Raw genomic sequence first — 272,454 nt, 5'->3', positions numbered from 1 at the left:
CATATGTGTTAAAAATTTTACCAACTGTCTACATTATGATTTCCTATTCATTCTATAATTATAAAAACATTTTAACAATTTTAAATAATTAATTTTTTTTTTTTTTTTAAGCCGATATAAATTATTGATAGCAAATATGATTTAAAATTTAATACAATGTTCCTTATCAGTCACTAAATTACTGCAATAAAAAATGTATACGATATTATATTTTTATAAACGTTTAAAATCAAAATTTTAACAAATTTTTTCTAAATCTATATAATTTTCAAATTATTTTTTCATCAGATATTTATATATATAATATTGTCTTTTTATATACAAATTTGATATAGTAATAATTCTCATTAGTTCTTTTAAATATAACAAATATAAAAGGTTTACTGGAAAGTCATATTATTTTTTACGACTGAAGTTTAATATTTTATGACTTATTGAGTATTAATTTTTCATCCCCAAAAAAAACTATTTCTTGTAAAACGATTTTTATATTGTGTTATAGACTATAATACTATACATAGTTTAAAAACAAATAATCTTATACACCGATAACTTAAAGTCTTAACTAATTTTTTATGAGAGTATTTCTTATTTATGTTATTATTTTAAAAATATTTTCAAACTATATATATATAAACAATGTTTTTTATTTTTTTATTATTACAAATTTTTAAAATTTTTAAAATGTTCAAATTTATTTTTTTCATTAGTATTCATATAAATATTTTCTTTTTATATCTACAATTTTAAAATGTTTTATAGGAATTCTCATTAGTTTTTTTAATGCAAAAACAAAAATAAAATGGTCACTGGAAACTTATATTATAACTGTTTGAAGTTCAATATTATATAATTTATGTATAAATTAATAAAATATGCGTCTACATCGATTACATCATATCCGGGTAACGGATTTTTCATAAAAATGAATATATTTTATTTTAAGTTTAAAAAGTAAATTGATTAACTAAAGCATTGACTAGTGACTAGGTACTATTTGTTACAAGAAACCACAATAAACGAAATGTATGAATTTTTTCTATTATGATAGGTGTCTTCAGACACAATATCTACAGACAGAGGTAATTGCATCTAATGTAATAGATAAGTAAGATTAAGTTAAAACACTGCGCGTGATTAGAATCAAAATAATGCAGAAATAATAACTTAGAAACATAACGATATTGATCATAATTCTTTTTTTTAAATACTTAAATATATAATTATTTTTATTTAGTTCACTATTTTCATAGATTAAATTAAATAATTTGTTGTCATCTTCATTAGAATAAAATATTAATACTTTGCAATATCTATAAAGATTTGGTCTAGTTTATATGTTTCAATTTTACGTATGTCAAAGAGCTAAAATATAATAATAAATCCTATAAAATCACAAAGAGTTCTATAAAAAAAAAAAAATTATAATATTTATCATCCGACATCCATGGCAAACGACAATCGTTGTCATTTGTAGAAGACGATTAACAATTCTAATAATTTTATTAAACAGTCGTCAAACAACAGCCTTCAGTACATGACAAGTGCTCTCATTTTCATAAAAAATTTCAATTATTTCATTCCGAAGCGTAAAGAAGACAAATGAAGAAATAAATTAGATATTTCTTAGGTGGCTGTGCACTTTGAACTTAATATGACACAGCTTGATTTCGCCGAAAAGCGTCGAAGGATACTTACGTATGTTAATTTTCCTATAATTTTAGGGTAGTAATAAATTTAATTTTTATACTTTAAATAAATATTTATTGACTTATACAAGCTGCCACCCCGATTACTTAGAACTATATTTTATTTCCGATAGCCGGCAACCGGCGGGTTATTGTATACGACCCGTTTTAAATTCTTAAACGATGAAATCTTTTTTTTAATATTTTATTATTTTAAAGTTCTAGATAATATTTTTTTCATAGTAAATAATTTAAGAATATAAAAATTTTAACAATTTCGAAACAATTTTTTTTTAGTTTTAAAATAAAATATAAAAATTGGTTTTACTTTTTGTCAGTGTAACCCGTATCCTTGTATGGTTTTCAATGTAAAAAAAAAAACAAAAAAATATCCCTCGACTTGCTATGCAACACAACCTCAAGTAGGTCACAGGGTAAGTTATGTCGTATAGTATGTGCAGTGATTACACGTTTTGCTCCTCTGTGCAGTCGCTCTGCTCCGCAAATCGAAAATATCCCGTCACGCGCCTGAGTAAAAAACCGAAAATCGTGAACTTCGTAAGTCTATAACTTCAAAACTAATGGTTTCCGCAAATTTATTTTTACACCATCGTTTAAGACTCGTTAAAATGCATAGGTTTCCGAAAAAAAAAATCGAAAAATTCGAGTGGCCGCTAAACTAGACTTATACCAAAAATTTTATTTTTGTCTGGTCCGCAAACTGTTTTTAATTTGTAAATATGGCATGAGAGTTCTAAAAGGTTAAAGTTAAAAAATAGCCAAGAATAAAATTAATTCGTCAATTATACCTTGGATCTTGGACGTAGCACAATTAATGTATATTGATTTTAAAATTTTCTATCTGTTATAAATTCTTGTAGCAAATTTGATATATTTAGTGCTTTGGGTGGTTTATAGTAAAATAAAATAAACAATTTTAGATCTTGTCATAATATCGGAAAAACTTGAATCATTACGCTATAATATACTTGTAAAATTTCGACAAAATTAATTAATTTAATAAGTTTTAGTTCAAAAATTCTAATCATAGAATGTTGAAAATTTTACCAACTGTCTACATTACGATTTCCTATACATTCTATAATTATAAAAACATTTTAACAATTTTAAATAATTAATTTTTTTTTTTTTTTAAGCCAATATAAATTATTGATAGCAAATATGATTTAAAATTTAATATAATGTTCCTCATCAGTCACTAAATTACTGCAATAAAAAATGTATAGTCACGATATTATATTTTTATAAACGTTTAAAATCAAAATTTTGTCTAAATCTATACAATTTTCAAATTATTTTTTCATCAGATATTTATATAATATAAATGTATGAATTTGTTTTTATTATAAAAAGGTGAAAAGGTGTCTTCAGATATATATATGTAAGTTTACATGTAAAAATATGTAAAATTAAGTTAAAGCACTGCATGATTAAATCTAAAGTATGCAGAAATAATAACTCAGAAACATAACGATATTAATCATAAATCATAATTCTTTTTTTTTTAAGTATATATAATAATATAATTATTTTTGTTTAGTTCACTCTTTTTATAGATTAAATTAAATAATTTGTAATCATTTTCATTAGAATAAAATATTAATACTTTGCAATATCTATAAAGATTTGGTTTATAGTTTAAATGTTTCAATTTTACGTTCATATGTCAAACAGCTAAAATAGAAAAATAGAAAAAAAGATTGTATAATATCACAAAGAGTTCTATAAAAAAAAATCATAGATTTATCATATTATAATATTCGTCATCTGTGGCATACGACAATCGACGACATTCGTCGAAGACGATTAACAATTCTATAATAGTCTTAATGAACAGTACTGAAGTACATGACAAGCATTCTCATTTTCATTTCGTGCTGTTTATTTTCATAAAAATGAATTTTTATTCTCATTTAGAAACACGATGAAGATCGATATGAAGAAAATTTGCAGTTTCTTTGGCGGCGGTGCACTACTAGGTATAGTCTGAAGATTGACACAACTCGGTTTCACGGGAACAGTCGACGCTTAAGTAAGTTTTTTTTTATTATTCTTTTTTGGGATTAAAATTATTTTTTAAACTTAAAATAAAATATATAAATTTATATGAACAATCCGCGCTAGTCGGACGATGTAGTTGATGTAGACGCATATTTTATTCTCCAGGGTCCAATGAAAAAATAGTACACAATGCCTACTTATTTTACTCATTAGTTATAGTAGACAAAAATTGTGAGAAATAACAACACAACCATGTATTATTTGTATTATTCGTGATTATATTGTATTAGAATAGTAGTAAAATAGTACACCTTTGATGCTGGACGTGGACGTAGCGAAAAATGTAGAATGATCTTACAATTATATGTAGTTTATTTTTTGTTTGTCATGAATTCTTGTAGCAAATATGGATCAATTTGGTAGTTTGGGTCTTGGGTGTTAAATAGTAAAATGAAACAAAATATTTCAGATCTTGCCATAATATCGGAACAACAAAAAAACTGAAATAATTACGCTATATCCTTGAATAATGTCAACCCGGAGGACGATTGGCAGTATCATTAAGAAGCTCATCTGAATAACAAAAATAAATGTCACAAGGCTGTGTTTGTTTAATACTATAATTTTTGAACAGTAGTACAGTATATTATGAATATATACTTAAATTATATTTAATTTTTATGGTTTTTTTTTCAGATAATATACTGTACTACGGTTTTAGGTGTTCTTTTTATTTTAATAATACGTTGATAAATTACCAATTATTTCAATTTTTTTTCTTATCACATAGCTAGTTCGTCTTTGTGTATGTTTAAATTTATATTTTTTATAGTTATTGTACTGTTTAACTTTCTTTTAAAAAAGTTAAGAGAGTGAGGAGTTTAAAAGGTGGCCACCGAACAGAAAGTTAAACTGCAATATACTATAATCTTTTTAGTTCTTGTTTACATTTTTTACTGATAAATTATGAATATAATATTTAAAATTAATTTAAATTCAAAAATAAAAGAACACCAACATAGATTTCTTAAACATTAAAATTTTACTATAAATTTAAATTACATTTAATCAGCACATTAGTTGAAGTTTTCTAGGAGCCGAACATTTGGCTGGATCATGGACTACTCACCGACGGAGAATTTGTCATTGAGCTGAAGAAAATGTGTCGGCACTCGGCTTCGTTTCAACCCGGAGGAAGATTAGCAGCATCAATAAGAAGCTCATCTTAATGTCAACTGTCCAAAGTATTTGTTTGTATTATATTATAATTTTTAGAATCGTAGTGGGTACAGTATACTATATATAAATATATAATATTTATTAGTGAAGAAGAATTTGTCACAAAGCTGATGGAAAATGTGTCAGCACTCGGCTGTATTTCAACACGGAGGACGTTTAGCAGCAGCAAAAAGAAATTCAACTGATGATAATCAACTGTCCAAAGTATTTGTTTGTATTATATTATAATTTTTAGAATCGTAGTGGGTACAGTATACTATATATAAATATATAATATTTATTAGTGAAGAAGAATTTGTCACAAAGCTGATGGGAAATGTGTCGGCACTCGGCTTCGTTTCAACCCGGAGGAAGATTGGCAGCATCAAAAAGAAGCTCATCTTAATTTAGTTGTCCCCCCTTTACGCATTAGCGCTCATCTCTCATCCACTCATCCAACACATTGACTACGCCGGCCGGCAACACACATATATTATACACATTACCCGTTTTATATTATATAGTATTATTAATATCCACATAGTTTAAGTTATTGTATATTTTTTTTTTATTATTTGAATGCATTCATATGATCAGTGGTGTATTTAGGAATTTTAGGATAAGGGCAACACATATTTTGCCGCCTCCCCCCCACTAAAAAAATTAAAAAACTTCTACGCCGCGCAATGGTCAAACTGTTAATACCATAGAATACCATGTTATATAAATAGTATAGTATTTTATACCTCTATGGCACACATTTGTTGTGAAAAATATTAATGATTGACGTCACTGCGCCAGTACTCATAAAGTACGAAATAAAAATTTGCCGCCCCTCTAAATCTTTAAAAATTTGCCGTTCTGGAAAACTGGACCCAAAACCCCTACCTAAATACGCCCCTGCATATAATGTATTCTCGCTTACGATGTGGATTAGGCCTACTGGGGACACCACAATAAAAAAAACGCGCCTCGTGTAATACCTCATAAAGTTATTAAACAATCCGGACAATGTTATTGTACGTCGTTTAATAATATAAAGGTGGTGTGGAAAATTACCTAACACTGTTATTCTTATCTTATAGTTATACCTTGCATACATTTTTTTATTAAATACCAATTAAATAATTATTTATATCAAGAAATGAGAAATATTATAAACTTATAAATAAGTCCAATATAAATATAACATTAAAGGAATAAGTGGCCATACAATGCTTGTAAATAAGTATAGTCACCCTGTTAGGTTAATGGTTAGTTTTTAATGTACTTACCTATTATAATAAATAGGTATTTGAGCAAGTTCTTTTAAAAATTATATATAAGTTCTACATTAACATAATCGATAATTCATATATCGTGTATATTAGAATATAATGAAACGTTACTACTTATTTAAAACATCGAATCTAATATCATAATTAATGGAATTAGAGATTTTATTAACGCCATGTAATGATGTAACTTATTTATACTTCATAATATTTTTAAAATTTAAATTGTTATTTAAGTATTTTTTTTAGACAAGTTTTTTTAAATTACCGCCGATTTCTGGGTACCTAAATGGGCTAAATGACGTGGGTGATTATAGTTAATATGGAATCTAAATTTTCTTTGAGGTTCTAAATGTCCAATGGGATCCAGTTGACGTACGTGGATCTTCTTGTCGCGGGATCTAGGTGATACGTAACCGATGGGAATAATAATAAAAATTTAAAATATAATTTGTTATCAATATCTTTGTCATATCCACGAATTAAAATATACTATATATAGTATATTTTAATTCGTGGTCATATCTATTTTCATAAATGATTATCTTAGTTCATGATTGATATTGATAAATTATAGATAACAGATAAGACCACGCTGTTGATGGGCGCCTATAAATTACAAGTTTACAAGTAATAACATTAACTGTTACTGTATAGTGTTTACTAAATAAACTACATTTAATGTCTACATACTCTACACTAAATAAGTTATACATACTTATAATTTCACTCACTACTGACATGAAAACGGCCACTACGAATTTATAAAGGTAAAGAAATCATCTAATATAATGAAGGTTTACTGTCTGCAAAACGGGAAGTATTTAGGAGTATCGTATTTTACAAACGTCGAAAATATAAAATGGCTTAAAGACAACATGGCTTCAATTTTCAAAGATAAATCACCAGTGTTAATTAGTCGCAGATTGATTGTCGATCCATTTCAGATTGTAGTTGCTGTGAACAATGCTTACTTGTCCAGCGAAAACTCTTGTATGAAGACTAAGTCTCTTGCTAACGAAATTTTGTTCAATTTATCAGGAACAAAAAACATCACACAATCGTTGAAAGATACAAGCGCCAATGATCAGGATGATGACATGATAGTTGCGCTTATTTCAAAGTTCTCCAATGTTCCAGAAATGAAAATATTTCAAGAAAAATGTATTAAAGGCAGTGAAACAGATATTTCAGAACTTGCAGAAAATATTGATGAAAATTATATTAAATCTTATTACAAAATAAGTCAAATAGAAAATGCAAACTCTAGTTTACTTGATTCTATTGTTACTAGAATTGCTTGTAAAATTCTAACAATATAAAACTAGATTTGAATAATTATAATTTTATTGAGTTACTTTAATTTTTTAAACCATTGTAATATTTCTTAGAATTTATGATCCTGTAAATATTTTTTTACAAATGTTGGCCCTATAGACAAATCACGAAATCAAAGAAGGAAATTGTTATATTTTTTACTTATACATCTCAATTGCTATTTTTATTGTAATTTCTAACCTATACATTGCATTTGATGTTATATTAAAATAAAATAAAAATATAATATCAATATAATAATGTATATATATTACATTTTTTTGTTATAATTTAATTTCTTTGAGAAGTTAAAGAAGAGTTAACATTACTTAGCTGAGTGATACTTTGCATATCATTTTGGGGAATATCTATGTGTATCATCACAATGTGTACCTGTAGGCAATCAGTTAACAAATGTAATTGTGGCTTTGTGATGCATATTTTTTTGTTTATTATTTTTAAATTTTATTTCTACTTTTCTACCTTTTTATACTATATAACAATACCTATGTATCACAAAAATCAAACCAACTATCTTACCTAAGGTTAATGACCTTTAGTACTGTAAACATCTATTGAATAACTAATAAAGTTTAGTCATAAAATATTCAAAACTATACTAACCAGTTATATATTTGAATTATACATTATTAAAGCAAATTGAATACATGAAATTAAATAAAACACTTCATTACAGCAAAAATTTTTTACATAGTAATGTAGGTACTCTATTAAAAATAAGAACCAACGCACGTAGCAATCAGCTTTTATCGCATGAGTTTACCACCGTCACTAAGTGAATCATTTGTATGTCTGGCGTCTGCCATCTAGTAAAGCCACTGACACACATCAGTTGTCAGGTCCAGAGGTTAGGTTAGTTGGTTAGTAGGTATATCTCATACTAAATAGAGTATACATAATATTTTTTAGAGAGGAATATCAGCAATATTTACATGATAAAATGTTATATTTTGAGTAATTTGTATAAAAAATACTGTACTAATACTTATGTAATTTAAATCTCTTTTTATTTTAAAATTGTGCTTTTAAAACAGAATATCAAAGTACAAGATACACACAAAACTAATAATATGCTATATTATGAAAAATGTTTATTACAAAAAAAAATAATAATATGTAATGCAATATTACTCCATTTGTATTACCAGCTTACACTTAATAAAAAGGTAAAATAAATTAAAATAGAAGGTAATTTTTTTTTGTCACAACATTTCTTTTATTTAAAGCATAATTAAAAGTATTCAATGTGAAATTAGTGACTTTTGAGTTAATACTCCCCCAAGCCCGTCACTTCTTGGTGCTAGGGGGCAGAAGTGCTTGGCCACGATCTTTTCCTCTTAATTTTATACCTGAAACAATACATTTAACTATAAAAAAATCTATTCTAGAAAAATACAATATAAAACTCGATTAAAATATTTTGTTATATACATACAAGATTTCATAATAACATATTTTATAAGTATTCATCTTTGCTTTTAAAATGTATTTTATATTAATAATGCAATAAATAAAAATCCAAATTTTGTTTGTAGTCCGACGATTATAATTTAATAATCTGCTTTACTTTATACAAATATTTTTCTGATTCATTATTATATGTGTATATATATAATTTTAGAGTTTAATAACTAATATAAGTATTGTATCAAATTTAAACTACTCATTAGTCTATCAATGTCTACTCACTCCAAGGAATTCAAGATTATGAATAATAACTATTATGAACATACTCTATATATTATATTATTAGGATAATAAAGTATATACCCATACAAATAGAAAAAGTTTTCGAAGAACTTAATTATAATTATTAATATGCTTATATTCCTTGCCACTAGTTATATCATTGTAATCAGTTAATTTTTCTTTAGTAAATTTTGTTTTATCAAATTAAAAAATTAGCTTTCAACAGATGGAGATAATCATTTTCTAAATAGTTAAAATTATATTTTCTTGCATGCATGTCTTCTGGGTTTTATTAAAATTTCTTAAAATACACAATAGAGTGAATAATAGTTATTAATTAACTAATACAATTTGTATTATCAATACAAGTGTTGCATTTAACATGAACCATGTTTAATTGTTATTAATTATTGCTATATTATTACTACTATATAATTAAAATACTTACAAAGCACTTTTTCAATTTTTCCAATAACTAATTGATTAGGTATTCCACGTCCAGCTTCATAATCTTGAATTACTTGTGGTTTCTCATTAACTTTCTAAAATTAATACAATTATTTGAGTAACAAATAATAAATTTAATCATAAATTTAACTTACCGTAGCCAGCTCTTTTTGATTATAACCTTTAGCTTGACGCCCTTGTTGTATAAGACGGCCTAAATCAATTGGCACTTTTTCATGTTTTAATTCCTCAGTTTCGCGATCCAATTTTGCAGTATTTTTTGTTGTAACTTGATGTTTATTAGTAGCTGCACCCCCTAAATATTAATAATAATAAAAATATCAATTCTGTAAATTGATAATAGTTAATAACATTTGAAAATGAAGAAACATTTATTCATATCAATAATATGAAATTTTTATTAAAATAACAATTATTTCTAATTTAATTTACTTATCATGATATATAGCAGTGTAATGTATGAGTGGTATATAGTAATCATAATTTCTTTAAAAATCCTTAGTTTCCTATAATAACTAATAATTGTATAAGTGTAGGTATTTTTTTTTTTTTGTTATTTAGAAAATATTTCAATTATAATGACCTTATTGTTAATTTTTGTATTAAATAATATTTATGTCAACTGCAACATCAAATATCCTAATAAATAGATTTTCTTCAACAAAGACCCAAAAAATTATCTGAGGGTCTTTATTGATAAGACACATTTTAATTGTTTGTTTGGTTGGATTCAATTACTTAGATCAAGGCATAATTAATATCAAAATCAATCAATACTGAAATAATACCAAATTGACTAGTATGATTAAAATTATGGGATGGATATTATACAGATGATCAGATTTATTATGCAGATAAGACAAGTTTTTTTTCATGTATTAAAATATTTATAAAAGATATAACATAGAATATAGATTATTATAATATATATATTTTAATTTTAGTTATTATGATATTTTTATTGGTCCTTTAAAGTTTCATCAACATCATTATAATTTATAATGGTTTCTACTATATTTGGTTATCGACTTAAATTAAAACTGTGCTACTAAAATAGATATTGAATATTTAACAATCTTCTATTTGATTCAATAATATTATCATTTTATTTTAAATAATAATACAAGGTAATATTGGGGCCTTAAAATGTATAAAACGTGATAAGTATAGAACAGAAAATCTTTCAAAACAAATCTTATTAAACTATAATAATAATATCAAAAAGGTACAATATGTTGAGTGTTGTATAATCAATAATTTCTAACCACTTTCTGAATTATAATTATACCATGAAAAAACTAAAAATAAAAAAATAATTAAGTACTTGAATCATTATTTACTTAATCATTGAAATATATTTTAGATATACATTATTCTTTCTATTTCGAGGAATAATAATTAACTTATATATTATGAGCAACTTCATAAAATAAGACTTGATAGACACATACTCAAAATTTAAATTTTTACTTACATTTTACTTGAGTATCGATCACTGCACCCTCACGTCTAGCTTTGTTTATGGCCTATAACAGTTTCCAAAACAAATTAGGCAATTACAACATAAAACATTAACAACAATTAAATAATGAACCTGTTCTGATTTCATGGTTGAAGGCTTTGGTGGCCTTTTTCTCAATATAGTCACTGTATTCCAGTCGCCCATGATATTATTTTATTAAGACTGTTTGAAATTAAGATTTAATACCACAATGCGGTTCACACTACAATGAGAATTGATACGAAATATCAATCAATCGTTTATAATACTTTAAAATTTATTTGGTGAGAAATGGTGAAGCAAGTTGTAAATTTTTAATAATAAAGCAAGTGGGCAATGATTTGTTTTTGTAGAATTTATTATTTAACCAAGTTGAATAACCACAATAGGTAATAGGTTATCGGTGTCGCGGTGACGGGATGTCTCAGAAAACATATGACTGAATAAATCAAAGAGATTACAAACTGATAAATTATGTGGGAAAAATAATTAAATTTAAAATATAACATTCTCTTAAAGCATATACTACTACATTTTATTAGGTTGAAAGTACTTTTAGTTCTAAAAAAGGGGGAAAAGTAGGTGACCTATCGGACTTGTCGGAACTCTGCTAATTATGTTGTAGGTGCCGATTGTATCTCGCCGTTGATTAAGTCAATGCATTGTAACGTAGGTAAGCGATTATGTTCAATACTGCAATTTGAATTCAATAATGACAAATCGTTGCATAGCAAAACGCTTCTTAGCAAAGATAGTCTGCCAACTCATGTATTTCTAAGAATATTCTGTGCATTTTATGATATATTTAAACTGCTACAATAGAAATGTATTTTACTATTAGTAATACGGGCAATATATGGCCGAAGGTTGAATTGATTTTTGCCAAAAACATTAACTATATTATAATTATTTAACTATTGCAAATTGCAATAGTATATTATACTAAGCCAATGCACTGACTTACCGTAAAACGATGGGAATAGATTCGTGCCCGGCAATATAAATAGCCAATAAGCAATTTATTTGATATATCATTTAATTTATCCAAATGTTTTGAAAGCCATTGTGATTTGTGATTGTAAAATTTTATACTAAACATACATAAAAGTTCAGATCTCCACAAAAAATATTTTGGTTCCAATATAAACATATATTTTCATTTTATTGGTGTTAAAAAAAAAATTCAAAAATATCAAATGTTTATAAATAGCTCAAAAAATATTTTGAAAAACGTACCATGTATAGAAAATTCTAATAAAAACATTTGATGAAAATTTTAAGTATCTACAGATACTTGTTTTTGAATTTTACAAAATATAGAAATAATTTTATGATCATCAATCATAATAATTTGATGATACGTGAATCGCTTTTTTACACACGATATCCAATATCATCGACAAAATTCTAACGCTCATAAAAATATTTTGGATTTACGGTCGATTATTGTTTTTTAATTCTAGTTAGTAATAACTTTTTATGAAAAATCTTGTATTAAAGGTTTAAACTTTATGATCAGGGGCGTCATTTCACATTTTTTCATGGGATGCAAAACCAATATTGAAAATCTAAAGTAATACCCGTCACTCGCATGGTCGAGTCATCCCATGTATTATTTTAAACACAATTTTTTTTGTAAATGTAGATCATTTTATAGAAATTATAGTATAAAACAAATAACAATAATTTTGTTCATGGATGCATTTGTACACCCTTGCATCCCACAAATGACGCCACTGTTTTTGATCAAGCTAAGTTGTTTAATTGAAAATTATTGAAAGAAAAATAAAAAAAAATAATGTAAAATGTATATAAATAACTCAAAAAAAATATTATGAAAATTATACCATATGAATAGAAAATACTAATATACATAAATTACATATTGATTCAAATTTTTAAGAAGGTATTTACTATCTACGGTTATTTGTTTTTAAATTACAATCGAATAAGAAAATCGATTTTGTCAAAAATTGGATTTTCTTAAAGAATACAGATTTTTTCTAATTTATTTTTCGAAATTATTAAAATAAGCATTACAATTTTTTTACTTTTGACAAGCTCTTCTCCATTATAACAAATAAATTTATTTTCCTTTCAGAAAATATTGAAGTAAAAATTTAATCATTTTTACAACTCTTTGACAAAATACAAAAATAAATAAATACATTCATTATTCTTCTCAGACTACTCAGAGTTTAAAATATTATAGAATTGGAACTAAAATATAAAGAATTGAAAAAAATTAGTCAACTACATTATTTAGTTATACTGATTTATGTATTGAGAATTGATATTTTTAGATTTTAACTGTCACAAGACAGACAAAAAAAGGTTTTTTCAATGAAAGACAATTTCAATATATTTTGACCTGATTAAGTGATAATATCTAGTTTTGACTTATGTATCTTCTCATCGTACTTAATTTATATGTTATATCTTAAATCCGCCTTCATAAGATATTAACATTGGTTATTGACTACAGTATTTCAGATACTATTGTTTCTATTCCTACAAGAATTATTAATTAAGGGTAGGTACATTATACTGGATGATACAGTATTGAATTAAAATAAATTTTAATATTGTAGGTAACGTGCTATGAATGCTGAAACTTATTGTGACAATAGGGATAATGGTAGATTTAGATTTGAAATGACGATCATTAAAATGCAACAGGACTATGTTAACTTGTTTAGAAGCGTGGCATACTAAATTTTTAAAAACACATTTGTCCTGTAATTAAGATGTATCTCAAAATAAAATAGAGGACATAGGTATATATATATATATATATATACATACTTATCTAGACGATGAGATAATTATTAAACAAGCTAATGCATTGAGTTTTCTGCAACTGTGTAGTGTATACTGTCCATGTCGAGAAACGTAACTGGCAAGTAGTGGTCCACCAAGTTTTAGAACCTTTACTAACCTATAACTCGTTAATTTTTTTAGAAAAATTAAATGAATTACTTTTTCTATCAAAACATAGTTCACCAACTTATAGTTGGTTCTATCCCAGCCTGCATATAGTATACATACCAATACTATACAAAAAAAAAGAATGTCACAATTCAGTGTGAGGTCACATTAAGTATTAGTGTCAGTGGCGGATCCAAGGGAGGGGTAAAAGGATAAATACCCCCCCCTCCTTAAGCTTATTATATTTAAATTTTATAAATTTATAAAAGTATAAAAATGTTGTCATTGATACCAGTTTGTAAAAATAAATTCTAAATGGTGAAATAATTACCCCCCCCCCTTGATGAATTTCTGGATCCGCCCCTGATTAGTGTGGTATTAGTCCATTACATTATTTTTGTGTAATCAAGATAAAATTATATTTTGTAATAACAAAGAAAAAACAAATTATAAATTATAGAACTTATTTATTTTACCTTTAGATTTCATGCTATACTATTAATATACTATTTTTTTTAAATATTTTAAAACATACTTTTTTTTATATATTATGTAAAATGTATTATCATTGTATACATTTTTTATTATTAAAAAATTGTAATATTTTATTAAATGTTTACTAGAATATTATGATTTGCTTATAGACAAATTGCATATTGTGTATACTATAAATATAATAATAAACAATTTTTCTTAATTTATTTAGTTTGTATTCTAACTCCAGGACAACCAATTGTACAAATATTAGATTCAAAACCATAAATTTTTAATTCTTGCATACATGTTTCTATTTTAGATTTATGAATATTAGGAGGAACAAGACATATAGCATATCCTCCCATTCCAGCACCAGTTAACTTCGCATGGAGGTCAAACTTTTTTAATATCGCCACAATAGCGTCTAATGTTTCATGTGATACACCTAATGACATCAGCAAACCTTGATTCATATCCATAAGAGTCTAAAAAAAGTGATAATGTTATACATAAGAATAAAAAATTAAATAGTAATTACTTACTTGCAAAACACTGATTTGTTGAAGTTCTTGTAGAGGATTTTGAGCCATTTGATCAATTGCATTGACTGCTGCATTTACGATTTGTCCAATAGAATTAAAAATGGCATCAAGAATTGGTTGATACGTATCATCATTATATTTTGTGCGTACACTCTGCACCACATTTCCAGTAGATCTTTCAACACCTTAAAATAAATCATGGATCTTATTTTAACTAAAATTTTTAAAATGTATTGTTTTTAAGTAAAATTAAATCTTAATAAATACACAAATTACTGTTTAGGACGAGTATCATGAGTAAATATGTTATATTAATTTAAAAACAATTTAATAGATTAATAAATTCTAAAGATATTCAGATAAATTATATTAGTAATTTTAGTGGTCTTTGTGTAGTTGACTTTTGACTACCTGAAAGTAATTCAAGAGAAGTGAAAAGAATTATTGAGTTAGGCTTAAAAAAATTTTTTTTATATTAAAATTTTGAATTATTAAATTTACCTAAAATGTTAATATATAGAAAAATATTAAAAACAAATAGCTAAGTCTATTTATTCTTAAACTTTTATTTAGTTTATTAGTAATAATTTATTATTTAATAAATTATCTTTAAAACAAACCTGAATATATCAAAAGAATTTTTAATTCAGGAGCTTCCAATAATTTATGGCTATTAAGTTTTGTATACTGAACCATTGTTCCATAAGTGCAAATAGTATTATCTAATCCTGAAGCTTTAGTATGAATAAAATTCTCTGCTAATAAAGCCCATCTATTTATCAAACATTTTTCCTAAAAAAATAAACATGGTCATAATTCATATTATATAAAAAAAATACTTTAAAATATAATTAATTACTTTTATTAGGTATATTATAAAAATTAATATTTATAAAAATATATTACCCCGTCACTGAATGTAATGTTGTCAGTAAACGCCTCGATAATTAACAGATTGTCACCACTTTGTGAATGAAAATCATCCAACAATGGATCAAATTGTATTTCTACATTAGAATTTATTTTAAACTTTACGTAAGCCAAACAAGCTGCTACAAGAGAAACACAGTAAGATGCAGAACTACCAGTTCCTGCTCCCAACTTCAATACAGATGTGATTCCAATAGTGAATGAAACGTTTTTTAATTGTTTCATATAGCATGACAGAATTCCTCCAAAAATAAAATGTAAAACAGTAAGTGTTTTTTTTTCATTACCAGATAATGTATCTAATTCATTGAGAAATGGTTCATTTTTGTTTAATTTGTTTAAGGTTTCTTGAAAATATGCAGTAGGTGAAAATGTTGGTTTTGCATCCAAATGAATAGTCAACATTCCTGAATAATTTATGAGTGGCAAAATAATGCGACATGGTATAGTATTCAAATCTTGGTTGTTACAATAACTTTCAGTAAACGTTAATGTAGTATGTTGATCAATAGCACACGCGATTGCTGGTTTCCCATATACAACACTATGTTCACCAAAAAGGATTATTTTTCCAGGAGCAGTTACTTCAAACTGTATATTAGAACTCATTTTGTAAAATTAAAATAATGTTAAAATGTTAAGTCTTGATAAAATATAATGCTAGGTCTTGTTCTATAAATTATAAATCAATTAAACTTTATTTAAATTATTCCATTGTTCTGTTGTCAATGTTTTCTGTGAGAACGCGTGTATTACTTTTAATTCTTCAGCTAATACTTCATTTACCATTCTGAAAAAAAAAAACATAAATAGGAGAAATAAATTAATAAATTACACATTAATATATACTGGATGCCTAGAGTGTTTAAAAACGTTTTATGCAATTTGTATATACTATATAGGAGTATGTCTCTAGTTTCTAAACACATTGTATTAGCGTTTCAACCAAGTTGTACTTAATCAATGTCTGTAATAATAATAAATTTATAACTATGTAATAATATAACTCATTAGTGGTTTATAAATAATTTATAACTAGAACTCTTAACCAACGTACAACTTTCTTCTTATTATATACAACTAAATTAAAACTCACTAAAAAAGACATACAAAATACAATTTAAAGAAAAACTTGATAGATAGTTCTTAAATTAAATGACTCAATTAATTATTTAAATATTGATAACAATTTATATTTCAACTAGACCTTACTCATTAAAAAAAAAATGACCTTTGATAACTTAGAATAATTAAAAATATGTCAGATTTCATTGTTCAGATCAACAATATATGCTGTCCCTTTAAGTTTGTTAAATATTAATAAAACTACTCTTCTCGTTACTTGTTTTTTAAAACAAACAAATAAATGATAATCTAAGATAATAGACCCTCAAGAAATAATTATTTTTGTTATTAATATTTAGAAAGTGACAATCAATTAATAAAAATTGTTCATTATTATAAATGTAAATTCCTTAAAAATGTTGATAAAATAAAAAGCATACTTGCTAATGGAAATCTTAAGAGCAGTTTTTTTGAATCATATTTAATAGAAAAGATAATATAAAAAAATCCATGTAAAAAATAAAGAATATGATAAATGAAATTATTATTTTTGTGTACTTATAAGTTATAACCTTAAGATCAATATTGATGTTTAATATTTACAGTCCATAATAATAACTATTACAGTTATTATTGTGAAGTACTTTAAACAGATTATAAAAATATATATACTTAGTTAAAACACTTCAGAAAATAAACTGGGTTGTACAACTCAGCAATATGTTTATTATTATTTTTTAAATTAATTTGCATTAATACACTGTAAAGCCAAGATATAGATTATAAAAATGATTTATTTATTACTAAGTAAAATAGGTAACTGATTTTTTTAAATAAAAATCAAAAAAATTTAATTATTTTTGTACTAAAAATTAAGTTTAAGAACTAATAACATCTTTAATATATTTATGGGATATAATGTTATTCAATTATAATACTAATAAGTATACCAAAGTATACAAACACATTATAAATTATAAATAAGTTCCTATGAAATAATTATTTGTACTAATGATTTAAAAATAAGTGTGACAGACAATAGCTACTTAAAAATTACTCACCGATGACGTTGTAATAATGTTTTACCATTAAATTTATCAGACACCACAACTACACTAAATTTAGCACCACATCCATCGGAATCATCATTGACAGACTATAATGAAAAATGTATAAAATAAATTAATATTTATATACCGTTGGGAAATTATTATTCAATCAATTCTATACTACTCTAAATAAAATTTTTAGTTTATTTAATAAACACTAAGTCTTAATAATTACATAAAAACTCATAAAATAAAAATAATTTATGTAGTTTTGTTTTAATAAAAATAGATAAATATATTATAATGGATATTGATAAGCAGATAATATAGTATATTTTATAAATTATTAGTCATTACACATTTTACTTTTTATATTTGTTTAACTATTTAAATTTTTTTTAATCAATTATAATATATATTATTTGGATAATCACATTTTATTTATTATACCTACTACTATTTATGTAATAAACATTCAGAGTTCAAGCATATACCACGACATTGACAATATTGTATATTATACTATGCTATTATATTTTACTATTTTTTATGTTAACTTTATAGGAAAAATATAAAGTAAAGTAATTGATAGATCATTCTGTATATAATTACACAAATATGTTTTTCTTAACATTACAATTTTGAGAATTTTAATAAGAAATTCAAATTGATTTTTTTTTTAAGAAAAATCGTAAAAATTATGACAGTATGCTTATAACAGTAATAAGTCATATTCATTATCAAAATGTATACTTTTATTAATTTTATTTTGTCAAATATTATTACAATCAATATACTCAATAAATATTAGACTTAAATAACGATAATATTATAAACATTTCTAATGCTTTAATATTACTTACGAAAAAAAGTATGTTCTGCATATTTTTCATTAATATAATATAAGTTAAAGGTAATCGAAAAGAATAAAACTAATATTTTCTCATTGATATAATTCATTACTTTATATTTAATAATTGTACAATAACTAGTTTAATCATTGATATCAACTAAAATATTAATAATGATGCCATATTTATAAGTTTACCAATGTATTTAAAACATTGGGTTATCTTAAAAACTACTTGAAAAAAAAAAATTATAAAATAAGTATTTTCAGTATACAAAATGAATTATATAATTATGAATAGGTGACAAATTTACAATTATATAGACAATATTATAGATTAATTTCCAAAACATACAATATACATCTTTAACATTTAAACAAATTTTCAAGTTTAAGTTTTTAGAATAAATTATGATATTCATTATGAAAACATATTAGGTATTTTATAATATTCATTAAAATTAAATTAATAAAACCCAATAATGAAACATAAATCTATTTTAAGTAAACTAATATAATTTTTTTTTTGGAACATGTAACATTAATTGACTAAAATTAAAATAAATTAAAAACAAAATAAAATGCATACAACTATAAACAGATATAAACAATGGCCATAAATGTGGATATTTCTGGGGCGGTTTTAATGCTATGGCACAAAAAGTTAAAATGACACAGCCAAATAATGAAAAGTTACGTAATAAATGTAATTTTGATGTATTTTTTTGATGTGTAATTAATTGTTCAATATTATTGTAAACTATAAAATATATTAATGATAAAGAAATGAATGGGACCAATAAATTGTCCCTTATCAATAATGGAAGCATGCTAAATGTTGTTAATGACAAAAACCAAGTACACATAAATGCATTTTGAGGAGCATACATTAAAACTGGTATGGCAACCAAAAGTATACTTTTTTCATGGACTTGAAAAGAAAATAAGAAAAAAGACAATGAACAATTAATCAACGAAAGTAAAAATTTTATTTTAGAAGGATATTTTATAAGATCCAGGCTCGTGGGCAATACTGAAATTAATGTCGTTAATAGGCATATGGTAGCCATGGTTTGATTATTAATATCCCTCAACTTATATAGAACATTAATTAGACACCATATGTTGGAAACTTTGTCTTCGAAAACACCTCGTTCTAACGGGAAAATTCTATGTATGACTTGAAACATTTGTTTAGAATCACTAATAAAAGGAAGCCATAACAATAGAAATGCCATTGTAACACTCAATACAAGAATAGATAATGTCTTTAAAGCTGTAATAAATGAATGTTTCTTATAAATTTCATAAACAAATCCAATATAATAAAAAAAAAATGGCAAAGCGTGGTATAACTCCATTTGCTTATAGTTTAGAGCCATACTGAACAAAAAGCAAGTTAGGATGGTTTTGTTGGTAAACATACTAGCAACACTAGCCACGAATAAACCTAGAGAAACACAGTTATACTGGAAATGTCCATGGTCTATTAATATTAACCCGGGATACAACAACGTCATCGCAATGATCATTGTTTGACTCAATTGGTTATTATTTTTAATTTTGAAAAACTGTCTGTAAAACCAATAAACAGCTGGTATAAATATCAATAAGTCAACTATAAGCACAGAATACCTCATGAGAAGCTTATGGAACTTTGACTCAAAACCTCTAGATGTATTAAGCTGAACAGATTCTGGAAGAATTTTTTTAAATACTAAGCCATTTAAATAACTATGGTAAGCTGTCAAAGGTGGATAGTCAAGACCCCAATACAATAAATCATTGTCAGATGAATTAAAATACCATTGAGTGGTTGGTAGAGAAACTGTAACTTCCATCCAATGCCGTTGGGCTTCATAATCACCATACATCGGAGTTTTTGATTTTCCAGAATAATCATGCAAGCCGACAAACCAACGAAATAATACAGCAATCATTAAAATAAGTTTTTCATCGAGTACTTTTTTCAAGTATATAGGTATTAAGTTTTTGTAAATCATTGTATCACAATATAAACTCATAAATCAAAATGAGACACCTGCTTTCACGAGAAATGATTGTTCTGGAAAAAGAAAAACGGAAATTGTAAATAATATAGCCTTTTTAAATCTTAATTACGATGTTAAAAAAAAATAATTAATATATTTCCCATATATATATTTATATTCTTTGATTTTTGTTTAAATTTTTTTCTCCAACATTGAACGTAATATTATACTATATTTTAAGACATTGTATGTATCCTGGTAAATATATTATTACTACTAAAAAATACAAGGCATACAATAACTAAAAATATATTAAATAAGAGCAGTCTTTTTTAGAATATTTATAAAAATGTTCTTTTTATAACATACATTCTTAAGTTTAATTATTGTAATTAACAAAATTTATAAAATACAAGTACAAATAAATCATACATTTTGCAACTTCATACATTTTTAAATTTTACTATTAGTATTACATATATATCTAAAAATTATCATTAAATAAAAGAGTAATGGTAATGACATTGAAAACAAACTTAATTATTTACATTTGTTGTTTTTATTTTCTTCTTTTTAGGTTTGACTGCAATGGCTGATCGTACTTTGAAAACTGCTTCACAAGTTGTACAAATAGGACTTATTTTACAATAAATAGTTAAACATAACGAACACACAAAACCAATTGCTGTCAGGGTTCCATGACAAAAACAAAAAGGTCGGAAGTCTAATTGAGGAGCTAGTGGTATAACCAATTTTTTTCTAGAAGAAGGTTCAGTTAAAAATATCCATTGTAAATACAGTAATAATCCTTCTAATTTAGGCATACGAAAATATGAACCTTCTGTGATATAACATGCTTGTTTTAATAGAGTGACATCATGGGTAAGACTACATACATCGATAGCTACATTTTGTTTTTGAGCTGTGAAAAATGTATTCATACAACGTATGTACTTGTCTCCTTCATTATCACAACCAGATATAATTAATATTCTCGAATTCATTGTTTCACCTGGAAATAGATTACTTTGTAATCTGTTTATATAACATAAAGCCTTTGCACAAGATGCTCCAAAGACGGTATCTCTAGACATATGTGGTTCTTCAGCCGCATCCTTGAGGAATTTCACTATATTAAATTTGATAGAACGATCTATGTGACTGAACAATTCATATTGGCTTCCTGCCATTTTACAACTACTGACTGTTTTCTTTTTAAAATCAAGTTCATCTTGATCGGAATATATAAAATCACAACTATTTGGGTCAGATGCAAGCACTGCAACTTTATTATGGGTCCGAAGCATTAAGTGAGAATTAGCAAAAGCAACAACGGAACTAAGTATGGACGATAGCTTTATTTCTCCGCTAAGTAATGTGTCTTGAGCTGGGTTAACATCAAGGATTATTACCAGAAGACTGGAAAAAATTTTCTTTGGTGTTTCTGATTGCATTTTGCTTGCATTCACTATCAATCCAAATTCAATTTTCAACAATTCACTAGATAAATTACGTACAGTATTTTCTCTTTTAGATAATTAAAACAATACTTATTAGTTACATTCAAACTAAACTCGGTAATAAATAATTCGAACGGAAAATCGCAATTTTAAACAGTAAAATAATTAATATTATAATAATAATTTAAGCTTCTAGTGTTAACTAACATTATACATTACAATAACATAAATTAAATAGTAAATACCAAACCCCGATACCCGATGCCGCACAAGGCACAACTGCCACAGCCAATTAGAGTACTCAAGACCTAAGACTCTATAAAAATATGATAAAATGATAAAAGTTACAATCTCTTAGAACAGTTTGACGCAAACTATATTATCTAAAATAAACCACGGTATAGTGAACCTAATATGACGTTCTATTAGTTCTTTCTTTTTATCGACATTCAAGATTCAACAATCAACAGACATCTGACATACAGCATTACAGCCATTGTATCATTTGAATTTTGAATCGTAGACCATTATGCATTGAACATATTTTTTGCACCACAGATAAATGATACTGATGATAGTAATTCGACTAATTCGAGTTTTTTTCATGGATATTTATTATACATTATACGTATATAAATGTATTTGTTTAGAGTTTAGATATTAAACATAAAATCACGGCTGCAGCAACAGCTGCTACCTAGAGCCTAATAGTAAATACTGAATAGGTACCTATCTATTTTGTAGTAATCATCGTTGTTTACTTTACTGTTTAGGACTACATATATTGACGATATAATATCTTGGTAATGGCAGCTAAATATAAGTACATGATATACTAGTAGTGCATGAGTGTACTATATAGTACAAAATACAAATTAAGATATAATTATTCAAGTATAAACACATTAAACGGATGACAGCAGACAGGCTAATCAGAATAAGCACTGCATTACAAAAATTATGGAAACTAAAAATATTCCTTGAATCCTTTATATTATACAATATTATATTTTATTATTACAATTTAATTATATTCTAAAAATATTACATTATTGAAAATATATATTAAAGAACGTTTTATGCAAAAAAAATATTTTGTATTTCACTTTTTTAAATCTGGGACTAATGTTGTCCAAGTATAAAATTATGACGGGGACCAAATTGTCCTAGATCCTTAGATTAGATAGTAGCACATATGAGTATATTGTACATGATGGTAAACTAAATAGCATTGCTAGAGTCTAAAATAAAATTACAACTACTAAAGTTTTATAAAATTATTTATATTGTTACTATAAACTTTGTTGATAAATATAATAATTTAATTGCAAATTGTAGTAGTTGCTTGGATATCTACTATACTATGAATATTACAGCTCAGTTTGAAATAGATATATAAATAAATTAAGTTTTATGAAAAATCTGGTTATATTATGAAATAATTCATTTTAAAAATAATTGAAAAATCACTACTTTATCAAAAAATGAATATCAGAATTATGATTATGGGTTTTATCATATTATAAAATAATTAAGATTATAAGGTTTTCAATAAACTTTTTCTATTTAATTCTACAGATCACTATACTAGAATTTTGGAAAAGATTAAATATTAATTTTGAAAATTACTTGTGGACTGCATGCCGTGAATCAATTTAAATAAGTACAATATTGACCAAAAAAGAAGGGATTTGTTGGGCATGTTTATTTTCGAGTGAAACAATTTTAATAATAATAATAATTTGATAATAATTAAGTTACAAAAAAATTGTATTTTATTTACTCCTTAAAGTGTATAATACGCAATTAAGTATTAATATGAGCAGCACAAAATTTGTTAAAGGGCTATATACTGGGAGTTTCTGCTATAGATAGTAATTATTCACTTAAATTAATCTTTTATACGTAAAAAAAAATGTGTTTTATATTGTTAACAGGAAGCTATCAATTTATAGAATATTTGGTTAGTAAATAAAATTGTAAACATAAATGTGACAATTATTATCTTAAGTTCATGAGTATTATACCGGTAATATATTTAATTTAAGTTCAATTATATAATCATAAAAATGACAAAAATAAGAAAAATATAATATCTTATATACCTATAGTTGGTTATATTAAATCAAATACTTAGTTCTTTGAATATTATACATAATAGATATGTATTATTTATGTATATCTATAATTATTTCAGTAATATCTTACTGTTTATTATACACAAGAAACAACAATTTAAAATTTTAAGAATTTGACAAGACTTAATTAAAAATTTTGGTTAATAATACTTAAAATAACATTACAAAATCTGATAACTATCAATAAATATGAAATATGAATCCATGTAAATATATACACAACCACATCACATAAATATAATATATTATAAAAACAGTACTTATTTTTGTTAAAATGTTATTACTTAAGCCAAGAATTTTTAGTCAATAACACTAAACAATTCTATAATAAAATAATTAAGGAAATATTATTATAGTAAAGTGTAAGAATTACAAGACTTAAATGGATTAAAAATATTGTTTCAACATGATTTACTGTTTAGTAAAATGTATAAAAAAATAAATAAGTAAACTATTTTATTAATTATTAATAGAGTATTACATTCAACTTACCACGTACGATGCGTCAAGTGTAACTGTTAATTTAGATTTTAATAATTCTTCACTAATGGTCATCACAGCAAGTTATACAAAATATAATTGAATTAAAAATAGTGTAGCGTAAAATATCGAGCGATCTAGTTTATTACAACATTCGAACTCAATTATCTCAATTTACTTTACTCAACTGTGTAATTTTAATAACATAAATATTTAATATTAAATGCCATAAAGTACTAAAGTCTAAAATACAAATTACAATTTTTTTTTTATTTAAATAAAATATATCATTAAATTCTGATAATTTAATTTACTGATTAGTGATTACAACTTACAAGCAGTAGATCGGTAGTATAATGGCCAATCAGAGTACAAGGAATACGACACGGCAAACGACGTAGCTTGCTGCTGTGAATGCATGTTTATTATCTAGAATGAAGTTAGCAATGTTAACATGTTACCAATATTTTATTACCAATGTATTAAATATGCGAAATGTCATTTTATATTTGCCATATATATGTATTTAATATATACCATAGACCTATGATAGAGTACTCTATGGTATTTACCAATATATTATGGTGTTGATATGATTACCGTATACCACGGATATAAATCTATATCCGTGCCGTATACTGACGGTGAACGGTCACATAGATCCCTCGACAGCTAGACCCCGGCGGCTAACTGACACAAGAGGATCCAATTGACGCGAGATTAAAATGATGCATGAGGATCTAATTGACGGGGGATTAAAATAACCATAAGGATTTTACAAATTAATTAATTTTTAATTATTAATGTATTTAAATACGTTTACGTTATTATATATTAGTAACACTAGTATAATACAGTTGTTATCTAACATAATCCGTATAATTTTTGTTTAATAGACAATTAAAAAATATTTTCTATTATAACCTAATGTTTTAATAATAAACGCATAAATTATTTCATAAATAAAGCTTTCATAATGTTATGTTTCGTTTATACATCTAATAAAAAATTAAAATGTAGTAACTGAAGTTACTGGACATTTCACTTTTCAGTTAAAATAGCCATAACTCATGTCTGGTCACCATCTTATGTTTTTTTTATATTAATCAGAATAGTATATAACTTAGTATAATTATATAACTATAGCTAATATTATATTATTATTATTGCTTAAATTTAAATTTTGTTTATGTTAGGTTGGACTAAGTAGAGAGTTTTACAAGCCATTATATCATTTAAAGGAGTTATGATAGAACGGGTTATTGTTAAAGGATTCAATGAATCTATTAACCCTAATAGTTTACAACAAGAGCTTTGGCAAGAATCAAGATACCATGTTTTCCGTAAAATTACTGATCATGCTAATGCAGCTATGTTACATTTCTCTTCACCAACATTGCCAGATCTTTCAGTCCGATCATTCATGGTGATCTTCCTTTAAAACTTTTTTGTTTTAAATAAAAATATCGAAAAAATCAATTTTATCTTTGTTTTGTTTACAGACTTGGCTCATAATAATATTATCAAACTGGTCAAGTTGTCGTCGAATAAGTGGCAATAAACAAAAAATAATACTTATAAATTGTTTTACTCTACATACCTTACCTGTATCGAAAAAAACTATCGTAAAAAGTTTCTTTGTTTATGTTTTTGATTAAAGGTTGGATTTTTACCACTGATTTCCCTTATCGAAACATTACTAAAGTTGTGTATACGCCACCGAACAACTTAACTAGACAACTACAAAACCATGTGGATTTTACACGCTCATCCATGAGTTAGGTAATTAAGTATGTGTGTGCGTAAGTTACCAAGACAAGTTTCCAATACCTGTTACAAAGAGCTATATGTCTGATTTTGTTAGACTTGATCGTTATTATTACTATTATAATTATAATATACCTAAAAATTAAAATGGTTGCACGGGGTGTTGTATAACCAATTATCAGGAAAAGATATACTATAATGTATTATGATTCAATTCACTAATGATTATTAAACAAATAATATATTTCGATGCGAGAAGTGGCATGATTAACTGTTGATTAAAATAATTGTATTATGAAATGTAATGAATAATAATATTTTAATATACATAAACGTCATAAACAAATGACAGTTTATGATTAAAAACTTACAGCGATGCAAGTAGTGGAATGATAATTTTAAAGTTGTAATATTTTACATTGTTATTACTCACTCTAAAATGATAATATCAATAAAAGCATATGACATTTTCTAGATAATATTCTTACCTTTAAATTTAATAATAGGTAAATTTACTCTTATTTTAAAGCTAACATCACAAAATGTGGTCTGCTAAACGAAAATTTGCTATGATCAACATACCTAAGTAAGACAGTTAGTAAGAGACAACACATGCGGGTATAACGAAGAAAAATCGAATTTAAATTTTATACAAAAATATTATTTATATATTTTTGTATTTCTTATTTCAAAATGAATTACGTATGATAAACCTTATATTTAATTTTCAACCCTTAGCTATACAGTTTAAATATTAAATACATTTTTTACTATAAAATTATTTGCAAATTTTCGTGATTTTGACAAATTTTGTAAATATTTAAACTTCATACGCTTTTTAAATAGCTCCACTGACATCTTATAAAGAAATTTTTATCTGAAAAAAAATCCAAATATTTTAAAAATAACACTATTGGAAATGTGAATGTCAACATATGTTGATAATTTGAAATATATCTATGGTTATTCGTTTTTGAATTGCAACAAAATACGAAAATCGATTTTACGTAAAAAATCCCGTTTTCCTTTAAATTAAATTTTGAGTGGAGGAATTAATTTATTATTGAATTAGCAATACAATGATGGGTTTTTCTGTGCTCGTATAAAATACATTACCTATATCTATATGTTAAGCATTTGAAAAATTGTTGGATTCTCAACTTTGAAGGTGGTCTAAAGTTTTGTATAGCTAATTGGATTTATTTGTACTTTAAAGTTTAAAGTGTTTGTATAATATATAATATTATGTTTTTCGACATAATTGTTATAAATGATAGTTTTTTGTAGTTAAAAAGTCGTAACGTATGTCTTGTACTCGTACATATATAATATTATAAAGAACTTGTATTATCATTTATTTAATTACGTCACACGTAGTTGGTCACAACTATATACTTCTCACTGATGACGGTTTTCTCTTCAATGCCTCATATTTCAACTATGTCCGAAGTCTAGTTTAAGGCACCGTCTGTTTGTATGGGCCCAATCAAGCCAAACAAAAAGATAACAAAAAATGTCCACCTTTTGGTAGATATGTAAAAACAAATAAATGTTATGAATAATTCTATTTAAAAAAATACTTTAATAGGTACCAGTATTATACATACAAATTGTGTACCTACTTATAACTTATTTATTGTTTACAGTTTACTACATTTACAACATTTTTTTTTATGTTCAAAAAATTTCATGTTATGCCTTATATTACACTTAATCCATTTTAAATTTAAAAATTACCTCATCTAATCTAATTATTTACTTTACCTATTCTATGATTGTAACCTGTAAAACAGTAGAATAAAGATTTGTAATATACACACGAATACATGGCAATATTAATAAAATAAAATATTGATTTATTGATTTACATTTATTAACAATCAATGTAATGTGTTTGGGGGGTGTAGGATGCAGAGCCCCCACTTAATTAATTTATTATAAAAATGCTAGGGTTGAAGTCCCCCTAACTTAAAGCCTAAAGGTCTAGTTACGCCTATATGATGGCGCCAGTGGAAGAGGTCCGGACCCCCGGCGGCCACCGTTAATACGGCACTGGTAGACATTATAACCTCTCTGGTGTGTGCTGATTATGTGATGAATCCTCCACGGATAGAGATACTACAACTGATAATAGTATTGTAATTTGTAATGTTTTTATCATTAATGCTGTTTAAAATTTTAAAATTTAAGCAATAGGTAAATGATAAATAATAAATTTAAATTTTCATCGTTAATGCAATTCAAAATTTTAATTTCTAATTTCTAAGTACTAACTTAATTTAAATATTGCATTTGCATTTTCATACTATTCAAATAACATTGTCTATGTTTATCTACTTATAAAAATTATAATTATGAAAATATACCATTCAATTAGAAATTATTCAAAAATCTTTTTCCAAAGAAAACTATTCAAACAAAAATTATATTTTAGCATACAAAATCAAACATCTAAAATGAGCTCAGTAGGTGATAGACGGACATCAGGAGATTTTTTCGTTTCAAAATTATTAGACAGTTTAAAAATACCTTACAAAAATCAATTTACTTGCTTATTGATAAGATGCAATTTTTGTAATAACACATCTTTATACATAAATAAAATTACTGGTAAATAGATTTATAATAAATGCTAAACAACTAATTATTGGTGTATATGTACATATTGAATAATATAGTATTTAAATGTTTTAGGTTGGTTTATTTGTACACATTGTTTGAGGTATGGTGATTGGTCAATATTTAAGTCACACGCAAATAAAAATAATGAAAGGATTTGTGTACCCACTCCAAAGAATTTTGAAGCTGTTAAAGATTTTAATAACAAGGCTGATAATTTAATGAAGTTTAAATCATTAAAAACTAACAGTAAAAAGAGTATTTTAAAATCTCTTAATTTGGAGGTAATAGTTCTACACTATTTTAAGTCCTTATAAAATATAAATTCAATCTCAAATAAATAATATAAATAAATATTTCAATTTTAAATAAAATTATGTATTGTAGGAAATTTATTAATTATTAAGATATTCAGTCTATAACATGATATATGTATCTAATATCTATAAAATATGCTATTTTACTATTTTAGTATGTCTATTTGTTGTTTTTTTTCAACATCAAAATTACTTGTACATTGACAGTTTATTTATAAGTTATTAATTCTTCTATAAATTAGCCTTTGATCTAATTTGACAGAAGTGTGTTACAGATCAAGTATAATTCAAGACTAATCAATCAATAATGATTAATAAATAAAATATTCATTTAAATGTATACTTGCTATATTATACTTATCATAATTATGAATTTATGAATATGATTAATATTTATTGGCACCATTAAAATTGTTGGTAAAAATAAATAAAACAACCCAGATCATTATTTACTTCATTTATTAAATAATATGTAAATATGCTCACTCTTTTTGTCCTTTTAATTTATTATTTCTATTTTTTTTTCTATGATAAAAGTTAAAATATATAAATTTATTGTAATTTTAGTATTTAGTGGATTATATAATTTAAAATAAACAATATTCAAAATATTGTTTCAAATAACAACTTAAATTTAAGTTAGGGTTAATTATTTAATTTATTAATTTCCATTAATATTTAGATAGTTATATAAGTTTAAAGCTTATTAATAACTTATATTATTAATAATAATAAACAATAGTATGTTAAATTAGTTCTTTTGTAATTTGTAATACAACCATTATAATAACTATGGTGTTTATTTTGCAGGATTTAAAATTACAATACCTTGATCGTATTCCAGGCTTATATGTTAATTCAGATAATAGTTCCTTGTACTTGACTATGATGCTTGATAATAAAACAGTTGTTGGTTATAAAGAAATTAAATTAGAAAATAATCTTGATCAAAATACTGTCCCGGACGATTGTTGCTGGGGAATTGCTCAAGTTCCTCCATTAACTTCAAATCATAGTCAAAGTGCAATTATTGTTGATGACTTTAAGCATTTATTAGTATTAGCAGGTCATCAATCGTCTCATCATATTATTTGCTTACCTCATGGTATTTACAATTTTTGTATATTATATCTATTAATTAATTAGTGTTGTACCTATAATATACTTATAAACAATATAAACTATCACTGTTAGATTATAATTATTTATTTTAATAATTAATTATTATAATTTATAATTATTCCAAACCATTTTATAAAAAAACTTATTAAAATTGTTTAGTTTAAACTGCTTAAAGTGTCAAAATATATTTTATTGAATCTATTTATAATCACTTAACTTATATTTTCATCAATTTTATTTAAGCATCTAATAATTTAATATTATTCAAGTACATTTCAATTCTATTTGTATAGTGTATAATAATTATAAATAATAATATTTTTAAAACTTATTTTAATAGCTTTATATTTTTAAGGTGTGCGGAAATTACCACAAGAATTACTGCCATCTTTAGAGTATTTCAATAAATTAATCTTATGGTTTGGAAATGATCAAATTGCATGGAACTCAGCAAGGACTTTTGCTAAAAAGTTAATAGAAAATAGATGTTATTTTATAAGGCCAACTGATGATCAACCATCTCCTTATTTAGCATACAATCTTGGTTTGAATATTGATAAAATACTTAAAACTGCTGATAAAATGGTTCATCCCAGTATTATTCAATTTTCAACAATACGTAATGAAGTTTATGCAGAATTACAAAATCATGATAAGGTTAAACATAAAAAAAATATGATTTTTATAAATACTAATAATTAACTGTTTAAAAATTAAAGAACTTTGTTTAGACTCTTGGAATGAAATGGACAAAATTTCCAGCATTGAATAAAATAATTGGAGGCCATCGTCGTGGAGAACTTACTTTATTAACTGGTCCAACAGGATCAGGAAAAACAACTTTTATTAGTGAATATTCATTAGATTTAGCTGAACAAGGTGTAAGTAATTAAATTAGTCTGAATTGGATATTAAAAAACTCTTAATTTGCACTCTACACTACCATATTAAAAAGTAATTAAAAAGTAAACACTTGTCCAACTTTAGTTTAATTTTTTTCAAAGTATATTTTAAAATTTGAAATTAATACAAATTATTTATGGTCTGGTATAGAGTTTTATTTTAAACTTAATTTTAATGTTTTAAAATTGATTTGTTTTTTTGCAACACTATGGAATAAATTTAATTAACAATAATTTTCAACTTAATTTATTATATCTTGAAGGTAGTGGCTTACTGAACAATTTTCAGTCCTGAGGTAAAGTACCATTTGATCATCCATGCACGATGCACCCACAGATTTTGTTCTAAATTTTTCTTTTTTCTTTATTAGTATAAATATTATTATTATCAAAAACTTTTTATCATACTATATCCATTGCTCAGTAACATACTAACCCACCCACCTACTTTGGAGATGAGGCAATTGCCTTAATAAGGCCTACTTCAGCTTACTTTCTGCTTAAAGATAAACTATATTAAACTTGGTTAGATGACTTGGATATTTAATTTATTTCAAATTTCTTGACTATAATACTTTTCTAAAATTGACAAATTTTAACTCTTGTGACCTTTCCAAAGTGCGTACTAACATTACTTTATTAATAGTTTTTATATTTTTTGTATCTCTTATCTTACATTTAATTACTTCTAAATAAATACTATTTTTATTAAATTACAAATATTTTATAACATTTTGTCATTTCTTATTGTAGTTGCCAACATTATGGGGAAGTTTTGAAATACGTAACCAACGTTTAGCAAAAATCATGCTTCAACAATTTGCTAAGGAACCTGTGCATCTTAATTTAGACTTGTTCGATAACTTAGCTGATCAATTTGAAAAGCTTCCACTATACTTTTTGACTTTTCATGGCCCCCAACCACTAAATATGGTGATGGACGTAAGTTCAATTTGATAATAGTTAATTTATAAAAATTATTAAAGCATGTTAATTTATATTTTAAGCTTTGAATATTAAGCAAACTAAATATCCACTATTTTGATAAAATATACAAGAATATTATAGATTAATAGATTAGAAGACTAAATTGATGGATTAAAAAAGAAATTCAAAATTCTCTCTAATTTAGTTAAAATTCATAAGTTTTATCATAAAATAACTAATATTTTCAAATATTATTTTCTGTACAATAGGTAGATATAGGTAATTATTATGATTTTTAATTTAATTTAATATTTATTTTATTTAAGTATTTTTCAAGACTTTATAATATTATAAATTTGTTTGTTTATCTGTTTAAATTATCTTGGTTTACTATAGTTTATATTAAACTTACACATTTTCATTATTAGGCTGTAATGAATGCTGTTTATGTACATGATATTGGCCATGTGATCATTGATAATGTACAGTTTATGATGGGTATTGGTGCCAAGTATGATATGGGTTCAGAACGATTTTGGCAACAAGATTCAATTATTGCAGAGTTTAGGAGGTTTGCCACATATTCAAATTGTCATGTGACATTAGTAATGCATCCTAGAAAAGAAAAAGATGTCGAACAATTGTCTATCAATTCTATTTTTGGTACTGCTAAAGCCACTCAAGAAGCTGATAATATTCTTATAATACAAAATAAGGTTATGGAATCTTTACAAATTAAAAAATATTTACAGGTATAAATATAATACTATTTTAGTTACAGATTGTATATATAAATAATAATATTTTTTTCAGGTTTCTAAAAATCGATATAATGGTAACCTTGGAGTTATGTCTTTAGAATTCAATAAACAAAGTTTAAGTTTTTCACAACAAAAGAACTTATAAATTATAATATAATATTTATAATATTTATAAATTGCTTGTTTTGCTTAATACTAATAAAAAAAATATATTATATATGTATATGTATATAATTTTAAACATTTTTGCATACAATTTTTATCAATTGAACTGTTATACATAAATATTTAACAATAATTATAATAATCTTATTGTTAAAATTCATATCTGTGGTATGACCAGAAATACTGCAATGTGAATCATAATTAATAGTATAACAGATAACTTTATTATTAAATACTGTTTTTAATTGTTTACTTTTCAAAGATTATAAGATCTAAAATTTAAATTTATAAATACTTTTATTCTAATAAAAAATGTATTCTTATTTTGAAGGAATACATTATTTATTTATATTAAATAAAAGTAGAAAAAACATTTAGGAATACAAATGAAAATAATAAACACCTATTTAATGATAAATTTATATGATATATAATTTTTCATTTAAATCTTTATTTTAAAAAAAAGAAAAAAAATTAGTAACCTATTACAATTTACAGTTAATAAAATGCATGGTGTATAGGTATATAAAGTTTTTAATGTATACTATTGTCTGTTAACTACTTATCCAGGCATTGCTTATTATTAATCATCCGATCAATGTAGCCTTATGATATAAATAAAATAATAAATAGATCATATATCATAAAGGTAAGGGGGTGATGAGGAGGATAAATTCTCCAGAGCATTATTACTTTAATTAAATTTAAGAAAATAATTATGTGCTTAGTAAAGCTTAAGGTTTTTTTTCAATATAAAATTTACAGTTGTCTACTAAAAAAATTTAACCCCTCCCCCCAGAAATTTCCTAATTATGTCTTGCATATAGGTAAATACAGTAAATTACTTATGAAATCTAGGTAAATCTAGGAAGGTATTTAATAGTTTGTCTCCTGTAAATATTAATATTGTTATAAATTCGATTTCTTGTTATAGTTAGGTAATTCGCGTTTGCCAGAGTTAATTTTATTCTGGCAGCTTTAATATTAATTAATTTACCAATTATTAAACTTAAAGGTAATAATATTATCATTTATCTGGCTATCTGGGGCATCATTTTATTGATATTTTTATTTTAAAGTGAGTTACGAGAATTTTAAATTTTTAATATTTTATATAATTAAAACTAACTTGTTTAAGGCAAACTTTGTAAGCCTAAAGTCTCAATACTCTAAATGCCTATTCACGACGTTGTGTGAATGTGTTATCACAATAATTTTACGTTTAAACTTTAAAATGATTCTATAATTAAAAATTAAAATAATATAACTGTCGAATGTTAATTGGTTAGTAGATTATAAATGTTTAGTAATTATAACTATATATAATAGATACTGTAATAAGTGTAATATTATTTATAATTTATTAAGTTTTATTTTAACTTTAATGAGTACTTATTATTTTGTTATAGAACAGAAATAACTATATAGTAATATAGTATATACTATAAAGCTGAATAACTGAATATTAAGATATGAGAGTGAGATTGTATTTGACAAAATTACAGTAAACAAAAAATGCAATTGTATTTGCCATTATAAATTATTTTTAAATTCTTAATTTGAAAAATATGCACACTTGTGTCCGTTATTAAATTATTTTATTAAAAAAATTCCAAAGAGATACTATAAATGATAAACATCTTTGGAATTAAAGATTGGCTAATCTGATTAGGGCAGGATAACTTTTGTTTTAATTTTTTGAATTTTTTATTTTAGTGCTTTTTTAATATAATGTTATTGTAAAGTCTTTATTTATTGGTGCTTTTTAATGAAATGTATTCATTAAATACTATTTGGTTAATTGTAAAAACATATGGTTTGTCTCGATCGTCTCAGTCTATTCCAATTGGAACTACAAACACTGTCTATGTCAAAATTTAGGTATAATAGTTTTATACATTAAAATACTTTAATTGGAGCATAGATTAGGATTTTACTGAATTAAAATTGCCATTTGCTATCATTAACTATCCAATAAATTAGAGTAATTAAAATTTTTTAAATATTTTAACATAGCTAACGAATGAGAAGAATAATAAACAAGTAATAAATTATCATATAGATTCGAGGAAAAAAGAACCTAACTACTAATTTGGTACACTGATAATAGCTATTGAATTTATATTGGTTTGATTACTAGATTAAATATCTACCAAATATTTAGTTTATAGTGGAATATAAATAGTTATTGAAGATATTAATACTTTTATAGGAATGTGTCATAAAATTAACACTAATATGTTAGACCGTTGTATACCTTTTTAATTTTGGTTTTTCATAAGAATAATCAAGTGACTAATAACTATACTTTATTTTATTATAAATTTTTTTAGATAGATATATTTTACATTCTATTAATTTTCATATATTTTTAATCAATGTCTTAATATATATATTACCTCCTCTATCATCTTACATGTAATATTCAAGCCATTTTTAAAATTGAATTACATTTAAAAACTAATAAATGTTCAAAAATATTTACTATCTTATAGCTAATTGTATTTTATAGAAAGTGAACCAAGTTTTTAATAATTTGTCTATATATTTTAAGATTAAATTAACAAGTATCTATAAATGTGTTAGTGTATAAAAACAATATATTAATCTTATTATTAATTTATTTCTCTGAATATGAATAAACAGAGTGAATACCCTATTTACCAACTAGCCTCTATATTAGCATATACCTTAGTTGTGTATAAAAATAAACTTGCAATTATATTAATTGATTATGATAACATATTTTATTTTAAAAAATGTATAATTTTAGTTGTATACATAACACAAATGATTACAAAATTAATTTTTTATTAACCCATAAGTACTTGTTTATGTTTTGATCATGGTTTAATAGTTATCAGTAGTGTTCTGGCAAAAGTAGAACAAATGGCAACCCTATTTCTAAGTTAACTGACTTATGTTTTTTTAGCAAACATTGGATCTGAATTTTTTTTAAATTATCAACATTTCGCTAAGTATTTATCTATATCTAATTTTGTTGTATTTTATTTTTATAATATTTTCCTCTTATACATTGATTTATATTTTTCTTAAGGAATAAATGGATGCATTCATTTTACCACTTATACAAAATAAAAAATCATTTCTTCACAATGTTTTTTATAAACCAATACAGAATCAATCATTATACATACTCTAGTAATTATCAAGATAAATGACTTAAAATGGGAACATTGCAGTATTCTTCTTATTCAAAAGTAAGAATGTCATAATAATTGATAGTAATAATAATAAATTATTTATTTTGAATATTTTATATATACCTTAGTTGTGTGTTTTTTATTAGGACTGATATTATTATATTTAAAAAAAAAACAAAATAGTTGATGTATAATTGATTGTGATATTAACAAAAATAATAAAAATCACAAGACAATTGTTTGCTTAAAAATATTTATGTATTGGTTATTACTTTAAGTTAATCTGTAGAACGAGTAGTTAAACATACCACTGTTTTTTTTTTATAAAATACTACAAATACATTTATATTAAGATTACAATCATTGTTTTCAAAATTTAAAGAATGGTTTTTGAGCATTGTCTGAAATATTTGTAGTTAATAAAGTATAAAAATAAAACATAATAATCAGAAAGAATACTCCATGAACTTATATTTTCTTAAGTGATATTTTATTCTTAAGGTGTCATAATAATCAGATAATTTTGCACATATTGGCAGCTTAACCAATTTCACACTATGCAATGTTGTCCTATTTACTAAACCTATATATTATAATAATAACATTATAATCATTTAGTCATATAATGTACCAATGCGTTGGTTTGACTCAAGGAATAAGTTATACACAACATTAAATTATTTTGTATATATTTTTGATTCTTTGTTGATAGATAACTACACCGATGACAAAAAACTATTAAGTTATTAATAACTAAAAAGTTTTAATTGTTTCTTTTTCATAAATTTTTTCCAAATTTTTGGTTTTTTTTATTTATTGTGCATGTGCTTAAGTACAATACACAATAATCCTATAGCTTATCCTTCATTTTTAGTCTTATGACTAACCCTTATTAATATATATTATCTGTATTATAATAATAATTACATCCCTAATAAATTTTTATTTTTATATTCAATAATCCCTTATATTAATTATTTCAGTAGAAAACAAGTATAATATTTTATTTTTCTTATATTTTGATGTTACAGAAACTTATATAATTAGTCAATTTTCAGACATCTCTCAAAATGCCTGATCATACTCTGTTGAGCCGAAATTCTGAAGGAAGATCTTCTGGTAGCAGTGTTATCAGTAATGGAAGTATGCGCATGGCCACATTACCTGTGACATCAATTGATGATGGAAAATCTAGATTTCCAAAATTAGAAGAGTGCGCTCATTTTCATTATGAACATGTTGAACTTGGGCCACTAAAAGTTAGTAAACATGAAATTAAATTATTAATTACAATTTACTAAATTAATATTCTTATTTTAGATATGATATTCAAATATCTAATGTTTTAATTTGGTTGATTATATAAAAAAAAATGTTATTTCTTAACTATATAAATAACTGTATAAATTACATGATGCATAAAATTGTTAATATAGCTCCAACACAAAATTTTATCATTTAGAATAACATTGGAAAATAAGAGGCCAGTTTTTGATATTCAATTTGAATAAATTTAAAATAAAATAAAATAATTATTTTGTTGTATTTAAGACTATTAAAATTTAGATTTTAAATGTTGATCACTAAATAAATGATGAGATCTGATTTTTATCTATATACAAGATGATTTTTTCAGCATGCTCACCCCATTATTATACTTAAATTATGCATGTATTCAAATTCTGATTTTTATATTATTTCAAGTTGTTAAAAAACAACATTTTGATTAAAAATATAATTTTTTAATAAAAACATTGTTTTTTAACAACTTGAAACTGTGTAAAAATCAGAATTTGAATATATGCATAATTTAGCTTAAAAATGGGATAAGCATGCTTAAAAAATCACCTTGTATAATATTAATTTTAATTTTGCTCAGGACTTTTAAAATTTGCTTTTTTGTATGAAATGGTCTAAAAAATACTAAATAAAAATTTAAGATCTGTTAAAATTGAAACAAATTTAAAGAAAAATTACATTATATATTTTGTACATATTAACATATTATATTGAAGTTTTTATGAAAACATTTATTTTTTTACAAAAAACATTTGCGATGAACAAAATAGGTATTATGTAAAAATGAGATTTATATTATAAATATAGTAACTTTAATAATTTGTATTCAATTATGGTATACATTAAAAATGAATGTATTCTTTAGTTTGATTTAATTGAAGAAGATGAACAAAAATTTGGAAATGTGGATAATGATAATGATTATTGGTTAACTATTAAAGTAGAATCACAAAATACTGTTTGGGTTTTAAGACGATCATATGAAAATGCAAGAACTCTTGATCATCAATTGCATAAATGTGTTTATGATAGGAAGTTCAGTTTACTTCCAGAACTTCAACCTGTACCAACTGATTGTGAAAATCCTAATGTAAGATATATGATTATATAAAGATTTTTTTATATAATAATAATATTATCATTATTTGTTTTCACATTATAGGAATATCTAAAAGACTTGATTAGTAAATATTGCAAAAGATTATCTGAAATAGCTGTTGGAAGTTTAATTAACTGTGGACCTATTCTTAGCTGGTTAGAATTAGATAATCGAGGTCATCACCTTTTAGTTGCTGATGGAGATCATTGTGCGATAAACACCCCTGCTGTTGCTGCAGCTTATTCAGTCAGAAAATATACTGCACATGCTTCTGATGAAATTTCATTTGATGTAATTTGTATAAATTTATGGTTCTACTATAAATACTATTAATTAATCCGATTTTAATAGATCGGTGATATAATTTCTGTTATTGACATGCCATCGCCTGAAGAAAGTGTTTGGTGGAGAGGCAAACATGGTTTTCTAGTTGGATTTTTTCCATCTAGCTGTGTAGCTGTTATAACAGACAAAGTTCCAAGAAATCTTTACATAAACCCTCAAATGCTTTTTCTTTCTGAACCAACAAAACCCGTATTGAGGTAAGTCTATGCCCTGTTTATATTTTTTTTGTGTCATAATATGTTTCATTATTTACATTAGATAATTAATAATATTAGAATAAGCTTCATAAATATTAAACAAATATATTTTTTGCACAATTAACAAGATTTAAATTGTGATTATTAAAATTGTTGTCAACATTTTCAGAAAACACGGTAAACTGATATCATTTTTTCGGTCTTTTATATTATCAAGACCAACACGGAGAACATTAAAACAATCTGGAATATTAAAAGAAAGAGTATTTGGTTGTGATCTGGGTGAACATCTTCTAAATTCTGGAAGAGATTGTAAGTATAATTTTCAATTATACACTAAACATTGTGTAGTATTAGTTTTTTTCTCTTAATTTATTATTTCATTACAAATACTCAGTGGTGATGCTTAAGTTTTTAGTTGGGGAGACATTGAATAAAATGACACTAATACGCTTGGATTCCTCCATTTTTATTTTACCTATTCGATAATACATTTTTTTTTTGTATGAGAAATTAATAATTCCATTGTTCAAAATGACATAAATTAAATTATCTGCCACGAGGACAAAATATAATATAAAAACAACAATATTAAGAAACACCTATCGGCTATCAGTAATATCGATTTACAGGGGACGATGGCATCACAACGCGATAGCGATGTCGATAATTGAGGAAATCCGAATAGCGAGACGTGTCTCATAGCGAAAATAGTAAACCCCACTTACATTAAAATCCTCCCTGAACCCGCGCGCCCATAATTGGGAGACGTTGCAATGCAATGTCTCTTTAATATAATAAAATAAAATATTAGTAAAAAAAAATTAAGGATAAAACATCTGCATAAAAAAAAGTATAGATTTTAGTGATGGCCTTAGTGTTTTTATAAAATATAACTTGAATGATCTACATAAATATTATATTTCTTAGTAAAATGGTTTTACTAATCATGGTAAATTTGTATTTTTAGTGCCTGATGTGTTAACTAGCTGTGCTGAGTTTATTGAAAAATTTGGAATAGTTGATGGAATATATAGACTTTCTGGTGTTACATCTAATATTCAAAGATTGAGGTTTGTATCAGTATTGGAATGTTTGGTTAAAATACGTCTAAATTTATAAAAGTAGATATATAACTGAGAATATATGTATATTAATTTTTTTTAGTGCTCTAATATGATTTCTTTAGAACAACACTTGTTACATCTCATGCAACATTTTTTTTAGTTTTAGTGTTATAAATTAAAACTTAAAATACTAAAATCAAAACAAAATAATTTTGAGTTTTAATTTTAAGTATTCTCTTTAAATTCATAAATAACAAAAATAATTTTTGACTATACTTAAAATTTTTAAGTTTAATACTCCATTATCAAATTGTTGATTTGTAAAATATTGTATTTTCTGTTAAATTTCTAAATTATATATATATATATGTAGAGTATGATCTATACTTTTCCACTATGCATAAAGTTAATACAGTAAACACACTTGAATATTAACCCATTATATAATATATAATTTGTTCAATTAGGTCGACATTTGATGAGGATAGAGTACCAGCATTATGGGAAGATGAATCAATAAGACAGGATATACATAGTGTGGCCTCATTATTAAAATTATATTTTAGAGAACTCCCCAATCCATTATGCACTTATCAACTTTATGATTCATTTGTAAATGCTGTACAATCAGTACCTGAGAAAACTACTGAAGTCAGGTTACAGCTTATGCGAGAAACAGTTCAAAAGTTACCTCCTCCTCATTTTAGGTAAGAAAAGTGAAACTTGTTTTAAATACATATTTTCATGGACCAACAAACTTTTCTTAGAAAAAAAACTGGTTTATTGAATAAATAAATAAATTCCTTTATTATCTTATTAATAATAAAAAATAATATCTTTATTAGAACGTTAGAATATTTGATGAAACATTTATCTCGTGTTGCTGCTCTTGGTGAACAAACAGGCATGACAGCAAGAAATGTTGCAATCGTTTGGGCACCTAACTTGTTAAGAAGTAAACAACTAGAAAATGGCAGTGGTGTTGCTGCATTACACGGTGTTGGTATTCAAGCTGTAGTAACTGAATTTTTAATTCGGTATACAGACTATATTTTTAGCCCTATTCCCAATGTTGGAGCAAAATTACCACCTACCAAAGGTAGTTATATATTAATAATTGGAAACAAATTTTATCCCAATTTATTTTTTTTAGGTACCCCCAAAAAGTCTCGACCTAAATCTTTAGCAATATCTACTCAAACAAAACTTTTAACTCTTGAAGAAGCTCAAAACCGTGTTCTAACTTTTGCAAAAAGAAATGATCCTAATTATATTGAAGTTGGTAAGTAACAAATAATTAGTTCAAATAATATAATTTATAAATGATATTCATCATTTAAATTCCAGGCGGGGGTCCTTCTTGTTTACCTGAAAAATATCATACTGTTATTGATTTACCATCAAGAAGATGTAATACTAATAAAAGGCGTTCACCATTAAGATGGAAATCATTATTTACTCGTGGTGGAAGTAGTATTTCGCTTGGAGTTTTACCACTTCGTAAAAAGTCTGAACCAAATTTAACACCTAAATATATGGTAAATTTTTTTTAAATGTAACAAGATTTTTTAAAGTATTTTAATATTTTATTAAAGTTAATACATTTAGGTATTTTTTTAAGTACTTATGTTAAGTACTGTGTTAGTTGAAATTAATAACAAGTTTTCTATTTAAGAGGATGCTATACCGCATGTGAAATTGTCTCCTATAAACTGTATAACATAGACGATTTGTGTTCAGTATAACAATTATTGTGTTGTTTATTTTAATATTAGAGTGAGTTTATCTATTATAAAACTAATAGTAATAATATTAGCTATTTGTACTATAGACATATAAAGATTATCTACCTAATTATTATTATTTTTATGTATCTGTTTGAAAAAATGCTGTTTTTAGGATATTTCCATTTGTCTTCAATATTGGGGAATGAGCATTTTTTAAGTTGTAATATTTTACATACTTGCATAAGTGCTTAACATAGTAAATTCATGCTTAGCAGTTCACTTTTAAGTTTTAACTTCATCAGCTTTAATATTTGATTGAATTGACCTATTATAAAACTTAATGGGAAGAACTTTATCTGTGTTCATACATTGGTTAATTCCATTTTAAATGAGTTATGAGCATTTTAATATTGTACTATTTTATTTATACAAAATTTTATGAAAAATTGAATTATCGTAAAAAAAAAAACAATATATGAACATAGATAAAGTTTGTATCATTAAGTTTTATAATAAGTCAATTCACTCTAATATTAAAGCTAATATAGCTAAACGTGAACTGCTGAGAGTAGATTTATTATGTTATGCACTTGTAAGACGGAGACAATAAATTTGGCTGTAGCGTCCTCTTAGTTATTTAAAAACATAAAAATTTCTATAATTAATTATTAAATTTATCAGGATTCAAAAGAATGTGTACGCCAAAGTATAACTGAAGGTATGAATATTCAAGATACACCTAAATCTTCAAAGTCAGTAAGTGAAACAATGTCTTTAAGAGAAATTAAAGGGACGCCTCCATGTTCTCCTCCTGGATTCTGTGGTTCCAACTCAATTGGTCATAATCGTTCTGTGTCCCATGATTCTTATTTTGATCAACTTGCTGACCAAGAAGATCTGGAAGCATCACCTATTCTTCACCCAAGTCAAGAAGGTACAGCTAAATAATAACACATATTATTATGTACTTATTTAAAAATATTCAAATAAGGACAGATTAATAAATATTTCATCACATCTTTTTTTTACAGATCTAAGTGATTTGCAAGTTAACTTTGATTTAGATGAGTCTGATATGAGAGTATTTTCTGATGAAGATACTAATCATATTTTTAGTAATCGTTCAAGTATGGAACACTTACAAAATGTGACTACTAATAACGTAAGTTTAAAATTATTTATTTATAACTAAAATGTATTTTATTAGAAATACACTTTTAAAGCTAACCAATTACAATAAGTTATAAATATCAGTTAAATAGCTTAAGGAGGAGCCTCCACACCAACATTTTTTTTCTCTGTCTATCTCCCTCATTATATAGGAATAAAGTTATTTTGTATTTCCTCGATTACAATATAAATATAAGTATGTTTGTTTTAATTTAAAATTATTTTGATTATTTTTAACCATTTATAACTTATTTAGAAATGTAAATATTAAAAATCTATCTGGTAAATGCACAAGAAATATTCTTCTTTATAAAATATTTAATAGGTGCCTTTGCCCTAAACTGAACCAGAGAGTTGTAATTGTGAGAATACGGAATATTTTTGTTCTAATATTATGTGGGAGATAGAGAAAACAAATGTTGGTGTAGCGGCCCCTTGAAAATATATTATAATACAGTATTTATTATATGTTAAACTTACTACGTTTATATGCAGCAGTTAATGCGAATTAACTCAATGCGCATTAAATTAATTCACATTAGAGAACGGATTTATATGCACCTAAAATATCAAGATTAAATGTTGAATAAAATTATAAGTTAATGCGAATGTTTTTAGTCCATGTTTTATACTTTGGATTCCATGACCAAAATAATTATAATTTGACATTTTAAAATTCCCGCTAAAATATTAATTTGCATTAAAGCGTTTACATGCATTTTTTATAAAGTATGTTACATAATATATTTATAAAAAATATATTTAAAAAATGGTTATATAAAAAAATATTATTTTTATTAAAAGAAGGTATTAATGTATTATGTCATTTAAAAACTCATCAAACATTAAATAATTTTGTGAATTTAAAGATATTTATCATTCCTCTTCCACTATTGTCTTGAATTAAACAGTTTTGTTTTGTAATACACTATGAGCACTATAAGCACTTTATATTCTACTCGCGTATAAACAGTCAACATAGAATTTGTAAAATAAGAGTTTAATTTTGTGGTATATCCAATATACAGATGTAACAGATAGACTTAACCAAAAAAAAAAATTATGCTACTTAGTATGACTAAAATTGTTAATATTATATGATGAGTAAATAATTTAAGAAATATACTCGTGTCAGCAAATTCTCAAAAATCATATTTTTAAAAATGTTATTACGTTCCAAGTTAATTTAATCAAAAAATATTGATATTTAAAAAAAATTCAAAATCAAAATTATTTATATAATCAGATTCACAAATTGACTATTTTAAATTTATCCAAAAAAATTTAAATTAAATTAAATTATTTTATTTTCAGTACTAAAAAAAAATTAAATTATACATGTATCGCTAGGGTCTCTTAATGATAAATAAAAAAAAAAAACTGAAAAAATTAATTAGAATAAATTATTCTAAAAGTCAGTTCTATCTGTTACACCCTATTGCATTGTATTTCATGTTTATTACCTTGTGGGTTTACCTAGGTAAATCACAAAAAGTATGGTAGATAATTAACTACATCAGTATGTTTTATAGGTTTATCATAAAAATTATGGTAGATCACTTAGGATTCTATTACTCAATCCAGTTTACTGAAAATATTTAAAAATCAAGTTTTATACTTTTTTATTTATCTTCCGTTTGCTGAAAAATATTGAATTATTTTTATTTTTTTGTGTTTTAGTTGAATAGTAGTTCTAAACGTTTACCAATATTAGCACACGCAGAAGATTCATTAAGTGCAGATCCATCACCAAAGAAAAAAAAAACTACCGATTCAAATAAAGAAAGCGACCATACAAAAAATAATAGGCTATCATATTTAGAAGAACGATTTGCTTCACCCGATATACGATTCATTGATAGTCAATCTCCAGAACATGTAATTATTTTAATATTGTTTTATTTACTCAGATTAAAAAATATACATATTTTTATGTTAGATGACTGTTGCTGCAGACATACCTACAGAATGTGATCAAATTATGACAGATGTTGAAAGTAATGAAACTGGTACAGGTTCATTATCTACTACTACCACACCTACTCTTTCATATTGTCCATTATCAGAAGATAGTTATAGTGACAAAAACACTACACCTGGTTACCAGGCTATTTTAATTGATTTTTGTGTATCAGATGTTTTAACTAAAAACCTTTTAACTACCCCTCGAAATCGGTTAAGTTATCAAGGTGACTTAAGAAATAAAAGTTTATCAAATGACCGACGTAGTTTTCAAGAAATAAAATTAAGAAATATCCGAGATGATGCTCCATGTGAATCTCTTAATAACAATAAAATTGAAGAAAAAGTGAAATCAGATATTTCTATTTTAACTGAATCCCTTAGCTCTCCCAAAAAAGCTGGATCTATGTATGAAATTGTTATGGGTAACAATTATGAACGTTTGGGTCACAAAAATTCAATTTTTCATCAAGATGATTCTAGTTATGAAGAAGTAATGCCATCTTGTAAAGATTCTACTGATTCAATAGATAACTTAAATTTTGAAACAGAGAAATCTGTTGAAAATATACATTATGAAATATTGGTTGTTACTAGTCCTGATTCTTGCAACTCCAGTCAACATGAAATATCAATTTCTTCACAGGTACTTAAAATTAAATAATAATACAGTAAATTGTATATTTTATATTTAATAAGTATACATTTTTATGTTTAGGATAAAGTAGAGAATGAAAATTTAAAAATTAAAGAAATTGTGAATAATCAAAACATATTAGATGATTATTTAGTTTCACCTTCAAATGAAGATACTGAAATGTTAATACAAGATAGACTTGAAACAACAATTTTACCAATTGAAAATGTTGAAAATATTGATAATATAACAAATGGTGCAAACATTTCAGTGACATCTAATGAAGAAATTTCTGAGAATAAAGTGGATTTATTATTAGACTCAAATAGACGCAAATTTGAATCAGAAATTGGAAGAGATATAGTACATGAAAGACGTATGAGAAAAGAATTGATGGAGAATTCAAGTTCTACTGGTAAGTTATGTTATAGTATTTTTAATTAATCACTTTTACTTATTACTATTCAATATTTTATTATGATTGCAAAACTATAAAGTTATTATTCATATCTTGCAGTTTTTAATTCAAATTTTAAACAAGTAATCAAGCAACATGTATATATATATATATATTTAGAGAGGAGTATTTAAAATGTTTATGCATTGCAGAATTAACTTTTTATATTTATTATTGAAAATAAACTAATTGTATCTAAACAAAAATTATGAAATCAACTATGAATTTATTTTTAACAATATTACTAACATAAAAAATAATGGTAATGATATAATATCAAATTTGAACAATATTTTTAACTTGAATAGGTTATATTTTTTATTTGCAGTAATTTTTATGTATCAATTAATTATTAAACATTATATTACATAAATTATCCACTAATAAATTCTATTATTTAGTTATATTAATACATTGTTGATTGATATCATAATTTAATTATTTCATGTATATAATGTATTTTATTATAATTTACTGTTTATTTATTTTAGGAAATAAGGAAAATAAAAATAAGTTTCATGAATCATTAAATAAATTTGATTCTAATAAGTCTCCCAAAAACAGTTCAACATGGATAAAAAATAGAAGACTACGTAACAATTGTCAGCATGTTACTAGTACAGTTTCATTAGATGCTTTTAATTTTCCAATTGATACACAAAATTTGGAACGTGTAAATACATCACCAAATCTTATAAGCTCAGAAATTAGTTGTCAAAAATCTGATTCGTCTAATGATATGGATGCTACAAGACGTGAACGTATTGACCGTTATAAAGAAGAACGTAGGCAAGCTCTCCGTGAACGTTTTAAAATATCTGAAAGTATTCAATATGATGACGATATAATTAAACGTTTAAGAGCTAAGACATTGAAATCTCCAGATGAATGCACTGAAACTAATATTAACACATCCATTAAACAACCAAAACATTTAGTAAAGATAATCACTTATGACGAACGTGATACTTTATCTATAGATCCTGAGAAAAAGGAATGGTATACACAAAGTTTAGAACGTAAAAAATGTTCTAAAAAAGAAACTAAAGGTTTAGTAGCATCAAGAGTAAATCAGTTGACTGGATGTAAAACTTCTGATGAAATTAATAACAAAAATACTTTAAAAACTAAAACAGATAAACAGACTGCAAAGTATATATTTTTACATCTACTTAAATAAATTTGTATTTAAGTAGTTAAGTAATTAATGTGTATAAAATATTTTTTTTACAGTTCGATTCGACAAAGAGCACATAGTACTAGTGATAGACCGCCCCAATTTTGTATAAAAGATATGGCTGCATTCTTCGAACAAAAACAGTAAAAGAAAAATGTTATTATATTTTATTAGGTAATTTATAAATTGATTATTTATTATCAGTATAAAATAAAAATGTATTTATTAGAAATAATGACTTAATTAAATAGTTTCAAATAAGAAGTTATTCAATTAATTAATTAAGTACTAAATTATAGTTCTATAATTTCATGACAAATAATAAATAATAATCAATTAATCTCTAACAATTTCATAATTTTTAGTTGTAAGCTGTTATAAAATATATAGATGATATATTTGTGTCCTAATTAAGTTTAAAAATGTCGTTTTGTTATTAAAACTAATTCTGTGATAGTGATTTTTATTAAGTCTGTATTTTAGACCTTGTGAAATATTTTGTAGAGTATAATAAAATATTTGCTTTTTTACTCATATCTTATTCATAGTATTATATGGATATACAAATTATGACACTTTTAGTGAAAACCTATATGTTCTTCTATAAATTCTATTGTTATTTAATGGTTTTCTTTGAATAAAAGCAGTTAGTTACTAACAGCATTATTTAGTATGTTTTATGACAAACATTATTTTTTTATTTAAATCTTGTATTATTTTTTAATAAAACTCAATAATTAAATGAAGTATGAATTACATAACTTTGGCCAAAGATAAAATTATAGTCAATATTCGATACATCATGAATGTATGCCAAATGTATAAATTGACTTTTTAGTCTGAGACAATATATATGTCTAATAATATAATTTTGTTTGTATTGTATATTTTTAATTATTTTTATTTTATAATTGTTTTGATAAAATCTTTCTGAGATGTTGTATGACAATAGTTTTTGACTTTAAAATGACTTTTCATACCAGATCTACTTCAATAAAAGTATTATAATGTATAACAGTACAAGTAACTTAAATCATTGATTTTTATATAGTTGATTGTTTTTTATTTAACATAATATAATATCATTGTATTCATTTTTTTAATAAAATTATCTTGTGTTTTAATTATATTTAAGTGTTCTGAAATATTTTAAATTTCAACACTGCTAACTTAGTTTTATAAACTAACTACTAAATTTCAATACCTTTGTTTTACTATTATTTAAAAAAAAAATTTTTTATCATTTATATTATTTTGTATAATTTATTACTTAAAACCTATCAATTATCTAATTTAACTCACATTATTAATATATTGTAAAAGTGTGGTTATTATTATAGTACTTGTTTATTTTTTTGTTTTTTTTTTTTTGTTGTTTTTGCGGTTCTCCGTAATTTGTTATTTTTATTTGAGAATATCATTTAGTATGTAAAACTTCATTTAATTTAAAATTTATTTATTAATGAATATAAGACGTATTATGTATTAACAATATATCTTACTTATTTTCAATAAGTATTACACTATTACTCTATCTTTATGTATATTTTTCACTATTTTAATTTTATTATTATATTTTTTTATGACCGTCAATAACTTATAATATTAATTTTTAATTTTGCTAGTTAAAAATAGTGTCTAGCCTAATAATAATTTACAACATGTTAAGCTACTCAGATATTGTTGTGCACAAATTGTAAAAACATGTATATCTAAGTGTTTTCTTTTAAGTTTATATTATTATTTTATATTATTTTTTTTTACTTTACCTGTAACACCAAAATTAACAAAAAAAAAAAATTACCATGTTCTGTTTGGCTTTTAAACAAAATACATAACAATCATTGAAAACAAATTTTCAATTCTTTATATTATTATTAAATAGAATAAACCCAAAATGTTTTTGTTTTTCCTGATCTTGAAAAGTATTTTAAACATGGTAGACCGCCCAAAGCACCAACTGCATTCTATTTTCTACCAAAAACCAAGGTCAAAATTAAAGATAGAAGTATTTTTCTATTATAATTTGTGTATACAACCAAAAAAAAAAAACAATTATTGTAAAATCAATTCATACATATTGAAATATAGCTACTCTGTCCCAAACCTTAAAATGCACAAATCTTCAAATTTAAAGTTGGCTTCCAATGCTTTATTGTGTATTTGTATCTAATTATTATTTTGGGGTTAAAATTCCAAAGAAAGAACTAAAACTTTTATTAAATATTACTTTTTAATAATCAGAAAAAAAAATTATAACAAATTACATGTAAATGGGAATTATATTTACACAACTAAAATCAATTTTGAAATATATATATTAACAGCAAATGTTTTTTATCTTTAGGTGCTAAAATTAGCACTGCTGATTATAGAAATTTGGAATTTTCAAACTTTTTATTTTTTATTTATCAACATATTTATTATTAATAGATTTAAAAATGTAATACCTTCAAGGTTTTTAATAAGTTATTCTTACCATAATTTGAAAAAAAAATTGAATGTAAATCCATATTGATTTTTATCTGGGTTTCAACTTATAATTTTAACGAGTTCGTTAAATCGTAAATTATTTTGTAAAAGAAATTTCATATTTACAAATTAATATAACATTTTATAATATATAATATATAATATATATTATTATGATTTAGTAGATATTAAACAAAATATTCTAGTATAATTATTATTTTAGCTTTAAAAAACATTGTTAGTATAGATTTTTAATATTTTTTAATTGAGAAATGAAAAACTCGGTGCAATTAAATTGACTTCCAATACAGGTACTCAATATTTAATGCTTAATGGCTTAATAAGTAACTTTGAATTGGCTCCTAAGAATTGAGCACTCTATTTATTAAATAGCCAATTCAAAGTTTTTTTTTTCAAAAATACATTAATACATTGGTTACCAAATTGTTGTTACTAGGTAATTTAAACTTTAAAGTAAGACGTATATTTTACATCATTACATTGACACAAAATTATTTAGTAAATATATCCTATGTAAAGTAAAAAAAATCTCATCATAAAAAATAAAAGCTAAACAATAATTCAAAAATTAATAGCTTTATTATATTATACAAAAAATTATAGCTGAACGCTGTATAAAATATATGTATTATGTGTATTTAAATAAAAATAATAGGTATAGTAAACTATTTGTCGTGGCTTATCCTTATTGGCTAATATTTTTATGTATTGAAACCTTGAACTCACGCCAGTGTCATATTTTCAAATTTCATCTTCTAAAAATTGTATTTTATCTCTAATTACTTTACGATGTGGGTTAATTATATTGGAACTTCTTATAATAATTGTTGTATCAGCTTAAATAATTACCTAAATACTTACTTTATAATATATTTAAAAAGTGGAATATAAAACTATAATATAATACTATTGCTTTATCCTGCCCAAATTGCTGATGGAAATGTTGAATCATTGTCAATATAATTTTCTACTAAACAATCATTAAAATTTAATGCTGTAAGTTTTTCATTCATGGCTGTATTTCAGCTAATTCATCCGAAAAGCAATCCTTAACTGATTGCGGATTTAGAAATGGCAATCTAAATATATACCTAGTACCTACGTTAAATATTGGCCTATTTCTGTATTTTGCAGGTATTCTTACAATTGTATGTGTATATTATGAAAGCCCCTTGTTAAATAATAATATTTTACAGATAAGGGAGCCAATTTAATAATAGCCGAAAAACTTATGCTGTATTCAATTTTCAAACATTTCAATCCGATAAATAATTTTTAATCAACATTTATAGAAAATAAATTTTTTTTTTATTTGTCATATAATCTATACAAATTAGCACCATAAATTTATATGATAAGAGCAATATAATATAACATGAGTGACATGATTAAAATAATTAGTAGCCACCCATTATTGTCTCTATTGGCTAGTTGATTAATTTTAATTATTTATCTATATACAAATTGACCTCCACTAATATTGCTAATATTAAATTAATTAACATAATGTGGATAAACATTAGTACATTACTTTTATCTCAATATCTTGGTCTTCAAAAAGTGGTTTTGGTTAACTTAATACGTCTATATTCTATAACATTGTATATTAGTATAAGCATATATGTAATTTATTTCTTAAATCTCATATTTCATTTATTCTACCGAGTGATCCCACACAACACACTTCATCAATATTTGTAACAATATTATACATAAATTAAATTATATTTATTTATTTTAATTAATAATATGCAACAATAATACTTACGTATCAATGTTTTTTCTTATGAAAATACCAATAAAAGGTTGATTTAAAGCTTTTTTCTTTTGATCAATGCAATCAATTCAGTATCACTTATATCTGTGAAACAAAATATTTTTCATACTCTAAAATATTTTCCACAGATATTAATGCCTAACGGTAAGAAAGGTAATTCATCTGGTACTTGAATAGTTGCAATTGAAGTATCTGTATTAGACTTGACGTCATAAACAGCTCTTACCAGTGCCGTACCCAGGATTTGTTTTTTTTTTTTGGGGGGGGGGGGGGGCTTAAATATTCATACTTAACTCTATAGGAAAATAGGAAATAATTTAAAAACATATATATACACATACTATTTAAAATAAAAGATTTCGGGGTGGGCTTAAGCCCAAAATACCTCGCCCCCTGAATACGGCACTGGCTCATACTGTTAGAGATTCTTCCACTTCTTCTGGATTATCATCAAAATATTTTTAGAGGCGTTAGATATTAAAATTTTGTAAAAAGTCACGACACCATTGCACTTCCTTTTTAACCTGCGGGGAGTGTAAGGATGGAATGATTTTTATGAGGAGATTAGGGTGACTAGAGTAGTCCTTTATGGAAGCGTGTCGTGTGTGTAGAAGAAATGTGCTTCTTTTTCGATTGTTCGGATATTGGAATATGGATTATTATGGATTATGGAAGTCATCATGAAGAGCTAGATTAGAGATATTGGCCGGGCGGCGCATTAAATAGTCTTCGAAGTGATATGTTTTGAAACGTTTGAATTCTATTAGTGTTAGATTTTTTTGCCGCACCCCATAGTTGTAGTCTGTACGTCCAGATCAGTTAGAGTAGAGCTTTATAGATTGATAGTTTGGTGTTTAGGGTGGAGCATTTATATGTTATTAAAAGAGGCCTGAGCGCTGAGCATATGCATATGATTATTTAAAGTTAGTCTTTTGGTTCGAAGGTGTTTATTCCATGTCAATTTTTTTTCAAGGATTAAACCCAACCCCAAGTATCTAACTGAGTCGAATGAGGGAACGTTATTTAGGGTATAATATTTGGGCATATTCCTTGTTTGAGTGTAAAGAAAATAAAACTAAAAAATTGATTAAAATGCTTATAATACCTCAGAAATAGTCGAAATATTGTATTGTACCTAAATAGAAAATGATAATATAAACATTTTATGAAAATTTCAAGTACCTATTTAGTATCTACGGTTGAGTTAAACCAAAAAAACATTATCAATTTTGTTGAAAATTAGTCTTGCCTAAAATTTCCCGTTTTTATTTGTTTTTTCCCCTGTAATAAAAAAAAATAATGTTTTTTTTTTGACCTCTCCAATGTATAAAGTAAATTATATAAACACAAAAATAACACACATTGTTAAATCAATACCACTCAGAATCTAAAATGTGGGAAAATTCATAGTCATACTAACTCATAAACTTAAACTATTTATAGTGTTGGGAATAATATTTTCATTTAAATAGCTTGTGGTGAATTTAAACAATTTATTAATATTGTTAAAATGTAATTAAAATGTATATAAATATTCTATATTTAAAAAGGTGGGGCAAGTGGATATCGCTCTGCTGTATAGTGGAGATAGAGAGTAGGTCACTATAATGGATGTGTTAAATTTGAATGCAATGACAGGTATCATTGTATATAGATATATCCAGTAGGATATATTATATTATTACCAATATTTAAATTGTAATATATCGTTATTTTACTCGATTTCGTAAAAAAATAGATATCATACGCTAATAAATTTTTTTTTACAGTTACTTGAAGGAATACTTATGGATAACTTTGTATTGGGTTTTTTAACCTTAGGTATAAATCACAAAAATTTTACGAATTTTCAACTTCAAAATTCCCTGCAAATTTTCGCGATTTTGATATATTTCGTAAACATTTGAACTTTAAATGCTTATAAACAAAAATTTTGACTAACGATATTTGATTTTTACTACGATAAGTAAATTTATTTTAATTTCAAGTATTTACAATGATTTGTTTTTGAGTTATAACTTATAGAAAAATAAAAAAATCTATTTTGTCGAAAACTGATTATGCGTAAAAATTTCCGATTTTTCGTTTCTTTTTTAGTTTTTATGACGCATTTGAAAACTACTGGAAATTTTTTACTTTGATCCCCAAAGTACCAACTAGATTCATTTTCCTTTTCAAAAAAGGGCTGAAGTTAAAAATCAAAGCATTATTTCTACTCCAAAACGTGATGACACACAAAAAAAAAACATACATCATTGTAAAATCAATACATTCCTCACTTCGTTCAGAATCTAAAAGATATATTATTGATCGATACATCATACATATTGAATATTGAAATATGATTAGTTAATTTTTTTTTTATATCGTATAACTGTATAAGTATAATAGAAGATGCATTGTAATTATCATGAATCATAATATTAACCTTAGATATGATCATTATGATCTAAGATATTAACGGTTATAAAGATGGCTTAATATTATTAATGTTAGATATCTTTCTCAATTAAAATAAATTTCAATATTTCACCCATTTTATACTATCAAAAATTTTGATTGTAATTTAATTAATTTATAGTATATCTATATACTTAAATATCAAATTGAAAATTTTTATAATTATAATTTAAAGCAGCGGTTCTCAAACTGTGGTACGCGAAAGACTACATGCCCGCAGTACATGGTGGTACGCAGAGGTCTATTTTTGGATAATAAACCCATTCAATTATTTAATTCCTGTCTTATTTTAAAAAAACTAATAAATAAAAAATAATTATACTGTAGTTGTAGTATTTTACTGCCTTATTATTTAAAAAAAAATGTATTTAACTGTACAATTTGGATTTTGGATCGTTCTATTTTTATTTTTTAGTCATTAGTAGTGGTACGCGACTGATTGATAATATACCCAAGTGGTACGTAAAAAAAAAAGTTTGAGAACCGCTGATTTAAAGTACATATATTAATATGTGCTCTCATAATTACTTAAATAATTCAATTGTTATTGTATATTGTATAAATATAATAATTTATAATTATAGCAATATGAAGCCGTGACGTATGAAATATGAATATTCTAAATTTTAATTTGTTAAATGGTAATACTGTTGTGTGGTTCGTACCATAAAGTGCCAAAGGTCGTACAATAAATGTTTGTAGTGTAGTCGAAGAATTACCAATAACCATGGTTGCAAACTGCAAAGGAATTTTTGCTTGGGTTTCGTTCTTCCATGACAATTGACTATTGTTTGATTACATTTATCCATAATTCCTATTTAATTGATGCGTCTGCCGCTTACATTGGACGTTTGCACAATATTTTACCAAGCGGCAAGCACCTACAAATTACAATCTACATTCTACATTTACTTCTTAGCATCTACACATTGCACATTGCAATAGGTATCATCGCATTTTTATTTATCTAGTATCTACGTTATCCTATTAATTTTCGTAAAGTTCCACTTAAGTGCATTTTTTATCTTATGAATTCGTTCAAAACGTTGGCCATCGATACAATTTAAGTTCATGTGTGGTAGGAGACACATTACTGAATTTTGTGAGACGTAAGTGTTCATTGACGTTTTAGCGTTTGATTTAGGTAATGTTATGATAAATACTGGCTATATCAATAAATTGGACCAAATAATTCTCCCATACATGATTAATTTGTTTTCATACCATAGTGCACCATGTCAAGAAGTAAGAGCCGTAGTCGCTCTAAGAGCAGAAGTCGCAGCCGTTCGCGCAGCCGTAGGACGTCACGCAGCTATTCTAGAAGCCGTTCGGGGTCAAGTCGCAGCCGCAGTCGCAGCAGGAGCAAGACCCCGGTCGATAAACACAGGCTCCACGTCAGGGACATTGGTTAGTACTTGGATTATTATTAATTTAAATACATTAAATTAATAATTAACCTATACATTTTGTTGAATTAGTATCTATGTACATGTTGGATAATTAAAATTGTACAAATATCCATTTAGTTAAATGATTTTTAACATTTTTAATGAAAAATGAATTTACAGAGGTCAAAAATTGAATAGCCAGATTTATCTATTGAATTCTCTTAAAATAACCATAACACCAATAAAAAGTACAGTAATTTGATGGCTAATCTGTATGAAAACATATGTTGTGAAAAAAAAATGTTCTCTACTTGCTAAGCTTAGTATATAAGAATTAATTTTAAAACAAATTAAGAATAATAAATTTAAGTTAATCAGGACTAAGTTCAATCCAACCATAATTTTATTTATTTACTATAGAATGCTGTAATATAAATCTATTGTACAATATTATACTTTACATAACATAGTTTCATTTTCAACAGTTAATATTCCATATCAGAAAAAACTGAAGTATATTCAGTATTTTTACAAATGTAAAATATAATTATAATGTATTCAATGCTTTATCAAGCATTCAAATTTTTTTCCCATACCAATCTTTAACTTAAGCATTATTTATGATGTATAAATATAAGCAACTAATGCAATTAATAATTATTATAACTCTTCAATTGTTAAATAATTTTTTTTTAGTTTATTGGTGTTTTATTAATAAGAATAAACCAAAGTAGGCGTATTGAAAAAATGCATAATATTTAAAATATGTACCTACACAAACATATGCATGCTGGAAATAATTAAAAAAAACTATAATCCTTTTGAATTAAAGTTTTATTAAATCAATTTTTGTATGCAAATATTAAATATTTTTTAGTAAATATATTAACGAAAGGTTCTAAGTAATATTTTATTAAAACTAATAATTTTTTTTAGATAATGAAATATGTTATTGTAAATTTCAGTTAATTACTGATGATGTATTTATTCACTGAATTAGGAAGCAGCATAACAAGACGTGATATTGAAAAAGAATTTGAACGATATGGAACATTACTTGAAGTATGGATGTCAAGAACCAGACCAAGTTTTGCTTTTGTTGTGTACAAAAGAGATAAAGATGCTGCTGAAGCACAAAAACGTACTAATGGAATGTAAGTTGTAGTAAATAATATTAAATAATTAATATGTTTTTTTATTCTATTACATTTAAAGATTCTTAAGTACGATTAATTATATTAATAATTATGTAAAATAAACTTGATATGATATTTTTCAGTACTTATACCTAAACATGTGATATAAAATAGTCTAAATAGATATGATAAGGTAGTTGGTACCTTTCAATCTTATAAATAATATGCAGGCATCTGCCCTACCATTAACCTCAAAAATAAAAGCATACCTATCTCGAATGAGACAAAGTATCTAGGAATAATTTTAGACAAACGCTTAACTTGGAAACCCGATCTCCAAAACAAAAGGAAACTTGCACACAGTAAACTTCATCTCTTCTGACCCCTCTTCAAATCTAAACTTAATCTAAAAACCAAAATTATATATAATTCAATGATCAGACCTGTCTGGTCATATGATATTCAAATATGGGGGACGGCCAAACCTTCAAACATTTGCCCCATCCAATCTTTCTAAAATATTGCCCTACTCACTATAACTGGTGCTCCATGGTACATGACAAACCTTTCACTTCACAATGACCTCAAAGTAATTAATGTCACAGACTATGTTGATTTAAGATTTTAAAATTAATTTGTTTTCTTTTCATTTTTTTGCCGTCAAATGTTTTATTATTTTTTTAATAATTAGAGTCAGGTGCGTGGACTCATCATTGTTTTTACAATTACATTGTATTGAGGTATTTTCCTGTTTTATGAGATTACTTTATTTTTTAACACATAATCTTGTTATCCATGACACCTAAATTTGCCATTTTCTTATTATCTCAGATAACCTTCTTTTATTTTATATATCATTTGGTTTGTTTCTTAGTGTTATATTTGCATAAAATGTTATGTGTTAATTCAAATGTTTGAAAGTTAAATTTTGTTAAATCAATAATGGAATTTATACAAATATTAAATGTTTTCTTGTAAACATGATTCATTGATAACATTTAACATAATATATATTTATTGGATGAAATTGGATTTTGATGCTTTTTAAAATTCCCCTAAATTTATATTATTTTATGTTAGTATGATTTTACTGAGGAAAATGACAATATACTTTCACTCAAATTAATAAAACAATTATAACAGAAAACATATACTCTTAATATATATATATATATATATATATATATATATATATATATGTAGGTAAGAGTAGCTCTGTTGTATTCAATTTGAATTGATTTTCATTATTAATAATAAGCCTACAATTAGTGTATGGTTTTTGCTCTGTTAAATTTTAACATATGTATTTAGTATGTGTAGTATACTATGAATATTTTTCCATTTTTTTCTTATACGACCAGGTAATATTATACTCTATATGTTCATAAATAGGGAATTATATGGAAGCTTCTTAACTGTTAGTTTTGCCAAAACACGTGGACTCAGTCGTAGATCATCAAGAAACAACAGCTACCGTGATTCACTTAGATGCTACTCTTGCAACCGAGTAGGACACTTTTCACGTTCCTGTAAAGAAGTCAACTATGGTTACAGACGTTAAGGTAATTATGTTTAATAATTAATAAATACATTTTTGTTTTGAAAATATATTAATTCTATTTATGATGTGTATTTATCATATTGTAATTATATTTTGATATACAATTGAATATTGATCAACCACTGTAACAATTTATACAATAATATTTATAATATATAATTTTAGTATCACTAAAAGTTAAAATAAGACATGCTTACAACTTGGTTAATTGGTAAAACAGTATTGATATAATTTATTCTATATTTATATATTGTCTAGGTGTTGTAATATTTGATAAAGTATATTTTTTCAATTATTATTAATGATCTTGAGGTTTATTTTTGTACATAACATTATTTTATTGGTGTCAGCTCTCTATTTATTAAAGCATAGAGATATTAAACTTTTATTGCTTGCAGTTTATTTAACTATAACAATTTTTAATTTGAACATATGGTTGAAAGAAATGTAGTTATATATTTTTAAATAAGTTTAAAATGTGTATAATATTTAAAATTTTTAGAAAATTGTTTTCTTTTATATTCTATTCTTTAAACTTTAAAACTATATTAGTTTTTATACTTAATATTCTTTTACAAAAATAATTTAAATTTAGTTATATTAAAACATCAGGTGTGCAATCTTAATAAATATAATATATGCATTTGATCATTTTAATTATTTAACATTTTCCTCTTGAATAGGAGAAATACATTTTTAAGTTTATTAAAGTTTTTATATATATTTCATTCTTTGCTTTTTAACACTTGCTATGCTGTTTAGTTATCACTATATATATTTTTATTTATCTTTAAAATCATAAAAAATCTTTAAATTACTCATTTTAAATATCATCATATGGAAAATAAATAGTAAAATATGAATAACAATATTATATGATTAAGCTATAGATTCACTGCTAAAAGTGTTTTACTCAGTTTAAGCCTAATATATGATTTATTTTTAGTGTAATAAATACACACTTTTGTTTTTATTATTTAAGCTTTTGCCTTCAATGCATACAATCATAAAGTATATACAGATATATAGTTAATAAACTAGATTGATTCTTTAATCCTTGAAATAGACGTGTAAAGCAATAATTTACATAATTTTAAATATGTTAATTTAAGTAAAATTTTGATAAAAACGACTGTGTAATTAAATAATAACAATTTATTTTTATTATTATAATTTTTAAATTTACACTGTTTTAATTGAAAACATATTAATTTCTCTTTCCAAATCAGAAAATTTTTTGAGTACTTAGTGATTTTAAAATCTAATTTTAGAAGAATATTTTATGAGGTATAACTTATATGTATTTAAAGTTTAGTTGAGTTAATAGGAGTGGTGAGGGTATCTGTAAAATATTGACCTACTACTCTATCTAATCTTTAAATATTTATAGCTAATAAGAATCAAAATATGTATAAATTATATATCAAATTACTGCTTTGGAATATGAAATAAAAGTACTGTTCTCCTAAACACAACAGTAAAAAACTCAAAAAATTATCACAATAAATAAAGTAAAAATATATTATTTTTTTCAAAAATATGGTTTGTAATTACTTATAAATAATTTTAAAAACCTAAATAGTTTTTTTTAAATAATCACCCAATATATTTAAAATTATGATTTATATTTTTATTATTAATTAGTAAATAGTATATTATCTATATCTGTGATGTAATATGAATTCTATTAAATTGCATTATTTGCTTTGAAGAATATCTTATGCAGCTTCTCTAACACAACAGTCTTACTAAAATAATGTTTCTTATGATCCAAGAAAATTTCTCTTTTTTTGTTTTTTGTTACATATGAAAAAAAAAATATTTCCTCTTTTAAACAATTGTATAATAATTAATTATAAGCTATTTTATGCATTTAAGTTGAACAATTATTTATGTTTCAGACAATTCAAATTGTGTATAAAAGTAATACAATTATTTATTTCTACATTTCTATAATAAACATTTTTAACCTAATACATCTAGCTTTGAGCAGATTTTAAACAAAATCTATAGTTCTACCATTATAAAATATATATTTTTTAATTTAAAAATTAATATTTTAGTGCAGATATAATGGCATGTTTTATATTCTAAAATAGTAGCTATTACAGTAGTTTTTTATTGGTAATATTTAAGTAATAAAGACTTAAAAAAAAGATTTTATCTCATTTTATTTAATTTAAAAAATTTTATATAGTTAACTGATAATTGTATGATTACCTATTGCATTTTACACATGTTTATTGTTATTACTAAATATGATAAAAGCTGTATTTTTAATTCAAGTTCATAAATATTAAAAAAATTTAAATTGTAACAAACAATGATTTTTATAAAAATATTATACATATTTACTAATTTATAAAGTTAATATTTAAATAAAATTGTGTAAAACATCTACCACCCACAAATAAAGTATAAAATTCTTCTATATTTTTCCAATTTATATATTTATATAAAATAAACGGTAAATTAATTATTATTGGACTTATTTTTAGTAAATAACTCAATTTAATGTAAAATTAAAAGAAAAAAAAAATTATAAAAACAATATTAATTTATTTTTGTAATCATTCTTATCCTTTTGATATCTAATTTAATCATAAACATATAAAATAGTTTGAATTTTATATTCATATAGGAGGAATGTGAGTTGTTATGGTTAAATGAACTTAATTGGGGCGTCATTTGCCAATGATGATGATGGTGTTGTTGATATTGATGGTGTTGATTTGATGGTGGTCATGACACCAGTATGTTCCTCATTGTTGGCACAACATGATGGTTTGGTAGATTTTTATACAGGGCGAGCTCATCGAACGCCGTCCAATTTGTCAAAACTGTAATATGGTAGGTATAAGGTGTGTATTTAATCAGTGAAATGGAAAGTCTAGGATGTATAATTTTTTTATTTGACCTGTTCTATAATTTATGTTGTAATAATTTGTACTGATAATAGCCTATGTCTCAAATAATTAATGCATGCTAAGAAAACAATAAATATTTGATTTTTCTTTTAAATGTTTAACTATTTGCTGTATCCAGATTACAAATTTATCATTTATATTCATAAAATATGATCAATAACGAACATTTTAAGTATTCTTACATATTATGTATAAATATATATATATCTATATATATGTATTGTATATGTACACTGTAAAGGATATTCTTTGAAGACAAATGAATTTGAAGTGGTGTGGTAATGAAAACTATATTATCATAGCAATACAAAATTACTACGTTTTCATAGGATATACTGTATAATGTACTGTATTGTCTGTATTTATGTTGAATATTAAAAACATATAAAAGAAAAAGTTATTTAAGGTATTTTCTTCGGTTTAAAAAAAAACTACAGTATATGATTTTACTATAGGCTTTAATATTTTTATTATTTACATATTATATATTAATTAAGTTTTAATTAAAAAATGTATTTATGTTTATACAGGTGCTGCTGACTCAACATCACCAACGAAAAGGATAACTTGTTTTTAATATTGAATAATATTCTCACATCAGTTTTGAACGATAGTAGTTAATATTTTTATTTTCATGAGCCAGAACATATATTGGTTATTATGTATCACTTAATTGATTTTGTTTGCTTATTTCAACCTGGTTTTTTTTAAATATTATTACACCTACTTAAATGGATTCAATTTGTAGGTATGTTATGAAAATAAATCTTTTTTTATAGTTGGAAATACTTTTATTTTTTATTCACATAAATAAATCATTATAAATAATTATCATTACTTATAATTTATAAATGTTAACCTAAATTCCATCCTTATAATAAATGTAAATAATTTACAACTAATTAAATTTTATTTTCTGATTATTTTTATTAATGTATTGGTTTTACAATGATATATTGATATACGTGTGTTTATGTTTTTGTGTCAGTTAGCCTTTTTGAGTAGAAAAAAACCTAAAGGTACAATTTCCCAGCAGCGTCATGACGCCGTGCTGTTCCACTTTTTGACACCAAGGTTCCTCATAAGTTGTTCTTATAGTAACTTAAAATTGTTAAAAATATACATGTCCAATTAATTATTTTATAGATATTTCTAGATCATATTTTTACTTGCTATCTAATTAAAAAATAACAATTTTAGTTAAATTATTGTAATTCAAAAAATATGATTTGTAGGAATTTTCAAAGTATTAAGATTCATTTTAAGATATTTATTTCATTGTTTTATAATTTGATGAAGATGAAATATGTTAACCCTAAGTTAATATTAATAATAACTTTATTGTACGCAATTTAAAATATCTTTGGTGATCATGAACAAAGAATACAGTAATTTAAAATAAAAAAAATATTTACAAGTAATTAAATTACTATAATTTTGTGAATCCTAAATTAAATAAACAGGTACCGCATCAATATTAATACCAATTGTGTATATATATTTGGAGCTTAAAATTCTTTATTTTTAGAGCCAATTTAAATTACAAAACGGGAACATTTTAAATTTGATTAATTTAACTTGTCAAAAAAATAATTGTAGGAGTATATACAAATATATGATATAATATAGTTTTATACTTTATGACATAGTATGTCAGTAAATACTATATTTTATTATACCTACCTATCATGTTAATATATTATTAGTTTATTGGTGGAAACAAAATTTTGCTTTCTTCTCCATAAGAATTAAACTTTTTTTCAATTAAGAAATATAAATCAATGTATATTATGTAAACAATTTATTATTAAAGATACAACTTTGAAAAATATAATGTTACTTTAGGATTACATTTTATACATTAAAGATATTTTCCTACTTATGCATAATGTCTTCTAACAATTATTTTTATAGTCTACTAACATAATTATAATATTTTTTTCATGATAAAATCTAAAATGAAGACATGATTTTATAATCAATAGATTTTAAAATGTTCTCTCGTAAGTCACATTTGGCTTTAGTAACAATGTCTAGGAATATTCATCTATTACCATGATCTAGTCAATGATGAGCTACAATTATTGGTATCTAGATATTATACAGTAGTGATTTCTCAAGTTTTTTTTATATATAAATAAACATGTTTATTATTTATTAATTGAATTTAATACTTTGTAGAATAAACAATCTACAAAGTCGTACACAAATTAGACATTAGGTATAATAAAATACATAAAGTTACTTATAGCCTTGTAGCCTGTAGGTAGGTATTTATTTATGGAAACAATGGTATAATTTACAATAGTAAGTAATCAAAACAAATATTCTTGTCCGATGTTTAATTGAGGCAATGTAACATGGACTTCCATTCAAGCATGAAGTTATTATTTAATATTTACTAATTACTATCTAATATCATTGATTATAGAATATATCTATTCTATAATCAATGCTAATACAGTAATACCATTGATTATAAACACTAGTATTTACCTACGACCTACCTTAACTAGGTACTCGATTCATGTCAAGTATTTGAGTTGTTATTCAATGTAGGTACCTACTACCTACCTACGTGGCTATAGCTACGTTAAAACCTTTTCATTGGTATATGGAAAGAATACCAAAATAATAATTTAATTATTTTTCAACATAATATTATTTACGAAATATGAATAAGTAATATAGTTATAGTATAATTAAAGAATTTTTCAAAATATTTTAAAGCTGTAATCCATACATTTTATTATATCTCCAATTGTTCACGAGTTTTACCGTGTAAAAATTATTTTCTCTACAAACGTTCTAGTACAGCGGTTCTCAACCTTTTTATATTCGCGTACCATCTGACCATTTTTTTTACTTAATAATGTATACGTTTATGTTACATGAATAGGATTTTATTTTATTAGGAATTAAATAGGTATTTAATGTACAAAAAGAAATTAAATTAAATATGTACAATTATTATTATTAACCAAATAAACCAAATAATATTTAATGTTAATAATGATTCATTCCAATTTTTTTTATAAAGAGAGATTTTCTTTGTGTACCACTAGTGGTACGCGTACCATAGGTTGAGAAGTGCTATTCTAGTAGATTTATTTTTTTTTAGCTACGCCCTACGCGTATAGTACCTACCTATTATTGCATTAATGAATAAATTTATTTGTAATAGGTAATTTAAAAAAAAAAATTTGGGCAAATAGGTAGTACTCGGCTGTACATTAGGTGCCAAGTGGGTCACATCTGTAATGAACTAGCGAATGAGTTAAATTTGAATTCAACGATTATCGTTGAACGATATATATATTATTGTGTACCTACAAAAATAAATTCTAAGCGGAGATGGTCAATTAGCCTAGCTATATTAGGTATCGGCTGTTATTGAGTATGTTTCATGATATGTTTTGTGATATTGCTATTAAAGTAATTTATTTTATTATTAGTAATAGGTATAGAATAAGGCTGAATTATTTTTTGCTAAAACATTGTATTTGAAATGTATATAAAATATAATAATATCTAGGTTCACACAAATCTCAAAGACCAGCCCATTGAGAAAATACTAAATTTCCCGATTGGCCAATTCGCCCCTGGATCTATAACACATTTTTATATTTAATTCAAATATAAATCAATACGTAAATTAAAAAAAACAATAATATATTTAATAATGATAAAAAAAGAGATTGTATTATATAGTTATAAAGTACCCTCTTCTCAAAAATTGACAAATTTACCAAATTACAAATTATTACAAATTATCTATGTCAGTCTAACATTTAGTAAATTACCCTGTCACGCATTACACATTATTACAGGTAACTACTTACGTATATTAGTATCTTAATATATTATTAATAATTAACAGTAGGTATAGGTATTAAGTGGCGTTATTAGGACTATGAAAAATGGGGGTCGGGGTAATCTGTAAGAATGCGTGAATGAGATATAGTTATTGTTTACTTCTTAACAAGAGTCGTGACAATTTATAATTTTATTGTATCCATCTATCAATATAAGCAGGCAAGGTAACCTTCTTAATATTACTATTTTCTTTTTAGTTGGAACATTAAATTAGGTATAGGTACATATAATAAGTTTGTATTATAAATAATAGATTTTATAAAAATAAATTTAAATATTTCCTAAATTTAATTGTTCGGTGGACCAATAATTACTCTATTCGGTACAGTACCTAATGGCTAATGTATATGTATTATGATTCGCAATACATATAATTAAATTATATATTTTCATTTCCTCATTAGGTTTATGAGTTAATTACGTTTTATATAAATATAATATATAATATATTTTGAACGACATCACTACGTCAGTTATATTATATGTGTGCATAAAAGATGGATACCTACACTGGTCCATGAATATAGCTGCAGTTGAGATTGGAGCAAAACATTTTGACTACGGTGCGTAATTTGAAAAAGTTACACAATCCGATACGCCTCAATATATCCTTAGCAGTTATAGCAGTCAGCAGACAGCAGTGTTAATGTATTAGCATCTATTACAATCTTATCAGTTATCTTATTAATTATAAATTATAATTATGTGGCACTGACATGTATAATGTATATTATGCACAGACGTCAGATGGTCTGTTCATCCATTTGCATCATAGACAGATTTAAGAATGAAAAAGTAAATCAACGGACACAAAATATGAACCTATAATAAAATAGCTTAAATTAGGTACCCACCTTTATTATTGTTACTAATATACTTAGAGCTATTCGAAAAAAAAAATGATTGACATATCGTAGTTTGTACTTTGTAGTTTTTTTTTAATTTATTGTTAGGTATACATATAATATGAGACTATTAAAACATACAAGTATTATACCTTGTTATATAAGTACAGCAATGTATGAAAAAACGTTTCTTTGGAATACCTATATACTGGCTGTGCTAATATACTATAATATCTAAATGAGTGCTGCCTTCATCCAGTCATTTATGACCATAACCTCTCTTGTTGTATCTACACGCCAAGCACGGCACTAGAATTTTTTCGGGGAGCGAGGGCAGAGTGGGGCAAATATTTTTTTTACATGGGTTAAGGATTTTTCAAAAATCATTGAGGTTATTAAAATAAAATATAAACATTTTCGTGCCATATAACATAATATTATAGCTATTAACTATATATAGTATACAAGTTTTTATATTTTATGCTCTAAACAGATAATATGTACAAACTTAACTTTTGAATAGTTAAAAATGTTTTAAGAATAATGACAAATATTTTTTATGTATCTTATGTAAGAAAATGTTTAATTACAGAATACAGACCTTCAACAACTGTATATTAATAATGAAGTAAAAAAATGATAATTTCTTTATTATATTTTAATATTACATACCTTTGTGAATGAATGATTACGCTTTTTTTTATTTACATTTCATAAATATAAATTAAAGTAATTGTGTTTAGTAATGAACAGATGAATTTGTTTGACTCAAATTTAGTGCAATGATTTAGGATACCATTGTTTATTTATTTTCATCGAGTAATTAGTACTCAATGAAGAGCTACATAATAATAAATAAATAAAAGATTTTTTTCTTATTTTACAAATTTCAAAACAAATTTTATCCTTATTAGACAATACTAGTAGGTTGATCCATAGTAAAAAGACTATAAAGATGTTATTTCATTATTTGTTCGAATTTCAATTATTTCAATAATTTCAATTATAATAATTTATAATTAATTCAATTTATTCCTCAATTGATAACGTTTTATGATTTTATTATATCGTACATATTTTTCAGTGGGGGGGGGGGCTGGCGAGGGGACTGAACTGTTTTCTGGTGGGGCTCTACCCCACTTTGCCCCCTTGGCGCCGTTCCTGCTACACGCCCAGGTTCACAGAATTATATTGGTATAGTTACTATAGCTATGCAGGTACATTGTAATAAAACATCACGTATCGACGTAACCAGAGGGGTAACTGGGTGAAAAACTAGGAAGAGGGGAAAAAATAATTTATTCATTAAAATCGAAACCATAACCTAATTGCTTATTTTTCACAGGTCTTATTAAAACACATTTTATGACTTAGAAATAAAGGGTAGGTACCTATAACCATATCGTCAAATATACTATTAAATAGGTACCTACATGAGAGTTCATAAAAAAAGATGCTATATAACTTGTTTGAAAAAAATAATGTGATGATTATTATCCCGTAATCATAATATTTACAAAACTAAAAATAATCGAGTTACTGGTATTTTCGTAACCCAGATAATGCGACGAGTGATATGACGTTGACAATAGGTCAACGTGTATATTATACAACAGGGAAAACGTGAAGTAAATGTAAGTACTTATATATATGCGCAATAATTCGAGGAAAAAATATTCGTCTTATAAATGTATGTCTTGCACTTTTCATACTTATTTTAGGAGATTTAAAGATTTTTAGCGTTGGCTTATCTTGTGGGGTGAGAGGGGGGCGACAAATGATACCTTTGTCCTCTCCGCTAAAACGTATGAAGACGAGTGCCACCCCCATAAAAAAAAATATATAAATTACTCCACTGGATACAACTATATGTACGAATATTATACCTGCTGTGGACCACGGTTAACGCGGTGGTGTTACGGCCGGATATCCGTATAATAACCGGTTATACGCGAACGTTGGACGTGACGCCAAAAGCGTTTCGAAAGAGCTTGGGTGCTACTAAAGGTACATAATATATATACGTATAATATATATCGCACAACACAGTGTACCTATACACTATTTATGTATAATAGGTACTTATATATATATAATATATATATGTGTGTGTGTGTGTGTGTGTGTGTATACTCACACATACACATCGGTATAATGGTATTTGAGCGCACGCGCTCTCGAGAGTCGGGTTATACGCGTGTATATACGTGTGTGTGTGTGTGTGTGTGTGTGTGCGTGTTTGCGCGTAAATGCGCGCGCACGACCGTTTATTGTGTGCTGTGCTGGTGGCGTTGAAACGCCGAGAGCGGCCCGCGTCCGCCGGAGTCAGATGAGCGCAGCTACGACACCGCGGACACACTGGAGCCGCGAATGCTGCGGCGCGTCCTTAGGTTGACGTCACGCGGCGGCGTCAGCTAGTACAAACTTTCGAAGGGTATAGTTCGCCCATCGGCGGCGGGGCGGTGAATGGTCGAGGGCGGCGGGCGGGCGCTGTATATATATATACATGCGTATACGCGGCGGGGTTGCGCACGCGCGCGCGAGCGAGCTTGTGTGTGGTTGTGTGCGCGTACGAGGCAAGGCCGAGAAATTTGTCGGCGAGGGTGGTCAGGGCGAGAGGTTGGCGATGCGACGAGGGGAGGGCACGGCGACGGTACGCTGTACGAGCGTATATATGTGTGTGTGTGCGTGTGTATGTGTGCGCGTGAGCGGGTCTCGGGGTCGCGGGCAGCGGACGGCTGCGGTCCGGGGCGGCGGGGGGGGGGGGTGCGTGCTAGGTGCGCGCGTGTCAGAAGGGGAGGCGCGCGATTCGGCCGCCGCAGTGTATAATAGTAGTGTAGCTCTTGCAACATTCCGTGTACAATATCTTTCTTTTTTCTTTTTTTTTTTTCTAAAACAATTTTTTCGCTTTCCACGTCTACCCATTTACAATAATTATAATATACACATCATGTTTCGTACAATATCCATCGCGTTGTAAATATATATATGTACAATATATAAACAATATAATATATAATCATCACGACAATTACAATTATTATTCATCTCATCCGCTGCGGCACTTCGACCCCGTCAGCGCGACCGCCATGTTACCGGAATCTGGTGAGCACACACACACATACACACACACATACACATACATAATATACGCGCGCGCACACATACACACCTATATATAATATATTGTATATGTAATATGTATATTATATCACGATATATATAATGTTATATATCGTATATACGCGAATACGGGTATTTTTTTCCGTTCGTGCACTCGTCAACGTCGTCGCGTAATAACCGTCGTCTTCGGATAATTTTTGTCTGCTACGACGTTTTTTTTTTTTTTTTTTTTATAGTTTTTTGAAAATGTATAATATTGTTATCGCGGTGTAATCGTCGTCTATCGATATTGGCAAATATACGCGAGCGACAGCCACACAATATCGTCTCGGGGGGGTAGGTAAACGCGCGCCGGTCTGGGTCAATTTTTTTTTTTCTTTATTCGGCTCACCGTCGTGTCTAGTATACGTATTGCATTCCGACTCGACCGCGACACGTACCCTAACGCGCGCCGTTGATGCCGTCGCAGTCGTCTCCGGATCCACACGATTCGTTATCGCGTTTAATAATAAATATTGTTGTTCGACGATTTGCACTTCAACAACACGGACGGTACGGCGGACGTCGGTGATAAACGCGATGCACGACGAAACAAAAATATTACATTACACGGCAGCGACGGGCGACCGACGAGAATACCTATTGTGATGATAAGTGGCGTCGACATAACATCGTATTATTATTACTATGACGATTTTCTAACACGTCTCCCAAGTCTTCGTTAACTACCTACGTCACATATAATTTTTTCACCACAAAACTGTGCCGCCGCCACTGCAGTCATGTCGTCGCCAATTGTGCACTCGACGAATACGGATACGCGTCGTCGTACACCTGCACCGTCTACCGCAAGATGCACCGCAACGATCGTCTACTATAAATAATGGATTCGTATCGGTTCCGGCGACTTTCTTGAGTGTAACGTATATTATATGACGTATATAAGTGTACACACTCTCGCCGTTTAGATTTCCGCAATGACCCTTCGTCTCCTCACCGCCCCCGCAACGTGTATGGTCAATTTTAGTCGTCCGTTGCTGCTATAATGTCTCTCTTATTCGTTCATTTTTTTCGATAGACTTTTCTCAAAACACTCTTCCCCTCTCCCCTTATCATCGGTCCTGTGCGAGATTTCGTTCACGACTGCAGATACGGTGGTACGCCTTATTCTATATAACAAGATAGCTGGTTCGAACTTCTCTTCATAAATCGGGTAATCGTTTCGCCAGGTCGATCGTATTTTTTGTACGTTCTTATCGTATTTGGCGTTCTATAAACGCTAAACGGGTGGTACGCGCGCGTAGTAAAAGTCGAACATCCGCCGTCCTCCGATCGATATGTGTCTATGATATAATATATAATATATTTTATCTATGTCGTAATGTATATATCACGAGGTATAATATTGTTATAGTTTATTATAGTAGCGTAGTAACTAGTAACTAGTATTAATATGGTATAGTAGATATTTGTGCTGGTAGTAGTATCGAATAGTACAATACAACGGTATTAATTCAGCGTCGACTGTAATAGTGATGTAATATAGCTTGTACTTTGCTCCCGCAAATCTTGACGAATTGTTTTATTATTAACGTCTATATATATTTTCTTTTTTATTCGAAATGTATACTTATAATAATCTTATTTACATTGATGTTACAAACAACGAAACACAACGTTATTATTATTATTTATAGATATTTTATGATTTTGAAATACATACATTATATCAATAACAATGAAATCAAAATGTCGATTCTGTATAGCTACAGAATATAAAATTTATAATTATGTGTATACAGTACGCGCTTTACGGCTAAACATGAATTTTAAACAAATAGATTTTCACAAATTTGCAAATAAATATAAATTTCGGTAAATTGTCATTATTGATTTTCGCTTTTATGAAATAAACATAACAATAGTTGTTACAGTTTGTATTATTTGCAGACTTTTAAATAGCACGATACACTAGCTATATAAATTTATAACTATATAAGTCTATTAATATTATCGATTGGACACATTATTAGCGTTGATTTTGTGTTGGAACTTTGGAAGCCATTGAATATATTATATATATATATATATTATGGTTATACACAATACACATATTACATAATACAATAATAAAATGTTTTTAATGAAATAAACTGTGCACTTTACATACGGACAATATAATTTAATTCGAAGAATAAACTACCTAATAATAGTTTGGAAAATATAGTACCTATAGTATTGATTATTATTTGTTTTAAAATATTTTCTATAGTTTCTTTTTTTTATAAGGAAATTATTATTATTTATTTTATATTTAGTTAAATCATATGAATGCATCGTTTCCGTTGTATCGTTAGTATTAATGCATTGTACATTATTGAGTGAATTTCATCATATAAATTCATTTTTATTTATAATTTGACAACAAGGTAATTTAAATAATAATCATCTAATGATACATTTATATATTTGTGTATAGGCTGTGATGTGTGACAGATAGCAACAATGGCGGTGGGCACGTACTACTGAAGCCCACCCCCACCACAACCTGGAGCCCTTAACCCAGGCATCGCTGGTGCTCACCATGGCGGTCGCCATCATCCTCCTTAATATCCTCATAATCGCTACGTTCACCAACATAAGAGGTATTATAATCGTCAACCGATTTATATAAATAAAATATCTGGTATAATAAAAATTTAATATTTCAAAACTGAGCGAGTTATTTTAACGTGATTAATGCCATTTAGAATCTACAATACTAGTATAAGATTTTTTAGTAATGGATTCAATTTTTTAATAACCTATCACATATATATATTATAATAGGTGGAGGAGAGGTGATGAATGTATACTTGGTGTCACTGGCTCTGGCCGACCTGCTCTACGGTGTGCTCGTAGTGCCATTTTCCGTGTATCCAGCACTAGTGCAACAATGGGTTTATGGAAAAATTGCTTGTAGAATAATCGGATACATCGAAGTCGCACTGTGGACCGTGTCTGCATATACACTCATGTGGATTAGTGTGGACAGGTAACATTATTAATGCATTTTGATTCTATACAGGTGATAATAATTATTTCGATTCTTCATAATAATGCACGATGGTCACTGAGAGATTATAATAATTATTTTATTGGTATACTAAAACTAAAATATATTTTGTATTAATTATATAATATTATAAAATCAGTGTATAATACCTACTATTTTGGCCACATAACATTTTTGATGGTGTTAAATTGCCTATATATGACGCCGTCATAAGAAATATCGATTAACTGCTTACTTATACAGCATTTTAGCCTTTAGGCTACTCTTTGTACTTTAAATTATTAATTAGTTATTGGCAACTATAATTTAAATTTAAATACTATATATTTCCCAAACACAATGGCTTTAGTTCTTTAAGTTACAGTTTTCAAATGGTAATCGTTATAGCCTAAAATTATATTTTTAAAGGTGAAAACGTCGAATAATACTAAAAGTTTGTTATTTATTTATAAATAATGTTGTTATTATAAAATTTAAATTTTAGGTAAAAATAAGAATGCAAAGGCAGGGTAAACCGTAGATGAATTTTTAACGTATTTTTTAATTCCCTGTTTTGCTTAATTTTGTAAATGCTTATAAAAATAATAAAAATCATTGGTTCAAACTATATTTCAAATCGTATTTATATATTACGTCTTAAAATACAAGCTATCCTGCTTCAAAAGTTCAAATTAAAATAAAGTTAATAAGGAATATATATCAGGCATAAAATCCAAAACAATTTACTTTTTATTTTGCCTATAGGAACAGTGTCGCGCTTTAAATGGATCACCTTTGGTTGTTATATCAAATGATTTTGTGGTAATAGCGTAGGTACCTAATATACTGGTATATATACCTAATATAATAATAATATTATCTTTGTTCTAACGGTTATATATGATTTCGAGCGTGTGTCTCATCGACACGTGGTTTATATTTTGTATTCAGAAGTAAAACACTCAATTATGCCAATTCCGTGTGTATATGGTATTATACGTCCCGCGAACTCGCGCACCTTTTCCCATCATCGTCGATGTTGTGACTAGTAGTTCGTCATATGTAAATTGGCAAAATTTTCACAAAAATTTATTTTAAGAACTGCTTTTATAGTTATTTTATATTCAATATTATAATGTGATAATTAAACTATAGTCAATTTAATATATTTATGGTTTATCGCTGTACTTTATATAGTCATGTATTATATCAAGCACACTATTTTTTAATTCCTAGATCAACCCAGATTTATTATAAACAAAACTGTTTTGTATAATATTGTACTACATACTAGGCATATATATCTATGTATACATGATATGTCTCACACATAGTATTATTATACTGCAGTTCGATCGCATGTCTTAGTTGCGTGTTCTGCACTTTTACGCGATGTGTATACATTCTTCTCATCGACGACTGCTGCACGAGGAGGAACAAATTATACTCACTAAAATATAACACATCAAACATTTATTTTGCGTGTACACAACACCACATTCTGCAATCACGTACATCATGATATCATTATCATATAGTGGCATCGTTGTAGTTAATGTCCATCGTATTGTACTGCCTGTTTTAAAATTAGACTTTAATGGGAGAAAAAAAATGCTAAAGCTGTTATATTTTTTGTTAAACATCACGTTAAAACAATATATTATTGTATGTGTATATTCGTATATACAAATAACGAAAATTTTTGTGCTAAAACAATAATCTACTTCACCTTTTACACTCGGATGGACGCTCTCGGTTGATCATCAATATATATACCATTAGTATACACACTATAACTTAACCTATCTAATACTAAAACAATTGATTTTGTTAGGTCTAATACAGTAGGATATTATGCAGGTATCGAACACAAGTCAGTCTATATTGTCAATATAATAAATGGAGTGCTGAAATATTATTTAATATATAATATTATACAATACATTATATTACAAATTTTACAAATTGCGTAATATATTATTCATTATTCAGTGACATTTTAATAGTAGAGCACTCAAAATTATTCCTCATAACTTGACCTAATCTACGACGGATCAAAGAGTGATATGTGTGAATCTCATTGGTCTATAACTGCGACATGCACATAATAATATATAACATATACGATACCTATATACTACGGCCAAATATACATCCAATGAAATAATACGCTTGTGTATGATGTGCTTTCTTCGCAGGTATATAGCGGTACGCAAACCAGTTCGATACTTTACGGTGCAGACGCGCACCAGGTGTCAGTGCTGGATGGCGTTTACGTGGATATCGTCGGCGATGCTGTGCAGCCCACCGCTGCTCGAGTTCGGTGATCCGGTATTCGACCAGGACACGGCGGTGTGCATGCTCGACTGGCAGGGCATGGCGGCATATTCGGTGACGCTGTCCATACTGGTGTTGGGGCCTAGTCTGATCACTATTCTGTACACGTATGTGTATATTTACGGTGCGATCAGACGGCTGCGGCGTGGCTTTCTAGCACACGACAAGGTATAAAATAATATAACACCGACATTAAAGACATATTATAATTTTTATATATATTATATATACACATATATATGTGTGTACATATTATACACATATGCCGATATACATGGTTGAGTGAATAATAAATAGTGGACAATCGTTTGGGAACGACTACAGCGGCCATATTTTAGAGTGGTTATAGTCCTCTATATATTGAATGGCCCAGAAGGCAATACTTGATTGTGATCGATAAAAACAAATAATACAGCCATAGCTATTATTACCTATAATATTTACAACTAGACAGTAGATTATATGCAGTAAAAAACTGTATATATAATATACAAATATGCAATAAAGAAAAATGAAAAAAAAAACAAATTATTTTCAATAGTCTGTTTATGATTTATGTTTGTATGTTCATTCAAAAATGTATATAAAATTAGTAAGTACCAACTTTTTGGCTGTAACAATTATCAATTAAATTAAAAAAATTAGTTTTGTAGTAAATAGTAAGTATTCGACAGTTTTGAACTATCAAATGCGTTTCGTGTATAGAAAAAGCCAATTATATACTATTAAAACCACGAAATCATGAAATAAACATTTTTATAGGGAAAAGTGATTACATGGTTTTGAATATTTGCACATGGCCACGATATAGATATAAAATGGGCGTAACTTAGTTATACAATATACATACCTAGCTTTATAGTTTATAATTATACATACTGATATAATAAACAAAATTATACTATCATTATATTATATAATATATTACTAAAATAAAATTATTCATTATTTATCTATTATTATATAGCAGTATAGACGCTACATATTTGAAATAAATTGTAACAAACTAAATATAACACAATAGAATAATTTTATTAATTTTTCTTCAGGTGTAGACTGTTGATATTTAAAACAATTTTTGTAATGTAACAAATACAGTATGCAAATAATTATAAATGATTTTCGTACACAAAAATGTATCAGATTCGGGATTTGGATCACGTTAACCGTTTTTAATTTGAGGTTGGCTATATTTTTATCTCTTTTAAATACATTTTAACATATAGTTTATGAGGTGTTTATATGGTCTATTTCTTATAGATTCGTTTGACGTAGATATATTAATTGTAGTTAGTGTCATCAATTTTTTACCTCAAAAATAAATAATATAATACAAAAACCTGGGTTATAATTTGTTTTATGTGTTATGTATATTCCACAATAGTTGAATAAGCATAAAATATTAATGTAAATTGCTAGAGTTGAATTTTTTTATAATTGTTTTTTCTATCGATTGTCACGAATTCACGATACATAAATTACTAAAGATAATTCATAACTATTATTTATGACAGTTAGTTGGTAGATTGAGGATATAAATAATTGTATACAAGTGTTATTTATGTAAGGTTAAAATTTAAAATAAAATATATGGTTACTTTTTCTATAATTATATGTAAAAATATCTATATTTATCAACAAATTATTACCCACATTTATAATGCTATAATATTTTAAATTAATCAGATCAAAATTTTTTGTAAAGTAAATATAAACAGCATAATCAAACACTAAGAATTAATTTAATATATATTTAATACGTAATACAAAAACAATTCATAATTTACATAATTAAAGCGTAGGCTAAGAACTCTTTGATTTTAGATTCAAAATTTATATGTAGAGCATTGGTTGGACATTTGCATGTTCTAAGAGTTTTAGTTCACCTCGGCATCACTAAGTTTTTAAATAATACCCAAACTTGATACTTTTATTTTTTGAAAAATATTTCTCGACTTTACTCTTGGTTCTCATTTGAAACTTAACTTTTTAAAGTTCTCGTGGATTATTTGTCTTTAAGCTGATAAGGTGGTGAAACCTTGAAAATATTAATGGTGGCATAATATTTCTTCAAAACTTTAAATAACATATTTTTTTTAAAGTTGTTGGCTTAAAATAATTTTATACCATTATAGGTAAAACATTGAATTTATTAAAAACTTATTATAATTTAAAAAAAAAAAAAACTATTGTTGATTTAATATTTGCGTTTTGTGTATATTTAATTATTTGATCAAGAAATGCTTTTTTTAGTTATTTTACATCGAAATTAAAATATTCACAAATAAAGCTAGTTAATTATACTAATACTATCGTAATCGTAGTATGACATAAAATTTCAATAATTTAGTGAGGTATATGTATATAATAATTTATTCGGGTTCTAGTCGAATTAATCAAGTTAAACTGTTAAATTACTTAAACGAAATTACGGTAGATTTCTTATTAAATTTTGACTATAATTAAAAAATTAAAGGAACCAGCTACGTTTGTCCTTAATTTGATTTTATTGGAATAGTGAATCGAAAATTCCCCTGGTACTTTTGACATTATGCATACGCATGAATAATGTATTGTTTACACTAGCCGATATGTCAAAAGTTTAGAACTATTAAAACATTTTACAGCTGCAATGCAAAAAATATTGAATATATTAATTTTATTCAGCATACTCTAATATATAAATACGAGATTCCTAGTCTTATATGTATATAAATATAATTTATAAACAGCATAACTCACTGTTTTCCATTTTATTAAAATGTATTGTTTTAATAAAATAGTATGATTGAGTACATAACCTATGCGAACTTAGTCGGTATCCGGTGAATTGGTCGCGAACAATTGATCGCCGGTGAATTGATCGCGGGCGAATTGATCGCGAATACAATTGGTCGCCAAGATAATTGATCGCCAAACGAACTTTTTTAGTTTTTTAAGTATTTTATTATCCTAGGTATATTACCGAATTTTATGTTTATTATTTTAGAATATTTAAGTATTCTTATTGTTTTATTTTTAAATAACGTACAGTTAAATGCTAATTTTAATTAAAAAAAATAATAAATAGATTATGTATATAGAGGATAATAATAATAACAATTTGATCACGGCCACGTTGATATCACCTTAACACTAAAAGGGTTAATAATAATACAAGTTAATTTGACAATTATATAATAATAAAATTACGTGACTTCACGGTATTGATAATTTAACAATGAGAAGACGTTGGCTTTTGACGAACAATTTGAGATTATGCCGCCGTGATTAGAAACGACAGAAATAAACTGATAATGCCCGTGTGGGTATATAATATCAATAATAAATACTTTATAACAATATAATGATACGAACTCGATAATGAAAATTTAAAATTAAATCAAATAAAAATTATACATTATATTGTTAATAGTTAATAATTACACATAAATAAAATAAAATAATAAATAATAATGTCAATTAATTAAATTTCAAAATATATTTAAAAATTACATATTATATTGTCAATAGTTAATAATTACACATTAAGCACATTCTGTAAATAATAATGTCAATTAATTAAATTTTAAAAATACTTAAATATTCTAAAATAATAAACATAAAATTCGGTAATATACCTAGGATAATAAAATACTTAAAAAACTAAAAAAGTTCGTTTGGCGATCAATTATTTTGGCGACCAATTGTATTCGCGATCAATTCGCCCGCGATCAATTCACCGGCGACCAATTCACCGGCGATCAATTGTTCGCGACCAATTCACCGCGAACCGATATAGTTTAATGTTAATATTTTCGTCAATATTCAATATTGTTTGTGTAATGTTAATTAGTTCATAAACAATATTATGACTTAAGAATTATTTAAGCATTACCTACATATTTACCGGAAGATTTTTCAAATAATCAGCAGTTGTTAACACAACCATACATGATATTATAATAATTTATTTGAATATCAATGTATTTATTATGTAGCCATCATATTATTATAACGGTCGTCTATTATCGTTGTACACAGGAGTACGTAACAGCGTTGTCTGAAAACTTGTCCAATCCTACACACGTCACGTCATTCGTGTTGATCGTAACGTTTTGGATTTGTTGGACCCCATTGATGTCCATCAAAGCATACCAGCAACTGGGCGGTGTACCGGCGGTGCCTGGCCATGTCCGTTTCGCCGCTTTGTGGCTGGGCATTTCCAACTCGGTGTGGAAGGCGTTTGTGCTCATATTTCTTAGCCCGCAGTTCCGCGTCATGCTCAGATTGTTGTGTTTGACGGTATTTTGCAAACGGAAAAGTCGCGCTGAACTTGAGCTACTACAACTCGACATGGAAGATCACTTCCTCTAAGTTAAGTATTATGTTGATGTTTTTTTTTTTTTAATAATCATTATTGTTGAACTTTGTTTTTGTTATTAATCGAATGTTCTTCCCGAGAACAATCATTCGTCCATTTGTTTACGTTTTATTCAGATAAAAAAAAAAAATTGTTTCAAACGAAATCTAATTTATTAAAATTGTCGTTGGTTGTATACCCCCGAACTCATGGATTCATCCATGGACTAGGAGAATTTTTAATAATTTTAGTGTGCCGATAGAGCCAGTATAATCATACATGTCATACTAAATGGTGTTTTTCGGAACATTGTAGAAAAAATTATTTTTTATAGACTGTTTTTAAATTATTAACAATTGTTTTGGAACAACTTGTAAATTAGTAGATCAGTAAATCACGTATGAATATATATTTTACGGGCAAATAAAATTGGTATGTATTATATACGTCAACAGAAAGAGTTGGGCAACAATTTAAAGAAAAATAACGTTTCCTTCTTAAAACTTCAACAAAATACAAATCATATTAAATTACAGGGCTTCCAGTCAATAATCTAATACATATATAAGTTATCAAATTTAATCAGTTAAATGGAGATTAATCATTTTCGATAATGAATTATTTGTTTTTATCACAAAATAATATTAAATAGGTACTTTTATTTTTACGCCCAACTCTGAAATCATGGTACGACTTTTTATCGTGGTTTTAATTACCACTCCATAAAAATATGCCTACAATTTTTAAATCGCACTGATTCGTTTTGTTGAGGTTTAAGATGTATGAATATATAGGTGTAGTCTAAATAATATGTAAACAAACGAAATGCGTATTTTAACAATAATCACTTTTGGAATTATATTTTAATACGAGTTGTTTGTTCCTATTGTAGTGTTATTATTATTATTATTATTATTATTATTATTATTATTATTATCATTATAATAATTATTATTTTTACTATAATGACTTGAGCCTGCCACATTTTTAATAAATCGTTCAATTTAATATATTAATCGCACCGAATGAAAAATAAGCAATCGAAATAGTTAGAATCATTCTCTAAGTTTTAGTAATATGATAAGTATCAATATTCGATTGGGAAAATATAATTTTTGAAAAACACCAATTAATAATCATTTTATGTCCATCTATCGTAAATACATGATAAACCCATACTTCTATGTACTTATATTTATGATAGAATTAAATATCAATACAATTTGTTTAGAACAAAGAGGTTCAGCAATCAGAATAATAATTTGTTTAGATACCCATTTTAAGAATATAATATAAATATGAAAATTTTTGCTTAACTTGTTTTAAAATAAAATTTGTCCCATGAATAAATTATGATTAACGATGTTTAACGTACTGTTTTGTTTAAATAAAATATAAAATAATAAAAAAATTTTGTACCTAATTTAAATAATTTCAATGCACTTGTTATGAAAATAAAAATAAAAAATATTAACAAATTGTTATAAAATTTGTATTCTACTGTTCTATTTGATTGGTGTTTTCAATTATCAAAAATCATTATTTGTGTTTTATACTAACCAGTCGGACCAGTGCATAAATTAAATAGTATTTATAACAATAATAAAATCACAGTATACGACAGGGTTAGTTTACTTTATCAATATTTTGGTCTATCGTCTATTTTTCATCATAATATCATGTTATTAATTACTAATTATCTAGTAATCAATAAAATATTTTAATAATGTGTAGGAAAAATTCAAGCTTCATTATAATAAAAATAATATGTACTTTGGATAATCAACAAGGCTCAATGAATATGTTTGATTGTAGTTAATTTTAGTAAAAAAATATTAGTATTATAAAAGTTACCAGAGAACCCCTTAGGTTTTAGGCGCGCAGTTATTGTGATAATAGCGTTATGGTAAAATTAATATTGTTGACTTTTTTATTTATTCGCTCTAATCACCACTTCAGTCATTTAGGCGCTTACAAAAAATGAGATTCGGTCGACATGTTTTAATTATAAACATTAGTTATATATTGTGTATATTGCTGAAAATATACACTTCACGTGGCCGGATCGACTGGCATCAAATATTTTGCGACAGCCCTTTTTTATCTGATGTACGATATAAAATGCACTTAAATAGAGAAATTATTGTATCGATATTATTGTATAAACATTATGAGGAAAACGCGTAGATTTTACATCATATAGAAATGTTTTATTGTTATTAAATTGACCTGCTCGTACATAATATGTTGAATTTGAAGGAGTCAGTATCGAAAAACAATATTTTAAGCCTGTAATTAGATTTTTTTCTAAAAATGTGCTTACATTATTACAATCATTAATGGAGCATTTCTAAGTCAATATTTTTTGTTTTGTTTTTATTGTTATTATCATTATTAATATTATGAATAATATGTGTACATATAATTTCATTACATTTTTAAAATAAAATGCTTTCGATAATTTTTTAGATCGAAATCGTTCAAATAGAATTTTTCAATAAAAACGGCTTTACTTTGATACTGACTCTTTCAACTATACTATTCGTTGTTGGTTATTCATTTTATTTTTGAATTGATCATTGGTCAGTCGTAAAGATTGTTATTATATCACTGCTGTACTAATATACCGATATGCAATCAATTTGTACGATTAAAACCACATAAATTGTTATTTATTTATATAAAAGTTATCCTTATAAACAATTAATTAAAAGTAATCGTAGATCAAAAATACATTTTTATCACTCCTGTATTTTTAAGCACCAATTTTGGTGAATACCAAAGTTAAGCGAAGAAACTTTCTTATAGTGAAAGTTGACTGATAAACATTAGGAATACTACTAACTTTTTTAAATCTATTTTAAACAAATACTTCATTAACATGAATGTTGGACAATTTTTCAAAATACTACTGTTTTTTGACAATATTTTCTTCTAACTCCTAAATGACATCATGTAGTAAAATGTGTAATTTTTGGTTATAGTTTGCCAATTATTTAATTTGAACTAAACCAAATTACTGACATGCTTTTATTTATTATTATTTAATTTTTTATTATACATATATAATTGATCATATTGTTATTATTATAAGTGTATGTTTAAGACTGAATCATTTAGTAGATTTTTGATTAGATTCGTTTGTTTACATTGTTATTATACAGCTAATTATTATTATTATTTTATATTATTAACATTTGATTATTTTTAATTGGCTTGAAATATTTTAAAGAAAATGTTGATATATGAGTTCTTTGGAAATGAAAATGTCCACGAGTTTAAAAGATCGAGTTATTTGTGACCTAAAACGCTTTGTTGTATATTATAATAATAATTATTGTCTTTTAGGGTGTGTCGATTGTTAATCAGTTTTTACAGAACTATGTGTGCATATATTATGTCGGGATGAAAATACCTATTACACATTTTTCTTTTTATTTATTTTATAAATAGTTACTCACTATACACATCAAAAAAGTTCACGAGCAGTTATTGTTTATTGTCATTATAAATAATATATTGTAATGTGCTTTAAGAAAAAAATGTAATGTTTTGTTAGTACCTACATCATGTATTATTATGTATGTTATTTCTATTCTTTATTCATTATTAGTATGATAATAATATTTAATGTGCCATAATTTTATATGTTATTCAGTTGTTGGTAGTGATTTTGAGATAAAATTATAGTACAAACAAGGTTTTTTCAACTATATTATATAGAAATCCGGTGTTTTTAATCATGTGTTATTTTAATACAATATTTATTACCTTTTAATGATAATTTGTTTTCTTTGACGAATCAATTCTAACATAATATATTGTTAACAATAATAGAACAATTCATATTTCTTTTAAGTTATTTTTTATTTATCGATAGTCAATAAGTACCAAAGTACCTCTACACGAACATGATATTTTTTAAATTAAAAACAATCTGTTTTAATACCGGAAGATATATGTTCAAAACTTCAACAATAGAGATGTAAAACAATATCACACTAATGCATTTGTTACTGTATACTAAGTATATGGTAAATAGACTGATTACATTTTACCAGCCCTCAAAACTTAAAATCTTTTGATACGTAATTTTAAATATCAATATTTCTCACATAGATATTACATAATCTTAACATTAATGCTCCTGTTTTAAATAATGAACAATATTATCTTAATATATTAAAATTAAAACTCAAACGATCGAGTTGTTTTCAAGTTATTCAACGTTATGTACTAAGGATAATAATATAGGTAATATGTAATCATTGTAATCCATGACAATATTGATAATGGATTTGTAAGATATCAGAGCTTTGGTAACTTGAAAGTCTTCGTAATTAATATTAACTTATAAACATTTACAAAAAAAATTTCAAATTTTAATAATATGGCTTTAATAAGTATACTTAAAAGTTTCAAAAATGAAAAAATTGAGATAAAATGCTTATTGGTGAATCACCTTGAGCTTTTAATTTTTAAATCGTTTAGCTTTCATGTTATAATTTGTAACTATGGTGATCGAAATATAAATAATAAAACAACGAGGGAAAATATTTTTGCATTTACCGATTAATAATATTATAGTTACTCAAATTATCGATGAAAAATATTTTTTGAATATTATTTATTAATATTTCTATAATTTATATCGAAGATGCTACGGATTCAATTCGAAATCTCGAACTCAAACATAAAAAAATATGTGTTCATAAATTTAGCCATGTGTTTAGTAAGTATATATATATGTATATAAATTCTATAGTTTTGTATACTAATATTAATTTTAATATTATTTAAAGATACTCAGAGCAGTAGCCTTTGGCCATTGGGAGTTATTCGATTTCGTATATTATATTAACGCTACCACAGTGTCATTTACGTTTTTTTTCTGTTACCTGTTAAAAGACAGCATAGCGCAGTATAACGCAGCTTCTAAAATGTTTCAAAATTAGTTCTGCAACCCACAATAACCAAAATTAAACACTGTTAAGTGTGAATTATAATTAAGACATTAATTATATCCTTTTAAATTTTTCTAACACATTTTAATATTTAACTCATTAAAGCCTGTAACATTAATCCGTGTGGATACAAATCGGTTTAGTTTAACATAATAATATGCTGTTAACTAAATAATCAGCTTCGCTAGTGGTAGAAAAAAAAACATACAATGATCGTTAAATTAAATAAATGCTTAATAAAACGTTTAACATAAAAAACGCCAATATTGTTTTTTTTACATGTATAATAATTAAAACAATAAAACATATACGTGCAATGTTATTAAACGCATTGTCAATAATTTTACACCAGGTATTGACGTATTTCGAGTTAATAAATTCAATTAACTACATTACAACCTTCATTATTGTTGGAGCTCTATTAAAGGTAAGATTGAATCTTTCGCATAATAAATCATGCATAAAGAAGGATTAATAGACATGAAGAACAATTTAGTTATTTTGAAAAAGATATTTGTTATAAGTTATAACCCTAGAGATAAAGAGTAAATAATTATATTGTTTAACATTTTTAGAAAGAATTTACCGATAGATTAAAACATAATATTATAATATATTTTTTTTAGGGAAACACCATTCGTGCTATGCCTTACGCACTGATCCTAACGGCAAGTGGATACATGTTTGATATTTTTTATGTTTTTTTCGGCACTACTAAGTATATAACTATATTTATTATCAATTTATCATTATTCATTTTTTTTTTTAGTTTGATATAAAAGTCAATTTGTTTACTATTATTATAATGCCAATTAATATTAGTGTAGCAATTTTAAAATAATACTTTTAAAAACATTTTATGTTGAAGTTATGTTAGTTCGAGTTGTGTCAAATTCTTCCATTGTATTATACATATTTTCTGTAAGTATACATTTATAAATACATTATAAAATATAACGGTTGTTTTTTATTTTAAATAAAAATAAATAAATTAAATAATATTTTTAAATGGCTTAACCCTGAAATCATATGTGCAATTATACAAAATTTAGCAATTTAACAAATAACATTTAAAAAAAAAAATCGTTCATTCATTTCTACTATTTTTTGTTGAGCCTATTTTATAACTATAGTGATTATTTTGCATAGCTATCCTGTACATGCTCCTCTACATACTGATGTTATATTGTTATTGGCTGCATTCTATGACTGTGGCTCAAAAAAAACAAATAAGACTTCAATTGGGCTTATATGACGTGGATACGAGATAGAATCGTCTTGTTCAGAAAGAATAATATCTACTATGAAATAAATTAAATTTTAATACACTGTGTGATACGTTTGGGTTTATCGCTTAATGTAATCTCTGTTTAAAATCATCTATTAAATTGTTTTAAATAATAAGATTAATTATTAATTAAGATATAAAGATTAAGATAGTAAATATATGTATATTAATACTATAGTTAATTAACCTTGCACCATTTTGAACAAACATGTAATACTTACCTACAATCTATTAAACAGAATTTATGATATTGACAAATGATTATAAATACAAACTGTACTGATTAATTATTATATTTAGTACAAACATTAGCAGTATTTATGAATTTTTATTTTAATATTAGATGAACTTATTTACTTATGCATAATGTAGATTTGAATAATACCTACTGGTCATTTATACATTTTTGTAATAATTTTACAATGGATAGAACTCTAATCGAGTTCATGAATTCAAAGTTTTAATTTATGATGCATAAACATATAAATAATCAGGTCTTCCCAGTTCCCAATATATAATTTATAAAAACGTATAATTATCCATTGTGACGGTGCTCTAATGTTTGACTTTGGGCTGTAGTGTTATTGAAAAACAAACTTTTATTGGAGACTGTAATCTTTTTTTAATTGAATTAGAAAATCATTCTAATGGTGTTTTTGTTAAAAATATTTATTCCCATAGCGTTTCCTGTTAAAATTGCAAAGAATAGAACACTCAAATTCTCGAGGAGTTTTTATTTGAGATAATTTTAAGAAAAAAAAATAGTAAAAAAATGTTCGTTTAATCTAGCTTATATAAAACCATGATTAATTAACTATAATTAACTAGGTATGTCAGCATCTTTACCAATTCTAGTATTAATACGCGCAGCCAGATTATTCTAATAGAATGTGACGTCAGCCGCCAAGGATTTTATTTTTGGTGGGATTGCGGGAGTGTGGAATATACTGAATACTGATAACAAATCCTTGGCGGATGACGTAGAACGATGCGTATCATTTGATTGCTGACATACCTAGTTAGTTAATCACGTATAAAACAATCATGATTTAAGATAAAAATTCTAATATTAAAATTTGGTAAAAATTTAATTTTTATTTCTCTGTGGTTTTTCATTTTTAATTAGGTACAACAAAAATACAAAATTGATTTTATAGAAAACTAACTTGTTTTTTTCCCCGGTTTAATTAATGAATAATTTTAAATAATGTAAATTTATTTAAGTAGAAACTAGAAAGTAGGTACTAAAACAATTTTATTTTAAAAATATTTATAGTTTATTATATTTAGTAATAGTATTTATTTTACTACTCGTATGTAAATAAATTACTAAGTGTCTAAGTACCTACCATAAAATATGGTTGATTTTTTCATAGAATTTAAACTTTTGTTCGAGATCATATTACTTTAGAACATTAGTTTTTAGTTTCTTCTTAAATATAATTTTTTACTGTCTTTTTTACTGATTTTATGTTTTCATAAATTTCCAATCGTCTAACTAGTTTTTCGTAGAAATTAAAAATGTATGCCAAATGTTCTTCTACCGTGGGATAGATACATAGGTACTTACTAATATCCTAGCAACATATTCTTATGAAAGATTAAAACATTAATATGGTTTAATTGATATACATTATTATAAATAATTATGAGTAAAGTAATATTACGATTGTCAATAAGTGTGTTTTTACAAAAGTAATGAAAGCAAACGCAAACGGTTTGCTGACGATTTGTAATGACACGAAATAATATGAATTGTGTACATCACCACCAAAACGATTCGAAAACGATATTATATTGTATTAATATTAAAAACGTTCTATCAGGTGTACCAGAAATACTAAACCATTAAAATAGTAAATTAGTGTTCGTAGTAACGATTTTTAGTAAACCATTTGCTCTCAGAATCTGTGAAAATGCGCTTATTATTCAAGGTATACCAGCAAAGTTATCGTTACTAAGAAGACTCCCTTAATTATGCGAATCGTCGCTGATTATTTTAGTCCGCGTAATAAACATTTTGATATAATATAATACTATTATAGTTATAGTAGGTACCTAGGTACATAGTTATTATATTTATTATAAGTTATATTATACCTAGGTACATACATTAAACTTATAGGTATTTTGTATTTATATGTTATATCGTTACCATTGTTCAACCATAGCGGTAAGCTGTTATCAAACCATTAACCTGGAGCCTGGTAACAAAATTTGATAAAAAAAACATGTTTTCGTACTTTCCATTTTCTTTAGCTCTCGTTACTTCGTTAGTCGTTTAAGGCAGTGCTTCTCAAACTGGGGACCGTGAAATATGTAATATATACCTAAACTAATCCTGGTAAGCTATAAAATAATTAATGATTTTTATTAAGGGGGCCTTAACAGTTTCACATTAAATTTAGGAAGGGCCCATGACAAAAAAGTTTGAGAAGCGTTGGTTTAAAGTGTATGCATACCTAACCATGGTGAATGGTGATAGTACGCAAATTGCACGATAGAAATTTATTCCCGTCATAGATAATAGTTAAACTTGTTATGATTTAAGATAAACATTGAGAACCATTAAAGTATCTTAGATCGTGGTTTTGGTCACTGTCGGTGTGTAGAAAACGATAATAATATAATTTATATAAGTAATTAATACCTATATTTCAAATTTTTACGGTTAATATTTTTAGAATTACAACAAAATAATTGTAAAATACTTTGAACTTCAAATGCTTTTCCAAAAACAAAAAAAAAATCTTAAAATATAATATATATTTTTTAACTTTTTTACAACTACTCACTTATTAGGAACTTATAATAATTTTTTAGATTTTTTAGATTTAGATTATTTTATCAACGTAATACAAAAAACAATTAAAAATAGACAACAATTTTAAATGTCTCTAAAGTAGTTAAATATTTTGAATATTACATCATATTTAGACAATTATGGAACGAATCTAAATTATAACTTCAGACGGTTATGACTTCGAAACCAATCCCTATTAATTGCATTATCGGTCTTACACTCTATCCCGTCCACTATTTAAAATTTTCCGACTCTACACAATCTACCAATAACAGTTTAGGTTTCATCCAAGATTTTTTGTCGCTAAATAGTGTTTCCGTTTCCGTTTTTTATACAATTTTTAACACGGTTTATAATATAATAATATATTATAGTCTATAATTTATAGTATATCATATTATTTAAATTGTAAAATGTGTTCATACGTACACCTAATTAATTTAGTATGATTAGTTTTAAACATGTCAATTGCCGTTACATCTACTTTTGTTTCATCAAATTCAAGTAAGTATTTATTAATTGTTATTAAGTTCATGATGGAAATGAAAAAAGAATAATAATTTATTAAAAACAACAAAAAACGTGTTAATTGATAATGGGTACAAGTATCACTTAATTAGTAAAATAAACTTTAAATAAATTTACTAAATAATATCTTTTATTCGAAAATATAAAATTACACCTATTTTATAATGCGAAGAATGATAAGAAAAATGCATAGACATTAGGCATCTATAACTTATAATAGAACATAACATAATAATATTTATAACATATATTATAAATTAATATAATATAACATGATCCATGATTCTATAGTTACTATATTGTGGGTACTTTGTTTATTTTATAAACATTTTCTTCGTGTCGGATACACACATTTCTAATTTGTTTTTTAATATTAAAACAATATGGATAACCTCGACTACCTAGGTGAAATTGAATTACCTACAAAACAAATCAAAAGCCAAATTATGGTAAATGTAATCGAAGGAAGAGATTATTATAAAAGCCACATTGACACATATGTTGTTGTCGAAGTTCCATTATATTTTCGTGATAAAACAGCGACCAGAAAAGCATCAACTTCTCCGTCATATTTCAAAGTAACTATATTAACTATCAAATTAGGATTTTTTTTTTTTTTTACTAATAACATACATGTGTAATTTATTGAATCATCAATACAATATTGTAGACATTTATAATTGATCTTCCATCATTGCTATTAAATAATATATTGGATATACATATTACTATCACAGTAAGTAATTATAGAATGTTTATTTAAAACATGAAAGTGTTTATAAAAATAAATGTGCTACCTATATAAGTTTTAATATTTTTGAAGGTGTATGAATTGCATAACATATTATCACTTCCAAAAACAGTTATTCTTGGGAGTGTTGTTATACAAATGTCCACAATTTGGTCAGAACCAGGTAATCGGCAATTTATTTCTATTTTACTTTATTTGTTTACAATTTATGTAGTCAATTGATAGAATTACGGCTGTTATTACCACAATTAAATTATGAATTGTTACAATTTAAGTATTTACGATTTTTCATTTTTGAATTATAACAAAAAAAAGGAAACCAATTTTGTCATAAATTGGTTTCACGTATATTTGCTCGTAATTTTTTTAAATTTTTATCATGATTATCTTGTAAAAGGTATAATGAGAAATTTAGATCTAATTAGTTATAGCTAGTAGAGTTAGGATGTTAATGACTTGCATTTTTTTCCTTTGATTCTATACAATGCTATCTTAGCTAAAAATTTGTTACATGCTTCATTGATTCAGATTATTCTAATTTTATTTTGAATTTTTTTGTTTTTTAACGTCATTTTTTCATATTTTGGGTCATTTTTTGTAGTTTTTGTACAATGTGGGGGCATTTTTCTCAAATTTTATATTTTAAAGAAAATTTGTATAATATTCAAAAAAATAATTTTAATATTACTATTGTGGGGTTTTTGTTGTGATTAAATTTATCACGTACCGATAAGATTTACTATTTGAGTGTTATATTATATTGATAAAACAAGTGCTCTTTCAGGCATACACCGATCATATACACTTATCGAGTGTTATATATATAAATTGTACGGAATAAATGTATATTATTGTTTATTAATATTATAATTCATATTTTAAATAACCTAATCTTATTATCACACCCATATCTCTAATAAAAATTATTATTCATAAATAAATTTTTTTCATTTATTTAATTAGATTTTTTAGATAATTTTTTAAGTTTATTTATTTTTAACTTTTTAGGACATTTTTGCATTTTCGTGTATTTTAGGTCATCAACATTCTAACTCTATTTATCAGAAACCTCTCTTAAACTTGAAGTTTGTAAGCATTTTTTATACTATATAAAGTATCTTCAGACACATAAAAACACATAGAATATTGTACAATGTATTACTAAGTTACACTTATAACTTAAAATTTTCTAACAAAAAAATGCTTACTTACTGACTTATTTATTTTCAACAGACAAACTGTTTCGTAATAAATGGTTGGCTTTAGTTAATTACGGAACAAATGACTTTGGAGTTAGAGGATATTTAAAATGTGATATAATTATGTTTTATGAAAACCATCATATGATTAATAATTTAATCCTATCAAAACCATTGGGTTCCACAACAGAAAACATTCAATTTAATAAAAAGTTTGTACAACATACCTACTTATATAAGCTGAAATGTTTATTTTATTATATTCGCCTATTTGTATACAATTTAAAATACTTATTTTTAATGATGCAGAAAGATAATTTTTAATACCGATTTCGTTTAATGTATAATAAATTAATAAATAATAATATTTACTTAATATAATATATCGAAAATAAATATATTGATGATATTTTTTCCACTCAAAACAATACATTTTTATAAATTTGGTATTCTATATCAGACATATTAGTGGTTTTCAAAGATGTGGAGCATAGACGCAACTGAATTAAATCAAAATAAAATAATAGTTAGTTTATAATGTTTTATATCAATGAACTCGCATATTGAGTTTTATAATCAAAAACAATATTAGATTTAGTCCATAACTAATATGTTTTTTTTTTTAATAATTTAATAAAATATTTTGTTTTATACGCATTACAAAGAAATACAATTGAAAAGAAAATAGTTCATACATCATTTTTTAATTACTTAAGATTTTCACAAATAAAAAAGTTTGCGAACCGCTGTTCTATCTATATTATACCTACACAATAAATAAAACATTTTAATAGAAAAAATAAACATAGAAATGAAAAAATAAATCAATATCAATGATATTTTATAAATAATAATTGGTTAGTTATATTGACGTCTGATGAAATCGTTAAATTTATTTTCTGTCAAAACAAAAATTCTATTTAGCTAGTTATATTATTATCAATAACAATATTGATGTATTTATAGTTACATTTATATTGGGCAATCTGTTTGATATTGATATTATTTTACATTATTTGTATTTAACTTATTTGTGCATACTGTATACTAACAATTATAATATACATAAACATAATAACTATAAGCAACAATTTTAGTGATCTATTTATTCCGAATGGATTTCAAATAGCTAAAACTCATTTAGCCAAGTATTCTATTAAATTACACAAAGGTGAAGTGATCCGTTACTTATTTGATGAAGGTCCTAAATGGTTGTCAATTGATTTTGGAGAATCGCCTGAAGTATCTATTCATCTACAAAATAAATAAAACAATAATGTATTACATTTATTATACCTACTTGAAATAGACAAGTATATTTTTGAATTTGAATGGAACAGAATTAAATTGGAACAAAAATTATTGGATAATAAACGTATATCCTCCATTATGCCCAATTATTAAATTTAAATTTATTATATCTGGAAAAATAATGGCTAGCAGAATGATATCCATGCATGATTTTATAGGAAATGGTTGTTTTTTAATTTAAATAAAATATTTAAATATACTAATTTAAAAAAAATTACAGATGGACTCCCATTTTTTGGTCCAGCTTTCTTGCATTTTACGTCATTGGAATCTCGACAATATTTTGGGAGGATACTATTATCCGTGGAAACTGAATTAGTACCAGCTGAAATTGAAAATGTTGAAAGATTGCAAGTTGATGATATAGATTCAATTCTAGAAGAGGTAATAAAAATATATGCATTTAGTTATTGAAATGTATTAGAAATCAAGTAGGTACAAAAGATAATAATTGAGTAAGCACATATTTGTCACAGCAATTTGACTTTTTGGATCAACTTTATCCAAAGATAGTTTTTGATTTATCTGATTAACCAAGCTTTATTAAAATTATTTTTAAAATACAAGAATTCATCCCGTACTTCACTATAAAAAATAACTATATACCTATTATTATTATGTAGTAGTTCATAATTCATAGCTAGGTATTGAGTATAAAATAATATAGTAATTAAAAATTAATTATATTGTTTATAAATTACTAACAATATACATATAAAAATGTAAAATTGCTATTTTAAGCTCATATTTTCTTTAAAATGTTTTTAGGATTTAATGTATATTCCAATAGTAATAATTTGTGTTATATTGTGTGTTAACCAAGTACATAAAAATCTTATCAGTTCAAAAAATATGACAATAACAATGGATTATAGTGAATATAATTTAGCTATGGAAAGTGAAAACAAACGAGGTAAATACTTACTTTGTTTTTATTATTATTATTATTAAAAATAAATAAATAATTATGAATATTTATTATCTGTTAAATTAAAAATAATAAGTAACTCTGATTAAAATTAGATTAAAGATAATAATAGATTTGAGTAAGAGCGTGTATTGTATTGTGAATGTAAGCAAGTATAGTTTATAGTGGTAATGAGAGTTTTAATGTTATTGTAAAGAGTACGGTTTAAGATATACTACTGATCGTTAGTTAACATATGTAGATTAATTGATTTGATTGGTTGAGACAAATTTAGGCTTGAGGCGCTTGAGCTTAAAACTAGTTGTTTCTCAAATTTGGATGCCGTGAGTCATCGCAAGATGAATCAGTTATTTACATATTTATAAAGCAGAATTTTATTGTTATAGAAATTTTTAAATGAAGAAGTTATATAAATTCAGAGTTTTAATATGACTGATTTTTTTTTAGTTATAATGTAAGTAGTCCAAGTTAGTCCTTTATGCGTTTATCGAAATTAATGTCTAAATATCTAACTGGGTTGAAAGATTGTCATCTGTCTTTGAGGCGTAATAAAATATAAATGTGATGTATAATGATTTACTTTTAATTCTCCATTGGTTGAACTGGATTTTTAGTGCATTTAAGTGAATTTGAAAGTTATTTATAACAATTTTGATGAATTTTATGTCCAAAAAACGGAGGAAGAAAAAGTCACATCTTATCGATAAGTTCTTTTTTGCCAAACATCGTCAAACGTTGAGCTAATTTATGAGTACTACTTTGGGATTGGCAAATAATAAATTAAGTTTTAGAATGTCAAATATTTATAATTTTGTGTTATAGTTATAACTTATAAGTTATAACACTACTAATTTTCACATTATCGCTTTTTTACTTGGTCACAGTGAAAAATGATTACAAATGTAGAACACTATATAGTATTATTTAATGTTCAATATTTAAATCTAGATTATTGGCTATGGAGTATAGTGGAAAGGATAAAGTTAAGCAATATCTAAAAAAATAATCAAAATATTACTCAAACTGAAATTCAAATGTTTTTAGTATCAATTTGTATAACCTGTTATGCTAAAAAATTAGGAACTAATAAAGACTAGGTATTGTGAAACCAATAAAAATAAATTGTTATTATTATTAAATAAAACTATTACGGTTAAACGATTAACCATACCCGAACAATTATCTAAAATAGTGAAAAATTATGTAAACTCCTTCATTTGATCAAATAATTTATAATTTTCTAAAACTAGATCGAGAATCTGGTATGGTAATTGGAATATAAATGGGTTTAGAAATTGAAAAAAATATACGGAACAGTAATATTTACCAAGTTGGCACAGAAGCTGGTTAAAATAGATTTGGCATTCAAGATAATTAAATACTTAAACTCATTTCAAATATTAGCTTAATCGATATGAATAATGATATCGTTTTTTGATACATTTCAATCGTACCTACATCAATAGTATAAGTTATATAATAAGTCTTGAGTTAGGTCCAAGTTTTTAAATCTAACCATGATCTATGGATACTGTAAATATGTAATGGAATTTAAGCAATTTTAATTTAATTTTTAATTTTTAGAGCTTATTAACACTAAGACACCAGAATACAAAGTAGTGAGGTTAGAAAACGATTTTTATAAATTATTGATTGAAGAAGATAGAAAACCCTGCTTATTTTTAATTACAAATTTACCAAGTATTGAATATTACGCAATGTGTTCTATGAATTTATTATCTAAGACTATTAGTAGTATGGTAATATTAATTTAATTGTTTAATATTTAATTTATTATATTATGTAACAAAAATTATTTTCATTTGAATAGGAGATTTGCATTTTTAAAACTTATCATCAACTAAATTATCAACAGTCTAGTAACAGTAAAATAGAAATTATTCGTCAAATGATTAAGAAACTAATTGTATATCATGAAAAATTTGAACAATCATACAATAAAAATATAAGATTACATAAACATATTCATACATCTTGTGTTAATAATATGGTATTTTGTTGAACAAATTTATAATGAGACTAATTGAATAATGTATTTAATGAATATTGAATATGAATCGTAGTATTATCCTAAAAACCTATAATACAATTTCAATCAACTAAGTCTAAACCAGGGGCGGCCAAACTTTTTTGGCCGTGAACTACTAAAAATATACTTCACCTTTGAGGATTGACTTCCATAAAAAGTTTTTTTTTATTATTAAGTATATATAATTATTAATTATTAAGACACAAACTTTGTGCGTAGCCTAAAAATAAATTCTAACACGATCGACTTTGAAATCGTTTGCGATCGACCGTTTGGCCGCCCCTGGTCTAAGTCAAAATTGATTTTTTAATTTTTTATTTGAATTATACAACCTATAAAAAGTGTGTACAATAAGCATAATAGATATAGGTATATAATAACATGAAAACTTGAATTGGTCCAAGCCATCCATTAACAACACTCTTTATAAACCAAAATTAAATTTAAACATTATTTATTTATGTTGGCTGAGCCCAATTAATTTCCTCTCAAGTTTTGTATGACGATTCCGTAGGTTTATACGTTTTTAGACTTTTGTAATAGCCTCCATTTAAATATTAATTTTAATACTTAGTTTTATTTAACGTAAAATTTAAGAGAACAATAATAAAAATTTTAAAATTCTCCTTAAATTTTGTAAGGCTGCGGTAGCCTTCAATCTACTTAGGTACATCACTGCGGTGAATACTACAAAATATATAGTTTTTAATTTAAAGTCAAAAAACTTTCGATAACTAATAGTTATATTCTCATAAATATGTCTCTAAAATATGATTATCATCTGGTAATTATACTGATTATATTTACAGAAGTTATTTAAACAATATTGTTCAAGAGAAATTAAAACAATTTTCAACCTTACCTATAGTGAAACAGATGTATTAATTTTAGTGAACAGAATTAAAGATACGTTTGATCAATTATTAATATGCCAAAAGAACAAAGTAAATATTTTCAGTCTATTGTTTTATCTTTAGAATAACATATAATTTATCGATGAACATTTAATAATATCAGTAAATATGACAATCGTTGTAAGCACATTTTGAAAATTATTTTCAAATTGATTTAAATTATTAAACTAAAAAATGTCGATTAAATATTTCTAATATATAATATTTAGCTAAAAAGAAAAAAAAACTTTTATTAAAATGAGCTGCCCAACGGTCGGGTAGTATATAATATTATTTTTAAAATAGAGCAGTCTAAAACGAAGTACCATATATACAAAATAATATTTATATTACCATCTTTTATTTACGATAACATTTCCAAAATATTTCGACTAGTTTTGATCAATTTTTTTTCTATAAATGTCGATTAAAATTATTTTCTGGGTAGAAATGCTTGAAAACTTAGTACAAAATGTTTTTTAAATTTTTTATTTTCAATTGAAAATATGATGTGATATAGTCACAATATTTTTTTATAAACATTTTAAGTAAAAATTTGGGCGAAAAAATAATTATAAAACGACAAATAAACGATATTAATAATTTTGTTATAATTTAAAAACATTATTTTTGAGAACTTTTAACTATTATGTATATTATATAACTATGAATTTATTTTTAGATATTACGTGTCTATAATATGAACGTATTTTACTATTTCATGGTATCTACAGAAATATGTTATCAAATGTATGTTATTCGTTTAGGTTGATAATATATGTTATAAATGCATATATATTATTAAAATAAATAATTAAATACTAATAATATAATAAATGCAATATGTTCGTTAAAAATTATATCAATCAACTGTAATTCTAAAAGTAAAATAAATAACTAATAGATACATAAAAAAAAACATATGAAATAAACTTTGTAAGGCTGACAGACCGTTTCTGCCCAGAATCGTTTTTTATATACAATGATATATTATTAAATTTGAATTTAACACGCCCGTATAGTGACCCGCTTGATACGTAATATACGGAAAAATAATACCAATTTTTTTTATAATTTATTTTATTTTCAGTCGTATAATGGCCCACCCAATATTTTCTTAAATTTACATAATGGTAAAGAAATCGTATCAAGATGTCAAATTCAAACAAGAAACTTTTTATATTCAAAAATTTCAGAATGTAAAGGAAAATTTTGTAAACGAATTCGACCTTGGTTTTTGGTTAGTAATTTATTCTAATAAACGAAGTTAATATAAAATGTTGATTGTTAAACATATATTATTAGATTATATTTCAACCAGGCGCAAAATAATGATTATAAATACAATTTTATTTTTTTTTAAACATAATTTTTCATACTTTACAGTCAACTGAAATAAAAGAAAATGTATTTGATGGAATTATGGAAACTATATTTTGGATAGGACCATACGAGGATTTTAATGTGGGATTGAGACAAATTCCTGGACTTCTGTATAATAATAGTAATGAACAACCATGCTCACAATATAGTTACAAATTATTTGACAAAACAGTAATTTTTAATTATTTATTAATGAGTAATATATGCATGAATCGTGTACACTATACTCATGTTTCACAAAAATAAATTTAGTTCTTACAACTTAAAGCACATATAAGTCAAGTTGCTCTTACTGAAAAATGTTACAAAAAGTACAGTCAGTTAAATTTGATGGCACGAATAATTTTTAACGGACATTCAATGACAACTAAAGTAAGGATATTCTTAAAAATGTGTGATAATCAGTATAGTTGCTAACTATTAACAATGTTAAAAATAACTGTAATAACTATAATAACACTAAATTTGTGTTTTATCATTTTTTTTTCATTATTTATTATGTGTTTCTACAAACTGAAAATGATTTAAAATGTTATAATTATAATATATGTAAAAGGCAATTGACTCAAATGTATCGACATCTTGGAATGTATCGGTTCTATTTAAGCCAATTTTGTTCACAATGTATGGAGATACTAATAAAAGTACACCTATTTATATAATTATTCAATTATGCCACCAAGGCATAGAAAAGAATAAACTAACAGAAGTAAATGCTTCAAGATAAAGATGATAAATTTGATTTAATGCAGACAATTATTTATTTTTAGAATGTTATCGCATTTACTGTTATCAATATAAAAGAAATTAACAATTCTACACTTAAAACATTAAACTGGTATAATATTATGGATGGTTCAGAAAAAATTGGTAAAATTTATATGGCAGCCGAAATCACACAAATCATGTTTAATGAATTAACAGTAACTGATAACGATTTGAACGTTCCCTTATTGAAACACGTACAACCCAAACTTTGTGTTTATCAGTTAGTTTTCTCTGCAAAATTAGATATATACAAAATAAAATTGACTTATCAACATATTTTATTACAGACTAGTTGTACTATTTTGGGGTTTGCGCCAATTTAACATACATTTGCATGAACCATTTGTCCGATTGTTATGTTCGAGTTTATCAATTGATTCTGATATAATTAAAAATTTTAACTCCTTTCCAAATTTTCCAGACATAGTTAATAAAAAATTTGTTTTCAGTTTAGTAAGTATAAAATAAATAAATATTATTTTAACAATTTAAATAATAAAATATCTTATTTTAAAGGAATTACCCGAGGATCTAAATCTTATACCTCCTATAAGTTTTCAACTTTTTACTAAGTATACTATAAAAAATTCTTACAGTCCACTTGGAATATGTGTTTCTCAGCCCTTAAATGAATTTATAGTTCCTACTATATCAAAAACTCAGTGGAATGAACAATTAGGCCATTCAAGTAAATGAATTAATAATTTTTATTCAATTTTGTTGTTGTTTTTAATCACATTAAATAGTCTTAGAAATAGAAGATGAAGAGGACGAAAAAGAAGAAAAAAAATTAAAAATTAAAAAAAAAACTAAAAATAAAAGAACATCAAAAGTAACCAACGAATTTAAATTTTAAAAACTAATATTTAAAAAAAAAAACATTTTAGGTTAATTTCAAATATAATTTCAATTTTATAAAACAAAAATTTGACATTATTTTTCCAACTTACTTAAAAAATATTTTTTGGTGGATAATTGAACACGTAACATTTATTTTAACATTATTGTACAACACCGTATGTTATATACTTCCGTGTTTAAATGAATTAATTTATTGGACTTCAAACAATTTAAAGAATTATATTAGTTATTTTGGAAATAAATATAGTCTTTTGATTAATGACGAACTCAAAGAAGACGAAAAAGAATTTAACTGGTGGACAAAATACTACGGATTTAAATATCAAAAGGTTGTAAAATGCTTTAATACTATAGAATATAAATCTATACAGTATACAAAGTATAGGCCATCATGTTTTATTGTTTTGCTATGTTAGTTATATGATGAAATAAAAAAACACTGGCCAATAATATAGTTGATTTATATTTCTTGATTATATCATCTAAATATTATATATTTAAAAATTTTTTTTATTTTTATAAATTGATTGATTACAGAATACATTTCAAAGAAATAATGATGTAAGTGTGTTATTAAACATTCCAAGCAAATTTCTCCCAAATAAAGTTTATTCAAAAACTAAATCAACAACCATACATGTATAGTTTTAAAGTATCTATAATGACTAATAATTATGACTTCAATATGAATTTTTTTTCGATCAGATATATAATCATGAACTAGAAAACATTACAGAATTTAATGGTTTTGAAGACAATTTAAAACAATTCAAAATCTACGAATTTGATAAAGAAAAAGAAAAGGCAGCAGTTATTGGTATATTAAAAGTAATTATTATTAATCTTTAATATTTATTGAGTTATGTCTTATAACTTTTCCATCTAAACACCAGTCAGACTGCAGTACGATTTATAAGTAAAATACAAGTGTATAATGTTAATACTTATATAATTTATTCTATTTGTGATAAATTCATTTTTGTTCATACTAGAATACAGCAATATTATATTATTATTTTTACTTATACATGTGCATTTACTGTAACAAGACTTACCTTTTTTATTTTCATTCATATTTTGTACACGTGCGTATTCATAGGGTAACGTGCATTTGTATCCTATGCCAGTTAGTAATGACAAACAAAGAACGGTTCAAGAATTATTATTTTCTAATTCAGCATCTCAAATATGGCCAGGATTAAAACCGAATAAGAAATGCAAAGTAGTCGTTCGTGTTTATATATTGAGAGCATATAACTTACATCCCTGTGATATAAGTGGATTATCAGATCCATATGTAGAAATTGTTTTAGGGAAATCTCTTCGAATTACAGATAACAAAAATTACGTTCCTAAAACATTAAATCCTGTGTTTGGCAGGTAAATAAGTTAAACATAAAAAAATATGCTCAAAACATAATGTAGTTATACGTAGATATATATATATTTATATATAATAATAATATTGTATTAAGAAGTTGTGGTTCTGATGTAGTACTTGATTAATGGATAATTATACTTATTATCTATAACTTTTAAAATATTAATTAAATTTGATTAAGTTATAAATTATTTGTATCTAAAGGATACAAAGGATACATTCTTATGATGTGTTTTTCACAAAAGTGGGGTATAATAATTTTATACTAATAAAAAAATTCGTTTGAAGATAAAAAAAAAATAAATAAAAAAAATAATAATAATAATATAATAATATTATTATTAATAAGATATTTCTTTTTATAAATTTGAAGTTATCATTATCATTTTACAATTTTTTATTTTTATGATTATGTTATGTATTTTTAATTTCACATATCAAAGCAAAATATTTTTTATGAATTTCATTATATAAAAATCAAATTTTGAATGAGTAGTTAATAAGAAATGTATTTAAAGTTATAAGAGTGGAGTTTTAGGTTAACCCAGTGGCAATCCACTCCGTGTCTCATCAACATTTTAAATACTTATAAATAATAACTGACTGAGATTCAATTTTGAAATTCACAAAAAACATTTATAATATATACGACTATACGATTATAAAAGTATTACACAGATCGATATGTAGATAATTCATATTTTATCGGGTTATTCTAATTTAGCAATTAAATAATTAAAATTTATTTATTTTAATAACTTGTAAAAATATAAAACAAATAATTCATCTTCATCAACAAGAAAAATGTATTTTTAATTTTGATAAGGTGTTATGAAAGAGAAATATCATTTCCAAAATGTTCTATATTAAAAGTTAGAATTATGGATTATGATAGAATTGGAAAAGATGAATTAATCGGTGAAACGACAATTGATATTGAATCGAGATATTTTAGCAAACACCGAGCTCACTGTGGACTACCAAAACAATATAACAAGTAACCAATTTCTAAATATATTTGTGCAACACTCATCTTAAAACTAAATATTTCCTATGATAAATTAAATAAATACACAATACAGAACTCGGATTTTTATCATTTATTGGTGTTGCGATAATGTATTTGAAAGCAATCTCCTTATTCTAAAAAATATTCTGATAAGAACTGTTAAAATAGTTCATGTAATTTATAATTTTAACTTATTTCGAGTATATGCGAGATATGACACAAAAAACACTAGCCTGTTCAATAAAAATAGTTTTTTAAAATTTTACGATTTTTTTTTTCTACACTACATAAAGTAATAAAGTAATTGCCCTCAACATTAACAAACTGTTTAATATATCTACCATTATTGGATATAGACGATATTATAGTACTTTTAAAAGCCTTCATAAAAGTTCTACCATTTTCAATTTTATTTTTTCGACTGATTGAAAATGGATTATTTTCAATAAACTTTTAATATTCACGAACATTTAAAAAAAATCACAAAAAATATAATCTGGTTCCTTGTGATTTTTTTGAAAATATTTGTAAGTTAAATAGTTAATTGAAAGGATCCCATAAGGTGTTGCATGTATAAAAAGTAATAGATATAATAATTAATAAGTACGACGTATAACATAATACATAGTACGTATAGATACAATGTGTTCCGTGAGAAGTGACCGACCGACGTCATATGAAAGTATACTTAAAATTATGAAGAAATACCCTTTAAAGAGAGGGTCTAACTTTTTTATTTTTTAAGTTATGGACAATTCAACTTTTTTTAAATAAAACCAAACCTACCACGCAATTTTTTATGTTTCTCCAAAACTTTTCAAACATTTTAATATATTTTTTTTTTATTTAAAGCTATTTAATTATCTCATCAACCAACAAACGCAATTAAACCAGAATTATGCAAATTATTATTATTAAATTGAAAAAATAAACTTTTTTTTATCAAAATTTAGAATTTTTAAAAATATATCTCATTTTACTCCAAATACTTCAATATTTAGTATGGGTTTTTGTTCATATATTATTTTACTGAATAATACCTAGAATACTTTATAAGTTTAGTTTTTATATCTTCCATAATTGCAGAGATTTTTAATATTAATTTTTTAAAAACTTGGTTAATTTTGCAGGGATGGATACAATCGTTGGAGAGATAGTGAAAAACCTTCAAGAATTTTACATAAACTATGTTCGTTATATTCATTGAAATATCCAATATATACGACAGATGGTGTTACAATTGGTCCTAAAACATTTCATGTTCGCAGTGAAAATACTGAAACCGATAGACAATCGTTGGCTTTGTATGTACTAAACCATTGGCAAGAGATGCCAGTTATTGGTTATCATTTAGTACCCGAATATGTAGAAACTAGAATATTATATAATCCAAATATGCCTAATTTACACCAAGTACAATAAAAATGTATTATACATATGATATCATTACAAAAACATCAAATTTTAAGGGCAAATTAGAAATGTGGATTGACATGTTTTCTAAGGATAGTAATATTCCTGAAATGGTAGATATTAAACCACCAATTGTCGAACTTTATGAACTTCGTGTAGTTATTTGGTCCGTCACTGAAGTAAAACTCGTTGATAACAATTTTTTTACAAAAGAAAAACATAGTGATATTTATATCAAAGGGTTGTTATAGCTAAATTTTTCTATACTTTGATGACATTATTTTGTATCTTATAGGTGGTTACCTGGTGTCGAAAAACAGTCAACAGACGTTCATTACCGATCATTGAATGGCGAAGGATTGTTCAATTGGCGATTAAAATTCTCCTTCCCTTACAATAAAACAGAAAATATTATTGTCTACAGAAAAAAAAATGTTTTCGGTTTGCACTACGAAGAACAACAATTTAGTCCAAAATTAAATCTTGAAATTTGGGACAACGATCAGTTATCACCAGATTCCTACATAGGTGAATTAAACATTTTTAAATAAAAATGTTGTATAGTTAATATCGTTTTAGTTCTCATACCCCAGGCTGTATTATTATCAACTCGTACTTTTTAGGTTCTTTGACTTTAAACTTGAGGAATATGACTCGTGGTGCAAAATCATCGTGGATGCATAATTCATCTAGAATGTCCCGAATAAACTTGTTCAAAGTAAAAAAAACAAGTGGTTGGTGGCCATTCATTTCCACGGAAAACAATAAAAATACTATTGTAGTAAGTATTCAAATAATTTAAAAAAAATATTCGTTTAAAAATGTACAACATAACAAATTTACGCCCAGTAGAACAAATTTTACGTTATTAGCTTTAATACCAGAGTTAATGACTTACGATATACTTGAAGGTAGGAACGTTATCTGTAATCACTAATCACTTATTGGTTTTTTATGAAATTTTAATTTTTAAGAAAAATTATAATCATTTTTATATTTTAATATATTACGTACAAGTCGGTAACTTCCTTAAAAAATAAAATATCATAAAAAACCAACGAGAAATCACAGATAATGTTCTTACCTTCAAGTTTTATAATAGGTCAATTTATTCTAATATTAAAACTAACCAGACGATTGGTTTTACTGTGAATGCGAATTTTTGATATCGTATGATGTTTATAAAATGGAGAAAACCCATACGAGCGTCACGTCATCTTAAGATTTTCATAGTAATAAAATTATAAAAAATCTTTTTAATTATATAAAACAAGGGTAAAGTAAATGCCGATATTCAAATAATGACCAAAGAAGAAGCTGATAAATTACCAGCTGGATTTGGTAGAGATGGGCCCCAACCTTTATCCGTACCAAAGTAATTATATTTTGCTTCATGATAAATAATTGCTGAATAATAATTTATAATTTAACATAAATAGGAGGCCATCAACTCATTACCTAAAGACAGTTATGGATCCATTTAAGTATATATTCCGAAGTTTATTCGTAGCTAACAAAACAAAGTTTTTAATTTTTTTATTAGTTTTTTTTGTGGTATTGTTTTTTCTTATGTTGATTTATGCGATTCCAGGAAACATAATAAGAATAATATTTGACAAGTTCTTTAAAAAATAATCATATTATTTTTCTTTTATATATATACATATATATTTATATAAAATACATGTGGTAAATAAATCTTAAATAGAATGAAACTTAAATCTTTAAGCATAATTAGCATTACAAGGTTGTTGAATATAGTTTAAACAAAAACCACGATTACCCATGTCATTTGGCATTTCTACAGCATTTGTGTGAAATGATAACCGGAAAGGTCGGACACTACCTGTGAATAAAACGTTATTAAATAATTAGAATATTTATTGAATGAATAATTTTTAATAACAGATCATATTAAAAATGTATACATAAATTATATGTATATATTACATTTTCCCATCAATTATAATGATTCTTTTATTTATATATAATTTAAATTATTGTAAAAATCTAATAGTTACAGTTATATTATTGATAATACATTCAAAATACTTTTTAAAAATTATTGAGTCTCAATAAAGCATAAATAATAAAAATGTAATATCTATTTTAACAAATTAAGTGATTTAAATAGTAATCATTTTGAAAATATATTCAAATACTTAGTCAGTTATCAGTGCTAACATAAAATATGCTGGAACATATTAAACAGCACGTCTTTTCGCAGTAGATAACAGGTAAGAAATGAACATTTAAGTATAAATATAAGTAATGACATAAAATATTTTTAGAAGAGGGGCATTTTTTTTTAATAATGCAGTTATACAAAATCTTATTTTTGAAACTTTTTAGTATACTTAGAAACCATATATTAAAATTCTTGAAATTGTCTATTACTGGAGGAGTGACCAAACATTGTTCAACATTTTATTATTCTAATAATTCGTAAAAATTATCCAAGTATAATAAATACTAAATCCAATATGGTACCTAATTTATATTTTTATAAAACCAATTCTAAGGATATTATATTACATTATATTACACTTGAATAACTGAGAAACTACTCGTTAGAATTTTAAATTATAAGCATATAACATTTTTTTTAAGTTATCCATTAAACACTTAAAAGTACTCCTCCTTAAGTTCTAAGAAAAAATCTAAATAATTTTATAACGCAGTCTTGAGTTTGAAAAGTTCCAAAAATCAAAATTTGAATAAATTGATTATTAAAGAAAGAAATAGACTGAACGTGCTTGTTGAATCACTCTGTGACTAATATATTTATAACTTTATAAAGAAGAAAGAATTATAGAAGTACCTACTACATATAAAGGTATAGCAGTAAATTATATTATCATCGCGAATAAAAATAATATAAATAATTATGTATTAATATTCTAAACTTTCTTACTCATAACGGTCGTTGGAATTGTAGAATAATCTGTGTTTAATGTTCCTCCGCATAGTCTGTCCACGCAAGTATTCATGCCTGACGCCACGGGCCCTTGTTTACTCGAAACACATGGTATAATTAGGTAATCAGAATTACACGGACTTGATCCAACGCTACCCACATTTGCTTGTACTGGATTTTGACCCAGTGTATTTCCAGTCAGTGTGAACGCGTGACTTCTATTATTCACTACATTATATTTATGAAATGCGTTTTATTTATAGTTTCATATTTAGTTATTTCTCAGTATTCTTTCTCAACTGCTAAACACACATGACAACCGAAATTTAATCACTCACTTTGATCATCGCAAGCAGAATATTGCACAGAACAGAAATTTCGCTCCGTTCTCAAGCATATTGTGTAATCCTGATTCGACAAATGAAGGCCAGAATAGGATTCGTAATTAAACGACTTCAGTGTACCCGATACTCCGGTGTAATATTGCAAACAACCAGTGTCAGCTAGTTGAACACATAAAACATGAATTATTGTAAATACTTTAACAAAACGAAATATAAAAAATATGATATAGTTAATGACTACGATTTAGATCCATGTTTAAAAATGTCAAGAAAAATAAAGCTTCAAATAACAATAACATAAGAAATATTTCTTTAACACTTAAACAGCTATCACACAATTATCAAAAGACTAGTTTTAAATCATAAATAATTGAAACATCAATACCTACATTCTACAATAATATTCAATAGAGCGAAAAATTAATGAATAATGTAACCCAAAATACAAAATTATCAAATATTTGTAAATTAATTTATAAGTTAGTAACCTTAAATATTAGAAAAACAATTAATTATTTTTATTTTTACATTTAAAAAATCCATGCAATTTATTGTTGATGTTTAAAATTTATAAATTTATTAGTTATTGTATGTATATGTTTGTGATTAACCTTTTGTAATAGAGTCGCAAGGTATCTGACTAACTTTTATCTTCCAGTTTCTTTTTAAAAATATGCCACTTGTAACCATTGTTAATATAATTGGACTTGTGCCCGTGCCAGCATCCACATACACTATATTTAATCATGATATTAATTTTCGATTATTCATCCGTAAATCTTATAATTATAGATAAAAAAAAATCAAAATATACAAAAATTGGTAAAATTGTTTGTGTGATTGCATACGTACTGTGACTACCAGTGTTCAATCCACAAATAACAGGTACGGGATTCGAACCAGAGACAATAAACTGGTCATTGTCACATTGATGGTTGACTGGCTCAGGCCCCATTATAGAAAATCGCTCAAAATCCAATCTAAAAAATATAAGGTAATCAATATAATTATCAATTCAATGCCTTTCAATATATAAGGTACACACTGATAACGTAAAATTTGTATGCTTTTTTTCATAAACTACACACCTGAACTGACAAATAAACGGAGATAATTTGTGTATAGTCACTTGACACGTCCCGGTGTTATTTAAACCATCTGGGTATCCTGCATTCACGAAATACGTGCCGTTTTCTCGGATGGTCTGTCCACATGTAGACAACGCTAAATAAGTATAGTACGAGGATTAATTTAATCACATTAGTATAATATAACAATAAACGTAAACGTTAAATAATATTTGATAGGTATTATACGGTTTTAGTATTGATCTGACTATCTAAGGCACCGTAATAAATTTTTCATTTTTCAATTTTCACGGGTTGTATATATTATGATAGGTTAGGATAGGATCAATATCATTGGAATATTAAGATTTATCTGTGTAGGTGGAGGAATTACAACACTTGATACGTAGCCACGTAGGGATATTTTTCAATGTCTAATATTAATCGGCTACTTATTATTTTTTTTAATTTTTATCTATATTCGTTTTTATTTTATTTAACACTACAATCTTGTTATTATAAATACATAGAAAAAACCTCGGCCAACCTTCCAAGAAGATGATTTACTAATGCACCTCTATGGACCTATGGTGATGAAAGATATTGATATAGGTATTAGTCTATAATATTTTATCTTACATAGACAGCAAACGCCATATGAATTAGCACACGATCCAATAGGTACTCCTCGATGTTGATAGCATTCGGATGATGTCATGCAGATACCACTGTCTCCTGACGATGAGTAACATGGTTCGTTGTCGAATTTGACGATTGTGAACAGTGAGAGCACTAAAGTTAAACAAAAATTTAAAGACAACTATATTACAATTTAAGTTGGTCTCAAACAAAATGCGTAAAATAACTAAAATACAAATTTAGTATAGTGATGACTTACGGCGATTTTGTTTTTTTAAACTGGATTGTCGTTTTGTTCCTCTTAAAGGACGGTTACCCTTAAAGCTTTCAACCACCCTATCATTATTTGTCTAAAATAGAAAACAGAATATTTAATTTTTCCACAAAACAAGAAAAATAAATGTTAAAGAAAAATTAGAATGAGCCGAGTATAGGACCAGTATTTTGTAAAGTATACCATTTCGCGCTCCGCTTATAAATATTTTAAATGTTTAATTACTTATTAAGTTGTAACTCATAAACTACTCGTACAAAATTAGCTTTGATAGATCGAAATATATTAAACAATATTCTGCTGCCTGAATATGAAATTAAAAATAAATGTTGTCATTCAAAAAAAGTATAAAAATTAAATAAAATTTCATAAAAAAACTTTGTTTTATAACGACTTAAAATTTGAATATATTGATAAAACTCCAAAATATATTCTCCTTTTTTTATAATTATAAAGAATTAAAAATTAATGTTTTCATGATAAAATTTAAAAAATGATAACAATAAAACAGCAAAAATATTTATTTTTAGAAAAATTATATTTTTTAATAACTTAAACATGAAAATTTTTTTACTAAAAATTTAATAGTTTTTTAATTAATGAATGTCTTACTTTAAATGGATCATAAGCTTTGTATTGGTTTGGCACCCAATAGAGTGAATGAAATTTAATATATTAAAACTTACTACTAACGGAAATATCTAGGTACAATAAATTATTATTAGGAGTACCCTATAGGTAGGTATTATTTCTATATCTACTTACAGTGTTTGAATTTTGAGTATCAAACGAAAGACTCGAAGATGATATGACAATTGGTATTGCTAAGCTTGTTAAAATAAATAATTTTAGTTTTGAACTCATCGCGCATTTAAAAAACGATATTGACATTTCCAAAAAAAATTGCAAGTTTTCTATAACTACCAGCAACGACAAATTTTACTGACTAAAATATACATATGCAATGTTTGCATCTGAGTTCGTTATTTATATACAAAAAACAAATCCTATAAGGCTATTGTTTCGCTAAACACAATAATAATTTCCATTTTCACTATAAGTAGATACTTCAACAACAATGAATCCGGACAAACTCGTTATGCACACATAAACATTTTAAATCATTTAAATTACGTTCCAATGACTTCTTCTTTTATTTTTGAAACAATTTTCCGGTAAAGATTTAACAAATATTATTTTCGTTATACAACTATTAGATGTACATTGCACTACATAATGTGTTGATAGAATAAACTAGACTTTTTCGTTGGTACAAAACGAATTTGAAATATCCCATTCACATCTCAAAAGTGATTAAACATTTTAAATATACAGTTTCTCATTTGGCTATGGGCCCAAAAAAAAATGAAAAATATCCAAGAGCATAGTTAAATAAAATAATAAATATGCATAAATAAATAATTTAAGAAATATGTAAAACTTAAAAATAACTCAATAGCATTATTTACCGATATTATAGCTTACCAAACAGTATATATTAAGTCGTATTATATAATATACAAATTTAACTAAAATCTGCATTCTGCTTTGATGACTATGCCTATAATTTTTTTCCCCAGGTAGGAAATGAGTTTCCGGAGGTTTTTTTCCGTATACCGCAATTCATAGTTACAGCATATATATATATTAAATGTTATTTACTGAAAATGTATTATTTAATTTAGTATAAAATTGGAAATTTTTAATATAAATTTTACTTAAGAATTGTCATTTTTTTAATTCAATAAATTATTAGAAAGTTACATGATAATAATGAAAAATCAAGAAAATCAGAAAATGTATTCACGTACTTGTTGAATACCTGGCTATCAAGGTGCTTTTGAAAATCAGTTATTGAAAAGTAAAACTTTTTTTAATAAATAAACAATTGAAAATTAGGTATACTTACAATATTTTTTTAAAATACAAACATTGATATAACAAAATTAACATCAAAATTGAATAAGTAATTAACCATACAAAAACCCAAATATTTCGGGGGGTGTTTGAACACCTGATAAAATAAAATAACTGATAAAGAAAAGCTAAAATAGCAATTGTTTTCATTTTTGAAAGCAACTATAATATAATACTAACTTATAATATTATTAAGTATTGCTTTCAAAAAATATATTCAAAGCGGAAATTCTACTCAAATCTCTTATACAAATTCTATTAAAAACCGGTAGGTATACTTACTTTTGTTTCTTCGACTGATTTATTTTTAATAAAAAAAAAAACTACTGAATAATATAATTAAAACTATATGACACCATTGACACCTATAATAATTGTATATATTTAAGTAATTCAACCATTTTTTTAAATTTTTTACTGCTACAAAAATGTCTAATAATTTTGAATGTTAAACATAATTTTTTTAAATATTGAATAAAGTATTAATAATTATAATAAACTGAATGTTTTTTTTATCAAACAACACTTATTATTTCAAAATCTATTAATGTTTATAAAAATATTTATTTACATAATTTCCAGTCAAAACAAAACAATATTTTTTTTTTTTTAATTATATTTTAAATATTTGTTATCGTCATATTTTTTTCAAATTTTTTACATTTTTAATTTCATATTTTGAAGCAGAATATTTTTCGAAGTACTCATATTCAGCCATTTAGGTATACATGAAAATCGAAATTAGGACGAGTTCTTTTTGTGTTGTAAGTATTTAGAGTTTAGGTTAGAAGAATGGAGTAGTATAGGGATACCCAAAAAATGACGTTGATCTACTATACTCCACTCACGAAAACTTTAAAAACATATAACTCAAAAGCTATTCGTCCGAATTTCGATTTTCATGTATCAAATAAGTGAATTACTCCAAAAATTTTTCTGATTCAGAATATGAAATAAAAATATGCGTGTCATTTAAAAAAGTAAAAACTTAAAAAAATAACGGCAAAATATTATTGATATATTTAAAAAAATATATATTGTTTGATTTTGACTGGAAATTATGTAAAAAATATTTCAAAAACGACTAGATCTTTTAATAATGAGTATTTTTAAATAAAATAATTACTCTGTACATAGTTAATAAACTTATGTGAACTTGGTAGAATTGTGAAAGGAATAGGTTACAATCGATAACGATCAACACACGTGTTTGTTTTTAAAACGTTTTAATAAAATTACATACAAGTTATACAATAATTTTAATAGTAAAATATATGTGATTATGTCAAATATAAATCAATTTAATTTAATTTGATGTTGTAAAAATTCTATGTCTCATCATCGTGTTATATGTTGAGCACAATGCTCCGACGGTGAACAAGGCGCCGATTATTAAACAACCTCCGCTGTACACGTAAAACTAAAAAATTAAAAAGTATTTTTTATAGCCATACACAATATAAAAGATACAAAAATTATATTTTTTTTCTCTTAAAAGGAAAATGGAGGAATCATTTAGATATATTTTAGATTATAAACCATAAACCGTATGATTTCTTGGTCATGGGCAGATTTTAAATCTATGTTTAGACTTACTATTTAGCCCATACTTAGACCACATATTTAGTGGGTAAAATAATAAATTGTTTAATACGCAACTGACTTGGAAGCGAACTTTTTTTACAGGAGTTTAGAAATTTTTTGAAGCTTTTTATTTTAAGTCTGAGAGAAGGATATGCTTAAACGCAAATATAGTTACAGTAGCAATAGACAATTTGTGATGATATGGAGAGTATAATTGATTTATGTTAGAATACAGTTGGTACTGGATTTTTTGCTGCGCCACATAATTAGATGTACAGATGGGCACTAATAAGAGAGCTGCATAAAAGTTTTATTTAATGTAACAGTATGATACAAAATCACGTAGAGAGTCATGAATATTTTCATAATTAATACTTAATTTTGTTCTTCGTGTTTTTCCACTTTAGCAATAAAATAATTATAAGTATTTAGTTTTAAAAAGTATTGGGTGGTAGTTGGTAATAAAAATAGTAACACACAATTGTATTAATCCTACTCATTTCAACCTTGATGTACGTACAGTATATTATATATATATATACTTTAAATTAAACACTCGTACGAAAAATAAAAAAAATAAAACAGTATTTATAAATTGTAGAAAGTTATTAGAGAGAATTTATTATTGGGTAAACCTAATGTTCTATAATAGACTGTTTATAATGACAATTAAAATGTATAAATTATAATAATAATTAATAAGTTTACCTGTGTTCTAATGTCTAACATGAGTCCAACAGGACTATTTACAACTACTGTTAAACATGTTTGCAATAAGAGTGACATGAATGTGTTAACTCCAAAAACCAATGCATAGCTGTCAGCAGGTATATTTTTGGCTACTTCACAACTAAAATAAATAAATATGTTCTACATGAGTTGTTTAAATATCAACAAAATCGCATAGTTAAAATCAAAAAATAATGAAAAATTAAATTTTAAAAATAAAAATAAAAAAAATTAGACTATTATTAATACTATTTTATTAGATATTCCTTATTTTAAATAAAAAGAAAGTTTATTCATTTTTTATATAATAAATAGATATAATTTTAATATTTATTTTTTAAAACAAAGGAAAATAAAATGTATTCATTATTAAAATAATATTTAATATGTTGGATTACTTACTTCGCTGCAGTGGCCATAATATGATAAAATGTTCCAAACATAATGTAGCCAATATATGCGTGTGATAATAATTTTTCTTGAGCCATTATAAACAATAATAAACCTTGGCTAAAAGTTAAAATACCAACCAGCCACCAACTTGGAATTGTTATGATACCAACCAAATAAACTCCAAGTGTACCTTCAAAAAAATAAATGAATACAATATTATTAAAGTAGGCAGTAGCCATAGCAGTCATATTCATATAAGCTTTTAAAAATAAATGTAACGATAGGTAGTAGAGCTAATAACTATTGTATTAAACGAGATCAGTAGCACAATTGAGAGGATCCAAGGAGGGCTAAGCTCATATTTTAAGATTTCAGCCCCCCCTCGCCTTCCAAGATTTAAAAAAAATGAAAAAAAAAATGTAATAACACATTTTATTGTAATCATGATAATCCTCGTAGTTGTGCTGTTCTACATAAATATATTGTTATGCTTGGCAAATTTTTGGAATTAGCATAAGCATATTGAAAAAAAATCAAATCCATAAAAATAAATCTTTAAATAATGAAAATAATTATATACGTACTTATAATTGTATATATAGCTTCAACTAATCCATTATCGGTCACTTGTAAATCCGTGCCATTTCGGTAAATTTCTTGCCATAATGATTGGGAATACGCCATACACTATATAAATTAACATTGTTCAAAAATTAAAATTTAATACTTCAAATATTTTAGATAATAAATATGAGAAATAAAGTTAATTCAATTAATACATATTATTAACTTATATAAGCAATACATTTATATTTTCATGGATTATATAATTTAATGAAAAAAAACAATATATAATATGGCCTGTATTTTAGGAAATTTTACATTTTAGGTTTAAATTTTACCTTCAAAAAATTTAATCCATAAAGACTATAAACAATAATATCATTATTAACTTGCTATCTAATTATAAATTAATACCATTTAATAAAATTAAAATATGTCTACTGTATAAGTATTAAAAAATATAAATTTTTATCTTATTTATTAATTTAATTATATGTTTGATTTTTAATAAGACTATAGTTTAAATTATGTTACAACACTAATAACTAAACAATGCTTAAAAAACATTTTTTTAAGTATGTTGTATTAAGTTGCATTAACTTACATCACATTATTGATTTATTTAAATCTTTTATTTTCGAAGTTTTTAATTTCTTAACAATTTCAAAGCTATAAAAAGGTTAACTTTCACTATACTAAATCAACTATTACATTTTTGAACAACGGCTTGAATTTTTATTTAAAAATATAATAATTTTCAATTAATCACCATAACCAGCTATATATAATACTTTAAAACTTTGTGACTCGCGTCTCTGAAAAAGATCCTCTATATTAAATGGGTGAATTACATTTGTTTAGCTATTGGTATACTATAAGTATTATAACTTGATCAGGATGACCGCCGTACATTCCGTAGAAAATAATTTTAAATTTATACTTAATATTATGTATTACATACTATATCGTGCATTTGGTGTGTATTACTGGTTTCCTATAAAAAATATTAAATATTGTGCGACAGTATAATAAGTTATTATTAATAACTAATAATGCAGTTAAGCTTTTTGCCGAGTATTTAATGAAATCTGCATTATAAAACCGTCGATTTTGATAAACATATTATAATAAGTAATATATAGATATAACGATGCGAACAAAATATAACCATATAATGATTATTTTAATGAACATTTTTAAAATTATTTTTTTGATTTTTCACAAGTAATAAATTATCATAAATTATTCTAAATATCGAAAAATATAAAATTTAATTTAATTAGTCTATGTTGTCAGATTCAAACTAAATACAATACTTAGCTAATTCATGATTACATATGACTATAATATATTTTATAAACTTAATACATAGGTACCTAAAGATAAAAAAAAATCACTGTCGTACGTACATGTGTACCTACGACAATTGTGTAGAGGTACGGTTTCCCTGCAGTGTCAAAGAGTGGAACAGCATGGCGTCATGATGCCGCGCCGCGTCTAGACACTGCAGGGAAACCGTACCTTTATAGAATATAATAATAATACATAGTTTTTATTATTAAAAGAAAAACCTTTTATATGGTGGTCATTGAGAGTTTCAACATAAAATAGTAATATTATAGACTATAATTTATAGTATTCCATGATAAGTATCTACCTATACATTAGAACTGTAGTAAACTCTTTCAAGGATAAGTATGAAAACATAAGGAAATACGTAAAATCTATACAGACCGAAAAACTAACACCTTTAATAATAATATTTTAAAAATAATTACTGTGTTTGAAACCGTTATTATTATTTAAAATCAAATTTGATACGAACAGAAAAATAAGTATTATGAACTTTTACGTAGTTCATTGGTGACTTATAATCTGAAACAAAATCTATTTTTTACCGTCTAAATAAAAATGTTTTATTAATATGTTGTAAAAATATACGGAAGAACAATGATGTGGTAATTGATTTAACATCATAGAATGAACTTTTTAAGTTTTAAATAAACATGCGATCAAAACTAGTTTTTTATTAAAAATAACATCATCTATTTTTTATCAATTTAAATAAATATGTAATGAAATATTTAATACACCAAATTGTATTTTATAAATGTATCTTAATTAGGTATTACGATTTAAAATTTTGAAAGTTAACAGTTAATAGGGGCAGACTAAAGTAGCACACAAGTCGGACATTTTTAACACCAGCTACAATTTATACACTAAAAATAATCTTTTAAGCTTTCATTTATTATCAAATTATTTTTTAATTGTATTTATATAAATACTAAGATATTTCAATGAAAGTGTTAATTAATTAATGTCATCGTATATTTTATAGGGGATAATTAAATTTAAATAAGATAAGCAATCCCCATTTTGAAAAAAATAAATTTAATTCTGATTATGAAACTGTCCGGCCTGGCATCTTTTTAAAGATCTACCCCAGGAAAAAATAGAAATAAGAAGAACATTAAATGAGCGTTTGAATCATAGACGCTGTAATTACCATGTATATCTGCTTTGTTGTAGATTTTACGAGACAATGTTTTACATGTGTATGAGAAAGTCATGATGAAACAGAGCATAAACCTATATAGATCATAATCATAATATTACAATATAATTATTTTTATAACTATTATACTATAAAAAAAAAAGTATTCCTATTCAAAATATATGTCTTATTTCTTATAAATTATTCAACTTGATTATTACAAAATTAATCCGAACCTGATAATAAAAGCATGTGCCTAAAGCCCACCAGATGGACCACTGAAGAACATAACGGTTTGTGAAAGCCGTAATGAAGTCGGACCACAGTCTTTGACACACAGTTTTAGGTTTGGATACATTAACATCTATGAATTATATATATTTATATATTTATATATACACATAAGTATTATATATGCAAAAGATGTATTTTAAGTACATATAGCTGTTTGTAAACTACTCTGAAAAAAATGTCAAATCACCATGTTAGTCAAACTCCACAACCCTTATAATTGATTTTATTAATATTAGTATTTATAAAAATAATAATCTGTACCTATATAGGTACAATTTACATAAATACTTATTTACGCATACCTAATACAATATTGTAATTAGAACTTTTTCTATTTCATCTCTTCAACGTTTAAATATAAAAATTAAATATTTTTATTTTTATTTAACATTGAAAAGCTATTTGATAGTAAAAGTCGAAGGTTTAAATTTAGTTTATTAAATTAGTTAGTAAGCAAGTCAACCAGTCAGAAAATACATTTTATGTTATATTCATCAGGACAATATCAAATTACAAATGTATACACTTATAATTACATAATTATATACCAAGTATTATTTTACTATATTAATATTGTACGAAAAAAAAACAAGAAAATTTCTGTGAATTTAATAGATAAAAAAAATCTGTATAAAAACACCAAATAAATTGTTTTATTTTTTAATCTAATATTAAAAAAACACAAGAAGTTGACTCTTAGATAGTAGCTATTAACTTGTATTTAAATTAAATGTATCTATAGGCATTTGGCATAGTTAGTAATTATATTAATATTCTATGCAAAGTCGCACATTTAAAAGATCGTGAAATGCATAAAATATTAAGTATACAGGTCTCAGATTCTGAGCAAAGTGATTCTAATAATAATACTTCTAAGTTTCTAATAGAACAAAAAAAATTGAATTATTCTTTAACATTGATAATCGTTTTTGGTATAAAACTTGGTATTGTAAGTATTTTGGAAAGAGGGAAAGTAATAGAAAATTTCAAATAGTTTTTTTTTTAGTACACAATAGAAAAAACTAGAAAAAAAGAGAATATTTACGTAACAATACGATCAAAATCAATTTTTTTTTTTGTTGTAATTCAATAATGAAAAATTTAAGTTTAAAGGCAATAATTTAATTTACATTCTTAACTTATTATATAATTTTCTATATAAATTGGCTTTAGAACTATTTATAGGAATATGAATTTATTTATCAATTAATGTGAAAGAAATGTTGTTCTTTGATAAAAAAAATAAATACAAATTCGTACCTGATAAATTATTATTACAAATAATGACATAATAGGCATTTGAAGAAATTTAAACTAGAATAAAATTATGTATTTTAACAATAAATAAAGATGTTAATTATTTTGTAATAAATCAATAACATTATAAATGGGGACTTAACCATTTACATATATTATATTATTAATTATTTTATAATGAATTTTATGATACACAATAATATTTTAAATAAATTACTAATAATCATATCCAAAAATATATGAAATATACTTAGCGCTATAGCTGTCAAACCGTTACCGCTCGGAATTGTTTTTTATATACAATTACATGTCATATAATTCAAATTTAACAGTCATATTAGTGACCAACTCGACATGTAATATACAACAAAGTGGACTCACTTGCCTATCTTTTTTTATGAACATTTGAAGCTTACATTTTTACTATTATATTATATTCAGACGTAAAATAACAATTTTAAAATAATTTTGTTTTAATTTAATAAATATAATTAATAATGCAATGTTTCGAGTTCTTGATAAGAAATAGGATAAAAATTAACTTAAAAGTTAATAACAATAATAAATTATGCAATGTTTTAATAAACTATAATATACATGACATGTTTTTAGTAAAAATTATTTCCACCTACGGTATTATGTATTACAAATACGCAATAACAATATAAGTATATTAGGAGATATCCTAAAAAATATAGGCAAGGTTGGGTTAGCTTACTCTAAACTTTCTCGGCTCAGAATCGTATTTCGCGTACAATAATTATCATTGAATTCAAATTTAACAAAATGGATATTGATAGTAAAAAGTAACATGTTTTTATATGTCATCATAAACATTTTTTATAACACAATCTTTAAATAAAATCGTGAAATAATAAATTAATATTTTAACTAAGTATAAATTATGAATCGCAGATGAAAGGTCCGTTTTAAAAAAAGTTGGACAAAAAGTCCGGATTCAGTTTTTATAGTCGGACAAAAGTTCGAGCACATTTTTAGTGTCAGACAAAAAGTCTAAAAACACAAAATATTTACGTACCTATAACTAAAAAAAATATAATAGAAATCCACAGTTAGGTATCTATATTCTATAGTAATGACAAATTTATATTTTTTGTTATAGTTTTAGTTTAGTTGACGTGTTTATAAATAATATAAAATTCATTATTTGTTGAAATGTATTTAGTTAGAAATAAATGTTGATATTGTTGTTCCTAAGGTATCGTGCAGTGATTCTATGTTAATATTTTTAAATACATGTATCTACGTATCATTGGCGCAACTAGTGGGGGAACTTAGTGGAGCTTAGCCCCTCAAAATATATTTTAGGGCTCCCAAATTGTTTTGATTATTTAAGATTAAATAATAACTTAAGCATAAAATAGTGAGAATTTGAGATATATCCTATGCAATATGACGTAGAGAATTATTATAACAAAATTATTCAAAAGTAAATTGTATAAATATAAAATATTAAAGTTTATTTTGCAATATACATATTATAATTTAATAAAAATATTTTTATCTAATAAATATGTGAGCAGCGGCATCGATCAGCGGCATTGTGGCGGTCGCTGTTCAATATTTTAGTTTTATTTTGGTGAGTAAAAATGAACAAAAAAACTTATTTAGTACTTTTAATATACCAAAAAAATTATCGGTATTTGTACAATTGTTATTATTAATATAAAAATAATCCAGACGATCCTCCTAGTTTTTTGGAATGCATGAAAGTAAATAAATTAAATTAGGTACTTATTTGTGGACCAGCAGCCCCCCTAATATTTTAGACCTAGTTGCGCCAATACTATGCTACGTACCTATTAAAATTAATAATAAATTACATAATTATAAATAAAAATAAGAAAATAGAGAAAAAAATATAATAATATAATGTGTATAATATATAATGTCTATAAACATTTTTAAAATGTTTAAAAACCTATTCATTTTATAAAATATTTTGTATTTTCGGACTTTTTGTTAGACTATAAAAACTGAATCCGGACATTTTGTTCAACTATTTTTAAAACGGACTTTTTTACCGATTACCATAAGTCCATAAATTATATATTCAGTCACTAGTTATACCTAATATACCTTAGCATATTCTATAATTTTAGCTAACATCGAATGTGTACTTATCGTATATATATAATACAATAAAAAATTATTGGAATTAAATTTTTGTGATTAGATATTGATTTAGTCAATGCACATGCATAGTTAAGTAATGCAAAATATTAGTCAGAAACTACACGTGCTAATTTATACTAGGTTCAAGCCTACTGATATCACTTATAGGCTACAAGTTATAGCTATACAATTATCTACCAATAATTAACCTAAAATAAGTATCGAACATTCCTCAACCAATTAAACCGTAGGTACATTTTGCACACAGAGTGGGAAAAAACCTAAACTGGCTTACTGATGACGCTACTCATTCGTGTGGCGGGGTGATTGCGGTCCAGCCTACCGAACCACACTTTGGTGATTAGTGATGACTCAATATTATGAGCTGATCATAGATAAAGTTGGCGCCCAGTATTGATCACTATACAATGCATGTTTCTGATACCTTTCAGTAAATGTTGCATAGGACTAGCATTTCAAACAGTGGGGTATTTTTTTTGGGGGGGGGATAAAAACGGAAAATATCTAGATTCTAGACTCATTCTAAGAACAAGGCTGTTACTATTATTAATATTTAATTGCTTATACAAAATATACCAGAATTATCCAGCTCGATGATCGTGAATATTCAATAACAACACACTCCTTATTTGTTATAAATAAAGTGGGTACTAATTTACTATTTATCTTAATTTAAAAAATTAATATTAGGCATTAGTGCTAAATGCATAACCATAAATTATATTTTAATGATAAAGTAGTGCATATTAAAAAATCAACCCCCCCTCCCCCTCATGACAGAATCATTTGACCGCCACTGTACACTGATGAACTTGAATTAGTGCGGATAAAAGCGAATTGGATAATTCTATCAGATTACTAGTCTCGACCGGGAGATCAATCCGTAACGTGGGTCGGCTTCACCACTCGATTATGATTCAATGATTGTATACCTCCATATCACATAAATAGCTTTAAGGCAAATATAAGGTGCATGGTTGTATATACATCATGCATTAAAACTAAAAGATACTCGTGGCACACCCTACCACAAAGATTGCAATATTCCAATGCACTTATCGGGTTATCTTTTTTATTTAGTTCTAGATGTAAATGGCTAAAGCAGCTCAAGGCACGACTAAAGTTTTTCAAAGTATTGTGCTGTAATCATTTAACGATTTTAGGAGTTAATTAAATCTAGTTGACTTTCCACTATAAAGCATCAACATTGCAAATTAACTATATCAAAAATAGATAACAAAGTAATATTTTAATACATGATAATAAATATACAATATATCCCTTATATAATATATTACATTGTTTTGGATTTTAAACAAAGGAAGCTAGAAAGCTATTAATTGTAAAAATATTATATGCGTGTGGATTGTTTTTAAATAATTAAAAGGCCACAATGATTCAAATACCATCAATTTTTAAGAATCTATGTTTTTACAGATTAGAAAATATGTATACCTATAACATATTTTACTTGAAACAATTTAACTTCTCAAAACATTCGAGTGAATCTCAAAAAATAACATAATAAAAAGCAAGCGTAAATATTTAAGAAGCCGCTACACCAACATTTGTTTTCTCTGTTTATCTCTCACATAATATAGGAACAAAGATATTCCATATTTCTACAATTATAACTATCTGATTAAGAAGAATATTTCCTGTGCATTGACCTGATAGATTTTTAATATTTACATTTTTTATTAATATAAGCATGTTTTAATTTAAAATAATTTTGATTATTTTTTACCATTAATAGCTTATTCAAAAATGTAAATATTAAAAATCTATCAAGTCAATGCACAGTAAATGTTCTTCTTTAATTCTTTATAAAATATATAAAAGTGCCTTTTTGCCCTAAACTGAACCAAAGTTGTATTTTTTTTTTATATAATCATGGAAATACAAAATATTTTTGTTCCTATATTATGTAGAAGATAGACAGAGAAAACAAATGTTGGTGTAGCAGCCCCTTAATAACATCAACAATATTAAATACAATTTGATATCAATTTTTAAATTGACAATAATTTTCACATTTATGTGCAATAAACATCAACACTATTTAAAACAAAACAATAAAATATTATTTTGTACCGAGGTAAGCAAAGCAATATATATTCCATTAATAGGAATATAACTTACTTAAAAATATTTTAAATTTATTCTGTAATCTATGGTATGGTATATTAGTATGATATAATACCCTGTATTTTAATATAATATTATATAATGACATATTATGTATTTATGTATTACTATTGTAAACAGTGAGTCAACAATAACTAAACAAATTCAGCATAGAGTTATTCAATTTTAATAGTGTTTTATTTTAATGTTTATGAATTTAAATACTGTAATACTCAATATTCATATTTAAGAAATATTCAAATATATATAAATAAATAAATTGGTAAAAATAATTAACAATATGGATTGGATTTACAATTATTGTAAAATGGACAACAGACACAAATAGAGAAATATAGAAAAACTGCAAACCAATCTGATAATTGGCAACAAAGACAAAAAGAAAATTGAATAAGATTGATACACAAATAGGAATCACTTAAAATTACTAAAAACAAATATACAAATTTACAACATGTGACACTGCCAACAACAGAACAATGCATTCATTCATTATGCATCTTGAAATAAAATCAGATTAATAACTATCAAGCAATATGAAATACTCAAATATTAAAATAACAAAAATCCTTCATACATTTTTATTTTTCATATTAATTGTATGTGAATTACAAAAATGACTGCAACAAAATGTAATAACATTTAATCTATCATTTAATAGCCATCAATTTTACATAATAAAGTATCTCTTATATTAAACTAATAAACAGATCCTCAGGTTACCATACTCAAGATTTTTTGTTCACACATACACAATTTGAATTTGATGACAGTAATAATTATTAATCACTGTTATCGATCAAAGACTTAAGACTATTTGTCCTAACCACTAGTATATAAAACTAAAATTGTCACCAAAATAATTGATCAGCTACAAATCTTATGATACACAACTTTATCTAAAAACTATCATAATAAAATTTGAAAAAAAACATCATAATTGTAACATATTTGTAAGTTGTAACAAAATAATATACATTAATAATATATAATCTAACATAAAAAATAGTTTTGGAGGGAACTCCTGGGTGTGCCACAGTCATCATGTATAGTATATTATATAATAATTCATCTTGGATTTAATAATGTTATTGAATAATTATTTCAAAATTATTAATTGTTAGCACTAATATTTGCTTCAATTGGAAAATTAAAAAATAATGCATTTTATTTTTAATCTATACATTATCTATAACTGTAAATTTTAAGCTTATAAAACAATAAAATAAGCCAAACAAATTGAAAATTGTATTTTATTGAAAATTAATGTCTCTTTTACCTGCATTATCTCGTATGTATGTATGTTCAGAGCTTTGATGAAAATATAAGCTACTTTTAATTGAAGGTAATCCAAAAGCCCAAAATATTGATGCAGTTGCACCTGTAATGAAATAAGCATATTAATTTAATTCATTAAAAACCTCAAAAAAATAAGATAATAATAAAATCTCTTACCAGCTAATGTTAAATAATTTAAATGAGACACAGTTAATATATGGTTATCAATTAATGTTTGAGCAAGCAAAGCCGATACAAGTCGGCCTATAAGACATGCCATTTTCATGTGGCTGGAAACGGTTTTGTAATATTTTTTATCTACTTTTGAGTAAACGTATGTATAGTATGCAACTTCGCAGGCTGTCATGGTGCCGTAAAATACTTCCATTATCTATATCAAACAACAATTTTATTAGAAATATTAAATTGATCAATTTAAAGATTCAATAAAATTAAATGAACCAACCATGAGCTACTAAATCATGTTTAAGGTACCTTTAACTCACTAATGATTTATTAAATGTTTAGTGATTGTTTGTGCAACCCAGCACTATTATATTAATTATTAATAAAATAAAATAAGAAGCTAGGGATTTAAAATTTAAAATAATATCCTAATAAAAAGTTGACTTGGATTAAAATAATATAATATATATATATATTTAATTTTACATTCAGAAGAATCCATTTTACTCTGTTATTTCAAATATTTAAGTGAATTAACTTATGGCTAAATTGAAAGGTATGAATATTATCTAGTGCCCTAAATTATATTTTGATTTTGAAACAAGTTATTGATCATTTTAAAATTTAAAACTGTACATTATTGTACATAATGGTGTACTGAATAATATTCTCATTATGTAAATTTCACTTAAGAAAAAAAAAATATTTTTATGATTTAATATGGATTAATAATTTTATTTTGTGGAACTTTTGATTTAAAATATTTCTCTTTTAATGTCCGCAAGACAGCTAAGTAAATATAAAGCAAGAGAAAAAATTAAAATTAAAAGTATAGGTAATTATTAGGTTATATTATATTTGCTACAAATTATTTAAAAATGTTAATCAAAAATAATTATTAGGTATGAGTGTAGTTAATAATACAAATGAGTAAATTATTCTGATAACAACATCAAGATTATTATTTTTTTCCTAAATTATGAGATTAACATATATATACCTAATTTAAATATTTAAATAGCTTGAAAACTAATTATTACATTTTTAAATAATTATTTAATGACTTACCCACCTTCATGTCAGTCTTTGTTCGAGTAAAAATCAATAATATCTGAACCGTAAAACTTGATAAAGCATTTAGGACAACAATTGGTTTGTAACGTAAATAGTCAGTAACCAAAAACATAATAATTGTGAGGCCAAGACAAGTATAAGTTGATACTGGAAATATTTCTTGATTCACCTAAAGTAAAAATTTATTTAAAAACCTTCAACGCTGTGTTGGATAAAACACTTACTTCTTGATTTGTAAAATTCATTGGTGGATTTGTCAAGTATTGAATAATGTAAGGATCTTCGGGTCGAAATTCCTTCAGAAATCCAAACACAGCAATCCATATAGACTGAATCAGCCATTTCTCCATTTTTCAAAATATTTTCAAAATTATCTTTTAAACTCTAGTACATATTTTTCTTGTTGTACAGCAGACTTCGGTTAAGAATCACATGAATCATTCTGCACATGTATCTACAATACGTATATGTAAAATGTCTGACATGTTACACCATTATATATTTTTTAAATCCATAATATTAACTCGAGTAGGTACCTATTTAAGATAAGATAAATAAATAAATATAATATAAATAGAAGTATAATATTAATGATATACCTATTGGCTATTTGTAAATTATTGAAATAAATTGCGCGTAAATAAAATCCAGACACTTTTTTTTTATTTTTTGTTACCACTTACTTTTCTTATAGCTTTATCTAAACATGACCTCGAATACCGGTAATCAATAAAAATATATAAATTAAAAACGGATAAAGCGATTTAAGCTTATTATCTACTAAATTACTGGGTATACATCACCAAGTACTCAGTAAGAACGAAGAATTAATCTGTGGAAGAAATAGGCACTTTGGTCTTTCGTTACAATCAAATAAACGTGATCATATTATTATTATGACAACGGTCGTAATTTTTTTGATAACTGATAACCAATTACCACAATGATAATGATGATGTAATAAATAATAAATCTGCGATAATAGATAACCTAAATAGCACATCGTGAAAAAATCACTCGTATCACTCGTCTCGTATCCACAGGGCACAGAATCCGATAGATTAATTATTAATTAATGTAACAAATTTTATAAATTTATAATCTATTTAAAATTATAGAGCCACTGGTTAGGTGTTTCAATCCACCTAATTTACTATATTCATAATCCTTTGACCCATAAAATAGTCAATAATGTATATAACTATGGACCATAGACGAATACCTATTACCTAGACAATTTCACGGTATAATTACATTTTTTTTTTTTTAAACACCCCGGTCTGTGTGCAGCTGCGTCCTGCGTGCACGTAAAGTCTACCTCTGCCACGCTCGGTATCACGGTATCTATTATCTTAGTGATTACACCACGTCTCAACAAGACTAAATTTAATTATATTGGCGGTAAACACTTTAAGGTATATCTCACGGCTTAAGCATATTTTAAGCCATGGTACATCATCTTTAATCGTGATGGTAGAGTCGGTGGTTGTTTTCATGTCTCGTGGTATACACAATGTGTATTACGTATATTATAATATTGTCTATGAGTAAGAGTATATCGTTATATCTATATAGTGGTCAAATCACACTCGTCAAAATATTCCGTGCTCGTATCATAGAACTATCGTATTTTCCACGGCAACACGGTATAGTTACGTTTTACGTTCATATCTATAATAATTAATTGTGGTGGTATTTACTATTTACTAAGTACCAATAGCAAACCCATGACACCGACACCTAAACATGTTTCACGTAGGCGCAATTCGGGAGAGGGGGATTGTGCTTAGCACCCCCAAATTGTTACATTTTAGTTGTAATAAGTAATAACCAATAAGTAGATATCTATAACCATAAGATAAAATAGAAGGGCTTCGTCAGCGCCCCCAGTTATCTAGATTAAAAATTTACAGTCACGGATTCTCTATAGAAGATTTTCTCTGCATAGTGCTACATAGTCACATAGATAATTATATATATTCTTATATATAAAAACGGTGGGAAAGTGGCTACCGTTCTGCTGTATGATAGGTGTCGAGTACAGTGGCGTAGTTATATGATTATGTTCTGGGAGGATATATAATTTATTGGATAAACGTAACGCGGGGGCTTTGCCCCCCACACCCCCTAACAGGTCTTTTATATTTTTTAAATATAATTCTAAACACAATACACAGTTAAATTTTACATAAAATTCGGACAAAAGTGGACCGTAAAAGTCTGGAATTTCAAAATTTTAAGCCCGCAAAAATCTGAACTTGACAAAACTGGACTGTACAATTTTAGACCATCACACACATACATATATATAATGTATCAATTTTAAGACGGTATGAATAGGCTATAAATATTAATTATTAATGTTTTTTTGGTATACATTCAAAAAGGATGTAACCCATTAGCAAAAAATATAACTCAAACAAAAAGTGCAAAAAAAATACAATAAAAACTCTTTATAATTTATAATTAATAATCTTTTTAAATAATAATAAAATAATGAATATTGTTATCCATAGTTTAAATAATATGTAATTTAGTCTAAATTTAAACTTAAAACGTCTATAAAAAAATTATATTTATCTATTTTTTAGATTTTTTGGTTTCAGTATTGATTATTTTTAAGGAATTTTTTATAAAATTTTTTAAAATTAATGATTTTATAAATGTACAGATGAAAAATAGTTTGTAAATATTCATAATTTTAACAAAATGTAATTTCAATTATAAATATAAATAAATTGTGTACATTTGTATTTTAAATATATCCAAAATAAGCATGACTTAAATTGAATCTTGACGAACTAATCTATAACATTTTTTGGATATTTAAACAAACGAAATTTTTTTATCGACATTTATAGAAATAAAAAAAAATACAAATTTTAAATGTTAATAATAATAACTCGAAAAGCGTCAAAATATTTTGAAAATATTATTATGTATGAAAAATGATCATACAAGCATTTTTTGAACATTTCAAACATTTCTAGTCATTTGTTTTTGAATTACCATAATAAATATCAAAATTAATTTGAGGAAAAATTGTTATATTACAAGTGAATATTATATATTGTAAACACTTCACTCATAAAAAATGTATTTGGCTTTCTGCTAGAATTTTTTTTTTTTATTATACGTTAAAAAACTTATAAAGTTATAAAGAATCTTGTATTAAATTTTCAAATTTTAGAAATAAAAAGAGTTGTATGCATTTTTAACTACAAAATATAGTACACGTTTGTGCTTCTTTTGTATAAATAGGATATTTCTTGTTAGCTCTTGTGACAGATGTGTGTTATTTAATTATTTCACTGTATATATTAATTATTTATTGTCGTTATCGACCCAATTAATTTGTTCGTGACAATAGCCCGTCAAAGCCAAATCAGTCCGTCGCTAAGGAAGTGAAATAGTACCTATAGAAAGTTGGTTAATTTTTTGGTTTTGTCACTTATTCATCAGGAGTTTATAGTTCTCATAAGTGAAATAACTCTCATTGGCCGAGGACGTAGTACCCGCCACAGTTAACGAGTTGTGTCCCAATGATAAAAGTGGGGTACACGAGTTGTGTCCCAGTGATGAAAGAGGGATACACGAATTGAGTTTCAACTGTTTTATAAGGTTTTACACAAATTAAGTCACAAGAATAAAATATGTTGTTACGTTAATTAAAATAAAAAAGATTTTATACATTTAAATCAAGAAATTTGTCCATTTCAATGTTGTATAAATACCCACATATATTAAATTAATAATAGTTGTGAAGCATTTCACTCGAAATTTAATTCTATGTTTTATTCAAGCCATCCCGATATATTATATTAGATATAAAAAATTTGCAATGCGGTGTTTAAATTAAATTTAGAAGTTCTGGACAATTATCAAAGACAACACGTGAAAAACATTTATTTCTTAGCCCAAAATTAATTGCATATAAGAATGGACAAATTTCATGGTTTGAAATTATTAAAATGGTATCATTTAAATTTTTGCCAAATATGTAATTTTATTAATATTATTAATGTAGTTATTTTTATTTTGTATTTATATTTATATTTATTAGACGAAACAACGTTGATTTTTTTTAGATTAGTTACAATTTTTACTACCTATGATAATATGACTTTTATACGAACTGTTTCATTTCTCATGTAAGCTATTATAATATATAACATACTTTTAATTTTTAATAGACAAATTCACGATTTGAATTTATAAAAATTGTTGGACACAATTCGTGTAACCCGAAAAAAACTGAGGGACACAATTCGTATAACCCAAAAAAAAGTGCAGGACACAATTCAGTATTTGGGAAACAACTTGTTTGTAGCCGTACCCGCATGTGTTGTCTCCGTCTTACACACGTACCTATAATGCTATAACATTTAAAGGTAAGTAAGATTATCCAGGGCCCCACGGAAGCCTTTTATTGATATTATTATTTTTAAGTAAATTATAATCATTATTTTAAAACGTGCAGTTTCAAAAAGAACATAACTTATTTAAGAATAATATTCGTTGAAATCGATTGACGGAAAATTACATATGCTGTTTTCACCTGTCTTTTTCTTTGTTCAACAGTGGACTCACCACAGTTAATCAGTGACTGTCGTACAAAAAGTATAAACCATTAATCATTAGTATTAATGAAAAAAAACACGATCATTGCAAACAATAAAAATTAACTTCGACAATAATAGGACATATTTGAAATATTTTTTTTTGAATATAAATTAATAAAAAAAATACATCACAACCTTGGCGAAGACGGGGACCACTAGTAAGTAGTAGTTAATTAATTTATATATGAATATTATTAATACTTGGATAAATTAAGTTTTATGGATAATACCTACCTAGGTAATTATTTACTTTATATGCCAACTGATTTTAATCAATGTGAATAGAACATATCATCATATACGGTTATTTTAAATATTACTTATGCAAATTTAGGAATTGAACAAGATTCCTAGGCAAGTTCCAAATATATAATATTGCCAGAGTACTCAGATGAGTAAATTTACTAGATTCTAATCTTATTTAATGGAAAAGGAAAGCCTAACATGTATTATCAACTTGTATTTTATATTAATCAATTTAATAAAAATAAAATACAAAATGACACGGGTAACAAATATTAATGTAATAATATAATGGATAATATATTAATAATTGTTTTTATTTTAAACTATTCAATGTCTCAATATAATATGAATTACATAAATGTGATTTTTAAAATTATAATAGAATAAACTTATGAAATTATTAAGTCATTTGAGTAATTAAACGGTTTTCCTTAAACACAGCTTAATAAGAATTACAATTCATTACAATAATAAATTAAAGAAATAAAATATATAATTTTAAGGGTTTTTATTTATTTTAAATAATTATGTGGTTTATTAAAATTATTAAAGATTTGCTTTTGAACACTTAGCCAACTTCAAATGTTCTCTTAGTTGTTTACCTAAATCATTGTCAATTTGAGTGAAATGATAAATTGCCTTTTCCTAAAAAAACATCAACATAAAATTAACAATACTAAAATAATAAAAATTGATGTGTAAAATTAAAGTAATAATATGGTACTTGTAGAAAATCAGCAGCGTGTTTTAAGTTGTCAACTATATTTTCTACCAATCTATTTTGTTCATCTTTAGGTAAAACGTTTCTATAAAGTAAGCCTGCCTGGGTATAGTTATCATCATTACTTAAGTCATATCTATAAAATAAAGTGTTGAATAAATGTTTAACTTAAATACATAAGAACTATATAAATATTTATAGAGTATATCATTTTATTTTCATACTTGGCAACAGCACCAGAAACATTGAATGAAGACATACTATATGCAGGTTGTTGTTCTGGTCCAGAAAAACTATTAGGATAGTAGTTTGGTGCCGATCCTTGATTATCATAAGCTTGAGGTCCATCGCGTTGATAATTGGCGACTTTTGAACGATATGGACAATTTACAGGCAACTGCAAATAGTTAGCTCCTAAACGATGACGATGTGTATCACTATAAGAAAACAATCGTCCCTAAAATCCAAATCCAAAATTAAAATAGTAATACAATATAACTTTAAAAAAAAATAACAATTATAAAAATATAATATAATAACCTGGAGAAGTTTATCAGGGCTAGGTTCAATACCAGGCACCATATGGGCTGGGCTAAAAGCAATTTGTTCAATATCAGCAAAATAGTTAGTGGGGTTACGATTCAACACTAGTTTGCCAACTGGTATTAATGGATAATCAGCATGTGACCAAACTTTTGTAATATCAAAAGGATTGAATTTATTAGCAGCAGCTTCTTCAAATGTCATCACTTGTATATAGAGAGTCCAGGTTGGGTGGTCACCCTTAGCAATAGCATTGAATAAATCACGGTTTGAATAATCTGGGTCATCAGCAGCAAGATCACGAGCTCTTTTAACATCCAAATTTTTTATACCTTGATCAGTCTAAAAATAATTGTACACAAAATTTTGTTAAATTTATTTTTATATTTTTATAATACTTAATATTTATTAATGAGCTATTATTTTTAATACCTTGAAATGAAATTTAACATAAACTGCGTTATTACAAGAATTGACCATTTTAAATGTATGGGATCCATAACCATTCATATGACGATATCCGTCTGGAATTCCACGATCTGAGAACAGTATCATAACTTGGTGTAATGATTCAGGACGAAGAGTCAAAAAGTCCCAAAACATATTTGCGTCCTAAAAATAATTTTAATATAGCTCTGGTACTAATAACATTGTATATTAAATTGTGTAACCTTTAAATGGGTAACTGGATTTCTCTTTTGGGTATGAATAAAACTTGGAAATAAAATTGGGTCTCTTATAAAAAATATTGGTGTATTGTTTCCAACTAAATCCCAAATTCCATTTTCAGTATAAAACTTTATAGCAAAACCTCTTGGGTCTCTAAAAATAATAAAAATATATATTTTTATTATATATTTATACATAAGTAGGTTAGTAGGACTAGTAGGTATATTATTAATTATTATAGATCTAGTAGATTATTATTTATCTATTTTTTTTAATAATTAAACTTGTATAAAAATATAAAACTAACCTATTGACAAATTTTAATGAATATAACTGCTTAACTTTAACAAAAAAGTCATAGTGAATAGTTATGTATTAAATAATATCAAAAGCATATTACACATTATTAGGTATGCAAGTACTAGGAATAACTGTAACGTCTGTAACCTTTAGGTACATACCTAATGTATATTATTTAGCACATATAGTTTTCTTAACAATTTAAGAAGTCTTATGTATAGTGTATAATAAATAGTATATGTATACCTAACAGTATCAGCTGATCCACTCTCTCCACCAACAGTAGAAAATCTTACAGCAACAGGAGTTTGTTTTCCAATGCTCGAAAATATATCAGCCTTACAGTATTTTGTAATATCATGTGTTACTTCAAAGTAACCAAATGCACCTAAAATACATTTCATTTTTTTTTTAATGTAAATAAATTATTATTAAAAGTTAAAATAACCTCCTCCTTTTGCATGTACGACTCGTTCTGGAATACGTTCACGATCAAAATGCGATATTTCATCTAAAAAAGTATGATCTTGTAACACCAGTGGTCCATTTACTCCAGCTTGAATTGTATTAGTATGATCATCAACTGGCACACCATTTCCCGTCCTAATAACACGAGTATTCTGAAATTTTATAAAACCAATAATTATATTAGTTAAATATTACTATATTAATTATTATAGTTAAATCTTAATTTTTGAAGTCAGTTTTAAAACATAAAATAGTTAATAAATAATTCAGAAATCAAATTCTCTTTTGTAATCTCCAAAACTTAAACTATACATTTGAAATATTTGAATACACATTTACAATCGTTGAACTCAGTTAAATTGTTACATGATTGATTTAAAAAAAAACACAATACTCAAAAAAAGGTACCTAAGCAAGAAGTGGTTACCGCTCTGCTATACCTACATTAGTTGTCGAGTGAGTCATTATAATAGTGCAATGGGTGCAATGTGGTTTAATTTAAATTCCATCATTGTATGCCAAAAACTATTCTGAAAGGAAACGATCTGTCAGCCTATATTATTAAGTATATTTCTCGGTATATTTCAATTTCATGATATATTTTATAAATTTTGAGCCGAGCAATGTGTTTTTTTTTCGGTCCGTTACCAGGTTTTGGGACAGTAAAAATGCTTAGATTTTCAATAATGTAGATGGCTTTTGGCAGTAAATTAGAACTAGTCAGTACTTTATAAAAAGGTCAAAATATATTTTTTTAAATAATCAGGAAAAGTAATTAAGAGGACTTTACGTTATACCCACAAATATTATATCTATCCTAATAATATACATTATAACAAATTCGAGTTCAGTAAAACACATTGTGTGATGTTAGCTTTAATATTAGAGTAAATTTACCAATTATAAAATTTAAAGGTAAGAATATTATCTAGGAAAACTCATGAAACAGCTAAGGAAACAACTAAGAACACTAGGACATGCATCAAAAAAGAGTACTGTCCTACGAAAAATAATAGACACGTCTGGTCACCATAATTATACTAAAACGAGTAATATATAATCATTATTTTTATAAATTACATAATTATGAAATTTTACTAACTTAAATACTTCATAAAAACGTTTGAATGGACTTACGATGTTATCAGTGCATCGGGACTTTATGTTGAACCCCGATGACGTACTGGATATATTTGCGAAAAAAAATAAAAAAGAATTGTCTTAATATTATAATTTATGAAAAATATATCTAATTTCATTTAATTGTTTACTTTATTGTCTTTGAAAACCATTATTTTACCATTTACCTTATTTAATTTATAATAATATATTAATATAATATTGTGATCTATGAGATTTAATGGTCAAGAGGGATGTGGGGGGCATAGCCCCACTAGAACGATACTATAAACTTATATCCTAATTCCGCCCCAGAACCAATTCCAAAATACGCCACTGAAATGCACAGACTGTAATCAATTGTGTCACCACAAGTGCCACAAGAACTTCTTACAAACAGAACAAAAGCATAAATCAGAAGTATTATTAAAACAAATGGAGACAACTATACGGTATAAAAAAATTAAATTTTTCAATTTAACACTTCTTAATTAATTCTTAATGGTCTGATACTTTGTGACTTTCAATAAAAATTCTTCGACATTTCGTAAAAGTATGGACTTAGTCACTCAGTACTTCACTTATTGTGCGACACTACAGTTTATATTTATATGTGTGGAAGTGATATAAATTTGTACGTACGTAAGGAGAAGGGTAAAGAAAGGAGAGTTTTACATATGCATTTTTGTCTTTTGAAAGATATGGTGGAAGTTTTTTTATGGCATAATGTATACTTTGAGCAATTGCTACAAAAATCAACAAAATATAAAGCATTATTACACTTTTGATTTTTGTTGCTGTTTATTTGATGAATAACGTCGACTGTCATTGATCACAGAATCAATAATAATGGCTTGCGTTAATTCCATTTATACACAAATTTATTGTGTTACACAATAATATTATTGCAGTATATATTGGTTATAACTTATAACTTATAAGTGAACGTACTACTATATAAACCATAGTACAGCAGAGCAGTACACATCACTTGCCTATCTTTTTGATATAGCTGCTAAGTGCTAATTTATTTTGATATTACGTATTACGTTAGCCGTTAGGTTAATTTATTTCTTTCAAAAAAAAAAAACATTTATTAAATTATTAGTATTTTATTATTGTTGATTTTCACTTTTAAGTTAATAATATCTTTGATTATAAATAACATAGTATTTATAATCAAAGATAATACCTTACTACAAAATTTAAATACCGTAAAACTAAAAACAGTAAGGATACCCTAGGATAATATAGTATCAATAATGTCTTAAAATAAATCTACATATTTTAAAAATGTTGTTGGGAACTTCCGACTTCGGACTTGGGTATTTTAAAATGCATTATTCACATAAGAGTTTTTGTCTCAACAAGACAACGAATAATGTTTTTGAGTAATTATAAAATAATTAACATCGTTATTTATCAATAAAATAGAAAATTTCAGAATGTATGTCCGAATAATAGGTTTCGATATATTATGTAATCTTTATTCTATGGTAAATATTTACCTCGTCGTTGAATAGGTGACCGTAATGAATGTAATAAGCTAATAAATCTTAATTAAATGATAAATCATTTGGAGAAGGTATATCGAATAAAAAATGTCCATATTCTAAGGTTATTTTATAAACATTTATTTATATACTACCAGACACCAGTTACCTATTCGTTTTACCAAATACAGCAGGTTGAACTATTTATTATAAAAAAACATCGAACAATAAATATACATTTATCATTTACGTTTAGAACCTATTATAGAATATTGCATAATAAAGCGATGATGAAATTGTAAGAATAAAATATATTTAAAAATATTTTACGGTTGGTTCTCATATGAAAAAAATATACACTTCTTTAGAGGACGCTACCCTCACATGTGTTGTCTCCGTGCTCCGTCTTACGCTAGCATACAACAGAAAATCTGCATTTAGTAGAACCAACTGTGCAGGGACGTACACATGGGGGTGTTTTGGGTGTTCAAACACCCCCCCCCCCCGAAATACTTGGGTTTTTGCATGGTTATTCACTTATTCAATTTTAATGTTAATTTTGTTATATCAATGTTTGCATTTTAAAAAAGTATTTTAAGTATACCTAATTTTCATACATTTTTTTTGTATATTTATTAAAAAAAGTTCTACTTTTCAATAACTGATTTTACGTACGGCCCTGCAATTGTGTGTTAATTTTAATATTAGTGTAAATTTATACCTATTATTAAAGTTAAAGGTAACAATATTATCTATATTCTATGCTCAAAAGTTTAAACATAGCCTTTTTTCATTATTTTAATTTTTAAACTAAAATTTAGCATTTTTAACATGTAATATTTACAAAATTCATCTTGCTTTAAAATTAAAATGTTAAAAAAAAAGTCAACGCCTAAGCACAGATAATGTTCTTACCTTTAACTATGATAATATAGATCAATGCTTCTCAAATTTATTTTGTCACGGGGCCTCCGCCCTCCTCCCAGTTTGAGAAGCACTGTAATAGATCAATTTACTCTAATATTAAAGCTAAAAATACATAATTTGTTTTATTTTTTACTAAACACAAATATTTTGTTATATGCTAAGTAAGACGGTGACAACACATATGAGGGTAGCGTGCTCATAAGTCTATACTATTTATTATTTAATATTTAGTAGTTCAAAAATAAGAATGCATAGTGAATCGCCTTGTATATTATAAAATCATAAACAAAATTAAAATGGTAAAGCATGTATGATGTATGAATGACTAATGACTTAATTATTATGACTATAAATTAAAGGTAATGACATTGTTGACGGTTCTTTATGATTATGTTTTGTTAATATTAAATAATAATTATTACTAATTATTCACATTAATTATAACTGTTTGTAGTATAATTTAAACACCTATTACAAGAAAAAGTATTACTAGCTTAAGCACTTACTTTAGAGCACTATAATTAGACGTATAATAAAAATACTAAATAGGTATCTATTTAACTAACCTCTATACTAAAAAACAATTATAAACGAAATCAATTATTAATATTCTATTATAATATACAATTGGCACTAGGCCACTGTAATAACTACCTAATAATTGTGTGAAATTTGAATTTAATGATAATTGTTGAATCACTGCATACGACAAAAAAACAACTCTAAGTTAGATAGGTTACTAGGTTAGCCATTAGGACAACATAATATATCCTATACTTTTAACTTTTAAGATTTCTTTATAATAATGTACATATTAGGTACTATAAATAATTATCTTTTTTGTTGGTAATTTGAAAAGAATTAATTTTTACCAAAAAAATCGCGTTTATTTGTCACCTCTCTTGTCGGGTTTTTACGATATTTTAATTTTTAGACAGTTATAAGAATTTTTATGTTTTACTGTTTTTAATATTTTTGCACAATCATAATCGACAAGAGATATAATATTTTTATTTTTAGGTTGATTTATCAATTCACTTTAAGCTAATAACACAAACTGGTTCTACATAATTTGGAAATGTTATACATTTATAAGACAATAACAATGTTAACATAGCGATTTAAAATATACGTCATACTCATACTCATTAATATACTAATATAGTCTTTGCTCAGGTTTTTTTCATATGCAATGATTTCACATTAAATTCAATTTTAAATTTAAGTTAAAGTGACTTACATAATGTTGCATTATTAATGCAGGAAAAAAGGTATGTACTAATTCCATTCCTAATAAAAAATAAGGTTATATTAGTACATTTTCATAATTTAATCATTTCATAATATATTTTTAAATTTGATTTATTAGTACGATAACTGAAATCAATACTATTTTTATTTTTAAGTAATATAACATTGTTAAGTTGTATTGCCGTAATTAAGTCGTAAATGTTAACTATTTTACTAATTCTGCCAATAATAACGAAAGTAGGATAATTAGAAGTAAACAAAAAAATAATATACAACTTATAAATAAAAAAATTGAATTATATAATAACAACCAAATTAATAGATTTAATTTTGTAAAAAGTTTGACTTCGTTTAATAATATTTTATTTTAATTTATTTTAACTTACATTGTAATTGTATTACATTTAATTTCTATTTATTTTATTTTATAACCTATACATTTTATACTGATAACGACGATTTTTGTTGTATGCATTAATTATTATTGTTTTTATTAGATAATTAGTTATCTGTATTATTAATATTATTTTTCTTTAACTTTAATAACATATATTGTATTTTGTATTTAAACAATAAAAAAAATTATGGAGTTACAGTGTTAAAAACGAAACCTTGTATGCGCCATGCGGAGTTAAGGTGATATATTACAAAATGGCCACAATGCATGCACAATTACGGTGCACCGAAACCGAATATATTTTTGAATAACAACAAAATAACAAAAATAGTTCGAGGAAAAATTGTAGGTATAAGTATCAAATTTCGTAAACTTCAATCACTCTTAATACTTTTTTTTAAAGGCAAAAAATTCGGGAAAACATCAATTAAATGAAGAATTTTACATAGTGATATTTATAGTAATTGTTGTACATCGAGTAAAACAATTTAAAATGTATTTTTTATAGTTACTCTAACTTAAAAGTGTTTACTTCGCATTAATTATCATTCATAAAACATAATATGCCTTAACACACATTTAACTAAATAGATAATCTATAAATAATTTAGAAAAACATCAATAATTTTTTTCATTCCATTGATTATACTCGAATTTACATACCTAACTTATATTACTATATTAGAATAAATAGATATTAATATATTATAGTTGATAATTATTTTTATAATGGCCGGGTAGGAAATACTTAAATTATCAATGAGTTGAATAATTATTATGGTATTATAACTTATAAATATAAATACTTAATAACCAATAGTCGAATCAATTATTCCAGAAAAATCAATATTAGATTTAAATTAATAAGTTATGTTGGGTATACAGTATACACGATATTTAGGGTTAGGTACTATTCAACAATATACATTTAACTAAAATCAACTATAATCAACTATTATAATATGTAGGCTATAATTTTCAGAAATCTATTTTTAATTTTTTTAATATTACGTGTTCGAGTCATTTAATATTATACAATTTACAAACATTTATTCTAATTTAATTATAAATACAAATATACCTATAGGTAACAGGTAACTAAAAAAATAGTAATAATAATAAAAATATAAAGTATAAAATCATTAAGAAAAACGATATTAATATTTCGATTGTATTTAAAATTTAAATACATTATTTTTACACAATACCAACTGGCAATTTGTAGTTTAAAATATTTTGAAAAAACTAAATCACATCGGCCATCGGGCGTGGGACATGTGTGTCCTGACTCCCTAAATCCTAAGGCTATAGGTCAAGTATCTACCTAAACTTGATTTACTGAAAATACTTTTACTCCAACCATAATTTAAAAAAATCAAGGTTGATTTCTGACGTATTATATTTATTAGTCACAAGTAATCAATATTATTCAGAATAAATTAAATCACTATTTAAACAATTAAAAATAACTTGAACAAATAATGAAATACAAAAATGAAGTCTATTCATTTTAACTAGAAATTTTATCAGTTGACATTATTTTTATTAATACTAATGTCTAATATTTAAAGCAAGACAAGCAAGTTTTTAATTTTTAGTTACATTACTTGTTTGAAAGAAATATAATATAGGCGTTTCCAAGGTTAATATATATTAGTTCAATTCATCATCCATTAACATTTAATGTGGGAACTAATACATACAAATACAAACAGTAAAAAACTAAATGAACATTGAAAAGGTCATTAAGTCATTGATTTAGTCTGGTTTTAAAATAGGACAGTGTGAGTAGAAATATTTTAATATTCATGTTCTTTAATTATTAATAATGATAAATAAGAAAAGCATAATTATTTAACTTGAAACAATTTTAAATAATAATATATTTAAACAATGCAAATTGTTATTGCTATTTTCCTTTGTCCATTTGTGTAATTAAAACAATAATATAACCTAACTTAGGTAACTTAAAACCAAAGACTAGAATAAAATATATCTAGTCAGTGTTTTAAACAATTTATTTTTGTATGTTTAAGATATAAATAGGAAAATATGTATTATATATAAGTATTAATAATAGCATACATAGATTCAAAAATTATTTTATGACAAGTCTACCTGCTGAATCATAAAATATGAAAAATAAAATTTGTTTTGTGTCAAAAAATATTATAAAAACAATTCAAATAAAAGAAGTAAATGAACAGAAAAATTTAATTTACTTACTGTCATGCCACACAAATTTAATTTTTATATGTCTTACCTATTTTTAATAGATATTTAAATTATATTTTAAGTATATAACCAAATAGAATAAACTTAGGAACTAATAATATGAGTATTTATGGCCTAAGTGCATTGTGTATCAACTATCAATAGCATCATACTTTCTATGGTTGTCAATATTTTATTACATACTTACATAAGTAGTATGTAGATAGTTTGTTTAGTGTCAAAAGTACCTGGGTACTTATTGTATGCAAATTAAATAATATTGTAACAAATAAATAACAATTTGAAAAATGATTATTGACGGTGTTACGTATAAGGTAGTCATTAAGTATATTATAATAGTAATTAATAGTGATGTAATTGTACTTAGTCATAACTCATAAACAAAATTGAAAATAGTGAGAATATTCCTTGTCTATCTTAAAACTTTTTTTTTATATATACTCTGCAAAACTGTTTCTTAAAGTAGATAATTGAATCCTTACATGTCACATTTTTCCTGATTATTTATATTAATATAGCCATTTTTACATAAATATTTCAAAATAATTTTACCATTTCTGAGCTGAAAATAATTTATTGAAAAATTAAATTTGCTAGTTCTGCTGACATAATAATTTAATTTTTTTTTACTGAATTTTAGGTTTGAATAAGGCCAAATTTAAATGTCATAAGTTTTTTTACTTAAAAATGCTGAAAATCAAAATTTAAATACATTATTAAAGGATAAAAGGGGAATAAGAGCTAACTTGATAAATCACTTTTTATAATAAATAAAATGTTTTAAAGTTTTAGAAATTAATACGTATATATTTAAAGACAATTAAGTATATATTCAATATTTTTGTGTAAACATAAATTCTCTGAAGTTAAAACTAACAAATGAAAAATAAAATTTTAATATTTATGGCCATAAATTACAACTTTACAGTCAACATATTTATTTATTAATTTTTGATATTGAATGTCAAATATAAGAAAAAAAAGTCAGATTTTATTATAAATTATAATACCTATGGTAATTTTTGTATTATTTAAAAATCTAAAATAAGTTATATATTATGACAATTGTTTCTCAAAGTATTAATACAAATAAACTTAAATAATTTAATCATATCTAGGAACTATCTAGGCAGTAGGCACCTATTTCTAAACATAAAAATAATTTCATTTTATAATAATAACTATAAAAAAAAACAGATTTCAAAAAATAATTTGAAATACATTATTGATAATAATAAAATAATAACTGGTTATCTTATTATTAATAAGATTCAACAAGATCATTGAAAAGTGTATATTATACCTTAAAATATTTTAGATCTAGTGGTTTTAAATTATACGTAAATATTTGATTAAGCTAAATAATCCGCTCAAGTATAATTACAAATTACTAATATATCTAGTATAAACATTTAGGCTATGCACCAATATATAATTATATTATATATAATATAATTATATTATATATATATAATATATATTAATATAGCCAATATATTAATTCCATGATAATTATTTAAAATTTAAAAATATTATCAACAAATTGAATGTGAATGACGCTAAAGCGTGTCCATTATTCTACTTTGTTATTAAATGCACTATAATTTGGTCAGCGTTATGATTAAACAATAAACAATAGTAAATTAATGGTATTTTGTTAGTATTTTCTACTAGTATAATTTCATATGTATGTGTACATTAATATTTTAATTTTTCAAATTTTCAAATTCTTTTTAAAAACCCCTTCTTACATAATATGGTAAAATATATGATAATTAAAGGTAAAATACATTTATAATATATTATTTGTTTCATATTTACTGGTATCTATAACGGTGAAAAAATGAAGTACATAATTAATTAGTACTAATAGTTTACCAATAATAAACAATTAAATAAGTATCAGATAAAACCAAATAATAATTTATTACTTCAACAGATTTTTTAAAATCTCCGAATTGGTTATCAGTCGGTTTTTGATTGTAAGACATTATTATTATTATTATTACTTTTTTACTATTAAATTTGTTTCTGTTTATGTAAAAAATGAAATAATTAATTGGTACTTATAGTTCACTAATAATAAATAATTAAATAATTATCAGATAATATCATATAATAATTTATTACCTCAACAGATTTTTTAAAATCTTCGAGTTGGTTATCAGCCGGCTCTTTATTGTTAGACATTATTATTGTTGTTACTTTTTTTTCCTATTAAATTTATAACTATTTTTATAAATGTGATGTTTAACTTCTATTGAAATAATATCGTTACAAAGGCACACGTAACACTCCTTCAACCATAGACCGCACACTGGCAACTACTAAGTACAACTGCCCAAGTCTACAGTTTACAGTCAACACTGGCGTGTTGCAACCTATCCATCTCTATATTATATTACACGCAATCAACACAATAATACGTGTATATAGTTTGTATATTAAAATGCAGTAAATACTTAATATGTCTAATCGATGTTACAATGTCACTCCGACTCCGTGTGAATGTTGTTTTGCGTGCGTTAGGACGCACTCAATCGTACACACTCAACAATAACAGCCCCACGCCAGCACATTCCATTAACATAAACTATTAACTAAGACGGTGCAATGCGCATTCCAGTTTCCACATCCCAGTATTTCACAATCGACTACCGAAGTAGTGAAGTACCTATCGAGTATCGACTACGGACCAAAGTCTGAATCTGAATAGTCTCTGATAAGTGATAACAATACAACTACAAACAATGTTAACTAACCATAAAAAATGTCATAATACAATATACTATTTTTTTTTTTTTTTTTATAATCACTATAATATTATTATGTTTCTGTGATAGAACCGCCGGGCGTAAACGCGTTGTAGACTGTAGTCAATAGTCATCAACATAAGTCATAAACTCATAACTCATAGATAATAAAATCTACTCTGTAGTCAATCTATAGTACAATGCACCATTAGATTTAGATATACCTAGTTTAATCTTTAATCGCTTCAATTTTCAACAGTTGAATGTTAAAACCTAAAATCGGCTCGAGACCTTCGGCCAAAAATCTTTTGATAAAACGATTATAAATTTTAAATCATAGCCGTTCTTCTGAGATTTCAAGGTTTTTCTGTTAAAAGCTAAACGGTAAAATGATGACGATATGTATCTATATGTACATATTATATAATTATTGGTAAATTCTGATGATCTGATCACTATTTAATGTAAATGTAGTTGTGTACTGAATTTGTAATTTTTATAGGCTATATAAGGTAGTTGGAAAAAATTGCAAATCTTTTAATAAGGAAGTAATGCAAGTATGCAACGGACACATCTAATTAAATTAAATATAAAGCATGTCTAACTGTCCAAGTTCAGTATTTTTGCTTTTATTTTATTGATAGACGATAGTTTAGTTAAGAATTAAGACAACAAATGTTAAAAATACCAAAAGTTAAACCATAATTTTCTTCTTACTATTAATTATTTTTTGATAACATTAAAAGCCTAATATTATCTTTAAGCAAATGTATAAATAAATTACTTGAGTTATACTAACGATTTTTTTCCAGCAATTAAGACTAATAGTTATAGTATAGATAGATAGAAGTATATAAAACATAACGAATAGTTGAGTACAACCGAAATTCGCCATAATCATTATTGTATTATACATATTGATATCGTTGATACTTGATTGCAATGCATATGGTTATACAAATAAACAAATTAATATCGTTTCATGTTTTTAAACTCTAAAATTTACTTTTGATCAGTTATAATATATAGAATATAGATACACGTATAACTATATATATATATATTATAAGTTAAGTTACAAAGTCATGTACCTCCGTGCCTATAGTCTATATGAGATTTAAAATATATATTCTTTAATTCAAGTTTTATCATTTATTTATTTGTTTTTTTTGTGCGTCCTTATATATTTTTAAGTAGACGATTTGGCTTAATCGTCAACATTAAATATGATTTCTAGTAACAAAAACAATTTTGATCATTTTAAGAGTTCAAAAATAGGAAATAAATATTATAATATAGAATACTAAAAAAACAACAAAAAACGGGAATACTCGCCTATTTGCAGTATAAAACATCAGTTCTTAATATTATCTTACGCACTTATAATATGGAGACAAATGCGAGTGTGCTGATTTTAGTATCTAAACAGATAAATATGTATGAATGCTACATAACTAAGGTTTCTCATAAGATGTTCTTACAAATTATTAATAAATATCAAAAATACGTATAGATAGTCACAATTTTTTAATGATACGTGTTTAAGTTCAAATTTTGATTTTTACTTCAAATATTACGTTGTCTGAGTTAATTAAGAATAACCGAATAAGGTTAAGGTATTGCTTCTTGCTAAAGATATGCAATAGGTAATTCAAAAAATAATAACCATAAAGAAACTTCAGTTATAGATAGAAGTATCATTTTCTTTTAATATATATATATTATATTTATTTATTTATTTAAACGGGCGAACTCAGTTACAATTATTATACATACGTCTAAGATTTACATAATATTTTGTTATTACATTACAGATTAATTTTAAGTATAATAGATATATTTACAAGTTTAAGTATAGAAATACAATGTTGTAACGATTATGATTGAAATGAAATTATTCACAAAAACGTTAAAAATAAAAATACAAAAATAAAAAATATATAGCAATGAAAAATTAACATAATAATATTAAATAATAATAAATAATATAATAGTAACAATATAATACATAATATTTATACAGCCAAAAGATTATTTAGGTAATAACTAAAATTATTTAGTGAAACATAGAAAAACAGATCAACATTTAAATCATTTATAAGTTGCATTAATCTATATTTATGAGGGCATTTTGATCATATTTTGAACGTTGGAGTGACACATAAAAAGTATACAATTGCCTAGTTTTACGATTTGGGTTATTAAAGTTCAATAAAGAAAGCAACTCTGGACAATTAATTTTCCCATTTGTTAATTTAAAAATAAAATAGATCGAGCCTTTTCCTTCTATTTTCAAGAGTTCCTAATTTTAAGTAAGACAATATAATAGTGGTTGATACGATGAGTGAAGAGCATGTTTGATATCGCATCTAAATTGTATGATCCGTAGAAAACGGTTTTGGATTGAATCAATATACCTTTTATAGCACCGATTGACTGTGGAAACCATACTGTGGATCCATAATCGAGTAATGATCTAACAAAAGAACAGTAAAGTGATTTTAACGCTAAAGGATTGATGAAGTCTTTACACTTTTACAGCTGTGATTTATGAAGCCTAACATTGAAGAGGCTTAATTTTGGATGTGAATAAAGTGACCATTGAATGAAAGAGATGGGTTAAAATAAATTAATTCCTAAGTCCTTGTATAGAAAAACACGATCTAATTTGACGTTGTTTAGATAATAATTATATGACATTGGTATTCTAATTTTAGAAAAGGTCATAATTGTACATTTATTTATGTTTAAGAATAAATATGAGTACACCAAGTGCTAAGTCGATTTAGATCTTCTTGAAGAGGCAAATTATCAATTGGCGATGTAATAACACGTACATTTTCATATCTGCATAGAGTAACATATTAGTTTAAAAATTCGATATAATTAATGAATAAATTAAATAGTAATGGAGCTAAGTATGTGATCCCTGAGGAACACCAGAGTTCATTTTGAATAACGACAAAGTAAAACTCTTACATTTTACGTATTGCTGCCTTCCAGTTATAAAAGAAACTATAACCAAGAGTGCCGAGTGGAAAGGAATAAGGATTACGTATACCTAGATTAAATAATTCATATCAAGGTATGACCTTTAAAATTTGTCTGTATACCCTTCGGAAAATACTGCTATATAGTTTATAGGTTATAGGTACCAATGTACCATAGACAATATACATAACTAACATAATAGATATATAATATAATAATATAGTGGATGCTGCTGCTTATAAGGCTTACATTGGAACCAGCACAAAACGAGTCTTATAACCGAATTGGAATGAATCTTATAAGCAAAATGGGAAAAAAAACAAACAAGTTATTATTAATATTAACATTATTAGATTCTGAACGGAGTGATGAATGTATTGATTCCACAATGAAATGTTTTTTTTTATTTTTGTGTCTGTCATCACGTTTTGGAGTAGAAATAATGCTTCGATTTTTGACTTCAGCCCCTTTTTGAAAAGGAAAATTCATCTAATTGGTACTTTGGGGGGAGGGTCAAAAGTAAAAATTTTCCAGTAATTTTCAAAACCCTGAAAAAATAACGGAAAAACTGGAATTTTTACGCATAACGACTTTTCGACAAAATCGATTTTTTGATTTTGCTGTAACTCAAAAACGAATCATTGTAAATACATGACATTTTCACTAAATGTTTATATTAGCGTTATTTATTTACGATTCAATTTTCAAAATATTTAGAATTTTTTTAAACTATTTATAGACAATAATTGAAATTTTTGATTTTTTTAAGTTTTTTTTTTAGAAACGACTATAAAAAAAAATTGGCTATCCAAAAAATCTTTAAAATTTTTGAATTAAAAAGGTTGATAATAAGTTTTATTTAGTTAAGTTACGTTTTTAATAACATTTTTGTTATTTATATCTAAGGTTAAAAAACTCAATACAAGGTTATCCATAACTTTTCTTTCAAGTAACCAAAAAAAAAAAATTCTAAGGTCAATATAGAAAAAATTTAATGAGCGTATAAAATTTATTTTTTTACGAAATCGAGTAAAATAATGATATATTACAATTTAAATATAGTTAATAATATAATATATCCTACTAATTATCCTAGACTGACAAATAATCTCCATTTAGAATCTTTTTTCGTATACAAGTACCTATATACAATGATACCTGTCATTGCATTCAAATTTAACACATTCATTATAGTGACCTACTCTCCATCTCATCTACTATACAGCAGAGCGATATCCACTTGCCCACTTTTTTTTTCTTGAAATGCCGATAAAAAAAATTTGACTTTCCAAAAAATCTTTAAAATTTAATACAAGGTTTATTATAAGTTATACTTATTGCAGTAAAAAAAAAAATCAAAAATCATTAGTCACAATTTTTGTTTATAAGCATTTAAAGTTCAAATGTTTACGAAATATATCAAAATCGCGAAAATTTGTAAAGAACTTTGAAGTTGAAAATTCATAAAATTTTTGTGATTTATACATAAGGTTAAAAAACCCAATACAACAGTGGCGGATTTAAGGAGGGGGCCAGAGGGGCCTGGGCCCCCCCCCATGGCCCCTAAGATGTTTAAAAATATAACTATGACATGAAACTTATAATCACAATTCACGAAAAATTCCGGTTATATTTATAAGTCATCCTTAAAAGTTGAAACTAAATAGGCTGTAGCTATACTATAAGATAAGACGTTACATGCTATAGCTGCTATAATGTAACGTCTTATCTGATCGCCTATTAGATTGACGTAAAACGACATAACTTGCAGAAAGTGTCAAATCTCTTATCTGAAATGAACAATTATTAGTAATAGCTAGGTTAATATATTGTATGATTTGGTTTAGTACTACAATGGAAGAAAATCGTTTGAATGGGTTATCATTATTAAATATTCATTATCAAATTGATATAAAACCAGAAGAAGTAATAGATTTGTTTGCCAAACAACATTCGAGACGTTTATAATTTTGTCTATAAAACACTACTTTTAATTATATTTTTTTTTATATACAAATATTTTTAATTTTAATACTTTTTTATGTGCATACATTTATATAATACATTATACATAATTATACATTTTAAAATACTATTATACTAATACAAGTGTTTTTATAAAAATATGTACTAATGTAAAAAAAAATAATGGGCCCCTCCCAAAAAAAAATCCTAGATCCGCCACTGCAATACAAGGTTATCCATAAGTTTTCATTCAAGTAACTGTAAAAAAAAATTCCAACGTCAATAAAGAAAAAAAATTATGAGCGTATGAAATGAAAATTTTTTTCGAAATCAAGTAAAATAACGATATATCATATATTACAATTTAAATATAGGTAATAATATAAATATATCCTACTAATTATCACTGATAAATCATCTCCGTTCAGAATTATTTTTCGTATACAATATGTGATACCTATCATTGAATTCAAATTTAACACATCCGTTATAATAGTGACCAGTGACCTACTCTTCATCTCTACTATACAGCAGAGTGATACCCACTTGCCCACCTTTTTTTCTATTTTTCTTATTAAATAAGTATAATACATATATTATTAATTAAATTTATATTTATATATATATGTCGTATCGATATCGTGGTATTGTACGTTTCACAAAATGGACAACGTTTGCATCCATTTCACGAAATGGAATCGCGGTTTTACCACTTCACGTAATTACACGATATGGATTATATTTCGTGAAATGGATACTTAAACCGTCATCAACGAAACTTGTTCCGTCATTTCGATGTCCATATAGCAAAAATTAAAAACAGCATTTTGATTTATTATTCCTGAAAAATCATTTATAAATTTATAATTAATTTTACAAATTTAATTTAATTATTATTTTTAAGAAAATATTTTATAAATAGGTATTTTAATTGTTTAATACAAACTATTATTTATTTAAACAAGCTTGTGAATTATAGCAACAAGAATTACATTTTAAATTACCTTTTTAAAAAACACATTTTTTAGTTTGACATTTGCCTTTACAATAACAGCTAAAAAAACCTTAACCTCCAGTTAAAGAATAAGAGACAATTTCTCTTAATGACATTTTTTTTATCTTATTTACTTGCTTGATGTCAATTAAACTTGATGTGGCTGGTTATATATTTCCAGAAATATAATTTCCCCTAACCTCTTCTCTATGCTTAACATTAAATCTGCTGTTGTCATCGTCAAAAAAATAATTAATTTTGTATTGGAAACGGGTTTTGTTATTTAATATTGTATTTATGTTTTAGTTTTCTTCCTCTATACATTATCATAATTTCGTGTTACTAAACTAATTATCGAGCTGACGAGCTATCTAGTCGCTGACTAAAAGCTAATAATAAAAATAATAAAAAAACCTAATTTTTTAATGTATTAACTATCAATTTATTGTATCATATAATTAAAATTAAAATTTATTACCTTTATTATGGCTTTACCTATGTATCAGATTTTAAGAGTTATTTCAACTTTCAAAAACTATAAAAATGATTGAACTTATTTTGCTGCAATTTGAGCCGAAACCGTGAAAATATTATCCGTTATCAATGATTTTAATTTTGATCCCGTTATTAAAAACTTGCTAACTAAAATAATCACCACCAAATTTTTGCCGATTTTTGTATCTGAAACCCAAAACCCGCAAAAAATTGTACACGGTGTTGAACTCAAAACCCGTAACCCGAAATATCTTAACCTGTGTTTTGACCCTGATAAGTGATAATAAAAAGCGACTGAAACCTACATACATGAATCTACTACGCGTCTACTGTTAATGATAAATACCGGTCCTGGGATATGACAACTGGCTAGATTTTTTATCTGAGCCATAATGGGTGACTATTTTAGACCAAATTTAAAATAGGTCGATTCCCTTTTATTAGACTAAAATCGTACCCTTCCCTTTTCGGCCAAAACAAAAATTGATGTAATATAATATGTAAAAATTATAATTTATAAATCAATTTAAAGTATATATGAGTAGGTTTGTGATATATTAACATAAAAATAATGTTAATAGTGAATGTATAGGTTTTACATTTTAAATAATTTTCTATATTTTATTTTACATTTTATGCAACATACTTTTAAGAATTTTCCATAAGTATAAAACATAAGTCATTAAGTATATAATATTAATTATTATTAATAATTATTGACCAAAATTGTATATTATTATTTTATTTTTTATATAATTTTATACAATATACATATTGTGACATATTATTATATTATAACATAAAAATAATGTTAATTTAATCAGGCTCGTATACAGGTGGGTTTAGAGATTCACCCCCTCCCCCAATTTTTTTTTAAAGTATAGGTATATATTTATAATATAGGTAACAAAAACTAATTTCACACTTTTTAGTTCATGTATTATAAATATTTTAACACCCCCCCCCCCCCGAAATTAATCCTAGATACATGCTTGAATATGATGTAATCTGGTAGTCATGTATAGATATTCTTATATTTTAAATAATTTTCTACATTTTATGCAACATATTTTTAATCATTTTCAAAATTATATAACTTGTTTTGGCCGAAAAAGGAAGTGGACATTTTTGGTCGAAAACGGCCATGCCCGCTGTAATTAGTGCATTTTTTCTTTCGATTCGCGTGTATCATTATAGCGTGTATTATTAGGTACTTAATTTTAAATATTTTTATACCATTTATGCGTACAGCGTATTTGCATCAAAATATACGACTTTGAAAATCCTCTGAACATCAAGTGAAAAGTAATTTTTATTTTTAGGTACTTAATATAATTTTATCTAAAAACAGACAAAAATATAGTTATTGAGACTATTTAGAGAATTTATCTAGATATTATAATTTGTATATCTTTTAGTTTCATCATTTTCACATTACCATTCATTACACTGGGAAATTATAAAAAATACCTGTATACATTTCGAATCAATATATTGATAGGACTACACGCAAATTGTTTAAAATACTTGCTATTCAATCAAATGTATTAAAAAAACAAAACAAAATTATCATGAAAAAAGTATTCTTATTTTATTATTTTTATATTTTATTTATTTATTACCACGGTCTTAACAAAACACGTCACTATCATAAAGCTGTTTCTATTAATTTATTTCACAAGTCGGGTTCATGTTCACAGCTTGAGCATACACGTAAATATTAATATTTGTCGACAGAGTAATAAGTTCATTGGCATATTTTATGCCACGTAGGTACTAACGTACATTCAAAGTTACCGACCTAACTACAAATTTCACGGTAGATCACGATTAAAGAATAATGCCATGATGGCATGATAACACATTTATAACGATTTATCAGAATTCAATGCAAGGAACACAAAACGATAAACAATGTATCTGGGTTCGCGCAGTTTTAAACATAATAATTCATAGTTCATATTATGTTATATTTGTTGTTTTAGTAAATGTTTACGAATAAATGTGTAGGAGATATATAGGTATATAAGGTATAATGTCCCATTGCCATTTGTTAGATAATATTTCATAGTTCATTAATTATTTATAATTCATTGCCAAGTATTAAAATTACTTTCACCGCCATTATATACTTAATACTTCAATGTCACTTATTACTTTACAGTATATACAAGTTAAGATGATAATCTAGGGATTTTTGAATAATATATTCTATCAATATACTTGTTTAATTGTAAGAACAATTCGTGAAGAACCTTGTAATAATGTAATACATGCTCATGTTTTAGTTATTAAATTTGGACATTTTATAAATTTTTAAATTACGAAATAATTTAAATGTTTGTGGTTTTGAATATTTTTTTTTAATTTGAACTTAAAATAAGTATTAAAAATTTAAAAATGTGAAAAGATTGTGTGTATATGTATTTATTATTTACTGAAACAGATATTTACAATTTTTTTTTATTAGAAATCTCATTTTTAATTTTCAATCATTTTGTCTAAACATTAAAATATTTATCAAAATAAAACTCAAATACCTATATATTGTTTGAAATTTTCATTGTGCACAAGTTATAGTGGAATCTGTAGAATGTTTTAACATTTTACGATTAATAACAAGTAACAAAAATGATTTAAGTATAAATCGTTATTATACGTTTAAAAATCCAACGTAATCGTTGATCAAGTATCAAATATTAATTAAAATTGATTAATTGTTTTATTTTGTTTAAGGATTTAGGAACAAATGGCTACATCCCTAGTTTCATAAACATATTTATACAATGAATCTGTTTACATCATTCTATAGACTTGTCTAATATTTTTACAAAAACTAGTACTTATTACTTTAATTAGTAGTCTTATCTTACCATCTAAGTCAGTTTGTTGTATACAATTTTATTATTATTGGTGCCGAAAGGCGAATTAGCAGTTAGCACCCAATTATTTATAATCAAATTTAAATTTACCATATATCCATTATTAGTGACAAGTAATTTGTGATCTACTCAATAACGGAATTACACTCGAAACCTACAAGCTACAACTAATAACTATACACAATACACAGTAGAAAGTAGAACGAGTAGAGTTCCTAGTTTTTTTTATTTTGAGCAAATTTAATTAAAAAGTAAAAACGCGTTACAGAAACTTTAAACTTAGATACTTAGTATAATACTATTTTTGAACAGAAATGTGGAGTAAGCAATAAGCCAGTTACAGGTACGAGGTACGTATATAAAAAAAAATTTCCGGGGAGTGGTGGGGGGGGGTTTACAAAATTTAGCAATACAAATTGTGCCGCAATATAATAAAACAATTTTTTCCTCGTTACTCGAAATTATTTTTTTTTGGGAGGGGGACCCCCCACCCACCGTATACGTGCCTGGCCAGTTATATAAACTATTTTCATTTTTGAATACAATATAGTTATTAGTTATATCTCATATGTATTTAATAGTTTTCAGAGACGTATTTAGGTAGGGGGTGAGGGAGGCTTGGACCTCGGGCGGCAAATTTTGTTTTGAAGAGCATATTGATATAATACGGTACCTAGGTTTTTCTTACCTGAGGCGCTAGATACGTCTCTGATAATATTATTATTTATTATAATTATGCCGTGGAACTAAGATTATCCGTCAGACATCATCGGACTAACTGGATGGAAGATCTAAGGCTCTGATGAATAATTAAATAATGGTTCGGATGTACCTTTTTTTTTTAATATAAGTATATTTACAATCTGTAATAAAATTAAAACAATAAGTAAATTTGATATTTTTTTTTTTTATTTAGCGAAGTAAATCACGAGGCCAATTTCGTTTTAGTCGACGGGGAGGGATGTCCGGGATAGTCTTAGAGGAGAGGTTTGAGATTAGCGGGTTTGGATGATTATTTGTTTTAGAATGAAATTTTTTATAGTGTGTTGAAGCGAGGGAGTGAAGAGTTGGAATGTTCAGGTCTTTATGGATTGTATGATTACTAACATACCAAGGTGCATTTGTCAGAAGACGGAGGCTATCGACTGAAAGGATTGGCGGAGATTTAGGTTTGAGTTTTTGGTTGAGCCCCAGATTTGAATACCATATGTCAATGCAGGACGAATTAATTGTTTGTATACAAGAATTTTGTCACTAAGTAACATTTATCGGATGTACCTATAAAAAAATTTAATAATTTTTTTTTATAAACAAAACGAAAAAAACTGATTTTTAATTTTGGCACATTGTTGTACATGTGTTTATATATATTTTATCATGACTTATGAGTAGGGTTTTAAAATTTCATGAAATTTATTTTCTTGAAATATTTCATTAAAATGAAAAATAAAATAAAAATTATTTTATCTTTAAGTTTATAATCACGTCAACTTGCAAGTGAAAATTTTCAAAAATTGGTTTATTGTGTGAAATAAAGAAAATGTGTATAATAAATAATAATAATAATAATAACCAATAAGGACCCTGCAATTAATAATACAAATGGTAAATATCAAAAATCTATAGTGCATATTTTTGCATATTTACTATTAATATTTTCTGTATATAATCAATATATTATTTCTAATCAACTATAACCGAATACATTTAAAAAAAGAAAAAATATTTTTCAATATTTCATTTAAATATTTCAAAAAGAGTGACATTTTCAATTTTGTAATATTTCAAATTATAAACCCTACTTATGAGTTACTAGTCTTACTGTAATGTATAATTTAAAAAAAATTGATGGATGTTTACAATCGAATCAAGATTTTTTCCTAAATAATATTTATTATTATTCTTGTTTGCGTTTTCGAAATGACAACATTTTTATTTATCTGATTTATACCATTGCATCAACATTTTTTATATCGAATTGTTGTCCTTAATTCTTATACTTTGACTTACCTATACGAGTTTACTTGATTCGGCTATCAAAATCCAAACTAATATGCAACCGGATGAATTTGTCACACATTATCGAATTCTAATTTTAGCATCACAGAAAGTTTTAATAACGATAAATATTTTTTATTTATTTAATAATATTGATTTTTGAGTATGACGGTTAATTGAAGTAATTTAACCGAGTAATTTAAGTAACGATTAACCGAGTTACGATTGTATTAAACAAAGTTCCACGTTATTTAATATCAGTCATCAGATTACTTACTGTCAGTTACAATAATTTATTCCATTCAAAAAATAATTTTGATGTATGTTTCACCAATGAACATTAGATAATTATTCAATTATTCTCCAATGTTTATGTAAAATACTATTAAAAACACTTTTGTCTATTACATACAACATACTATTTATAATATAATATAATAATACCTATATAATATTATAATTTTAATCGTGTAAAGATTGTAGTACTTGTATACCATAAGCGCAATTTGAGGAGGGCTTGGGGGCTAAGCCCCCTCAAAATCAATCATAGCCCACCCAAAATGGTTTGTATATATCCCCTTCAACCTTTATATATCTCAGGGAGCATACATGTAATTAAATATGACTATATGAGACACCAATAGCCGTATTTTGTTTAAGCTTTCTTGTCACATCTTTTTATTCCATAGTTTTTTATGTTGTTTCGAACTTCATACTTATCATTAAATATTTATTTTGATTTGATAAATTGATTATAATTCAAAATAATCTAGACTATATAGACTATTAGAGTACTAGAACTAGCCCATTTACCGCTCGTCACTCAACACTCACTATAGTCACCACCAATCGGCCATCACCGTTCATCACCACCATTGATTCACTACCTAACTACTCATCACACAATAGATAACACTCGCCACTTTAGTACTTTAGTGGATACTTATTACTTAGTAGTTAGTACTTACTCCTTGCTAATCGCCAGTGTAAAATAATTTAAGTATGATGTCCAATGCTATAAATGCTATATGTGAACATTACAATATTTTATTTATAAATTCTTTTTTACCTGTAACTTGTTTATTAAGTACATCTTAAATTCAAAATTATAGTTTCTGAATTCAACTGTGTATTACTTTGATGAGTTTGAATAATTGTTATGTTTCATGTCTAATAATAATGTTAACATTACAATAAGTATAAAGTGTTACATTTCAAATAATCCTAATCTATGTTCGCTTTTGGAATGGAGTTAATATTTAATAATCCTCTTTGAAATGTCAAAGAAAAAGATAATTACATATATTTATACAACTCGCCAATTTTCACTAGAAGATCAAAACAAGAATCAAATATCAAGGAAAAACATAATTCCAACAGTTAATGTTAATGTGAGTTTATTAATATTATTATATATTTTAGTAGTTATAACTAAAAATATTTTGATAGAAGTTAATAAACTAAAGTTAAATAATGGTTTTCTTAATATATTTACTTAGTACAATTTTTTTTTAGAAAACTACTACATATATTTAAAGGACACAAATCATAATATAATGTTTACAACCTATCTGACTACATTGGTTGTTTTTGCTGGAGAAAATTTACTTCATAAAGAATAAAAGAAACATTAAGAACTAATTTCTATTGAACAAGGTATACAGTTATTAAATTATTCACTTAATATATGATCGTTTACAATTACAAACACCTTACTATTATAACTCATTTCCAGTCAATAGTAATATAACTAAATTCTTATCATAGATTAATAATAATAAAAAAAAAAATTTAATTTCAAATTAAAGACAACAATATTTGAAAGTACAAACAAATTGAGTTTCACGTATTTTAATTGTAATTAAATTAATTTGCCCTAGATTGTAAATAACATAACTTACCATTTTTTATGACGATACATGATATATACTAATAGAAATAAATTTAAGTAATAATGTGATAACTGATAATGCATGAATAGTGTAGGTATATTTTTAGTGCTTATAATAATAACAATTCTTATAGTTTGTTCTTTTTAGATTAAACAATTATGATATTGTAATAACTTATTTAAAAAAGTTAGATTTTACAAATATGATAAAACATATAAAATTAATATCTCATTAATTATATACCTCTCAATTATTTTTAACAAATGTATCCGTTTTATTGGTAATTTTTTTTATTTTCTTCTCAGACATTATTAATATTTTTCTTACATATAATTTGATCATAGATGGTTAATATGTAATAAATAATTTTAGTACTTAAAAATATTTTAATCTAATAAGATGTTTTTTTTTCTAAAAAGAAGAAGAAGAAGAAAAAGAAGAAGAAACTAATATTCAAAGTGATTTGTACAAGTGTCGTCATTGTTCAGTGAAAAGTTTACCTACCACAGTATAAAGAAAGTTGTAGAGTATAATATTTCTTAAAAATTGGTTGTGCCATTTGATGATAGGAAAATTTACCAGGTTTGTTGTTTTATTTATTTATAATTGGTTTACTAAATTAAATACTAATTATTTGATATAGAATTGATTTAAATTATTAAAATAAGGTATTTAATAACAATACATTTTGTACAAAACAGTAAATTAAATATCCAGATTTCATAAGAGAAAAAAAATATTTTAAGTTTTATCTTTTACAATTTGTTTATTAAAGATGTAATTTATTAATCTTATAAAGTGGTTTAAATTAAATATGTTTTTTATTAAATTTAACGGTGTTAAATTTGATTACTGTATTTGTATCAATTGCTTCTCAACTTGTTTATTGAATAAAACCACAGTAATATTATTTTATTTTGTACATAATTTATTCAAAAATGAATTGAATGATGCATAACAATTTTTTTAAATTATTTAAATAAATGTAATATTTATATGTTATGTACTAGAAAATAGTGTAAAAGGGATATTTTACTTTTTATAACAAGGTTGTGGTAATTGATTAATTTAAACTAATGCTACGCACATACTGCAATTTTCAAACATGAAAATGTTGCACTAGAGTATTTAATAATAATAATATTAAAATAATAGGCCATTTTGTACATAAACAATAAATTATCAAGTTAAATAAATCTTAATATGCATGACTGATATTATTAAAAAAAAGATATTTTATAATATTCTCTTGCTTATGTACATTAATTGTCGAGCCGTAATAGTTTTGTACTAATGGCTAATTAAAAAAAAAAATATATTCCATTTTATGTATTAAACAATAGGTCTTCCAATTTTAATGATTAAAATGGTGGAATTTTATTGACTGCACAATTTTTGTCAAGAACAATTTTAAAAATAAATTTAATGTTAATCATTTGTCACTAAGGTTCTCAGGGTATAGTTTTTTAAATACAGAAAGTATATAAATTATTGAATATTTTAGTTCTTTATGATATTCATGTATATAAGTCATTATTCAATAAAGACAAATAAAATTACCAATCCCAAACATTTAAAAATTTGATCTGACCTCTGTAAAGGTATTACTATTACATATTAAATTTTGAATTTATTAAAAAAAAAAAAATATTTATTTTTGATGTATCATTTGAAAGCTAAGGCTATTAATTATAAATAATAGATAATTCTATAACTATTTTTAAAGCTAAATTAATTTAAACATTATTTGTTGATTATATCAAGTACAATATTTAATAATTTTGTTTATGAGTGTGTTATTTAATTATTAGCTTTGCTCCTGTTTCATAAGATTATTAAACCATTTTAACATTCTTCACATGTACATAGTTTTAACAATATCTATATGTATATCAACATATTTAAATTTTAAAATATAAGATTATACTATATAGATATCTATTAAAACATTAGTATGATTTTATATTAATATAAAACTAAATTTCAAGTCTTAAATTAAAAAAAATAATAACAAGTTATATAAATAACTATCACACTAAAAAATATATAAAATCCAACAAAATCACACAATTCAGGTTACCTATTCATTATATACGGTATTAACTTTAATTTATAAATACTGTGTAATTAGAAGCCTTGAAAAAATCTTTTTAAATTCTTTGCATAAATATTTTATTTTATTATCCATATAAAAAAAATAATTATTATTTATTATTCACTGTTTCATATAAATTAATAATTTATATTGCACACTGAATATTTATTCTAAAATTAAATAAAAATTAAAAATTTCCCATTTGAGTTAAAACTATGAACTATCATATAATTGAAACAAATAATTGCTATTTTATTTATATGACTTTTGAAAAAATAATATTACATTTTTAGATAAATAACTATTTATTAATCATGCTACAAAATAAGTTTGAATAACTAATAAGTACCTATTAAGAATTAGTTGTTTTTTTTAAATAAAAAATAGATTTGTGAATTGCATTCTTAAAATCTTAACACTTAATTTTTTAAGTTAATAATAATATTTTTATAAAATGTTCTAAATTTATTTTGTTTGCACTATATTCTTCACATTTGATAACATTTAATTGTACATAAATCAAGAGTTATGTAACATTTAAAATCTTTTGGTATATACAGTATATATGTGATATAATTGCTCAAAAGGTACTTAGTTTTCAACATGTCTGGTCCATTACCATTAAAACAAATTATTAATTATAAGTTTTGGTTTTACATTATTAGTTTTGACATCATAATAGTTCCCATTTTAACCGAATTATGTATATTTATCTAATTTCATATTTTTCCGATAATACCCAATTTTTTTACACAAACATCGAAAATCAGACTATATGCCTAAATTCAAAATATACGAGACGATTTGCAACAGATATTTTTAAGCAAACTTCGGATCTCGTTATAAGTTGAACTTTTTGTGTGAGCATGAAAAAAATGTCAAATTTTTAAAAATTGTCCCGCTCTCTTCCCCATACCTTTTAACTACCTTCCCTGGCTGTGGGTCTCGGTGCAGCACAAAAATATATTCACCCCCCACCTAAACATTTCTGGGCGCGCCATCGCTTTTCTACGCATACATAAAATACAGGGGCCAAGTACCATACATAAATCAGGTTGGCCAACCTAAGCGTATGACTTGAGAACATAGACTTCTCCCTTCTCCCCTCCCAATCTTGCTTTACGTACTATATAATAATAATAATTATAATGTGGTCTAGAACGTTCCGCCATCATTATAACAACTAACGAGGCCGTTTATCTTTTTTTCGTTTCACACTAGATATTTGTTTTCATTAGAAAATTGATGATTCGACTGCTTAATGCATTTTTGCTGTACACGCGTTTTTTATGATTTTTTTTAGTTGAATTTTCTTCTGTTATAACCAACATTAACGTATTTTGTATTATTTTTGGGGCAAAAATTTTTCTAAACTATTTCTGTTCAACAGTTTATAGTTACTGTCGATATAATACTAGTATATGGGTAAAGTACGGGATTATGACGAGTCGATGTTGTACGGTCAATCAAAGGCAAAGGCACGCGTGTCTCTAAAAAAGGACCGTAACTTTCCCAGCTGGGTACCGATAACGACTACCGGGTGTTCAGTGACTACTGGCGTTACGGCGGTTTCGGTCGTCCGTGGCGGAAATAATTTTCAATATTTCCGATCCGCGGGTTTTTCCTTCCGTTCCGACATACGCCGTGTTCGCTGAAGCTCTCTGCCCGCTGCCCCATTCACTCGGCACTCGGCAGTACAGTACGTTCCCGGTCGGTTCTCCGCCACTTCCTTTTTCCTGCACTACGTCATAGAATTTCGTGATCACGTGACCGGCAGCGCCATCTTGCTTGATTTTGGTATTTTTGTTGGCTCCCTGTTGGTAATGCTCAGATCGCTCGACTCAACTACTCACTATTTTATACGGCGGGCTACGTTACATATATCTATATTATACACCAGCGTACTACAACTACTACAACTACCAAAAAGGCTTTCCCCCAGTTTGCGTGACGTGTGGCTTTGTGTTTGTGTGCGTATGTACTTGTAATAACGTCTTGCGCTCATTAGGACAGACGCATTGCCTGTAATCCGCCGTTGTGAAGTTTAAGGTTTTTTTTTTATTATTATTTATAATATTATATAGAAGTATCTCTAAGCGGTATTGTGTTTTTTTTTTAATTTTTTTACTGTTTCCGAGATAGTGCTTATTGTTATTAACAGAGGTTCGCGAAAATGATTTCCGCGACCGTCGATCCGTACGCGCGCGTTAATTCGAAAACAAAAATGTGATCCGAGTTATAATCAGTACATGAAGCGAACAGCAGTGCGTCGTCATCGGTCCTCTCGCCGCTGCGGCCTCGTTCGTGCGGCGCGTAAACAACTCCGCCGGATAACAACCGCCACACGGAGGGCCGCTTTACCCCTACGTCGTTTTCATATTATACACCTCTCCTCCATCGATCGATCAGCGATCGCATTAAAACGTGAGTGTTGTCGGTGTACATAATATTACAACACACAGGTACGCGTATCGTTGTCTATTCGCCGTTGTTTCTTTCTGAATTCGACTTGCGTGTTCCGAGAATTGTATTACGTCCGTGCTTGGCGAACTTTTTGTTTTCGTCTTTAGGTCTCGCACACTTGTCATAAATTCGTGACGATGAAGATAATGACTAAGAAATACGGCCGTCTACCGACGACGTCGTTCGAAAACATCGATACTACGTACCTTGAGTAACAATAATGTAGGTACTAACTACTAAGTAGTGGTGAGTCGTACACTCGTACTGAATAATTCTGTTTTTGTTGGCGTCATATCGGTCGTTCTCTAAAGCGATGGTGTTAGGTTAGGTTTTCTGCTTCCGTTCATCCATATACAATGATTATTATTTTTTTTATAATCAAAAGAATCTTATCAACGCGCCGTGGACAACAGCTATTCTGGACGTAGCACTATTACAATAATATACGTTATTCGAATGTCAACTCGACTACCGTTGTACAATTATTATGCCAAAAATCGTTTCAATCGCGTGTTGGAATGTTTATTTTATCTTCGAGGCTGCTACGGGATTTAGATGAGTTTAGGCGTTTCGATAGCGATTTTTCCTTCAGATTCGGCAATAAATGATTTAGGTCAATAATATTTATCAAATGCACTCGCCCAATAGATAAAAGTAGAATATTTTCTCAGGCGTCGAATTTGTTGTTATTCATTTTTTAATGTTATTTAAAGGAACGAGTAGTTTTTTTCGATTTCTAACAAATAATATTGAATTGCACGTTTTTTATTTATACTTATGTGAGAATAAATTGAAACAATAACATTAAACAATTAATTGAAGTCTAGTATACAAAAATATGTATCTAAACAATTTTTAAGTGTATATTCAAAATATTTAGTGTTAAATATCGAACTTAATTTTATCAACTAATAATATTATATGGATGCATAATTGCCTTGTTCATATTAATTTGAACTAGGTATATATTTAGATATCAATTGCTATTTATCATAACTTGTAATAGAATAAATAACATACCTTATAAAATAGTTTTAAATGTTGGAAAAATTACGAAATTTTAATCCTCCAATTAGCTGAATTTAAAAATATCTATGCTTCTTCTGTTATGATATTATCTAATGTTGTTACTATAGTTTAATAATAAAATAACTTATTAGAAAATTTTCATTAATAAGAATTTTTAATTTTATCATTCCAAACTATTAATATTAATTTTTTTTAGGTTTCGACGATTAACAATTATTACATAATGTATGAAGTTGAAGGTACCATTTATTATTTAAAAATTTTAATATTACTATTTTGTTTTCAGATTCATTTTCATTACATTAACTACTCAATGCAATGGCAGACACAGAAATTGAACAGATAAATGAAACTGATTTAAGTATGTAATTTTTAATCTTTAAAAAAATTAAAAAAATTAATTTCTTATAGATAATTTGTTTTTTATGATGCCTATTTAATTAAATATTTTATTAGTTGCAGTTTAAATAAGAAAACTAAATTATTCCAAGCATATATTTTTTAAGATTAAAATAATTTATTTTGTATTTTGTGTTTTATTATAGGTGTTAAATTAAATGGTAGTATTCGTGCCAATACTGAACAACTTAAACAATCGATTGAATCACGAAAAGCCAATAAAATGATTGATAAAAATGATCAGAATCGTGGTTCTAGTTTAAATTCTGATAAAAGTTGTGTAGAAAGTAGTAAATCTTTATCTAACTGTAGTAATGATGTTGAAGATGATTACTGTGAAATAAATGATGAAGATAACGACAGTGAAGATGAACATCAAATTAATAATACAGATTGTAAATCAGATAATAGTATTATTGAAGATGAACAGACTCTTGACAGTGAAAATGCAACCATGAATAGTGATGATTTGTGTGATGCAGAAAACAGTTATAATGGTACCAAAGAAATAAATAGCAATGACAATGAAGAACAAATGGAAGTTGATGATTCAGTAGAAGAACAAAAAACAGAAGATGATGAACAAATGGACGACGAAGAGGAAGATGAAGACGAAGACGAAGTTAGAATAATTGATCAAAATGATACTGAAAGTAGGTCAAATGAGATAAAAAAATCATTAGAAGATTCTAAAATCAATCTTGATAAATCTGTGACTATTGTTAAAGTTCCAGACCCTAAGCAAAATTTAGGTAGTAGTAATAAAAAAAAAATGAAAAGTTTACCTGACATAACCTTAACTCCGCGTAGAAGTACACGGAATATAAACAAACTTAAAAGTTTTAGTGATAAAGACGAAGAGAAGAAAGATAGTATAGTAACAGATGATAACACTAAAATTTCACCTCAAAAACCACCATCGCTTACCAAACCAATTGTTGTTAATGATACTAAAAAATTGGTGGAAATTGCTGCTGGAACAAAACAAAAAAGTAATAAAAAAGAACCAACTTTAGTTATCATTGATACTAACATGTTAACAGGGCGAAGTAACTTACCTATAGCGGTATCTGTGCAATCAAACACTTCAAGTAATGCCATGAATGTCACTCAAACAGTTAGTAAAACAATTCAAAATTCCTATAATCGAGTGCAACACTCACAGACTACTATCAAACCCTTTATATTAACTACTACACCAACTCCTATTACAGCTCCTACAAATGTTCCCAAACCTCCAATTATATTACCAACTCTAACTGATGATATGTTTGTTGTTGAAGCTCCATCTTTTATTGTGCCTTATGTATATGAAAAGCCACCCAAAAAACCATTAAAAGAATTTGTTGAAAAAATTGTAAAAATAAAAGTTAATAAAGGAGATGAAGCCGAAAATCAATGCGAAGAATCTTCAGATAAGAAAAATGGAAATAATCAGATAGAAAAATACAATAAAAAATTAGATACTATTGAAAAGATGGATGTTGATGAATCAGAAAATGAAGTATCTGTTCATGAGAAAAAATTAGATGGTGGTAAAGATTCTGGTCCTAAAAATAATGAAAATGGTGATGTACAAATGTTAGTAGAAGAATCAGAAAGTTCTAAAAAAGATGACTCTAAATCCAAAAATTTGTCTGAATCAACAGATTTAAAAAAAAGCGATAGCATTACCGATCTCACTGTTGAATCCGATGAAAAGAAAACTGATATTGCTAAGCCAAAGATTCAAAGTTCCAATTACTTTGAAAATCCGTTAGGCAAGTTTTTCATGCAAATAGGTGTAAACCTTGTTCAAGAGCATGTTCAACTCGATCTATTACGTACTCAAAGAAGAAAAAGAGATCGTGAAGGTGATAAATGTCCCGAAGAAGTTCATATGGCTATTAGTTCTTTAATTAAAACTTTAGAGTTTAGTAAAGAGAATAATGATCCATTCCAATTTGGCTTAAAAAAATGTGAACTGTGTAATTTTAAATCTGAATCAAGTTTAGTAATGGCTCATCATTTAGAAACTCCACATATGACAGCCAATTACTGTTATAGATGTAATTTCTGTACTTTCCAAGTACGCAGTCCTCATGAAATATTACAACACATGGATACACATAATATTAGAGGGCGTTTAGAAAGAGGTCCAGCTTTGCACCAATGTCCAAGTTGTCCATTTGAAGATAGTTATAAGGGTAAATTAACCAGGCATTTGATTTCTTGTTCGAAAAAATATCGACCGGAAATCAATCAGGTAAATTATTTCATTTTTGTATTAAATTATGTATTATGTAAATGAAGAATATTTTATTTATATTTATTAATTATTTACTTATAGGCACCTCCATTAGACTGGGAACCTCCCGCAAAAATACCAAGGGTATTACGTAATAAACCTTCAATGAGTCCTGGTAATGCTGTTTACCAAGCAGCGATGTCTGGATTTAAACAATTTCCCAATCCTAATATGTTACAATTACAACAACAACAATATAATAAAATGGTTCTTGCATCTGGTGTTAGAGCTCGTGGTCGTACTGTTTTACCAGGACAGCGATTTCCAGGAATGGTGCCTTCTTTTCCAACTACACTGCCAAATCAAACTTCAGGAGGTTTGTCATTTACTAAATTAATCCAATTTAACATAAAAAAAGGCGTAAATTATAACAATAATTACTGCTTACTATATTTAAGTAGATACAAATGCGTAAAATAAATTTATAGTTAACAAGTTCTGAAAAAAACTATCAAATATTTTGAATAATTTATTGATAGGTAAACTAAGAATAATTACTTTTTATATTTTATTTAATGGAACTTAATTATATGTTCAATCAGCATTTATCACATAATATTTGTTCACAGGAATTTTACTTAAGAATACTAGTATTAAACCAATCAATCAACCAATTATTGTCCCTACACCTTATTCAATGAACAATCACACATATCAGGTAATTATTATTGTGTATTCTATTACAAGTTATAACTTAGTTATATCCCATTTTTAAAAAAAAAAAAAAAATTAAAGCGTTACTAATCGAGTTTTATTAAGTGTCCTAGCTAAGCTAGAATTTTGATGTCCTACAATTGTACTTAAATAATTTAAAACCCTAAATAAATATGTACTTATTTAATTTTCCTATTAATTAATACTGTAGAAATATTAGTTATCTAACTGAAAAAAATTCTGTCGTCAGATACTATCATGAAAGTAATAATAAGTGTCTTATTTAAAGATTAACTGTAAAATAAACTTGTTGAGTATCCCCTATCTGAAAATGTTAAAAAAAAAATTTAATAGAAGTTAAAAAGGAAATTTTAAAACCAATAAATGCTTATTTTATTCATTATCTAAAAAATACATTGTATTGTCCATGATTATATACTCTTCCACCGAGAGAATGCTAACTGGGGGGAAATTAAATTTGCCTATCATCAGTTGCCACAAATTCTTACGACTATATCAGTCTGACTATTTCCCATTGTACTATAGTGACATTGTGGTATATTTTCTGGATGTGTGAATGAATTGTGTTTTCTTGATAGATGGATAATACAGTCACTTATTTATACAAATTTAAACCTTTAATTGCGTAAAAATCTTCTTCGTAATAATAATTTATTTTTTCTTACTATAAACTTGATAAATTAGTATAAAAATACCACTCACAATTAATTAACAAAACTATTATTTATTTATTTTTTAGCAAAATTCAAATAGTAGTAAATCTGTTCAACAGCCAAGTATATCTATAACACCTTTGCCTCGATCGTTTCCATCAAATAGCACACAGTCAGCTTTTGTGTCTACCATATCTAAATCCAAACCCCAACAAACTCAGTCGTCATCCACTTCAACTAATAGTAGCAACAAACCAACTTTTGTAATATGTGAAATATGTGATGGCTACATAAAAGACTTAGAACAGTTGCGTAACCATATGCAGTGGATACATAAAGTTAAAATTCATCCAAAGATGATATATAATCGACCACCACTTAACTGTCAAAAGTGTCAGTTTAGATTTTTTACTGATCAAGGTCTTGAAAGACATTTACTAGGGTCACATGGTTTAGTCACATCTAGTATGCAAGAAGCTGCTAACAAAGGCAAAGATGGCGGAAGGTACTATTATTTGTATTTATAACTTTATATATATATATATATATATATATTTCAATGATATTTATTTATATTTTTTTTATTAGATGTCCAGTATGTGGTAGAGTTTATCAATGGAAGTTATTAAACCATGTAAGCCGTGACCACTCTATATCATTAAAGCCAGCACATTTATCTTACAAATGTACTGTTTGCACTGCAACATTTGGCATGTATAAACAGTTTGAAAACCATGTATATTCGGCACACAGTAATGTAGCTAAAAACTCGAACAAGAAACCTCTTGGTAATCAACCTGTAGCATCTTCATCGTCTTCGTCAACTTCTATAACATCTACACCAAAGGTAAATAATTAAGCATTTTAAATATATATTTATTTTGATGTTTCATATTCATATGATTAAATTAAAAAATGTTATTTTTCTTTAATTAGCCATTAAAAATAAATGATGAAATTACCATAATACCACAACCACCTAAGATTCAAAATTTGTCTGTTAAAAGTAGTAATAGTAATAAACCAGTTACATCAACTGGGAAACAAAGTTCAACTCCAACAGCAAAAGCCAAGGTATGAAAATTTAAAATTCTATACTATTTTCTACAAAATATAATTTTTTTAATTTATTTATTTAACAATATCTTAAAAGAGTGTTTCCAATCTTATTTTTGAAACATGATACATATCATGAATAATAACATAAAATAAATTTAATAAAACTCAATTGTCATTTTCATGATGTTTTTTATTTTTTATTAATTTTAATTTTTACACATAAATATTTTTAGGTGTAAATGAAAAATAATATGGAGCTATTTGATTTTTAGTTTTGAGTTTTGAAGAACATGGAAGATATCAAAGATTGTTTGCTTATCCAGTTACTCGAGTTATTTTTAATTTTGTTAACGTTTTATCAGGTCAAAAGAATGACAGGTAACATAATTAATTATATTCGAATTTAATTATTCGCCAATTATAATTTTTATAAATATAATGGATATTATTATTGTTGATTTCAAAATTGTATTCTGTTTTTGACTACGACAAACAGTGTGTAGACCTATATTTAATTATATTTTACTGAAATGTAATCTATGAATATACAATTTGTTATAAATATTACTAATTAGAAATAATTTTATATTAACGTTATTCCCCAGAATATTATGTATATTATGTATCATCTATCCATGACTGTAAATAACAATATGTTTATTTTCTCAGTGGAGGTGTATCTATTATTTTTGTATATCAAACAATCAATTACACACTTTATTTAAGTTGTTCCCATCCTTTATTTATTTTATTATTATTAATTTATTATTTTTTTTTTTTTTTACTTAACTGGAAGCACTTGTACTGTTATATATACATATATATGTATGTATAACTGTATTAAAAAATTTATTCTAACAATTTTATTCTAGTTTAGATCAGTGTATAATATGCCAATGCTATTATTGTACTATATTGGATGTACATTAATAATATAGAATAAGCCTATATTTCTGTACTCTGAAATTTTATTTTTAATTGTTTCTTTTATTCAGACTAATCAGACTGATAAATAACAAATTATTAAAGTTAATAATAACTTAAAAAAATTTAAATTATTATATATAGGAGATTAAATTTTTTTTATATTATATCTCCAAATAATAAATGTCTGAAATAGTGTGAAAATGATGTTTATATTTTTTAACAATTAACAGATGACACTCTTTTTGGATTGTAAGTCTACATATTACTTTTCATTGAAATTGCAAACCTAAAAAGAAATAATTATGTTTAATGAATTCTTATGAGATTAATGCAAGTGTAATAAGATAAGCTTGTTAAGTTTTTCTTAAACAGCTAACCAATATAAAAGTAGATTTAGTTATCTTTATTGTAAATAATATTTACCTAAAAAACAACACATTTGCTTTGAGAACTCAAGAAATTAGTATTTTGAAATAATCATATATACTCCCAGAACTAATATACAATATAATAATTGGTTTATATACTTAACTTTATTATAAATTACTACTGTTAAAAGGTATTATTATATTAAAAAAGTACTTAAAATTCTAAAAATTAGAAAAAAACTGCAGAAAGTACCAACTGTGTAACAAATTTGCCGCCAGGAACCACTCTTTCAGTAAAAAATCTGAGCATTTTACAAGTCCTAAAGATAAGTCAAACAAACAAATAAATAGTACATTGAAGGAGTTCAATCATTCTACTTAGTGTAAAATGTAGTAGGTATTTTATATGCAAGTTAAATATTATTAACTATGCAGTTTGTCCTTAGTTATTTCCTTTTAATTGTTATAAATGTATAATGAATATGAAATATTCTTTAATAAAAAAAGACAATGAGAATTGCTAATTGATCATATAGATACAATTCCCGTTTTAATAATCTGATTTAAGTGAAAAGAAAAATTATTCCTTTGATCATTTGCAAGGCTGTAACTGAAGAGAGGGTTCAACCACCCCCACCCTTAAGAAATTTTTTTTCAGTTACGGTCTTGATTATTTTACTTAAGGGGCCGACATATCAACGTTTGTTTTCTCTGTCTCGCGCATAATAAAGAAACAAAAATATTCCGATTTTCATGTTTAATTAAACCCACGGCTATAGATAGTATCTATAGCTGGCCGTGGTTCAACCTTACGGCTCACATGCCGAATTGGTTCCCGTTTCTGTTCAGGTAAAATAGTTAAAATATTTATTTTTTATCAATTTTTTGCAATATGTACCTATACATTTAATTTGGATAGCCCTAGTGCCCTAATATAATAATTTGTTGATCATAAAACCATGGCACCATGCTGTTCGAAATTAGAATAGTTCTTTAATAAAATTTATGATACGTACCTACCTACATAATGACAGTACCTTTCCACCGAAAATTTGGGCGAGATTTGTTAAGAATATGGATAGGATTACAAATTGTTGCGAATCGTTTTCATTTGAAACTTAAAAAAAAACTGCGTGTAACAAGTATACGCGCGGAGCGGATGAAGTGAAACTTCTTTCAATCATGCAACTGATATTAGGTGTGTATTGGAATAAAATAAAAATAATACACTTTACAATTTTATTTTCAATAGAACTGTATTTTTTAATTACTAAACGGCTGGACCGATTTTTATGAATTTTCGGTCGTGATGCCGACCGCCGTATTTTTTTTACCCTCTGTAAAGAAGTTTCACTTCAATAAAGAATTTGTATCACCGGCAATCCTAATATATTTTATTTTATAGAGACTTTGAACTGTATGACTGATTACATTAATGGGAAACTTACACAATTAAAATATTTTTAATTTTTTAGGTTAATTTAACCTAATCTATTAGTTGAATAATTTTAAATTGTTATATTTTATATACCTAAGTCAGGAGTCGGCAACCTTTTGACACAGCAGAGCCAAAAGTTACAATTTACATAACTTCCCAGTTTCTTAAAGAGTCATAAAACATTTTTGATTCAATATTTTAGTGTTTACTTAGGTATAACAACTACTCCGGGCGTAACAACTCCTTAAGATAGGTATGAAACATTTATCTCACAAAATCAACACTGACCCACTCAGATTACACAAATGGTCTATGGAATGCACTATATAAATCACTCTTAAAAAGACACCAAATCCGTATGTGTTATCTTCGTCCTACAATATATATTTAACATGGCAAATTTCGAGCACTGAGTAAAACCAAATTTATGTCGCTGTTAGCTTAATATGAGATTGAATAACCTATGATGAAACTTAAGGTAAGAACAGTATCTGTAATTTCTCATTGGTTTTTACAATATTTTTAATTTTTAGCAAATTATGATGTAGCTATTAGTATTAAATATACAAAAAAATAAATATTTTATAATTAGTAATATTAAATAAAAGTAATACAAATGATGTTGGTATATAAAATTATGAATATTATTCCGGAACAAAGCAATGAGAAACAACATGTTGTTAATTGTTATAGGTTTGTTAATAAAAAAATTTGACAGTTTGGAATACTTTTGTATAAGCTAAAATACCGTGTTTCACATAACAGATGTGATAGGGGCATAATATTCTTATTCACTATATCAGAAGGAGTGTATTCAATTTCCAGAGATCCTTGGTGAATTTCTCCTATTAAAATATCAAAAATTACATATCTTGTTGTTTTAGACAAAGCGGATGATGATGTTAAAGGTCGTCGAAAATCAATGAAAAACTCAAAAATTACTAAAATATGTAAAATAAATTTGGGTTTATTTCAATTAAAATTATCTAAATCGTACACATTTTTTATCAGATTTAAAATATCTCATTCCAATAAAAATATGTATTTACAATAAAATCCGTTTCCTAGTCATAAGTTATATTATTCATACACATTAATATAGAAAAAAAATACAAATAATAAGTGAACATTTTTTTTATAAGTGTTTTTAAGTTTCATTTTACCAAAATCACGAAAATGTATTTTGTGATAATAACACATTGTTACTTAAAATTAAGGCCAACAATTATATGTCCTATAAATCTATAAAATATGTATGCAGTTAATAGTTATACCCTAAATATTACCAAAATATGCTCTAAAGAAAAAAGGTTATTGTAAAAATGATTAAATGATAAATTTAACTATAATTATAATTATAATATTATACTATATGCAATTATTGCCAATGATTTACAAAAATGTGTGGTATTAAAAAATATTAAAAATTAAAAAATTAAAGTAATAATTAATAAATAATAAGTTAAACAAAAACATTAATCAAATGATAAACATTTTAATTTTTACTTGATCTTATTGTATTAAATAATTAATGATTTGGATAAGTTTTCAAACAGCATTGAGCGTAGATTGCGTCGAAATTTTTGTAGCGCGAAAAAGAACGTTTTACATCAATAAATGTAATAGGTACCTGTTTATAATACATCAAATCGTTGCTTTTCAAATCTTCTGGGATACCTTCAAACGTGGATACATCACCGGATAATACTTAAGAAATTTTAGTAAGAATATGAAAACCATTTTTTTTTTTTAATCTAATATCAGTGCCATTTGTACCACTAACTTCACATATTTTACTCAAAGCCGTGCCGTGGGAGAGGGCAAGGTGGCATGCGCCACGGGTGCATGGTTTAAAGGGGCGTCAAAATAATTGAAATGCATAACGATAATTAAAATAGGGGGCGAATATTTTTAATTGTACCCTAGGCGCCAAATCTTAACGGCACGGCTCTGATTTTACTTCTCGAAATTTCTAGTTATTTAATTGAGTCTTTAACGAGTTTTTAAGATCTTAAATATGCCACAAAAATATACTAAATGCTAAAATATTTCCTAAAAATGCAATAATGTCATATTATGCAAAAATATGCAAAATAAAATGTTGTGTACAGCATCTTTAGGTTATAAAACAAATTTTGGTATAAACTAGCTATTTTTTTGACCAACCAATAAAAATATGCAAATGCATACAAGTTTGGGGTTGGCCCTACTTAAAATAGTTGGGTATAAATAAATTTAGTATAATTCCACGAATATATTTTTATGAACTGTGTAAGTATTAAATGATGAAAATGTGTGAATGATGGGTATGCGCTACCATTATAATTTATAATATTTAATTATTTAATTATTAAAGTAGGGTTCACAGCTACAGCTGCTTCATCGTCTGTTTATAAAGTACCTAGGTAATAGAATAATATTATTCTATGCGTCTATTGTGTCGTACTGTTGTATGGCATTTATAATATCCTGATTGGCCGTTGTAATCATATGATATACCAAATATTGAAATATATGGACTTATACTGACAAAATTTAAACTTCATTTGAAAATAAGGAATAATGCTGTCCCGGAGTTTTTCTAGATGTGGCCTAAACACTTAATAGAGTTTGGCAAGATTGCCTTCTCTACAGATTAAAATTATTCTTTCCAGCATCTTATTATCTAATTATCGGCCACTTTTATCTCTGCAATCGAACATTTTCAGTTCGAGAAGGCAACTCAATATTTTCTTACTTCCCAATATCTGCAGTTGTTCTTCAGGGAAGCGACTACATCAGGTATTCCAAGAACATCAAGCACGACTGTAGCAACTTATGCTGACGATACATCTATGCTCGCCTCCAGTTCATACTGCATGTATTCAAGCCTCGACTTATCTCCTGCAAAATCACCAAGACTTATAGTTTTGAGATTGAGAAGTTTAATATATTATATTAATATAAATCCTAATAATATTTCTATGTATGATTTACACTTCAGAAAAAAAAACTTTCCTTCATTTTAAGGAGTTGCGAATTTGAGATACCTACAACGGTTCACGTAAAATAGTTGGGATTTTTATTAGTCAAAAGATTAACTAGGGGTTTTTATTTAAAGTCTAAACGAAAAATTCTCAATAATCACCTCCATCTGCTTGTACCTATATTAAAATCTAAGATATCAATTCACACAAAATATACTATACAAGTCTCTATAGTCTCTACTGTCTAATTTGGGCTATGCATACCATAATGGTATGCAAATCTGGGATGTGTTAAACCTTATCAAACCCGCATTATTCAAGCCTTTCTGCAGCCCATGCCCATCACTCTTCCGTCCTCGGCTAATATTTTAATATAGTCTCAGCCCCTTGGTACCTACATCACAAACGAATCTTTAGTCTACACACAAATTTAAAAATTGTAACTTATGATCAATTAATCAAAATACATTACAGCAGGTTTCATTCCAAACTTCAACATTTTTGTCACCACCCTATAATCCTTTAGTCTCTCATCTATCATAGTATCATCACGTACTCTTCCCGAAAACCAACCACGCCGCCTCAATAACGACCTATATTAAATTAATATTGATTTAATAATACAATCGAAAGGTTCCATCATTGCTGGATGACTACCCTTATCATCTGCTTCTTGTGTTATGTGTATGTTCATCATGTACATCACTACATCAGGCGCGGTCGCACGGATCTAGAAATTAAATAAGGGGAGGGGTGGGGGGTAAATGAAAAAATTTACTTCAAAAACATAAAAGCATAGACATTAGGTTTAAGTTCTGAAATATTTAAATAGGTGCCTAAGGGAGAGTCTTCAGTTCACATAGCCCCCCCTTGTATCCACACCTGTTCATGTACATTATATAACTATTGCTTTTACTTGTTGTATTCATAAATTCAGATTGTATTATTTTCCGAATATAAAAATAAATACTGTATCGTCTGTATCTACTAAATTATAATGTTATAAACATTAGTATTTAATTCTATACTGTAATGACGTATTTTCTTTTCTTATAAATTAATTATTTTTGCTACATTATTATTATATTATCATTATATATAGGTATACATTCCGAGCGGACTGCGGAGCACTGAATGCATTGTTTTTATTATAATTATTACATTATTAAATTATTTATTATATCACTTTATGGGAAGGACAGTAAAAATGCTTTACAATTTTGTGGTTGATTTTTGGTAGTTACAAATTGAAGGTGTAACACGATTGCGCTCTAGCATTTTAGCAATTAGCATCACGATTAAGCCCATTTTACCATGTTACTTACAAAAGACACACCATAATTTCAGTGGACCATATAATATAGGTATGTCTATAGGCGTATTGTCCTTATTGGAGTCATTATAGACATGTCATATTTTTTTTCATATCTATAAACATATTTCCCAATTTGTATAAAATATGTTTATAATGCCATATAATATATAATGTTCTATCGTCAGCTATTTTGCTATATTTTAATTTTTAATTGAATTATGAGCATTTTTTAATATAAATATTTTATATACTCATAACTCACTTAACAATTTAAATACCATAAATACCGTAAAAAGCCGACAGGAGAACACAGATAATACATACCTTTAAGTTTGATAATTTCACTCTAATATTTAAGCTAATCACACAAAATTGATCCTATACTAACGAAAATTTGCTATGTTATACGTTATACTTATACATTTGTAAGACGAAGACAATACATGCGGGTATGACGTCCTCTTAATAAAGTATACAATCGAATTTGATCAACTCGAACTTTTAACTTTGGCTCCTAGTTAACCAAGTCCGACTATATTATACTTTTAAATAGGAAAATTGTTAGAAGAGTAAAATATTATACTTGATTTATATTAGGCTTTAGCGCAATCGTGCAAATAAAACTTTTGGGTTGGGGGAGTGAAATTAAGAAACTCCTAACATTTTTTTTTCATAATCGCAAGTAAAACAAACACAATTAAGGGAAAACGGGAATTTTTACTCATAATTAGTTTTTGATAAAATGTATTTCTTTATTTGTTATAATTCGAACAACGAATAAACGTAGAACCTTAAAATGTTCAATAAGTGTTTATATATAATCATTTTCTACCTGGTATAGTTTTAAAAATATTTTGACTTTTTTAAGCTATTTACGCAGGTATGAGAATTTTTAGATTTATTTTTAGTTTTTATTCTATAAATGTCAATTAAAAATTACTCATTGGGTAAAAATTCTTAAACTATTCTTATATTTGTAAAAATTATTAAAAATATAGAGGTAAAAGTTGCATCGAAGTTTGAATTTTAATAAATTTTCACGCAAATTACAAGCTACAAATATTTTGTACTAAAAAATGTATAAAATCTTTAATTTTTCTAGTAAGGTTTGAAAATTTAATATTTAAAAGATAGTAGGTATCTAAATTCGTGGTATTAAACTATTAAATAATTAATTTTTAGAATATTGAATAATGAATAATAATCAAGTATCCAAATGTTATTAATTTATTATCGCGGTTATCATTTCGGCAATGCCAATCACAGATATATAAATATATTAAAATACACGGTCTTAGCTGATCTTCTAAGACCGTGTTGAAATCATAGACCGTATCATGACAAAATACATATAATTGTATCGTATGGTTAAATCGTTAAATGATATATTCTGTGAATGATGTCAATCTACAAAAACCATAGATAATAAAAAGATTATTATCTATGATAAAAACTGGCATGATATCGTTCGGTATATGGAAAAGATAGATAATCTCAAGAATCAAGACCGTGGTAACCATGCCCGGCTAAATCGTCGCTACGGTCATGTTTGTTAAACAAAAACAAACGCGTTCCGCCATTTTGTGCGCTTCATATGAGAACATTGAGAACGAGGCGGCGTTTTGTTGTACGTTTGGTCTCCTGTCGTCTGTAGTCAATTTTAAATTATTATTTTTATTTATTCTAGAGCGTTGCGTACTTGTGTACTACACAACATTGAGTTTATCGTCATTGAAAAAGTACGCGAACCTCATCGATCATTTAGTTGTATGACAACAATATATTCCACGGGGACTATGTATTGTTGACGCTGAGACGTGCAAGACATCGTTGTACTATTTTTTTTATATTATTTCGTCGCAGTCGTTACCTTAAACCGTCAAGCTGTCGACTAACGCGGTATCGGAAATGGCGTTGAGCACAACGACCAGCCAACCAGTACAGAACAACGTTCAATCATCACCGGGAACCGGGTGGCCTAGGCGCACTGCACCAGTCAAATCATCTACATGCCCATCGCTCAACAGACACATAAATTTGTTAGTATAACATAATATTGGGATAACTTTCAGATGTTTCCTAAGGATTTTGATATATATTTTTTTATTAATAACCATCAATTAAATGTTAGAAAACTATTGTGTATTACACTAGTTTTGTAGTTACTGGGTCTAATATGATTGCAATTAAGTGTCCTAATAAAAATAAATTATGTTTAGATAAAACAATTGCTCTTGGTTTTATTTGGTGATAGGTGATTGTCTTTTAAACATTAACAATAGATCTTATTTGTGTTAAATTCAAAATTTAATCAACTATTTATGTAATTAAACGATTACTGTGACATTTCATTTTGTGTTCCTTATTGATAATAAAATGATAAGCAATACAATTTTATCGTATAAGCTGATCTTAAGTTATTATTTCTTTTGTTTCAGGTATCCTCTATCAAATTATAAATTTGGTACAAAAGAACCTTTATTTGAAAAAGACCCATCTGTACCAGCTAGATTTCAACGAATGCGTGATGAATTTGAAAAGATTGGCATGCGCCGTAGTGTTGAAGGCGTTTTAATAGTTCATAAGCATGGGTTGCCGCATGTTTTATTATTGCAATTAGGCACAACATTTTTTAAATTGTAAGATTAAATGAATAATTATATATATTTTATAATTAATTACAATTATGACAAATAAATGATAAGAAACTCAAATATATATTATTAAGGTTTTAATACTTAACATAATAACATTTTTAATTAATCTTTTTTTAGGCCAGGTGGAGAACTTAACCCTGCAGAAGATGAGGTTGAAGGACTTAAACGATTACTAACTGAAGTAACTTAACATTTATTTACTATATCTAAACAATCAAAATATTTTTATTTCATGTGCTTATGTCAGACTTTAGGCAGACAAGATGGTGTTCAGCCAGAATGGACTGTTGAAGATACCATTGGCAATTGGTGGCGACCCAACTTTGAACCTCCAACTTATCCATATATACCACCACACATAACTAAACCCAAGGAACATAAAAGACTTTTCTTAGTTCAGCTACCTGATAAAGGTAAGATAAATTATTAGTGATTCAAAATCCCAAAATTTGTGAGTATAAGTATAACGAGTAATTATTTTATCAATTAGTAATTTCTAAGAATACAATTATTATGAGGTTTATTTTTTTTCCTAAGGTTTGATTTCTAAATTTATTATTTTATGTTTTGGGTCATATTTGACATGCTCTAAAGTTAAATTTGAGTATTTTCTATTTTTAACTTACGTGTATATTACATCACCTAAGACCTGTATTAAATTACATTATATTATTTTATATTTCACAGTTTGCAATGGCAACATGATTTGCTGGTTCAAAAAGGATCATCCTGGTTGATTGTAAACATCACATACAAGAAATGTATTTTTTTTTATGAAAATTGTGTAGGAAAATTCATAGTAGGGGTTCCTTAAGATTATTGTTCTAATCACTGTTATGTAGTTTACGTCTGATTTTAAATCGGCTGAAACTAAATCCCATAGAAAGGGGCTTAAATTAATATTAAGATCATTATAAAAGAAAGAACGTATGCACTTTTAAATGGGATTAAGTGCATTGTAAATGTATTTTCTATTATAATTAATTAAATATATTTTCTGGGATCTAAAATTTTTTTTCTGAAATACAGGGTGTCAGTCATAAATCCTTTTATAAAAACAAAAATCTAAGTAACCAATTTTATTCTATGTTTGAGGAACATTGAATGTTACTTATTGAAATTTTAAGGTCCAATGAGGTTTATAATAATTTAGTAAAATTCTTAAATTAAATACAATGTTGACACTCTGTAGTTTTTTTTTTTTTGTATACAAATCAAACTTAGTGGGCTGACTTTATTTGAGTTTTGTTAACGTTGTTCCGTTTATAGGTTGTATACATTAAAATATTTAAGTAATATCTATTTCCATTTTCTGAAATTTTATCATGAGAATGCGATAAACCAATTTGTTGTTGTATCATATGTAAAACGTAACAAATTTACACTTTGCATAAAATAAACTTTAGGGTTTAGGTTAATAGTTGACAAAGTTATACACTACATATCTAATTTAAGTACAAACATTTTCATGTTCTATCACAATACTTTTGTTTTATGTAACATCTTAATTTTAAATTATGATATTTGTGTTAAAAAACTTAATTATTTATATTGTGTTTCTAACTAAAATATATACAAAATTAAAAAGCTGCAACATATAAGATTGCTTTATTATGATATATTAATCTAAACCCTATAAATTTGTTGAAATGAAACATTAAAATTGATATGATTTACACTTATTCTTAAACAAGAATGTCATGTCTTTTTGAATGTACAGTTGCAATATTCAAAATTAGAATATTAAGAATGCATGTTATTAGATTCTGACGGAAAGCAAAACTAACAACTATGTTTATTGTTTACTGTGTATCTCGTTTTGTTTTAGTAGTTAAATTATTATTTTTATTGCAATTAAACTTTATATTATGTTCTAATTTCCCATTATGAGCTATATGTTAAAATGGTTAATAATTAATAAATAAAGAGTAGTGTAATAATATGTATTAATTATTAAAACAAAAATTAATATGTATATTAATTAATATTGGTGTAGTAATAATTGATTGGGGGTTTATTTTGTCAATAAATTATTTTAAAATATCTAATTATGTGTACAAGATTTGTAATGTTTTAAATAAAATTATTACATTTAAGATTATTTATCTAAATAAACTATTTTTCGATTTAAATATTTATTGAGGCCATTGAAAATTAAAATTGTCCTAAGATTATTTAAATAATAAAAAAAAGTATTTATTTATAAACATTTTTACTTAGCCATTGTTGGCATATATGTTTGTTAAAAATAATGTCAAGTGATTATATAAATATAGTGATTCTGTCGGCAGTTAAAATAATGTTGTATTAATTCCAATGTTGTATTTGTAAGCATTTCAAAAAATTCCATTTAAATTTTAAAAATACAAATTAAGAACTATTGTACAAAGTTGTCATTCAACACCTGCTTATCCTTAAATTTTATTATGTACATTTGTTCTGTACAGATGTTTTTAAACGAACATTAAAATCAATTGTAAAATTATGTATAGGTGTAATTTGTTACTCTTTTTAATTGAAATATATTATTTTATGTATTAAATTTACTGATTTGTTTGTAAATTCAATAAGTTTATATAACTAAACTTTCTGTTTATAAATTATGTGGTAATTTGATTGTTCTTTAGCATTGTTTGCTGTGCCGAAAAATTACAAATTGGTGGCAGCCCCTTTGTTTGAGCTGTTTGATAACGCTCAAGGATATGGATCTATTATTTCCTCATTGCCTCAAGCACTTGGAAGGTAACATTATTGATTGCTTCACCTATTTATTACCATTACCAATTTTAATTTTTTTTATTAACACACATAATTTTTTTTCAGATTCAACTTCATTTATATGTAATTTAGAACTTAGCTGTAGGATATTTTAAACATTTGCTGCCCGTCAATCGTGGAACAGATTTTTCTACGATTTAATGTAATTGTAAAGTAGATTTATTATCAGTAAATTGTAATGAATTGAGAAATTGTCTGACCATTTGAAACTATTACATACTAACGTCACCATTTTATGAAGTATTATAATTTACATATAAACACCTAATGTCTTAAATTATTATTGTGGGCTTGTAAGTGATTTATAGCGATTGATTTTTGTAAATTACTCAATTACTCATTAATTACAGTTTGATACTGTATTAGAATTTTAAATATCTATTAATTTTATTTTCATTATCGTGTGTTGGTTAATACAACAAACCAAATTTTCTGTGCTGTATTATAATAGTTTATGTTACAGATTTCTTGGTTATTTTTGTACTGTAATAAAATTAGTATTACACATCAAAATTGCTGTATCGGTATTTTATTAGAAAAAACACTGTTTATTTTTTTTCATCTTCTATATTAATTCAACGTAATTAATATAATATTCTTTAATCTTATAGTTTTCAATTTTGTAATCAATTTTATGTGATTAAATGCCTTTTGACAAATTTATTTATTATTTTCAACATTGTTTTAGTACTTTCTACTTAAGAAAATACCTGGCCCAACATTAAGAGGACATCTCACCCACATGTGTTGTCTTCGTCTTACACACGTACGACATAGTAAATTTTCATTCACTAGTTTCAATTATGAGCATTTTCAAATATTTAATAATTTCATACTCATAACTCACCTAAAAATTAAAATATTGTAAAAATCCAACGAGAGAACACAGATAATGTTCTTACCTAAAAGTTTGATAATAGGTCATATCACTAAATATTAAAACTAATAGCATACTATTGAAACTGTTGAACGAAAATTTATTATGTGGTACTTTTGTAAGACAGAGAGAATATGTGCGGGTGAGATGTCCTCTTAAACATAATAATTTGGTCATGTTTCATAATTTAAAAAAAAAATTGATTGTTCATTGTAAGTACACAAATATATATAATTATCAATATTTACTACTATATTTTATACAATAAACCTACAACCTACTTGTAATTATATTTGTTGGTACTGTTAGTAATGGCCCTGTTGTATTGTATGGGATATTAGGATACTAATATATATTTTATAAATGAGATTCACCATGCTAACTTCTTTTTTTATTCAATAACGCTGTTGTTCAAAATCTCAAATTTTGGCATATTTAAATATATATTTTTTGTACTACCTTAGGAATGATCAGTAGAGTTGAAAACTCGTGTTTTTCAAATTAAAAGTTATTGTGAATAATGTGAATTATTTAATTTATAATTTAGTTTTAAATGTTTTGATATACCTGATTCAAGATTTCAAACTAAGTAGCTTATAAATAATTTAAATAATTATACTGAGGATAATTTTCCTGTATACTAATGGATTTGCAAGATATGGAAGCTATAGATTTAAATATGGTTATTTTAACATTTTAGTAATTAATATGAATAATATTAATAAACGTTCTAATAGTATTCATACATTTTAAAAATGGAAGTGAACATACTTTAGTGAATTTTTGTATAATTTATTCTCAATATTGACCCTTGTAATATTATATTTTTACTCCTGCAGTTATAATATTAGTGTGTAGTGTTGACTTGTATTATTGATTTGTCTGTAATCTGTATTTTTTTTTACGTCTGTACCTAATACTGAGTATGTTTAATCTTTTCAAAAAGAAATAACATAAAAATTCATTCATCAAAAAAAAATTTGTCATAATTAGTTTATATTGATCATTATTTTGGTTTTTTGACAGTGCTAAAATCTTATTTCCTGGCCCTATAATACATATAATTGGCCTAGTGTTCAAAATATAATTATAAATGTATTATATGTATAAAACGTGAAAAGACTGAGTATTGAACTATTAAAGTAGAAATATCGAGTAAATGATAATTTTAAATCGTGCACCTGGTGCATACCACCAAATAATATACTTAAATTGTAAAACATGTTTATAATAAGCAGGGTACCGTGCGCCAAAGAATTTAGGAAATATTATTGAGTCTGCTGATGAACATTTTAAATGTAATACGTCATACTTTGTCAATATGGATTCATTTACAAATGCAATGTAACATCGTTTTGAAGATTTCTCAAACATTGTTAAATAATTTGAAGTACTAAATCCAAAGAAAACTTGGATTAAGATATTATATCTATAAAACATTTATCAAGATTTTATGAAGTTGACATAGATGAAATGGATATAGAAGTGAAATACCGTTCATTTTGTCTGGTTTATAATGAAACTAAACCATTAAAAATTAAATGAAGTGTTGAAGTACATGATTTGAGACAAGGTTTCTTTATATCCAAATTTATATATTTTGTATAAAATATATACACTTCTAGTTAGCAGTGCAACTGCACTATTGCATTATAAAGTTTTATGTGGCTAAAACTTCTCAAAATATACATTCGCTCAACTATGACTGAAGACCAGCTATTAAATTTGACAATATTGAGTGTAAAAAGCAACTTATTAAATGTTTGTATTAAAATATAATATAAATAAAGTAAACCGCGAACACAGCAAGCTAATTTGTAATGCATAGATGATTGAACCTTATCTACACAGACATACAGTGACTTTTCGAAAGTGATGTAAACCTACAATACTAAAATCCTGGGTTTGCCACTGTCAGATAGACTGAGTACGAAACAAATAGGTACGTTTCATGCTTTCACAAATCTATACAGTTTTGTAATTTTATTTTACATATAAATGCAACGTTACCCCTCACAAGTGAAATAATCACTTTTTTACGTTCTTTATTTGTCAGATACTTAAGTTCATTGCTTCTTGTCTTCTGAAATATTTCTATGCACATGCTTTCCTATGTCATTAAACGCAATTGGATAATTAAGAAAATAACCTGCTGTTTTTCAGCCCCCTCCCGTAATTTGTGATCAACTTTGCTCGCAGAAAATAAATAATATTAATACAGAACTTTTATTATACAGACAAACACAATACCTACTAAATTTATCATGAAGAATAAATACGACTAATGTGTTACTTAACGTCATTATAAAGTAAATTTAAATTCTTTTGACTACTAATAAGTAATCTTGCGATTTGATAAAATTATATTCAAAAAATAAAACAAATAATTGTTAATATATATTTAGGTATAATACATAAATATATTTATATATATAATATATAAATAATATATTAATAATTATATTAAAATACAATGATATTGTCGTTGACAATTTTTAATGATATTAAATAGCTACAGTACAATGTTTATCAATAACAATAAATTAATAATTAAAATGTATATAAATTATAAACACATTTTTATTTTATAAATAAATTATAAAGATTGAACGCTCAGGAAACTATTGTCCTTGCTTTTTAATGTTCACAGTCTCGTACTTATTTAGAAGAATATTTTTTATACAATGAAAATTATATCATGTTTTCACTGTAATTAATCATTCAGTTTGTATACAATCGATAAATTATTAACATAACCATTTGTTCAAGTTGCATCTTTCCCATTTATAACAAAAACATTTAAATTTAAAATTCATGATCTATACAGAATGTTAAAATTACAAAACAAGTTTTAACAATTCTATCTAAGTATAATAAGTTGTAACATCTATATTCTATATGTCTTTTGAACACCAAGTTAACATCTAATGACATAAAATACATCTTAATAATAATGTAGAAGTAGTAATTACTATATAGAATTATTAAAAATATATAATATATTAATTTATAAGACAATCTAAGGCATTTGTTAAAAACAATTATATTTCTATGTCAAAATACACATCAATTTTCTTTCATAAAATAAATTGTTGCTTATAATTATTATTTCTCTTTAATACATTCATATTTCTATAGTCAACTGGCAACCTTAGCTAATTTAATATTATGTACATTTTATTTATTTGTGCAAAATACAAAAAGTCTGGAATGAATAATGAATTTAGTCTTATATTGAAAGAGAGCATTCAGTTACATAATGATAGCGTCCAAAAGTATTTTTTTTCTCTAATTTACATTTAAAATAAACAATACAAATGTATTTTTTACAATTAACCTAAATGATTATTAAATCATTCAACTACAACATAAATTAATTAGTTAACACTTTTATTACTTTGATACTTATCTTTTTTACTTTAATACTGATAGTTAGATAGTGAACATACTTTTAATAAGAAATTGTAATAATATCGTCATGTGATATATTGTTGTAATACTTATTTTAATTATTAACATTAAGAAATGTATTAATGATTTTATTTATAAAATAAAGTATTTAATTAAATTTAATCTGAATAGAAGGCAATACATTTATATTATAATAAATTTGAGGTAAATTATCTCAATCATATTCTACTAAAATAAAAATAAGTTAATATTTTAGGTATTATGTGTACAATTGCATAAACTACAATAGCTCATTAATTAATTGTATTATAAACCACATACAAGTATGATAATGTATATGAATATAATTGTAAAATAAGTAAGAGATCTAATTTAATTGTATAATTGTATAAATAAACAACATTATTTTTTATAAATTTACTATTTTATAATTAAAACATTTAAACTTTTATAGGAAGTCAAAATAGTCATATTAATGTTATTTATAATTTTTATGTAACTCAAAATGTTAGACATCATGCAAGATAAATAAAGTATATTATCAAATATAGTTATTGTTTTCTTGAATATTAATATTGTAATCACATTAAATGTTACTAAGAAATTGAAATAATATTAAAAGTTGAACTATATAGTTATAAAATAAGTATAGATTATTGAAGTTAAGAGGTAGTATAATTTATAAAAAATTATATTTATTTTTACAAATTATGTTGTAAATAATTAAAATCAATATAGGAGTTAACAGCTGTTGATTTAATTTCTGCACCATTTTATTATAAAATAATTTAAATTAATGACTTGTTGAGGTATAAATTATACGATTAATGAAATTTTATTTAAACTACTGTACTTAAGCTACATCTAAGCTTCTTGCCAAGAACAAATTGTGTACTGTACACAAAAATACAAAAAAGGTATAACTAATTTACATGAAAAGTAGCACTGCTTATAGTCATAGAGTAGTCACCAACTATATATTCAATCACAGCCAATTTAGTATATCACTAATTCAACAAATGATTAGTTTATAGTAGACACCGCTTTAAACATACCATCTGTTTCCACAGTAGGAGTGGCTATCTCGTCCATCACCTGTATTGTTGTAATTTTGTTTGAAACAGAAGTAGGAGATTTCTTTGTTGGAGTATCGTATGGCACATATATGCGAAGCACATCAGGTTGTGGGCTCACACATGTAACATCCGATCCAGCATCATCATTTTGAATGCTTTGTGGAGACACTGTAGTCGTAGCTGCAGAAGTTACACTAGTGTCCAGCAATGAGCGTCTAGAACTGTCTCCAACAATTGAGCTAACATCATCTAAACTGTTTTTACCATTTGTAATAATTGAACCTGAAAAAAAATTCATACATATATATACTTATTTGCAATGTGTTTTAAATATAGAGTAAATTATAATTCAAAATAGTCGGTAGAATTTGATTTTTATTTGTTAATTAGGATTAGATTTTCTTTTACTCATTACTAAGAATATATACAATTTATAATATTAGTTAGCTATGAAAACATATTTTTAAATTGTATCTTACTCACCTTGAATAAGTAAAATGAAGAGGGATTATCAAAATAAACAAACCAATTTTTACATACAAAATTTTACATGCAACAAAGAAATTTTTTCACAGATTAAATCTGCCAAACATATCTACTAATTAAAAAAAAAAAAATGCTATTACAAAATGATATTGTAGTTAAATTTCTTTACAATTTAACGATGTTACAAATGTGTTGTATAATATCTTCCAATATAACAATATGTATTAATGTTTTGTATTGTTATATTAAACAATTTAAATCACAAAGATAATTAACTTAGGGATATCAATACATATTATTTACATTTAAAACACAACAAATAATTGAAAAATACTTTTTTATTTATAAAACATAGATAAAAAAATAAATATTAAATGCAAGTTTTAAAATATTTTATATATAAATTTACAATAAATGAGTAAGCCTCAGTAAGCCAACAGAATAATAAAGAAAAAAGTTTTGTTTTAGAGTTGTACTCAAAAATAAATAATTAGGTAATAAAAACAACAAATTTGTGTTAGCAAATAAAAATTAATTGCATTACACAGTTAAAATAAATTTTTGAGTAAAAATGTATATGCATAATATAAACAAGTTAAGACTATTGGTAAACATTGTTATTGAACAGCCACATTTTTTCAAAGGAACAATATTAATTCCAAGAAGTATTCAGTTTACTAGACATGTAAATTATATTTTAACAGTTTAATACACATTTAACGAGGCTAACAACACATCTGTTTACAGTATTTATTTCAATAAAAGGTATATAATTAATAATTTTAAACTTAAAATAACAAAAATATTATAGTTATTTTACAAAACGTAATAGGCTTATAAAAAAGTAATAATAATAAAAAATAACTTTAAAATTTCTACAAATAAATAACTATCACGACATGTTGATGCTGTATTATATAAAATGTTAAACTAAAAAAATGAAAGCAACTTTTTTCTAAGATCCTAAATAAATGAAAATATTTTATGATTTGTGCATTAATATTAAATGGAAGACTAGTTTTTATAGACACCATAGGTTTAATTTTATCATCAGGCAAGTGTTCACAATCTAGTCCACTCACCTTGACGTTGTGAATCCTGTTCAGGTGAACTATGAATTTGGTCTGTATTTATGGGTTTTCTTTTTTTATCCACTCCATTGATTTGAGGCTGGAAATTTTTTTTTAAAATTATTATTTTATTTAACTACATATTTTTTAAATTAGTATTTTATTGAAAAATAATGATTGACTTTAAACAAGTTTTACCTTTCTAACAGGGATATCATCAGGATTAAATATTCCAAGCTCTCTTTTTAATTTTTCACTTGGAGATGGCAGGCCAGCATTATCGAGTTTATATTTTTTTAATTCAATAAGACATTCTTGAAGTTTTTCTATGGTATAATCTGCTGTATGTTGATAATTTTGTTCCAATTTTACCTTATCATTAATAAATGTCCATTTAATGAATATATAAATAAAATATTATACATAATCATATTTAATAAATGATAAAAACAATTTGTTATAAATATTTTCAAATTAAACTATAAAATATAATGAATATTTATTCTGTAAATAAGCATTTTGTTTATTTTGATAAGCTATCAAGAAATCAAAAAAAACTTTTAACTAAATTGATTGAAAATTAATCACAATATTAAAAATATAAATAATAAACACAAATAAATTGTAAAACTGTATAATAAAAATAATTAAGAATTTAAATTTAAAAAAAATGTATACATCATGATTTAAATTTAAACGTTATCATTTTTGTAACTTACTTGTAAAAAATTAAGTATATCATCCATTCCTAAAGCATATAGCTGGTGGCGATGTAATTTTAACAAGCAATATGCCATAGCTGATAATATTTTGTCACCTTCTAGTAAAAATGTATCCCATACTCTTAAAGTCAATTTAAATGGTATCTAAACAATGAATGTAGACAAATTATAAATAATAATATCAAACTATAAAAAACTAATAAAGATAAGTCAATTAATGTACATACTCTGTCCAAAAAACATTGGAAGAACCATTTTAAAGTATATAATCCAGTTTCAACTCCATTTTTATCCAAATGTTTTTTTAACTTAGGTAATAACTTATTCATTATTTTATCATGGTGATCTTGAAAACGTATTAACTTAGGAAATCCAGGTATAAAAAAACCTAAAATATTTTAATCTAAGTGTTATTATTTAAGCATAAAATTAAGCACAGAATTAATTGACCATTGATAAACCATAATTTTAAGACAAATAAAAAATAAAATTTAATATATCAAATTAACAATTGACATTTTTTTTGTTTGTTTTATAATGAGATAAATCAATTTTTACTTATGGAAAGTCTACTGTACATCAATATATTAAACTCACCATGCATATGATACTTGTTATGGGAAATAAGAGTAGATAATGCCCAGAAAGCTTCATCTTCACTTAAATACATCAATAGTAATGCTGCAATTTGTGACATTCCCTGAGTATAACCAATATCTAAATTATAAATACTATATGCAGATAGTATATTAAATAATTCTTGTTGCTTCAAATTGTAACGTTGTCGGAAGTTGATATGTTCTCGATATGTTCGATTCACATCTAAATCAATTTGTCTCACATCTGGTGAATGCTCCCATGCCAACTCACACATATGCTATGTAAAACAAATATTTAATAACAATGAAATTATATTTAATACAGATAAATATTAAAAAAATTTTAAATTAGTCAACTTTAAACATAAGAGGATGTCAGCACAGTGTTGTTTCATTATATTTTCTCTCTCAAACCCACGAGCAATATATATTAAAAAGTTTCACCTAAAATCGTTTTTTTTTTTATGATTTTTAAGTACTCAGAATAAAATCACCCATTACAAAAATGTTGGAGAATAATATTTTTAAGGGTATGAAATATTGATTTGTCTATACATTTTTATTTTACTCCAAGATTACTTAAATATCATAAAAAATTTTTAGGTGAAAGCATTTTTTATATGTTGCATATAGATTTTAGAAAAACAAATATTGCACTGACATTCTCTTAAACACCTACTGTTATATTAAAAATAACTAATATATTAATCTATCTAAATAATTTTATAAAAATAGATTATTTAAAATATTAATAACTGTACATTTTATACATATTGATAATTAAATAGATAATTACTTTGTATTTATTTTTCTGATCATCTGTGAGTTGATCAACACCCAATAGTTTGGCCCACACTTTACCTCGTAATGAATTTGGAATGCCTTTGTAAACGCGTCTTTTGAGTTTTTCTCGGGATAGACCATCCCAATTGGAGATCATTTTCAGCCATTTTTGTTCTCGGGTTACTTCGATTTTTATCTCTTGAGGATCTTCTTTTTTAAACTTTGACTCATCACTAGGAAAGAAATTGTAAATAATTTGAACCAAGACCATTAACGATAATATTGTAAAACTAAGTATATACCTTATTATGAATCCAAATCTATCAAGTTTGTAATAGTCATTGAATGCAGGATCATCAACAGGATCTATAATTGTTCCGTCCCCGGGTCCATTCCTATATAGATCAACAATTCTCTCTCTCTCCTCGTATACTTTATCAGCTATCTCGTCCTCATTCATCACAGTGACAAATGTTTCTCATGGCCGTCGCGCACTGTCCGTCACGACTGTGGTGTAACGTTGTCGTCGTTGCGTCTTCTGCTAGATGCAACAAAAATGTTGCTTGGTAAAGTTACAGTAGAACAATCAAAAAACCATTTATCACCAAAATCGGGATTGAGTACGTACACCTTATGCCTCAGTGCTGTGCCGAGTGAGACGTCGACGAATCTCAGATGTCAGCGGCATTTTGCTATGTAGGCCATGGTAGGTAGTTGTATGTGAATAAACGGAAGACGAGTGAACGACACAAAAAATAAATAAACCGTCCTAAAATTTTAACACAGACGCATACGGTATTAGGTCGTCGTCCGTCGGCGCTGATATAGTGATATCACGGAACCCAAAACAGACACAAACACACGCCACACTCGGACGCGATATGAACTGCACTAATTACATATTTTGCTCACCCCCTCCCGACACCGTTACCGTTATAACAATAAATTATGCTACTCTAATAACAATAATTGTATTATTGTTGTTATTGTTAGTTGTATAGTAAATAAACCTCTAGTAATAATAAGTATTAGTATTATTATCACAGAACGGATGAAATTCAAACGCGAAAAATTCCGGTGAAAATCTATCTGCTCTGTGTCATACTGTCATTAATTGTTGTTTGTCATATTGACATAATATGTAATAAACTAATAAATAATAATATTATCGTCAATAGATAATAATATAAGATATTAGATCGACAACGACGCGTGTACGCGATTCAATTCAATTCATTTTGTTTATTTACGAAAAAAAAAATGAAAACCCGATGCTAAGTTCATATATGTACAACGACGCACGGACGGCGATAAGTATCGTTCCCAACTTTTATCTGTTGATACGTATACACAGTGGTCGTACACGCGCAATAAATTGTTATTTTAATTTTTTATATTCATCATAGCAGGGGGATTACCACTGTGAAAAACCGACAACCGACAATAACCGTTCACCCTCCTGAAGAAAAGAATACGTAATACAATTCGACGATCGACAACCGTGCCGGACTCTACGAGGTAAATTGGTTGTTTTATTTTGTTTATATATATTATCCTACTTAAATCATAAATTATTTAAAGTTTTTCATTTTGTTCTCGTGACCGGTGTTTTTTTTTTTTTTGGCCTCTTAGCTTTTCCACGCTTTGTTACCTACTTGCCTCCGACATCGGATTACACTTTGTTTTTAGTACACTCAGTTTGGCGGATTATATTGTGTCATTTTTAATCATCTGACCGCGGTACTATCTATTCCGTGAAATGACTGGCGATCAGAAGAAATCAACTTTTGGCACAGCACTGTTGAATTTGCATAGCGGTTACACGGATTCGCTGCCGGGGAGAGAAAAACACATAGAATGTTTAAAATCGTTCCTGAAAAAACACCTCAAAGATCACTGCTCGGTTTCTATGTACATATCTGGACCGCCAGGTACCGGTAAAACCGTGTCGCTTCACTCATTGTTTACCAGTGATTTGGTTACTGACAACTTCACTATAGTGTATGTGAACTGTAGTATGATAAAATCTGCCAACCGTGTATATGCTAAAATTGCTGAAATGTTAAAAATCGGATCAGGTACACAAAGAGAATGCATATCAACCATTGAACAGTACTTGAAAACTAAACACAAATCTATTCTTATGGTACTCGATGAAATTGATCAACTGTCATCTAAAAATCAATCAATATTGTATCAAATATTTGAGTGGCCAATCATTCCACACTCAAATATGGTTGTTATTGGTATTGCAAACTCTTTAGATCTTACTGATCGATTATTGCCAATGTTAAAAACAAAAGTTTCTTTACAACCAGAATTATTGAATTTTCCACCATATACAAAAACAGAGTTAGCTAATATAATATCTCATAGATTAGAAAGTGCAGGAGTTGCAGAATTATTTCCTGTCAATGCAATTCAGCTTTTATCTGCAAAAATTGCTTCTTTTCGAGGTGATATACGTTATGCATTGGATGTTACAAGAAGAGTTATCGAGTTGGCAGATGATAAAATTGACAAAAAAATTGAATTAAATGATGTATTAGCTGTGTTGAATAATGTTTATTCTACTTCTGGTGCGCTTGATAATAATGATGAAAATTCTGAAAAATTACCGTTACAGCAAGAATTAGTGGTGTGCGCATTATTATTATTATTGTCCTCTACTAAAAAAAATCAAGTAATTACTATAGGAAAAGTATTCAATGTTTTTACAACCATTTGTAAAAAACGCAACATTCAAGTAAGGGATCTGAGCGAATTCATAACCATGTGTTCATTATTAGAAACAAGAGGTGTAATTAAGATCTTTGGACAGAATATAAATAGATTATCTAAAGTATTGTTACTTTGGGATAAAAATGAAATTGATGATGTACTACATGACAAACAGCTTTTGGTTGACGTCTTAAATGATAAATCACTATTTATACAATAATATTTTATCTAAATCAAAGTGTATGGTTTATTTTCTTTTATCTAACTTAAAACATTTGTAGCAACTATTTAAACTGTTCTTACGTTTATAATGAAGCATTACCTATAGAAAATGCATTATTTTTATTTAATTTTAATTGATATGTTTAGGAAATTTTATTTTGTACTATGATTGTTTACTCAAATATCTTAGAATAATTGTATATTTTTAAAATAAAATCTTGTTTATTTTTTATTTACTTTTATTTTGTTTTCTTACCTTTGTTTATAGTAATAATAATAATAATAAAAATACCTACATTTTTTCAAAGGTAAATACATAGGTAAAGTAAATATTTGTATCAAGAACCTATTTAACAACATATCATAAAAGTGATAATGAAATAAGCTAAATGAATTGGCCTGGCTCAATAATATTTCAATAGGCCTCCTAAATTGATGTTTAAATTTTGAAAAAATGAATGATTTAGTTTAACTTGCTGTCTTTTACCCTAAATCTGAACCTAAACATACTTTAGCAACTAAATCTATAAAAACTTATAACAATAATACTATATCTATGAATATGTTACTGTTAATTATTATTAGTATTTTGTTTTATATAAAACTGAAATTATATTGAATTTTATTATTTTTGTTTAGCACAATGACACTGTACAAGCGGTATGTGTCTCCAGTTAGCCCAGCAGTTTATCCACATCTCACCTTGCTATTGCTCAGCATTGGGGTGTTTTTCACGGCATGGTTTTTCGTCTATGAAGTAACTGGTACAAAGTATACTAGAAATTTGAAAAAAGAACTGACCATATCTTTTGTAGCTGCCTTATTTACTGGCTTTGGCCTTCTTTTCTTATTACTCTGGGTTGGAATATATGTATAATGAATTATTATTATTATCATTATTATTTTCGCCACACATAATTTAAAGACACTATTTTGAGTTATTACATGCAATAAAACAATATTTATACATACAATATATACTATTGAGTATGTAAAATATGGATAAATGTATCTTGTTATTTAACATTTATATGTAAATATTGTATAATATTAATTGAAATCCCTATTTATATCTGTCATCAATTGAAACTACTTTCATTATAAATTATTTTTGTTTTCATTTTTAAAAATATAATAAATGTGTTCATAACGTTATATTTACCTATTATTTTTGTTTAATTGTAAATTCGTAAGTTTTAATTATATAGTTATTTCTTTAAAGAAATAATTGGTAATATGTATCCCTATTTTCATGAATATTTTAAATTTCACTTATTTGAGTGATGTAAATGTATTGTCACGACGACTACGGCTGGCAATGAGATGACCGTGTCAGATGTCAGAATAAAATTTGTTTCAAATAAAAATATAATATTGATTTTTAAATCATACATTATAATTTTAGTAATTAATAAAATTATTTAAGCAAAAAAAAAATCAATGAAAAACAATAAATTTTGGGTTTCTAATTTCTACATACTAGGTAATACATAAGTGTATATACAAGAATCTCAACTGGCTCCAGCTCCACTAAAGTCTGAAATTACAGTCGACTCTACGCACCCACTATCTAAGGGGTTTATATAGGAAATTTTAATAACATTTCGTAAATAATTAAAATGTTAAATATATTTAAATACTAATTCAAAGTATTTTAAAGTGGTCAATGTCAATACCAACAATAGTTGTTACATACTTACATAGTATCATATTTTAGAGCTACAAATTCTCTGTTTACTGGTATAATTTATTTCATTTTTTATTTATATAAAAATGATGACAAGTAGTAGCATTTAAAATTAAGAGTTAGAATTTTCAAAACGATAAAACAAAAAAAAAAATATATATATATAAGTTTATTTAACTTCTATATATTACATATAATTGTATAAGTTACATTAAAGCATAATAATCTAAAACAATAAGGATACTTTAATAATAATTTATAAATGGCCAATTTAATTTTATAAACTGAACTAAAAATGTAATAGATTAATTATTAGTAAAGTAGTATCATTCCTTAGATGATTAAATAATATGCAATAGTTATATAAAATAATTTTGCTAAAATATCTCTAAAATAAATTTTAAACATTTAATACAACTTATAATTTCTTTGGGTCATATTCACAAATGCATAAGTCCATTTTTCTATTTTTTTAATAAAATAAAAGGTATTATAATTATATTATATTTTTTGTTGTTGTAATAGTTACATTGTAATTATTTTTTAATTAAGACATCAATATGTTAAAAAATTGTTTATAAGAAAAACTATTGTATTTTTTAAAACATGGGCATAATAATAGAATACGCTTAAATAGATTTTAAAATTAAATATATTTTGTGGATTTGACCGATATACAATTAATAATAATAATTTTTACTTATTATAGATTTAAATTATAACTTCAATAAAATTACAATTGTAGTTTTAATTTTGTTTTATATATATAGTGCTTTTTTTCTTACAACAAAGTATCATAATAAAATATATAATTGATAGTATCTAATGTTATATATAAAAATTTAAAAATAAAGTAAAATAGAATTTAAAATGAAATAGTATTTATTTTAGAGATATAATGATTGATATATCAACTTAGTGCACAGTAATTTATAGTAATAAAATATTTAATAAGACTAACAAAATTAAGCATATTATTGATCTCTATTGCAATAGTTAACTGATGTAAGTATACAGTTACAAGATATATAACATAAGAAACATGTGTTATAATGTAATATTATATATACTGCAAATGTGGTTTTACCTCATTTTATTTATCCATAGAAATTAAACATTTTATCTTGTTAATTTTATCTCGATCTTGTTAGTTAACCACCTTTAAATTAAGCCACTAAGCCAGCCTTATGCCTACATCGTTGCATCAAAGCCCGCAACATAAATTGTTTACGGGAAAGGGAACGTACTTGCTTCAGAAATACATCAAGATCAATCACACCTCTTCTTAATGCTTCTCCCATATAATAAATTGCATCTTCAGTTGCAGCTTCTTCAGCAAATGCATTCAATATTCTAATAATTATAAAAATAATAAGTAACTCGCATAATAAAAATATATAATTAGTAATTACTTACTGTTTATAAAGAGGTGCAGTTGTAGTTACAGCATCGTCAATATCGATATTATCTTCTTTAGATAACTTAGAAATAGCCATTTCAAGTTCTAATTCTTTATCACGCAAAACTTGAATATTTTGTTCTAATTCAGACTAAAATAATACATTTTAATATATTAGTAAATCAAAATATAAACAAAACTAGAGAATTTTGATAAGATGAATTTCTGTCTACCTTTTCTTTGTTGAGACTTGTCAAAATAGAGTCTAATTTATTTTTTCCAAGTGATAATTCTCGTTGAGAATGTTGTAATATATCTAATTCGGCTTTATTCTGAGCCATTTGTTCATTAAAGCGCCTTCGTACTTTATCTTCAATAGCAGATAATAAAGAAGCTTTGATATGTTCTTCAGTTATTGTACCACCGTCACTCAACTATAGGTAGTAACAAATACACAAATATTTATTTATTGAAAGGTACAAGTAAAATAAATATAGACCAAAAAAATCTTCAAATCTATATAAATTATGCTTTACAATATAATATGTTAACAAACATTCTATAAAATATAAATAAGCAACAAAACTTCATTAATATATACTTCTAAAATATAGACAACTCTTAATAATGTTTGTGGACAATACAAAATGGTCCTTATTTTTTTCAAATAAAAATAATAAAAGCACATACTACTAGATAATAAAATTAATTTATCTTTTATCCTTCCATACAATAAATAAATGATTAGTTTCACAATATCATATATGAGGACACAATAAAACATTTTATTTTGTATTTAATTGTGTCTGACTTTTATTTGCATATTGATATTTATGTTATCTAGTATTTTAATGAATATCTGATTGTCATCTAAATAAAGCTATTGAAAAGTTATAGGCGATAAATAATTATTATTTTGTATTTAATAAATTAATACAATTAACAGTTATTATGAAAATTTATTTTATTTATACTTTAGGTTTCCTAATCTATTAATTCAAATGGAAAAAAAATAAACTTACCCCTGTGGTAGAAGTATTAGGCATATTACTAGAAGTTGGTGGGTAAGGAGGATATTCTGGTCTAGTTTGTGCAGGTTGCTGTGGATATGGACAGTTTTGTGAAGAATTTTGAGTTGTATATGGTGGAGTATAAGATAGAAAATTTGATGTATTGGCTGAACCTGTTGGATAAGGCGAAGGTGTTGGAAACTGATTATTATACAAAGGATAAGGAGTATTAGAATTTCCATGGTATGTTGTGGAAGGATTAGAAGTAGCAGTCGATGATGTTGGTATTGAAGAATATGGCAACATCACGTTTGAACCAGTCCCACCATATGCTAAATGTACATATAAAAAAATTAATAATAATAATTAATATAATATTCTTATGACGTTAAGTAGGGACCTCGGCGGCGACCAGTTTTTGTCAATCGGTGATCAGACATCAATTGATTATCACCCACACAAAGTCAACCATCTGTCCATCTTCCGTGTAGTAAATACACGCAACTAAGTAAAAGTCAGCTGTCGAGTTTCCTACTTAATGTCAATTGAGTATAATAAACTACATAAATGGTATCTTTAGAGAGTTCATAATCTATATTATTTTTTTTTTAGCAAAATTATTTTTTCTAAGTTGTAAAAAAATCACAAAGTTTAAAAAAATAAATATTACATGATTAAACAAAATACTTGACTATCCTATAGCCTAATTTCATAAAAATAATTGATAGGCACTTACTTTGCAAATTGATAAAAGTCATGTTTATAATTTAATCATATATTCATAAAATAAATATGAAAACATTATACCTAATATAACTTTTATTTTATTTTTATAGCCTGTTTATTGTTTCAATATTTAAAAATATATAAGCCTGGATAAGTGTGGACATGTCACTCATACGTAGAATAATATTGAAACTGACTAGTAATTTTGATTGGTATATGATTACAATATTCACTAATTTTCAACCAAAAATTAAAGTATACCAAATATGAATTAAACTTACGCATTTGAGTAGGATAAGCAACAGGGTTTACAGGGGGTTCAGTTCTAACAACTGAATATACAGGTGGTGTTTCTGAGAAAGTTGCTGTCATTACTCCAATTAAATCAAGAAGATTGGACGTAGTCTAAAATGGTTAACATATATAATTTAAAATTGGCACAAATTAAATATAATTATAATTAATTAATGTATTACCGGAGTCCAATTATGTAAATATGGCAAATAAATTTTACCATTATGATCAACATACATTGACATTTTAATTCGCATATCCAATGTAGGTTTCACATAACAGATTGGTGCATTATTTGGATGTGTATCCATCAGCCAGATACTAATTGGAATGTGATAAGTGGTGCCTTTAAAAATAAAATTAGATAATTAATTATTCTTATATAATATAACAATACAAAATTATAAACTTAAAGTAATTACCTTTAAATGTAACGGGAATAGTACCACTCAAATTAACTAGTTTCTTTTCAATTCTATTTGAAAACACTGAAAAAAACAATATTTATTATAATTATTTTTTGAATTATACTAGTAAAAACTCATACCAACAAATAACGAATATGATAAAAATAACTTACAAAATGTCTCAAAATTACAAATGAGTCCATGATAATAATTTAACGTTTTTATGATTTCTTTTTTTGTATTTTCAGGAAATTTATACTGAAATAGAATCAATATTAAATATTAAATATACAAGAAATATAAAAATTATATAATGTATTTAATTCTATATTTTATATTATAAATATTAAATACACTATAACCTACAATCACATATTTTTAATTTATAAAATATATACATATTTAACAAATACATTCAATATAGTGTATGTACATCCTTACATTCATAACTATATCATTCATGGTGTATCATGGTGATATGACAATTTTTATAAAAAAATTACATTTGAATGTGTCAGATCATTGTGATACATTCTGTACAGTGTACATGGATATGATATTTAGTTATAAAAAAATTGACAAAGTAGTATACCTCTAAATCTGTTCTATTTTGTGGGCAAATTGTTATTTGGTTATTATATATTATAAGTTTTGAAATATCACTAAATTCCAACTCCAGGAATGGTTTTAGATATGATCGGCATGTGCGATGCCAGAGGGTGCCAAAATAAGAAGGAAGTGTGAGAAATGTCTAAATTAAATTTTGATTATAGAGAGGGATGCCAAAATAATTCTTACACTGGGTGCTAAAAGACTTAAAGCCAGCCCTGACCACCTTCAGGCATTTATGATTCAGAAGTTACTACATTTTACACTCCTTTTGAGAAAGAGTAAGTTATAAGTTGATAACAGAGTAAGTTTTTCAAATATTGTGTATTAAATTATATTATTGTAATTAAAACATTATTTTATGACTTACCATAGTTAGATATGATTTTAAAAGACTTTCTTCGATTCGTATCATTTTGAATTATTATTTATCCTCCTACAACATATTAAAACAACATTATTAATTAAAATATATACACTGACTAATCTCTGTAGTCTGTTAACTTAACTATAAATAATTAATAAATACATGCCTACAAATCTTATTTGAAAAATAATTAAATGTCCTAAGACCATGAAAATGTTAAAAATCACAAATTTATGATTACTACGATTACTAATTATCATCAAATAATTTACGGAAATTGGTATACACTATACATTGATTTGTTACAATATCTAGTCTAATTTATTGAGTAAAGATGAAAATAATTGTTAATGTAAAACTATATGCAATTGAATAAGATACCTATTTATAAATAATATTAAAACGATTAAATAAATAATAATTTCTTACTAGATTCTTTAGAATGTATTACAATATTGGGTTGTACTTTTAATGAACAATAAAACTTACGTCTTTATAGTTAATGGGCTACACTGAAATCAAACTATCTTTATACAACGACCAAAATCGAGTTGGTAATTTTAATTTACTTTTAGGATGTATTTTAAGTAAAACTTTATAAACATAATAAACGTGTAATAATCATCAGCTAAATATTCAACTTATGAAAATAAAATTGAGATTGCAATTTTAAAAAGATGAAACTTACACTTTCTATATAGACATAATATTATATAGTATTAACCATTACCATATTATTTCTATTTAGTATTTAGTATTTACTATCAACGCCGTGATCTGTGAATCATATGATGTATTGATGTTGCGTACAAAAGTAAGTACAAATTACAAAAGATAATAACGTGATTCAATGTTGTTGATAGATAAGAAAACAACAATAGAGATTAGTAAAAAATAAAAAAACAAAATATTCTCTATTATATGTTATAAAAATTAGTTATACAGATTAGAGAGTACTGACTACTGAGAGTAGGTATTTCAGTATTTGAAAGAAATTTAAATTATAAAACCGACGGGCGAAAGCAATGAAATACATTCGTAGATGTGCGTCTCCTACGAACTACAGGATATGTCGGTCGCCGGTACAAAGTCTGCGATTTTCGGAAGGAGCTCAAGCAACCCATTATAATTCCATTATTGAGCTAATTTGTATCACAAATTAGGTAAAATTTCTTAGTTGGTGATTTTTATTAGAATCCAAAAAATAAAATTTAAATTTATAGTTTTACATAATGAGTAGATACTAAAGAGATAGACCATAAAATGCTTGCATAAGCATATTATGTTAAATAAAATTCAAAATATATTATGGAAAACATAGTTATGCTATTAATAAGTTACATTATTGATATTTAATAATTAATTATAAATAACAGTTTGGCATTGCTGCTAGCTGTAGGTTTGCGTCTGTGATATTGGCCAATTATCTATTCGTGTTATATTTTTTAAAATAAAACGATAGTCGATAGAACAACAGCTTTATACTCATTATTGTATTATTTAACTGCTGCCTATTAGTGAAAAGTAAAAAATGTTTATCAGTAATAATAATTATTATGTATTTATGTTTACTAAAAAGTAAAAGGAAAAAATGAATGTGAGAAACAAAAAAAAGAAAAAAGATAAGGAAGAAAACATTTCAAAACATACTAAAATAACTAAAAAGTTTTTTTTTTTTTAACTCTATTTAATTGTCAACTGGGTGTAAGTATAAAACTATTTATTCAATAGTGTAATTTTGAATAGGTATAGTATTAATGTGTTTAGAATATTTTACCTGTAAATAAATTATGTAATGTCCTATAATATGCAATTTAAATGTTTTATTTGCAATTTCTGTGACAAGTGTGAGTGCATTTTCTAAATTAGCCATTGTGAAATCTAAACTTAGAAGCACAATGACACAAGAACGTCTTGAATCTTGATCCACTTACGTGATATTTATTAAGCAGTAAATATCATTCAAGGTTGATATTGAAGAAGTAATAGAAGAATTCTATACTCTTGTACCGATAAAAAGGTGACTTAAGCTAAAATCTAAAAATATGCTTATTATACTACTCTATAAAAGTTAAAGACAGAAACTGATTGAAAACAATTTTGATTAGGAAACATAGGAAATAGAAATAAGCTAATTAGTAATTACTAATAATATAATGTATATTTATATTTACAATCTTGGTTAAAAATATTAATTAAAAAAATAGGCTGACGATAACCAATTAGGCCACTTAATATTTCTAATTGCTATGCTTTATCTACAATTGGTTATTACCAATTTATTATAATCTACAAAGAGTAGGTAGAACAGATTTTACAACCGAAATTTAATAGTAGAAATACTTCAAAATTGCAGTTGAATTTTAACATCCTCAAAATGCTATCATATAAATAAATTAATAAATTATTCTAATACAATATTATAAATATGACCTCTACTACACCATCCTAATCAGATATCTATGTTATTAAACTTTTATGTTAAGCTCCTAAAACATCATAAGACATCAGTACATCACTATTAAAAGACCTTTTTTATAACATTTAATTCATAAAAACCAAATTGTAAAATAAAATTACCTATAAATTAAATATTGAAAACCCGATAGCTTATGATGTTAAGGTCTCGTTTTCAAAATCCAAATGCGTTATAATTATAAATAGGTAACATACTAATATCGCAAACCCAAATACCCAATATTGTACATATTATATAATATGTAAATTATATATACAATGTACGTCCATCGTCCATGGTATTAGTGCATTACCAATACAATAATATAAACTTATAAAAATTATTTTTATAAACGCAAAATTACACTTTTAACAATATTTTTAGCTCAAAATAAGCTGGGGGTGCTAAGCACCTAAGCACCCTCGGGCACCTGCGTGGACTGCATGTGCAACAATGGCGATGTTATTATTTTAAAACATATACTTTTGAATTTTATACAAAATTTATATAGTATATACATGTGTAGGTAGGTTGTATCTCAATAATTTAATGTAATGTATAGCTGTATAGGTAATCCATGATTATTATGAACAAAATTTGAAGTTTTGCCCCCTCCCTCAACTAAAATTCCTAGCTACGCCACTGTATACGTTTATAAAAATATTGTGAATATACATTTTTTTTTATTTTTAATGAGTAAATTAACAACTTACTAAGAAATTATTAATTCAATTTTCAAGGATTTTGACCCATTTATCAATTTTTGCTATTAAAAAACACTAATAAAGCTAACAAATATAATTGTCTATAAAGAGCTCAAAATTAATTACAATTTTTTGAAAATTAGACCATTTATAGAAAAAATGATAATACCTATAACTACTTAGTACACATTTTAAATTTTACGGCTATTCGTTTTTTGAATTTTAAGAAAATAAAAAATCACTTTTGTTGAAAACTGGTTAGCGTAAAAGATTTATAACATAATGATTTTAGAGGAATTGTAGCATATGGTTAATAAAATCCAAATGTGTATAATCGCATATTCACATGCAAACATTTGTAATTTATTATAAGACACAAATACCTACATAACCAATGCGTCAATAAATAAGTAAAGTATGAAGTTTCAAAATAAAATCATTAATAAAATACACAATAATAAAAATATGTGAAAATTCAATATTTTAAGTAAAGTAATAGATACATACAATATTTCTGGCAATATTAAACTTGACCCGGTTTTGTTAGTGTCTTTGTTAAATAAAAACTAATATAATAACTACCTACTTGGAGTCTTTTTGTAACAAATCAAAGCCTATTTTTTTTTCAAAACTATTTTATTGTAATACTTTATAAAACGTTAATATTTATCGTTTCTTGATATAAATAATTATTTAATTGGTATTTAATAAAAAAATGTATGCAAGGTATAACTATAAGATAAGAATAACAGTGTTAGGTAATTTTCCACACCACCTTTATATTATTAAACGACGTACAATAACATTGTCCGGATTGTTTAATAACTTTATGAGGTATTACACGAGGCGCGTTTTTTTTATTGTGGTGTCCCCAGTAGGCCTAATCCACATCGTAAGCGAGAACGCATTATATGCAGGGGCGTATTTAGGTAGGAGCTCTAAAGATTTAGAGGGGCGACAAATTTTTATTTCGTACTTTATGAGTACTGGCGCAGTGACGTCAATCATTAATAATTTTCACAACAAATGTGTGCCATAGAGGTATAAAATACTATAGTATTTATATAACATGGTATTCTATGGTATTAACAGTTTGACCACTATTGCGTGGCGTAGAAGTTTTTCAATTTTTTTTTAATGGGGGAGGCGGCAAAATATGTGTTGCCCTTATCCTAAAATTCCTAAATACACCACTGATCATATGAATGCATTCAAATAATAAAAAAAAAATATACAATAACTTAAATTATGTGGATATTAATAATACTATATAATATAAAACGGGTAATGTGTATAATATATGTGTGTTGCCGGCCGGCGAGAGTCAATGTGTTGGATGAGTGGATGAGAGATGAGCGCTAATGCGTAAAGGGGGGACAACTAAATTAAGATGAGCTTCTTATTGATGCTGCCAATCTTCCTCCGGGTTGAAACGAAGCCGAGTGCCGACACATTTCCCATCAGTTTTGTGACAAATTCTTCTTCACTAATAAATATTAAATAATTATATATAGTATACTGTACCGTCTGTACTTACTACGATTCTAAAAGTTATAATATAATACAAACAAATACTTTGGACAGTTGATTATCAGTTGAATTTCTTTTTGCTGCTGCCAATCTTCCTCCGGGTTGAAACGAAGCCGAGTGCTGACACATTTCCCATCAGCTTTGTGACAAATTCTTCTTCACTAATAAATATTAAATAATTATATATAGTATACTGTACCGTCTGTACCTACTACGATTCTAAAAGTTATAATATAATACAAACAAATACTTTGGATAGTTGATTATCAGTTGAATTTCTTTTTGCTGCTGCCAATCTTCCTCCAGGTTGAAACGAAGCTGAGTGCCGACACATTTCCCATCAGCTCAATGACAAATTCTCCGTCGGTGGGTAGTCCATGATCCAGCCAAATGTTTGGTTCCTATAAAACTTCAACTAATGTGCTGATTAAATGTAATTTAAATTTATAGTAAAATTTTAATGTTTAAAAAATCTATGTTGGTGTTCTTTTATTTTTGAATTCAAATTAATTTGAAATTTTATATTCATAATTTATCAGTTAAAAATGTAAACATGAACTAAAAAGATTATAGTATATTGAAGTTTAACTTTCTGTTCGGTGGCCACCTTTTTAATTCCTCACTCTCTTTTATAAGAAAGTTAAACAGCACAATAACTATATAAAAAAATATAAATTTAAACATACACAAAGACGAACTAGCTTTGTGATAAGAAAAAAAAATTGAAAAAATTAGTAATTTATCAACGTATTATTAAAATAAAAAGAACACCTAAAACCGTAGTACAGTATATTATATGAAAAAAAAACCATAAAAATTAAATATTATTTAAGTATATACTCATAATATACTGTACTACTGTTCAAAAAATTATATTATTAAACAAACACAGCCTTGCGACATTTATTTTTGTTATTCAGATGTGCTTCTTAATGATACTGCCAATCGTCCTCCGGGTTGACATTATGCAAGGATATAGCGTAATTATTTCAGTTTTTTTGTTGTTCCGATATTATGGCAAGATCTGAAAATTTTTGTTTTATTTTATTTTTTAACACCCAAAGTACCAAATCGATCCATATTTGCTACAAGAATTCATGACAAACAAAAAATAAACTACATAATTGTAAGATCATTATACATTTTTCGCTACGTCCACGTCATCGCGAATAATACAAATAATACATGGTTGTTATTTCTCACAATTTTTGTCTACTATAACTAATGAGTAAAATAAGTAGGCATTGTGTACTATTTTTTCATTGGACCCTGGAGAATAAAATATGCGTCTACATCAACTACATCGTCCGACTAGCGCGGATTGTTCATATAAATTTATATATTTTATTTTAAGTTTAAAAAATAATTTTAATCCCAAAAAAGAATAATAAAAAAAAACTTACTTAAGCGTCGACTGTTCCCGTGAGTTGTGTCAATCTTCAGACTATACGTAGTAGTGCACCGCCGCCGAAGAAACTGCAAATTTTCTTCATATCGATCTTCATCGTGATTCTAAATGAGAATAAAAATTCATTTTTATTAAAATAAACAGCACGAAATGAAAATGAGAATACTTGTCATGTACTTCAGTACTGTTCATTAAGACTATTATAGAATTGTTAATCGTCTTCGACGAATGTCGTCGATTGTCGTATGCCACAGATGACGAATATTATAATATGATAAATCTATGGTTTTTTTTCTTATAGAACTCTTTGTGATATACAATCTATTTTTCTATTTTAGCCGTTTGACATATGAACGTAAAATTGAAACATTTAAACTATAAACCAAATCTTTATAGATATTGCAAAGTATTAATATTCTATTCTAATGAAAATGATTACAAATTATTTAATTTAATCTATAAAAATAGTGAACAAAACAAAAATAATTATATTATTATATATATTTAAAAAAAAAAAGAATTATGATTTATGATTAATATCGTTATGTTTCTGAGTTATTATTTCTGCATACTTTTGGTTTTAATCACGCAGTGCTTTAACTTAATCTTACATATTTTTACATGTAAACTTACATACCTATATATATATCTGAAGACACCTATCATAATAAAAACAAATTCATACATTTCCTTTATTATGGTTTCATGTAACAAATAGTACCTAGTCAATGCATTGAGGAATTCAATTTTCAGTACTATTTTATAAAATAATCAAAAATTACATTAAATTAAAGATAAAGAAATAATTATTACAGTGTTGCTTTACATTAGTGATTAAGTTTATTACTGTAATTAGTGTGTGAAATTTGAATTTGAAAGAGACAGTCAGTCAACCTTCATTAATAAGTATAATTTTGATGTATTATGACTTATAATATTATATGTTGATTGATATTGCTAAGTATTTTATTTTATTTTTTTTGTGTAAAGTTTGACAAGCTACATTTTTTTCGAAAACATTGTATTTATCATAATTATTATTATAATATTGTATAAATAATAAATATAATTTATACCGTTAAATTATATTCTTGTTTTATACTTTTGAGTTAATAGGTACAACCCTTTCGTAAAATAATTTGAATAAATAATATCTTAAGATTAATCTACGTATGTCAAAAATATCATTGTGTATACGTATAGTATAACATGTACAAAAAACTTTTATGTCCCTACAAATAATGTTTTAAATAATAACAAAATATCGTAAATATACATAATTTCAAAATATTTTGAAAAAATACTATCATAAGAATTTAATTAAAGTTTTAAGTATCTAAGAATATTCGTTTTGGACTATAACAAAATATAAAAATTATTTGAGAAAAAATATTTATTTTTAGGGTGGGTGTATAATAAACATTTAATAAGTTATAGGTATAATACTGAACTTCAAATAGTCATAAAAAATAATGTGACTTTCCAGTAAACATATTATTTTTGTTTTAGGTTAAAAAAAAACTAATGAGAATTAGTACATTAAATTTGTATATAAAAAGACAATATTATATAAATATCTGATGAAAAAATAATTTGAAAATTGTATAGATTTAGACAAAATTTGTTAAAATTTTGATTTTAAACGTTTATAAAAATATAATATCGTAACTATACATTTTTTATTGCAGTAATTTAGTTTGTTAAAATGTTTTTATAATTATACAATGTATAGGAAATCATAATGTAGACAGTTGGTAAAATTTTCAACATTCTATGATTAGAATTTTTGAACTAAAACCTATTAAATTAATTAATTTTGTCGAAATTTTACAAGTATATTATAGCGTAATGATTCAAGTTTTTCCGACATTATGACAAGATCTAAAATTGTTTATGTTATTTTACTATTAACCACCCAAAGTACTAAATATATCATATTTGCTACAAGAATTCATAACAGATAAAAAAAAAACTAAATAAATTTAAAATCAATATAGATTCATTGCTACGTCCAGGATCCAAGGTATAATTGACGAATTTATTTTATTCTTGGCTATTTTTTAACTTGAATCTTTTAGAACTCTCATGCCATATTCACAAATTAAAAACAGTTTGCGGACCAGACAAAAATAAAAATTTTGGCTTAAGTCTAGTTTAGCGGCCATTCGAATTTTTCGATTTTTTTTTCGGAAACCTATGCATTTTAACTAGTCTTAAACGATGGTGTAAAAATAAATTTGCGGAAACCATTAGTTTTGAAGTTATAGACTTACGAAGTTCACTATTTTCGGTTTTTTACTCAGGCGCGTGACGGGATATTTTCGATTTGCGGAGCAGAGCGACTGCACAGAGGAGCAAAACGTGTAATCACTGCACATACTATACGACATAACTTACCCTGTGACCTACTTGAGGTTGTGTTGCATAGCAAGTCGAGGGATATTTTTTTGTTTTTTTTTTTACATTGAAAACCATACAAGGATACGGGTTACACTGACAAAAAGTAAAACCAATTTTTATATTTTATATTTTATTTTAAAACTAAAAAAAAATTTTTTCGAAATTGTTAAAAAATTTTATATTCTTAAATTATTTACTATGAAAAAAATATTATCTAGAACTTTAAAATAATAAAATATTAAAAAAAAGATTTCATCGTTTAAGAATTTAAAACGGGTCGTATATACAATAACCCGCCGGTTGCCGGGTATCGGAAATAAAATATAGTTCTAAGTAATCGGGGTGGCAGCTTGTACAAGTCAATAAATATTTATTTAAAGTATAAAAATTAAATTTATTACTACCCTAAAATTATAGGAAAATTAACATACGTAAGTATCCTTCGACGCTTTTCGACGAAATCAAGCTGTGCCATATTAAAGTTCAAACGTGCACATCAGCCACCGAATAAACAGCTAGCTCTTATTTCTTCATTCGTCTTCTTTGCGCTTCAGAATGAAATCATTGAAATTTTTTATGAAAATAAGAGCATTTGTCATGTACTGAAGGCTGTTGTTTGACGACTGTTCAATAAAATATTAGAATGGTTAATCGTCTCCTACAAATGACGACGATTGATGTTTGCCATGGATGGCCATTATTATAATAATATGATAGATCATATGTTTTTTTTAAAGAACTCTTTGTGATATTATAGGATTCATTTTTATATTTCAGATGTCTTGCATACGAAACTTTTGGTATTTAATTAATTTCATACGTAAAACCATAATAATTGTATATCCTGAATTTTTTTTTAAATTATAATTTTATTATTTCAATAGTTGTTTGGTAAAATTTCTCACCAAAAAATAAGACCATCTTCGACCAGCATAATTTTACATTGTACACAATTTATTAATGTATTATACATTGAAAATTGAATTCAAATTGTACAAATTCGTTATAGAGACATACTTAACCTAGTCTACATGTAGTATTGTAGTCACCTACTATAGTAGCTATACAGCAATTTATGGGTTGGCTGTACTAAATGATTAATAATTTTAAAAATATTTAAAAGTTGAATCATTCAATTAATATTACATACTAAATAGTTAATAGATTATGATCTACGTATAATAAAGAAGGACAATATATATATAATATAATATATATATAATAAATGCATCTATTTATGGTATTATGCTATTGTTATTTTATCCTATAAGTGTATAGTCAAAATATTTTGAAAATTATTATATGTATAAGAAATGCAAACATTAACATTTGTTGAAATTTTCAAATAACTACAGTTATTCGTTTTTAAATTACTACAAAAAAAACAAAAATCGGTTGAGCAGAAATAGTTTTCACAGAAATATGAAATGAATATCTAATAATGTCAACAAAATTCAAAATTCAGACAATTATAAAAAAATATTAATGCGTCTTTTCAGAAAACTTTTTATTTTTGTTAGGGATAAAAAAAACTTATATTAGTCAAGTACTCGGTCAGTTAAAAATGAAAAATGCTATTTATACAATTAATATAAATATAAATTATTATATAAAATGGGTCTGGTAATATACTAATGTGACGATTATGTATTTTTGGTTTCACGTATTTTATGCATCGCGCGTTCGGGAATAAAATATGCATACGTATACGTCACCCGGCGTGTAGTAGATTGTCTGGTGCAATAAGTATGTATTTATTTTATGTCTAAAAAAGTAAATTAAAGCTCTAAAATTATAGAAAATCAAACTCACGTAAACATCGATTTTTTTTTGTGAAACTTAGTTGTGTCATATTTAATGTCCATACGTTCAGTAACCACATCGCCGACCCAGGAACACCTTTCCTCGTCCGTCTTTACCACGTTTTGAATTGAAGATATTGAGATATTTCATAAAAATAAGTTGAACAGAACGGCATATGCGTGTAAAATATTATGTATATTAAAGTACGGTTTAACGAATTGTACGTCAATTTTTTTCTCCGTTAAAATTATTACAACCGTCAATCGTCTCCGACGAATAGTGAAGATTGATGATTGCCATAGATGATAGATTAATATGATAGATCCATATCCATAGATCATATACTGTATTATTATGTTGTAATATTATTATTAGCCAGACATTTAAATTTATTTGGGAGTCTGCCGTTCGAGAGACTCAATTGTACTTATACAAATTTTATATGCATGGCAAGGCTGAGGGCGGGGTAGATTGTATAGATGTTGTTCAGTACATTGAGACTAGACTCATTCAAAGTTTCTTCCATTGGCATCGCATAAATTAGTAATTATGGTGAGTCGTCGTCTCAAAGACCTCTGACGAGCCGCCACTGCAAGTGTTAATAAGTTTATGGCATAAACAGCTTAAAACTAATCTACATAATATTTTAAATACTTCTCTGTTAGTGTTAAATAATAATACACGAATTGGTGTCTTAAAATAATATTTTTGTAATAACTTAGAACAAAATAGATAACTATACCTTTAATCGTTTTTTCGTTAAAATATTCAGTTTTGTCAATATTCAAATTTGGTATGTACTAACAGAAGCGCCGAACACGGGTATGAATTGGGGAAAATTCCCCAGAAATATTTATGGATGGGTGGGTGAATATCAAAAATAGTTTGTTATGCAGTATCTTGTATGTATATAGTTAGAAATAAATATAGTACCATTCGAACGTAACTAACTAAACATTTCTTTAGTAGGTGGGTCTAACTCCAGCATTTTTTCCCAATAACATGAAATATAGATCGGCACCACTGGACTTACGACTAACCTCTGAGACTGGGAGTGAGAATATGAATAAAGTTAAAAGTTTTAAGCAATAATAATAATATAATAGTAGCTATAGTTATATAGTTATACTAAGTTATATACTGACCTAATTACTTATTTTATACTTACAATTATAATGTACAATTTGACATAATAGTCATACCACTAATATTTAAGAACTAAAAGAAAAAATCAACAATTAGAATCAATTAAAAAGTGAATTAAGGTATTTAATTAGTATAAGATCACAAAACAATAAAAAATATGTGATCATTAAATCATAGTTTACTTTTGTATTAATATTAAATATCAAAAACATTTATTTTATCTTACAATTATAACCTCATAATGTATAATTATTATTATTCATAAGTTATTAAATAAATTAAAAAATAGTTTAAATTAATATTTATGGTTTACATTCATAATGGTATGTATCTAATGATCTAAGATCTCTCCAAGTTGGCGGATATGCATTAAGCAATCGATTTCCACATGCTTTACACACCGAATTGAATAATATCAAATAACTATTGAGCCAAGTCTGTAAACAAAACAAAGATAAAATTAATTGTTTCAATATTTATATTTAAAACAAAGAAGTATTAAAGGAAGATTACCATGAATGATCGGACTGAAAGATCTGGCAATGTTGGCGAAGAGAAATGTAACATAGCTGCATTAGCATGATCAGTAATTTTACGGAAAACATGGTATCTTGATTCTTGCCAAAGCTCTTGTTGTAAACTATTAGGGTTAATAGGTTCATTGAATCCTTTAACAATAACCCATTCAATCATAACTCCTTTAAATGATATAATGGCTTGTAAAACTCTACTTAGTCCAACCTAACATAAACAAAATTTAAATAAATTTTTAACAATGAATATATTTTACTTTTTAAAATTTTTACAAATTTTTAAAAGAAAATACCTATTTCATTTAATTATCTATGTATCTTCTAGGTTGTTTTATAGATATTGATAGTTATTTAGTAAATAAAACTTAATACAGAATAAATAAAATTTAGTACTCATCCTTATTTTCCAATTCTTTATTTTAAAATGTATATAAGGATGGTCATAGAAAAAATTGTTACTCTTTTTTTACATTGGGAATTATACCAAAAAAATTATCAAACATAGAAGTGGTCTCAATAAAAATTTCAAAACACTACTTTTATATTATAAACACTAAATATGATCGAAAAATTAGATTTTTATTATCATGCACATTGTTATATCATTTTATTCATTAAAGTAATTAATATCTTAATTTTGAGATTATTATTAAATTTCCCCAATCATTTTAAATCATTGTTATCTATTGTTTAATAATGTCAAAAATAGTGCATTTTAATAATATTAAGCTTAGTTAACTGTATCAGGAAAAATTTATTTAAATATTAATAAAATTAAAAAATAAAACAAAGATACTTTATATAATTTAATTTGTTGCCAATTAAAAATTACCAATGATATGTAAATGAGAGTACATAGTTATTACTCCCTTATCCAACTAGAGATTTTTTTACTCCTACTTATTATACAGTAAATAATAAAAACAGGTTTTAGACATTTTTATTGAAACTACAATGTTTTTTTTTATAACTTCCACTGTAAAAAAATGTGACCATCATAAGATTCAGTACCTTCAAATACAAACATTGAAAAAATAAATAAAAATTAGTCTAGGTACTAAATTGCATTTTTTCTATTATATTATCAACAATCATAGTAAAATAGTATATTTTATTTTGTTTATTAAAATTTTGAAATAGAAAATAAATAGTGAAATAAAATTACCAATAAGACAACATTTGATGCACAGGGTCTTGTTATTGTAATACTCATATCAGGAAACATCCGATCAATATTAGTTAAAAGTACATCAACAGCTCTAAAAATATTTATAAGAAAATTAATTAAGCTAAATATTAATTATTGTAAATCATTAGAATATAATTAGACATTTACTGTGGTGATATATTATGTAAACTAGACTGCTGTCGCTTCTTTTTATTCGTACTGGAATTGTAATATGATTTTTTTAATGAATTATGACTTAAAATTTGCACAGCATTTGAACTAAATTTATGCACCTAAAATCATATTATTTTGTTAGTTAAACACACAATATTATGTATATATTATAACTTATAAAAATTAAAGTATAATTAATTATCATTTGTAATAGATACTTTGTCAAGCCATTTATGAGAAGATACAAGAGGAGTGTATAATGCTTGTCGATCAGATGTGCTCTCTTGTGTTAAAAATGATGTATTATACAATAACATAGCACCTGGAGGACTTGATAAGGACCCAACGACTTGCTCAAGATCCCTAAAAGTTAAAATTTACAAACAATCGGTAAATTTAGGATAGTTCAATTTTAAAAATTATTAAAATGTACAAGTCAAATTAAACCTCATATGCAGTCCAAGTTTTCCAACCATTTCATTCATAGAATACATATAGCGGTTATCTTTTGTGTCTGTTTGTGAACCATCTTCTTTTACTCCTTCACCAATTTCAATGATAAGCTGCATTAACTCCAACCTTAATGTCCTAACGGTATTCAAGGCAACTTGCATAGGATTCAACTCCATATTATTTTTATTCACGTATGTATCAAAGAGATATATGTTAAAGAAAGTAATTCAAGTAAATAGTTTCTTATGGACGATAAAAATGTTTTTAATTAGGTATAGAAAACCATAAGCGATACACCAAACAGATTATTAATGATCAACATTTATTTGACGAATAACGCAATGAACAATAGTTATGTCAATTTTAATTGCATTATTTTGAAACAAATTGAAACAAAACGAATTTCGAATATTAATAATATTTACCGAGAATTAATTAACAACTAAAATATTGATGTAAGCTACTAACACCATGTGTCGTAAATTATATAAACAAATTTAAAACATTTTTGAATTTATAATTTATAAATTAATGTTTTTTATTTATAAAAAATATTGTACGATACTATGATTTAAATCACGAATCAGTAGCACTACAGTAACAGTACACAGAATACTGATAAGAACCCGAGAAATTATTAAAGTTCCCAAATCGAAGAGGTACTACCAACTATTGTTGCCGAAATTATCATATTATTATAAATAATTATTTTAATAATTCTATAGTAATTACTAATTACCTATGTAATAAACTAACTAAAATAATATATAAAACAACATATTAACATTTTTTTTTTTTAAGAACCCAAAAGTTATAGTAATTGAAAATTACTATAGGTAGTGAATGTTTTCGACAGTCGTCTTACCTGGATAGTGGAGACTCAACTTATTTGCTAAATGTTTGCATCGCCTATAAACCTACATCTACTCATTTTAGTCGGATACTCGGGTCTTGGATCTCTACTCCGCTTTAGACTACCTTTAAAAACAAAACGCACGATCTGCGGTCTACGCTGCTCTCTTAAGACTAATGTGACTCTATGGTATCCAACTATGGGGCTCAGCTAAGCCGTCCAATAATTGGGCAATACAAGCATTTCGGTTAAAATAACTACGGTATTGTAGGCGCCCCTTAGTGACTTAGTATATTATTACCAATAACTCCTTACACAAAGACCTTTGTATTCTAACATAAAAAAATTCGCTTCTTTCTTTTACCTATAAAAAACTCATAAGTCATTTAACACCTACACTAATCAATAGCCTCGCTTCCATACAAATTCTTAACAACCTATCTATACGTCTGAAATTGGTATAGAGATGTACTTTTTATATCAATTAAAATCACACCCGGGGTAATGTCAATGAGCATCTTCCCCTTTCGTGTCCTACTGTTAGACTTGTATCATTATTATGGCAAAGGACTTATAGGAGTTTCCATGTTTTCCAATATTTATTCAGAATATAGCCGATATAGAAAATTATAAATTCGTTTCGTAATACATTAATACTAGGAATTTATCTGATTCATTATTACCTCACTTGCTTATTCTATAAACTTTAATCTTTATTGTTACTTTAATTAATGTTTAAATAGCAAACTTATTATATAATATACTTATTCGATATTTACTTAGTTAATTTTCATCTTTGATTTTTTTTTTTTTAATAATTTATACCTTAAATCTAAAACTTATTAATTTTTTTTTAGATGTATGAATAACAGCAATTTAAGAGAATAATCTTAGTGGCCGGTGGGGCTAAATACACTTCTAAACAAATTTAGCATAGAATTTAGTTTTACTTAATATTATAAATGTGAGTGTTCGTGAATTTTTAAGGTGGGCTGTATCCTTAAACCCCCTACCCCCCAAAATATGAGGTTTTTATTTTACAGGTATAGGGTGTCCCAAATTCTGTTGACCTCATAGGTAAAAAAAAGTTCATCATGCCATTGATGATTGGTTACACGTCCTACTATCAGCCATCTGAATCCAAAATAAGTTTTTAAATTCTAATGTATTAGAAGTAGGTACTCAGCACTTATAATAAAAAAGCAATCACCAATTTAGTATTTTTTATTAAACATATAAATCAAATTCACTCAATTATTAAGATTTTTTCTCTTTAGATTTTCTATTTAACAATCTTAATAGAACTTTAAAAACTAAAAAGTAAAGTAGTACAAAAAATGTTGTTACAGATAAAAAAATTACGATGAATACATCGATTAAGTAATATTGGAACCATGGCATACCGACAGCGGCAGACCGAAGAAGCGGCGCCCCTTTGTGTCGAATAACATACTCTGTCCAATACACTGCAGTTTCCAAAGGAGACTTAGGCCTGTCACGGAAAGCTTCTGATAATTCTTTAGCCTTTAGTCTGTATCTATATTTAACAAATGAGTAAAGATCATAAATTCAAAAATGTATAACATTCGTAGTACATATCAGTGCTCTTATTATCGTCCCATTATATTATATGGCCATATGAGTACCTACTAATTCATAACAATCATAACAATTGACGTATTACTGGTAGATTATGATCCACAATATTAAACGTAAATACATAATAACAATACACTTACTTAGGATTTGTGAGCATGGATGTAATTTTAATAAAAATTTCATCTTCATTCAAATCATTGTAATTCATCATTTCTACACTTCCTTTATTTACAAGAGCTTTGATGTTTGTTATTTGATCACCAAACATAGGCATTGATAAAATTGGAACGCCTTCATATACGGCTTCGGTAGTTCCCAATAGGCCACCATGAGATATAAATAGCTTAACATTAGGATGGGCTAAACATAAATAAAAACAAAATTATAATTTACATATTTTAATTAATAATATAATAAACTGATATATGGTCAACATTTTAAATGCAATATAAATATCAGAAAAGTTAAATTTAAAATTGTTGCAGTACTATAACTTTTTTTTTATAACTACAAACCAAAACCAAATGAATCGTTTGAAAACATTTATAAAATGTAAACACCTAACATAAAATATATCAAATGATGCGTATATAGTATATATCTACCTAAAATATCTCTTTGAGGCATCCATTTGCGAATCATTACGTTGGATGGTTTTCCTGGTAGTTCTCCTTCCCATTTCCACAGAATTCGTTGTGGAATTTTATTGAAAACATTCAAGAACATCTGTCTTTTTTCGGCAGAAAAAGTTTCACCCCGTAATAAACTGCCCATGCAGAAATAAATAACTCCATTCTCAGCTTCGTCAATATATTTCTGAATGTCCTTTATGTAAAAATAATTGAATTAATAAGTAAAAACTATACATAAGTTATTATTATTCCCAAAACAATTCTACAATATATTAGTGTTAAATAGTGTTTTTTTTTTATTTTGTTTATATTCAAACCTCTTTAAGTGGTTATAATTTTATTGTTTTGCGTGTACTGTAGGTATACAGATGAGCTACTACTTATCTACAACGGTTTGTGATGGTGAGTGGTGGTGACTGCCTTACAACAATGCATGGTATATCGCTATATGTTTAAAATCAAATAAACAATAAATGAGATGAATTTTTATAGTTTTAAAACGATTTTTAGCTTAGCCTTCACGCCCTTCACGGATTTGCTTGAAAAATGTGCAGCCTCTATTAAATTTAAAATTCAATTTTCGTTTATGTTTGAATTGAGTGATTTTAAATAAAACAAAATAAATTATTTTTATAACTCAACCGAGTACATGGGTGTAACTAGGATTTAATAGTTACAGGGACTAGAAAACCAAAGTTAAAAATAACTTGAAGGCTAATTAAGGTTAAAATGTAAAACCTAATAGGGGGAGGGGATGCTAAATTAGACTCCCCTAGTTACGCCGATGACTGAGTACTGATTTGGGTTATATAAATTACAACTAAATATAGTAAGTATTTAATTAGGTTATCCAGACCTCCCGTCCATCCAGGGGGGCATAGGGGCCATGGTCCCCCCAAGATATCTTACTCTTCATTTTGTTAAATATTTTCATTGATTTAATTTTGTATAATTTGTATAATATTAATGTAAAAAAAATATTGCCTCCCCCCCCAGGCAAAGAACTAAAGCCACCCACGCCGCCGTCACCCTAAAAATCTTTATCGGGATTCCTATATATCCCGGATTAATGCGTTAATAAAAATTTGTATTACATTATGTTAAAATTTATATGATTTTATGGTAACTTGTATAATCAAATTCCAAACACGATTAACAATAAATTTAAAAATATTATATACCTATTCTAAAATTACATAATTCATATTGTAAATTAAAATACCCATCTAAATTATACATTTGTTTTATTCAAAATATTTTTTCTTTATGAAACATATTTTATTTATCCTGGTTTTTTTTTTTATAAATCTGGTCACCCTATATTTAATTAGTAATTAATAATATCTATAGATGTGCACTAACTTATGTAACCAGTGACGGTCAAATTATTTTGTCGTGGTGGTGAGTGATGTGGTGTAAAAAATAAAACAAAATTTAATAGATTAACATTATAGTACAAAACACATAAATTAAATTGTTATTATATATTATTGTTACTATTAAAATAAAAAGTCATAGGGGATTTATCCTCCCCCCATTTGACCGTCACTATGTATGATATGTAACAGATATGGCTACTATTTTGTTGATCACACAACCCTTCAAAACTCAACCAGAAGTCTTTTTTAGTGTACTAAAAAACGAAAATTATTTAAAATATGTATACCTAATACACATCTATAAAACTTGGAACGGAATCACGGTAGTTCGTAGTTAGTAAATACCAGCAGCTGATTAATCCGAAATTATAAAAATTATAAATAACGCGGTAATGCGTTCGTGATCATACTTTCAAATTTCAACAGTTAGGTGTAAAAGATTGTAGAGAAATGAGAATAGTATATTTTTATAATTAGACACTTACTGCAGGTAAAGGTTTGATTGGCATTATATGTATCCCACCGATTTCTACAATGGCTGGCACTAACGGTTTAGATGTAAACATTGTGAAATGAGTATTAACCATAATCAAGCTAGCGTTCAAAATAATTTGGTCTAATGAAACGTCTATGTCAAGATTTCGTTTGATGGTTGCTTCGTCTCTAGCCCGACACAATAGTTTAAAACCAAATAATTGAACTGCTTGAGAAATTGTGTTCATAACTCTTTCATAAAAGTTCATTTTTATAGGTAGGCTGGTCAATGTTAAAGGTATATTGGCTAACGAATATGGCTGTCCGACCGCATGGTGATTCCAGGGCAATAAGTTGCAACTACTTAGAAGTATAAAAGGTAAATTGAACTTAAATGCAAAAGCCATAAACAATTCGTTATTAAAATGTTCTGTAATGAGTAAATCAAATTTAGAAGGATTGTTCAATAATGCCACAACACTGTCTACCGTAAACATAGCTTCATATACTTTTCCGCGTTTATTAAACCTCCAAATAATATCTATAGAATGTATTATTTCGTTCATTGAATTGGTTTCGAAACCGCTGATATTTTCTTTGTTATTGAGAATAGGCATTGATCCTCTGATTGATAAATTATTTATATTCGGATGTTCTATTGGATAGTTACTGATAAAAGTGATGTTGTGTTCTCGGTTTGCAAGTTCTTGGATGTATGGCAAGTAAACCAAATGATGACTATAACCTTGATGAGGGAATACAGCCAAGATATTTGCAGTGTCCGCCGGAGAAATCACTGTTACAGTTATAATTACACTAATTACAGTTACAATTAAAACAATCATTGTACCTAGTTAAATATTATTTAGCTTGTTATAATAGTAGTACTAAGATATATTAGATATAATGTATATGAACATTGAACACTTATATTATAATTATTATTATTCAAAAATAAGAAATTTAAATATTTAATAAATTAAAATAATAAAATTTCAAAGTAACTTATAATATTTTGTTTCTATTATAATATTATTTTTATGAAGGTATTTTAATATTAAATAAAATATTTTGTAAGTTAGATAAAATAACTAGAGTATTTTGTTTTGTAAGTTAGATAAACTGATAAAATAACTAGAGTATTTTGTTTTGTAAGTTAGATAAACTGATAAAATAACTAGAGTATTTTGTTTTGTAAGTTTTATTATATATTGAGTCGAATAAGAATAAAAAACAACATAACTATATTATGACATATTGCCAACTAATGCAATACTTAGTATTCTGTTATTTAATATGAATATAAACAAGGAGATGGGCCCAAACCTCAGCCACACCTTTATAACAGTTTAAACGATAAGATTGGTATATTGGCATATTGCATAATATTATTTATACATATTATGTCTATTAGATATTCATATTACATTATAGCAATTGCATAGCCAGGATTTTAAAATGGAGGGGGCCAAACCCAAATTATTAAAAAAAACGGTAATCGGTCGACCGGTTGCCATTAAAAAAAATGCAATTTATATTGTGAATGCGCGTACCGAGAGGGTTAACAATTTGAAATTTATCAGAAAATGTGTATATTTATGTAGACATGTACCACTAGTTTCTAAAAAAAATTCGATCCATTCCAATATAATTCGGCCGAGAAATTCAATGTTCCCTAAATTAGTGAATACACTGTATATATTAGACGTTTAGATACGTATTTATGGAGCCAAGGGGGGGGGGGGGGTTCCAGACCCCATGACCCCGTAAATACGCTACTGAGATACATGTATTTAAAATATTAACATACAATCACGATATCTAAGGACCAACAATATAAAAATTTATTTGTTACTTAATTTATAATATTAATTATTAATTTAATTTTAACTATCAACTATCAAGTATTCTTTATTCTTTATACATATTATATTATATAGTATATAGCCATATAGGCTAACTATAGTGGATTTTCGTTATATTTTTGTTAGTTATACGAAAATATAATAATATAATATGTGTACAAACATTTTTAAATTTTTAAAATAAATATTAATTATATAAAATGTTTTGTGTCTTCGGACTTTTTGTCCAACTATAAAAACTGAACTTGGAATTTTTGTCCAACTTTTTTTAAAATGGTCTTTTTGTCTGTGATTCTAAAAAATCATAATCAAAAATTAACAATAATAGTTCATTTTTATATTAAGTTGATACAGCTGAAGGGGGGCATCGGGCATGGGCAGGCCCGGATTGAACCATCAAGCTACCGAGAAAATCTCGTTGGGCCGCATAAAATTTGGGCTGGGAGCCAAAAAATGGGTAAGCAAACATTTTCAAAACCCACCGAATTATTGAATACTAGGGTTGAAGTCTTCGTATATAGTGGCGGCTTGAGTTTTCAAAACAACTAAATTTACTAAGACCAATGTAATATTTTTAGGTTCTTCTTTAGTTAAATTTTTCATTAACTTTTACATTTTTTGATAAAGATACAATTATTCGTTCCTAATATTCTTATAACAAGCCCCTGCATATATACTACAATTTTAGCTTACCCTAAAATTTAATCAAATCTCCACCTATGAATGGGCCGAAATAGAAATTAAAAATCTCGTGGGCCGAAAAGTCTCAATCCGGCACAGGACATGGCAAAGTTAAATAATTATAATTTAATTTAACTGTTAATTATGTTACTTATATTATATTAACTAAAAATAGTATATCATAACTTTAACTTGTATGTTAATTAATTGTTCAAATAAAATTACACAAATAATAAAATTGTTGGTAGGTACATATATTTCTTTATTAATAAGTGAAATAAACAAAGTTCTTGATCACATTTTGGAAATACATTAACAAAAGTGTGTTATGAATTTTGTTATCATAACTATTATACTGTGTATTTAGTTCACGGTTTATTTTATATAGCTATAATATCTAAAAAAAAAAAGAATTGTTTACATGGTTTAATTTATTATTACATTTAAAACAACATTAAAGTTAATTCAAACTATTAGTACCATCTTAAGTTTAATACATTTATGGCCAAGAAGGTTTTTCACCTTTCTTCACCATTCCTCCATATAAAGCACTTCTATCTCTAAATAGTGTCATCCTTTCTGTTTCTTTGTCATCTAAGAATTTTCCAAATAAGGCACCAGTTGTAAGTGGGATAGCCAATACGAAATATTCCCAGGTTAATCCAAATAATGCATGCTTGGCTGCCATTGTAAGCTATTTCTAAAAAAAAAATATTTTACATTATTATAATTATAATCTAAATTGAGTTTTTTTTTTTTTGTGTAATATCACATAATGCGAACAGATAAATCCACAATTTTTAAATTTTATTTAAATCCAATTAGTTATAAATAATAAAATAAATAGTTAGTAAGCTATTTAGCATTATTACTGCTTAATTTCTAATAACAATAATATTCTTAAAAAATGACTTAATTTTTTTTTACATTAATTTATTAATTTATAATTTTTATTTTATTACAACAAAATTTAATGGGTGCAATGGTTTTGAGTGTTGATTGGAAAAAAGTATTACTTTTGTCCGAGTACCAGACTCACTATAGCTATTAATCGCTCTGTAGATAGATATAAAGATATTATAGATGTATCAAAAACATAAATAGAACAAACAACAAATGATAAATGGTCGGAACTAAATTTCTTGAGCTAACATTTTGAATTACCAATTGGTGTTATTAAATTTATACAACAATTAATAAAATGACATGAAAATTATCAAAAACGCAAAAACTATTAACAGTGACGTCGAGCTTTTAAAATGTGGTCAGGAAATTTCAAAACTTTGCGGCCATGACCTAACCTCAACATGAACTTTGGCGCTACTATTAATAATACAAAATAAAAGTGTAAGTAATGGATATTATACTTGAAAATTATTTCCTGGGTCTTCTCAAAAAATAATACATTTTGTATTAAAATCTGGCCTGTAGATATTATACTCAATTGATTATTTGACAGCTGATAATCAAATTAGAATATAACATTTTTTTTTTTTGTTATGGAAATGTTAATAGTAAAGCAATACAGTATAAGCTTGGGGTCTCTAACTTTCTTTTATCTAAAATACGCTTTGGCATCACAGGCCAAAATTGTATACACTTTTTATTAATAAATAAATAAGTTAAAAGCAATAAAAACTAATATTTTATTTTCAAAACATTAATTAGCTAGTCTGGTTGGTTTGAAAACCAGAACCGGCATATAATGAGCCAATAAGTAAGTGTAATTATTAATTTAATAAATCACAAAAATTACAACCTGAAATTTTAATCTCTTACTTTAAACTTTTTGATTTTGTATTTTTTTCCAATTTAATGTCCGATTGTAATCAGCGTAGATTGAAGAAATTGAGAGAATAGGAAATGTTACAGATATAAAATTGCGTTTGAAGTGGTACCATGCACGACTGAATGCCATTTACCTGAAAAGAATTGGTCGTTTATTGTGAAAAAAATGATTTATATCAAACTAGAAAAATGTTAAGCTATTTGTTTATTAATGACTTACAAAAAAACATACAACTGTAGAATTTATTTTGCACAATACCTTGCAACTTGGTATAGTATATTTTTCTGTCGACCTTCTAAATAAAATATAAATTGATTACACAGTAATGATAGTGATAAAAGATGACTTTACTAAAACTGGCAACATGGTGTTACCATAGTGAACATTTAGGTATATTACTCTGGTTAAACATACTTTCAAATAGTTCGCGCCAACATATAATTTATATATCATTATTATACAATATTAGGTTATAAGCAAATAATTCTGTATTTTGGACGAATAAATTAAACTGTTAAAGTATAGTATATTTATTCAAATATTGTATTTAATATCTTGATATGAAATTTACAATTGGTACTACTCAATAAGTTGAGTTATGATCATATCACGGATTAATTTATTAATCCGTGGATCATATTATTCATATTAATACTTTTTCACAAATGTATAATTTCTTAATTTTACATAGTAGGTTCGCACAATGTTATATATTTTTTTAAATAATTGTAAAACAAATTTTTAAGAAATTCATTAAAATAATGAATATTTGTATATTTTCTTTTTATTGAAAATTCATACAATTTATAATTACCAACTCTAGAAAATAATATATTAGGTATGTAATAATAAAAGGGTCCTCACAACTTTATTAAAAACACACTATATTAACATTATTGTAACGAATTTGGATATTTGAAAGGAAAATTATGCTATTTCCTCTGACAATTTTACTCATTATCTATTTATGATTTATATATATGGTAATTTAAAATATATTAATCGTGAAAACTTGAGTAAGTATTCAAAAATATGGGTATATCTATTATATTTTAAAATTTTAATTATCAAATTTTGAATAACTGCATTTGAAAGAAAAAAGAGGGCGAACACGCTAAACTCTGTATAATATTTACAACTTTTAATAAATTGTAGTTATAGTATAATTATTTCATAATTTAATTTTTAGGTAGGTATTTTAGGGATCGTAGAAGGATCGCATTCCTTATTACCCAAACCAAAATGTTTAAATTGCACTGGAGTTCAAAAATAGTAATGTTAGAAGAAATTGCACGGTAATTTATATTTTTAATATCTAAAATTTGCTATTTTTGTTATAATTATTACATAATATATTTATATGAGGCCTTTAGTGCAATAAGCCAATAACGGATAAATCCATATATATATTAATATATTTATATATATAGCAGAAATCACAATAATTATAATTCAAAAATAAGCATTTATTTCTAAATTAATTACTATTATAATTTGAGTACTAAATATATTGATTGTCACATACTGCTAATAATTGTCAATTAAAATTAATATTTATAATTACTATGAAATAAGTGATTTGAGTACAATTTAACCTTACATTGTTAGGTACCTTGAAATTATTACATATATTCGTATCTACCTAATAATTTATAAATGTCAAAATTGCCATTTTAATGAAATACCATTATTTTGGGTGTATAATTAAAAAACCTAAAATATTCAATTTTCAACCAACCATATATTAGCTGAGTATATTTATTTTTATGTTAATATGTTAGACTTTTATGTACTTTAATCTTTATAATAAGCATTTAATTTTGGAAGATCATAAAAATTCAAAAAATTTTTCAAAAAATTGTATAAATTTTGTATTTACAAAAATATGTATACCTGATACCTATGATATGTATACCTATAGTTGATATTTATTTCTAGATAATGATTAGAAATATTACTTTATTTTGGAAATGACGAATCAGATATTGAAAACTATGTTCATATATGGCTATTACCCACCGAATACCATTATTATAAAAATAAAAGAAAGGGAAACTGTGCTAATAATACGGCTGTACTACCTCCTACCACATACTGTTAGTTTATTTTTTGACTCTTGTATAATATTAAATTAATAATACACATTTAAGAGCTTTGCACGCGAATAACCCATAAAAATTCGTAATTTGAAACCTTTTAACCAATATGGCAATATTGATAAAATATAAATAAGTGTCCGAATTAAATGTTATTACATATAACATACATAATAATTATGCATATTTTTTAATAATCGAGTAACATATTTGTAATATGATATTTAGATAAGTATACTTTCTGTAACTGAATTACGTGATAAATAATAAATATAATGTATAGGAGGTAGACTAGTCAATAATTTCCATTGCATATATAATACTAAATGAATGTTGATATTCAATATAGGTGTAAACTATTAGTGTAGGTATCCAATTAGTAATTATATAGTATAAACCTTAAACTTCTTAGAAAAACAAAAATACAAGTCGCGAAAAAGTTTTAAAGTTCAAACCAATTTTTTATGATATAGATATTCTAATGTTATTTTGAAGACTTTTAATTATTATATTTATAGTTCATACTTAATAATACTTAACACTTAACTAGGTAAATGGTAAGAAATTTGGTTGAGCTTTAATTCTACATTTTAATTATAGATTGGTAGATAATTTTATATTTACTATGCCAAAAGCCAAATTAAAATAAGTTATTATCACCCACCACTTCCAAAGTCAACGAGCCGCTACTGGTATAACTATACATTAAGTTATTAGTGTTATTATTTAATGTATTATATTTTTGGATCGGGTCTGTTTATAAAACCGTCGGTACCGACCAGCAGTACGTTTATAGTCAATCCACATCGTCAGCCAGAGCAGACTGCATCAGAGCAGTATTTTAGATTTCTTTCATCTTAGATCAGTGAGTAAAATATCGATTTTTTTTATTATACCAGTAAGTATATACGAAATCGGAATTACAAGTCACAAAACTATAAAAGTTCTACGACATTATTTTGTGATCACTGATCCAACAATAAGCAAACAATTAAAACGAGATAATTATATTATACTTACAATATTATATAATCACGTGAAATCCGTTTAAAATTATTAGGTATAACTATTGTACTTAGTATTTCAAACAGATCAAACATTGAATAATGAATATGTTATTTTTTTCGAAAAAAAAAAGAAAATATACGTGTGGTGATATGGTGTTTCGTTTTCTCGGTTTTAAAGTCAATTATTTTTATTTCCCGTAGTTTTTTTTAAGGCTCCAACTTTTGATTTCCGTACAATCATAGCATTTTTAGGGACGTGTGTTTTTCGCCACAACATGACGAGTGATCCAATCGCTTTTAAAGTCGCAGTGACAGTTTTTAACGGATTGTTTAATTTATTTATACTATACATATTTTATCATAACAATATATTGAAATTTTTTGTATTCGGCGAGATGTATTCTTGTTAACAATATTTATCGGTTTCCAATCGCAATCGTAAGCTTATCGTTTAATGTGGTTTTTTTTCAGATTCAAAAACCCAAATCAGCAAGATGGATGATGATGTTGCGCCTTTGGTTGTTGACAACGGTTCCGGTATGTGCAAGGCTGGTTTTGCCGGTGATGACGCACCTCGTGCTGTCTTCCCATCAATTGTTGGCAGACCACGTCATCAAGTTAGTTTAAATACTATAAACACCCATTTATAGATAAGTATAATATAACCCATTCTGGCCATTCCGAACATCATTATGATGATAACTGAAGATTTTACTCCGGAAGCTTTTTAAAATTCGTCAAAAAAAGTATATATTCGCATTTTCTATCTTTATTCTTAATATATTTAATATTACAAAAAGCAATAGCTACTAGCCACTAGCCACTGCCTATAGCCTATAGATACCATAAAGCACTCTCAAAATCCGTACTTAATAAGTTATAAAATATGATGTGAATTTATCACAAATCCGTTGAACGAAGTTAAATTAAGCATGGCCTTGTATGAGACCCAATGGAATTTTTTATTAATACTATTTTATGTACTTCAAATTATTCAAATTTCAAACAAATTATTTTTTCAAACTTCCCCCACCACGACAGGTCTAATATCTGATAAAGCATTCGATTTAACCTAGATGCCATAAAATAATTGTTTAGTAAATAAGTACATAATATTATAATATCTAATATATAACAAATTAATTTTCTAAGGGTTAGTGAACTGCTTCCTTCACAAGTTATGCATATGAACCTTCCTTTTTTTATCGTGTACAAATTTACTTATTGTTTTAGTTAACAAATTTTAAATATCTAATTAAAATAAAACCTTTTATGTTGTTTTACACATTTTCTGACGTCAAACAAACACATACTAAAATACGGTTCCTATATTAGTTAGGTACCGGAAAAAAATGATAAATAGTTTGTAATGTCGACAATGACTAGTCAATAAGAATAATGCCAGGTTTAGTTAGAAATTAACACAAATGACTAAATATTATTTATTACTAATAACCGATAAGTTTATCGATAAGTTATTTTTCGAAAAAAAGTAGTTATCATCATGTTTATTTTCCATTTATAATGAAATATTGTAGTCAAGTTTTGTGTGCCTTTCATTTAAATTCTTTTTGAAACATTTATGTAATTTTTACAATTAATACATACTTATTTAAAAAGGGTAGACAGTGGTTACCGCTCTGCTGTATATATAGGTATTGAGTGGGTCACTTTATGTAGGTCATTGTGTATAAAAAACGATGACGATCTATCAGCCTATAACACTAATAAGTGATGTTTATTTGATATAGCTATTTATTGATATAGTCATTTATTTTACTTTTAGTATTCTAGTAGAATATGGTATAACTTTTTTCAAAAATATTACATTTATAATATTATTAGTATTTAATTATTATAATAATATGTATTTATACAATATTATATGAACCTATTTAACAGAAAATTTAGATACATGTTTCTATAAATACCGTAAAATAATTAAAAATAGATTCATAATATCTAAAAATAGATAATATTTAAAATAAATAAAAATTTTATTGCGTATTATAAAATTCATATTAACATAAAATATAAGTACAGGAATCTAAGTTTTTACGAATTAAGTTTTTAAATTTTAACATATTCATTGTTTAAATAAGTAATTTCGTCCAAATTCGAACTTAAAATGTCTACCTATAAAAATAATCGTTTTTATACATTTTTTTAAATTTTAGTTTGAACCACTTATATAAAAAATCTTATATTAATATTCAAAGCTTATATAAAAAAAGAAAAGTTTTTATAAATTTTTAATAATCAAATAGTTTGTGATATTTTGCGATTTTGACAAATTTCGTATATAATCATACTATATATTCAATAAACAAATCGATAAAGACGTATGGATTTATAAAATTGTCTAATATAATATGAACATTTTGATGTAACTGAGATATATTCAACATTGTTGAACCTTTCAAGTAATTGTTAAAAATGGCTTGGAAATAATGACAATTCCTAAATTATTATCTTCTTCGGTACCTAACTGCAGTTGTATAACCTACTATTTATCTATATAGTCGTCCATAATGTATCTTCCATAATCTATTATTATTTTATATATTATTTGAACCCTGTACATAGTATAGATACTGTGAATACTCATACAATATTAATGAATGTAACTATAAATAAAATCTTTCCATGGAAAACTATATAAGTAGACTCAATTTTGAGGTAGGTCACATACGCTATACCAAACAAAATTAAATGGTAGGTCAAATTTAATGGTAAATCACATATTTCACTTATTTCCTGCTCTTTCTTATTTGTAAAAACAGATGGCTATTGTTTTGAGGGTCTAGAAATACTAGATTTGGCAAATCGTTGTTATTTATATTTATTGGGTCCTACTGTATACGTATATTCTTTACCATTAAATTTATGTTCATTATTAGGGTGTCATGGTTGGTATGGGACAAAAGGACAGCTACGTAGGCGATGAAGCCCAAAGCAAACGTGGTATTCTTACTTTGAAATACCCCATTGAACACGGAATCATCACCAACTGGGATGATATGGAGAAAATATGGCATCATACTTTCTACAATGAACTTCGTGTTGCCCCAGAAGAGCATCCAACACTGCTGACTGAAGCCCCGTTGAACCCAAAGGCTAACCGTGAAAAGATGACCCAAATTATGTTTGAAACCTTCAACACACCTGCCATGTATGTTGCCATCCAAGCTGTATTATCCTTGTACGCTTCCGGCCGTACCACTGGTATTGTTTTGGACTCAGGTGACGGTGTTTCCCACACTGTTCCCATCTATGAAGGTTATGCATTGCCTCATGCTATTCTCCGTTTGGACTTAGCTGGTCGTGACTTGACCGACTACTTAATGAAAATCTTGACCGAGAGGGGTTACAGTTTCACCACTACTGGTATGTATATAGTCACTGTTCATATCCATGAAAGCTAAACTAGTTTTATTTATTTACTTATTTCTAAAATAATTTTCATGATTACAGCTGAGCGTGAAATTGTCCGTGACATCAAGGAAAAATTATGTTATGTCGCTTTGGACTTCGAACAAGAAATGGCTACTGCTGCCGCATCCACCTCATTAGAGAAATCCTATGAATTACCTGACGGTCAGGTCATAACCGTTGGAAACGAACGTTTCCGTTGCCCAGAATCTTTGTTCCAACCTTCATTTTTGGGAATGGAATCTTGCGGTATCCATGAAACCGTATATAACTCCATCATGAAATGCGACGTTGACATCAGAAAGGACTTATACGCTAACACAGTACTATCCGGAGGTACCACTATGTACCCAGGTATTGCCGACAGAATGCAAAAGGAAATTACCGCATTGGCTCCAAGCACAATCAAGATCAAGATTATTGCCCCACCAGAACGTAAATACTCCGTATGGATCGGTGGTTCCATCTTGGCTTCTCTATCCACCTTCCAACAAATGTGGATCTCTAAACAAGAATATGATGAATCTGGCCCAGGAATTGTTCATCGTAAATGTTTCTAAGTTACTCTAAGCATTACACAAACTAAAATCAAAATTATAATTATACTTTAATAATATTACATTCATAATAAAAAATCAATGTGTTTTTTCTTTTTGTACCATTTTACTTAAAGATAAAATATAGTTTGATATTTTTAAATAAAAAAAATGTAAATTGAGCTAATGTTTTTTGATAAGAGTATTGTGTTGTTGAAGTTTTTATTTCAATTAACCATCACGGACATAGACTATATAGGGGAATTGGGGAGATATAATATCTCTCCGGTCTGATAAAAATAATATTATGAGCAGAGACATAACTTAGCTTGATCTATATAGTTATATAGTTAGTTTAGTTTTTGATTTAGGTACAAAAACTACACATTTATATGTAGATTATACAGTGGCTGTTTTGATAAAACACCAAGGGGGGCTATTTTCAATTTTTACCTCCCCGCCAAAATTATATATATCAAAAAAAGAATAACATTTGTATATGGTTCTATAATAAATAACATTTAACTTTCCTTTTTTATTTCATAACTCAAATAGTTTAGTTTTATTGGTATCAATATAAAGTACCAGCCTCTGAATTATATATACTTACCTTTAACATACTGTTATATAGTATAGTAAAAAGTCCGTAGATTTAAATATAATCTAAAAAACTTAAATAATAAATGCATAACTGAAGTAATAAATGTAAAGCAATTTAAGCATTTTAGTAAATACCTAATTTCATTTAAAAAAATGACATATAAATAATGCCTAGGCAGTTGTAAAACAAATTGTATGTGAAAAGCACCTTGTATAATATTTAGTTAAACAGCTTAAAACAATCTAGCATACAAAACAAGTCAATTAATAAGCTTATAAAAGTAATTTAATTACATTAAAAATAGTAAACATAATAATAATTAAACATAAATTGATAAAAATTAAATTATTTAAAGTAAAGAAAATTAATTAAATTTTATAAAATCAATATTTCTTTTTTATCAATTCAATGTTTCATGCTGATGTAAAAAAAAAGTTTGAACATTTATTGTGAAAATAATATGACATACAGAAACAGAACATAACAGTTGACACAAACAAATCCAAGGAGGTGAATGCCCCCTTTGGCCCCCTTATAAAACCACCACTGAGATTATATCCTATATAAAAATTAAGGATATTTCAAATATCTGTAAAAATGAAAAATAATTAGATTTTAACTTTGAACAGGATGGAATTGAGGTATTCAAATACATTTATTAATTATTATTTATTATTATTATATAATTTTTTTTTATAAAATCATAGTTTTATCTGATTTTCCATATCGCATAAAATTTTTCAAATTGAAATTATTTTTTTTTACTAGAAATTATTACTAACATGAAAATAAATAATTTTTAAACTATGATTGATCAAAAATTGAATCAATTTTGAACTCTGCTAAATTTCTACTGAAGGCACTTTTAGCGATTTTTTTATAAAAATATCGGGATTACAATCGAGTTTGATCAAGACGAATTTATTTTTTCAAACCCTAAGGTTGCTATCGGATAGCTCACAAAACTTTTTTTTGTTTATTTAAATGGTTGCATTGTTAATTGAAAATTAAATAACCTTTATACTATTATAATTAGTAATAATATGGTAATTAAAAATTGTATATACACACAGGGGTGGATCCAGAAATTTTCCATGGAGGGAGACGCATAGCACATGTAATAAAAAGTAATATACCTACCTAGATATTCATTTGCGTATAATGACTTCAGAACCCCTATATATTCATATTTTATTTGGAGGGGCCACCTTAGCTCACCCCCTTGAATTCACCCCTGTGTACACATGTATATTTTACATTTATATATACAAATATTACAAATATATTGAAAATAAAAATAATTCTTGAAATAAAATACTTATAAACAAACACGATAATTACAATTATTACTATTACAAGGAAAAATTTGATAAGGAATTATAAATAAATAAATAATAATAACTGTGTGTTTGTGAAATTAAATCTGTCTGAATAAACAAAATTTTAAAAACTTAATTTGTTAATTCGTAGTTTCGGACTATCGCTATATAGTATTTTCAATTTTGTTTACTCTTGAGTCTTGACCATCATTATATTTGGTGGATCTAATAGTGCGGTGTAAGCGCAATCGCGTAGTAAAGTGATAATTTTAATATTGTACAATATATGGCGTGTACACTGTGTACTATATAAAATATAAATACTACATGAACACAGCAAATCGGTAATAAAATGAGTAAAATGTTTGTAGACTTTAAAATTTTAAGTATGATTTACAACTACAAATATAATTCTATGTTATTAGTATAGCAGCTACTGTCAAAAAGTTACTCAAGAGTTTTGATAATTTATGCACTGCTTCTGATCCATGACAACTAACAATAAGTGATAACCTGACCTAGGTAGCTATAGGCAAGGTATATATAAATATATTAACTACTATGTACAAAGAACTATTAGGTATAGTAGGTACTCAAAGTTTCTTGGGATTGATATTTCTGGACCTTGGGTAATAATTCTATCTAAACGTACCTAGTAAATATTCAATGTATGTATACATTAGATAAAATTGAATGATATTAATATTTAGTTATTTTCAAAAATATTATTTTATTATTCAACCGTAAATTAATGAAGTGTGCCTATAATATCAATATATAATGTTATATTATTAAAAAATAAAAATAAAATATAAGTATAGGCAATATCATAGTTAAACAGTTTTAATATGTTACAGTATCTATAATCAATGATGGTAATGTGTATAAATATATATACATAAAAAAAATATCACCGAGATAATAATGTGTAGCTGTAAGCTGTTACCAAATATATTATTAATATAAATTATGAAATATATGGGTATACATTTAAGCCATTGGTGTATTGAATAAACATTAAATAGATAATAGATACTATACTATACATATAAATAGTGCCGTAGTGGTAGATATAGTAACCCACAATACCTATATAACAATGAAAATTTCAAAACTATCTAATAAATGCATTGTTATTTTAACACGATTCAATATTTATTATTTTCATAATCATTTCTAATTTATTGTAGACTGTATTACCTATATATATGCATAATATGCATTTCACTATTAAAATTTGTATGGGGACCAACTACGTAATAATATAGTACATAAATTGAACGATTGCAGAAGTCTGAAGTACCTACGTGGCTACGTCGATAAGATGGATTGTGCAATATACATCTTCTTAACAATATTATAATACAGTTCTACTCGGTTCTATTTTTCCCTTTCATTTCAGTACACTCAATCACTGTCAAACTAAACCAACTAGGTATATACAAGCGAATTCGTACTCCATAGAGTATCTGAGTATAGATGACCATTATAATGTAACATGTTGTTGCATAGTTACATATATTATATAGGTATATTGTATAGCCGTATAGGTATTAGTTATTAATAATAACATAATATAATATAATATATTATGTTATATACATATGCAGAACAAATCTGTAATAATTGCAATAGGTGTTTCGTATAATATAATAAATAATAACGCGTTGCACTGTCTACATTTATAATCGTCGTCCATCGATCATAATTCATTAATATTTACGTATACCCATTTCATTTACTACGTACCAACAATGAATAATGACTAAAGATTCATTTAAATTATATAATGACATTAATGAGTATTCTACAACTAAAATAAAAAAGTAAAAAAATATACTTTAAATTATTATTTATAAATATATTTATAAAATTGCTAATAAATAAAAATAGTTTTTATGTAACTGAATTTAAACTGATATAGTAGGTAGGTCTCGGTGTACCTATAAGAACTTATAAATCTATATTTTAAAAATCTTTTAGAAAATGTTTAAGGATTAATACTTACCTATGCATGTTTAATGTAGTTCATTTTTAAAATTGAGTATCGCTTTATAGCTATAAAAATGCGAAATCCACACAATGAACAATCCATAATAAATTGTATATCAATATTACATTGTAGAATAGCGCTGCAGAACATAATATATTATTATTTTTAAGAATACCTATGTAATTCTCGTACCTATGACTGTATACAAATAAAATCTCTGCAACACGAATATGAAAATATTCCACTAAAAAAATATCGAAATTTCATTGGTTGATATATAAGAAACTTAAACATATTTACCAAATTTGAAGAATAAAATGTTTAATTATCTTTTTGATAAAATATATTGTCTAACGAAGAAGTTACAATAGTCCATTATAAATAATTCAATAGTATTGTATGTAATATATGATCAAAGTAAAACTTTGTATCTAACTGTAACTTTTATAGGTATTTTCTTTTAAAACTTCTAACTTTCTAATATCTCAGTTTACCAAAAATTGAATGATTTTGTTTTTAATTAATGTTTACTGCTTGTATATATCAATTTTTTACCGATTTTTTATTTAAATTAATAAATTAATAATTTAATTTACCACTCAAGACTACTAAATTTTAAATTTAAATTCTTTGATCAAATAAAAATAATTATTAATAAAAAGTTATAGTCTGCGATAACAATGAAATAGTACAAGTGTCATACTGATAGATTAAATTACTGGCTGAGAAGTTGGTAGTCTCAAATAAATAAATAAATTTTAATTATTAAGTGACAGTGTAAGTGTAACGTGTATAATAAGGTTTGTCAAAAAAATTTGTATTTTATTGATTTTTTCAGAAAACCTTTATTAGATTCTAAGTGGAGCTATCAATATGTATGATTTTTAAAATTATGTTTTTTTTTGTGTATGTCGTGTGTGCCCGTGTAGTACATATGATGTAGTCAAAATAATCACTAAACAAATTTTCGACTAAATTGATTTATTTATTTTGTCATAAATCATAATCATAAACGAAACCTAATTTAACATAACGTTAATATGTGGTTCATACTTCATTTCCCAATTAAGAAGTATTTATAATAACTTATACTATAACAATTTTTTTTTTATAAGCATTTATGTTTAGAATTTTAACAAAATTCGTCAAAATTTCGAAATTTCAAATTATTTTATTCATTAACACCTAATGCATAGCAAAATGATACCCACTTGCATACCATATATTTTTAATATTATTTTAATAATGTTCTTTTAATTATATTTCTAAATTTCTAATCAGTAAATATATTATATTGTAATTTGTAGGTACTATGCAGCTGTTCTTTATTACATATAATTTATAATATATTATATTATCTATAATTATTTAACAAATTTAGAATAATTTGGTATATTTATTGCAATTAATAGTGGGAGATATATGATCTGATTGGGGGATATATTTACAATAGGTAGGTACAGACGGTACAGTAGGTATATATTTAAACAATCTGAATCTTACAATATCTCAATAGTGGTGTAGACGTTCACTAAGTTAAACGTGGATTCGTAATGCACAGTAAGTAAAAAATAATATTCATATTACCATATAATAAACAATCTTATAGGTATGAAAAACAGTATAACATCTTTTTAACTTTTTTATAGTACATTTAAAATAAGTGTCGATTAATATAGAATAATTAAGTATGAAATCAAATACCAGCGTAGATAATATAATACGACTAATACGAGTATAAATATATAATATAATTAGCAATCATGAATCAAGTATAAGAACCTACACCTTTCAGTATTATTATTTTGTCATAACACAATTATATTCACTGAAATAAAACAATCGAATACTTTTTATTTATAATGTTAGGTTAAAATGCCTGTTAGGGCAATTTTACAAAAGTAAATACTAAATACTTAGTTTTTTTATACAATAAAAAAAAATATTTATAAAGTTATTAAAATATTATATACTTACATAATAATGTATTTCATAATAGTAATTTAAAGTATTTAAAAGTATTCAAAAACAATAATTTATAATCAAATACCTATTTTGAATTTTTCATATTTTTATTCTTGTCGTAAAGTAGGTACTTGGTAAAATATAAAAATAAAATAAAATGTTATTTGTTAAATAATATAATACATATCTATAAGAAACAAACATATTGCGTTCGTTTTGTTATAAGTTGTAATAAGTAAAAAAGTTACATTATTTTCTAAAAAGAATAGTTCAATTTTATTCAAATTACTATTTTTTATTTGTTTGAATACATATTTGAATTCGAATGACATGGAATTGAACTTTAAGCATTGACATAAGAATTTTTTGATAATAGCATATAACTTAATGCTAAATAAGAGAAATAAAATACATACTATTTTCATAAATTATAACAATATTTTTCAATGTTAATTATTATCAATACGCCCTAAATTTCAACCAAAATTTAATAAAAACCCCGTTTTGACGACCCTTAATTTGAAAGTTATGGAAATATTAATGTGAAGTCAAAATTCAAGATATTGTTATTTTTAGTGAATTTATACTGTGTTGTTAATATAAATCTTCAAGCATAAGTGGAAATTTGGTGAAATTAGTGGGGAGGGGCTGAGCAATATAATATACCCATTACACCTATATAATGCTGAAACCTGTACTTTTAACATTTAGGGGGGCTTAGTCCCCTCTAGACCCTCTCTCGATTTCCGTCTATGTCTTCAAGAAAATTTGAAAATAATATTTTTAAAATTTTTTAGAATCGATTTTATTTTCTATTGAATAAGAGTGGGAGGCTTGAAATAAACTGAATAAATATATCAGCAGACATCTGGTGGCTTCTAAGTTTTTTAAATATTTTAAATTTTATTATGAGCAGACTGCGTTTTATAATGACATAATTTTTAAATAAACAGTTTAAAATTTTGAATTTTTTTCAATCAGTATAAATTACCTAATAAAAAACATTAAATGTTTTTAACACTTAATTTTCAAAGATTAATTGTAGTATTTACTATTTTAAGTTAATCTCCACAAAGCATTAAACGCAATTTGCGTTTAAAAAGATGGATGTTCCCAGAATCTAAGGCTTGGAACAAGAACTGTTTTTTTTTTTACTTTAATTTTCTTAAGACAAAATTGTTTTTATGTTCAATCTATTCCTTGAAAGTGTGCAACACCACGCGGGATTTTATGCAGAATTGAATTATCTTTAATGAATCTGTAAAATCTGTTAGAGTCAAAATCATTCCAAGTCACCCAGACTGATGGTATTTTAAATATTTTCCAAAAATATTTTTTACTAGACATATTATTATTAATTACTGAAATTTATATTTATATAACCATATGGTTAAGTATTATAATACCTAAGTGTTATAATTCTGAACTTGTGTATATTAAAGAAAATGTTAACCAACATTTTATATTTATTATTTATAAATATTAGTAGTTAGATTATGTTTTGTAAACTTGATATTTAAAATTTTAACATTATTATACTTACATATATTTTTAAATTTATTTTGTTTAATTTTAGCTTTTTTTCAATAACATTTGTTATATATTGTTTATTCCAAAATCTGAGTATTAATTTAAAATGGAACAGTGTTTAAATATCGAAACGTTGAAAATAGCTAAAGAAGAACTCAGGGAAGATGAAGAAACACGAAATAATGCTTTATGTCAAATGAGGTTATGGTTGAAGCAAAATAAAAAAATTATTCATTCTCGTAGTGGTAAATATTATTTTAATATTATAAAATTATCAATAATATAAACGTATAAATTACAATGAACTTTTTATCGAGTTATTTAAAAATATTTTATAGCTATTAAAATTTAAAAGTTAATTATATGCTGTGTACGTATTTATAGTAAATTTAAAGAAAATCTAAACAATTTTATTGGTGTAAAGTAATTTATAGCTATTATATTCTATTATTATCAATTTAAAATATATAGACTATAGTACAGATCTGTAAGGCGAGAGAGGCGTTAGGGGCGTAAAAATATTAAATAATTAACTTAAGAAAAATAAAAATATAAGATTATCACCGATCCGTGGATATAATGTTGAGAATTATACATATTTACATAAGCACTTGTGGCTAAAATTTGTATTTTTTCTTTTTTTACTTGAAATTTAATTACTAAGTCATTTTCAGATATTTCCGACTCTTATTAAGAAATATTAAATACTGCGAGTGTGTCACCTCCCGGATAAAAAATGGTTCAGTACGACTATGCTATTATAGACCTATACATTATATTACTTTATTTAAATTTTAAGTGGGGATAATTTTAACAAAAAAAGTTATTACCTACTAAAAATACTGTTCAAAATAGTTGCGTCAATTAAATGATGATAATATGAAATTGTTAAAATTGACAGTATGATTTTTTTTCACCTTTACAGATGACAGCTTTTTGCTAAGATTTCTTCGAGCCAAAAAATTCAGTTTGCCGTTAGCTCAAGAAGCTTTGGAACGATATTTATTATTGCGACAAACATTTGGTAGTCAACTCTTTAACGAACTTGATATCACGTGTCCACGATTAGAAAAACTTCTGGAACTCGGGTAATTAAATAACTGTATTCAATTGCTGAAATTGCATTATATAAGAAATTAATTTTTATGATGTAGGTACTTACTTATAAATTATAATATATATGTTGTTACAGGTATATATTTGTAGTTCCGAAGCGTGACAAAAATGGACGTAGGATTATCATAACAAGACCAGGTAAAATTTTGTATATTATTATAATTTAGGAATTAAATAGTCTTGAATCTTAAATTATAAAAAATAAATTTCACAGTTCCACTAATAATTAAATATCAACAGAGACCCGGGGCTGCAACCCCCCTCTAAGTTGGGTTCTGCAAATTACAGATCATATTTGTTCGACGACACTGAAACACCACTTAGCACTTTAAATACAGCTTAGTACTGATTCACTGAATTGTTATATTATATTAACTTTATTACTATAATTAATTTATATCTATAAATATGGCCGGATGGCCCAATAAATAGGTATCAATGTTATACATTAATTGTAAGTGATATGTAAGTTTGCAAAGTCCAAAGTATCTGTATTATTTTACAAGCTGCATAATATGGTTTATACTATAAACTTTATAGTACTAATACTCGATGCGTCTATAATACTATAATATGTCTATATCGATTATCGAGAACCTATACATAATATTCGAAGAAAACCACGAATCACCAGTGACGTAATTAGGCAGGGATTGTCAAAGCCAGTCATCAGGTTAATGCATATCTAGAGGCTATTTTATTGTATTAAAAAATCATGAAACGAAGAATATTTATTTTTTTAGTTGAACGAAGGCTCAAAAAGTTTATTTTTAAGTATACATTGTTTTTAATAAATTTGACATTTGTAAATAGTATCTAAAACAAAATATTATCATTATATTAATAAATGTTTTATTAGTTTTTATTATTAGATTCTTTCTAGCATCACTATCATAGGCGCAACTAGAACTCTATTTCTGGGTAGGCTAAATTGATATCAATGCAACCCATGGGGGCTTTGCCGCAACACCATTATAGTAAGCCCACCCAAGCCCCCCCGCCCTATTTACGCCTATGATCACTATAATTATTAATTTAATTTCTGTATTTAAGGGACCTCCACCTTTCTAATTCCTATGCACCGCAGATTCACCAAATTTTTTATTACCTACCTACTTCACTGCAAAACATTCAGGGGCGGCTTCAGACACTTGGTTGAGGGGCCTTAGTTTTAATTTTTCTAATTATTCGTGGTATTTCCGTAATCTGTATAGAAATGTGTGCCACGCAATTAATCTTTTAAACATAATAAAGTAGGTAATATCATAGTATATTTTATATTAATTTATTATTATTTAAAGGTTCTGCATAATATACATATTATAGATAGCAGGTGCCAGGTACCTCTATCTACATACTTGTACGTGTCTATGATGATTGTCGATAGTATACCTAATATGTTTTTTGTTTAAAATTTTTTTTTTTTTTTAAAAACAAACAATTTTTTAGAAATACATGCCAGGGGGCAGTCCCTACCCCTAGGCCCCCCTAGAAACACTGTTTAAAGATTTAATAAATTATAAATGGATACCTGAGTGATTACTGTAAATAAATTATATATATCTACGCGACCGAAATGGTAAGGCCATAAATAGCTACATAATATGTTGCTGCTGTTTGGTGATTTTTTTGTACCTTCTTTACGTCACTATGCAATAGCCTTGGTTATTAATTTATAATTAACTTATAATATGTATGAAGTTTGGATTTTAAGTATACACATACGGCTCCAGATCAAGTAAATATTTAATATACATTATATATTATGTTAAATATGTATGGTAGCATGGGCATTTCCATAAGCTTTTAATAATTAATTACTACAAGTGGGTACCGGGTACCTATAAGGCAGTGGTTCCCAACCTTTTATGAGTGTGACCCTAAAATTTTAAATTTAACTTTTGGCGACCCAAAAATAAAAAACATAATTGCAAACATCACTTTCATTTATTAATATCAAATCGGTAAAATTTGGTACATTTATCTATCCTCAAATACTAAATAAAATAAATTTATAAAATACAAATAAAAAACTAATCAACATACGTGACTTACGTCTTAAAATATTATAAAAAGCAATTTATTCTTTGTTTCAAATTTGACATGGTATTAATTGTATTAACTCTTACTTAATGACTTCCTTGATGCTGAACATATTCCACGAGTTCTTCAATATTTGGATGTATATTCATTGAAAGTGCACATCGCATATCGTGTTGAGCGTCAAGGCGGTTTCTATACTTTGTTTTGATGACAACTAACGTAGAAAAACCGGCTTCACATAAGTATGTGGTTGGGAATGGTAGCAATGCATTTTCGGATTCTCTTGATAAAATCGGTTTATCTTTTAGTTGTGCCCAAAATTGCGTCAAACACATTCTTGAAAAATTTTCTTTTAAGACTTGACTGGTTTGAAGGTCAAGAAGTTCTTCTTGGAACCCGCAAATGTCTTCACCAACTTCGTGAACAGAAATTTCAAAAGGATTTCTTACCCAACTGTATTTACTGAGTTCTACGTTTTCTGGTATATATCGATCGAGTTCTATCTGTAATTTGTCCAAGTACTCTTGAAGCAGTAATTTTAAGTCATTTAATGTTACCTTTGTTGAATCTTCAAGAAATTCACTTAAAAGGGGAAATGTAGCAATTTTTCCTTGAAACAGTTTTTCCCGCCAAAGTGCGAGTTTTTGTTTGAATGATGAGATTTTTTCGCCAATATCGACCATTGTCCTATTCTTCCCCTGCATCTCAATATTTAATTCATTTAACCGTCCAAAAATATCACTTAGAAAAGCCAATTTAGCAACCCACGAATCGTCATTAAATTTATCAGCCAATGAGTGTTTTTTTTCCGTTAGAAAAATTTGTATTTCTAAACGCAAAGACATTACACGGGTAAGAATTTTTCCACGGGAAAGCCAACGTACATCCGAGTGATAAAGTAAATTTACATACTGTGATCCCATCTCGTCACACATGGCATGGAATATTCTTGAATTTAGTGCTCTTGATTTTATGAAATTGACAATTTGAATTACGTCTTGAAGTACTGAAAAAAGTTCTGGCTGAATTGTTCTAGTTGCTAAATTTTCTCGATGTAAAAAACAATGAATAATGACAACATTTGAGTTAACTTCCTGAACTCGTTTACAAAATCCTATTCGATTCCCAAGCATTGCCGGTGCACCATCCGAACAGATTCCAACGCAATTACACCAAGCTAGATTATTTTTCCGAAAAAATCCATCAACTTTATTAAAAATATCTAAACCTGTTGCCGTTGTAAGAAGAGGCTCACAAAATAAAAATTCTTCACGAAAATCGTCAGTACTTCGATAACGTATGAATACCATCAATTGTGCGTTATTTTGAATATCAACAGATTCATCAATTTGTATGGAAAATTTATTAGCTGCAATCACTTGATGTACTAGCTGTTTTAAAATATTTTCAGACATAAGGTCTATTCTTCGTTTAACTGTGTTATCCGAAAGTGGAATTAATTCCAATTTGTTAGCAATGTCATCTCCGCAGACCGTTCTAACCATAGAAATAGCTGCTGGTTTGATAAGTTCCTCTCCAATGTTATGTGCCTTTTTAGAGCGTGCGATTTTCCAAGCAACATCAAATGATGCTTTTGTTGTTTTCTGTAATGAAACTGTAAGTGTATTGGACGGACAATCAAGACGCATACGTTTTATTTTATTTTTATGTTCTTTCCAAAATTGTAATGGTTTATTTATCAATGTAGGATGAACAGTGTTGAGATGCCGCTTAAGTTTATTTTTTTTCATTGATTCATTTGACAAAATTTGCAGGCAGAACACACATTGAGGACGCACTAATCCCGATCGATCTTTTATTTCTGTAAAACCAAACTTCAAAAAATCATCTTTATATGGTAACGCGCGCTTAGCCATTCCAAAAAGTTAAATCACTTGAATATTAAATTAAATAGAAAAAACACACACAGCTATTCGTAAATAGCAAAACGTGAAGAACAACAAGTACGGACGACGAAAGTGGAAAGACTGATAGAAATTAGAATTACTATTACACAATATCATTAAACTATCAATACTTACATACGTACATATTATCCGACGTCGTACATATTATATCGTAGAAAACTACGTTAAGGACGCACCAAACCGCGCCGCAACGTTCCGGGAAATATATTATGAACAAAAATGGAAATGATATGCCTATTACATAATATTATACTATTATAGTACCTACCTACACGCCATGAGGGTACGACCGCGTACAGCCCGCGCCAATCCATTTACATAGGTATTTAAAATTGTTTTCTTCTATAATATAATTTTACCATTAGAATATTTCGGGAATTTTTTTTTTCCGAAATTGAAATTATAATATAATAAAAATATAATTATTTAAATATAATATGTAAATGTAGAAAAGCTTTCGCGACCCACCATGAAAACCTCTGCGACCCTAATTTGGGTCGCGACCCGAGGTTGGGAACCGCTGCTATAAGGCTATAAACATTTACAAATTATATAATTTTTAAATTTCAACTTAATTCACAGATTTATATTTTACATATCTACCTAATACTCATTGGCATAATCAACATATCATAAATATTACTACTGTAAAATGCACAGTATATATATACCTACTACATAGTTATAGTTATATTTAATCAATGATAATAGCCAATAGGTTAGCTAATAGAATAGGTATATTGGTATATATTTAAATCATTTTTTTTCAAGTATTTTGAATAGTATTCAAATATTTTATAAGACTTATTAATACTTAAAATATTTTAAGGAGTTTTCAATCCATCAATGTGGACTAATGCAGAAATGTGTAGAATGCATGGTGTTACATATGAAACACTGATGGAAGACCAAGAAAACCAAATTCGTGGGTTTGTACACTACACAGATGCAGCTGGTATGTGCTTACAACAACTTACATTATTTACACCAAGAGAAGCTGTCAGAATTGTAAAAAACGGAGAGGTAATTAAATTTTATTTTAAAAAACACAATTTTATAAAATTAAAATTATATAATTTATTTTTGTACTTAAATTACATAGTATAGTTATTATAAATAAAGTATACACTTGTATATAAATAATGTCACATTTTTGCAAGTTTTAGATACTGATACATTATAATAATTTGTTTTAAACTGTCAATCTCTACTCTTCTTTATATTGCTTTAATAATCATCTTCTTGTACATACTATAGATTTTTTTTTTGAGCTGTAATATTGTTAAATAAAGTTTATACCTAAAATAATAATATTAATAATAATTGTTATCTTATAAAAAAAAATATTTCTTTTATTATTATTTTTTAGCGAACACTTCCAATGCGACACAAAGAAATATATGGAGTAAATGTACCATTGAGTATAAAATTTGCATTAGATTTTGGAATGACCTTGATATCTGAAAAAATTAGAAGTCGTGTAAAAGTAACAAACTAATTAATTTAATAACAAAGAATAATTACTATGTATAACTCTTGCAATTCATTCCCCAGATATTTAGTTCAATAGAGGAGAGCCATACATATGTTGATAAGTCATTATTGCCTAAAGAATATGGTGGAGAAATGGAAATGTCAACAATGATAGGTAGGTTTATTTTTTAAACACATAATTTTGTAATCAATATTTTATTTATTTAAACAATTATGATAGGTTTATGGAAACAAGAATTGTTAGAAAAACGAGAACAAATACTCAAAAATGAAAAAATGTCGGTAAGAGAGGATATGTTTAGTGAGGGTGCACGACAAGGGCGAGTATCAGCGTTGACAAACCACAATCACCATCACATGGTTGGCAGTTTTCGTCAACTAACTGTAGATTAGTTTTCATAATTTTGAACATCATTATATAATTTGAACTTATATTTTATGCAAAATTTTAGCATTAAAATGTTACATCTTAATGCAAAATCTCTGAAAACAAAAAAATGTTCATGGATTATTCAATGTAATAAAAATACATTAAATTTTTGATTTCTACAGATATAAAAGAAAAAATTTTAATCATTAATTAATTGTATATTTAACGTAAGGGAATTCAATTAAATCATAAATTCAATATTGTCATATTCAACAAAATAAATAATAGTAAATACCAACTTTAACAATTATTATGAGTTCTAAAAAAAAAAATAAATAAAAAAAATAAAAACGTACAATAAAAATATATTTCTTAAGAAAAATATTTTTTTTTCCTGCAATTATTAAATTTTTCTCTTAAAATAAAATAACAAACATTTTATGATACAAACATACCAGTCTTCTTCTATTAAATATATATAAATATATATTTATATGTATAAAAACATGTTTACCAATAATTATTTTAATTGGATATTTAATCATGTAGTCCATGTACACATGTACAAATTAAAAATAATAACTTTTTACATACCAGACTTTTTGATATTGAACATTTCCCTAAAAGTAAATCTACAAAATTGTAGACAACTTATCTGAAACAAAATAATATAATTCATAGCCAAAATTATGATTATAAATTTAATGATTCAATAATAGATATGATCATTAATAAAATCAAAAAAATATATTGCTAATAAAATTATAAATGATGTTTAAAACATAATTGTGTCTAATGATTTCCTAAAATTCTGTTAAACATGATTATTATGAGCTTTCATAGTAAGATAAGTATTTAGATTTTATGATTATAGAATTTTATAATCGATTAAATAAATTTTGAACCATATATTTACATCTAAAATATTATAGTAAATATATCATGGATACGTAAAATTACCCTTTTTTAAACTGAAATTTTAGAAATAATATTAAATTTATGTCAAGATTATAATATTATAATTAAAAATTAAAAATATTAAATGTATTATGATAAGTTATTATGTATTTATTATTTTCAGAAACCTAATAACTTAAATAATCATTTCTATATATATATTAGTATAATTATTAATAAACAAGTACAATTATTCTGCATCATACTCATAGTATAACGTATAAGTATTATAATGATATATTTGTTTACTAATATTGAACCAAGTTTATTGAAAGTTATAATAAATTATAACAGTAATGTTTATCTATTAAATATACTGTGTATTAATTTGTATAGATTTAATTAAGTATTTTATTAATTAAATCATCTTTAGTTAACAAATTTAATAGTTTTAATAGAAAGTACAAATTATAAATAAATAATTTTAAAAGCTTTTTAATTTTTGAAACAAAATATAGTAAAACATATTAAAATTACATTATTACTCTAATAATGTAGTTTTAATATGTTTTACTATATTTTGTTTCAAATAAACATTCAATTATTTATTTATTAAAATATATTTAAATCATATTATGGCGAATATGATTACATACATATAATAAATACTTACTGTTTTTTCAAAGGTATATAAGATGGTAAGTCCAATAAAGGTGCGCGGCGTTTGGGTACAATATGAATGGACTCGTTTTCATTTGATTCATTACTATTGGGTATCGATATCTCAAAGTATCTGGGTTCATTGATTTCAACAACGGTATTTTTCTCTTCACATTGAATGTGAGGGTATAAGCATTTTTGACCATGTGGACACTCATTCTTTGTTTCAAAAATTGGACATAGATTCAAGTGTTTTTTAGGGCACTTAAATTATGGTGAAAAAAAAATAACTATGAATATTTCCGCCAAATCACATGTTTTAAAACTAAAAATGAATATTTAAAAATATAATAAAATAAAATTGAAATTGAACTTACTTTTTTTCCCCAATTACATGAACCGTCAAGAAATTTTTTACAAATAGGAGTGTTTTTACTTCTATACTCGTGTAAGTACGGGCAATTTAATTGAACACAAACACTATTTAAATAATGCTTACAAAATGGAATTTTTTCTTCCACAATATTATGTGATAATGTACAATTCTCTTTAAGACATTCTCCTGTTAGAAACCTAAAAAAATTGTTAAAGCAGAAATTTAATTTAGTAATACATTTGAATTAAAATTAGCCAACTTTGTGCATAAGATGATGTATTTTTTGTAATGACGTTTATCACATTCTCCTTGATCCAATTTAGAACAAACACCAAATCGATTAAATATAAGACAGAGCTGTTTGGTAAGTGTTTTTTTACTTCTGCAAAATAAATTCTTATTATAGAAATAATTAAATGAATTAATAATTCATTTTTTTTAAATTTAACATACTTGAGCCGTTGGAGGGTTTTATTATTTGTTAAACTTAAATTTTGAATTTTATTTTTTTCATTATTTATAATTTTCAAATTTTGTTGAGGTTTGTTATTAGAAATGTTAAGCAACCGTATTTTATTATCAGTGGATCCGGTTTTTTCCAACTTAATACTATTTGTTTTTGATCTAAAAAATAAATGTCAAGTTGTCATCATTAAAGCGTATTGATTTTCGTTTAAAAATAATTACCTCAATATTGGATTTATATATGAATACACGGAATACGACCTCTTTCCATTTCTTTTAATTTCAATTGGCTTAATTACAGTATTTTTCAATAACATATTTTTAACTTGTTCATTGTTTGTAACAGTTTTTATTTTAGCAACAATGTTTTTTTGTTGTAATTTCCTTATTAGAGCAAATCTATGTGAGAGATGTTTAAGCATATAAGATTTGGTTTTTGACTGTATTGGATTTATTAATGATTGTCTAATTATTTTATTCTTGCCAAATAAAATTAATTTATCAGCTTTTGGTATTGAAGGATGGGTATTATTTTTCACGTTATTAACCAATAATATACTGGGTTTTGTCCATTTTAACTTATTAATATTACTAGAGCTAGATAATTTAGATTTAAGTACAGGCGCTGAGTTAGTAACTTTAGTCCATTCTATTTTTTTATAAGATGGTATTAATGTATTTGATGTCGGACATTGTAAAGTTGAGAGTGGTTTACGTTCAGTTGTATTATTTTCAATACAATTAAGTTTATTGTTGATTTTCCATTTATTTCTAAATAATGATTGACGTATTAATTTTGTGTTACCTATCTTTACAAGATTAGGTGATCCAATTATTTTTCCAGACAATTTCTTTATTATTTTTTTCTTATTGATACTTGTTGACTTATTAATAGATGCTAAAGAATTTGATACATTTTTTAAGTTTGAGTTTAACAAATTATTAGAAATTAACTGGTTTTGAAATTTCCTATTGACATGAACATTTTTTGATTGATTAGTTTTCTTAGCTGATGAAGAGTTTACTTCTTTATCAACGACATATTTTGATGAAGTTAAATAATCTTGAACATTAATCATATATTTATCAACATTATGCAATATTTGTGAAACATCAGAAGTTTCATAACAACTTGTTTCATTTGACGATAAATTGCAATTATTAACAACGCTATTTTTCAAAATTTCATTAATTTCTGAATTATATTTTATGATATTTTGAGTATTATTTGAGATTTCAGGATTTTTTTTGTTTATAATAGTTTTGACAGGAGTGAAATGTAGCACATTTTGTTTGGTATACACTTTAGAAGAAGAATTATTAGTCTTAACAAATAAGCTATTTTGCTTAATTTTACTTTGTTGGTTAGTAAAATTACGATTATCTATTTTGGTAGAAAGGAATTTATTAGCTGTATGATTATTATCCTTGCAGTACTTAAATTTTGATGTTGATTTAATATTTTTATTAGTAACAATATTTTCTTTGATATTATTAAGAGTCCGTTGTAATTTCGGTTTATCGTCATCATCATCATCATCATCTAGTTGCTCTAAATAAATAAAAAATATTTACATAATTTTAATTTTAAATTTCTAAACAAATATGGAAATATAATAATCTTTTCAATAATATTCCAAGACAAATTAATAAAAAAAGTAATTTAAGCTATATGTATATGTATCTAATAGTAATTATTTTAGTGGGCTATATAATAATATTAATTGATAAAGATATACTATAATAGATTTGTACGTAACAATTAATAGTTGGTAATTAATAAAATGTTATTAAAAATATATAATTATTTGAACAGAAAAAATTACTCTGTACGCATCTGTGTAGTTTGTGGGACTATTAAGAATTTAAATATTTTCAACAAAATAACATAAACAACAATATTGATTCAATATAGATTTTATTTTTATTGGAAAATTAAATTAATGATAAACCACATTTTTGGTATGATAACATTATAATGTTAATACATTTCAATAATATTATCTCAAAAAAAATAAATAAGTATTGAACACTTTTTGAAAGTTGATTTAAATATTGTCCTCGACCTAATTCTAAAACATTAGCTTCCTATTCCATAAAAATATTTGGATGTAAATGAGTTTTCACTACAAAAATTTAATGATAATTTAACAGTTTGAATACTCTAAAAATATCATTTCTGTATAATTGTGTGTGTAATCCGATAAACGTCGATTTGTTGTACATCATATTGATTATACCTAACAGGTATTTTAATATGTATAATTAAAAATAATCACAATAATTACATTTTAAATAAATATAAAATTACAGAAAAAAAAAACCCATGTTTAAATGCACAATACGTACTTTTCAGAGCAATTAAACGCTTTAGTAATGCTTCTTCTTCATTCGAGCTACTTTTATGAGAACTGTAATAATCATTCAACTCCATCGATAATAATAATAAATTTAATGAATCATAAATATGATGAATACGGAACAAAACGGATTAAAACACAATTATAGAGAAAGAGAAATATTAATGAGCGATGATATTAATCAGTCATAACACAGGTCATAATAAACTTTAATTCGATATTTGATTATTCCAAAATTATAATACTACCACTAGAAGAGTCAAGAATTGAACTAATTGAAGTATGCTTTTGCTTTATAGCCATGGCCCCTGTGGGCTGTGCTATAAAATTAAATCTACTTTTCGTTCAAGGTTTATCATTAGAACACGAGTTTTGTCATTGTTGTCAGCAGTTTTATCATTTATATTGTTACATATTCTATGATATGATGTATTATTACCAACACGATGTAGAGAAAAGATTTTATATATATCTTCTTTACATCGTGGTTACCAATTTATATATCACAGATATATACAAAATCAAGGAACCAAATTTATTGTTCTTTCAATAACAATAATTATAATTTATAAGTATTGAAACACTAAAATAGAGAAAAAATATATTAGTTTATAAACATTTATTATAATATTATTAAATATTTTAAACATTCGAGTTTTTATTGTATAAAAATAATTTTCATAATATTATCTCTAAATCTGTGATATTATCATATTTCCAATTGAACCAATGTGCAACCTGTTCCTATACGGTTATATTCTTTATTCACCATTTACGCAAACCGGCCACACGGTCCTTTCGACCTTATTGCTTAGTACCTAACGACAGTGCCTGACAGTGCCGGCATACCAATAAGCATTAAGCCAGTAAGTAAGTTAGTCTTAGACTCTTAGTACTAGTCGTTACTCCTTGTGGCTTGTTTATACGATCACGTGAATGATAGGTATTACTTATTTTAAATTCTAATCGACAAATCCAAATTACTGTACTGTAGCAATATAATACGTTAAAATGGGATTGTCGTGTATTTGTTCAGGTCATTCGGGTCAATCAGAAGATAATTCGTAAGTTATACCAAAATTTATAGCATATTAATCATATATTTTATATTAAATGTTTTAATACGGCATTTCTAATTATCTAATTTCATAAGGCTCACTTTCAGGCTAATGACGTAGATAAAACAAAGGTTTTTCGCATAGAATGATAGAAATGCTTATGATTGAGTGTTGAGAAAACTTACTGTTGAGACAATGTTGTGTATTCAATCGACAAACACTATATTATTTAATTAATTTCATTAATCGTAGTTTATGTTATTATCTATAGTGGTTTAAAATTGTATCAGTACTGTCAGTCGTGTTTGCTTAAAGATTTTTATTTTTAATGCTTATACAATGCCGTATTAAAAATTTCAATGATAACTACAAACATTTATAGTTCATTTCATACCACGATTAAAAATTATTTGTAGCCGTGGTTTATGCTATAAATGGTTAATATTATTTAATATTATTATATTGATACTATACAATTGATTGTGTAATTTATGTACATAAGTACATAAATATATAATTTATATTAATGTATTAATATTTTAGTTTTGGCGTCAAATTAAAAAGTCATACAGAAAACGGGTACAATGTATGGTGGTGGACTATTAAATAGTCTGTGCTTTGTGTACAATGTACATAATATATTTTGTAATTTATATTTTGTATTATAATATTGCGCGGCGTCACATTCCGCTAAAGTCCACATTTTCCTCGATTGTTGGCAACAGTGTTTCCCTCCGAAGGCGCTGTTCGTTGTTACTCCATGGTTTATCACGGATATATTTCGTCATTTCATATTCTCTTTTTATATTTCTCTCCCCTCCACTCATCAGATCGCCATAGTGCCACACTCACCACTGCGACTCCACTACGATCTGTTTCGCCTTTTTTCGATACATTTCTGCTGAGTCCGTATGAATTCGTTTCTCGAATGTTCGGTGTCTTCTAGCCGTATGTGTCGTAAAACTTCCGCGGAACGATGATCAAACAACGATAATAGCGCAGAACCATCGTCCGCCGTACAGCCGATACAAAAAATCGCGAGCACTATTTGCTTGCTTATTTCATTGTGCAGGCGCATTATCATCGTATTGATTAAACACCGTCGAAGCATATTATTACTATCTAGGTGATTACGCCGTGCGCCTTGTAATTACTGAGGTCCGTGCTCTATGGGTTTATTTTATTTATTCTTTGTATCGTCGTTCCGTCTTCGTTTTTGTTACGGTTAGTGGTTTATAAAAACTGTTTTACGTATTTCAGGACCACCGAGAGTAGTACACCCTCGAACGACAAAATGATTGATCTAACAATCAAGACATTGGATTCGCAGAATCATAAATTCCGCGTTCCAGACACTGTAAGTCTTGTTTCTCCTCACAAAATTGTTTTTATTTTTTGTTGGATATTCTATTGTATCTGTTATTGTTACTAGTTCACCATATTAGAACTCAAAGAGTATATTGCAGCACAAGTAAACGTCGCAGTTGTTCAACAACGATTGATATTTTGTGGTCGTGTTTTGAGCAATGAAACCAAACTTGCTGATATTGGTAAGATATTTATTTATTTTTAACCATCGATTTTGTTATTTAGTAGTCTTATTAAGTTATGATTATTAAATGTTTAACTGGCATTTTAGGTATAATAAGTTGTTATTAATTTGGGTTTTTAGATTTCATAAGAATTTGATAAGCTGGATGAACTGTACAAATAAAAATTGTTAAATTGTTATTTAATAAGTTGACATGAAATATTGTTTTTTTTATAAGAACACTTGATTATCAGTTTTGATTACACTGTCCTATTAAGAGTATACCATATACTTATTATTCTCAACTAAAAAATAGTTTGATAAATAGGATACTAACAGTGTTATTCATAGTCATTGTCAAAAACTATGGCCTAACCTTAGTTTAACCTAAATTAAACCAAGTTTTTATTCTTAGACCTTGGTTAAACTCAGGTTTAATAATGTATTATTCATAGTGACATAGTCAATGGGCTAGGCTAAGTTTTTAAAAACTGGACTATCTTAGTTTTATTATAAACAGCCCCTCAAATTTCTATATATTATTACTAACTGTTGCCAAATTTTAATTAATTCATTTTTTTTATTACCTAAATTAATAATGATCAGTATTATTATTATTAGAAATATTAAATTAAAATACAAGATTTTGACTGTACAAATTTGATTATTCTAATACAATAATACATGTTATATGGCTTACTTGAAAATTTATTGAAAAAAGCCTTTTCTATTAATGTACAATTGAGCATAGTTGCCCGCCACCTTTTTGATTTGTATATATGTGTACAATCTATCATACCAATTATCGAAGCAATATTAAATTTTCTACAAAAATCTGTATTTTTAGTAGCTAACTCTTCATTGGTCAATGGAAAATTAATATAATATTACTTTTTGAAGTGCTAGTGCTCTACAAACTTGACTCACACATCTACTAACTGTCAGTTAACTAACACCCTGTAAATCTCCATTATCGCCCTGAACCTTGAAATATAATAAAATAGGTATTTGTTTTAAATTGATAAATGAACTATTTAAATAAACATAATTAATAATTATTTGTCCTCTAGCTAAATAACAAAGTGCAATTAAAAATTGTAAGCTCGAGAAAATTGGTTTTCCACGATTAATAACTGCTAAATTTCTTAAATTCTTTACGCATCTAACATTTTGTACATTAGCAATATCCATTTTTTTTAAGTTTATAAAGTGTACATGTTTTTAAAACAGAAATTAATTAAATTAAATGATAATGGTGATTTTTATAATTAACCAGCTTTAAACCAAAAAATAAAAAATAAATGATTGTTAAACTACTATTGAACCATTGTTAAACCAGGTCCAATTTGATTATCAATAACACCAAAAATGTTTGTACAAGATCGAACATTTGATACATCCATGTTATCATATTATTATTCATATTAAATTTTCCTTGTACATGAATTTAGTTATAGTTTATTAATTTTAATATTAATATGATAAATATAACGTAACTATTCTTTTCATTAGGTATTGATGGAAAAGTTATGCATCTTGTGCAGAAAGTCCCTCGTTTGTCTACTACTACATCTGGATCATCATCATCTACAACAACAAATACTAATAGTCGTTCAGGACAAAATGCAGGGCCTGGATTTAGAGGATGGCATGCACACGATCCCACTGTTCTATTTGGTGCCATTGGTATTCCTTCAGAGTTGATGCATGCTGGAGGTATAAATAATAATTTATAATATATATGTGCTAGTTGCACAAATACTTGTTTCTTTATTATTTTTTCTTTAAAAATGATTCATAGTATCAATTTCATCAAAAATAAGTCTTTAGGATCCATATTTTATATGTGTTGTCTTAATTATAACATATCACATTTTTGTTAGCAGAATCAATTGTGTGTTGTTAGCTTTATTATTAGAATGAAATAAATTTTTGTTTAACAAACAAATTCAAAATTTTCTTTGTTATCATTAAGTCCAAAATAATGTTATGGTATACATCAAAAACATACATTTATTAGCTAATATAACTTAAAATCAAATATTTGACATATTTTGACATACCTAATAAATATACTGTATTTTCCTCATCTTTTTAACTTTATGGGGTCAATGTAGTAATCAATGGTTAAGAACATAAGTGTGTATTTAAATTGGTTTTTCAATATTTAAATAAGTTAAAACTTTTGTGAGCATTTAAAATTTGAAATCATAACTAGAGCCTATATTTTAAATGTCAATGCGTTTTGTTTTTGATACTCTAGAACAATACATTCCAAGTATATAATTAAATGTATTTAGGTAACAGATACTTATAAATAAAACTTATTTTTAATTTTTTAGTGTCTTACAATTTTTATAAAGTTGAATAAGTAACTTTTTGTATAATTATGCAAAGCTCAACCTTAAAACACTTATATCAAACATAAGTCAACAAATTACAAAGATATATTTATCCTCAATACATTTATTTAATGCAAGCATATTGTTATGTTTATTTATGAATTTGGTTTTGTTTTGTGTACTATTATACCTTATTGAATAACACAAAAAAGTAGTATTGAATTAGTATAAGCTAAAAATAAATTATCCATCAATAATCAATTTATAAAACTAGTAAATTAAAATGTTTTATAATACATACATGTTAAAATAATAAATACATACATTATGTAGATGTTAATAATATAGATATTTAGATATTTATACATGAATGATTCTACACTACAGATATAATAATAATTTATAATTTTTATGATTATAATAAATAATAATAATAATGTATTATGTTGGTGATAATCCTGTTTTATTATATTAAAATTAGTATAAGATTATAAATGATTTTATCTTGGTAATCTTATTGTGTTTATAATTTATTTTAGATTTGCCACGTCTTTTAAGTACTAGAAATCAAGGGACTGGTAATAGAGTGTCTTTGGCTTTAGATATGATACGTAGAGGCAATGAAATATTAAATAGACTTGAAAATCCAAGAAGTAATGGACAATCCTCTGCTTCTAATGCAAGACAATTTCCAGAAGGATCACAACAAGCAGAAACTACTTCCACTAGTGTACCACCAGAAGTAGTAGGAGCGCCAGAATCATCCCAGCCAGAATCATCTACTTCAGAATCATCTGCACCACAATCGCAAACAGATCCAGATTCAGTAAATGTGTATGTTACAATTTATTTGAAATATGATTATATTATACTTATTATATATTTATTGACTAAAAAAGACATAATTTTGATAGGAGTTATGAAGTGGATGAAACTTTTCCAAATACTGTTGTTGTTACTATTGATGCTACACATCACATGAGAATGCCCCCAGGATTAATGCGTCAAGTGCATAATCACATGCAAACAAATAATCTATTTCCTCATTCTCAAAATGCACCTGAACTTTGTAAGATGCCCACGGGGACTTTTATTTATTTTAGTTTTCATTACTCTCTTGTTCAAAGTTAGATAATTGTTATCTTTGTACTGTGTATTTTTAGCTGGAGAGCCTGAAGTTATAGATGTTACACCTGACACTACTCCAGTTGGATTATCAACTAACCAATCTTCATCTGAACAGGCTACTGGAACTGTACCATCTTCTGCATCATCTGAACAAAATTTAAGGTGAAGCAAAATAAATATGCACATATATAGTAAAGAAATTATTAATTAATATTAATTTTTAATTGTAAATAATAAGGAATGAACACCAAACTTCTGAAAATAGATTAACAGTGGCTATAAGTGACAGACGACGTTTAAGAGAACTTATTGAACAGTTGAATAAATTAAATGCAAGACTTAAACCATTTTATGCTATGTATTGTGAATATATTAATGACGATCCTCAATTTGAAACTACTGAGGTATGATAATTATTATTTTCAAATAACTATACATTAAATATTGTGTTTGTTTTTAATTTTAATAAGTTATATATATATAATAGTCATACATCATTTTATTAATACGGTTCTTGCATAACTTATAGGGTGAACATGGAACACTTAGAGCTCAAAATGTTTTCAATGGTGTGTCAGAAGTGTTACATTATATATCACATGTTTATCATGCAATTAGTGATTTAAGAGTTGCATTTAATAGACCACCACCACGTTCTCTTCAATCTCGTCCTTGTTTACTACAAGGTACTATTTTGCATGCTGCTCATTCAGTTACAACTACTACTACAGCAGCACCTCCATCTACTCAACAACCTACTTCTACACAAACAACTACCACAAGTCAATCTATACCTAGTATACGAGCTGTTAGAGTTGATTGTAAGTTACATTTCATTTTAAATTTTGTTTTAATTATACCTGATGATATACCAAGTATTATAATTATTGTTATGAATCCAGATCGAACTGGAAGAGAAATTCCTATGACCATTCCACCAGCTACTGAAACAAATACTAATATGTCAGTTGATCCAAATACTGATAGTAATAATACAACAGCAGAGTTTCCGCCTGAGGCTCCTCGGGGAGTAGAACTTATGTTTGATCTTGCACCCGGTTCCATTCGCATTGATTCTGTAGAAGCTGCATTTATTGACCAAACTGCTCCTACAGAAACTGGTGGCACACCTGTAGCTGTTACTCGTTCGTATACAGTATGTTATTCTACAATATAAGAATGAAAAAAAAATATTTTTTTTTTAGAATCAATACCAATACTATCTGCTGACCCGGCAATGCCTATTGATTGGATGGATCAGATGATTGATGTTATTTCTAGTGGAGTGCGACGTCCTTTCATGTCTGAACAATCTTTGGACTGGAATAGTATACCTACTACTTCTACTCGAACTCCTCGTGTAACTCCTAGGACAACTGATTCATCATCAACAACAAATCCTCCATCACAAGGTAGTACATTTTAATTAAGTTGTTTTAAACAGGTAATTTAGTTTAAAAACTTGTTTTTAATATATATACACTAAAGATTTAATAAAAAATAATTAGGTAACTACAGTACAGTCACGATTATCCGCACTAATTTGGAGCAAAGGGGTTTTGATAATCAAACAATGATTAAAAATAATACTAATGTACTATATATTATGTATAACATAAGTATATTATGATAAAATAAATATTTTAAAATAGAAAATAAAAATACGTTTTTATTTAAAAAAAATGTATAGTGCAGATAACTGATGTGTAAATAATCAATATTCCACTGAGTATAACTTACACATTTAGAATATTATTATTATTTTTATAATTTTTTTTAAAACTAAAATATTTTAAACCGACAAATTGAGTATTATTATTTATTTAAATCTTGATTACTTAAAAAAAAACCTTATTTTTATTTTCTTTAACTATTATCTGTCTTAATTATCTATACCTGTTGAAAAATAAATAATTAAATATCTGTTATTATCTTCATAATATTATATCATATTTTGTTATAGGTTTAACTCGTGGACGTTGGGATACTAGCCCTCGAATGGATCCATTTTTACCATGTAGTTCACATCATTTTGAATCAAATTTAAGACCAATGGTTTTAGCTAGGCGTTCTACTCAAGGAACTGACAGATCAACATCTTCTGCCACCAGTGGGAACTCAACTACAGATACTTCTTCTCCAACTTCTCCTAATGAAGTAAGATCTTTTCCCAGTCGACGTCTAGGTCGATCAAGATCTCGTTATGCGCAAGAGTCTGATACAATTATGGCTGGTGTACATCCAATTCTGACTTGGGGAAGACATCGTAATAACACAGCTACAACATCTGCAAGCAATATTACTCAGGCTACTACACAGGGTAGTAGTTTAACTGATGCATTGGCAGGACAAATAAGTAATTATTCATCAATGAACTAAAAAGCTCTTATATATATATATATATATATATATATATATCATATTTTTTTATAATTAAACATTAAACTAATGTGTTTTATATGAAACAATGAATAATTTGAATTTAAATTTGTTTTTCTTATTATTTTTTACTATTTAATTCATTATTTATAAGTCTCACTTATTTCAGGAGCTGGAATGGAAAATGTTTTTGACACATTAGAAAGAGAAGTGGATTTTGATAGAACCCGAGACTTAAATTTACCACCTGCAAGTAGTTCAGTGCTAGTAAGTGGACATCTATGTGACTTTGTCTTAAGATACTATTAGAGATAATTTAAGATTGTATATTATTTTTATGTTCTTGAGCAGTTGAGCATTATATTTTGATAAGTAACAACTTGTTCAGTTCATCTTTTTTTCTGTATTCATTCCTAAGATTGGTTTACTCTTTTACAGCAATTCTCCATTTGTCTCTGTTACTTGTTTTCCTTTTAATTTCTTTGTAAAAATTATTTTCTTTGTCTATCACTATTTCTTATATTTATTCCAATTATAGTCCTCTAAAAGTTTTAATTTTTTTTTTCATATCCTTCGAAAGCTAACTGAAACAATTTGCCATTCCTCTATACATAGCCAATCTAATTTATAAATAATTTATTTTTTGATATTTCTCCGCAGAGATCTTCCCTGTTTTTTTTTCAATATACTCATATTATACTCTACATTAATCAACAAATCTATCCAACCTATCTTGAGTTCATCTGTAGTACCATATTTCAAAAGTTTGTTCTTATAGTTATTAGTTCCTTAGAAATTGATAAAATTTCACTACTATATAGCATTAATTAGACCTAAAATATATGTTTTTAGAGAGTATTTTATTATATGTAAGCTAATATTTTTTGAAATGTAAAGGTCCTTTTTTTTTATTTTAATTTAATTTTATCTATTTACTTTATTATTTCCTTGTTCCTTCTTCCATTATAATTTATAGTACATCCTAAGTATATAAATTCTTTCAATTATATTTAATTAATCAGAACTTGATTTTTTTTTATCATTATGTTTTATTTCCTACTAAATACATACAAACAATACCTATAAAGTAGGTAAATTAAGTTTTGATAACTCATATAACAATTGTTTTATTTTTTGATATAGTTTGTTTTTAATAGCATTTTTTCTATATAATCTCTTCAGCATCCTAAACATTACTGATCAGTTAATATTTTTACATGCCTTTTTTTTTTATCTATATAAGCTACATATTTTCAAGGCTCAACGTTAACGAGTTAATAAGTTAAAAATTAAGTTAATTTTAGTTTATTAACTTAACTAGTTACGTTTGGATTTTCATTAACTTACTAAATTAATTTTTTAATTAATGTTAAATTAACGAATTTATTTTTTATTTTAAGAAAATGTTAAGTTAATTTTTTTTTTTACATTCACTATTTCAGTCGTTTTCATGTCAAAAAAATATTTTTTTTGTGAATTTATTAGTTAAAAATTTTATTTTTCCAATCACTCTATACTCTAAAGGAACACCCTGTTTATATTAGAAAATATGAAAATATAGAAATACTGTATATTGTATGAAGTATAAGCATTATAGTCTATAATTTAGTTGTGTGTTGATAAGAAATAAAGTATGCTAACAAATAAAAAAAAAAATAACTTTTTTTAACTTCTTAAAAAGTTAAAAAAAAATATGTATTAACTTTTAACTGAACTGAGTTAACCAAAAATTTTATTAACTTTTAATTTTTTCTTATTGATACATATTAACTTAACTGAGTTAAAAAAAATTATTAACTTGCCCAGCCTTGCATATTTTGAGGACTTATCTTCCTATTCTAAAAATAGAATTGTAATACTGTATTATTTTATAATTGATTTTTTTTATTTGTTTACTATAAAAATTATAATAGATATTTCCAAATTTTTTTACAGACCCATTGAACATAAAATATAAAATTACTTAAAAGATAGACATTTCAATTTTTAAATAATATGATAATGTCTTTGATATAGTGATTGTTTTATTTTTAATTACAATTAAATCTGATTGATTTTACATTTAATTTTAATAGGGGTTTGAGAATCCAGTAAGTACATCCACCTCCCAATCAACTGCACGTTTACCAAATCAATTGCTTCTAACCCCTATTGGTGACATACCATACTTTGGCAGTATAGAGGGTCAATCTATATTGGTAGATTTATTCTTGATGGTTGCTCGTAATTGGACCCTACGTGACATTTTAAGTGTGAATTATGTGTCAAGAAGTTCAACTCTTAGAACCTATCCTGTTAGTCAACATTCTGAAGAGTTAGTAGATTTTATATTGGATAGAATCATGCTTAATCAACCACCCAACAATCAAAACATCGAGGATGCTGCAAATCGCATATTTTTAGAAATGGTGCCATATATAAATATTTTTGTAAGTAAATTATATTTACTTAATTTTAAGATGCATTTAATAATTAATTTTTATTTATCAATTCATTAGCAATGTACTGTGCCAACACGTACAAATATTAATGTGAATGCATCTTTCCGTCGATGTATTCTTCAAAACCTACGTGGAATTGTTATCTACTGTGCTGAAAGTAAGATTTTTCTTTGCTGTATTAGTTTTTTATAAATTTTATTGTAATTTAATTATGTGAAAATTGGTATTTTTTTCTTGTTAATACTTTACTCAATGATTACTTATGGTGTTTATCAATGTTTCATATTATATTCATGTTATATAAATGTGTTTTAGATCGAGCTGGAGCCATTAATGATATTGCACCTACATTGTCCATATTTGCTGAAGGATTTTTATCATTGATAGTATATTGCTGTAACAGCCGCCCTATATTTCGACTATGTGTTTCCGCAGTAATGGTAAGTAGTTAATGTTATATTCTAATCTTAAAGTATAGTCTATAATCATATTTGAAATAATTTTAGCAATACTTGCCACTTCCTCCAAATTTACACCGTTTAGTAATGGATGAAGTACGTGCAAATATTGACAGATACTGGGAAAGAATGACCACTTTTGAGATGATGAGTTTGTCTGTAGTTGACTATGTTGTACCATTTGATGAAACTGCACAAATTTTAAGAGAGGTCAGTACTGATATTTATTTGTAGATTTAACAATTTTTGGAGTTGGAAATGTTGTGTTCATTTATAATTTTTATTTTGTAGGGTAATGGAGAACAATCTTCTAATCCTTCTATGCCTCCTTCCGAAATTATCAATGAACCATTACCCGAAGTTGTGATAGGATCTCAAGATTGGCATCACAGTGTTCCTTCAGTGAGTTAATAAATTATTTTGGTATTAAACAATAAATATTAATGCAAGTTTTCTAATTTACAGGAATGGGTACCAGTTATAGCTAGAGATTCACAACGTCAAAGACGTCAAGGAACACAGCCACCTTATAGCGATGCGTATTTGTCTGGTATGCCTAACAAACGCAGGAAAATAGTGACAAATTCTAAGCCACAAGGGTCTTTATCCCAAATCATAGCTAGTGAGTTGATTTATTATATTATACTTTTATAATATATGTACATTTTATTCAAGTTAAGTTTATCTAAAAAACTTGTTTGCATTTAGTCATCGTCTCTCGTAAGTGTTCTATAATGTTACTGACTACAAGCTCTCATGTCGAACCTTATGACACCTCATGATTATACTTATTGATCTGTATTATCATATCCTATTCAATATTCTTAAATCATAATACTCTATATAAGTGTTGACCAATTAGAGCTCCAGCTGTCGGGTAGGAGGTCCAACCATTCTTATGGCTCAGTATGCATGTGGGTAAATTTAACTTCTATAGAATAATGTAAACTATCATATATTAATTTATATTTGATTTTAAAGGTTGTAATATTCATATGATGCAATAGCATCATAAGAGATTCAACTGTTTTAATCATACAAATGTCTTTAAATGGGTAAGGGGTGATGAAATTAAAAAAATAATTTAACCTTAAGAGGACATTATACACGTATATGTTGTCTCTGTTTTACTAACGTACATCATAGAAAATTTGTGTCTAGTGGAACACGTTTTATGTTGTTAGCTTTCGCCTTTAATATTAGAGTCAAGTTACCTATTATCAAACTTAAAGGTGAGAATATTATCTAGGACATGTCATACATGCTTTTATTGATATTATAATTTTAAAGTGAGTTATAGTTATGTACAGTATTGCAACTTTAAAATATTCATAACTCACCTTAAAATGATAATATCAATAAAAGCATATGACATGTCCTAGATAATATTCTTACCTTTAAATTTGATTGTAGGAAAATGTACTCTAATATTAAAGCTAACATCTTAAAATGTATTCTGCTGATCGCAAATTTGCTATGATGTACGTTAGTAAAACAGATACAACACATATAAATACAAAGTCTTCTTGAGTAACCAATTTAGAAATCTAAGTAATACGATAGTGAATTTAAAAATAGACAATTTAAAATGCTTATTTTACATTTTTTGTTAACTTTAGTGAAAAAGTATTCAAATAATAATTCTTTTTAATATTTATCATTAATGTCCTTTTATAATATTTTTTTAATATAGGCATTTATTGACATCATTGCAGTCTAATATTAATTTTACGAAAATGGCCCAATGTTTATCTAATCTATATTGTGCTAATATGCCAATATACTAACCTATCTAAATCTATTTATTGTTTATTCACTTGTAAATTTGTTGTATACAATTGATATATTATAATATTTTTTAAACTATTTTTCAGTTTAATTATATATCAAACTACTAATCAACTTTCCATTACAATATTTTAAACTAAGCATTACCTACAATTTTTTCTATATTTCATATTTATTTTTATACGTATATTTTTACAATATTGTGTTTTTTTTTTAGGAATTTTGAATTTTTAGAGCATATTTAGCCTTTTTAATTCCTATAACTTCAGAACTTTTGTAATAACTTACAAATTACTTAACATTAACTAACATAATATAGCGAAAATATGGTATTTATGTTATAAAAGCCATAATCTCGCTCACCATTAACCATGCTTGATGTAAATTATCCGTTTTTAATAATATTGATCGTAAAATCAATAAAACTATGTTGGGTGATAAAAGTCTGAATACTGTTCTAGTTCATTTTGATTATAATTGTTATTAAAAGATCAGTCAGATAAACATTGTATTTGAAATTATACTGATTTTATTCTTATTAAAATTATTTAGAAAATTTGGAAGTTGCCATGGGTGCAGCAGGTGTAGCCATCAATACAGAAGTGATAACAAGTGCTGGAGCCGACACCGCTGTGCAGAATGCGTATACTGAACGCATTAGGACATTTGGCAGATCCGGATTAGATACACATCCTGATTTTTGCCCTATTCGTTATCCTAATGCTTCTAAATTCTTTTACGATCATAATCATCCAAATTAAACAAGTTCATGCAAACAAAAAACAAGCTCCAAATAACTTTGTTTTAATTTATTTATATTTTCTTTAAAATCCTATAATAGACTGACATGTTAAAAACGAAAAAAAAATCTGATGCTATTGTTTTTATTATGTATTGGAATTTATTCATTTTTCAGGTTATGCGTAAACGCAATTTGTACTTTTTATTATAATTGAATAAATATCCCTTTTAGGCGCTAACCATGGCATGTAATTTGTTTGGTTAGATTGTATTGTAAGGTGTTGGCAATTAATGTAACATCATTTAATGGATATTTATAATGCTTTTTACAACACTGTATATATACATAATATAATATTATGTACCTATTATAAAGTTAAATATTACTATTTTGTTTGGATTATCGTCTAGTTAATTATTTCTCTAAATAATTTTTTAATACTATAAGATTAGATCACGTATAATACAATTATTCATTTAAAAGGAAACCCTACAGTTTCTAATTACCTAGATTAAATGTTTATAGGTAAATTATTTTGGTTTATAAATATTAACAATTAATAATATTGTATTTTTTAAACAACTATTATATCAGCAGATAACTTTCAATTTTATTCACTTTTAATTGAATACAATACTGTGTTTTTATGTAGCACATTCATAGTTGTATAACTAAAAATGTTAGTTGTAAGTCGTCAAATATATATATATATATAACCAATAAACGATTTAAATGTTCTCCAAAACGAATAAATGTTATTCATTTTAGTAGTCTAAGTTTTCCGGTTACAGGCTTGAGTTCTTGATCAGATCCAAAAAAAGCCAATGCAGTGAATGAGTTGGGTTCTACTTCGGTTAAACCTGCGTCGTGGACACAGAAAAATGGAATCTTGTGTATTTTACCCTCTGAACATACTTTAATAAGTTGATTAGTGTTGTTTGCTTCAACAACAATTTTTCGACTTCTGAAAAAATAGTTTTTAATCTTAGTAATCATCATAAATATTAACGCGTTAACCGCCATGTGTCAGCAACCATAAATAAATATATTTTTAAATTATTAACTTTTCTATGGCGGTACAAAAATATATTAAAAAAGCGCAGTGGCATATCAGAGAGTTACGATTTGTTTGATGTATTAAATATATTATTTTTATAAAAACATTATTTTATATGTATATAATTTTTCAAATATAACTTAATAAATAAGGAATAACATGGATAAATATTTTAATGCTGATCTTATGGTGGTTATTGTGTTAATAATGGCTAAACTATTTTAAAAGTTTTTTATGTTTTGAACTAATAAATTTTATATCTTTGTACCTAATGATAGAAAAAACTTTTGCCTGAGAATTAACACAGACTATCCATTATAGAATTTGAAATAAGATGTATAGGTGTATTTATTTATTTTTTATTTTATTTTTAAATTAATAGATTACTGGACCTCACTAAAAAAAACTCGTGTGGAAGCCCAGGAGTTATCTTAGTTTACAATATTTTAAATTTAAATTCACACATTCATTTTAAACCAATAACTGAATTACACAATTACAAATATAAGACATGATATTTAACATAAAAATGTATTTGTTCTTTTCATATTCATATCGGACCCAGTGAAGATATATACTTTTTTGAATACAAGTAAAGACATATTGTCCACTGCTCTAGGTATTAAATTGAATGTTTATTTCAAGCTATATAGGGGATAAAGGTTAAGAAGATAATTTGTAAACTATCTGTTTATCCTACATCAGCGGTTCTTAAACTGTGGTCTGCAGAGGCTTCATTGGTGGTTTCAGCCAGGATGTATTTAAGGTCAGATATTTTGTAAAAAAAAGGTATTTGAAGGAAAGTTGATAAGAAAGGGGGTCTGCAATTTTTAAGTATTTCATCAGGGGTCCGTGTTCTACAAAAGTTTAAGAACCACTGTCCTATTTAATATAAACATAGAATTTCAAGCTTACCCTTGTTCATTCCAACTAATTAAATCAGAGCTTAAATCTGTACGTTCTTTAATCACTTCATACAAGCCCAATGCAGCATGAGCAGCCTACAATACATAAAATCAAAACATCAAAAATTTAAGTTATAAATATATTTTGTCATTAAAGTAAATTAATTTTCTAATATTTATATATGAGCTAATTAAAGTTTGACTATAATTACTATTTAATTACTTGTGAAGCAATCTTCCCCACACTCATTTTCAATCCAGTGTTTATAACGATTACCATTTTATTAGCAACAGTAACATCTTCCCATAATTGATCCCCATCATCTTCTACAACAGGTATATTTTCGCTAGGTCCTGGGTTTGAGGTTAACAGTTGTTCAACAATTAAGGCTTTAGGTACATCACCAGCATTATTAACAATCTTAAACATAATAGTATTTTAAAATTTAAATTTAAGTACAAGTGTCAAATATTAAAATATATTACTTGTAATACTAGTGATTTGGAAAAGCCCATATCTGTTAGTTCTCGTACAAGTTTTTCTTTTTCCGTCGATCTTTGTTGATCTTGTTTGTTTTTGTTTTCGACAGTCTGGATATTACTTTCGGCGTTTTTCGGAATATTAGTTGTTCCGCTCGTTTCCATTTTCAATAAAATTTTGATAATGTGTCGAAAGTTAAGAGATTAATTTGTTGAGAAATTTAAAATTGTTTTTCAAGCATTAACAAAAATTATTTTTGTATAAAAAGTTTGCAGTGCATAGTTCCAACTGAAATAATAAAATGCTGGTACCGCCAAACGGCCAAACCGGACTAATATCACAGAAGAATGTTATTATTTAATTACTTATTAGTTATTATTACCACAGAGAATAACTTAATAGTTAATACTTTTTTTAATATTTAAAATTTTAAACATTCATATATAGATAAACCGTGATGATAACAATAGTGTCTATATGATCACAGAACAAGGTAGAAAAATTGTGGTATACTTTACGAAATACCTATAGCAGTATAACCATTGTAGAACACGATCATATTATATTATAATAGCACAGAACAATAATTAAGTGTATATAAATATATTATTGTCCATGAATAAAATAAAATTGTTAAAATGCCTTAAAACAAATGTTGTCTTGTAACGAAAATACAAAATACAATATGTTGGAAATATGATTATAGGCTATATACATAGGTATTACCTATATTATGTAATTAACAGTGTTGGGTAGTAACGTAACGAAAGTAACGCGTTACTGTAACGCCGTTACTTTGTTTGTAACGCGTTACGTAATTTAATTACAATTATTTTCAAATAACGAAAATGTAATGAAATTTACTTTTGATGAGTAATTTACATAGTATAACGCGTTACAGTTTTAAATTATTTAGTACCTATTGCGAATTTCAAAAAAAAAAAAAAACTTAAAAATAATGCGGGTATTATTTATATAAGTGGCTAATGATTATACGTTCCTAATGTAATATGTACATCTTCTTCAAATTATACCATATTTTCTGTAGGAAGTGTATTTCTAGTTCCTTTGCTTTTTAAATGATAATTGCTAAGCAATTAAAAAAAAAAAATTGTAACGAGAAAGTAACGTAGTTACTTTTATATTTGAAAATTAAAGTAATTTCATTACAATTTTATTTAAGTAACGAGTAATGTAACTTCATTACTTGTATCTCTATGTAACGAGTAAAGGAACTTCATTACTTTTTAAAAGTAACTTACCCAACACTGGTAATTAATAACAATAACAATTATTAACAAATAAAATAATTAACATAGTTATTTATCGTTTAAATATATAATTTCGTTCAACTTTGAATTTAAAATGTCTATAAAAAATAATTGTCTTTATACAGTATGTATAAATTAATTGGAAAGTCAGTAGCTGTAATTCCAAATAATCCAAGTATAATACAGATATTGTAGTACAATTTTTTTCGATAAAATATATAGGCTACCTTTAACAGTGGTCTAAAACAGTGGTGTGTCCAGCACAAAATAATTGGGTAGGCCAGTTTTTTTCTGCAGTGTGTAAGTGTGTTTATAACTATTAGGGAAGATTTGTCCTATCACATGGAACCAAACAGTCAAATAAAAATTGGGTAGGCCCGGGGCCTAGTTGGCCTACCCTGTCAACACGCCACTGGTCTAAAATAAAAAAAAGATAAAAACCACTTAGGTTGGGTTAGATTAGGTTATGCAGTTATTTATTTGTAATATGGAGAAGAAAAAACAATTTTGAAATCAGTTGAATTTTGAATAATCAAAACAAACTTCTATTTTAAAAATTACAACATATTTTTAGCAAAATGTTTATTTTGGTATACATTTTTTTTTTTGATTGTTTCAAAAGAAAAACAATTTAAAAATTCAAAAATTCTGTCATTTTGTAGAGTTATAAAATGGTTATTTATTATTTCAAAAAATACAGTATAATATTATACTAAAATTATTTAGTTTTGGTACCTAACTATAATGCTTGGCAATCCAAACGATAATAAAGAATAGGTATTTAATATTTGTTTTTATAATAAATTAATAAATATTATTTTACTTCTACATGTTTACTATACATTGCTATTATAGACCTATAGTTTATCCAAAATATTCCAAATTAATTTTAACTCCGTGGACTTGTGGTCTAAATAAAATATAGTCTTATCTGAAAAAACGTTTAAATATACGTTGTATTTTAAATTTAAATTATAATTGGCCTAAAAATGGTTAAGGAGCCACTACACCAGCATTTGTTTTCTCTGTCTATCTCCCGCACATAATATAGGAACAAAGATACTCCGTATTTCCACGATTACGACTCTCTGGTTCAGTTTAGGCTGTTTAGGGCAAAAGCACCTATTATATATTTTATAGAGAAGAGTATTTTCTGTGCATTGACCGGATAGATTTTTAATATATTTACGTTTTTTATAAATATAAGCATGTTTTAATTTAAAATAATTTCGATTATTTTTAACCATTAATAATTTTTCAAAATTGTAAATTTTAATTTTGACCTCTAAAGTACAAAATAGATTTAATTATGATATATAAATATAAAACTACTTTCAAAGTTTAAAATCTAAGTATTTTATTGACTATATTTATCCAGTACACGTCATATACATAAAAAGAACACATACCATTGTAAAATCAATACATTCATCTCTCCGTTCAGAATCCAAAAGTTAATGTAACATACTATTATACTAACATTTACATAATTTATAACTATATTATACGAGTAGTAGTAGATAACTATCATATATATTATTTTACAAATTACTTAGGTGTATTTGTAGTTTACTGACCGGCTGTCAATAAAACATATTTTGATTTGGTATTCTTAATACTAAAAATGTTTATTTTGGTACTACTTACTATACGTATAAAAATTATACATAAAAAATAGACAAATATATAATAATTGATACCTAGCTATCAATTCAAAGTTCAAACAGCATTTCAATTTAAAATTATATGTAGTGGCTGAAAGTTGTTGTGGAACATGTAATAAGGACACACTGTATATAAGTTACATGTAAAATATTTCAACTTGCAGACATGATAGTATTATACGTACGTTTGTATTTGTTAATATTTTTTTAATTAGGTATTTTACATTTATACTTTTATACATTTATCCATTCGCTTACCTCTTGGCTCTTATACCTATATATAGCTACAATATGTTCTGTAATCTGTAGAGGTTAAAATAACTCATAACATTATAATATTATTTTTCTAATTTATTGCCTATAAGTACTAATAATATTATAATAGAGTTATTATAGTATAGAAGTCAAGAGGTTATAATACTTTTTTTACCATATTATTATTTATTTTATATTAATTAAAACTATGGTTCATAAACCTTTATAACTTCTGATTTCAAGACGTATTTTATTAATATATTTGTGTTATAATACAGTCTAAAGAAGAGTGAGTAAACATACAGAATAACTGAATACTTAAAAAGGTATTTGTTAAAATCAAAATATATTTTATAGGTATTTACTATTAAGTCATTTAGGAGACTCCTACTCTATTAGTTCCTATCAAATTTTACTATTTGAAATTGTGTCATTTTACGTGGAACAAAGTATAATAAGTAATAACACTTAAAAAGTTACAACTCATAAGTAATAAAGTAATAACTATCTACCTATATTAAGTATTACACTATTAATTATGTACGTTATAGGCAGTATAATACTATAATATAAGTACCTATAATGAATCAATAATTATTATTGATTAAACAAAGTCTATGTGTACTCGAGTCCCGCTGGTTATTTTTCTGTTTAATTATTTTTAAAACTCGGGTAATCTAATGGTTTAATATTAATGAAAAACTTTTTTTAATGCATTAATACGTATGTACGTAGGACATCTAATATATGCTAGAAACCTTCGCGGGAGTGTACTCAACAATTTATTAAAGTTTTATGGGGATCGGATAAGTAATGTATGATTGTATGAATGCATAAAGGTTAAAAAGATATGTATTTGCTTTTAAATAAATAGATTAAATATTGAAATATCAATTGTCATAATCATTAATGTTGACAAATGACAATGTTATATTTTACATTCTGAGTGGAGAGATGAATGTATTAATTTTACAATGTTGTGTGTTTTATTTATATTTGTGTACATGATATAAGTAGAGGGTCGATAAAATGCTTAACTTTTTACTTTGTAGTTGGTTTTGGATAGTAAATTGAATTTATTTAGTACTTTAGAGAAGTCAAAATTACAAATTCCAAGTAATTATTTATTTTTATAATCAGGAAAAACAAACAAATTTAATTCAAATTTAATAAAATCCATTATAGTGATTTACTCAATAATAGTTCTACTCGACATTAAATGTTAGCAGAGCGGTACCCACTTCTATAATTGATGTCTATAATTATTAATTTTTATAATAATAATACATCAACACATCTATTCTATAATACATTAATACTCATTATTATATTCTTATCTTTGTCTGTACCCTGTAGTTGTTACAATGATATTAGTTTATAGTTATTACCATGAACATATTATATACGGTTATTACTATACACATAAAGATAGCATAGGTATATTGGTATAAAAAATATAAATCATTTATATTATCCAAGGTGTATTATTTTATAAATACACCTTGATAGGTATTATGTCTATGATTAATGAGCAGACTATTCACAGTTATTTAAAGAAAATGTATAATATTATGTATTAATGTATTATATAATAATATATATAATACATTATACATCACAATGTAGAGAAGACATCTCTACATCGTGTTATATCGTTATGTATACATTTATCATGTTTCGTAACATCATAAGTGATTACAGTTTCAGTGTTGATAACAACGCAATCAGCTGTTGAATAATTATGTGGTGGTAATAGTTGTGTACTATAATTGTGGTACTATTGTATAGTGTATAATGTATAATATTTCGATATTCGTCTCATTACTTGTATCACTCGTAACTGAGAACTCGCATGTTAACAGTACGTAAATACACGGTCGGGTCCTAATGGATACATTGTTTTTTAATTTTGATAATTACTTATAATATTAATAATCCAATGGTTTTGAGTGTAAGGTGTCCTTCGAATTTTGAGTTCTCACTAAACAGTACTAGCTAATAACTATAACATTAAAATATTTAATTGCAATATATACTATTGGTTATTGTATGTGTATTGTGTAAATATACCTTATCGAACTATAATATTACAATAATACAATTACAAACATTGAGTCAGATAATACGTCATACGTGTACCCGACTAACAACTGATATTTCGTCGGAATCGGATAACTCGTCGTCAAAGGTCTATCAGTTCGCCCAGTTATCTTTGTTCTGTGATTCTGCTGTTGTCTGCCGTCACCCTTTTGTTCGTGTGAAAGTTGAAAGTTTTTAATTTTTTTGAATTTATTTTAGAAGTTAGCAAATTCAATTTTTGAAAACTTTTGGAAAAATGGACGTTGAAGACGTTTTAAGCGATGTGGTCACCATGGAAGATTTAAAGGTAAGTCGTTATATTTTTTATCCACTTGTCTTCTCCAATGTATTACAATGTCAGTCAACAGCCAAAATATTTCGATTTTTTTACAGTGGACCTCGGAGTAGACATTGTAAAGCAATGGGGATTACAAATTTTAACTGTACATAGTGTTAGCTTTTAGATATTATAAATTTATTCCTCAACTATTTGTATTGCCACAGTGAATTTGTTCCAAATATTATGATACAATTCATAACATTTATTATGGTTTTAAAATGTTTTGAAACTGAAACATTATTTTTCTATTTTGTATAAGTATAAGTTCAAGGTCATAATACTTATTGTAATAATAATTGTTGTTTGATAATGTTATATTAAAAATAATTGTTGTCTATTAGGTATAACATTTTTATTGAAATTTTGAATATTTAAAATTTTCAGAAATTTGAAAGAGAATATCATAATCAACTCACTACAGGAACTGTTACACAAGAAGCAAAGTTTCATTATGCTTGGTGCTTAGTGAGAAGCAATTATCCAGCTGATATCAGAAAAGGACTCATATTATTGGAACAGTTGATCAAACATGAAGCTAGTGATGAAGATTCTAAACGAAATTACCTTTATTACTTAGCATTAGGAAATTCAAGAATTAAAGTGAGTATGAATGTGATACTTTGTGTTTTATGAATTCAAAAAAAAAAAAAAAAAATTAAAAAAATTAATATAAATTTTAATGACTTATTTAAAATGTTCCTAAGAGTATGAAATTTATTGATCAGTATATTTTTATGTAATTTTATTATAATTTTAGGTAGTTAAACAATTTATACTTTTTTTTAGGAATATAGTACAGCTCTACAATTTATCAAAGCATTTTTGCACATGCAACCTGAAAATATGCAAGCACAGAACTTGTTGGTCACCATTCAAAAGAAAATGGAATCCGGTATGTTTTGAAAATAATTTAATATATTTTGATCATTATCATCAATGTCCTGTCTACTCTCTAATTTTTAATTTTTAATTTGAAAAATTTTAGTTTTGGTAAAAAAAAATTAAGAAAAAATATACTATATACCACATATTCACCAATTTAGGAAACACTGAATATTTTGGCCAGGTTATATTGGAATAAATTACATTTTTTACAAGCTATTGATATGAAAACATACTCAATACAACTTGCATTTTTTTAATTGACTACCCATGTTTTCAACGTTAAATTTAGATAAACTACATTTTTTTAAGTCATTTTGATCTATTAAGAGGACGTTATACCTGCATGTGTTGTCTCTGTCTTACTAATGTAAATCATAGCAAATTTGCGTTCAGCAAAACAGATATTTTGATGTTAGCTTTAATATTAGAGTAAATTTACCTATTATCAAACTTAAAGGTAATAATATTATCAAGGGCATCTCATAGGCTTTTATTGATATTTTAATTTTTAACCGAATTACGAGCATTTTAAAGTTTTAATATTTTACATAACTATAACTCACTTAAAAATTAAGATATCAATAAAAGCCTGTGAGATGCCCTAGATAATATTATTACCTTTAAGTTTGATAATAGGTAAATTTACTCTAATATTAAATCTAACATCACAAAATCTGTTCTGCTGAACGCCAATTTGCTATGATCTACATTAGTAAGAGAGAGACAACACATGCGGGTATAACGTCCTCTTAACTATGACTTTAAAACCTAAATTAACTTATAAGAATCATTTCAATTTTAATAAATAATACATTTTTACGATTCATTAAAATTAATAAAACCATCTATATTTATTTATTAATTATTATTGAATACTTTTTGAATACTTTTTTTTACTCATGTTCAATGGTATAAAATACGTAAAAATATTTAAAAAGTAACCAATAACAAATAATTATAAATGGTTTTATGCATTTTAGTGAATTGTAAAAATGTATTAATTATTAAAATTGAAATGATTCTTATAAGTCAATTTAGATTTTAGAATCATGGTTAATAGATCAAAATGACTTAAAAAAATTTAGTTTATCTGAATTTGGTATCGATAACATTGATAGCCATATAAAAAAATGCAAGTTGTATTGAGTATGTTTTCATATAAATAGCTTGTAAAAAATTTAATTTATTCCAATATAATGTGGCCAAAAAATTCTGTGTTCCTTAAATTGGTATCACAAGGTATATCTGACATAAATCAATATTTTTTAAACTTTTTCAGATGCACACAAAGGAATGGCAGTGGCTGGAGCTTTAGCATTAGGCCTTAGTGCTGTTGTTGGTATTGGGTTTGCATTGGCAAAAACCTTAAAAAAGTAATCATTCCATTAAGTTAAATCTATTGATTACAATTTTATTCCTGTATATATTCCAAACTGTTAAATTGATTTAAGCTTAAAATTTATTACTGATTTATAAGCCAAACATAATTCAATATAATATAACAAAATATATCATGTACATATTAATACCCTCATGCATTACATGATTGTATTTAGCAAACATCTTAGATAATAATAATAATAATAATAATAATAATAAAAATATACAAAAATAAAAAACCAGTTACCTATTATGCTCTAGTTGTATTAAAGACATGCACAATGATTATTGTTTTTAAAATACATTTTTATACTAAAAAAAAAATCATATTATTTGTTTATAAAAACATTACCTTTTAGCTTTATTATGTTGATACTATGAATATTAATGTCATTGATGCATATTTACTATTTAGTTATTAATTATTTCTATAATATAACTGTAAATTGTGATTTATAACTTAATTCAAAATAATTAAAAGTTGTGAAGATAAGTAATAATATGCTTGGTAAATGTTAATTATTATTTGTTATCTATCTAAGAATAGTTTGGAGTACAAAATATTTATTGTTTTACATACAGTGTATGTAAACATATAAATATATAATAGTGTGATATGTGTGTATTTTACACAATATCTAAATATGTAGTTCAAAATTTAATTTTTGTAGTTTGTTTTACAATGATGATAATGCATTTTTGTTATAATAAGTTACATTAAATTATATAAGAACATTTACATTTACAATTGTATCATCTGGACTGTTTTACTTTTATGAGTTTTAAAATTTATCTAAGGTCTGAAAACTTAATATATATATATATTTCATATGACAGAGTAGAGCAACAAATTTAAACATGTAAATATTAACAGAAACATATAAAAAAAATATATATATAAATAAAAATAAAAATAAAAGTAGGTTATAGGCTATAAATTAATGTCCAGATTTCGTATCCAATTAACTACGTCCACGTTAGCTGTATGGATATCATTTAAAGTGCCTTTGAATGAACGGATCGGGCATTCAGTTGCTATATGGGGAATTGTTTGCTTGTCATTCCCACAGTCACATGAAGGAGTAGTATGTAATTTTGAAAACTTAATAAAGGCATATAATAATATTATCTATGGTTTTTGTTTTTGATTTGTATATTAAAAGTGGAAAGTGTGGTTTTCTACATAAGTTAGAAGCTAGAGCTCGTAAAATGACTTCCAGTTACAAGCGTGAAGCGTCAAACACGCCAACTAACAGTATATTTCAGTCTATCTTAGTATCTTTTATAGGTACTAAACAATAAACAGTTATATTTTATAAACAATTATACAAACATAATTATTACAATTACATACACTATACAGATTCGTTACTCATGAGATTATGAAATATTATATGACTAGTAGATTAGGTAATAGGTAAAGGTAATCGATTAGATATGTTTTTTATTTTTGTATATATTTATTAATTTTGAATTATAATTAACAAAAGATATGAATATAATTAATGACATTTAAATTGTTGTTTATTTATAGTATTTATAAAAAATTAAAAATACTGGTCTGTCAGAATAGATTTTTAATGAAACAAGCCATTTAGACTCAAATTATATTTGATTATTTATTTATTCTATTTATATGTTAATATTTTCTTAACTATTGAAAGGACTATTGAATAAAATTCATTCACACTAGTATACAAGTATTTAGTATTTATTTAAAGTTTATTGACTTAATTAGATATGATACATTTTATATACATCATTAATTTTAATATTTGAAAATGTCCCATTGTACTAATAACCTTTAAAACACGATTGTCTCCACTATATGCTTTTAAACCTGAATAGGGTACCTACATATTCAAGCTGAATCCTGTGAAGGTTTTGGCTATAGCCTATAAATTATTAGTTACATTTAATTAAAAAATGTGCTGGTAATGTGGAATAGCAACGTAAAAAACTTGGTGAGCAAGTTATTTAATTATCTACAGAGGCTAATAAAAAACTTTTAACTTTTACAAATGCAACGTGAAATAATTATTTAAAAACTGCCGTGTCATTTTATCTGATTTGTTTTGTAATTTCCAATATAAATTTATATTATATAGGTAACAGACGCAAACGCAAGAACAAATTTCAATGGGGGGGGGGGGTGGTTTGAAAAAAATGTACATAAATATCATACTATTCATTTGTAGGTCAGGTAATTTATTTTTTGTTATAATTATTATTAAAATTTCTGGGGGGGGGTCCAAAATTTAAAAAAAAATAAATGCTAAAAACGTATAGTCAATAAAATATTTCTACTTTTAACTATTTCGGGGGGGGGGGGAGGCTGGACCTTCCAACCAGTTCTTAGT

General features: G+C 25.8%; 26 protein-coding genes, 3 long non-coding RNA genes and 1 pseudogene across 57 annotated transcripts; 15 read left to right on the top strand and 15 right to left on the bottom strand.

The window, feature by feature from the left end:
- The first annotated feature begins 4,701 nt into the window (after window positions 1-4,701).
- On the top strand, window positions 4,702-5,528 carry LOC132918508 (uncharacterized). Its single transcript, XR_009660509.1, has 3 exons — window positions 4,702-4,954; window positions 5,035-5,153; window positions 5,234-5,528. It is a non-coding gene; the product is annotated as an uncharacterized LOC132918508 (long non-coding RNA).
- Window positions 5,529-6,722: 1,194 nt separating this feature from the next.
- LOC132917167 (EKC/KEOPS complex subunit TPRKB-like) lies at window positions 6,723-7,546 on the top strand. The gene has a single exon (XM_060977775.1). It carries the CDS (start codon window positions 6,994-6,996, stop codon window positions 7,522-7,524), a length of 531 nt encoding a protein of 176 aa, XP_060833758.1. The 5' UTR covers window positions 6,723-6,993; the 3' UTR covers window positions 7,525-7,546.
- Window positions 7,547-8,525: 979 nt separating this feature from the next.
- LOC132917168 (endothelial differentiation-related factor 1 homolog) lies at window positions 8,526-11,557 on the bottom strand. The gene is made up of 5 exons (XM_060977776.1): window positions 11,292-11,557; window positions 11,172-11,223; window positions 9,832-9,992; window positions 9,678-9,771; window positions 8,526-8,889 (listed from the first exon to the last, which is right to left on the bottom strand). The coding sequence occupies exons 1-5, from the start codon at window positions 11,361-11,363 to the stop codon at window positions 8,828-8,830; spliced, it is 441 nt and encodes a 146-aa protein (XP_060833759.1). The 5' UTR covers window positions 11,364-11,557; the 3' UTR covers window positions 8,526-8,827.
- A 3,016-nt stretch (window positions 11,558-14,573) lies between these two features.
- On the bottom strand, window positions 14,574-16,946 carry LOC132924303 (mevalonate kinase). The gene is made up of 5 exons (XM_060988534.1): window positions 16,925-16,946; window positions 16,052-16,865; window positions 15,766-15,937; window positions 15,146-15,330; window positions 14,574-15,088 (listed from the first exon to the last, which is right to left on the bottom strand). The coding sequence occupies exons 2-5, from the start codon at window positions 16,682-16,684 to the stop codon at window positions 14,825-14,827; spliced, it is 1,254 nt and encodes a 417-aa protein (XP_060844517.1). The 5' UTR covers window positions 16,685-16,865; window positions 16,925-16,946; the 3' UTR covers window positions 14,574-14,824.
- Window positions 16,947-18,201: 1,255 nt separating this feature from the next.
- LOC132924289 (probable dolichyl pyrophosphate Man9GlcNAc2 alpha-1,3-glucosyltransferase) lies at window positions 18,202-25,613 on the bottom strand. 2 transcript variants are annotated; one of them, XM_060988522.1, is made up of 3 exons: window positions 25,444-25,613; window positions 19,053-21,104; window positions 18,202-18,296 (listed from the first exon to the last, which is right to left on the bottom strand). In XM_060988522.1, exon 2 carries the CDS (start codon window positions 21,061-21,063, stop codon window positions 19,549-19,551), a length of 1,515 nt encoding a protein of 504 aa, XP_060844505.1. In that variant the 5' UTR covers window positions 21,064-21,104; window positions 25,444-25,613; the 3' UTR covers window positions 18,202-18,296; window positions 19,053-19,548. The 2 variants fall into 2 exon arrangements, with proteins under 2 accessions (XP_060844505.1, XP_060844499.1); XM_060988516.1 differs by lacking the exon at window positions 25,444-25,613 and adding an exon at window positions 25,121-25,437.
- LOC132924309 (general transcription factor IIH subunit 3) lies at window positions 21,324-23,481 on the bottom strand. Its single transcript, XM_060988542.1, has one exon. It carries the CDS (start codon window positions 22,482-22,484, stop codon window positions 21,567-21,569), a length of 918 nt encoding a protein of 305 aa, XP_060844525.1. The 5' UTR covers window positions 22,485-23,481; the 3' UTR covers window positions 21,324-21,566.
- Window positions 25,614-29,051: 3,438 nt separating the features above from the next.
- On the top strand, window positions 29,052-33,742 carry LOC132917950 (mitochondrial DNA helicase). The gene is made up of 8 exons (XM_060978955.1): window positions 29,052-29,485; window positions 29,570-29,778; window positions 30,622-30,916; window positions 31,289-31,590; window positions 31,665-31,814; window positions 32,589-32,777; window positions 33,191-33,514; window positions 33,576-33,742. Exons 1-8 carry the CDS (start codon window positions 29,230-29,232, stop codon window positions 33,666-33,668), a joined length of 1,818 nt encoding a protein of 605 aa, XP_060834938.1. The 5' UTR covers window positions 29,052-29,229; the 3' UTR covers window positions 33,669-33,742.
- A 1,624-nt stretch (window positions 33,743-35,366) lies between these two features.
- On the top strand, window positions 35,367-49,844 carry LOC132931644 (GTPase-activating protein CdGAPr). Of its 4 annotated transcripts, none has more exons than XM_060997539.1 (19): window positions 35,367-35,569; window positions 36,747-36,909; window positions 37,911-38,111; window positions 39,017-39,241; window positions 39,314-39,541; window positions 39,602-39,792; window positions 39,962-40,104; window positions 40,763-40,865; window positions 41,327-41,566; window positions 41,705-41,958; window positions 42,013-42,141; window positions 42,207-42,397; window positions 43,268-43,520; window positions 43,618-43,748; window positions 45,437-45,634; window positions 45,696-46,364; window positions 46,437-46,770; window positions 47,304-47,964; window positions 48,046-49,844. In XM_060997539.1, exons 2-19 carry the CDS (start codon window positions 36,877-36,879, stop codon window positions 48,134-48,136), a joined length of 4,275 nt encoding a protein of 1,424 aa, XP_060853522.1. In that variant the 5' UTR covers window positions 35,367-35,569; window positions 36,747-36,876; the 3' UTR covers window positions 48,137-49,844. The 4 variants fall into 4 exon arrangements, with proteins under 4 accessions (XP_060853522.1, XP_060853525.1, XP_060853523.1 ...); XM_060997540.1 differs by having other exon boundaries at window positions 35,368-35,569; window positions 37,884-38,111; XM_060997542.1 differs by lacking the exon at window positions 36,747-36,909.
- A 5,685-nt stretch (window positions 49,845-55,529) lies between these two features.
- LOC132917222 (transformer-2 protein homolog beta-like) lies at window positions 55,530-58,793 on the top strand (annotated as a pseudogene).
- Window positions 58,794-69,265: 10,472 nt separating this feature from the next.
- On the top strand, window positions 69,266-83,028 carry LOC132924277 (beta-1 adrenergic receptor). Of its 3 annotated transcripts, none has more exons than XM_060988484.1 (5): window positions 69,266-69,557; window positions 72,055-72,220; window positions 72,405-72,609; window positions 74,808-75,114; window positions 78,970-83,028. In XM_060988484.1, the coding sequence occupies exons 2-5, from the start codon at window positions 72,160-72,162 to the stop codon at window positions 79,300-79,302; spliced, it is 906 nt and encodes a 301-aa protein (XP_060844467.1). In that variant the 5' UTR covers window positions 69,266-69,557; window positions 72,055-72,159; the 3' UTR covers window positions 79,303-83,028. The 3 variants fall into 3 exon arrangements, with proteins under 3 accessions (XP_060844467.1, XP_060844485.1, XP_060844477.1); XM_060988502.1 differs by lacking the exon at window positions 69,266-69,557 and adding an exon at window positions 69,701-70,493; XM_060988494.1 differs by lacking the exon at window positions 69,266-69,557 and adding an exon at window positions 69,701-70,972.
- Window positions 83,029-92,274: 9,246 nt separating this feature from the next.
- On the top strand, window positions 92,275-97,632 carry LOC132925975 (uncharacterized). The gene is made up of 6 exons (XM_060990333.1): window positions 92,275-92,296; window positions 92,353-92,516; window positions 92,901-93,045; window positions 94,645-94,820; window positions 97,094-97,243; window positions 97,390-97,632. The coding sequence occupies exons 1-6, from the start codon at window positions 92,275-92,277 to the stop codon at window positions 97,630-97,632; spliced, it is 900 nt and encodes a 299-aa protein (XP_060846316.1).
- Window positions 97,633-98,008: 376 nt separating this feature from the next.
- On the top strand, window positions 98,009-104,453 carry LOC132925964 (fer-1-like protein 6). Its single transcript, XM_060990322.1, has 12 exons — window positions 98,009-98,095; window positions 98,157-98,348; window positions 99,553-99,654; window positions 99,721-99,843; window positions 100,115-100,395; window positions 101,223-101,393; window positions 102,536-102,818; window positions 102,875-103,059; window positions 103,114-103,346; window positions 103,442-103,599; window positions 104,093-104,193; window positions 104,258-104,453. The coding sequence occupies exons 1-12, from the start codon at window positions 98,009-98,011 to the stop codon at window positions 104,451-104,453; spliced, it is 2,112 nt and encodes a 703-aa protein (XP_060846305.1).
- A 32-nt stretch (window positions 104,454-104,485) lies between these two features.
- On the bottom strand, window positions 104,486-109,029 carry LOC132931836 (uncharacterized). Its single transcript, XM_060997872.1, has 9 exons — window positions 108,825-109,029; window positions 108,045-108,135; window positions 107,786-107,938; window positions 107,168-107,303; window positions 106,932-107,059; window positions 106,691-106,813; window positions 106,074-106,238; window positions 105,733-105,963; window positions 104,486-104,664 (listed from the first exon to the last, which is right to left on the bottom strand). The coding sequence occupies exons 1-9, from the start codon at window positions 108,948-108,950 to the stop codon at window positions 104,543-104,545; spliced, it is 1,275 nt and encodes a 424-aa protein (XP_060853855.1). The 5' UTR covers window positions 108,951-109,029; the 3' UTR covers window positions 104,486-104,542.
- Window positions 109,030-111,185: 2,156 nt separating this feature from the next.
- On the bottom strand, window positions 111,186-125,049 carry LOC132932313 (thiamine transporter 1-like). Of its 4 annotated transcripts, none has more exons than XM_060998625.1 (10): window positions 124,737-125,049; window positions 124,362-124,673; window positions 124,136-124,306; window positions 123,055-123,268; window positions 122,879-122,980; window positions 115,980-116,107; window positions 113,267-113,369; window positions 112,692-112,872; window positions 112,269-112,410; window positions 111,186-111,396 (listed from the first exon to the last, which is right to left on the bottom strand). In XM_060998625.1, the coding sequence occupies exons 2-10, from the start codon at window positions 124,485-124,487 to the stop codon at window positions 111,283-111,285; spliced, it is 1,281 nt and encodes a 426-aa protein (XP_060854608.1). In that variant the 5' UTR covers window positions 124,488-124,673; window positions 124,737-125,049; the 3' UTR covers window positions 111,186-111,282. The 4 variants fall into 4 exon arrangements, with proteins under 4 accessions (XP_060854608.1, XP_060854610.1, XP_060854609.1 ...); XM_060998627.1 differs by having other exon boundaries at window positions 124,362-124,591; XM_060998626.1 differs by having other exon boundaries at window positions 124,821-125,049.
- A 4,249-nt stretch (window positions 125,050-129,298) lies between these two features.
- On the bottom strand, window positions 129,299-141,504 carry LOC132916912 (catalase). The gene is made up of 9 exons (XM_060977366.1): window positions 141,259-141,504; window positions 131,687-131,858; window positions 131,485-131,626; window positions 130,941-131,091; window positions 130,702-130,881; window positions 130,267-130,611; window positions 129,951-130,183; window positions 129,730-129,862; window positions 129,299-129,650 (listed from the first exon to the last, which is right to left on the bottom strand). Exons 1-9 carry the CDS (start codon window positions 141,316-141,318, stop codon window positions 129,552-129,554), a joined length of 1,515 nt encoding a protein of 504 aa, XP_060833349.1. The 5' UTR covers window positions 141,319-141,504; the 3' UTR covers window positions 129,299-129,551.
- A 12,473-nt stretch (window positions 141,505-153,977) lies between these two features.
- LOC132925927 (uncharacterized) lies at window positions 153,978-166,426 on the top strand. 5 transcript variants are annotated; one of them, XM_060990477.1, is made up of 11 exons: window positions 153,978-154,597; window positions 154,722-154,862; window positions 155,521-155,680; window positions 160,972-161,046; window positions 161,231-163,329; window positions 163,414-163,687; window positions 163,941-164,029; window positions 164,786-165,204; window positions 165,288-165,546; window positions 165,636-165,773; window positions 165,992-166,426. In XM_060990477.1, exons 4-11 carry the CDS (start codon window positions 161,004-161,006, stop codon window positions 165,995-165,997), a joined length of 3,327 nt encoding a protein of 1,108 aa, XP_060846460.1. In that variant the 5' UTR covers window positions 153,978-154,597; window positions 154,722-154,862; window positions 155,521-155,680; window positions 160,972-161,003; the 3' UTR covers window positions 165,998-166,426. The 5 variants fall into 5 exon arrangements, with proteins under 5 accessions (XP_060846460.1, XP_060846401.1, XP_060846354.1 ...); XM_060990418.1 differs by having other exon boundaries at window positions 155,518-155,680; XM_060990371.1 differs by lacking the exons at window positions 153,978-154,597; window positions 154,722-154,862; window positions 155,521-155,680 and adding an exon at window positions 158,744-159,617 and having other exon boundaries at window positions 166,031-166,426.
- Window positions 166,427-174,263: 7,837 nt separating this feature from the next.
- On the top strand, window positions 174,264-179,453 carry LOC132931719 (cleavage and polyadenylation specificity factor subunit 5). 4 transcript variants are annotated; one of them, XM_060997671.1, is made up of 7 exons: window positions 174,264-174,399; window positions 174,460-174,811; window positions 175,211-175,411; window positions 175,547-175,610; window positions 175,677-175,842; window positions 178,057-178,171; window positions 178,253-179,453. In XM_060997671.1, exons 2-7 carry the CDS (start codon window positions 174,681-174,683, stop codon window positions 178,272-178,274), a joined length of 699 nt encoding a protein of 232 aa, XP_060853654.1. In that variant the 5' UTR covers window positions 174,264-174,399; window positions 174,460-174,680; the 3' UTR covers window positions 178,275-179,453. The 4 variants fall into 4 exon arrangements, with proteins under 4 accessions (XP_060853654.1, XP_060853656.1, XP_060853655.1 ...); XM_060997673.1 differs by lacking the exon at window positions 178,253-179,453 and adding an exon at window positions 176,117-176,190 and having other exon boundaries at window positions 174,358-174,811; XM_060997669.1 differs by having other exon boundaries at window positions 174,359-174,811.
- Window positions 179,454-181,471: 2,018 nt separating this feature from the next.
- On the bottom strand, window positions 181,472-188,107 carry LOC132919953 (USP6 N-terminal-like protein). 2 transcript variants are annotated; one of them, XM_060982036.1, is made up of 9 exons: window positions 187,860-188,107; window positions 187,534-187,772; window positions 187,245-187,464; window positions 186,447-186,726; window positions 186,077-186,237; window positions 185,847-185,993; window positions 185,326-185,499; window positions 185,140-185,227; window positions 181,472-183,853 (listed from the first exon to the last, which is right to left on the bottom strand). In XM_060982036.1, the coding sequence occupies exons 2-9, from the start codon at window positions 187,689-187,691 to the stop codon at window positions 183,519-183,521; spliced, it is 1,563 nt and encodes a 520-aa protein (XP_060838019.1). In that variant the 5' UTR covers window positions 187,692-187,772; window positions 187,860-188,107; the 3' UTR covers window positions 181,472-183,518. The 2 variants fall into 2 exon arrangements, with proteins under 2 accessions (XP_060838019.1, XP_060837934.1); XM_060981951.1 differs by having other exon boundaries at window positions 187,534-187,769; window positions 187,860-188,106.
- Window positions 188,108-188,463: 356 nt separating this feature from the next.
- LOC132920266 (transmembrane protein 258) lies at window positions 188,464-191,329 on the top strand. 2 transcript variants are annotated; one of them, XM_060982553.1, is made up of 2 exons: window positions 188,464-188,749; window positions 188,864-190,406. In XM_060982553.1, exon 2 carries the CDS (start codon window positions 188,991-188,993, stop codon window positions 190,170-190,172), a length of 1,182 nt encoding a protein of 393 aa, XP_060838536.1. In that variant the 5' UTR covers window positions 188,464-188,749; window positions 188,864-188,990; the 3' UTR covers window positions 190,173-190,406. The 2 variants fall into 2 exon arrangements, with proteins under 2 accessions (XP_060838536.1, XP_060838622.1); XM_060982639.1 differs by lacking the exon at window positions 188,864-190,406 and adding an exon at window positions 190,814-191,329 and having other exon boundaries at window positions 188,572-188,749.
- Window positions 191,330-192,015: 686 nt separating this feature from the next.
- On the bottom strand, window positions 192,016-197,448 carry LOC132920070 (tumor susceptibility gene 101 protein). 4 transcript variants are annotated; one of them, XM_060982252.1, is made up of 10 exons: window positions 197,362-197,448; window positions 196,677-196,742; window positions 195,871-195,955; window positions 195,713-195,778; window positions 195,473-195,636; window positions 195,278-195,401; window positions 194,283-194,602; window positions 193,494-193,694; window positions 193,278-193,411; window positions 192,016-193,214 (listed from the first exon to the last, which is right to left on the bottom strand). In XM_060982252.1, the coding sequence occupies exons 2-10, from the start codon at window positions 196,719-196,721 to the stop codon at window positions 193,028-193,030; spliced, it is 1,326 nt and encodes a 441-aa protein (XP_060838235.1). In that variant the 5' UTR covers window positions 196,722-196,742; window positions 197,362-197,448; the 3' UTR covers window positions 192,016-193,027. The 4 variants fall into 4 exon arrangements, with proteins under 4 accessions (XP_060838235.1, XP_060838413.1, XP_060838148.1 ...); XM_060982430.1 differs by having other exon boundaries at window positions 197,404-197,422; XM_060982165.1 differs by having other exon boundaries at window positions 197,163-197,397.
- Window positions 197,449-200,380: 2,932 nt separating this feature from the next.
- LOC132920380 (uncharacterized) lies at window positions 200,381-206,005 on the bottom strand. 2 transcript variants are annotated; one of them, XR_009660729.1, is made up of 5 exons: window positions 205,605-206,005; window positions 202,769-202,877; window positions 201,616-202,389; window positions 201,411-201,526; window positions 200,381-201,321 (listed from the first exon to the last, which is right to left on the bottom strand). It is a non-coding gene; the product is annotated as an uncharacterized LOC132920380 (long non-coding RNA). The 2 variants fall into 2 exon arrangements; XR_009660727.1 differs by lacking the exon at window positions 205,605-206,005 and having other exon boundaries at window positions 202,769-203,011.
- Window positions 206,006-208,224: 2,219 nt separating this feature from the next.
- LOC132917905 (mediator of RNA polymerase II transcription subunit 27) lies at window positions 208,225-211,010 on the bottom strand. The gene is made up of 6 exons (XM_060978897.1): window positions 210,445-211,010; window positions 210,216-210,360; window positions 209,992-210,116; window positions 209,821-209,914; window positions 208,636-208,863; window positions 208,225-208,559 (listed from the first exon to the last, which is right to left on the bottom strand). The coding sequence occupies exons 1-6, from the start codon at window positions 210,624-210,626 to the stop codon at window positions 208,425-208,427; spliced, it is 909 nt and encodes a 302-aa protein (XP_060834880.1). The 5' UTR covers window positions 210,627-211,010; the 3' UTR covers window positions 208,225-208,424.
- Window positions 211,011-212,509: 1,499 nt separating this feature from the next.
- LOC132917209 (UDP-glycosyltransferase UGT5-like) lies at window positions 212,510-216,434 on the bottom strand. The gene is made up of 4 exons (XM_060977828.1): window positions 215,399-216,434; window positions 213,508-213,727; window positions 213,043-213,262; window positions 212,510-212,840 (listed from the first exon to the last, which is right to left on the bottom strand). The coding sequence occupies exons 1-4, from the start codon at window positions 216,230-216,232 to the stop codon at window positions 212,561-212,563; spliced, it is 1,554 nt and encodes a 517-aa protein (XP_060833811.1). The 5' UTR covers window positions 216,233-216,434; the 3' UTR covers window positions 212,510-212,560.
- A 1,735-nt stretch (window positions 216,435-218,169) lies between these two features.
- Window positions 218,170-220,043, bottom strand: LOC132917670 (uncharacterized). Of its 2 annotated transcripts, XR_009660318.1 has the most exons (4): window positions 219,942-220,043; window positions 219,713-219,855; window positions 218,414-218,633; window positions 218,170-218,330 (listed from the first exon to the last, which is right to left on the bottom strand). It is a non-coding gene; the product is annotated as an uncharacterized LOC132917670 (long non-coding RNA). The 2 variants fall into 2 exon arrangements; XR_009660317.1 differs by having other exon boundaries at window positions 218,170-218,633.
- Window positions 220,044-222,524: 2,481 nt separating this feature from the next.
- On the top strand, window positions 222,525-226,975 carry LOC132924662 (actin, muscle-like). Its single transcript, XM_060989093.1, has 4 exons — window positions 222,525-222,683; window positions 223,297-223,442; window positions 225,726-226,212; window positions 226,300-226,975. Exons 2-4 carry the CDS (start codon window positions 223,320-223,322, stop codon window positions 226,815-226,817), a joined length of 1,128 nt encoding a protein of 375 aa, XP_060845076.1. The 5' UTR covers window positions 222,525-222,683; window positions 223,297-223,319; the 3' UTR covers window positions 226,818-226,975.
- Window positions 226,976-232,188: 5,213 nt separating this feature from the next.
- Window positions 232,189-241,175, top strand: LOC132922979 (alpha-tocopherol transfer protein-like). 2 transcript variants are annotated; one of them, XM_060986745.1, is made up of 8 exons: window positions 232,189-232,266; window positions 234,248-234,446; window positions 235,127-235,289; window positions 235,394-235,455; window positions 240,118-240,311; window positions 240,658-240,774; window positions 240,843-240,936; window positions 241,003-241,175. In XM_060986745.1, the coding sequence occupies exons 2-8, from the start codon at window positions 234,308-234,310 to the stop codon at window positions 241,173-241,175; spliced, it is 942 nt and encodes a 313-aa protein (XP_060842728.1). In that variant the 5' UTR covers window positions 232,189-232,266; window positions 234,248-234,307. The 2 variants fall into 2 exon arrangements, with proteins under 2 accessions (XP_060842728.1, XP_060842736.1); XM_060986753.1 differs by lacking the exon at window positions 234,248-234,446 and having other exon boundaries at window positions 232,206-232,266.
- On the bottom strand, window positions 240,962-246,283 carry LOC132922961 (metacaspase-2). 3 transcript variants are annotated; one of them, XM_060986716.1, is made up of 7 exons: window positions 245,900-246,281; window positions 243,773-245,102; window positions 243,539-243,709; window positions 243,345-243,467; window positions 243,087-243,282; window positions 242,723-242,973; window positions 240,962-241,807 (listed from the first exon to the last, which is right to left on the bottom strand). In XM_060986716.1, the coding sequence occupies exons 1-7, from the start codon at window positions 245,982-245,984 to the stop codon at window positions 241,804-241,806; spliced, it is 2,160 nt and encodes a 719-aa protein (XP_060842699.1). In that variant the 5' UTR covers window positions 245,985-246,281; the 3' UTR covers window positions 240,962-241,803. The 3 variants fall into 3 exon arrangements, with proteins under 3 accessions (XP_060842699.1, XP_060842709.1, XP_060842717.1); XM_060986726.1 differs by lacking the exon at window positions 240,962-241,807 and having other exon boundaries at window positions 242,719-242,973; XM_060986734.1 differs by lacking the exon at window positions 240,962-241,807 and having other exon boundaries at window positions 242,824-243,034; window positions 245,900-246,283.
- Window positions 246,284-246,782: 499 nt separating this feature from the next.
- LOC132929922 (large proline-rich protein bag6-B) lies at window positions 246,783-260,177 on the top strand. 3 transcript variants are annotated; one of them, XM_060995603.1, is made up of 20 exons: window positions 246,783-246,974; window positions 248,229-248,325; window positions 248,401-248,518; window positions 250,012-250,215; window positions 251,381-251,675; window positions 251,756-251,910; window positions 252,005-252,131; window positions 252,208-252,373; window positions 252,499-252,790; window positions 252,872-253,114; window positions 253,175-253,381; window positions 253,933-254,325; window positions 254,518-254,615; window positions 256,424-256,777; window positions 256,847-256,946; window positions 257,105-257,229; window positions 257,296-257,457; window positions 257,539-257,649; window positions 257,713-257,869; window positions 259,588-260,177. In XM_060995603.1, exons 1-20 carry the CDS (start codon window positions 246,922-246,924, stop codon window positions 259,794-259,796), a joined length of 3,666 nt encoding a protein of 1,221 aa, XP_060851586.1. In that variant the 5' UTR covers window positions 246,783-246,921; the 3' UTR covers window positions 259,797-260,177. The 3 variants fall into 3 exon arrangements, with proteins under 3 accessions (XP_060851586.1, XP_060851715.1, XP_060851654.1); XM_060995732.1 differs by lacking the exon at window positions 246,783-246,974 and adding an exon at window positions 247,797-248,094; XM_060995671.1 differs by lacking the exon at window positions 246,783-246,974 and adding an exon at window positions 247,797-248,126.
- Window positions 260,178-260,362: 185 nt separating this feature from the next.
- On the bottom strand, window positions 260,363-262,661 carry LOC132930128 (probable peptidyl-tRNA hydrolase 2). The gene is made up of 4 exons (XM_060995854.1): window positions 262,226-262,661; window positions 261,963-262,160; window positions 261,750-261,835; window positions 260,363-260,741 (listed from the first exon to the last, which is right to left on the bottom strand). Exons 1-4 carry the CDS (start codon window positions 262,382-262,384, stop codon window positions 260,537-260,539), a joined length of 648 nt encoding a protein of 215 aa, XP_060851837.1. The 5' UTR covers window positions 262,385-262,661; the 3' UTR covers window positions 260,363-260,536.
- A 4,570-nt stretch (window positions 262,662-267,231) lies between these two features.
- On the top strand, window positions 267,232-271,222 carry LOC132917142 (mitochondrial fission 1 protein). The gene is made up of 5 exons (XM_060977739.1): window positions 267,232-267,598; window positions 267,709-267,796; window positions 268,214-268,429; window positions 268,616-268,721; window positions 269,994-271,222. Exons 2-5 carry the CDS (start codon window positions 267,746-267,748, stop codon window positions 270,089-270,091), a joined length of 471 nt encoding a protein of 156 aa, XP_060833722.1. The 5' UTR covers window positions 267,232-267,598; window positions 267,709-267,745; the 3' UTR covers window positions 270,092-271,222.
- Window positions 271,223-272,454: the final 1,232 nt, after the last annotated feature.

This window comes from Rhopalosiphum padi, chromosome 1, assembly GCF_020882245.1.
Source record: "Rhopalosiphum padi isolate XX-2018 chromosome 1, ASM2088224v1, whole genome shotgun sequence".
NCBI lineage: Eukaryota > Metazoa > Arthropoda > Insecta > Hemiptera > Aphididae > Rhopalosiphum > Rhopalosiphum padi.
The sequence above is the reverse complement of the archived record's forward strand: the minus strand, read 5'-3'. Positions and strand labels throughout refer to the sequence as shown.

Coding starts and splice junctions, on each gene's coding strand:
- LOC132929922 (XM_060995603.1), top strand. CDS start 246,922: ATGGGATTGTCGTGTATTTGTTCAGGTCATTCGGGTCAATCAGAAGAT. Junction 252,374..252,498: donor CTCAATTTGAAACTACTGAG/GTATGATAATTA, acceptor CATAACTTATAG/GGTGAACATGGAACACTTAG. Junction 256,947..257,104: donor TGTTATCTACTGTGCTGAAA/GTAAGATTTTTC, acceptor AATGTGTTTTAG/ATCGAGCTGGAGCCATTAAT.
- LOC132917168 (XM_060977776.1), bottom strand. CDS start 11,363: ATGGGCGACTGGAATACAGTGACTATATTGAGAAAAAGGCCACCAAAG. Junction 11,224..11,291: donor CAACCATGAAATCAGAACAG/GTTCATTATTTA, acceptor AAACTGTTATAG/GCCATAAACAAAGCTAGACG. Junction 9,993..11,171: donor GATCGATACTCAAGTAAAAT/GTAAGTAAAAAT, acceptor ATTAATATTTAG/GGGGTGCAGCTACTAATAAA.
- LOC132931644 (XM_060997539.1), top strand. CDS start 36,877: ATGGGAACATTGCAGTATTCTTCTTATTCAAAA. Junction 39,242..39,313: donor CTGATTGTGAAAATCCTAAT/GTAAGATATATG, acceptor TTCACATTATAG/GAATATCTAAAAGACTTGAT. Junction 41,567..41,704: donor TTACCTCCTCCTCATTTTAG/GTAAGAAAAGTG, acceptor TATCTTTATTAG/AACGTTAGAATATTTGATGA.
- LOC132931719 (XM_060997671.1), top strand. CDS start 174,681: ATGGCGTTGAGCACAACGACCAGCCAACCAGTACAGAACAACGTTCAA. Junction 175,611..175,676: donor TTAAACGATTACTAACTGAA/GTAACTTAACAT, acceptor TGCTTATGTCAG/ACTTTAGGCAGACAAGATGG. Junction 178,172..178,252: donor TTGCCTCAAGCACTTGGAAG/GTAACATTATTG, acceptor ATTTTTTTTCAG/ATTCAACTTCATTTATATGT.
- LOC132924289 (XM_060988522.1), bottom strand. CDS start 21,063: ATGAGTTTATATTGTGATACAATGATTTACAAAAACTTAATACCTATA.
- LOC132917209 (XM_060977828.1), bottom strand. CDS start 216,232: ATGATTGTTTTAATTGTAACTGTAATTAGTGTAATTATAACTGTAACA. Junction 213,263..213,507: donor GCCTCAAAGAGATATTTTAG/GTAGATATATAC, acceptor ATTTATGTTTAG/CCCATCCTAATGTTAAGCTA. Junction 212,841..213,042: donor TCCATGCTCACAAATCCTAA/GTAAGTGTATTG, acceptor TGTTAAATATAG/ATACAGACTAAAGGCTAAAG.
- LOC132925975 (XM_060990333.1), top strand. CDS start 92,275: ATGCATGATTTTATAGGAAATG. Junction 92,517..92,900: donor TAGATTCAATTCTAGAAGAG/GTAATAAAAATA, acceptor AAATGTTTTTAG/GATTTAATGTATATTCCAAT. Junction 97,244..97,389: donor GAATTCGACCTTGGTTTTTG/GTTAGTAATTTA, acceptor CATACTTTACAG/TCAACTGAAATAAAAGAAAA.
- LOC132917950 (XM_060978955.1), top strand. CDS start 29,230: ATGAAAATATACCATTCAATTAGAAATTATTCAAAAATCTTTTTCCAA. Junction 29,486..29,569: donor ATACATAAATAAAATTACTG/GTAAATAGATTT, acceptor TAAATGTTTTAG/GTTGGTTTATTTGTACACAT. Junction 32,778..33,190: donor CACTAAATATGGTGATGGAC/GTAAGTTCAATT, acceptor TTTCATTATTAG/GCTGTAATGAATGCTGTTTA.
- LOC132924303 (XM_060988534.1), bottom strand. CDS start 16,684: ATGAGTTCTAATATACAGTTTGAAGTAACTGCTCCTGGAAAAATAATC. Junction 15,331..15,765: donor AATTCTTTTGATATATTCAG/GTTTGTTTTAAA, acceptor ATTTATTTTAAG/GTGTTGAAAGATCTACTGGA. Junction 15,089..15,145: donor AACAAATCAGTGTTTTGCAA/GTAAGTAATTAC, acceptor CACTTTTTTTAG/ACTCTTATGGATATGAATCA.
- LOC132919953 (XM_060982036.1), bottom strand. CDS start 187,691: ATGAATGAGGACGAGATAGCTGATAAAGTATACGAGGAGAGAGAGAGA. Junction 185,994..186,076: donor TCCAATGTTTTTTGGACAGA/GTATGTACATTA, acceptor TTCATTGTTTAG/ATACCATTTAAATTGACTTT. Junction 185,228..185,325: donor ATGATATCCCTGTTAGAAAG/GTAAAACTTGTT, acceptor AAAAATTTCCAG/CCTCAAATCAATGGAGTGGA.
- LOC132924309 (XM_060988542.1), bottom strand. CDS start 22,484: ATGCAATCAGAAACACCAAAGAAAATTTTTTCCAGTCTTCTGGTAATA.
- LOC132917905 (XM_060978897.1), bottom strand. CDS start 210,626: ATGGAGTTGAATCCTATGCAAGTTGCCTTGAATACCGTTAGGACATTA. Junction 209,915..209,991: donor TTACATAATATATCACCACA/GTAAATGTCTAA, acceptor AAATATTTTTAG/AGCTGTTGATGTACTTTTAA. Junction 208,560..208,635: donor TTTCAGTCCGATCATTCATG/GTAATCTTCCTT, acceptor TTTTGTTTACAG/ACTTGGCTCAATAGTTATTT.
- LOC132925964 (XM_060990322.1), top strand. CDS start 98,009: ATGTATGGAGATACTAATAAAAGTACACCTATTTATATAATTATTCAA. Junction 98,096..98,156: donor AAAAGAATAAACTAACAGAA/GTAAATGCTTCA, acceptor ATTTATTTTTAG/AATGTTATCGCATTTACTGT. Junction 101,394..102,535: donor CTACCAAAACAATATAACAA/GTAACCAATTTC, acceptor TTAATTTTGCAG/GGATGGATACAATCGTTGGA.
- LOC132924277 (XM_060988484.1), top strand. CDS start 72,160: ATGGCGGTCGCCATCATCCTCCTTAATATCCTCATAATCGCTACGTTC. Junction 72,610..74,807: donor ATGTGGATTAGTGTGGACAG/GTAACATTATTA, acceptor CTTTCTTCGCAG/GTATATAGCGGTACGCAAAC. Junction 75,115..78,969: donor GCTTTCTAGCACACGACAAG/GTATAAAATAAT, acceptor CGTTGTACACAG/GAGTACGTAACAGCGTTGTC.
- LOC132922961 (XM_060986716.1), bottom strand. CDS start 245,984: ATGGAGTTGAATGATTATTACAGTTCTCATAAAAGTAGCTCGAATGAA. Junction 243,468..243,538: donor AAAACCCTCCAACGGCTCAA/GTATGTTAAATT, acceptor TTTATTTTGCAG/AAGTAAAAAAACACTTACCA. Junction 242,974..243,086: donor CATGTAATTGGGGAAAAAAA/GTAAGTTCAATT, acceptor CCATAATTTAAG/TGCCCTAAAAAACACTTGAA.
- LOC132930128 (XM_060995854.1), bottom strand. CDS start 262,384: ATGGAAACGAGCGGAACAACTAATATTCCGAAAAACGCCGAAAGTAAT. Junction 262,161..262,225: donor CCAAATCACTAGTATTACAA/GTAATATATTTT, acceptor ATTATGTTTAAG/ATTGTTAATAATGCTGGTGA. Junction 261,836..261,962: donor TGGGGAAGATTGCTTCACAA/GTAATTAAATAG, acceptor TATGTATTGTAG/GCTGCTCATGCTGCATTGGG.
- LOC132920070 (XM_060982252.1), bottom strand. CDS start 196,721: ATGATACGAATCGAAGAAAGTCTTTTAAAATCATATCTAACTATG. Junction 195,637..195,712: donor TATTCCCGTTACATTTAAAG/GTAATTACTTTA, acceptor TTATTTTTAAAG/GCACCACTTATCACATTCCA. Junction 193,412..193,493: donor CAAGTCTCAACAAAGAAAAG/GTAGACAGAAAT, acceptor GTATTATTTTAG/TCTGAATTAGAACAAAATAT.
- LOC132925927 (XM_060990477.1), top strand. CDS start 161,004: ATGGCAGACACAGAAATTGAACAGATAAATGAAACTGATTTAA. Junction 161,047..161,230: donor GATAAATGAAACTGATTTAA/GTATGTAATTTT, acceptor GTTTTATTATAG/GTGTTAAATTAAATGGTAGT. Junction 163,688..163,940: donor GCCAAATCAAACTTCAGGAG/GTTTGTCATTTA, acceptor ATTTGTTCACAG/GAATTTTACTTAAGAATACT.
- LOC132922979 (XM_060986745.1), top strand. CDS start 234,308: ATGGAACAGTGTTTAAATATCGAAACGTTGAAAATAGCTAAAGAAGAA. Junction 235,290..235,393: donor GAAAAACTTCTGGAACTCGG/GTAATTAAATAA, acceptor ATGTTGTTACAG/GTATATATTTGTAGTTCCGA. Junction 235,456..240,117: donor GATTATCATAACAAGACCAG/GTAAAATTTTGT, acceptor AAATATTTTAAG/GAGTTTTCAATCCATCAATG.
- LOC132924662 (XM_060989093.1), top strand. CDS start 223,320: ATGGATGATGATGTTGCGCCTTTGGTTGTTGACAACGGTTCCGGTATG. Junction 223,443..225,725: donor TTGGCAGACCACGTCATCAA/GTTAGTTTAAAT, acceptor GTTCATTATTAG/GGTGTCATGGTTGGTATGGG. Junction 226,213..226,299: donor TTACAGTTTCACCACTACTG/GTATGTATATAG, acceptor TCATGATTACAG/CTGAGCGTGAAATTGTCCGT.
- LOC132920266 (XM_060982553.1), top strand. CDS start 188,991: ATGACTGGCGATCAGAAGAAATCAACTTTTGGCACAGCACTGTTGAAT.
- LOC132931836 (XM_060997872.1), bottom strand. CDS start 108,950: ATGTCAATATCGTTTTTTAAATGCGCGATGAGTTCAAAACTAAAATTA. Junction 108,136..108,824: donor ATACTCAAAATTCAAACACT/GTAAGTAGATAT, acceptor TTTCTATTTTAG/ACAAATAATGATAGGGTGGT. Junction 105,964..106,073: donor TTCTGCTTGCGATGATCAAA/GTGAGTGATTAA, acceptor AATATAATGTAG/TGAATAATAGAAGTCACGCG.
- LOC132916912 (XM_060977366.1), bottom strand. CDS start 141,318: ATGTCTAACAATAAAGAGCCGGCTGATAACCAACTCGAAGATTTTAAA. Junction 131,859..141,258: donor ATTTTAAAAAATCTGTTGAG/GTAATAAATTAT, acceptor ATAAAATTTCAG/AATACTCGTGTTATTAGGAC. Junction 129,651..129,729: donor ACGCTGCTGATTTTCTACAA/GTACCATATTAT, acceptor ATGTTTTTTTAG/GAAAAGGCAATTTATCATTT.
- LOC132917142 (XM_060977739.1), top strand. CDS start 267,746: ATGGACGTTGAAGACGTTTTAAGCGATGTGGTCACCATGGAAGATTTA. Junction 267,797..268,213: donor TCACCATGGAAGATTTAAAG/GTAAGTCGTTAT, acceptor TAAAATTTTCAG/AAATTTGAAAGAGAATATCA. Junction 268,722..269,993: donor TCAAAAGAAAATGGAATCCG/GTATGTTTTGAA, acceptor AAACTTTTTCAG/ATGCACACAAAGGAATGGCA.
- LOC132932313 (XM_060998625.1), bottom strand. CDS start 124,487: ATGGAGAAATGGCTGATTCAGTCTATATGGATTGCTGTGTTTGGATTT. Junction 116,108..122,878: donor ATACATACGAGATAATGCAG/GTAAAAGAGACA, acceptor TATAATTCATAG/ATGTTAATGTATCCAAACCT. Junction 112,411..112,691: donor ATTATGGCCACTGCAGCGAA/GTAAGTAATCCA, acceptor TATTTATTTTAG/TTGTGAAGTAGCCAAAAATA.
- LOC132917167 (XM_060977775.1), top strand. CDS start 6,994: ATGAAGGTTTACTGTCTGCAAAACGGGAAGTATTTAGGAGTATCGTAT.